Source organism: Hippocampus guttulatus, chromosome 6, assembly GCF_054856545.1.
Source record: "Hippocampus guttulatus isolate MCC_2025c chromosome 6, RoL_Hgut_1.0, whole genome shotgun sequence".
Taxonomy (NCBI): Eukaryota; Metazoa; Chordata; class Actinopteri; order Syngnathiformes; family Syngnathidae; genus Hippocampus; species Hippocampus guttulatus.
The window spans coordinates 4,611,412-4,899,769 of record NC_141266.1 but is presented as its reverse complement, the minus strand read 5'-3'; the positions used below and the strand labels follow the sequence as shown (position 1 = coordinate 4,899,769).

The following is a 288,358-nucleotide window of genomic DNA, read 5'->3' as shown; positions in this document are numbered from 1 at the left end:
ACTCTCGCAGTAAGAGCTCGCTAAAAAGGTAGCTTCTTCCTCCAGATTTGCAACTCTGTTGCAGTGACAGGTATTGTAAACACCAAATGAATCACGTAATAAAAATTGTAACATTGATCTAAGATGAGTGAATCAAGTCTTTGCTAGTTTATTTCCCATTATTGATGAATATGGAGTAGAGAATCAGAAAAGTCAAGTTTTGTTTTTCAAGAATTTTGAAGCCAAAATGTCCTTCAATTCTGGAATGACCCACATAGTGGGATGTCTTTGTTTGCCGTTAGCCCTTTATGAATTGCTATAGCTCTATAGCCAGCGATGATGTCACCTGCAGTCTGAAAGGCAGCCAAAGTTTGATTAGCAGCCCATGCGTTGGTGATGTAGCTGCGAAGACTCATGAATTCAGCATCGAGACTTCATAGGTAACACAGTATGCTTCAATTTTCTGCTGGTATTTTAATAAATGTTCTGCAAAGTACTTTGTAACAGCTAAAGATGTTGTTAAAGTGCTTTAGAAATTAAAATGTATTGTATTGTATTGTATAGCTAAGCAGGGCTTTCTGGGGTTTTCAATTATGAGGGACACAGGCAGCTTCTTGGCTTCTCCGCTCACACCGTATGCTGAGCGGACTCCCCTGATTTCCTACTGAAACACAAGCACAATTCACCAAGCGCAACTCCATGAATGTCAATGAATTGGGAGACAATGCCGTGTGCACAACAACCCCCAAGAGGCATATTGATAAACACACAAAGTAGCCTATCACAACTATCCAACAACCATTTGTGCTCGTTTTTAACCTGTTTGAGGAGTTTGAGTCATGATTTTTCTTTTTTTAAATTCCACTAACAGCTAGTGGGCATAATGGGTATGGCTGGAGCTGCTGAAAAAACACTCTGGCAATGATCAAAGAAAAAACAAAAATATATTGATTATGCAATGTGCATTGAAACGTGATGACTGTATCAATACAGATACATGTATCGTTGCACCCCTAATATTATATATACTGTGTATGAATTGCTCAAAAAATAAAGGGAACATCTGGAGTTACATTGTGTGGAGTTGGCATGTTTCTCCAGGTACTCCGGTTTCCTCCCACATTCCAAAGACATGCAGGTTAACTGATTAATTGTCTGTAGATGTGAGTGTAAGTATGAATGGGTGTTTGTCTATGTGTGGCCTGAAATTGGCTTGGAGAGAGAGAGAGATCCATTCATCCATCCATTTTCCGATCCGTTTTATCCTCACAAGGGTCGCGGGGGGTGCTGGAGCCCATCCCAGCTGTCTTCGGGCAGTAGGTGGGGGACACCCTGAACCGGTTGCCAGCCAATTGCAGGGCACACACAGACGAACAACCATCCACGCTCACACTCAGACCGAGGGACAATTTAGAGTGTTCAATGAGCCTGCCATGCATGTTTTTGGAATGTGGGAGGAAACCGGAGTACCCGGAGAAAACCCATGCGGGCCTGGGGAGAACATGCAAACCCCACACAGGGAGGCCGGAGCTGGAATTGAACACTGCACTGTGAGGTCGACACGCTAACCACTGGATCACCGGGCCGCCCTGGAGAGAGAGAGATTGGTAAATATAGAATTTGAATGATTCACAGACGTTTGTCTGTGTAGTCTCCCTTCCAAGCACTCTGACCCACATGCATTGCTACGAAAGAGGCTAATGTGTGGTCATAAAAAATACCTTTTCACGTGTTTGAAGATATTACCATAAGAAAAAAAAGAACACAGCTAATTTTATCTTCCAGTACATCATCTCAAGAATTCCAAACCTCTACAGTGCAATATAATTCTTCACAATCAATTTTTATCAATATGAAAACTTTGAACAAATACATAAATAAATAATATACTCACAAGAAATGCTTATGCAGAAGCTCCTACCTGTGTAGGATAACTTGTCCACTCATACGTAACTACTCTGAACGCCCCCCCACCCCCTAAAAAAAAAAAAAAAGATTGAAAATAAGCAACTCTGCAAAGCTGTGTTGATTAAAATCGTTTCCATTTTTTTCTTAAAAAGTACAACTTGAAAGTGAATTTTCAATTGTGGTCCGATCATAAATCAAGTTTCAGCTGCACATGGAGCTGTCTATGTTTGATTTTGTTTCAGCTCCAGCGGGGGGTGAAGGGCGTTTCCCTTCAGCTGGCGCACCTGATTTCCTATCATCATTAAGCCTTGTGTTTAAGGCAGGGGACAGCAACTCCGATCCTAGAGAGTCGCTGGACTGCGATCCTAGAAAGTCGCAGTCCAGCTTGTTTTCGATGTTTCCTTCTTTTTCCACATACCTGATTCAAATGAACAGCTCATCAACAAGCTCAGCAAGCTCTGTAAAAGCCTAATAACGATTCTGATCAGCTGAATCAGGTGTATTGGAAGAGGGAATTTCTAAAACAAGCAGGACCGCAGCTCTCGAGGACCGGACTTGCCTATCCCTGGTTTAAGGACTAAGAAGCTTGTGCGCCAGTGTGTTCGGCGACGCTCCTACCATTTCGGGTTTTTTTTACTTTTCGCAATGCTTGTTACCTCCCTAACAGCGTCTCGGTTGGTTTATGATCGCCGATCGTTGTTATTGATTCAACAACACGTCGGAGATTCGGCCGCGTTTTGGCAAGACGGTGGTGAAAAGACGCTACCTCCGTTCTTGGCTAACCTGCCGGCTAATCTCTTCCGCGTTCGCTCGCCCCCTTCACAGAAGCGCCGCGGCCGTGGCCGCGGCAAACGTAGCGGTCAGCTCGTGAAGCGAAAACGGGATCTGAGACACACTTCGATCGCTCCGGCGTGGTGTGCCCTCGACCCCGTCGCCTCGTGCTTGCTAACAGTCGTTGGCTCTCCCATCGCGCCACGGCATTTCTACCCTCCACGCCTTTCTCGGGGAGGAATCCAGCGAAAACTTTTGAGGGATTCCCCCCGGCTCGGTGATCGGAAGAGGCAATCCCTCCCGTTGCTACTCCCACAAGGATCGCGTTGTTAAACGCCCGGTCGCTGACGAACAAGACCCATATTCTGAGGGAGTATTTCCTTTCCAATGACTTGGATTTCCTGTGTCTGACGGAGATTTGGGCAGGTACTGGTGAGTACAACGCTTTGCTTGAATTGTTGCCACCTGACTGTGGTTTCCTCGATACCCCGAGGACATCAGGCCGTGGTGGAGGAACGGTGAGCATCTTTAAGAACAATTTCAAATGTAAACGGTGCACATTCACCACATCGGCCACCAGGTTTGAAGCAACCTTCTTTGAAGTCGGTCGTGTTTTCCCGGTGCTCTGTGCTGTCATTTACCGTCCTCCTAAATACAACAAAGACTTTTTAAGCGACTTTTCAACCTTTCTTGCGGAAATCAGGCTGAGATATGATCATATCCTCCTAATGGGGGATTTTAATATCCATGTGTGCTGTCCGGAAAAAACGCTAGCAAAGGACTTCTTAAGACTTATCGACTTTTAATTTCGTGCAGTATGTGAGCAGCCCGACACATGAACAAGGTCATATTTTAGACCTTGTCCTTGCTTATGGTCTACCGGTGTCAAATCTGGAAGTCCTTGAAAATGGGATTTCTGATCACATGGCAGTTTTATTTGACATAGTCTTATCGCATGCTGCTGTGAAATCTGCCGCTCCTAGTTTTAAACGCCGAATTTTTAACCCTCGCACTGCTAGTCGTTTCTCTGATGCCTTTAATAACCTTTGCGTACCCTCGTCGAACACAGAGAAACTCACCTCTTGGTTCAACTCATCATGCCGTGCCATCCTGGATTTGGTGGCTCCTTCAAAAACTGTGCTCCCAAAACCTAAACCCGAGCCATGGTTTAACGACATTACCCGCGCAGCTAGGCAGGGGTGTCGCAAAGCCGAACGCAAGTGGAAAAATGACAAATTGCATGTCTCTTATCAAATTTGGAAAGACTGCTGGCGTAACTACCAGCTCACAGTAAAAGAGGCCAAAAGAGAATATCTGTCGGACCTTATTCAAGCTAACCGTCACAACCCACGCTATTTAAAAGGATAGATTCTGTACTCAAACCCCCTCTGCCTACTTGCTCGGATTCTTCACCCGAGATGTGCAACAGATTCCTTCAGTTTTTCATTGATAAGATCTCTACAGCTAGGACTCCGGTCTCAAATACTGCATCTGACCCCTCTGTCCATGTTCCATGTTCAGCTGTGCTAAATTATTTTGAAACTGTGTCCTTGGCGCTTTTGGAGGATGTAGTTCGCCAGACGAAGCCATCTGGCTCCCCTTGCAACTCTCTTCCCCCGCACTTCTTTCAGGAGGTTCTCCCGAGTGTTGGCGCATCAGTCTTGGATATCATCAACAGCAGCCTCTCTTCTGGTGTAGTTCCCCAACAGTTTAAACATGCTGTGGTCCAACCCTTGATCAAGAAACCTAGTCGTGATCCAGATGTGCTGTCAAGTTTCAGGCCCATTTCCAAACTGCCTTTCATTTCCAAAATTCTGGAAAAAGTGTTGCACATGCAGTTGAAATTTTTCTTGGATGAACATAACATCTTGGAGGTCTTCCAGTCAGGTTTCAAGACGATGCATAGCACGGAGTCAGCCCTGTTACGCGTTTCTAATGACATCCTCCTGGCAAATGACTCTGGAGACCACGTGTGTCTAGTTTTATTGGACTTAACTGCAGCATTTGATACCGTGGATCACAGTATTCTGCTGACTCGTTTGCAGCACTTGGTGGGCATTGGCGGCAGTGCTCTTGAGTGGGTTAGGTCCTATTTAGCTGACAGAACCTTCTGTGTCAGCCTTGGCTGCTCTGAGTCACGCACTGCTCCCCTGTCATGTGGTGTTCCACAGGGCTCAATTCTGGGGCCTCTGCTGTTCTCGCTGTATCTGCTCCCATTGGGTTCCATCTTAAGGAAACATGGTATTCCCTTCCACTGCTATGCAGATGACTGCCAGATCTATGTCCCACTGAGCAAGAAAGACGCCTTCTCATTAAGACCACTCCTATCCTGTCTGGAAGAAATCAAAACCTGGATGGCACAAAATATCTTGAGATTCAATGAAAAGAAGACAGAGGTGATATTGTTTGGTCCCAGTGGCCCTTGTACATTCCATCCTGTAGACTTGGGCCCCCTGTCTCCTTATCTTAAGTCAACAGTCTCAAACTTGGGCCTTAAACTGGACAGTGATTTCAAACTCGATCGGCAATTTGGTGCCGTTGTTAAATCCAGCTTCTTTCACCTTAGACAGCTGGCCAAAATAAAACCTCTCCTCTCACATGAACACTTTGAGACAGTAATTCATGCCTTTGTCACATCCCGGCTCGATTACTGCAATGCCCTTTACTTTGGAGTCAGCCAGTCCTCCATTAAGCGCCTTCAGCTGGTCCAGAATGCCCCTGCTCGCCTCTTGACTGGTACTCGTAAGAGGGAGCACATAACTCCTACTCTGGCATCCCTTCACTGGCTCCCCATTCATTTTAGAGTTATTTTCAAGATCCTCTTATTTGTTTTCAAATCTCTGAATAATCTCGCGCCACCTTACCTCTCTGAGCTCATCCGCCCCTACACACCTGCCCGGCGCCTCAGGTCTGTGGACCAGACTTTATTAGAAGTACCAAGAACTAAACTGAGGCTCAGAGGGGATCGAGCCTTTTCTGTTGCTGGTCCCTCTCTCTGGAATGACCTCCCACTGAACATTCGGCAAGCCTCCTCGCTGCCCATCTTCAAAACCCTCCTCAAAACTCACTTGTATTCTTTGGCATTCGACTCAGCATGACTTAGATTTGTTCTTGGTTTTACTGTTTGGTGCTTTCTACCGCCTTTATTACCGATTTGTCTTACTGTTTATTGTGCATGTTAAATTGCTCCATGTACAGCACTTTGTATGCAGCGATGGCTGTTTGAAAGTGCTCTATAAATACTGTTGACTTGACTTGACTTGACTCCGACTTCTGTCACTCTTTGTCGGATTATTGACCCTGTTGGCTGCTTATGCTCGATTGTTGTTTTCTAGACCTCGTCATAGTTGTTTTTGCTCTCCAGTTCCTTGTTTTCAAGTATTGATATTTAGTCTTTAATCTTGTTCTTATTTTGTTTCATGCAATTGTCAATTCGTTTATATTCTCATCTTAACTATTACCTTGCCTTTTGCAAGCGCTTTTTGTTATGTTGTTTTTTTGTTTGTTTTTTTCCTGGCTCCTTGTGACCAGCGATTTCTGTTTATACTTTGTCAGCGCGCTTTTCTGTAAAAACATTTTTAGCGCATTTTGTCTGAGCCTGCATTAGTGGGATCCAAAAAAAATATGAGTCAGTTTGGTTCTGAACCTAACAGTAGGCGACTGGTCCAATTTGGGCTGTGATCTGGAGTTGTTTGGGCCAGCGAATACGGATCCGATCAGACACTGCAAGTGCAGGTCGTTTGAGCTGGCGCTTCTAATCGAACCGCTGCTTGATTCGCTGCCACCCCGTTAGACAGGCTTTGCACAGGCACTGGAATGGCATCAGCTGGGGAAGTCAGATTTCACGTCACAGCTTCAATAAAAGGAGGGTTGGAGAGCCTCACGTTGTGGCATGTTTCATTGTTCCTGTTATGTATATTAGTTGCTCCATGTACAGCACTTTTTGTGCAGTGATGGCTGTTTGAAATGCTCTATAAATACAGTTGAGTTGAGTTGAGAGAATTGCTCTGTTGTGCAACAGAGTTCTTTGCAGCACAGCAGCAATGACGGCACCTGGCGTAACATACAGACACGCGGATCGAATGGTTCAATTCTCCGGTCTCGTTTACAGTAGATCTTTATTTCAGATGACGGCTCCTGTCCACCTTTCCTGCAGGCCCCATGTTGATGACGATCCTCACTTTAGGTTCCTCCAGCCATCCATTCATCCAGTCGTACTATTGCAAATGGTCCATCACCACCGACATTTCTGCGAAACAACATGGCACTGTTGCAAAAATGCTCCCATTGGGTGCAAAAAGAAGTGAACTGTGGCCGTAAAGCAGCAACAATCCAATAGCGCTGACATTCTCCTCAAAATTGGTGCTAATGCAAGCATGACCTGCCAAAAAGACGCAACCATCAAGCATCGCATTCTTCTTCAGTGAATTCCATGGCCGAAAACGCTGCAAACAGACAAGGACAGGTCCATGCAACATGCAAAAAACATTAAATGACAAAAAACGCTTAGGACACAAATGAAAGTGAAAGACTTGTGGAGCTCTTGTAGCAAGCTACTAACTCCATTCATCATCATCATCACCAGCATCCCTCTAATCCATCATTATAATTTGATTTAAAATGATACTTTTTAGAGTTGGCGCAATTACATTGGCAATTTATACAGGCAAAGTCAAAAATGTAAATAAATTCAACCCCTTCTGGCATTCTCTCCGCTGTCTTAAATGACCGTGATGAATCAATACAGAATGGAAGGATATATCAAATCAAACACAGCTCATTAATTTTGCATTTCACTGGTGGCCGTGTGCCTGACAGACAAAACAAACAAAGGGTTAAGTGCCACCACCTTTTGGAGAGAGAAGTTTGTCTTTGAGGTGCTCACTGAGTTAGTCTAATGTAAACTTTTGACTTTGCAAAGTATTGCTGATTGAGAAAGGCAGATTGTGTCAAAGGAATATCACATTTCACTCTACTGTGAGCTAATCTGGCATTAGGATTTAATGACTTTTGTATGCTTTGACTTCATCATTACAAGCACAGAATCTGGTCGAGGGATTTGATTGTTGTTTGTGCTCCACAAAGTGACATATTCATTCTTACAATTGATTTGCTATGAACGATCGAACAATTCATGAGAATAACCAGATGTGTCTAATGTTAGTATGCATTTCACATTGGTCCAAAGTTCACGCATAGGTGTGGTTTTATTTAACGGAGGTGTGTGTGTGTGTGTGTGTGTGTGTGTGTGTGTGTGTGTGTGTGTGTGTGTGTGTGTGTGTGTGTGTGTTGTTTCAAAAGGCCCTTGTGTTCAGTTCACTCTGAGCCTTAATAGGAGCAACACAGATGAAAAAAAACACTCATCTCAATGAGAGGAGTGCTTTGGTTCTACCCATGGACATATGTTTGGCTGAGTCTCCTTTTATCATCCAATGTTTTGTTACTGTATATGTACACAATGCATTGAAATGTTACCATGCTGAAATACATTGAACACGGTGAACATATGTAACATAACCAATAGTTTCTCCCCGTGCTCATGCTCATTTGCACCAGGCACTCTGTCTTCACCCCCCGCTCCCCACCACCCCCAAAAAAAGGGCATTAAGTAAATTGAAGTATCTAATTCGCCCATTGGTGTCAATCTGAATGCTTGCTTGTCAATAGGTTGTTTTCTTTGGTATGCACCTCTGTTACCTTTCAATGTTTTGTGCATGTATGAATCGAGAAACGGGGATTAAATAAAGATGAATTACTGTGCAACAATAAATGTGGGTAGGCAAAGTGTCATTTTAGCTTATCCCAATTATGACCCCGGGTGATATTAAGGAAAACATGGAAAAGGAAAAAAAAACCCATCCACATTAACATTGGCAAAAGAAAAAGGAAAATGTGGCGATGTTGATTTGCTTCATTGAGAGCATTCTTGAACAAAACTATGTTATGCAGTTGAATGAGCACTCTAGTTTAAGGATGACCTCAGTATAGGAGCGTCAAAGGCCTCTCACTCGGTCGCATTTACGCCACACACAGGATAGGTCAAAGGTGAACTTGTGCACAGGTGGTGTCCTACATGTTTGTGTAAGTTGTTTAGAAGTCGTCAACACTTTTTGACCTGACCTGCGCAAATCCGCTGTATTTTCTAGAAAGCTTTAGACGCCCCCCTGTCGGGTTTGCTTCTCATATTACTCTGGTATTACACCAGCTTGAACCTGCTAATAAGCCATGTATTAAGGGTCGCGGACCCTTGTGGTTGCCACAGCAGCAGACAAGACGTCCATTCTACTCTATTGCCAGATTATGCAATCACTTGAACATTTTTGTGTGAATGTACACATAGCAGCAGACACAAGAATAATTTTGAAACATTTTTTGTTGTATTTTTTTATACTTTCTGTTTCTATTGGGATTAATTTTATAGTTAAAATCATTTTCAAGGCATGATTAGCTCAAATAGTTAGTTAGTAGCACTCCTTTTGCTTTAATGTCAACAAGTCTTTTTGTTTTATAATCCCAAACATTAGGGAGTGTGCCTATAAGTGCATATACGTGTAGTAAACTAGACTGGTTCAGAATTGTGTCCATATTGATGTTAAAAGAATGATTCCTTTGCTGTGTGTTCACGAACACCTCTATAGAATTTATATTGTGATTTCTTTGCTGGATTTTCTGTTTTGGTGAATTTACTGATTTTACAGTGCCAATGAAGGTATCACTAATTTACGTTTTTCCGAGGCGGTCTTTGAAAGTCTCACGAGCCGAATCGAACAGTGGAAGCACATCATGCAAGAGAGACGTGCTTGTATTTTTTGGGGCCTTTGAATAAATAAAGTGTGTGCTTAAAAGGCGACACTGTCGCTCTTTTTGTCTCTGAGCTGCAACATATGGATGTGAGACCGTGCTGCTGTTGTCTAAGAATGATTTGGAGCCCTGCGAATCAAAATTTGATTTGGCATTGTAAATAACACAACTAAAGCAATGAAAGCGTCATGAAAGAGGTTTAAAGAATTACACACACACACACACACATTACAGTAATACACGAACACACAATGGCCAATTTTGGCATTCATGGGGTATATCAGCAAAAGACTTGTAGCATCTGTTCCTTGCACCTACCCCACCTGATAACATAACACACGCACACACACATGCACATGCGAGTGCGCACGCAAGCCTCATTGTGTGCGGCGTGAGATAGGAAGCAGTCACTTCTCCATCACGCTGGCTGCTGGATCTGTTTAGCTTTTACAAACAACCAAACACAGAGACACGAACATTCTCTGTAGAAGGACTAGACAACTGGAAGCTGTGATAAATAAAGAGACAAATGAAAATCAAATGGTGTCCCTTCTGTTCTTGGTGTTGCGATTGAAGCAACATATTCTGTCAACCAATCCGGTTCCCAAAATTGCCCGGAAGACAAACATTGCTCCAGCAAAATTGCTCTTACAAAGCCAATATTCCACTGAAATGTTTTCTTTAATATTTTGTTGAGATTAAAATAATGCCATTTACTTCATTTATATTAGGGCAAGGTATTTTATTAATACCGTGGAATTGGGTTGATACAGATCACAATTACGATTTTTGTAGACCAAGAACCGACTGTTCTTACAGGATATACGTGACTTCAAATTGCCTCAACGTGTAAGACTTTTCTATAATGTACACCTATCGTAATATTTGATATAACCTCATTTAAATTACACAGGTGTGATGTTCTGTGATTGCATCCTCACCTCCGAGCCGCAAAATGTTTTTCATGCAGTCTTGTATGTCCTATTGCTCACAAAGGCTACAGCTCCCAAGATAAACCTTTGTGGATCGTGAGCAGGCTGTGTGTATTTGTGTACATTTCCATTGATGTGAGTTCATGTCACTGGGGGAACGTTGAAGGCAACAGCTGGTTCTAAAAGTTTTTAAATGCTCACTCCGTGCGCCCGCAGGCTCTTTGGCTGTCTGGGGCGAAGTGTCTTTTAAAGTTAAAACTGTGTACACTTCAGAACTAGGGGTCTGCCTCTGACGTGTAGGCTAACAGCGGGCACTTTGATCCATCTGTAATTTACTTTTTCATTTAAAATATTTTGGATTCATACAGAAACGCAACCAAGGTCCAAACTTGAGCTTGAAGCTAAGCATTACTCATGAAGTCTTTTCACGTTGACCTGATTTTACAAAGATTCCAAATATGGGTGGCCGAATTGTATGTTTACTCCTGTTAACAGAGTGCACAAGCTGTTGGCAACAGGAGTAAAGTATAGTCGAGGTATTAGATTTTGTACTGCACTGTAGAGCTGATGGGTTCCACTTTGGAACATTTGGGACACAATCACAAACATTTGAAAGACGTTTGAAATTATAGAATTGGAAGACTTAGTGGAAGACAAACAAACAAAATTACAGAGTTACAGAAAATAATTCTATCCATCTATCCATCCATCAATTCTCTGTATGGCTCTGATAATTTCAGTGACGCCAGCAGCCAAATAAAAGCCACATTTTGCTTGGTTTAACGTGTTCAGCGTATTCTGCGTAACATTTTGTTGAAAACTTGGGAAAGCACACACCGAAAACTGCTTTGAGAGAGGACAGCACCAGACAATTGGATCGGTGCATTGAAATAAACCAGATGCAAGGAAATGCAGAGTTGAAAGTACTTTGGACAGAGGTGACTGGCTCCGAGTCCGCCCTCAGCTCATCCTGACGCTCCAAAATTGCCTTGCTGAATAGACAATATTTTGCGTTTTTTTTTAAATCTGCAATTTAAAAAGTGTTTACACAAGTGGAAAGGCTCAATCCTGGGTGAGCGTGGTTAGTCGATCAGCTTCCACATCTGTTTGTGAGCAAGCTTGCGCCATATTTTGTGCGCACAAACCTTCAGTAGATCGGGCCCTCAGAGCACTCTTAGTGTAGGATGACGTGCTGCTGCCTTTCTTGCAGAGAGCGGTGGTTTGATTCCTGGCCAGTTCCCGCACCACTACGGGTCACAGGCAGTGGTACATGAGAGAGATGTGTCAGCAAGGGCATTGAAAGTAAAACTGTGCATCACAAATCATGTGCCAGAATACGGTGACATGATGATCCGTCCAAAGTGACCAAAACAGCATCGTCGTCCTCTTAAAGGTCCAATATGATAAAAATGTCAACATATACACTCTATCCAGCCCTCCGTTCACTTCTGCTTATCCTGTTGAGGGTCACAGCAGGTTAGAGAGCGTAGATTTACTTGAGATAACCAACACAGCACACATACCTCTCCATAAGGCCGATGTTCATCCTAGTGTCAAAACTTAACAGTGAAAGGCAGCATGGGAGCGCCGGGCATCCAGACGAATACAAATTCAAAATAGAAAGAAGTCTGAGTTGTTGAAGAAGAAAAACAAGAAGCTATGTTAACTTTCCCTTTATCTGTTTGTCATGTTTATCATAAGACACCCTGTACGATAGAAACACTCAAGCAACCTGTCGCTCCGCACTTTGTGAAATCCAGCAATCGCGCAAGCTTCAACTCGCTTCCATTGGCTCTTGTCATGTTCCATGTGAAAATTCTTGTTTTTGTGACTCGGCTTAACACAAGTAAGAATTTGCAATAATAAAAATTGAACTTTTTATGGCTGTCAGAATGATACTTTTCTGAGCAGACTGGGGAGAGGGAAAAAAATCACTCTTAACACCACCCATACTACCGAACAATCGTCAGGATAATCTTTTAAAACATTAAATCATCTGACCTTTGTCAACTTTGATCGTAAGGGGAGGATTCATGCTTCAATTATCCGATTACCACTAGGTGTGTACCAGGCTGAAGCGCGTATTGAGACTGCCCAAGTATGAATGTGCGTAAGACAATTTACACACATTGAACGGAAACAAAAACTAGGCTAGGATAGCCCAAATGAGAATTACTGGGGAGAACAAAGGAGGCTGAGTGAAACTGTTATGAGAACATAAAGAAAGAAGAAGGGAAGAACAGAAGGGAGGGGGTTCCTGTGAGCAACGTGAGATTACTTTTGGAGAAGGTCCTCCAATTTTAAGGGGATTTTCCCTCAGAGCCACATATTTGATTGCAGCAGGGCTTTAACTTTGAAAGGGTGATTAAAGTAACAGCGAGGAGGACAGTGACGTGGAACCAAAGTGATGTTGACAGGGTTCGACAGTGATATTTAAATATGATTCGCCATGCTAGTAGTAGGAAGGATGGACCAGAAGAGGCTTTGAATAAGGAAGGTTGGTTGTGGATGTGAGGATATCAATACGAATGAGGAGGAAAGCTTATCCAGTGATCAAAGAGGAAATCCATCCGAGGTCGCTCACAAAGTAAATATTCTTGTGACCCTCAGCTGCACTCGTGTTGAGATTTAAAGCTCGTACTAACACGAAGAAACACAAGAGTCTGTCTATTTATAAAACCGAGATTAGAACGGTGCCAGTCACACTGAGATTTCCAGGTGTGCGCTGCAGATACGGCTTCACACGGTCACAACAGATATCCAGTTTGGTTGTGATTTCATTCATACAGCCTGGTGGGTGGCATCAGACCCCCCCCCCCCCAAAAAAAAAACCTTCGGCTGTGACACACACTTTCACACACATGATTAAAAGGCCACCTCTTTGAAAGTTAATTTCCCAAATCTTCTCCTGGGCATCTGAGGATATGTATTCATGTCGTGTACCACAAACCAGGAACTTGAAGAAATCTCCCTCTATTGGAAACACACACACTCAAACTGTTGGCTAATTGTCAATGTGCTGTTTCCAATTGTTTTTGAAGTGTGAAATTGAGGCCAGCTGCTCAGTGAAGCAGTGGGAACAAAGAGATGGGCTGTGTGTGAGTGTGTGTCTTGCCTGTGTCTGCGTGTGCGCACGTGCGTGAGTCTGATTCCCAGCCTAATTTCTGACTTTCCTGAAGCAACTATATCAGTCCACTGAGTTTTTTTTTTACTGTGTTGGCATTCATGCAAATCAAATGTTAATTAAGAGCCGTTTGTGGTCAAAATTGGTAAAATGTGATAGGTGGTTCATTCTCTAAACCAGGGTTGGGCAAACTACGGCCCGCGGGCCGGATCCGGCCCGTTGGTCTTTTTAATCCGGCCCGCCGAAGATTGGTGCACAATTAAGGTTTGATTGCATTCATTTTGTTTGGACTTGTAATGTCAGATATTTCAACACCAGGTGGCGCAGTTACTTCAAGTTGCAGAGCACAGGGAGGGAGGGGAAGACGAAGAAAGTGGGAGAGAGTAATGACCATGGAAGGGAAAGTGATATGTATCTGATTAAACGAAGCGGGTAACAAAGCACGAAACATTCAGGAGACGCCTGGAGTCGGAAAGACTCAAATCTACGAGACTTTGAAAAATAAGGAAGCGATTCTTACTCAGTCCGATTCTGGCAATTTCCATGCTCAGAGTGAATTGCTTGTGGCTCGAGTAAATGAACATTTCCTAGAATGGTTTGATTGTTATCATGTTAAAAACTTTCCGCAAACTGTACCGCTAATAAGAGTCGGAGAGCAGTCAAATGTGTAGAGAGTGAACAACAGGGGGCTCAGTACACATCCTTGAGGAGAACCGGTGCTGAGTGTGATGGTGGAGGAGAATGTTACATTATTACTGGCATACAAAGACATTGTGCTATCTTCTTTATTTTCTATTTCTATTTCTAACTTTTGGCCCGGCCCTCCACAATATTTTCTGCTTCTCATTTGGCCCCCCCGGGAAAATAATTGCCCACCCCTGCTCTAAATGCTAGATGATACACACATACTCTGATGTAAATTGCACCCGTCATCCAGCCTTTCTTAATTATTCCTCTGCTTTTGACTAACGAGGTATCACAAAGACAAAAGAGAAGTGTTTCCACAGGAAAATGATGTCAGGAGATGGGAACGAATACGTAAGCAAAGGGAATTCATAAGGATGCTCCAGCAGCTAAGGAGTTTCCGCTTGTGCTAATCACCAACGTGGTGCGGGGTCACCCTGTCTGTCTATGGCCATGTTGTGGTGCGTTCTCCACTTCTGTCCGGATGTAATTTTAGAAGGAGCCAGGATGGTTTCCTCCTCGTTCAACAACCTAGAGTCAAACCGCACACATTCAAATGAGTTTTCCCCTTTTGCCTGAGAGGTGACAAGAGGGCATCGCGTCTGCGATATGCTATCTGTAAAACAAGAATAAGAAACCATCTCTTAAATGTTCTTCAAAGTCCTTATCTCACCTCCTTGGACATACTTCAATCAAATGCAGCAAATTAAGAGACATTCATTGACGCTCTCAGACATAACATCTCCATTCCGCAACAAGTAAGAAACATGACATGATTTATAGGTCGATTGCCCCTGGCTTGCCTGGGCGTCTTATCCACAGTCTTCCCACATGGTGGTGGCCTATTGAAAACACTTGTGTTCCACCGGATGATACAGAAAGGCCATCAAGTCTTATCTAAATGACCACTGCTGACTGAGATACGGCTGACATGCTTCATGGCCTTTCTTCCCAACACCAACAGGCAAGTGCAGCCTGTAGGTTTTTGGACATTGAAATCATATTCTTCAAGTTAGAGAACCGCTGTTGCGGTGAAAACACAGAAATCCCATTTTAGAATCGGAGAACGTGAGCACAAGGGAGCAAATGAATGGAAATATTTGGGTAACAGTGTCCAATGCCAAATGCGGGCAGGTGGATAATGACACAAGCCTCGGGGATGTGAGCGGACCTTGTTACATAGCATCTGGTTAGTAAGGGGAATGCAACACTACAATTGAAACATATGTAAGCTATGTGAATGTGAGTGTGAATGGTTACCTGTCTCAATATCTGCCCTGTGACTGTGTACCCACTTTTTGTCCACAGTCACCTGGGATAGGCTCCAGCTTACTCGCAACCCGGTGAATGGATGGGTTGGTTAGTTAATTAGGTAGTTATTAAAGACTGACAAGATTCAAAATTGAGAATAATTTAATTCAGTCCCAAAATGCTAATGTGACACAAAAGAGCCAAAGTCGGAATTCGCAAAGGTAGATTGCAATTTGTAACTCTTTCATCGATTAAAAGTTTCATTTTCGTGAAATAAACATCGCGAAGTGTTCAAAAATGACATTTTGTAAAAGGTACTCAACAAAAAAAAGCCAGTAATTATTTCAAAACATAGCCAAACAATCAGTCATTACTATACTGTATATTCACGTGGAGAATCCCCAACATTCACCGATCAGCGTAAAGCCGACCATTTTAATTTGCTCATCACTTTTTACTTCTGTTATAATTCTGTCATTCTGAACAGTATTGCCATGGATTTCTAAGGTTACCCTTGATATAAATTCATTTCATACATCGTATAGACAAGAACTCAAAATTATGTCTTTTATTAGGAAGTATCATATACTAAGATGGTACAATAACTATAATTTGAATGGGATTTTATGACAAAAAAATAAAGAGACCTGTCCTTCCTGAAGTACGTCGATTACAATACACCAGGCGTGGCCAACACTTTGGCTGGTTCAGTGCGGCTCCCGGGCTTTCACATGACAAGCGTCGAAAATGCCTCAGCGGTGGTGCTGCCATCCAAACAACGCGCGCAAGGTACAACAGAATTTGATGTTAGCCGATCATCAATCCCATTACCGTATTTACCACACTAAAAGGTGCACTGGATTATGAGGCGCAGCTTCAATGAATGGCCTATTTTGTAATTTATTGAACGCACCGCATTATAAGATGCAATCTGCAATACGTCCACTAGATGGAGCTACGCTCAGGGAAATGCCACCAAAACACTACACTACACCCTGATTTATATAGCGACGATCAGATGTCAATAAAACTTATTTAATAAAGCAGCAACACAGTTCACTAAACCAACAGCAAGTTATAATATTGACTCGTTAACGTTGAACTCTCTTGCTGCTGCTCTATTTCCGTGTTCAACTGCGTAACCGATCGCCTTAAGTTTGAACTCGCGTTGTCAGCATGTCTCGAGCAAGGAGCCATTTTTGGGGTCGAAATATTACTGTAATGACCATACACAAGGCGCATCGGATTTTAGGGCGCGCTGTGAGCTTTTAAGAAAATGGGAGGCTTTTAGGTACGCCTTTTAGTGTGGAAAATACGATACTTGATTGACAACCAGTCAGATGACAACTGAATTTTGACATTTTGGTCACCGCTCGTGTGTAAACAACAGCGCTAAGCTAGTCAGCGAATTAAAAGATCTTCGGTCAAAAAAGTTTGTCCTAGGTGACAAGCTGACCCGAGTAGTAAGTAACCGCTGCAGCTCGCATGCAGACAGTGCTTGCTTCGAGTGGCAACAACGGATTCACAAACCAGATTTGAAGAGGATTGTTCAAGAGAAGGAATGCCAGAAGTCCCTGTACTAAGGCACTAAGCAACATGCATTGTTAGAGAAAAACGTTCGTATATTTTTTTGTTGTTTTTGTTTGTGGACTTGGTTGAACTGAGAGTTTGTATGTATGAGACAGTGAACATAATATTCACTGTTGAAAATGACTGGCCTGTTGTCTTAATACTGTAGGAGTCCATTTCTGTCATTATCATGTTGGTGTGTGACATTTACAATCAATCTGGCTGAGCAGAAGTCTGTTTCCGTGTGTGTGTGTGTGTGAGAGAGAGAGAGAGGAAGGGATGGGGTGATGTTTATGTGTGTGTGTGTGTGTGTGTGTGAGAGAGAGAGAGAGGAAGGGATGGGGTGATGTTTATGTGTGTGTGTGTGTGTGTGTGTGTGTGTGAGAGAGAGAGAGGAAGGGATGGGGTGATGTTTATGTGTGCCCATGTGTATGATGTGGCTCTTTACAGTAACACAGTAAAAAAATAAATTTAAAAAAAGGCTCTTAGTCTCTGACTGGTTGGCCACCCCTGCGATATACAATATACATTGAAACATTTTCTTTGTGAAATATACAACAAACTGACTGTAGTTTCTCAACATCCATCACTTTTGAAAGAGTGAGTTGTGAAATGAGAGCTGTAACCAGCGAACAAGGATGGAAACAAGCCACAGGCCACTCAGCTGGGCAATGAACTCCAGGATATAAAGATCCCTACCCTCGAGCTGAGCATCCGTCAGCTTCAAGAACTGTCCTGTCAGTTAGTTTGTCTCATTCTACAAAATCACAAAAGTGAAGTTTATTAACTGTCATTTTTTAAATGCATCACTTCGACTCTCCGAATAGTCCTGTCTTGTCATCTGATCACATCACTACCACCATAACTCAAAAAATACCACTTTTCAAGACTGTTTGCAACTGTTTGTTAATCCATTGACATTTGCATCACCAAAGATAGTAAGCTACTTTAACCATTTAGATTGGTCAATAATTTGTAGTAAGTAAATAAAAAAATAGATAGATAGATCAAAATATACCAGATCCAAGTGGAGAGTGACCTACACGATTGAATTTTTGAAGAAACTTCCACCTTACAGTGCCTCACAGTGACTATATCTTGTGACTCAATAAAATCAGTATCACGGTTTCTTTGACTTGCTGGGGGGAGGAGGCTGGGCGAGAGGGAGGGGAGGGGGGTTGTGTCATAGAAAGAAATTATGGTCATTAGCAGCAGCATTACAACTTTTAGATTTGAGCTCAATTTGCTCTTACCTTTTCATAGAAACGATACAGTTTGTAACGACCCATGTTTGGGTGTAACCTCCCACTTTCACACACCCATCACGTGATGGAAAACAGACACGTCGGCAGTCGTCATCAACTCTGGGCGACTGCAGCGCCGCATGAGTCAGTGTGACCCACCCACGTAGCAATACGAGGGAGATCTGGGACCATCTCTCGCAGTGTTTCTGTCTTTGACTCTGTGGGGGGATTAGAAGCTTGCCCAAACAGTTGAGCAATCTGATTTTGGAGTGAGAGGGGGGGTTGGAGAGCGAGGAGGCGTGCGCATGATGTTTGGTCGTATGCATGCACAGTTATAATGTGTCATTTATGACTTTTACATATTTTTCAGACTGTAAGTCACACTTTTTTTTCATTATTTGGATGGTCCTGCGAGTTCTATTCAGGAGCAATTTATATATTACATATAGATTAAAATTAGAGATCTCGCTGGCATCCAAAATCCCCATTCTCTGATTGGCTTGACCTTTTCTTGGGCGTTGGCAATTTCTTTTGGTGCACCAGTATCTAAAAGGTGGCGTTAATGCACCAAAAGTAATTTGCCAACAGGCCAAAAGCAGAAGAAGAAGAAAAAAATAGTAATCGTAATAGTAGTAGTACTAGTGGTAGTAATATATTATGAAATTAGTTTAGTTTTATTCAGATCTGACGTTGCATTACAAAATGAAAGCCTTCTGAAATCTGCAATTTTGAACTACACACGTCCATTGAAAAACAATCAGAAAAAATTCAATTTGTGTGATCTCGCAACCAGACGACAGATCAGGTGTTGCATTACAAAATAAAAGCCTTCTGAGATGCGCAATTTTGAGCTACACACATCAATTTAAAAAAAATTGTTAAAAATTCAATTTGCATTATCTCTCAACCAGAATACCTATGGAGCACACTGGGCAACGCAAGATATTCATCCATCCATCCATCCATTTTCCACCGCTTATCCGGGGTCAGGTCGCGGGGGCAGCAGCTTTAGGAGGGAAGCCCAGACTTCCCTCTCCCCAGCCACTTCTTCGAGCTCTTCCTGGCGGATCCCGAGGCGTTCCCATGCCAGCTGGGTGACATAGTCTCTCCAGCGTGTCCTGGGTCGTCCTTGGGGTCTCCTGCCAGTGGGACATGCCCAGAACACCTCACCATGGAGGTGTCCAGGAGGCATCCTAATTAGATGCCCGAGCCACCTCATCTGGCTCCTCTCGATGTGGAAGAGAAGCGGCTCTACTCTGAGCCCCTCCCGGATGACCGAGCTTCTCACCTTATCTCTAAGGGAGAGAGCGGACACCTAGCGGAGAAAACTCATTTCGGCCGCTTCTCTCGCTCCCTCGTGCCCTCACTTGTGAACAAGACCCCAAGATACTTAAACTCCTCCACTTGGGGCAAGACCTCCTCCCCGACCCGGAGAGGGCACTGCACCCTTTTCCGACTGAGGACCATGGTTTTTAGATTTGGAGGTGCTGATCCTCATCCCAACTGCTTCGCACTCGGCTGCGAAACACTCCAGTGAGAGTTGGAGAGTCCTGCTTGAAGGAGCCAACAGTACCACATCATCTGCAAAAAGCAGAGATGCAATACTGAGGCCCCCAAAACGGACCCCCTCAACACTTCGGCTGCGCCTAGAAATTCTGTCCATAAAGGTGATGAACAGAATCGGCGACAGAGGGCAGCCTTGGCGGAGTCCAACCCTCACTGGAAACGATTCAGACTTATTGCCGGCAATGCGAACCAAACTCTGACATCGGCAGTATAGGGACCGAACAGCCCGTATCAGGGGGCTCGTTACCCCATACTCCCGAAGAACCCCCCACAGAACCCCCCAAGGGACACGGTCAAATGCCTTCACCAAGTCCACAAAACACATGTAGACTGGTTGGGCAAGTTCCCACGTACCCTCGAGGACCCTGCTAAGGGTGTAGAGCTGGTCCACAGTTCCACGGCCAGGACGAAAACCACACTGCTCCTCCTCAATCTGAGGCTCGACTTCCCGACGGACCCTCCTCTCCAGCACCCCTGAATAGACCTGACCAGGGAGGCTGAGGAGTGTGATCCCTCTGTAGTTGGAACACACCCTCTGGTCCCCCTTTTTAAAAAGAGGGACCACCACCCCGGTCTGCCAATCCAGAGGCACTCTCCCCGATGACCACGCGATGCTGCAGAGGCGTGTCAACCAGGACAGCCCCACAGCATTCAGAGCCTTGAGGAACTCCGGGCGGGCTTTTAACCACATCAGTGACTTCAACCACAGAGATAGGGGAGCCCACCTCAGGATCCTCAGACTCTGCTTCCTCCGAGGAAGGCGTGTTGGTGGAGTTGAGGTCTACTCTGCCCACCGGTTCACAACGTCCCGAGTCGAAGTCAGCAGCGCCCCATCCCCACTGTACACAGTGTTAGTGGTGCACTGCTTCCCCCTCCTGAGACGTCGGATGGTGGACCAGAATTTCCTCGAAGCCGTCCGGAAGTCGGCTTCCATGGCCTCACCGAACTCTTCCCACGCTTGGGTTTTTGCCTCAGCGACGACCGAAGCTGCGTTCCGCTTGGCCAGTCGATACCCGTCAGCTGCCTCTGGGGTCCCACAGGCCATAAAGGCCCGATAGGACTCCTTTTTCAGCTTGACGGCATCCCTTACTGCTGGTGTCCACCAGCGAGTATGGGGGTTGCCGCCATGACAGGCACCAACCACCTTACGGCCACAACTCAGATTGGCCGCCTCAACAATAGAGGCACGGAACATGGTCCATTCTGACTCAATGTCCCCCGCCTTGCCCGGGACATGGGAAAAGCTCTGCCGGAGGTGGGAGTTGAAACTCTTTCTGACAGGGAATTCTGCCAGACGCTCCCAACAAACCCTCACAATACGTTTGGGTCTGCCAGGACGGACCGGCATCTTCCCCCACCATCGGAGCCTACTCGCCACCAGGTGGTGATCAGTTGACAGCTCTGCCCCTCTCTTCACCCGAGTGTCCAAAACATGCGGCCGCAAATCCGATGATACAAGCACAAAGGCAATCATCGAACTGCGGCCTAGGGTGTCCTGGTGCCAAGTGCACATATGGACACCCTTATGTTTGAACAAGGTGTTCGTTATGGACAATCCGTGACAAGCACAGAAGTCCAATAACAAACACCACTCGAGTTCTGATCGGGGGGGCCGTTCCTCCCAATCACGGCTTTCCAGGTCTCGCTGTCATTGCCCACGTGAGCATTGAAGTCCCCCAGCAGAACAAGGGAGTCCCCAGCAGGAGTACTCTCCAGCACACCCTCCAAGGACTCCAAAGAGGGTGGGTACGCTGAGCTGCTGTTTGGTGCATATGCACAAACAACGGTCAGGACCCGTCGCCCCACCCGAAGGCGGAGGGAGGCAACCCTCTTGTCTACCGGTGTGAACCCCAATGTACAGGCACTGAGCAGGGGGGCAATGAGTATGCCCACACCTGCTCTGCGCCTCTCACCGTGAGCAACTCCAGAGTGGAAGAGAGTCCAACCCCTCTCGGGAGAACTGGTACCAGAACCCAGGCTATGTGTGGAGGCAAGTCCGACTATATCCAGTCGGAACTTCTCTACCTTGCACACCAGCTCGGGCTCCTTCCCTGCCAGAGAGGTGACATTCCACGTCCCTAGAGCTAGCTTCTGCAGCCGAGGATCAGACCGCCAGGGTCCCCGCCTTTGGCTGCTGCCCAGCTCACATTGCACCCGACCCCTTTGGCCCCTCCCATGGATGGTGTGCCCATGAGAAGGGGGACCCACGTTGCCTCTTCGGGCTAAGCCCGGCCGGGCCCCATGGGTGTAGGCTCAGCCACCAGGTGCTCGCCAACGAGCCCCACCTCCAGGCCTGGCTCCAGAGGGGGGCCCCGGTGACCCGCATCCGGGCAAGGGAAACTGAGATCCATTAATTTTACACGTCATAAGGGGTGCAAGATATTCAACCAAAGTATTTTAATTTTTTTGAACATGGCGGTAAAGGTCAAAATTGCTGATTTTGTCACGTTTTGCGAGATGGTAGTTGTAGGACCCCAAAAAGCAGGGAGGCAGGGAGGAGCAGGGTGGATTGACCAAAATGTATTTAACAAAAAATACACACAGGAGTACAATGGAAAAAACACGAAGTCGAAGTACTCAAAAATGCCTGGAAATCACAAGTATCAAACCAAATTACAGCAGGAAACAAAACATGACAGGAGCACATGTATGCTCACATACTCACAGCTCACAATGACCCAACTAAGACTGGCAGAAACTCAGGGAACTAAATACAAGCCAAGTGACGAGACAACGAGAAACACCTTGACAACACACAAAGGGTTGAGGGAGCTAATTTGTTACACACAAGGAACACTGATAACGAGAACAGGTGGCGAAAAAAAGGGCACATGAGGAATCAAAACCAAACGTAACCAGATCGAAACATAACAGATTTCAGAGGCCTTTTATTTTGAAATGCAACATCAGATCTTGATGATAATACCACTTTGGTAGAATACCTTGGGTGGCCTCGTGCATCCTAGACCTGGTCTGGTTGCATGATAACAATAACTGAATTTTTAATGATTTTTTAAAAAATCAGGTGTAAAGGTCAAAATGTCAGATTTTAGAGGCCTTTTTATATTTTAAATGTAACAACAGATCATAATAAAAGTAGTCTGGCTGGATACCTGGGGTGGCCTCGTGTTCCCTAGACCTGGTCTGGTTCTGGGATGACTAAAATTCATTTTTTAATTTTTTTTTTTTTTTTAATCCGCTGATATTTTAGTCAATTATGTAGAGTAAACATGATTTCTATCTCAACTTCAGAATGCTTGTTGGTGCTATTCTGAGACAGTTTTCATTCTCCCTGGTTGAACTCATCGTTGCCTGACTGCTGAACTTATTTTATAACATTATTTCATATCCAAACGACCGACGTGGACAGACTTTATTGAAGGTATCCAACAGCTCTCGCTTTTTTCTGTTAGTAGTATTAACCATCGCTGTGGCGGGTGGCTTGACTTCAACTTTGCCAGTGCAGGCTGGTCTGAACCCAGTCACTGGTGACCCCGCCCCAAAAAGTTTTATTAATTTTTTAAAATTAATTTATTTTATTTTTTTTTTTACGCTTTAGTTTTTAAAGTCTCAAGTGCCTTCATGAAGTATATCTACTCTGGGCAAAAACAACGCCTCGTACTGATGTCCACAATCATTTTATTGCCCCTGCATTATGGAACACCATGAAAACTAAAAAAGACATTCCGAAAAGCAACAATCAACATTAGAATAATCTGTTTGACACAAATTAAATAAATAAGCAAATGTAACATACCGAGTGCACCTTGTAAACCGACACAAGATAAATTGAAAAATACAGTCAACCAGACGACATCATGTTTAGTCTACCCCGCAATCTCTCTCTCACTCGAATTCCCTCACGCCTCCCTCACTCGAATTCGGCATACATGACCTCAAACCGAAAGTGATCTTTCAGAAAATAACCTAAATAATAACTTCAAAGCATTTAAAGAAAAAAAAACATAAATATCAAGGTTCGTATGCAAACACACTTTCACATAACAACCTCAAATAAATGTTAGATCATAGTTGTCATGGTAACTGATCGAAACCAATACAAGTGCCAGCTCCATGTAGTCTGCCAACTACTCTGGTCAGGAAGACATGAAAAGGGGCTTTCTTTTGAACATAGGAAAGGACAGCGAGTTTCAAATTAACTCTACTTTTCCTAGGTGACGTCATTGTGCAACGGTGAGGACTGCTGACGTAAGTCTCTAGCTACCAGCAAAATATTAGATGAATTAGTAAAATGAAAAGGATACAGATGCTGTTATTTTTGTGAAAGATCACTGATGGCGTTTTTCGTTGAATTTGCAATTGCCCATTTTCTCAGGAATAATGAAAGAGTGTTTGTATTTTTATTTCTAGTTTTGCTTTGAACATCCATTTCTTGGCCTCATTGGCTATTCATTGGTGAGAAAAAGAAAAAAAAATACAGTATTACTATTTTTTAAAAAGTGTTGTTTTTTTTAACATTATTAACACCTTGAACATTAATGCTTTCAATTTTGTTGCCATAAGGGATTGTGGGTAATATCCTATTATAAAGGTTGATCATGAGTAACCTATGCTCAAGGGGGCTTAAAGGTTGCATCTAGTAACTTTTGCTAAGCATTTGTAGAGTTCAAACGATCCAATCCTGTTTCATAGGTGTCAAACTCAGGTCCTGGAGGGCCGCTGTCCTGCATGTTTTCCAAGTCTCCCTGTTGAAACACACCTGATTCAAATGAACAGATTCAATGTCAGGCTTCCGCAGAGCTTGCTGATGATCTGATCATTTGAATCAGGTGTGTTGCAACAGGGAGACTTGGAAAACATGGAGGACAGCGGCCCTCCAGGACCTGAGTTTGACACCTATGTGTTAAGTATTTCTGGGTCATCTCTCCCATTTAGTCGGCGTTTCAACACAAGCTGCGGTGTCTCAGTCTGAACACTGGGTGGCACCCCTGTAATGACATACAAGACTGAGGCAGCAGAAGAAGAAAGTCACAAAGAAGAATGTTGAAGGGGGACCATTCAACATTCAACACTCCATTGTCAGCACACAATGCAGTTAAATAAAATGAATATATAAATACAAGAGTGATTGCGGGCGGCCCGGTGGTCCAGTGGTTAGCGTGTCAACCTCACAGTGCAGAGGTACTGGGTTGAATTCCAGCTCCAGCCACAATGTGTGCATGTTCTCCCCAGGCCTGCGTGGGTTTTCTCCATGTACTCCGGTTTCCTACTACATTCCAAAAACTAGTGCTGTCAAGCAGTTTAAAAAATTGAGATTAATTAATTAGGATCTGTGATTAATTGATCTAATTAATCTGTATTTTAATATAATCTAAAAAGTGTTGAGAAAACCCCCATTTTCATATTTAATTTATTGCGTTATCGAGGCAGATCAAAAGACAAAAAAAGTGTCATTATAAAGTATTTCATTGTTTGAAAACAGACTTGAACAGATGCAGTCCTAGCCATTCACTTGCTGCTGTAGTTAAGACTAGTCCCAAGTCCTACCTGCAACCTTTAGTTTCGACCACCAGGGTGAATATCACCGTTCGATTTGTTTTTGTAAATCTCCAAATAATTACAAAATTTAAAAAAAAAAATAGAACATCGGATCCATAAGAAGTACTTAGGTTAACATATCAGAGACAGAACATTTTTTCTGAGCAATACAAGTACTCAACACTGAACTCGCTTCGATAATAAAAGAGAAATAAGAGACCCTTAAATCACAGTGCTGTAAGTTAGCACTTCAGAAACACAGTGATCCCTTGCTATTTTGCGGTTTGTTTATCGCGGATTCAGTGCATCGCGGATTATTTCAAACATATTCATGAAAAAAATAATTAATAAATACATTTTCATATACATGGAGTACAGTACTGTATATGTTGCTCTATGTGACTCACTGTTGTTTTGCAGCTTCTACCTGTATATGTTAATTGGTCGCTACTTCGCGGATTTTCGTTTATCGCGGGTGGTTTTGGTCCCCATTAACCGCGATAAACAAAGGATTACTGTACCACTGTTCATCATTACAAAATAAAGTGCTGAGATAAACATCAATCACTTCTCGTAGGCTACAGAGGACACAGCAGCTATGCTGACTTCATGCCTCGTACACGGGGTGTTCTCCTCGAGTTTAGTTTGGCGAAGAGCTTTGCTTTAGCTCGCTGTACTGCTAATGCTTTCGGTGCTAACATTAACTGTGGATGCACTCGCGACTGGGTGCTTTGCATTAATGTGGGAGGCTAAACTTGAGCTGCTTCGGTGGTCAGCAAACTCCTTCTGACAAATTAGGCACAACACTCTACTTTTATCAATAGTGCCGTAAAGGCGTTTTTGAAAAGTAAATTTTCCATTCATTGTGCCAAGAACTCTCGCATGCTCCTGCATTTTCACCTATCCTCTCCTCACCGCTGCTTACTTAGCCCGCCCAACTCCAATGGGAGCCAATCAGCTTATGCTATAAAAGCCTCAGGCGGTGACTGACAGTTGTTTCCCCACCCTCAACTCGAACACAGGAATCCAACACATGAAAAGGGATATTATAAAAAAAAAAGCAACCCACCTACAGAAACAATAAAGTTAAGAGATAAAAATTTTGATTAATGCGATTAAAAACCATAACGCGCTAAATATGACGAATTAATTATTCACAATTAACGCGATAAATTGACGCATTGTACCAAAAACATGCATGGCAGGCTGATTGGACACTCTAAATTGTCCCTAGGTGTGAGTGTGAGCGCGGATGGTTGTTCGTCTCTGTGTGCCTTTTGATTGGCTGGCAACCAGTTCAGGGTGTCCTACTGCCCCAAGACAGCTTGGATAGGCTCCAGCACCCCCCACGACCCTTGCAGATCAGAAAATGGATGGAAGAGTGATTGCTAAGAATATTACACAGATCAAACTGCTTCAGGCACAGACAGCGCCCACTGCATGATTTAAAGCAATTTGGAGTGATCGAATGCTTTCATCTGCCATGATCGGAACGTAACAAAGCCATATTCGGGCGCCGACAGGTATGGCAGCCTCGGTCACACGCTCCCTAGTATTATCCCTGTTTTTGTCATTTTCGTTAGTTTTTGGCGACCCTGAGCGGCTTACTTACACGAGGGAAAAGTTGCTGCGCATTGGGGAGTCTACGCTCGGTCTTTTTTCACCAGCATACGAAAACCCACAAGGTTTTTCGGAGCTAATCGCGAGCGGAGCGGCTGCGCTGTACGGAGCATGGAAACGCCGCCGGAGGAGGGGGAAGAGAGCCAGCGTGCTCGTCAAGCTCCAGCAGCGCGGATTTCGAACCCCGCTCCCATCGATCCATCTTGCTAATCTACGATCTCTGCCAAACAAGATGGATGAACTTCTTCTCCTCACAAAGACCAACAAAACCTTTGCACGTTCTGCAGCGCTCTGCTTCACTGAAACCTGGCTCAGTGACCGCCACCCGGATTCCGCGCTACATCTACCCGGCTTCCGCCTTCTCCGAGCCGACCGCGACACGGAGCTATCAGGGAAATCGAAAGGTGGCGGGATTTGCTTCTATATCAACAAAGAATGGTGCACTGATGTCACGAAGCTCGACGCACACTGCAGCCCGGACCTGGAGTCGCTGTCTTTAAACTGCAAGCCATTCTACTCGCCACGTGAGTTCACCTCCTTTTTACTAATCGCTGTTTACATTGCGCCACAAGCTAACGCTAACACGGCGATACAAACGCTAGCCGAACAAGTAAACAAACTCGAACTAAAATACCCAGAGTCACCCCTGATAATGTTGGGCGATTTTAATAGAGCACATCTTAACCGTGAACTTCCCAGATATAAGCAGCACATCGACTGTTTCACCAGAGAAGGCAACATTCTAGACCACTGCTATACAACAATCAAAAATTCATACCGATCGGTCGCCCGTGCAGCATTGGGTCTTTCTGACCACAATTTAATCCACTTAATACCTACATACAGACAGAAACTCAAATGTGCTAAACCGGTTGTTAAGACTGTGAAAAAATGGACAGATGAAGCAAAGCTAGCTCTACAAGAATGCTTAGACTGCACTGATTGGGGCGTCTTTGAAACTTCAACGGGCACACTGGATGAATACACAGACACTGTAACATCATACATCAGTTTCTGTGAGGACATGTGTGTACCAACGAAGTCCTTCCGCTCCTTCAACAATAACAAGCCATGGTTTACTCCCAAACTCAGGCAACTCAGGAAAGAGAAAGAGGCCGCATTTAGAAGTGGAGATCGGGCACTGTACAAACACGCCCGAAACCAATTGACAAAGGAAATTAACATCGCTAAGAGAAGCTATGCAGAGAGGCTGAAAAAACAGTTCTCTGCTAATGACTCTGCATCTGTATGGAATGGCCTGAAAGCAATCACTAACTATAGAATGCCATCCCCCCAAACAGTGAACAATAAGGGTCTTGCTAATGAACTAAACATGTTTTTCTGCCGATTTGAAAAGGACACCCCCATTTCCCACACACACCCACCTCTACCAGAAACTACTCTATCTACCCCTCCACCCTCTTTTTCTCCACTACAGATCCACGAACAGGACGTGAGACGGCTCTTCAAGCAGCAGAAGATCAAGAAAGCTGCGGGGCCCGACAAAGTGTCCCCCTCCTGCCTGAAAGTCTGCGCTGACCAGCTGGCTCCGGTCTTCACACAAATCTTCAACAGATCTCTGGAGCTGTGTGAGGTCCCATCCTGCTTCAAACAGTCTACCATCATCCCAGTTCCCAAGAAATCGGCAACATCGGAACTGAACGACTATAGGCCTGTCGCCCTGACGTCTGTGGTCATGAAGTCCTTTGAACGCCTTGTGCTGAACCACCTAAAGAACGTCACCGGACCCCTGCTGGACCCTCTCCAGTTTGCCTACCGGGCAAACAGGTCTGTGGAAGACGCAGTCAACATAGGTCTGCACTACATCCTCGAGCACCTCGACAGCACAGGGACCTATGCAAGGATTCTGTTTGTGGATTTCAGCTCTGCGTTCAACACCATCATCCCGGAACTCCTCACCCCCAAACTTCTCCACCTCGGTGTGTCCCCTACGATCTGCCAGTGGATCCTCAGCTTCCTGACGGGACGGACACAACAGGTGAGACTGGGAGCAACAACATCAACAATACGCACCACCAGCACTGGAGCCCCACAGGGATGTGTCCTCTCTCCACTGCTCTTCTCTCTCTACACAAACGATTGCACCTCAACAGATCCAGCTGTCAAACTCATAAAGTTCGCAGACGACACCACGGTCATCGGTCTCATCAAAGACGGCGACGAGTCTGCGTACCGCCAACAAGTGGAGCAGCTGGAGCTCTGGTGCAGCCGACACAACCTCGGGCTGAACACGCTCAAGACTGTAGAGATGATCGTGGACTTCAGGAAACATTCTTCTCCACAGTTGCCCCTCACACTATCCAACTGCCCTGTGTCAACCGTCGAGACCTTCAAGTTCCTGGGAATCACAGTCTCCCAGGACATGAAGTGGGAAGTCAACACCATCTCCATCCTGAAAAGGGCCCGGCAGAGGATGTACTTCCTGAGGCTGCTGAGGAAGCATGGCCTGCCACAGGAGGTGCTACGACAGTTCTACACGGCAGTCATCGAATCAATCCTGTGTTCTTCCATCACGGTTTGGTTTGGGGCCGCCACAAAAAAGGACAAAATCCGACTTCAACGGACAGTTAGGACGGCGGAAAAAATCATTGGCACCGCCCTCCCCACTCTTGAGGACTTGCACACTGCAAGAATCAAGACAAGGGCACTGAAAATCCTCCTGGATCCCCCGCACCCTGCCCACCACCTTTTCCAGCTACTCCCCTCAGGCAGACGCTACAGATCCATGCGCACCAAATCCAGTAGACACTTAAACAGCTTCTTCCCTCTAGCCATTAACTCCTTAAACATTCACTGACGTAGTCACTCTTCTTGTACTACAAATACTGCTACTGGTTACTCTAAAATGGTTCAATGATTTGTTGTTTACAATGATACTAATGCAGCGTGTTATACCGGAGACAAATTCCTTGTGTGTTCTACATACTTGGCCAATAAAGATGATTCTGATTCTGATTCTGATATATGCGATGCAAACAGATCATGTGATGAAAAAGCACAGGTGCTTTCACTGCCGTCATACAATGGACGTCTCCATCGGGCAGTGTATGTGTATTGAAAATAATATTGATGGTACATTTGCCTTTTCAATCTTCAGGCCTCGAGGGCCGCTGGCCTGCCTGTTTTGGATGTGACTGTCCTGCAACACACCTGATTTGAATGATGAGCTCATCAGCAAGCTGTGACGAAGACTGAAAATGGTCATGATCATTTGAATTAAGTGTGTTGAGTTGTGCAGAGCAGAGAGATAATTTGGTGGTAAAAATTCAGTGTAAATGTCTGCCTCCTCAGACCATATCTAAATACTACCGCCGCTGATCTAACGCGATACTAGTGAACTTGAAAATCACAGACAGATCCTAACAGTTCTGTGTTCTAGTGTCTTATTATTTTATGTCAAGTATTCTGTAAAGCACCATTGTTACAGCTGCAGCTGTTGTCAAAACGCTGCATAAATAAAAATGTATTGTCGATCAAATTTATACTGGAGTATCGCATTCCTGGACTCTTCAATGTTATTTTACTAAGCTGTGAAGAGAAACCCCATTCCAGTGGAATGACATGGATAATTTTGGCAGGGTTAGTGTGTCTTTTACACACAGAAAAAGGAAATGGTATAAATGCATCATATTGTCGATTCATTTCTGTACCTCAACGAAAACCAATAGAGGACAATAGTCTTATTGTCTTATGAAGAAAATCATATGTTCTCACTGTTTACAGATGTAGTTTAACATTATCTCAGAATCTAAGCTTCAGGCAAATATTTTGGGCTTTCTCATTGTTTCCAAATCACTGCATCAGTGCTACTAGCATCCCTTAATCGAAGACACATAAGTGCGCAAAGAATAAAGAAGAATTTGTTCGGCCTGGTTCATCAGGCTTTGTGTGACTAAAATCTCAAAAGATTGTCACCGTGCATACTGTGAAATGTGTTTTACATCTGACATGGGGTGGCCTAAGTGTATGCATGGTACAATGAAATCTCAAGACTATCAAGTCATCCTGGAGCAAAATGTACTTTCCAGTGTCTGAGAGCCTGGCTTTAGTCACAAGTCATCATCGGTCCTCCAACAGAATAAATACCCAAAATGCAAAGCTAAAACACACAATGGCTTGAGAAAAAAATAGACAAGTATGTAGTGCTTTCTTTGAGCTATGAGCTAAATCCTCCGGAACATTTGTGGAAAAAGATTAAACACGCAACAGCTCCCAATATTTTTACTGTACATTTTGGCCACTCATCACTGAATTATACTCTCAAGAAGGATGGCCTGTTCTGGCCACTCAAAGGGTGAGTCAGTTGTATACTTTCCTTTATAAGGCAATATTGAGACTACCACATACATTGGGACCTTAATTACTCAGAAAAAATGCTGAAGTCTATTGCCATCGGTCACAAGATTATTTGTTGCTTTCAGTCCCCTAAGCTCTTACATAGTTGGGTAAAAGATATTTTGTTTCCTCTGCTACTTATGCATGCAATATGCTGTAGAACAGGGGTGCCCAAACTTTTTGGACCGAAGATCTACTTTTCGATCAACTAACCTCCCGGGATCTACCCTTACCGGCACACGCACGCACGCGCGCACACACACACACACACACACACACACACACACACACACCATGATGAGAAACAGCCTGAAACTGAGGCATGCGATGCACTTTTGCAGCCTGTTAACTATCGTAGCTCACACGTACCATTTTAAAGTGCTTCCCTCGCCCCTCTAGATTCCTATTCTTTGCCCGTGCCCTCGGTGAATTGTACACGAAGCAAACTCTGAATGAGAATAATGACGATAAAAGATAGAGCGCAACGGTTCTGATCACAAGCTGCAATTGCAGACTGCTGAGAGCTGACAACTTCCGGTGACGTAATCACGCGCCATCGTAAATTCAAGATTTACCTGCTTTATTTTATTTTTTAAATCTTTTTTTGTGAAAATGAGACTGATAGGATCATTAGTGTGCAGCGTACATTAACACAAAAAAAATATTACTAGCATGTACAAAGACACACAAATGGCTGTTTGTTTGTTTTCCTCCTCGGATCTACTTGGGACCTGTCTTAGATCTACCGGTAGATCAGGATCCACGTAATGGGCACCCCTGCTGTAGGAGGTAACTGATGTACAAAGTAATTTCTTTAAGCACTTTTAAATCCAAATAACGTTTTTGAGACATTTATTTTCCGATCCGCTTTATCCTCACAAGGGTCGCGGGGGGTGCTGGAGCCTATCCCAGCTGTCTTCGGGCAGTAGGCAGGGGACACCCTGAACCAGTTGCCAGCCAATCGCAGGGCACACAGACAAACAACCATCCACGCTCACACTCACACCTCAGGACAATTTAGAGTGTTCAATCAGCCTGCCATGGATGTTTTTTGGAATGTGGGAGAAAACCGGAGTATCCGGAGAAAACCCACGCAGGCCCGGGGAGAACATGCAAAATCCACACAGGGAGGCCGGAGTTGGAATTGAAAGCTGGAGCCCAGAATCGAAACCCATACCTCTGCACTCGAGGTGGAAGTGCTAAACAGTCGATCACCATGCCGCCCTAATTAAATATTGTAGGTATTAGATAGATAGATAGATAGATTTTACTGCCAGTGCAATTTTTAATTGCAATTCCTCTTACCACATAAATTTTATGAATCCACACACCATACAAATTAGTGTGATTTATTAAACAATTGAAAATAACAGTAGCTCATGCAGCAACATCAGATACAATGAAATCACTCCTTAAGCAGACCACTATGAGAACTTTTTTTTTTCATTCATTCACTCTTTGAATTACTTAAAAAACTACGTACTGGGAGGGGGGTGGGGTGGGGGGGTATATGTTTAAATCTATTTAATTGTTCTATACCTGACCTCACTCGAACTTTGGACGATTCCACTGTACGGTACTTGAATGACAAGCTTATCTGACAGTAAGCTACAGGCAACCCTTATTTGATAAGGCAGTTTACCTCAGAACTTTATTTGTTTTAGGTTCAATCCAACTTCTGACTAAAACCTGGAAAAATCGATGCATTGGAAACATGTGTTGTGCTTTGTGTAATGGACGAGGAACCTTTTAAGAGGTAATTAGATTCATAAGCTTCAACATCCTCTCGATCTGATAAGCATGACAGAATTGATGGGAGTTTCATAATTCTTTGCAGACATGCATGTTAGAGTCCTTGAGAATGGCCCACTCACATTATTTTTGCCGGAATTGTTTTCTGGACAGGTTTGAGCTTACATAACACAACTGTTTGCTAAATGGTGTTCATTTTATGATGAAATATATTTTTCTTCATATTATGTATTACGGGCGGCCCGGTGGGCCAGTGGTTAGTGCGTCGACCTCACAGTGCAGAGGTACCGGGTTCAATTCCAGCTCTGGCCTCCCTGTTTGGAGTTTGCATGTTCTACCCGGGCCTGCGTGGGTTTTCTCCGGGTACTCCGGTTTCCTCCCACTTTCCAAAAACATTCATATGGCTGATTGAACACTCTAAATTGTGCCTAGGTGTGAGTGTGAGTGCGGACGGTTGTTCGTCTCTGTGTGCCCTGCGATTGGCTGGCAACCGGTTCAGGGTGTCCCCCGCCTACTGCCCGAAGACAGCTTGGATAGGTCCCAGCACCCCCCGCGACCCTTGTGAGGATAAGTGAATTGGAAAATGAATGAATAAATGAATCGTGTATTATTTATACCAGCAAGCATGGATTTTGCTACGAATCTCAATGGCACGAACCGTCTGTTTGCGATTCCCCATTTGCCAACTCACCTACTCACAATTCATCATGGGGATCCTAATTACCAAATCTGCATCGATCTGCCCTATTGCTTATGATGCACCAGATTCGCAAAGGAGTGGCAAGCCTTCCTCGGTTGAGGAAATGTGGAGCTAGGCTGGGCAGGGAGCCACTGGTAGAATGACAAATAAAAGGTTAGGAAACAACAAAGTTCAAAGTAGTAAGCGAATGCACCAGCCTGGTGATAGAGGAATCTGCAAGCAAAATCTTATCATGTTCGAAGTTTCATTTAATTTGGGCATGTCTAGACGTTTGGGTGCGAATTCAATGCCCCCAAACGCCTGTGCGCAAAGGTGTCGGCCATTTGGGCGGAGGGCTTTTGAAGTCCACAGTTATCACGTCGAAGTAAAGGGGCGAACAGGTGGAAGAAAGCTAGACACGGTCACAAAGTGGGAATAAACAATTCGGGAACAAAGCATTGTTGAACATCAAAAGACAGTCTGAGAATGGCTGTCGCGCCCAGGCGGACTTTTGTCGTCTGCGAAGTCTGCAACTTGTTGATTCATTGTAGACCAGACTGAAAGGTGTAAACTTATGTGTGGTTCAAAACTTAAACCAAGGTACATGTAGTCAAATCACTATCGAGGGGCCGGACCAGGGGCGTGGTATGCAAATATCGGGGGCAGTGTTTTTCTTGTATTTTGCATATGTACACAATAAAAGTCCAACTGAAGGACAAGGAACTTTGAGTGTGATACGGGGCAACAACCGTCGTTCGCCCTCAGAGATCCTCTTCCGCCGATCCGAAAGACAATCTTCCCTGTTTGTCGAGTCATTTGTTTAACTTTGTCCGAGAAAAACTCTTGAAACCTGGACAGTATACCACTCATAATGTGTGAATCATCAGAATCAGAATCATCCTTATTCGCCAAGTATATAAAACACACAAGGAATGTGTCTCCGGTAGTAAAAGCTACACTATTACAGTATTACAACAACGAAAAACAAAGACATATTACAGTATTCAAAGTCATTCCGTATGGTAAGGTACCGTTGTGCAGTAGTACCACGCACTGACCACTGCGCAACAATGTGTAGAGTCATTGAGCATAAATAAAGTGATCAGTGGTGGAATACAATACTCTGACGATTGCAACGTATTAAAGTGACGAGTAGCAGTAATTGTAGTACAACTTTGTGTGTAATTATACAGAAAGTCCTTGAGCGCTTTAAAGTGTCTGGTGCTGTGGAATATTCATGAGAAGAATGTAGAGAGCAGCAGTTACATTGAACAGTGCTGTAATACTGTTCCACGGTGGTGTGCAAAAATGTAAAGAGCATCTATTGATTGGAGTTACTGTTGAGGGAGTTAATGGTGAGAGGGGAAAAAGCTGTTTTAATGTCTGCTGGTTTTGGTGTGCATGGTTCGGTAGCGCTTGCCTGAAGGGAGTAGCTGGAGGGGGTGGTGGGCAGGGTGTGTGTGTGTGTTTTAACATTGGCATGCTGTCCTCAGTCACGTCGGCCTTTCCTCTATATAACAAGCGTGTCAGCACAACATCAGTTAAGTTAAGCGGACCCCTCATCCAAGTCGCACAGCAGCATTCACAGAATTTGGAACTCAGTGCATACACAAGGCATTATTTGGCGACTTGTCCATTTTGGAGAAAATTTAAGACTTTTAAGTGTGCCTTTGGGTCTTGAAAATAAGGTACCGTATTAAAGTACAAGAATGAAGTATTAGTTCTTTGCTACTTTACACCATTGAAATCTAAGTCAAACCTCGAGAGACACATTTGTCACCTTGGATTGTGGATAATTATAGTGGCTTGGCATGTTCCATTGGCCATAGTTTGAGCTTAATATATCAGTCTATTCTATATGAAAACACAGACTCATGTAAAGTCATATAATAATCATATATCTTTGGAAACAGACCATGCAACTCAGAATGCATTGCTTCAATGCCATTTCATTTTCTCTTTCCGTTCTTTTTTTCACTTCTGATTCTCGGCTTACATTGAGGTTTTTTTTGTTTTGTTTTTTTACACTTTTCCCTCCGTCTCAACATTACATGATTTATGGAGATTTCTAAAACAAGCACATATACACACACACACGCACACACGCACACGCATGCACACACACACACACACACACACACTCACAATACCATAAAAAACACAAGAAGACACATCTTACTCTAATGCCATGACCTTGATCAACAACACCGCCAGCCCCACCCTTTTCTTTGTAAACCCCCTGAAGCTACTCTCTACACAAACACACAATAGTCTCACATTGTAACAAAAAACAGCAGCATGGAGACCAAAATACAAAAAATAAACACAGTGGTGATGTTGCTACACTGTTTTGGGTCGCAAAACAGCCATTAAAGGTTTTACATCAGATCTGAAATAGGCCAAGTCATGAACTCTGTTATGGTCATCTAATAGTCTCTGAGGAAAGAGGTGCCAGTATTCCTGATGTTTGTGGTTACACTGGAGATCAGCAATTTTTTCTGTTTGTTTTTAGCCAAGTTAAGGCCTTTTCACGCTCATCTTGGATGATGCCACGGTGCTAGCTTGCTTAGCTACAGTGACATACATGGCTGATGAAACGCTGATATTAACATCCATCCATCTTCGATAATGCATGCCCTCACCAGGGTCATGGGTATGCTGAAACATATCAGGTGACTGGGTGAGAGGCGGGCTACATCCTCGACTCGACACCAGCATATTTCAGGGCACAAACGAGCATCACGTTCACTCCTAAGGACAATTTACAATCGTCAGTTAACCAAACATGCATGCATGTTTTTAAAATTAGGGATGAGACCGAGAGACCTTTTTTTAGAAAACCTTATGTACTAAAAACAGTTGCAATGTAAACCAAATTGTTTCATTTTAAAACAAGCCACTGGGTTCTTATAGTCCCATCCCCACAGGAAATAATTTGAACCAGCAGGATGAGTTGGTCAATTTTAACCCAACAGGTGAGTTCAAAATTTTACCCAAATATTGGATAAAATCAAGTACACTGTTGAGTTGTTTCAACTACATGTGTTTGTTCTATGTTATCCTCACAATGCTGGATCAAATTAACAACAATTCTGGGTTGTTTCAACTGCGGGTATTTGTTACATATTGTTCCCAAATGCTGGGTCAAATCAACTCCACTCTGACTTGTTTCAATGAAATGTGTCTGTTATAGGTTATACACAGATGCTGGGTCAAATTTACTACATTTCTGGGTTGTTTCAGCTAGTTGTGCATATTTCTCTGTCCAATAGTCTATCCAAATGCTAGGCCACATTAACAGATATACAAAATGAATTCTAATACTATATATAAAAATAAAATATTAAAGTACAATCTGTAAGTATTAATTGGATTGGATAACCATTACAGATAAAAGTCTTTAACTGCAAATATATGCTACATTTGGTCACTCAACACATATGTTTTGCAATAAATCACACTAGAATAGTTAAAATTTTAAGACTAATATTAATAAAATCACCTATAAGTCAAGAACAAGATATTCAAAATCGGTGTCAGACAAAACATTTAACAGTGGAAAAGAACTAACAGGATTAGTGCACAATAAGTAACAATTAACAACATTGAGGTGAGTGAACAGCCTGAAAACACTCCAAGCTGTTAGCAGAAGTGCGTCAGTACGTCTGGCGAGTGTTAATTTTTTTCTTTACCAGTAGGTGGTAGATAAAACAAGCCAGCATTTTTTACTATGTAGAAATTGCATACCTGTCAACCTTTCGGAGCGCCAACCTGTATAAACTACCAAAAAAATCCTTATAACATACTAAAGCATTTTATATGTCAAAATAACGGCAGAAAAAAACCCACAAAATGTTCAATGATATTTATTGTAGATCTCCATAATACAATGTCTGGTTAATGTCTAATCATCATTCTACTTAGTGGCATTACTGTGTTCAGAGTTGTATTCCGGAAATGAAAGCATTCGAGTAGACGAGCACCATTCTGGGCAAAAGCAAACGGAACTACCTGTTAGGGGGGCGGGGCGACAAAAAAATGAAATTTTCAGAATCCGTATGATTTGTGCAATACGGCCATATACGTAAGATTCACCACAAAATCCGTATGAACTATGGCTAAACCGTATGACTTGACAGGTATGAAATTGGCTGGACTGGATTTGATGCTGCAGACTGTTTTAATATGTGCTCGTGTCCGGGGATTGCAGGATGATGTGTTGTTCTGTCTTTCTCTTGTTGCTTTTAGAACACGTTTGAAACCATTATTCACAGTTATTAATTCAGGGTCCTGCAATGAATTCCAGAAGCTCATTGATAGAATGGTTTAAGCCAGCTGGAGCCTCTAAGTAGTTGCTGACACTATCGCGCTCCAATTTAATCGTCACCACTAGAACACCTGTCAGGCAGAGTGATATCTAAAGTTAAAAGTCCCATTGCTGTTAGACTGTGCTTTATTTTGTCACTCACTCATGGAACAACTTGAGAATGAAATTGCTTGGTCAGAACTGTTGTATTTTTTAAAAAAATGGTGGCTGCAGCAATAGAAGACAATACACATTTGCAATACATTGCAAAAAGCCTGGGTGTAGTATAAGCACATTATCATAGGACCTCCAGTACCTCAGCATATACACTTTGAGAAAAGCTCCCACATTCAAAGGTTAACTGGCTGGTTTTGTCAAAAGTCCAGGGATTCTGCTCAAGAGAGGCACAAACAAATTTTTTGGCTGTGGCTCACGATGACAAGTCGCTTCTCTCTCAAATGAATCGGAGAATTTTATATAGTTGTAAAACAACAGCTAGCATTTTAGCTTTGGTGAACCCAAAAAGTTTTAGCTTTGTGCTTTCGTCTCCTTTGAGGTTATTTAATGTCATGTCTGTTTCCAGTTTGTTGACTCAAAAGTCAGGAGGCTTGTAGCTTCCAAGTCCACATTAAAAAAAAAATCCACTCCTTGGCTGTGTGGGTAAATTTCCCTCAGTGCATAGAAGGCAACAATAAGCGAAATCCCTTCATCATCACATGGTGTTCATGAACGCACGGGGTAATTATCGCAAAAACACTTACTTACCGGTACTTTGTATTTCTTGGTTCAGTATAAATTAATGTCAGATGCAAAGGTGCAACAACATTACTAGTGCATTGGCCACAGCCACACCTTTGGGTGTTTTTAACACAGTAGGAGATGTTCTGCCACATTGAATCTTCTTCCCTTTTTACAAGTCTTTATTTTTAGTCTTTTCTGAATGAATCCATTCGCTTTCATATTGATTTCATGTACTTTATGATTATGGTGAAGACTTGTAAAACTGCCTACAGTATGTGTGAATGTGTATATAAAAAGTTGAATAGATATTGTATCGCACCGTAATTCTATACAAAATTCTATTCATAATTCTAAGCTCTCTGGGTTTGGTAAAATGCTGTATCAATGGTTTTTTTTCTCTATCTCTCTCTCTTACATCATTGTCACTGCCTCCCAAATGATTTTTCCCAGATTTGGGCTCCCTTTCCCTCGCATCAGCTGACGAAGTGTGACGTATGGTTAACGTAGTGTGTGTGTGTGTGCGTGGTAAGTGTGTGTGTGTGTGTGTGTCTGCGTGTAAGTGTGTGTGTGTGTGTGTGTGTGTGTGTGTGGCGTCCTCGGAAGAGTTTGACTGTTCAGAGGAGGGTTTGAGGTGTGGTACAGTTGTGTGGTCAAAGGTTGTTTAACAGTCCAGAGTCACTGGTCCTTCCCAGAAGATGTTAACAACACATCTGACGAAGATGAATGATCACTTCCCAGCATGTATCCCCACAACCCAATTACCATCCGCCCATACTTGAATTTTCCGACCCGCTTTATCCTCACAAGGGTCGTGAGGGGTGCTGGAACGTATCCCAGCCGTCTTCGGGGCAGTAGGCAGGGGAACACCCTGAACCGGTTGCCAGCCCATTACAAGGGGCACACACAGACGAACAATCATCCACGCTCACACTCACACCGAGGGACAATTTAGAGTGTTCAACAAGCCGGCCATGCATGTTTTGAGAATGTGGGAGGAAACCGGAGCACCCGGAGAAAACCCACGCAGGCCCGAGAAGAACATGCAAAATCCACACAGGGAGGCCCGGAGCCGGAATCGAACCCAGTACTTCTGCACTATGAGGTCGATGCGCTAACCACTGGACCGCCAACCCAATTACCACGAATAAGTAATTACACTGCTATCACAATGGCCTTGATAGGATTCATAGCAAAGAGCTATAACTACTGTGTCATTGCATTCTGATGAACATCCTTCACCTGTGATTTATTATTTAGATTTTCTTTCTTTAACAATATTGACAATTACATGATCCGTTTTCTCCACTACGTACTGTGCTCTTAAAATAAGTAGCCATACAACCAATGAAAATAAACTGAGAGGAATGTGTATGACGTACGACCTGACAGACATGGAAGTTAGAAGTTGCAACGATCAGGAATGATCCGGATAGGGGTGGATCTCACAAGCGTCGACAGAGATAAAAGGTTTTCATTTTATTACAGCAAGCGGAAGACCGACAAAGTAAAAATAAGGTCAGTGGTACTCAGGGCCGGTCACGATTAAATGTCAAGAACAAAAAGTGCGTGCAAATGGCAATGAGAAATAATTAACGCAAATCGCTCGTCATAAAAACACAAGGGAATCTAATTACGCGAAAACACAAATGAGCACAAGGAATCAAGTAACTTACTTGACTATGAACAAACCATGGCATGAACAAGAGCAGAAAGAACAAGGTCATGAACATCTCGCGAATTAGCATTCGGTAGGAGAGTCATGAGCAAGGGCAATAATCTGACAGCGAGTAGCCGGAATAGGAGTCCTTAAGCAGTCTACTGATTGTGATTCATGACAGGTGCGCCGCTGGTGAGAACACCCTCCACTCCAAAGGAAGTGAAACCAAAACAGTCATCGATCAAAAGCATGTGACAGAAGTATGTCGCTTTAAAATGTGTAAACTACAAAATATACACACCTGCCATCAAAAGACACCTGCACAATCTAACGGGTTGTCATACAAGCGCTCTATGAAATATGAAAATGGAAAGTTTTAAATGACACCGTTAGAAAAGTATTAGCAATATGATCATTATTGTGGTTGTAGTTTTCCATGTTGTACAACTGCACTGCATCATGCAGACAGATGTTGCTAATGTTGTTGCTAAATGAAGGCAACCAAAATACTGGACTATAATCATCTCAGGAGAATGCACTGAAGTTGTACACTACATCAAACTACAACCACAATCATAAATATATTGTTGAAACAATGCCTCTTTGAAAAGGAGGTGCTTGTAGCGGGTCTCTCTTTCCATTGTGGTCATAATAGTTTGGCAGCTCGGTGCACAACATTCAGCAATGCCTGTGAAAACAGATCTGTTGCTGATTTTGTTGTTGTTGTTGTTAAGCACACAAGTCAGAGGTTTTGTAGGGTTATTGTCTGTTCGTGTCCCCAAGTGTCATCACCTCCAGTAAATCTGGCCTTTGTTTTCACCTCTCCCAGATCCTGAGGGCGAATCCAGGGTCGGTGGTTAGGATGTCTCGGGGGATCATTTCGGCAGTCCTGTGGATATTTTGGCAGTTGAACACGTGCACCGCTGTTTCATCCCTGATGCCGCATTTTCTGCAGACCGTATCCTCAGCTCGATCAGTCTTGTGGAGCCAGTATTTTAGTTCTGGGTGATGACCACTTCGTAGTCGGCTAACGGTAGCAACGACCAGAGAGCCAACCTGCCAGGGGTGTCGGGTGCGTGCTCCAACCGGAGTACCGAATGGGCTTTCAAGCACACACACAAGTCAAGTGGTTTCTTTCAACTGCCCGGGGGCAAGTGGGCCCTCAACCCTGGGCCTATGTTGAGTAGGGCTACGACCATCATCTGTTGCTGATGTTCCAAACGTCTGATAGTCGTCTCTATTTCTTGTTTTCATGAGATTTCTGTCGGTTTTGTATTGTTCCTGGAAAAGGGAATGTGTTTCTTTTAATCTAGCACAACTACCTACGCTGTAAAAACGAACTTTTGGGTGTACAGTAGTAAATTACAACTACTAAATATTAATAATATCTACATATAAATTTCGGGTTTAGATGATAAAGCAAAATAATGGTGTAAATACAACACAATGTATTCATACACTGAACAAACTGTAATACAAGAGTAACATTCACTCAAAAGTCGCTCATAACATTTACACAATTGAAAGACGTGACGCATTTAAGATAGAAATCCAAGTATATTATAATTCAATTTGAATGCGCATGCTCATTGAGGGCAGCACGTGAGTCACGCATGCGTCAGCCACTCGAAGGAGGAGCTGCACACAGACAGTCCCCGCCCACAGTTGGACGACATAATTGAGACAGAAGCACTTTATTCAGGTGGGTGTGCTCATCGAACTACTTGGCGATAAACCGTTGTATTTATCAATCTTGTCAAAGTTAACTTGCCACGAATCTGTTAAACTGACTTTAATCAGTTTTCAATACTATTGTGATATCACTGAAGTGTTTGGTGTGACCCGAGGAGTTTCTATGAAGAACAGGTGTGACCACACGCCAGGAATGGCTTCGCTAATCGCGTGGCAAACAATTATGTCGATGTGTCTGGCAGCACTCGCTCACGTTATCGAATGTAATCGTTGCTTTCCATCTTAACCATCGAAGATAATCATCTCTAAATGGTGTAGTGTAGTTAAAATAACACTTCCTCAAAATAGAGCCCGATCTAAGTCGTAAGACAACATGATTAGCTAATGGTGTTTAATATGACACATTTTCCCTTCTTTTGCAGGTTTTGGTCTGTGCACTCAAGTCATTCTTTAGGTAGGTGCAGAACAGTATTCATAATACTCAACATAACCCCCTGCCCCCTCCACTCAAACACAGGCCATTGTTTTAATATACCGGTAATTCTCTCTTCTTTTAAAGGTTTCTTGCTGTGTGTCTGTTATCAGTTTTGGTGAGTGTAAAACATGACTTACACCGTTGTTCTTTTCAAAATGTCTACTGACTATTGTATGTGATTAATCACATTAACACAAAACTCTATGGGATGAAAGAGCGATTGGACTGGCTTTCAGAATTTGCCCTCCTTTTTCATTTCACTAATTTGGCCAGTTCCTTATCATATTCTTCAATCCTGGAAATAATGTCTGGCACATGCTACTGCTGTATGTTCTCGCCCTGACAGTTCATCGTATTGACACAATATTAATCTCTTAACAGAACCTAAACACTGAAGCAAGACGTGAAGCAGTTATCCATGCTCTCATACTGTACCTGGGGGAGGAGGAGGTGGAGGACCTTTTTGAAGATGGGTAATACATTATTTTATTTGAACAGGATACAAGTGCATTTGGTGCGACAGATGTCACCGGCTTGTCATTCATTTGCCATTGGTGCTATTTAGCCAGTCTTGTTCCAAGTCTTTGGTGCCATTTACTGGCCATGGCAATTCATCTTGGTATTGAATATGGACATTGCAATTACCGGTACATTGGAATAGTCTGTAAGATGACGAGATGCATTGTATACCTGTTCAGTTAATTCCGTTTTTCACGGCCTTTCTGTACTTTTTTGACACATTTATTGGAGCACTTTGCAGCAGACGTAGTAGTAGTAGTAGATGTAACAGAAGTAGTTGCAGAAGCAGGTAATAACCTAAAGCACACATAAATGCAGTAAAAATGAATATATCTCTCTTTCTGCATCACGATGTAAATAGGTATAGAATTGACATTAATTAATACTTTTATTTTAACAATACATTTAATAAATACTTTAATCAACCATGATTTCACTATGTATTATTATCGTCATCATTATCCATTATTTTAAACGTAAGCCCACGCTGTTTACTACTACTATTACTTCACTAAAATACTATACAGCGCAGCTATCAAATTCAAAGTCTGGGGGCTAGATGTGGCCCGCAACATCATTTTATGTGGTCCGCGAAGGCAAATCATGTCTTTTCACTTCATGTTTCTTGCAAATTGCCCTTCATTTCACAACACTGACAGGTCAGATCCTGCAAACTTTTTTGTTTCCTAATCCCCCCTTTATAAAAACAATAAACGGAACAAATCATTGACTGGCTTCTGATTCCAAAGATAGTTATCCATCAGTTTGTCATGTAAAAGCGATAAGATTAGGTGATCATACATTTATATAGGTTCAAAGTCATAACGGCCCTCCGAGAGAAACCATAATTACAATGTGGCCCGCGACAAAAATGAGTATGACATCCCTGCTGTACAGTATATACAACCATGAGTTCTATGAGCCCGCACACTCTCCCCTTTCAGCCCATCACAGCATTAAAATGACCTCCTGAACGCTGTTATGCACATATATTGTACGAGGACCCTGTAAATACGATTCAGGCAGAGTTCATATTGCCACTCATTGCATCGCCATGAAATCCATCAATTCATCCACAACCATCGTCATGTGCGTGAGTGGTTAATTCCCCCACCCCCCACCCCAAGCATCCACCCCCATTCTGAGTCAGTTATCCTTACTACAGTCGTGCAAGGATAAATTGGTACATAATACACACGTTGATGCAGTTAATATGCGCACACGTTGAAACAACATAACAACACTTCAGTTGTAGCATAAAATTCGCATAAAAGCACACTTGCAGTACAATGTGAATTTAATTATTTTTAATTTATTCCTGACTTTGTTTAATGTTGACGGCTGTCAGTAGGTTCTCATTAAAAAAAAACTATGCTTCCTTTTTGATTGATATTTTGCTTTTGCTTTTTAAAAAAATGCTTGTATTTCAATGAACCCATAGTAATATCATTATCGTGTCAGTATCGAGATATCTGACAACAATTATTGAGATTGAGATTCAATTTTAGCCATATTACACAGCCCGATTGAGGATGATACCAAAAAAAAAAAAAAAAAAAAAAAGAAGGTAAGGAAACACTTTTGCATTTTTGGAGTTCAATAGAATATATCCAAAGGTTTTTGAACAAATGACATTGGTGGATTATTCTAAATTTTAAGAAGTGGAACACAGTCCGAATACGTTGTTTAAATGCAATTTAAATGTCTGTTTTCAATCAATTAAACCATCAGCATTGCATTTGAGTAGATTGACTGACTATCACCTTTAGTAGGACGATACACCAAAAAGGGACTAGAGGGGGTAGGAAAACAGTGTCCTGTATGTCCACCGCCCTTGTTTTCCCATGAGGTCCCCCTCCGTATCCCATTCTGTGAGACCCCTGAGTCTGAGACTGTCCAGGTTCAAATAAACATGCACACGCGCGCGCGCACACACACACACACAGAGTCATAGTCATGCTCATCTAAACAGAGTTGTATGCGCAAGTTTGATAATGCATGCAGACATTTGGCCCTCCTGAGGACGCAGTAAAAAGCACACACACCCTACGCAGGGTCAGGGCAATGAAGATGATGTCAGTTTAAGATATACAAACATGACACTCACTAGATCTGCTCTCTTGTTAGATCTATAAAACATGATATGGGATTAAACACACTCACTCAGGATGTGTAAAATGTAGACTGTCAAAAGGTGTGTTTGCATTGGGCTTTAAGTAATGGATTGTAATTACAGAATCATGGATTTACAGAACAGTATTTCTACACCATGAGTTACAATGTGAGCTTCTCAGCCTTGGTCAAAGGCTATATTATAGGTTTTAATTTAGCGTGATCATGATGATCCGAGACACCAACAAAATCACAGTTAGAATACACATGAAGTGTGTGTAGTATGTATGCAGTTGTGTAGTTGATGGGTCTTATATGTAACGGTAAAAGGTTATGATTTGGAACGGTCTGTGAGCTCATGGAAAACTTTGGTCTTCTACTACAACTGCTTGTTTAGCCTCTCTTAAATGGCCAATTCACTGGATGGCAAGCAGGGGAAGACTAGGGTGAAAAAGTGGCCCAGGAGTTATTGACAGAGCGGTCCACTTTGTATGAGGCATTAAATAAATGTTCTATATATATGGTTTCTCATCATGTATTAAAGTAATGCTACGTTTGGTATTATTGCGACTGACACCGTAACACAGTCAGTCACTCGTTGTTACACATATCTCAATGGCGACATTCAACACTTTAAATTCAAATGATACTCTCCTTGCAGAGCCGAATTCAATGGACTGCATGGCTTTTGTCTGGGACTAACTAGTCAAACTGGAGCAAATAGCTAGCATGTAATCCACAAAGCATGCACAGATAATGAAATGCGTCACAAACAGATACCACTATGTGCCACAGTGTGCCGGTGGATAAAATGAGGTAATATATTGCCTATCTCTATGCAAATGAGCCTCATTGAAAAACTAATTCACAAGCGCCAGCGCTAATAGCCACACGCAGTTTTGAGTGACGCAAATAATGGCCATAAAACGTGAGTGTAAACATGGTTCTCCACTGTGGAGTCCTCTTTTTACAGGAAACGCATTACGTCCAGCGACATCTGAGCAATGTACATAACGCATGTGAAACTACGTACCCCGCCGCCACAATTCTCTCCCACCTTCTTGACAAAATTATTTCAGGCCATAAAAGACAGCTGTTTGGCTCACAGGCCGGTCCGATATAATGTTGGCACGTTGTCCAAATTTCCAAAAGAAATAAAAATGAAAAAAATAACAGAAAGAGGCAGAACAAAATGACATTTGGTTGAGTAGTCTGTTTTAAACAGGTGTGTTTTGACTTGTTACTTGTGAAAGAGTCTCTTCCTAACTGCCATTGTTCTGCCCGTCACGGTTTTCTTGGCACAAAGCTGCATTTATACTTTGCCATGTGTGCAATTAGGGGGAAAACTGAGTGTGTTTTCCCATGATGCCAGGCAAACACACACACACACACACACACACAAACATGATTGTAGCTAGTGATGGGGGTTCTATGAAGATATTTTGAATATGGTATTTATTATAGGGGCCGCCCGGTAGTCGAGTGGTTAGCACGTCGACTTCACACTGCAGAGGTACCGGGTTCAATTCCAGCTCTGGCCTTCCTGTGTGGAGTTTGCATGTTCTCCCCGTGCTTGTGCGGGTTTTGTCCGGGTCCTCCGGTTTCCTCCCACATTCCAAAAACATGCATGGCAGGTTGATTGAACACTCCCAATCGTCCCTAGGTGAGTATGAGTGCGAACGGTTCTTCGTTTCTGTGTGCCCTGCGATTGGCTGACAACCGGTTTCGGTTCAGGGTGTCCTCTGCCTAGTGCCCGAAGACAGCTGGGATAAGCTCCAGCACCCCCGCGACTCTAGTGAGGATGAAGCAGTTCGGAAAATGAATGAATATTTATTCTAATTCGTTGGGTGAATTGGTTTCTAAATTGATTCAGAGTGAATGTCCTACATGGTGTCATATTCATGAATTAAATCCGGTGCACCACAGACATCCTTAGAGCACCGAATCTGTCATTCTGTGCCTCGATTGAATACACCAAAATCAGGTTTGACCGCCAGTGCTGCAATATATACCTGCTTTTGAGAAATCTAAAATGTAGTCTACTTTTTGTGACCAAATTTGCATATGCGCCAGGGGGTGAGGCAGAAACGCTGAGTGAGTGTCTACCAAATTCACAAACTCTGAATTAGAACATTGCTATTGCCACAAAAATGATGAAGCGCAGAATTTCACACTGAGCGTAGACTCCTTTTGTCATCAAATTTTTGGATGACTAGGGGGCGAGGCTACTCGATGCGCCAAAACGCCCAATTGGACGCAAGATGGTGATGTTACACTGGTTTTAACGCCTAGCGCACGGATGTCAGTCTTTCAAAATGGTCTGTACAAAAAAATCATGTGTGTGTGTTTCTTCCACATCAAAGGGCTTTTTTGGGGCTCCTTCGGCTCTGACAGCACCACCCTTCAGTTGACTCGTGGTGATAACACTTCAGGCAAAACACAAGCCCAACAAGGATACCCACATCCTAAATGTTCAAAGTCCCTCTAAACACATGTGCATCAGCTTCGAACAATGTGAAGTGTCAGGGTGGCTCATGCTGTTCCTATAACAAATTATAACCTTTTAAAGTAAATTCCATTCGCTAGGCACGCACATACTTGCGAACCTTGGCCGCTCAGTGAAATAAGTCAAGGACTCCCGTCACAACAAAGTGATGATTGCTGTTCAGTCTGACAAAGGTCATTTGAAGCACACGCTAACAGGGTTGGGCCACCGACCTCCTTCACCGACATGATACATGAAAATAATATGTATTTTAGCCAGTGAGAATGACAGTGTGCAAGGTAAGAATTCAGTGTCTCCTTTCTGCCACTGTTGCACTTCTAAACCAATTGCAATTTACAGCAGGTGTGACGCAGGAGGCTTTGCCCAACAATGCCGTGAAAGCTGCTAAACAAACAGACAGGAAAAGGACCAAGAGTTTGAGTATATTTTTGCCAGAATTCAGTCGCATTGGACTTTGATGATTAATACAGCAAATCCGGAAATATATCTGTTCTATGAATTGGATTAGCGGATTAAGTGCAGGAATTTCTCATTGAAGGTCTTTCAACATTTGGCACTAAGACGCCACAAAAAGCATTTTTTTATGTTGATTTTTTTTTAGACAGGGATTTGGCCAAAGCACAAAAACAGGAAATACATTTTCAGCCAAAATGGAGGGTAGGTTCCAAAAATATGTGCAAATGGGTGAATTTGCGAGGAGTGAATTATGAATATGCATTGGGACACTGTGCAACTCAACTGATTTCCATCAAATGTAATGTTGTAGAGGCATGGTACACATGCAAATTCACATAAAAATGCTGACATTTTTTTACATTTTTACGTCGGAACAAATCCCTTTTCCTTTTTGTTTATCTCCCCCAAAATTGAATTGGTGTCATGCAATTGCTTTTGTTTAATCGTCAATTTTCAAAAACATAATTTACATTGGACGGTGTAATGTTTTAACATGTTAGTCCATTTAATAGCTACAACCAGAATAAGGATTCCCATCTATTTGTTTCTGTAAGGGTCTCTCTCATGTTCTCTCTCCCTCTCTCTCTCTCTCTCTCTCCCACTTGAGGTCAAGTGTTTGCACTGATGTTGTCATTGGCCAGGGTGGAGCTATCGCAAGGATGAGTCATTAGAGGCACTTAAAAAAAAACTGCTACAAGCATCTGATGAGGGACGTCCTGGCTCGGTCAAACAGCTGGGTCAAATCAGAGTGCAAGTATATGACGCTGCCACACCTTAAATCACATGCGTCAAAACTCCTGCAAAACCAGATCCAGTCTGAGATGTAACACCATATGGATGATTCACTGGTTAATAATTCTCAAACTGCTTCTATATTTGAAGAGGGGAGTGGGGAGCAGGAAGTTCTTCTGGGTTTTTTTTGTTTGTTTGTTTTTGTATGACCTGCCAAACTCTGACATCATGATTTAATCCCATTCTCCAAACATTGCTCTATTAGTAACTAAGTTCAACTGAAATGAACTCACATCTTTTAAGAGTCTGATTATGTACTTGAGGAACACATGCCATGCATATGGGTTCTTCTATTTACAGTCCACAATGTGAACAACCAACAGTAGTCAAGACTCAGGGGGTTAATCTTCCACCTCACTTAAGGGTTTTGGGGGAAGGAGGTGTAATTGCTTTGCCTCTTGGCTCCCTTTGGTAGTACAACATTGAGATAAATAGCTTCCAATTGCTTTGACTTGGTGCTCCTAATGCAATGGAGTCAACTGTGCATTTTTTGAGAGATTAGGGAACAGACAAAAAAAAGATCTACAACAATGGCCACCACATACATTATATCATGATCATATTTAAACATCCAAACCATGAGGTATGCAGACTCACATTCAAGAAAAGTCCAGCATTACTGATGGTTTCATGTCATGACATTTGGAGCTACAGTACAGTAATTGTTAATACCCTGATGGATGACATGGCATGTGTTGGCCCTGTTAAGCAATGTTTACACTGTTTTATTTAAGGAGGTTTCAACTTCCTGCAGTTGTTAAGTTGCTGTGGGGTTGATAAGGCAGTTTATCATAAAGGGCATAGGGGGGCATATCGTGGAAACATGACTTTTTATTGTTTGTATCCAAAGGAATCTATATTCGTAGACACACGCAGACTTATACAAACGGGTGGCAGGCAGTACCTTAGTGCCCTCTTCACAGATTTGCCTTGCCAATTTAACATCATACAGCTGTGGAGGTATGCTCACAGTTGCTGCATGGACTCAAGCAAATCACTTTTTTTCTTCTATCACATATTGCCTGTGCACCTCTGTGACGAGCCAGTTGTATCGATGGTGAATCAAGTTGACTGTGTTTACGCTCACAACGGCGCAAAACGCCCATTTTAAACTGGGGCCAGCCCATTTAGACCATGCCTGGCGCCAGGTTTGAGCTGGTGATGAAAATAATTTTAATAATGTTCTCTTGTTAATGTGGGAAGAAGGGGGTATTTGTGGTTGGACATGTCATGCGTTTCACACTGTGTATTTCAGTGACCTGGTTAGAAAATGCTGAGTGTCAAGGGTGATGCAAAGAGTTGTGTCTCTCTCTGGAGTACCTGCTAACCCATTCGGTGTGAAATTACACAAGTTCATCTTATTTGTCTATTTCTGAAAATGTGTCTGTGATCGCGCCATTTTGCCTTTCTGTTCTAAAACAGCTGGTGCTAATGAACATAGTAACATCCTCCACAACAAATTGCTCAGCCAATGACTTGGGAGCTTGGCCGGCCGAAGTTACAAGGCAAAGGAACCACCTTTCCTGGGCTGCTGAAGCACAATTATGTCAAAGCCAAAAGGTAAGCAGTGTTTCTGTGGTACGGCAGATTAGCCATCGGTAACCGTGTTTGCAGCATTGTGATAATAATTCTCACCCTTTCAGGGACAGAGGTTACGACAGTGGACAGAGATGCATTGAGTTATCATGGGATCACAGATTAGTGTTAGATAACTGTGTACTCTCATCGCTCTTCAAAGGTGGCGCCCAAGTAGGCAGCCATCGGCAAGTGCTCTTCAGGAGCCTTGCTTTTTGTTGGTGTTTTTTTGTTCTTTATGTGTTTTGTTTTGTCACATGGTGCTGTTACGTCGTGTGGACCTAATGTGGATTGTTTTCACCATTTTTTGGCCATGACATTCGTCAAAGGAGAAGAGTCTGTGCTTGGTGGTTGCGCCTTCTCGGAGGCACGCGTGTACCAGCACTGATTTTGATTGGGAGGAATGTCGGCGGCATTTGTCTGTCGGTGCTGGACAGCCCCGGGGCACTTGTGTTTTTGCGCCTGTATTGGGCAGCATTTTTCACAGCCCGTTTTTTGGAGCGGAAATTTCGGTGCTGTTGGACAGTCTGCGGCTGGATGGATGGATGGCGGGTGGAGCCGACGATGAGAAGAAAGGAGCGTCAGCGCAGAGTACAGATGCGTATGTGGAACTGGGAGTCGCCGCTTGGAATTGAAACAGATTTACATGAGACAGGAGATGTGAGCCAATCTCTTTTTCTTCAATGGACGCTCCAGCTTCTTTTTTGCTTTCAAAGTTAGCTTGTAGCAGACGTTTGCACATTTTCAGCATGTCTTTGATCCACTGGTGAAAGGACACTGATTCTCTCCTGTTCCATCTAGAACTGCCTCAAACAACAAAGTGTTTGCAGAAAAAATGGTTAAGATTGCACAATAGTCTGTGCCTTTTGTAATAATAATAACAATAATAATAATACATTTAGGGCGGCCCGGTAGTCCAGTGGTTAGCACGTCGACTTCACAGTGCAGAGGTACCGGGTTCAATTCCAGCTCCGGCCTCTCTGTGTGGAGTTTGCATGTTCTCCCCGGGCCTGCGTGGGTTTTCTCCGGGTACTCCGGTTTCCTCCCACGTTCCAAAAACATGCATGGCAGGCTGATTGAACACTCTAAATTGTCCCTAGGTGTGAATGTGAGCGTGGATGGTTGTTCGTCTCTGTGTGCCCTGCGATTGGCTGGCAACCGATTCAGGGTGTCCCCCGCCTACTGCCCGAAGACAGCTGGGATAGGCTCCAGCACCCCCCGCGACCCTAGTGAGGATCAAGCGGTTCGGAAAATGGATGGATGGATAATACATTTCATTTATAAGCGCCTTTCAAAACACTCAAGGACACTTTTACAATCAAAACAAGAACAATAAAACCACAGATAAAATTATAAATAATAAAAGGAGAGATCGGCCGCCGTTTCTGCCGTTGTCTCAGCGTGGCCGGCGGGAGGACGACCAAAAGGAGGTGATGCCCCTGGAGCCATCGAGGTGGAAGCCCCGACGAGATCCGCGGCGGATGCACCTCCGGGAAGGACGAGGAGCGACGCCCGGGAAACGGTGCAGCGCAGGCGGGGAGCCCGACCACCGGAAGCGGAGCCCAAGAAGCCCCGCCACTGAGCACCTCAGCAGTCCCCCCACGGGCAGACGGAGGAGCGACAGGACGGTCCACGGCAGCACAGCCCAGACACAGGCCCTGTCGACCCCCACCACGGGGCGCAGAAGGGTGGAGAAGAAACGGGGCCCCGTCCGATAGCCGAGCAGGCAGGACGCCGCGATAGCGCGACCGAGGACAACCGTGCGACGACCGACGGTCCAAAACCACAACGAATTGCGACAGGAGATGAGGGTTTCTCTCATGATGAGAGAAAACCGTAAAAAAACGTTTAAAAAAATAATAAAAACGCTAAAAAAAGAATAATTGCGGGAGAGCAGCGGCAGCCAGACGCGCAAGCGTTCACTCAACCCGGAAGTATTGCCCTTGTGTTGTGTTGTATTCTTTTGTCATTTTATGTTAACTGTTCTGTTGATGGCGGCGCAGGCACCCGCAGCGGCTCCTCTCTCCCCTTTGGTTGAGAGGAAAGACATTTCATCTGTGCTGTATGTTGTACATACTTCACATTTGACAATAAAGTTGTAGTTGAACTTTAACTTGAACTTGGTTCATACAAGGCAATACAGCTGTGAGTGTTTGGCGACGCATCTATGCATCACATACACAGGAGTGACTGTTGCATCCTTGAGTCAACGTGCGTTCATTGTCTTTGAGCTAAAAGCACTCATTTGTTTTAAGATAATAAGATAAGATATCCTTTATTTGTCCCACACTGGGGAAATTTACAGTCTACAGCAGCAAGATTGTGGGTAGAAAGAAGAAAAAAACTAAGTTTTTGCATTCACAGATATGATTTCCACAGTTCCACAATTCTGCTCGTAGAAGCAAGCACCAATTGTGAAAAAAAGGGTGCCACAGACACGTTATTAAAACACCAGCCAACTGTTTTCAGTTGTGAAAAAAGTGACTCTTTTAAGAAAAAGGTGGTTCATAAAACTGCTGGGAAATGGTTATTGTGATTGCTTGAGCGTGGGCATGATTCTATGGTGGGCCTCATTGAAATAACAAACCAGGACCTTTTTACTTAACTAACTCGCTGCTCGACCTGTCTGCATGAGCCATCCGAAAGCTGATAGTGATCAGTCATGCGTGTGTGCGTGCGTGTCTGTGTTTGTGTGTGATACGGGAATAATGAATCATCAGGGTCTGCTGAAGTCTGATAAGCAGCAATCAAAATAAACCTGGACCAGGATCTCATTTGAAACTAATAAACCCTTTCACATTGGACTGTAAACACACATTAATTTTTGGCTTGTGGTTAAGTGTACAACCAGCATTCATGACGACTCATACGGACACTCTGAATCTTACTGGAGCGCCTCTGCCACCCTTGTTGGGATATGACACTGACCAATGTTGGTGAAGGTTACAAAACAAAATTTGGGATTTTGCCTGCTGGTCCAGTATGTGTGTGTAATTACATACAGTAGATCTCAGGGGTAGCACGTTAAAGTGGCTTTGAAGTCTTTGTTGAACCTAATGGAGCCCACAATGTGGTTTCCATCAGTACCAAGAGTGGCTCTGCAGGAGGTCCAGAGCCAACAGTGGTAACTGCTACAATAACAACAGTGCATTGTCAGTCAAAGGCTTTGCCTCTGTAAACTCACAAGGCACATAAACCAACGTTATACAGTATGTATACTACAAACTCGGTGGTATGCAAAGTAACAATGAGAAGGCTGAATGAAACAACTTCTGAGAGGATATAGAAAACATTCTAATGGCTGGAAATAATTTAGAATTTCACATGGTATGCTCCTTTTTTTTCCTATGGGAAACCCCAAAGCAGAAAAAAGGGTCAACACTGAAATCTTAGCCTAAATCATTCTTGATCTGCCAGCATTGAGGGGTTTTGGTTTCATTTCAGCATCGCTGCAGAAATGAGGTGCCAGTTGTTGAAGACTGTTTTAGGGTATCGATGTGGATGAGGCCAAACAGAGTAGTTTGTGTTTGGTTAGCTTGTTCACCAGTTTAGTTTCTGTCATGCGTTGTCTTTTTTTTGCTTCAGGGGAAAAACCGAATAGCCGCTCCTTTTTTCCCCCCACTCTTTTGAAAGTTGTGGCTTTTAATGTGAGATAGTTTATAGATAATTCTATTTTTGTTTTTTACTGACGAGGCTCAAGATGAGAACAGATTTACCCATAAATCTGATCACATTTGACTAATGAAATTACAGAACGTGGCACAGTGGACTAAAATAATTATCAGAGTCCGCTGAATTTACTGAATATTTATCTGTGATTTGCGGGTAGATTGCATGAGGCCGGAGTAGGCTGTCTGAAGGGAATAATGTGGAAGTTTGTATGCTTAGTGGTGCGCGGTTGTTTCAGGAGGAGAGTTAAAATAAGCATTTTAAGTTGAATTTAATGTGCATAGGGAACGAGTGCCATAAATACAGACATCTCTGAAGTGCGACCCCAGTCTCCGTGTTGTTTATTTGCCGACCGACTCGCACCATCGCTGGCAACGAACCACATCAGGGTCCTTGTTTACTTTCTACAAAGCCACAACTTCTCGTCCAATCAGATGACGCATTTACAGTCACGTGGCCGCAGCACACTGAATGTGAGAAGGTGGAAATGACCATTCATATGTCAATGATCATAGACCTAACAGATGCGGAATTTATCAACCAACAAACATAAATAATAGTGACGTACGATATGAAAAACTTCAACCATGTTGAATGTGCAGTGAAAAGTCACTGGAATGCCTCAATTTGTACTGTAATGCAATCTCAATAAATCCACATGAGTATAGTGTCTGGAACAAAGGTAAAAGTACAATTAAAGAAAGGCATCGGTCGTCATTATTCTCTGGCGGCCCCCAGAGAAGCAGGCTGCCTCCGAGATGGTGACAAGGCTGTCGGGTGACCGCCGAGGACGGCCCAGCTAAGGCTCTCATTTAAATGAATGGGACTGTGCACTTGTGATCTTTTTTCTTCAAAGTCAAAGTTTCAATATGATATGATATGATAAATATTGTTTTTAGAGTCGATGAGTTTTTGGTTGGTTGTATGTTAATGTCTTTTATGTGGTTTTCAACGTGTTATTTTTTCCCAAATATTGGGATGATATTTATCAGTCTGAAAATTAATTTAGCCATATCCAGTTTCTGCAATGGAAGCATTTAATGCAGTTTATTTTTGCATAAATGTTAACCGATTTATCTGTTTTGTGTCTGCCGTGGTGGTTCATCGATCGGCATATCCGTCACCTGTAGCTTAAAAAAAAAGCCTCATATTCTTCAGACTGCAATAAAACTTCCCGATACATTAAAAAAGAAGATAGTCTCATGGTCCATTTAATTATCGATGCCTCCTGATAGATCGATCAATGTTTTTGAAGGGTCCAAACGAAAGGAAACATTTCAAACGCAGCTCATGAGAAGCAGAAGTGCAAATTGGTGACTCTTCCAAATGTTCAATGGAAATCATTCAATTACGTCGTATTTAGGAATCAAGGAGAAATTCAACCTACGAAGCCATCAAAACGCCAAAGTTTGCAGCAACTGCCGGTATGATCTCCGTCCTCACGTACCGCTGCTACCAGAGAAAACAATCACTGTCGAACGCGGCAATTTCCAAGTCCCTAATGTACCCTATGTAAAAATGTATTTTTTTTAACAAAATGTAGCTGTGTTGACTTTTAACCAGGTGCATTTCATCGTCCGGAAATTATCGTAAGTGAATTTATAATCCACGTGTAAAAAACTGTACATGGAACAAATCAATCAATCATAGTTTCCATAATGATTAATTAACCATTAAAATATAATAATAACAATAATAATAATAATACAGATTTATAGTTTACACTTGAAAATTCTTATATTGATTTTTACAAAATATTTACATTCATTTTAAATTGAATTAAATGGATGATTATGGCTCGGATCAGTTCCCCCTCAGTGACGGTGCGAATGTGTGTGTGAATGGTTGTTAGTCTCTAGAGGTACCCTGTGACTGACTGATGACCACTTCAGGGTGTTGTCTGCCTTTCCCCCCCAAAGTCAGCTGGGATAGGCTCCAGCACCCTCCCGCAACCCTGTTTAGGTGTAGCGGTGTTGAAAATGGTTGGATGGATTACGTTTATTAGACCCACTGAAATGAGAAAAAAAAACGTAGTGTACTATGACCATCTTGTTGGATATTTTCCCTAATTCTCTTTAGCTAGAACGTGATGTAAAAGTAATTGTGGTAATCCAACTCCCTTCAATTTGTTTCACCTCTCACCACTTATTAGAATCAACTGAGGGGTCTGACTTCACTCCTCAGGGACACTTACGGTTGTGTGCACGTTCCTGAGAATAGGAGTGTGTTATATTGTGATTTACAGAGACCCGATGTGGGGTTAAGGACGCTAATTGACCTGTCTGAGCTAAGCATTGTGAAGTAGTCTTGAATCCATCAAGACAACAAGTGGAAGTGATGGGTCAAGGCCAGAAGTTGATTTAGTCAATTATGTGTGCGCACAGAATCATGTAGCCAAATTACTTCAGTGATACAGAAAACCAAAACATCTATTCACTTTCGTACTTTCTGAAAGTTAGAACTATTCTTTCTTCAAATCTAGATCAGAAGTGCCCCACTAATTGATCGCGCGCGACTTGTTGACCGTGTTCTGCTCCCAAGTACGCCATGAGGTTTATACAGGGAGGAAAAAAAACACATTTTGGGTGTGTTGTGTGCATGTCATTATTATTGTGTATTTTTTGTTCGTCTCCACTGCCGACGACACACCCTATCACTCAATTCCACATTTTATTTCAATAGAAAAAAGTAGATAGCTGTATACGTGAGTAAAACCTCCATTCCCATCCCATCACATACACTCTGCACTGCCAAACCGGAAATGGAGTGATAGTGCAGGTTTAATGCTCGAGTTGGGTGGATGCCGCAAGGGTAAACCGTTTTACAAACATTTTCCAAGCACATCTGTTACATTTAAGCATGAGTGACAAGCGCACTCAATGTATGAGTATGTATGTAAGCATGAGTTAACGATTCATCTGTTTCATCCGATGTATCTATGTCTGCAACCCAATCTAGCTACATCGATCGGCGGTTCGGAAAATGCATGAATGAATGAATGAACGTCCATCCATCCATCCATTTTCCGAACCGCTTGATCCTCACTAGGGTCGCGGGGGGTGCTGGAGCCTATCCCAGCCGTCCCCGGGCAGTAGGCGGGGGACACCCTGAATCAGTTGCCAGCCAATCGCAGGGCACACAGAGACGAACAACCATCCACGCTCACATACACACCTAGGGACAATTCAGAGCGTCCAATCAGCCTGACATGCATGTTTTTGGAATGTGGGAGGAAACCGGAGCACCCGGAGAAAACCCACGCAGGCCCGGGGAGAACATGCAAACTCCACACAGGGAGGCCGGAGCTGGAATCGAACCCGGTACCTCTGCACTGTGATGAATGAACGTTATGCTCAAAATTACCAATGCCCTCTTATTTTTTTTTTATTATAGATCATGGCGTGGAGGATGGAGGAGGAGGAGAAGCAATGCCCGAGTTTCTGTGTATAGTCTTTGCAAATGGCAAGTGAAATACAACAGGAACACAACTATTTGTCGACGTGTCATGGCCATCGCCAAGGCATCACAAACAGCAACAAACCTGTCATGAACCAACAGAGGCAGTAGCCGTGCAAGGTAGAAACAAAAATGTGACTTGAAGGTGTTGTTGCCTTATTTATTCCAAACCTCGATAATGAATCTCCTCGTGCTCAAAGAAAGACTTATTACTGCGGAGCACGCAGAAAAGCATCTTGCTGCCATACCATGGAGACCAGCAGATATTTTTTGAAAAAGAATCAGCAAGAATTGTTTACTGTTCCATGCAGTTGTTCTTTTAAGACAACAATCGCAGCAGCAAGTTAATTTAATGTGGACATATAAAAGTATAAAGTTTCATACTTGTGTACCGGTATATATTTTTTGATCCAGAAGAAGACAATGTTGAATATTGTTCGGATAGATGACGCACTTCATCCAAAGGGTTGATTTACATTGTTGTTTTAATGCATAAAAAGAACCCGCTTATTCTGATAATAACGTCAGTTAGTGTATAAAAAGTTTGTTCCATTTCAGTTTGTTCATGTTAGAATATTAATAGAACTAGCTTGTTCTAATATCAATTATGTTTCTTGTGTGTGTGTGTGTGTGTGTTTACATTTTGGAATCAGTAAAGCTGAGTTGTTTTTAAAATAATATCCAACACATGTTATTGTGTCCCTACTACTTACTTTAACTCAGTGGTTCTCAATTATTTTCTGTCATGCCCCCCCCCTCAAGAAGAAGAAAACATCTTGCGCCCCCCCATGACTATGAATAGTATCATTTGTTTATATAATTGTTATAAGTAAACCTCTGCATAACACTGTATCCTTATTAACGTATAAGAGAATAAAAAAAGAAATATGGACCAACTTACAACAAAGAATAGCTTTATTAAATGTAACAGAAAAGATTTAAAGTGCATCTGAAATTCAAAAATAAAATTAAATCCTGAATTAAACTATAAATATTTTTGGACTGACCATGTCAAACCATACAATACTGAAAAATAAAATTACATAAAATCAATGATAATGCATTCAAACTGATCACCAACATTAACTCAGGAGCACAGTCTTAAAAAACCTGCAAAAGAAAAAAATATAAAATAATTTGTGCAGATTTTCTTTTTAAATCAAAGATGATGTCTGGATTAATGGCTACGAGCAGCAGTCACAAAATGGGATGATTGTTGGCAATATTCAGCACGTTTTCGCTGAAAAAAAACCTCAAGCATCTTATTAACGGGATTGGGGTAATTTGGCTTCATGGTGTCCGCTGTCTTTCCTCGTCTCCTACCGTAGTCACAGTGAAGCCAAGCGCTACATACGCTTCGTCATATTTCCTTGTCTTAGCTTTCGGGAAACCATATCTTTTCTCCGTCTCTCTCTCTCCGCCTGTCGACTTCGTGTCTACACTTCATACTCATACTCTGTGCCGTGTGCAAAGTGCGCATGCTCAGTGCAAAAAAAAAAAACCACAGAGCAAATGCTCCCTGCGCAGTGCGCACTCTGCCAAGGAGAGTGCCACTGCCCCCTAATGTAGTCAAGGCGCAATTGCACTTTATTCTTGGACAGTAAAAAATAAAATAAAAATAAAAAAGCATGTTCCCCGAGGCCAAACGCGCCCCCCTTGACGGAGCCTCGCGCCCCCCCGGCGGGGCGCGCCCCACTATTTGAGAACCACTGCTTTAATTAGTAGGGATGGCATGACACCCAAACGTCACGATGTGATATAAGATAAGATCAGAAAAACTTTATTGGTCTCACAATGGAGAAATTCACAGCAGCAACATTTTGAAAGGAAGAAAGTAGAAAAACTAAAAGTATTTACATGCATATTATCACGAAATGAACTTCACAATACAATAATTACCACAATACTGGGAGGAAGTGGGGGAAACAAAAAAAACCTCACAATACTGTATAAAAACTAATGATATATATTTTTTAAATTATAGTGATAAAAAAGGACAATATTGTGTCTAGATAGTATTCAACAATGTATTGGTAGTTTTGGCTTGGTAGGAGGCAGGTGCAGGTCCTGATGGAAAATAAAATCAGGGTCTCCTAAATGGTCATCGACAGTGGCGCTCTAAAATTTCCTGGTCGACAGCTGCGTTGATTATGGACTTGATAAAAGACAAAAGACTCCCACCAGCAAATGACAGGGTTCCCCAAGCCACTATTGCCGGTGTAGTGTGGACTTTAAGCAATTTGACTTTGGCGCTTCTTCAGACTCTGGGGCCTTGATTTCCAAATGTTAGAGGAATCTATGAGCAAAATTGTATCATGTTTAAAGTTTCATTTAATCTGGGCACATCTAAACATTTGGGTGCGTATCCAGCACCCCCAAATGCCTGTGCACAAAGGCGGAGGGCTGTTGAAGTCCACAATTAGCACGTCAATGCAGGTGGGCGATCAAGGGGGAGAGGGCGAAACTCGGTCACAAAAGGGAAATGAATAATTCGGGAACAGCGGTTGAACAACAAAAGACGAGTTGAGAACACCCGTCGCGCCCAGGCGACATTGGTCATTCGCAAAGTCTGCAACATGTCAATTCGATGTAGACCAGACAGAAAAGGTGCCAACGTACTGGTGGTTCAATGTTTAAAAACAGGTAACCAATCACTACCGAGGGGCCGGACCGGGGGTGCGGTATGCAAATATCGGGGGCGGTGTTTTCCTTGTATGTTACAATAAAAGCCTGAATTGGCGAGAAGGGAGCTCGAGTGTGTGATCGCGGAGCAACTAAACCGTCGTTCGCTCTCAGAGATGCGCTCCCGCCGATATTGAAGACAATTTTCCTGTGTGCCGAGTCATTTCTTTAACTTTGTCCGAGAAAATCTCCAACACCAAATGAACTGCAAAATTTACTTTCATCTGAAAAGAGGATTTGGGAGCACCGGACAATAGACCAATACCTGTTCTCCCTAGCCCATTACAGACACTTCCGATGTTGTTTTTGTTTCAGGAGTGATTTGACAGGTGTTGTTTAAGTTTAAGTTTGTCATGAAATTCTAATTTTGTGAAAAACTGGATTGGTTTACTTGTGTGTCTTTCTGCCACAATCATCCAAATTGTGAAACAAATTAAGGCTTGAGATATTTCATTTTGTGTGTGGTGAACGAATATAACATCTAAATTACACTTCCTGAAATAAATTCCTGAAACAAATGGACTTTCCCCACATTTACTCGCAGTTTGGCACCCACGGATTCACGGATACTTGCAGATTTTTTTTCCAAATTATTTTCAAAACATTGGTACCTCTACTTACGAAATTAATTGCTTCTGGAAGAAATTTCTCAACAAAAAATTTGGGAAGTAGAGATGTGTTTTCCGTGTGAATGCCCTAATCCGTTTCTGCGAGTAGCAGACAATACTGCATTTTTACCTTTCGTATCTTAAATTTTCTTTCGTAACAAGAGGCAATATTTTCCTGTTGAGGCATTTCGTAACTTGAAAATTTCGTATGTAGAGACGTTCGTAAGTAGAGGTACCACTGTATTTCTTTTGTTGTCCTCATCCTACCGCCTCATTTCCCCTCATTTTCTATGGTAGACCCTGGGTAGGGCACAGGGTTGGCAGGTTAGTTCATCTTTATTTCCAACCGTCATACACTACGAGATTTAAGAACACCGACAAAAGTACAAACAAAAAATATGCACAGATGCAAAAGTTTCCATTCATTCATTTATTTCCCGAACCGCTTAATCCTCACTCGGGTGGCGGGGGGTGCTGGAGCCTATCCCAGCCGTCTTCGGGCAGTAGGCGGGGGACACGCTGAACTGGCTGCCAGCCAATCGCAGGGCACACACAGATTAACAACCATCCATGCTCACACTCACACCTAGGGACAATTTAGTGTGGTCAATCAGCCTGCCATGCATGTTTTTGGAATGTGGGAGGAAACCGGAGTACCCGGAGAAAACCCACGCAGGCCCGGGGAGAACATGCAAACTCCACAGAGGATGGCCGGAGCTGGAATTGAACCCTGTACCTCTGCACTGTGAAGTCGACGTGCTAACCACTGGACTACCGGGCCGCCCAGATACAAAAGTACAAACGAAAAATATGCACAGATATGTATAGTATTCCTTTTTGGAGGTTAGCTTTGAGTTTGTTCTTTGAATGTTCATTTGTAGTTCTTGTTACAAAGGTATCTTGTTTCACTCATAACAAATTGGATGGTTTGTTTAGGACACATTCATTAAAAATGCTTGCTAGCATAACCCTTAGCCCGCAGGTTTTGTACAAATGACATCTGTTGTTTCAAAGCCTACTCTAATTGCCCCACGGGGATAAATAAAGTTTTCTGAATCTGAAATCTGAATATTTTCTAGCCTTTTACTGATGTTACAATGTGAGGTTTAAGGGAGCAAGTGGGAGACAAGCATTAGGGCAGCTGCTGCAGCAGACAAACGGATTCGTTTTTGATCTTCTTTTTTTTAATGGATGGATGGATGCTTTTTGGCTGCATGATGGATGGATGGATGCCAGATGAAGAATAAGAGAGTGATACAGATAGAGAGAGAGGGAGAGAGAGAGAAAGAGAGGGAGCAAGAGAGAGAGAGAGAGAAACGATTACCAGACTGCACAAGGTAAAATTTGGTTCACGTCATCTGAGGACAGGCACTGATTCAAAAGTTAATATGTAAGCTATTAAATTGACTCTCAGTGTTCTGACATTCTGAACATACTGGGGGCATAGCAAATAGGATTTTGCAAGAAAACCCCAAGTGCTCTACAACAACAACGCCATGTGTCAACAAGCCAAATGTATGGCCTTGTAACGGCCTGCAAACAAAGGAGGGCTCATTCATCCTTGTTTAGATTACCCACAGTGGGCTTTCATTCAATGGGGTTCACAGAAACCTGTTTTTTTTTTCTTGAAAGATCATTTTAGTGTGCAGTGAAATAATATTCACTTTATTGAAGTCCCCACAAAGCCCCGGACGACACGATTTTGTTGTTGCGTTGTTGGAGGAAGTTCAAAACAAATTTGATAGACTGACCTTTATTATCGTACATAAATTTTAATTATTCAAATTGCCTGTTTATCTAGAGAACCCACGGGGTCAAATTTGGTCCCTACAAATTCTGCTACTCAAATGTTACCCTTAAATCCCAAAGGGTCAAATTTGGCCCTAATCCTATATTAGGATTAAAGCATTGAATATTTGAAAAAAACATATATGTTGGTGTTCAGTGAACATATAGCAGTCATTTAATGTATAATTCATCATTTTCCAAAGACGAAAAGGGTTCTTGGGTTCTCCAGGGTTAATTCATTATCATTTTATACCAGTTTCTCTGATCATCATTCCGGGATGGGTGGATGAGAATCTGACTGAAGATCAAATTGGTGCACTGTTAACGTAAAATGCTCGACCACTTTCAATTGTCAACTACTTTTACTCTCTGCAAATAATCACTCAGCAGCCAGGTTTATTATAGTTCAGGAACACAAACAAAACAATGAAAATGAAATAAAATAAAAATGAGGGTGTTCTTTCCAAAACCATAACTAAATGAAACTACATTTTACTTTTACAAAACAACTTATGTTTCTACTGAAATAGTACTTTGCTTTCATCTTTGTCAGAAATTTCAGACGTGAGCTTTTGTTGTTGATTTTGAATGTATTTATTTCGGAATGACTGTACGGCCATAGGCCGCATGGATGAAGGAAGTTTGAACGGTCGTTTGAGAGTGGTCGTTTTGTTACTGTGTGGACCTTGGAATCTACAAACCCGATCTTCCCCCCGATTCTGAGCAACTGAAAATGACGTAATTGGCCAAAATTTCCAATCACATGGTCGACCTCAGGACATCCCTAACGTTGGTGCATGTGCCTGCTTATTGTCGTTCTTAATTCTAAGTAATATGATCCTTTTAATTGTCACTCGGTTTCTTTGGATCAAATTGGCTGAAGCTTGATATGGAACTGCTCCATTCTGCCTAACTGTTTATTTTGCTAAATGCAAATTGAAAGTAGCAACACAGCCCATAGTCCGCCACTAAAACTCCCCAAAATACAGTTTTTTTCCATCTTATGGAAGGATTTAAAGGCTCACTGAGAGAAAAAAACGGTAATATGAAGCACACATAATAACCCGATCACTAATTTGATGGGATTTCATCCGCAATGCAACTAAATCATTGCGTTGCTCGCGCAAAGAATGTGAAAGGGGCTTTCCATTCTGTTGAAGGTCTTTTCAACACTGACTGCGGAGGGGATTAACATAACATAGAGTAAATGACGGTAACAGGTGATGACAAATACCGAGTGGTGACAGCTAGTTGTTCACTATTTGCAATAAACACTTCAGATACTTTACTTTACAACGTGTGTTTCTCTGTCTCACACTGAGCTCAATTGGGAACAATACTCATTCTACCCAAACCATTTTGGATGGAAGGTGAATCAGCATGAACGACTGTATATTTTTCATTATACTGCAAGTAAATTCAATATACTCCACTCATTTCCCCTTTCAACCAATCTGGCAACAGTGTTATCAGAATCAGAATCAGAATCATCTTTATTGGCCAAGTATGTAGACCACACAAGGAATTTGTCTCCGGTATAACACGCTGCATTAGTATCTATTTAAAGGGTATATTTCTGAGTACTTTTCACATCATTGAGATGTAAATTTCTGACTCTATGTTGAAGGTCAGATTCATTTTCCCCATATGACTCATGGGGTCAGTTTGACGGCATTCCAATATTTGGTTGACTGGTGTGTTACAAAAAAAGCTGCATATTACAACCATTTTGGACAGCACTTGTCTTCTTCAGTGTCACAGATGATCAAGGGCCTCATTTATTAATCAATGCGTATGCACAGAAGTGTGTGGATGTGTACAAACTTTCCCATGCAAAGCACTGGATTTATCAATTTGAAATTCTTCCTGAATTGAAATATGTAAATTTAGGCACAACTCTGACCATGCGCACACACACAACCTTGGAGTGCAACAATAAAACCACAAATAGAACACAGGAGCCTTTCCCACACTCCAGTGTCGCCGCCATTCAAATAAGAGCGAGGATCATACGGACATTTTAGGTACCGGTAAGTCTGTTGGCTGTCTTTGAAAAGTGAGACGTTTCACATTCAAGTGTATGTTGGGAAAATAATATCATCACTCAATATTTTAAAGTTTACATAACATTTGTGATGTGCATGCAACAATCTGTATCAGTGGCTCTCAGATTTGCAGTGCTTGGAGTGATTGTCAGTTGATGCTCTATTTTATTGATTTGACTTCATGGATTTGATTGTGTGTCATTGAATTTTCAACACTGCCTTCATCAGAAACCTCATCCCCAGCTGCCTCGAAACCTTCTTTATTTCTGACTTATTTTTAAATATTTGCAAATTAAAGGGGGATGCAATTTTCAAAAGAAATCAGACATCATATTTGTTGTAACAGTCATTCTAATTTGACAGTAATACAATACATGAGAAATATCATCTGTGAAAAAAATAAGATGCCTCTGCCTCTATTTTTTATTTGAAAGAAACCACCACACCTGAGGAAAAACAACCAGAGACAGAAGGCGTGGTTTACAAGGGATCGATTACTTGTTGCGCACTCGAGGACCACACTCATAGCCACCACACCCCCACGGGCTTACACTGGCCTGTTACCTTGTTATCCCCCCCCCCCCCCCACCACCACCACCAAAAATAAACCTTAATCGTAATGGAGTAACACTAAATGTGAGCAGTTGAAAAGGTTTTACGAGGCTGTGGCTGTTTGTGTGCGATGAGTGAGCCCACAAGGACAGGACAAGCAACTGTCAAAATAATAGCTTTAACAAATATGACAAAAAGTGATTTTCAGGGGGAAAATCACAAACTCCTGCGTGAAACTGTCTTAAACAAATGATGATGATCATCATTACTTTTACTTTTTTTTTAGACTGACAGAAATAGCTGCAGCTCCTGTCCCACATTTTTTTCTTCTGTTGTTATACTAACAATAAAGAAAAACAAACTTTTTTTTCGTACTCACCAAACGTGTTCACTGTCAGTGCCCCGTGTGTGCCTTGTAACATAGCATAATATAATGTGTTAAGTTTTCAAGAATTCGGTTTTCAACTACTCTGAACTGTTTTGTCTGTTGATTCAAAAATCCAATGTTCAAACCAATGTGAAACATTTGCAGAACCGCCGCGAACTAACATTTGCTCAGCATCAAGTAAACCTACACCCAATTTCTGTTTTGCTCTTCGGACATGAGAGAGTGGACGAAATACACTCAACAAAGAAGGCGCATTGGCCAGTTCTGGTTTCTTTAATAAATGTGCACCCCAAATTCCAAAAACTGTCAAAAAAAAGAAAGCATTGCAAATATCGTTCCTACCGACTACTGTCAGGCTGCTGAATAAAAAATGAAATGATGTGACAAACATTGGTAAATAGCACAGCCACCTTATTTTTATCTGTGAATGCAAAAAAAAAAAAAAAACCTTTGTTTTTTCTTCTTTCTTCTTCTACTCACAATCTTGCTGCTGTAGACTGTAAATTTCCCCATTGTGGGACAAACAAAGGATATCTTAAAATCTTAAATACTTGAAAGCTTGTTTAAGGGGTTGGCGGCTCGGTGGTCCAGTGGTTCGCGCGTTGACCTCACAGTGCAGAGGTCGTGGCTTCGATCCCAGCTCCCGCCTTCCTGTGTAGAGTTTGCATGTTCCCCCCCGGCCTGCGTGGGTTTTGTCCGGGTACTCTGGTTTCCTCCCACATTCCAAAAACATGCATGGCAGGCTGATTGAACGCCCAAAATTGTCCCTAGGTGTGAATGTGAGCGCTTATGGTTGTTCCACAGCTGGGAAAGGCTCCAGCATGCCCCGCGACCCTTGTTAGGATAAAACAGATCAGAAAATGGTTGGATATATGGATGTTTAAGGGGTTTACTTTAAGTAAATGCTTGTGATGACTGAGGGCACCAACCCACTGACTGTGATCAAATAAAATAATTGTCATCAATGACTTTTAATTTCCTCTACACTGTCTCGGAGATGGTAGGCTACTTGGTGGTCAAAGTGAAGAAAAAGAAGAGTAAGGATTTGTAATGTGAAGTAGAAATAATCATCTTCCTTCAGAATTTCCATGATATATTAAGCCATTAACACTTTCAGGGACAGTGGTTCCTACAGTGCACAACTTATCATGTTATCAGGTTACATGGTGCATGAAAGGGTTAAAACATTCATCGTCGTTTATGTCACTACATAAATTTAGTCCAAGAGGATAAGGGATGATTCGTATTATTTTTGCATCAGCTTCTTGAAATGCAAGGGAACAAATATCGGTAATAAAGATGAATAATTAGAATTATCTCAGCAAAAAAATGTCATAGCACTCTTGTGTGACATCTAAAGGAGACACGGTTTTTCTCTTCCTTTGTTTAGCAAACAAGCATCTCCATAGTGATAAGGGAACTAGTCTCCAAATTCAGGGATGATATTGCAACATCTGGCTGATTACATTCCAAGGGTGGAGCAGAAAATGGTGAGAGAATATAAGTAGCATGTTTACACGTGATGACTGAAATGAGGGTGTACTACTTCACACAAAGGAAATTAGAGTTGTCACTGAGCTAATCATCACATCTTGGTATTTACTCTTAAATCTGAAAATTCCAGTCCAGAATCTTGCACTTTTTATTGCATTTTAAAATGTATGTCTCTCTTCAACTTAAGTTTTTATTACAGATAAATAACTGTTAGGTATAAGTTGCCTGGGAGGAGAGGGCTCCCAGTGTGAAAGAACCTTTGCCCTATTTGGAGGACTCAGGAGGTAATGTGTCATACATGTCTGCCATTCCAGTCTACAAACTAATTCTTAAATGCCCAGTTTACGATCCCACCCCTCACAAAAACCACCAACTACCTGTCCCGTCATTTTCACCCTCACTGGGTTGACTCACATTCCTCCTTGCACCATTCTCTGTGTGGGTTGAATACACAATGTGGTTTCAGGCAATTTACCAGTCTGGAACCAGCACTCTGGTGTTGTCATTGTCCATGACCCTGAGGGCTTTTTGCTTGAGTGCATAAAACTATCTCTATGAAGTCATCTAAATAAACTTTGAAATTGTGGTTTAATGCACATTCAGGAGGCTAAGTGTACGGTTTAGTAAGTTCACAGTTCAACTGGCATTCAGAAGTAAACCTCTCCTGTTGGTAATCTGATGCTCTCACTCGAAATAAGGGATGAATTTGTTGTCAATGAATGTTTCAAATAAACACATGCTGTCTTGCCAAGAAATGAGACTCTCTAGAGCGCCAACCACTCAAATTGTATTTATTGTCCAGCTGTCAGATCGTTGTTTGAAAAAAAGTATCCTCTTTTGACCCGATTTCATGTAGTGTGGAAATGTTGGCTGTTGAAATCCTAAAACAGGTCGAGTTCAAACCGCTAGCTCTTTTCAGCACGGTAATGTCACGATTCTGTTTTCGGTCTAGCCAGCAGGTGGCATGAGCGGACTTCGGTACGCACCTGCTGCCAATCTGTAATTTGTAGACTCTGTATTTAAGGTCTCTTCTGCGGTGCACCTGTGTCGGAGTATTGTTTCTGGTATTGCTATTTTCTCTGCTCATGGACTATTTGGCTATTGACCTGGTCGTGTTTCGCGTTTTGTACTCTCGGTTCCCCTGCTTTTTGTAAGTACGATTTTGGTTTTGTGATTTGGCTTTTCGCTCGCGTGTATTTTGATACATTGTTTTCGTTTGTATTCGCGGTCTTTATTTTTCTCCCTTGCCTTTTGTGCAAGCGCCTTTTGTTATTCGTTCATGTTCTCTCTGGTCCTTGTTTTGACCAGCGCTTTATGTTACCTCTTTATCGGTGCGATTATTTGCATTAAAACATATTTTTGTTACGGAGACCTTGTTTACGTCTACATTTTTGGGATCCAGACTTAACTCGGCTTGTCCGAGTCGTGACCGGTAACAGTACATGACACATTTCACTGTGTGAAAATGGATGACGGTATTAAAAAAATAAAATCTGACTTGGAGAAAGAAATGACTGATTTATTATTTTTTTGTGGGGATAGTATTGCCTGTGGTTTTCTTGTATTTCACAAGTTTTTTTTGAATGATATGATGATGTATTAGGTGGCGCAGTGACCAAGCAGTTAGCACATCTGTCTCACAGTTCTAAGATTGAGGATTCAAATATGGGCTCCAGGCTTCCTGTGTGGAGTTTGCATTGTTCTCCATATACTTGTATGGGTGCTTCCTCCGACACCCCAACAACATACTTCTGTGAATTGAAGACTCAAAATTAGGTGTGGGCAATTCCGGTCCTAAAAGGCCAGTATCAGGATGTTTTATATGTCTCTCTTTTCCAACACACCTCATCAGCAAGATCTGCAGAAGCTGGACAATGATCCTGATCATTTCAATCAGGTGTGTTGGAACAGGTGCATTTGTGAATGGTTGTTTGTATGTGTCATGCGATTGGCTGGCTACCTCACTTCCCGCCCAAGGTCATCTGGGAGAGTATTGTTCTCTGATAGGACGGTCATACATTCACTGTGGAATCATTTGCTACATTTTTATTTTTTTACGGTGGGGTAATTATCCATAGGGAAAAATAAGTCCACTCGTTGGTTTGGCTTGCATATAATGGTTATTTGTGGATTATGTTTCAACTAACTTTGGCTGTCTGTTTAATAACTTTGGGGATTAGGAGTGTTATGGACCATGAATGAAATATAAAAGTCATCCACTTTTTTCGCAGTATAAAACAGTTCCCAGCTGTCTAAGCACACCCTCCATATTGTTTAACATTGGTTTTGGCGGGCAGTGCTTTTTCAAGTATGTAAATGAACAATGCAGCTTCAAATAACACGATGACCTCAAATAGCCCTCACTTTGTTGCATGGACTGACTTTGGTGCCCAAATCCGGTCCTCGGGAGCCCCAACACTGATATGTTTCCGTCCTCCATCACACCTGATTCAAATTATCAGGATAGTCATCAGGCTTTAGCAAAGATTGCTGACCGCGTGATCATTTGAATCAGGTGTGTTGGAGGAGGGAAACATGTAAAACAGGCTGGATAGGGGCTCTCGAGGATCGGACTTGGGCACCCCTGAGCTGGAGCATCCAACAAAATGGCGGCTGTGGGTCTCGCCAATTTATTGACATTTTTATTCAGATCCATGGGAGACAGACGACATGGTTCCTGGCCCTTCATATACTGTATGTTCATTTATTTGTCAAGTATACCATATTTACAGTGTTTGTCAAGTGCTCCAGTCAATACAACACACCACAGTCACTGTAAACATGCATGAACAAAAACAGAAGACAATAACAGCTATGTAGCAGCAAAAACCCTCTCATACATGACAATGCACCTCACTTTCAGAGAGGAAGTTACTCATTTGTTGGTCAGCCTTAGTCAGCTGAGTCAATTTGTCCATCCTTCCATCCATTTTCTTCCACTTCTCTGGGGTCAGATAACGCAGCAGCAGCTTTATCACGGAAGCCCAACCCCTTCACACTCGGCTACGAACCGCTCCAGTGAGAGTTGTAGATCGTGACTTGATGAAGCCAAGAGTACGACCTCATCTGCAAAAAGCGAGATGCAATACTGAAAGTGCGAAAAAATGGACCACCGCAATGCCTTGGCTGCGCCGAGAAATTCTGTCCACAAAGGTTCTGAACAAAATCGATGACAAAGGGCAGCCTTGGTGGAGTCCGGCCTTCATTGGATACAAATCTGACTTACTGCCAACAAGGTGGGCCACACTTTGGCATTAGTTGCACAGCAACCAAACAGCCCATGTCATTCTAGTTATTTTAATCATGCAAGGTGTGGGTTGTCATCAATGACTTGTGGGAAGGATCGCACTGATTATACAACATGAGTATGCTGCGTGTCTGCATGCGCACAAGTGCCCGAGCTTGCATGGAAGAGACAAAGTGTATGACTTTCCTTTTGTGAGTGCACTCCAGATGAAAAAGAGTTGAAAACAAATTACAGTGAAAATATTTCAGGTTTGCGATCCGAACACCTAATGTTTCTCTCAACAGTCAAAAACTTTGTATGTGAGAACAGAAAAGACATGCATACAGCTTACTTGAAGAGAAGCACACGTTCAAGTGCATAAATGTGGTACTTCCCCATCAAAGTGTACATTTACTGCATCACTAGTGTAACCAGCTCAAACGAAGTAAGTACATTCAGCATATTCATTCATTCATTTCACACTTCCACAAGCTGTGCACGTACACATGCTCTTTTGTGTACCTAAAGTACATTCTGATGCAAAGCAATTACATTTGAATTGTGGGGATTTGGATTTCATGCCATTTCATATGAAATGCGTAATACTTTCACCAAAAACTCTGTTGCTTTCCCTCAGTGATGTTCGGTTACTAGTCTCAATGGCATTTTCGAAAAACCTCAAACATCTGTCTTATATTGAGCATCTTTGTCTTACCACAGAGCACACAATGGTGCCTGTTCTCTTGATTTTTTTTTCCTGCAACATAACTTTTTATCGACTGTGGGAAAATGCTACATGTGGTGGTGTGCTAATGATGTGTTTGTCTGCACCCTTTCAGGGACTGCATCCTTCTTAGCAGCGACGAGGTGACTACTTCTGACATTCACCTTACTGGCGAACGGCCATTTTGGCTTGTCAAAATCGCCCTGGGGTAACGCCCATCAATAGCCCTGCAGAAGGCCATCAGGCAAATCTCTTCCAGGCCACTGGTCGGCCGTCCCTTTCAGTTCTCAATCATGGCCCCAGTTTAATAATAATAATAATAATATTAATAATAATAATACATTTTATTTGTGGGTGCCTTTCTAATTACTCAAGGGAAGAAAACCCTTCCAGGGAAGCTGATGAACGGCGAGCGATTGGCAGAAAGGTCCCTATGCAAATGAATAATCCCAAAATGTTGTACACCCTCAGTAACACATATGGTTGGTAACAGTATAATCACAACATCACTTGTCAATCCAATGTTGCTGAAGCATGCCAGTGGTGGCATGGTTGCAATTTAGCACCATTGCTACCATCCTAGAATGGAAGCACATGTGAAAATTGTATCAGTTTGTCCACCAAGTGCAAGTGTCAGGTCTTGTGATTATCCTGTGAAAATTCTCCCTCAATAAATTGGCCAATGTTCCCTCTAATTTACCATGCATCTGGGCCCAAAAAAAGTAATTGGGTGGGGTTAAAAGGAGGTATTTTTGAAGAATGTGCTGTACTTTTTTTTAATCTCAGGTACATAAAGTATTAATGATCTGAACTGGGTGATAAATTGATACAAATGTTTCACAAATATTTTGTATAAAGCATTGCTTTAAATGTAATATTTGAAAATAGGTTTAAAATAAATATTTTGCTTTTGAACAACTTCAAAAAAAATAATTTGAGAAAAACAGCAGTCCATCCGAAACGTGTCAAAATCCAGTTACAATCTTCAAACATTCTCAAAGCAAGCTTAAAGAAGCATATTTTGGGGCAATTTAACCATTATCATGGGTCCAAAACACAGGGTCAAGAATGAAATGTGTGCATCCGAGACACTGAGGAGCAGTAAGCTGGAAGTAAAGTTAAGATACAGTGTCATTAATAACCTATAAAAGTTTTGTGTTTCAATTTGATAGTCTGTACATTCTTGTATAGTTGCAATTTTAGTAACTGTAATTCCAGGATTCATGTCATAGTGTATTTTACTAAATATCAAACAATTATATTTGATTAGCAATCAAATAATCTACTGACAATAATTGTGCTTTTTCCCTGGTTCCCTTTGATGTTTTTCCACCTTGGTAAATTGGTGTGAATAAGCTCCACATCAGAACTGTTGCTCTCTGCAGAATTTCCACATCTCCCTACTGTCACAGGGACTGTGTTGAATTTGATATCCTCCCTAGACTTTTGCATCCACTACCACCGTTTCAGCTTCAAAATTGTTTGTCTGCTGCAGACCAAATATCTCCAAGTGCGATATTGGACAAGCGCAAGAACCAGTTGATGCCAATGCCTGGAAGTTCAACTTATTAGGGTAAACCACACATTCTATGTACTTCCGAGTGGTAGAGAACCAGGACACTTTCTCCGCAGACGCATCAGTCCATCCATTTTCCGATCCACTTTATCCTCACAAGGGTCGCGGGGGTTGCTGGAGCCTATCCCAGCCGTCTTTGGGCAGTAGGCGGAGGACACCCTGAACTGGTTGCCGGCCAATCGCAGGGCACACATAGACAAACAGCTATCCACACTCACAATCCCACCAAAGGACAATTGAGAGTCTTCCATTGACCTGCCACACGTTTTTGGAATGTGGGAGGACCCAAACTCCACACAGGAAGGCCGCAGCCGGAATCGAACCCTGCACTTCTGCACTGCTTACTTGCTAACCAGTGTGCCACCCCGCAGACTGCATCCTTTTGGAATTGAGCCACCAGCACCGATCTCTTCTACTTAAACATGAACCCATATACTTTATGCTGAAGACTGGAAAGTAATCACAGGGCTTTTCAGAGAACACCGCTCAATTTCTGTATCTGAGCAATTCAGACTTAAAACCATGCGCAAATATGATACAAACATGGTATAAATAAATAATATGAATCGATCTGAGAAAACTAAATCAGTCTTGTCTTGTGGGTCCGAGACTATATAAATGATGGTGGTCAACCATCATTTATGTTCATATTTTTAAGATATTAAAGTCGATAATTAGATTTTTCTTCTGACATACTACATCAATTTGTACACCCACTGTTTGGAAAAAGTCTGAGACACATTTGGCTGTCCCCAAAACTTAAAAAGTTACCTAACCTCTGAAACGCCTGAAAGAGCCTCCCCAGATATAGCAAAATCTGACTGGGACGGACATTTCCTGGATGTGTTATGAAATCCAGCCCAAATTTATGAAAGTGGTGATTTGGTTTCGTGACTTTGGTCCAGAGCAACAGAAGAGAAGTTGTTACACGGCCCTTATCTGGCACCCACGCGTCACTGGAAAATTACATCCTGATCAGCTCTGGACCATATGTGGTCCAGATTTGAATCTTCAGTATTGCAAATGAGTTCAATGTTTTCAATGTACGTATCTGTTGTCTGTATTAAAACACAAACACACACATATCCACACCTGTTTTTTCTTTAAAAAAAAAAATTAAAAAGCAACATCAATTTAAGGGGCTCATCACCTACACCCATATTTGGACTTGCAGAATGGAGCTGTTTGCGTGTTGTCTGTAGCGGCTTGTCAGTAGTAGGTGTGTAGGAACTATGTGCAGGGACCCCCACGTCCGAGAAGAGACCATAGTACTGGTGGGTAGGACAGACATGAGGGACACCAGTATTTTTGTGTGCAGATTGGGGACGTTTCCTTCAGCCACAATTGTGAGGCCTGACGTTGTTCCAGTGGGAACCATCTCAAGATCGACCTGCTGAGCACAGTGACTGGTGATGACCGACTGGCATGCATCACCCTTTTGCACCCGCAGAGTGATGGTCTTGTGGAGCGGTTTTACCGCACCATGCATCAGCAGCTCACCATCCTCACCTCCAAACACCAATATGATTGGGACGAGCACATTTCGCTGGTGCTGATGCCTTATCATTCAGGTGTTCAAAGTTTCACAAGCTGTACTCCTCCTCTGCTGATGCTGAGCTGGGAGATCCGGACACTGGCAGAGATGCCGTTTGGGATCCCCAGCCGGGGCTGAACTATGCCTGGAGACTACAGGATTGGCTGGAGGCAACACATGCGTTTTCCTGCGACTAGCTGGAGAAAGACGGAACTATGACGTGTGGACTAAGGGCCGTAGCTTCCAGATCGGTGAGCTGGTTTGGGTGTACACACCAAAAGAAAGAAGGGATGCTTCCCTAAATTAGACAGCCAGTGGGACAGACCATATAGGGTACTCGAGCGGGTGAGGGAGGTAGTTTATCAAGTGGCAGTTCCCCCTCGGGCAGGAGGGTTGCCCTTCATCGGGAGAGCTGGCTCCGTACCGGGGCAGTGGTGTTCCTGTTTTTGAGGCAGGATCTGTTTCATCTGCCAGTTCAGGACGTGTGGTTGATCCATTTTCCCCAGATACCACCAATGTTTTCCCTGTTCCGGCGGCTGGAGGGGGAATTGGCCCCGATCCAGGCCAACTCCAGAGATAGAGGCGAAGACCACATCGGCTTGAGCACCTTTTTTGCTGATCCCTTGGGGTGATATCTGTTCATTGTGATTTGTGAGGGCAGGGCCACTTGAGGGGGGATGAGCCAGGAAGGGAAGAGTGGCTTGGACAGGCAATCTGGATTGTATGTGTTCTGCTGCCGATTTCGAACATTTTGCATCAGTGACTGTGTGCATCCTTGACAACACTGAAGGGCATTACAAAATCACTACAAATTGATTTAAATGTGTAAGTTGTGTGTTTTACTCTGCTATGTGGAACTAAATAGATTTAAGTGTTTTATTACAGACTGTCAAAAAGAGCATTCCTGCATTTTGACACACAAAGAAAAGGAAGCCATTGAACTTTCAGAATTCAGTGCATGAATAAACATATTTGAATCAGAATCATCTTTGTTGGACAAGTATGTAGAACACACAAGGAATTTGTCTCCGGTAGTACACGCTGCACTAGTATCATCATAAACAAGGACATGACAAATAAGTATGGAAGGACATTCTGTAATGTAAGTGTACTGTTGTGCAGTGGTACCACCCAATGACAGCTGTGAGATAATGTATAAGTATCAAGCAGAGTTAAAGTGATCAGTGGTAGAATACGATACTAAATGGTGACGTGCCTCATGTATCCACTAATGAATTACATTTGTGAATCAAAGGCTTCACCCAAACAATGAGGTTTACTCATTAATTCTTCAAAACAAAATTGCGGTCAACAGTGGGTTCTCAATAATGAGCTAAAGTCACAAAATACAAATTAAAGAGTTGAATTAAAAGGTTAGGGTTGATTTAATCATCAAGAGCCAAATACATCTGTGAAAAATTGAGCTGAACAATTGTGTTTTTACTGCGATTGGCTAGCAACTGGTTCAGGGTGTCCTCCGCCTACTGCCCGAAGACAGCTGGGATAGGCTCCAGCACCCCCCGCGACCCTTGTGAGGATATAGTGGATCGGAAAATGAATGAATGTGAGTGTGAGTGCTGCATCACCGTGTGGTACGCCTGCCGAAAGAGTCTGCAGTGCATCATGAGAGCAGCTGAGATGATCACTGGTGTCTCTCTTCCCCCACTCGTGGACATTGACAACTCTCGTCTGACCCGCAAAGCCATCCAGATCGCAGGTGACCCCAACCACCCATCTCACAGCCTCTTTGACCTGCTGCCGTTGGGGAGGAGACTGCGATGCCTCTGTGCTTGAACCAGCAGGCTCAAGAACACTTGACTCCACCAGGCGGTCAGGAGACTCAACTCCCTCCCTGGTCTGCCCGCACTCCCCCACCTCTACCCCTGCCTCCTGCCACAGACTGTGACCCTCCCTCAGCATCTGACATCCACTTATTTCACATAAACAATGCACTACCTAACTTTAACCCGCACATAATCACAAGTGCCCTTGGTTGTCTGTTGATTGCTCTTTATTGTTTTATTTGTATATATTTATATATTTATGTCTTTGTCTTTTTTATGCAGTTCAGTTTCGCTCAGCCATCTCGCTACCTCTGCGTCCCGTGTCCGAGATGCATAATTTTCCCGTGGGACGCACAGTTCCAAATACCGTATTTTCACGACTATAAGGCGCCATTAAAAGTCTTAAATTTTCTCCAAAATGGACAGGACGCCTTATAATGCGGAGCGTCTAGTGTATGCGCCGAGTTCCAAAACCTGACTGAGAGCACCTCTGGCCGACACGCTGTTTATACAGAGAAAAGGCGGGCGTGAGTGACGACAGGCATGCGGAAGTCCGCCAATGAGTGAAGGGTGGGCGTGTAAGAGGACGCTAAAGGCACATCCCTAGCAGGTACCAGTCGCCAATGAGTGAAGGGTGGGCGTGTAAGAGGACGCTAAAGGCACATCCCTAGCAGGTACCAGTCGCCAATGAGTGAAGGGTGGGCGTGTAAGAGGACGCTAAAGGCACGCCCCTAGCAGGTACCAGTCGCGTGAGTACATTGTAAAATGGCGAAATAAAGTACAACCGAACTCAGTTTTGCTTCCGTTGCCTTTTTAAAAACGTTCTTTTAGCATGAGTGCATGCATGCCGTATGTTTAAGCTGGCGTATGTTTTACCATGCCTGGCTGCGCCCAATAATACAGTGCGTTTTGTGTATGTGTCAAATACAGAAATAGCATCCGTTACTGAGACTGCGCCCAACAATACGGTGCGCCGAATGGTCGTGAAAATACGGTAATGTGCATTTTTGGGACGCAAGGAAATTTCTCAGTCAAAACAAACCAAAAAAACCCTACGGCAGGCTTGAGGATTTCACGGTAACTGGCGTTACCGGTAGCGTGTCGTTTCCGTGGCGTCATTTTGACGGTACCGAAAAATCGTTTAACCATAAAAGTCACGCGATCGAATCTCTCCTGTGTGATCAACGCGATTTCACTGTGCCCGTATGTGTGTTTGTGGTGTGGTGTGTGAGTGAGTTTCTTCTAATTTACTTTCGTTTTGATAACGTTCAGATAACGTTATGTGCGCATGCGGGTTGCTATTTTAGTCCGCAAACTGTGGAATCTCGCGGATGAAAGTTTGAGATAGCGGCGAAAAAAACTCACAAAGGTCTACTAATTACGACATTTAAGAAATGGAAATGCGAGTCAGATTTTTCGTATGAATCGTCCGAAGGGCGTATCATTATGAATAAAACATCCGTCACAAGGTGTAGCAATGCTAATGTTAACTGTTGGTAGAACTAATGATGACGTGGTTCGATTCTTTCGTCAAATTGATAGTAGATTACACATGCATCGTTTGGGAGGAGGATGTCAAGCCACATCAATACTTACCTGTATTAATGATTACCAGTAAATTAATCTTTGCAGTGTGAGATTGGAAAAAATACTCTGATTTTGTGGTACGCTGTATTCATGATGCCATATGAGTACAGTACAACATATTTTGATCCACTTACTTAGTTGAATAAACCTGGAGTACACAGCTGCTGATGTAACGTTTATTGTTAATGCATAGTTTTCAAACATTTACAATTGAAACATTATACTTTTGAGTATCAGAATTCTTGATTATGAATATCAGTCAAAATAGAAAAATGGGTTCCCATGATGAACGTTTACGGAACCCAAAATTAGTTACCGTGGTTTCCCATTGGGTAATCCGACGGAACCGAAAAACGGTTACCGTGAATTTCCGAAATCCTCAGGCCTGCGACTGAATTATTTAGATTTTTGCAGCTATGTATATGTTGTTGTTTGTGTTATTATCATATGCAATTGAATAAGTAGACCATTTCAGAATTTAAAATTTGGGACTCTCTAAATGCATAATGGGACTCATACTTTTCTGATCAGCGAGTCCCTGGGACTCACTGGCGGTAAACTGTAAAATTATCACTGTTCGCTGCCCTTATTTTTAGCTGTGTGTGTTTTCAATGCACTCCATGTTTGCACTGTGGTTGAGAGGAAAGAAATTTCATCTGTGCTGCATGTTGTATATCGAGCATATTTGACAATCAAGCTGACTTGACTTGACATGACGGTTGTTTGTCTATCTGTGCCCTGCGTTTGGCTGACAACCAGTTCAGGGTCTACCCCGCCTACTGCCTGAAGACAGCTGGGATAGGCTCCAGCACCCCCCCCCGTGACCCTTGTGCGGATAAAGTGGATCAGAAAATGGATGGATGGATGGATGTCACAAGAGATGTGTCTGAAAAAGAAATGTGGACCCAATGTGCTCAGATCTAAATTTTGGCCAAATAAAGTACCGTATTGGCCTGAATATAAGACGGCCCTGATTTTAAGACGACCCCCTCTTTTTCAAGACTCAAGTTTGAAAAAAGTTCAGCATTCGCTTCAATGATATCTGGCGCCATCTAGCGTCGTGAATGGGTATAATGTCTAGACCCCGAATATAAGACGACCCCCACCTTTTCAGTCTTATTTCAATGCAAAAAACACCGTCTTATATTCGGGCCAATACGGTACTTTCTGCAATAATCCCAAATCTCAACTCATTTTTGTCATTGTCAAAAAGACCGATGGGCCACACATTATATTTTTTATGTCAGAGGTTGCAGGCCAGTGGTAATTTGAACATTAGGCCGCATCTGGCCCCCCGGGCCAAACTTTGGACAAGGCTGCCATTGAGATACTGTTTATAACCACAAGATGAAACCTCAGGTAATTGAGCTCCTGCAGCCACCTGGACCGCTAATGCCGCCTAGTTGCCGTAGCGTGAAGTGAAGCCACAGACAACCATCTTACGTTGCCACTTGATAAGCGCACCTGACTTGAACACATTGATTCTGTCTCTACAGCAAAAATGCCACAGTGTGTTGAACGCAGTTTTACCAGTAAGTCTGGGGGAAGCTCGAAATGCTCATTTCATCGGTAAGATTGTGATTATAAATTTTCTCTCATATCTCAGAGTGGTACTCAAAAGATTTGCCTGCATAATTTTGTCTGAACAATGAAACGAGAGCAAAGTCCATAAAGAAGAAAATCGCTCTGAAATGTGAACGTCAAATTCTTGGCATATTTTGACAGGAATTGGTTTGTTAGGACGGAGGTAATTTTATAGTCGCATTTTTCACGAAATGTTAAATATAAAGGTCGCATACTTTTTAATTTACACAAAAGAGAGATCAGCAAAAAAGAACCACAAGGTCTTTGACAATATATTAAATAATCAATTGTTTTTTTGTTTTTGTTTATTTTGCAATCATATCGTTGAACAGTGTGGAATTGATTGAAGCATCATGAAAAGTTTTCATACCAAATGTTAAAAAATTCCATTTTGACCTTAATTGTCACATGTGTTTCAATTCAGGTCAACATTGAAAAATAGGCTCATCTTTTTTCTTCATATTTTTATGTCCAATGAATTGGTGGCTCACCAGTCATGATCCTCACCACACATTACTGTTAACAAGTAGTAATTAAACTCAAATAAGGAAGCACATGCTTGGCTGACCCTAGTTTTTATGAGCTGTCATTGAGCATTAAACAAATGCATTTTTCTTTTTAAGTGACCGATCACAAAAAAAAACCCTCAATATTTTCTCTTTTTGTGTTATATGGGGGGGGGGGGGGATATCATCTATGGCGAGAGGCTTAAATCATTTCAAAAAGTAAATTGTGTCGGTTAGAGCCTAGCAATACCTTGTCATATTGACCTTGTCGTATTTTGTTCAGTCACTATGGGGTATTTAAATAGATGTTGATGGCTTTAATTCGGTCTCTGCACTCCGTGGAGTAATGCTCAATCATCCAGCCTCAACAGTTTGGAATCAACCGCATGGCTTTCTGTGTGTTTACACTTGTTGCTTCAAATGTTCGTCTGGAAAGGTGTCTGTAGTGTTATTTGACTTCATGCCCATGAGCCGTGATTCTTGTTGTTTCTCATCGCACCGTTGCAGTCGGCTAGAACTAAAAGCAAGTGGCCAATTAGTGTATGACCTCTGGTTTGGCTCTGCCAGCCCCATGGTGCCCTCTGTCCTGAGAGGCTGTGACACGGCAGGCCAGCAGCTAATTGGATCAACAGGATTTAACGCATTCCTACCATGCTGATGTTTTGGGGTGGGTTCAGTTGGAGCAGAATTTGATCAGAGTCATGAAAACACATGAACTGAATTACACCTAAAACAATTTATACTGCTCCTGTATTGAAACTGAAGCTCACTGACAAGGTTTTGTAATGCAGGCTGAACTGTAACTGTTAGGATGAAGAGTTACAGTCTTACAACGACAAAGTAAGGTCGTAAAGTTACGACCTTACTTTGTACATTTTACATGCATTAATTTGCTGGGGATTTCCATCTCTTAAAATATCTCATGTTATCCCCCGTCCTGGAATTACTGAGCATTCAAAAACAAAGTTGGTTTATTTTGGCAATCACATTTGAACCCTTTGGCTAAGGTTCTTCTTCTCTGCAGCAACACCATTATAATGTACAGTGATCCCTCGCTATTTCGCGGTTCGTTTATCGCGGATTCGGTGCATCGTGGATTTTTTCAAACATATTCATAAAAAAAATTTTAAAAATCCATATATATGGAGTACAGTACTGTATATGTTGCTCTATGTGACTCGCTGTTGTTTTGCAGCTTCTCCCGGACTGTTTGCGGACTTTAAAAAAAAAATATATATATATATATTTATTTATTTTTTTACCTGTATATGTTAATTGGTCACTACTTCGCGGATATTGTCCCCATTAACCGCGATAAACGAGGGATTACTGTATACATTTTGGGGGGAATATACAGTTCTGCAAGTGTTGGGAAGATTAGTGGCTACATGGTGAGCAAGGCTGCTGCTATATTGGTACTATACTACTCCTATGCTGATTTCCTTCCTTGATGAGATTTCTAGTTTAAAACGTTTATTGTTCCTGTATGTTGCAAACAACGAAGATGTTTCATGCACACTATGTGCAGCAAAACGCTGAGTCTTGGACTTCAAAATTGACAGTGGTTTGCTCTACTGCCACCAGGTGGTCAACCCCATTAAATGACGTGAAGTACATTTAGCATGTTAATTAAACGGATTTGAGGCGGAAGAGTGAGTGTGAGAGAATTAGAGTCCAGGCATCACAGCAAACCACTTCCCTTCATCTGCGGCCCATTTGGCTCCAATTAGCAAGCTTCCTCTTTCTCCTTTCTCCTTTTTTCTCTTATGTTCTTTCTTCCACCCCCCCCCCCTACACACAGCTTCCTCCACCACAAAAACTGACACAATTACCCCAAGTAACTTTTGAGATCACGCTGTCTGTGTTCAAGAGCAAGAACCAAGTGCAAGCATGAATGAGTGCACACGTGTGTTTCAGTCAATTTGATGCATATGCATGCTTGTGTGTGCGTGTGTGTGTGTGCGCGCAAAGCACTTAGCCTCCCACTCCATTTTAGTTGAACAGGCCACCACCAAGTGAGCCCCTGTATGTTTTGAGATGCAACTGCACACACTCACAAAGTGAACAAAGCCTGCTCGTGCTTAAAGACTGAACATAGTTACATATTGAGATGTTGTTTTACAACAGTGTTTAAAACACCTAAGTTTCGCTAATGTTGTACATTATTCTCTTTCAAGTCTCTGTGTGGTTCAAGTTGTACAGCCATTTTTTTTTTTTTTTTGTCTGGAAAATTGGGCCTTCTGCTTTTGACTCTTTTCTCGCATATGTCCTTGATTTGTTATAAATCAGAATCACTCCTCATCACTCTACATTCGATTAACTGTCTGTTGTCTGACCAGCAGAGAGTTATTGGATTTGGCCTGTTGGAAATATATCTGTCTATCGATATTTCCTATACCGCTTGTTTTCTAGGACCGTGGGTGAGTGGACTTTGAATGATCAAGGGGAGTATATCCTGGACTGGTCGCCAGAGGATCGCACAACCATTATAGAAAAGCAACCATTCACTCAACTCAACTGTATTTATAGAGCACTTTCAGACAGCCATCACTGCATACAAAGTGCTGTACATGGAGCAACTAACATATACAACAGGTAAGCAATATAATTGCTTTACTGTTGTATATATAATTGTGTTATATAGATTCTTTAATCAACCAAAGAAGCATGTTTTTTTGTAATGTGGGAGGAAGTCAGAGTCCCCGGAGAAAACCCATGGAAGCACGGGGAGAGTTTACAACTCCACACAGAAAGGAGCCCATAGGAGGAGCCCATAATCAAATCGTGCTCGTACATAAATTGTGCCACTGTGTTGTAACATGTCAGATGATTTTGAAACACCATGTGGTTCCAATGTGGACCGCTTAAGTTCAAGAAAATTGTTCAATTAACTCAAGTGAGCTTGTCAATGTATGGATTGAAAGTTTTCCATTCTTTCCTCCCGCCTTTCCAGTTCAGGGTCATGGGAAACTGAAGCCTATCCCAGCTGAATTTGGGTTAAAGGCTGAACTACACCCTCGAGTGGGCACCAGTCATTCACAGAGCAATATACAATATAGACAAACAACCTTCCATACTCACAATTAGACTTTCAGGAGTGGGAGCTGAATTCACATTGCCTGCAAGTCAGGCAAATGAAACACTGCATCAATACAATTTACATTGAAGCCACCATGATAACTCAGGACCGTATTTTCCACACTGTTTTTCCATTTCTCCTGAGTCAGTAAGTTTTTATACATGCTATTTTCTTCTATTTTCATAACCTTCAGGAGCGGTACAACGAATGGGACGGCTATTAGTTTTGTAGGCATTTAGTCCAAACCTTGATTGGTTCTTCATTAGGTTTATCCACAATCTTGTGGTAATTCCTTATAAAAACGTTCCCAGAATCATTTGTGACACATTCATATAATTAAAATTGTTGTTTTTAGAATTTTTACGGGTGTGCTCACAGAATAAAGTGATAGGGTGATGTCTTTGGAAAATAATAAACACAGGATACATTTAAGACACATTGCATCCTTTTCCGATGTATACTGTAAGTTTGTTTTCTAGATAATGGCAAGGTTGTCTCAGCTTTTAGTCATCAGACAAAACTAAATTTGGGCAGATGTGTGTGTGTGTGTGTGTGTGTGTGTGTGTGTGGTTATAGAATTTGTGTCAATTTTATCTCTTGTTTGGGACAGACCATCTGCAGAGGAAGTTAAAGAGTTCACCAGTGTCAAAAAGGAAGATGAACAGTCCCTGAACAAAAGTCAAGATTTGCTTGGTGCTAGGTGGGATAAGCAGTTATGTGAAACGGTGGTGAGTCATGTGTGATGATGCATACTGTAAAATGCAAGTCACATCCGGAGTTCTGAAAACTGCAGTGACAAAAGCTGTTAACGTGATGATGATATATCCAGATTGGTGAGTATCAGATTCTCAGATTTAGCAGTTTGAATCATTTTGTGTGGCATTCAAGAAATGGCGTTTACTTGAGATTCTCAAGTGTTCAAGTGCAACAAATCATCTTGATATTTTGAAAACGTTGTCATAAAAATGTTCCTGCTTCATTCTCTGAGGGATGCTGAAATGTGGTTTACCTTCAAAACTGATGCAGATGTCCCAAGGCTTTAATTTCAAGTTAGAAAAGTGAAAGAGCCTGACCAACTGACACATGAAAAATGGCCCCCTGGTGAGGAAAGGATGCCAGAATGCCACTTTACTTCCTTTAGTTGCAACACACACACACACACAGACTAACACACACAAGCAGGTTGTAATGCTGTGTTAACCTTACATGCATGTTTTTTTGGAATGTAGGAAAAAGCCATGTGTCTGGAGAAAACTCATTTAGCACAGATTCAAACCCAGAGTCTCTCAACTGTGAGGCAAGTGTGCTCAGCACTACTTCACAATGCTGCCTAAAAATGATTAAATAAATGAATGATAATAGCATATGCAGGCCCAAAGGATTCTCATCAAGATAAACATTCCGCGCAACACCTTCGCAGCTGTTTCAAAGATGCTCTTACCACAACTGTTTCAAAGTGGTCACCTCATCAACAATGACCGTAAATTGCTACAAAAGAGAGAAGAAACAGCATGAAATCAAGTAGCAGAGCACATTACACACTAGACATCAAACAATGTTTTTCAGAGTTCAAACAAATTTTCCCCTTCAGTAACCGTACCTCCATTCATTCCACATCTTGCCCTATTATTTGAGAAAGCAGTTTAACCCGTGTCTGTGACCGAGGGTCAGTCTTTCAATTAAACCAGTAAATGTGAGTGAATCAAGCTGGAATAAATCCTGCTTTCCAGGTGAGTTCAATTCAAGTTGACCGGCTCAGACTGCGGTCACAGCAGTGCCTCCATTCACTCCTTTGCCGGGTTTGACTCACTTGGCTGTAAAAGGACACCATTAGCCAAAAGGGTCACTAAGCCATTTTCGACCAATTACTTTTCCTTTACACGCAACACTCCCACCTGGAGGGCTCATGTATTTTATTTTATTTTATTTTTTGCAGAAAGAATGAGAAAATCAATGCTCTGTGGAAAGTGACAAACATTTCTTCTGCCTTTGTCGCCTTTCATTTTCAGTTTAAAAGGGGCTGTTGTTATTTTCACTCGTCCACTAATCAAAGTTGTGATGATGGTTCAGACTAGTTCTGTTTGTGCTGAAGTGTAGATGTGATAGGAATATGGGATAGGAAAACGAGAAGGAACAAAGACAAGAAAGCTCAGGAAAGGTGAGATGGAAAAAGTTAAACTGCCTTCAGGAGTGCGAAAGGAAATGAGGCACAGGGTCTTTTCTTTATCCCACAGAAATAGGCAGTATTTTCAATCTTGCTGTTGTTCTTCAACATTTATCTGTCAGAGCCACTTCAGTCACGCCAGCGTCATAAACAAATGGATAAGGAAAGCATAGAAGTGCTGTGAACATGTTCAGAGGCAGAACTTTTACGACCAAGTGCTACTATTAAGCCCGTATTTCGCTGAGGGGAAACCAAGTTCGAAACTCATGGCGAAGGCAGCGAAAATTTGCATTCACGTCAGAGTTCGTCAGGGTTCATTCAAGGTCGCAAATGTTCGCAAAACGTTCACCTAACGTTCGCCAATAGGTTCAGTGTTTCTTCTTGCTCCATGGAAATGTTCATGTTTCACGTTCAACATGTTCTTGGAAATGAAGAAAAGTTAAATATGTGAACATGTTCAAAATTTCCTCGCGACAAGAAAAGTACAGGTGAATGTCTGGCGACCGTTTGGTGTACACTTTTTTACCTCGAACGAACCCTGACAAAACCTGACAAGAGCATGGCATTCGTTGCCTTTGAAAGTACCTGTACTTCTAATTGTTTACCACACATTTGGATAGGGGCTTTAGTGCAAATGATGGTCTGTATATAATTATGAGCTTTAAAAAGTGCCTTTGATTCCTTAATTTTTTCAAGGGGTTGGAGAGATGGAAGCATTTCATGTTCACCGATAAACTGTAATCAAAGATTAACAGCCTCTCCAAAATGAAATCTGAAAAACATTTGCGGGCCCACGTTAGGCTCATCCATCCATCCGTTTTATAATCCGCTTTATCCTCACAAGGGTCTTCGGGCAGTAGACGGGGGACAGCCTGAAATGGTTGCCTGCCAATCGCAGGGCATCTGCACTCACAATCGCACCTAGGGACAATTTAGAGTGTTCCATTGACCTGCCATACATATTTTTGGAACGTGGGAGGAAACCAGAGTGGCCGGAGAAAACCCACGCCGGCACAGGGAGAACATGCAAACTCCACACAGGAAGGCCTACTAGGAGACCAACTCCAGAACTGCCAGGTTTGCTTCAAACGACGGGAGTCGGGAAAAGACGGGAAACTACTCGTTCTTTTCAAACACAATGACATACACGTTAAGATTGGTTTTGTGGTTGTATGATTTTTAAATAAATAAATAAAACGTCTTTTCTGCTTTCCCTGCCTTTTATTCTCAACGAGTGATACTGTGTGGATCCATATGGGATTTTGTGACTTGAAAAACTTGCCAGGAATTTTGCAAAATGCGTGCCTGAGTGTAAACCATTTTTTAAAACAGTGGAAGGACTTAGATCATTTTTCAGTAAATTAACAAAACGCACTCACTTAATGGATGAAGTTGTGAAGCAGCGTTTACCTTGAGCAGCGCCCACGAGATGGAGCTCAAATTCAAGGCTGGTGCAATCAATAAGTATGCACCAAAGTGATCTGCTTGATTTATTTCGTATCAAGAGTGCAAATCCTCAAAACTGGGATCTTGGACACCTTGATGATGGCCATTGGATATCATAGGTGGTTATCAAAAGCATCAACATGCTTTTGATTTATGGCATATGAAGAAATTTGAGTGGCTCCTCAACCCCAACCCTCACTACACGTCACTGACTAAAAGTACTGTATTTTAGACACACTTCAATATTGGACGCAGGCGTGGTAAAACGTACGCTAGTTTAAAAAATACAGTAGCTAGCAAAACTGAGTTCGGTTGTACTTTATTGAAATCCATCAAAATCCTCATCTTCTGTATCCAAAATAAACAGCTGGGCAAGTTCACAATCAAACACGTTAGTTTCCCTCAGTCTCATTGCCGTGTGGCTCCTCAGAAATGATGCCGGCTTTCGCCAAAGCTCGAACAACAGTGCAAATCTTTCACAACTCGCCCAGCGCTGCCTCCCAGTCTTAGTAACGCTTTGTTTGCTATAACTCCCAAGCCGCTCGCTATTTCACTTTCAACGCTGTTTACACCAATGTCCAGCGGAGTTCCTTCGTCAAGCTTGAGCCCCCTTCAGAAAGGATTGTAGCCCCCTTAATTCGATATTATAAGATATGTTTATAAATTACATTCTGAGTTCACCTTTAGCCCCAGAAGGACCAAAATCCTGGAACCGTGCCTTGATGTGGGAAGAGGGGCAATGAAATCTGAATTTTTACAGCTACCAGCATAGCCTTTGAGGAGTAACAGAGACAGCATGCAAGCCAATAAACCAGACTGTAAAGTTTAACACCTGTCCATGCCCTTTTGTTTTGCCGCACTTAATGCGGCAAACCAGGTCAGCTGTGTAACTGTGCACTTTGGAAATGGCAAAGTCCCAATTTAGCGAGTTGCCTGAGACAAGGTGAATAAATTCTGCTCTACTGTTACACTTCTGATGTGCCAATTTACCTCGAATGTAGTGTGGCCGTGGCTTATTCGATCAAATTTTGCATACTTGATGAACAAAGAAGTGCCCTTCAAGGCTCAGGACAAACCTTGACTCTTCTCCAACTACAGTATATCAACAATTTCCCATAAGCACTCTGCTTTGTGAGTGGTGTGCTGTGACTTAAATCTATTCAAACCATTATATATTGAATATTTGTTCAGGTCTTGGGTTGTGGTAACACCACAGAAGAGTTTTCCAGGTTTTCAAATTGCATCACATCAAATGTACATTCAAGTAGACGTCAGTGAGTGAAATATTTGCACAAGACATCAAGCTTGCAGCCTCTCTGTGTGTCCGCCTTCTTTATGGTCCATAAAATGTGACTCCATCTCCCCCACCGACTTAGCCTGAAAACCAATAAACTTGTGTTTGTTATGTATTTGTTTCGATTACATGATTACATTTGGTTTTGTTCCCTCATGTGCGCTTTTTGTCCACATCTTCAATCTCCCATGTCGGGGAAGCGACAACACATCCGGGGTTAAGAATGGTTTTGGGGCGTTGAGTCGGCTTCTCGGCGGAGAACTGGCAGGAGAGGGCATCGGGCTTCGTGTTCCGGGTTCCAGGGCGTGAAGTGAATGTGAAGTCAAGCTGAAGGACCTGGCCCACCGGCTTGACTGGAGTTGAGGTGTTTTGCTGATTGTAAGTTGGTGAAACAAAAAGGGCACATGACGGAACAAAACCAAATGTAATCAAAACACATACATATGACATTGAAGGTATAAGTTCAACGGATACCAAGACACAGAGCGTCATATAGCAATTCGAAAGAACATTGGATTTGTTCTGTATATTGGAATATATTTTAAATCAGGAGTGCCCATTACGTCGATCGTGATCGACCAGTAGATCAGGGACTGGTCCCAAATCGATCCGAGGGGTATAAAGGAAAAAAAAAATTGTGTCTCTGTGCATGTTAGTAATATATTTTTTTGTGTACACTGCACCCTAATCATTCTATCAGTCTCACTTTCACAAAAAGTATTTAAAAAAAATAAAGCGGGTCATCTTTAACCTACGGTGATGTGTGACTGCGTTGTTAGCGCTCAGCAGTCTGCAGTTGCAGCTTGTGCTCAGAGTTGTTGCGCTCTTTTATCGTTATCATTATTCTCATTCAGAGTTTGTTTTGTACAATTCACTGAGGGGACGGGCAAAGGATGGGAATCTGGAGGGCCGAGAGAGGCATTTTAAAACGGTACGCGTGAGCTCTGATCGTTAACAGGCTGCAAACGTGCATCTCATGGCTCAGCGTCAGGCTGTTGCTCATCATGGCATGCGTGTGTACGTGCGTGTGTGCATATGCGCGCGTGCGCGGTAAAAGGTCGATCCCGGGAGGTTGGTTGATCGAAAAGTAGATCTTTGGTCAAAAAAGTTTGGGCAGCCCTGTTTTAAAGCATACAGAGCTGTCAGGGTGGAGGAGCTGGAGAGGAAGAATTTCCATAATTCCGTTTTCATGATGAACGACAACTACTGATATCATTTTAGAATGCTTTCTATTTCTTCCTGTTTAAAGATACACTTTGTCAAAAAAGACTGGTTCTGATATCACAAAACTCAAAAGACGCAGAGTAAAAATCCAGAATGTGACTTTATTTGTTTCAGCATAGAGGCCCAAATCGAGTTTTGATCCACCTGAATGGTACCCTCGCACGAAATAGCCTCATTCTTTGCACTGCACTAATTACCGAAAAATAATGTTTGTTATCCATCTCTTCTCTCAGGACTTGGTCTGTTTTTTCTTCTTTCCTTATCAAATACTCCCTCATTTTCCGTCCTCCATCCTCCGCATTCACTATGTCATGTTTGAACCTGAACGTGGGAAGGGAAGTTGGGTTGAGTTTGTGAGAGATATTTCTTTAATCCCAGCTGAATACGCTGTCTGTGAATGCATCTCTACCAAACAGTTTCTTGACTACTGTCCAACCCTCTGCAATCCGATTGAGCCAAACAACTCACCGGGGAAGCACACATATGACACACACACACACACACACATTGACACAAGTGTTCAGTCTCACTAACTCAGAAGGCTACAACAAGCAACTAACAAGGTTGAAATAGGATGAAGGATGACAGATCAGTTTGCAAAGCATAATGCCTCTCGAGTATTATTGCTAGATATTTATTTCAACATTCATGGTCAGTTTTGGAAAGAACTTGGTTTTGTTTTTAAGAAAATCAAAGGAGTTGCAGCAGGCAGATGCTTACACATCCCTAAAGAGATTTGTGTTATTCTTCCTTCTCTCAGAGGTTTACACTCCAATATATCATTGTGCATACATTCCAAGGGTGCAGAACCTGACACGAAAATACAGTTTTTACATTCATTTCCTTGAAGTGGAAAGCTCCTCTCTGGTCACATTAAAACAACCCTTGAGCTGTCCAAAATGATCAGACTGGATGGTAGCCCGATGAGTTTTTCTTTGAGACATAATGCTCGTCATTGCGTGGAACCAGTATATTTCCACAACTCATTACTGATAAATAATATTTCTCTATTTATGTGACCAGTGCAAGTCTAGCGCAGCAAGCTGCATAAAACTCCGAAGAGGTGTTGGTGTTTTCAGGTATTTTCACAATCACACCTCGGGACAATTTAGAGTGTTGAATGACCCTGCGATGCGTGTTTTTGGAATGTGGGAGGAAACCGGAGTACCCAGAGAAAACCTACGCAGGCACGGTGAGAACATGCAAAATCCACTTGTGAATTTTGAATGATTTTCATGATTAAAGCATTGACATTATTGGATTGAAAAAGAAAATCAATGGAAATCACAGACTGGTGGAATAAAATGGATGCTTTTGTCATAATTCTTAGTAAAAATGAAGTGTGTGTGTGTGTGTGTGTGTGTGTGTGTGTGTGTGTGTGTGTGTGTGTGTGTGTGTGTGTGTGTGTGTGTGTGTGTGTGTGTGTGTGTGTGTGTGTGTGTCCTAACAAGGGTCACAGGGCGTGTTTGGAGCCTATCCCAGCTGTCTTCGGGCAGTAGGCGGGGGACACCCTGAACCGGTTGCCAGCCACTCGCAGGGCACACAGAGATGAACCACTATCCACGCTCAAAGTCACACCGAGGGACAATTTGGAGTGTTCAATCAGCCCGCCATGCATGTTTTTGTAATGTGGGAAGAAACCGCAGTACCCAGAGAAAACCCACGCAGGAACAGGGAGAACATGCAAACTCCACACAGGAAGGCTGGAGCTGGAATCGAACCCGGTACCTCTGCACTGTGAGGTTGACGCGCTAACCACTCATCAACCGGGCTGCCTTCTTCGAATATCTATTTAATTATTAAAAAGAATACTGACAACATTTTATTGGCAGGGAGACACATGTTGTGATCAAGCTCTTTCTTCCATCGATGATGTATATTTTAAAATGTCAAGTACCCCCAGGAGTCCTCATGACCCTATTTGAGAGCCACTCTCCAATCCAATACCTGCCATGGCGACACCCCCGACTTGAAGTGAAACTGCAGCACATTTTCAAAACAATGTGTGTGGCTTGCAGAGGAGTATTAAGGCAAACTGCAGTGACATCCGTGCGGTCAGTTCTCATCCGAGTATAAAGATGCCTTAAGGCCCCAGCTGAAGGGAAACAGCCCCCAGGCATGATGTTGCCACCACCATGTTTCACTTTAGGCATGGTGTTCTTTAGGTGATGAATATATCTTTTAGAATTAGGGATACAAAGTTAAACCACATTTTCATCGCACTATAAAACATTTTGCCAAATCGCACATTTGGAAGATTTCATGTGTGCCTTTGCAAAATTGGTTTGGATGTTTTTCCTTTTTAAAATATTGCGTACATCTTGCCACTAAAACAGCTAGTACTTGTGAGAAATTCCTGCAGCTCCTGTTGGCCCTTTGGCCAGCCGATGTGACCAGTTTTCTTCTCATCTTTTCATACATTTCTGGGATCTTTAATGCCTTGAAAATGCTTTTGAACAGTGACTTCCCTCTGATTCTGATATTGTGGAGGGATGGACAAGGGCTTGTGCTGTAACATGTAACAACAAAAATGCCACAAAAAGCAAATGAGAGCAGCGTAACTTTATTTGGAGTTAATCATCCACTTTAAATGGGAGCAGGTATGCACTGTATCCCATTTAACATGAGATTGAATGTGATTGGTTTATTATGAAAACCCTTCCGCAATTATGAGGATTAGCACCTGTTCGCAGCCTAAATATGTCTCACTTACAGTATTTTAAAAAATAATTATAATAATTACCCCAATGTAATTGTAGTTTGTGGGCTTCTTTGATGGTTTAAATTATTTACATTGGGTCCATTTCTTATGTCACAAAAATCTGTAATTTGAGCATTTGAACAATTTCTATAAAGCTGTATTTTGTACATTTTAATTGCTCAAGTTGCTTTAATCCTCTCTTGATTTGCTGTATTGTTAGTTGAAAACAGAAAACATGTTGTGTAGTACAGGAATCTCAGTCAAATAATTCAAACTTTTCTTTGTAAAGCTCTGAATTATATTCATTTTTATTGACAGCTACTATCATATTGGCAGGGAAAAATTCCACCATCAAGGCTTCCTCCTTGACCACTTTGGAAACTGTGCACAGGAATAAATCGTAAGGCAACCGTTTAGCACCATCTAGTGACTTCTAACCTCCATTGCAATTAATTACAATCTTTTTCTCTCTCGCTCGCTTTTTTTTTTAACCAATCCATCTACCCATCCGGCGGCCCGGTAGTCCAGTCTTCGGGCAGTAGGCAGGGGACACCCCGAATTGGTTGCCAGCACGTCGACTTCACAGTGCAGAGGTACCGGGTTCAATTCCAGCTCCGGCCTCCCTGTGTGGAGTTTGCATGTTCTCCCCGGGGCTGCCTGGGTTTTCTCCGGGTGCTCCGGCTTCCTCCCACGTTCCAAAAACGTGCATGGCAGGCTGATTGAAAACACTGAATTGTCCCTAGGTGTGAGTGTGAGCGCGCATGGTTGTTCGTCTCTGTGTGCCCTGCGATTGGCTGGCAACCGGTTCGGGGTGTCTCCCGCCTAATGCCCGAAGACAGGTCGGATAGGCGTGAGGATAAGTGGCTTGACATCTATTTGCGCAGAACCGTAAGTTTGGAAATGCCTGTCGTAAAATTCATTGAAAAACAAAACAAACAAACAAATAAGCAGTCGATTAAAAATGCACAACATAGTGGGACAGCAGGAAAGATGATCTGCGATAAAGCTGCGGTTCGCTGCACTTTTCACTTTTTTGTTTAGCTTTCACACAAAAAAAGAAAAAAATGCTAATGTTGACTTTCATTCATTCATTCATCTTCCGAACCGCATTATCCTCACGAGGGTCACGGGGGGAGCTGGAGCCTATCCCAACTGGCTTCGGGCAGTGGGCAGGGGACACCCTGAATTGGTTGCCAGCCAATCGCAGGGCACACAGAGACAAACAACCATCCATGCCTACACTCATACCTAGGGACAATTTAGAGTGACCAATCAGCCTACCATGCATGTTTTTGGAATGTGGGAGGAAACCGGAGTACCCGGAGGAAACCCACGCAGGCCCGGGGAGAACATGCAAACTCCACACAGGGAGACCGGAGCTGGAATTGAACCCGGTACCTCTTCACTGTGAAGTCGACGTGCTAACCACTGGACTACCGGCCCGCCCCAAATGTTGACTTACAAATGAATAAACAGAAATTTACCGTGAATCATGTTGCATGCCACCAAACTACAGTATTGTCAGTAGGAAATGTGTGACTTATAGTGTCTTTGATTTAATATACAGTAACATGAAAACAACCCTCAAGCGCAGGTGGGCAACAACAATATCAGGCCGGCGTCTGAGTTTTAAATGGAGATGCATGCATGTGGCCCGGAGACGCGCCGCCGATGTGCCAAGGTCACCATCAGTTCAATAAGGAATCCAGAGGAGGTCACTGTTGCGTGATAGATTTCCAGGCGCCAAGGATCAGTTTTGTCTGTGTATGTGTCGCGCGACCAGGCGACTCGAAGGGGGTGGGGGCTTGGAGGGGGCGGTGCTTGGTTGTGAAAGACACGCCCCTTCACGATGATTTCATATTCAATGAGGTCGGAACAGAGGAGGGCAGACATCAGCTAAGTAACAACACGGACTTCATTCGCGTAAACACACCGGCCGTCATGCTTTATGGATGCGTCGGTACGTCCTCTGTCACCCGGACAAGAGAGTTGGCCCACTTTCTGCCGCCCTCATGTGAACTTTCCAAGGCATCGTCAGCACGCAGCCGCTATGGACGGATACCGGTGCCCCGGTGCGGCATGCAAATACGTACTCTGACGTCGGCGATCATGTGGCTTTTGGCGTAGATCCTCCTAGTGATCGCCAATTTTTCTCTCTCCTGTCGCCTCTTGTCTGCCTAGCTACTGGAGCTCCGGTGTTTTCAACAGCTTTCGCGCATTGTGTTGCTTTGGGATTGTAACGCACGCCCTCCGAGCATCGCGACAGAACAGTGGACAGGTAAGAAATAATTCTAGTTTTCATTTAGCTCCAAAGTACCGCAAGTCAAAAGTGAATGGAAGCGCATTTGTCTGTCGACCCAATCTCCCCGTTCATCTTTTGCCGTTCAACATCTGTGTCTAAATATTTAACTTGTCTCACTGCGTGAACTTTGCTTGCCTGCTCGCATATCACCACCTGCGCGCTAAATGTCTCCATCAAGTTTTTGGCCATTTTCTGTGCCCCTCCTCTGTCGAGTTCTACTCTGAAACGCTGTCGCCGTGTCGACAGAAGGAAGGAAGCCAGTCAGAGAGTCGGGGAACGTGAAACGTCGGGTCGACTTTTCCTCCTCCTCCTCCTCCGTGTGTCGACATAACCAGCTAAACATGGCCGTCCTCTGCCGACATGTTGTTACGTCGCTGGCGAGAAGGAGGGGAACGTTTGGGGAGCGGAGAGCGGTTTCCCCGCGCCGCTAGGTCACGCCTCCGACGGGAGGAGAGCGTTCGGCATGGCACCCCCGCCGCTTAACATCCGAACAGAGGTCTGAGTGCAACTTTAGGAGTCCCGTGTTGTTGATCTACTTGGATTTTTGATGCAGGCGGCGGAACGCGGCCAGTCGGTGACGCCTCCTCCCTCCCGGGCGCAGGCAGAGACTGAGGCGGAGGCTGCGTACAGTCTCGCTGACTGGGGTTCACTTTCACTGCAGTGGTGTGTGGGCCCCTGCAAGATGCCAGGCGCGGTTCTTTCGGTTCCCAATGTCAACTTTGGAACAGGCCGATTGCGTCCCGCTTTAGACGACACATTGTAGCACACTGTGATTCTTTGGTGGCGGCTGGAATCTTTGCATCCCAACTCTGAGTAAAATCACTCACAGAAACGGGGCAAGCACATTGCACAACAACAACAACCGTAATTCGATTTTTTTTCGTTTGATAAAAGTCTTGTTCGGTCTGTCATCATGGGAACAAAACATCTTCATCAAGCAGCTTCATCAAGTCCCTAAAAGAAATGAAATAAAGTGAACCGAATTTTTAAAAAATCTGCTTTACAAGGTTATTAAACTTGGAGTAGTTTCATCAGACATAGTGTCGTTTCACAGAATGTTTGGAGAGTGTCTAGTATTTTGTTTCTTGTGTAGATAGGAGAAAAGGCAGAATATCAAAACTCCCTTTAGTATGTGGCGGGGCACCACTGCAAAACCACACCCACAATAATGAACATTTCATTGTTACATTTTCACTAAAGTTACGTTTATTTATGTATATAGCTATTAATCACAAAAGAGTCTCGGAGGACTTCACAAGCCCACAGTTCACCAAGACGGACACAATCTCTGGGTCTCAACCTTGTCTGGGAAAGGGAAACTATCAGAAAACCCATAAAGCGTAAATTAACCCTTGAGAAAGGGTCACAGATGGCGGGGTCCCACTCCAGGATGATGACTGTGTTGTAATTATGACGAATTCAAGTAATTCATACATCAAGTGGTGTTCCCCCCCCCCCCTTTAGTCTTGTATTGTATTGTCTCACTGGGGTTTGCGCCACATGATCACCAGTGTGATGTAACAATTTATTTTCATGTTGCCGTTCTTGGAAAAAAAAATAGTGGCATTTACCAGTAAGTGCCATTCAAAAGCACACTTGCAGACGCGTGAATCTGGAAATGACAATAAATAAAAAAAAGCAATCAAGCTAGTGCAGACAATAGCGATGAGATGATTTACCCTTTTGGCTCTTTGTTGGTCAATGTATATTCAATGCATGCTTAATTCAAATCTTTTTGATGTACAGTATATTTTCCTTTTTTTTTTTATTACCGCATAGGTGTATTCACTGGGTATTTGTAGTTTTTTTTTTTAAGATTATTCAGTTCTATACACTGCGGTAATTCTCATCATGTAATTATGCAGAATGCCGTGTGCAATACATTTCACTAAATGTACACACTCTTCAGGAGGTTTGTGCAGTTGCCTGGATTGATATCTGAAAGGACATACTTCCCTTTTGAAGAAGTATGGTGTTCATGTGACAATACTCCCCTCACACTGGGATGACCTAACATTCCCCTTTTTCGAGCACACACTATTCTGCTGCAGCACCGAGATCTAAGTGCTTTTGATCACAGCACAGTTAACCCCCCTGTCATACTTTCTCGCACCTGCAATTCCTCAGGGTATAAACTTGTCGCCTCACACTCTTGCTCTTTACATGTGAGGATCTATCTATTTGGCTTATGTTTGTTCGCATGTTCCCTGCGTGTGATGTGCCTAATCCGAGATAAAGTGTAATTTAGAGCGACAGCGGGCTCAATTCTCTTGTTGCGATAAGAAATCAAAGGTTTCATGCTGATCAAAGTAAATCACAATTTTTCTGTCCATTCTTTGGATGCATTCAGCCTGAATAGAGAACAATTTAGCACCTTTTAATGTAGCTGCATCAGTTGTAAGTACAATAAATAAATAATTCATTTGAAAAGATGATGATGATGGTGATGACAGATGTGTGTTGTGGAAAAGGGGTTAAGGGGTGGAGTGATGACAAAAATGTTTCATGGATTACTCACAAGCGTACAGATGTCGCCTCGTCATTGCTACTTGGTTGATGGTAGCGGATCACACAGCTGGTTTTGTGTATCTGGGAGTGAACAAATTGCCATTCAAATGCATCGTTCTCGATCAAGTGCTGTGTACCTCGCCTCTCAGCCCAAGTCAACCAGGATAGGTTGTACCTCATATGAAACGGGATGAAGTCGTATTTAAATGGATGGGTGGACACAGACATGAGTCGTTGCTAATTTTGTTTTTGAAGTTTGAGCAGTGAACTAAGAAAACCGTGGTTTCTCTGTGTGCTGCAACCTATAAGAATGTCATGGCCACACATCCAGCTGTGAGGTGATCCACTCTGTTGCCTTTTGGAGATGTTTCTCTCTCTACTCTTGTCAGGCAAGGGAAAAGTGAACAACACTCAGTCTTTCGGATTTTGTGGGGTAGAAAATCTCTATGCATGCGGTGTCAAGTTTTAACGCAGAAACAGAATCAAAACGCAAAGATCCTTTAGCTCAATCACATTCGAATTTTACAACTTAAATGTCAAATCTACTGTTTTGGGTTAACATTGTACATTCAGTCGAATGAGGTCAACACGTTTTGTTTGTTGGTTATCTTCTGCGGCAGCATCAAAATGATTTGGTCGAATAAATCTCTTTGTTTTTAGAAGCGTAATAGTAAATACATGTACCGGTATATATGATGTTGTATATGACAGGGAGGTTAACTAGGCTGTGATCCAACCCACATTGCACTGGATCAGGACACATCTTGATTTTGATTCAGGTTTTTTTTTCAATGTATTTATTTGTTTTACTGTGTGCTTGGAGGATTTTGGTGTGGAAAAACTCATTCCTCTTAGAGAACTATTGGCCCCAGCTCCATCATACCCCACTGAAGTGCACTTATACAAAAATAGTGAGCCAACATCAGCGAGCGCTGTCCATGTTGAAATGTTCACAAAGTGTTTGGACAAAAACTCACAGACTTACGCCTACATCCTGTTGAAAGTATTCCCCAAAGCGATTGTACCTGCAAGGGGCGGACCAACTCCATGTCGTCTTCCATTTTCAGTTCCTGGAAATGTTATTACCAAGTGTCCCAATATTTATGTACCTTTCATAAATACAATATGGAAGAGCACAATTAGATGAAGACGTCGGTAGCTCGTTTTGTGTGTGTGATGATATAACTGCTAATTTAAAAGCTTTTTGACTTTTTACATTTGTCGTCCAGCGTACCAGTCACTTGACATTTTTAATCATTCCTGGTGTTGCCATTGTTCTCTGTGTGGTAATGCTTATTTATTCAATGGCATATAGCCCATTACATCTATTTTAGTCTTTTTGGCTGACTTGCAGCATTTTTATCACCGACATCAATAGCTTCCGGCATCTGCCGTCTCCATCCCCAGCAAGCATTCAAATCAAGTGTCAAGCCACCCTTTGTCTTTTTGAAACACAATATAAGTCAGAGCACATTTAAAGGATGAATGTTCTCATCTTGGCACTGTGATGACATCACCAACAGTGATGCGATGTTTTTGTTTCAGGTTTTCAGATTTTCAGACGTGTTGTTTTGTGACTAATGCTACCGGAGGAGTTAGGTCATCATCTGTTTTAAGAGGAGTGTGAACAGTTGGAGGCAGAAGAAGTTGCTAAGAACCAGATGGAGACTTTCTCGTAGGGCTGAAGGATTGATTGCATTTACAATGTCATCGGGATATGATAAAATGTGATTTGATAATTGCAAAGGCTGTGATTTGACAGGGTTCAAAGAAGACAGAGAAATCAATAATAATAAGAAAACCTTTAATCGTCTCACAATGGAGAAATTCCCAATTTACAGCAGCAAAGTTATGAAAGGAAAAGAGTAGAAGAACAAAAAGTAGAGGAGCTGCTGTAAAGGCAGCCACTCTCGCGGCGCCATCTTGAAGTCAGAATAACATATCATCAAAATAATACAACACAACACGTAAGACACAGACACTCATTCAATCTTAACCACTCTTCTGCATACTCGTTGATGTTTGAAGCAGTTATAGATGAAAAAGGAGAGGATCAAAGTGCCCTTTCACCAGTGGATCAGGGACGTCATGCTGAAAATGTGCACAAGTCTGCTACAAGCTAAGTTTTGAAAGTAAACAAGAAGCTGTAGCGTCCATTGATGAAAAAACAGATTGGCTCTCATCTCCTGTCCCATGTAAATCTCCTTCCAAGCCGCGACTCCCAGTTCCACATACGCATCGGCGCTCTGCGCTGACGCGCCTGTCTTCTCATCGTCGGCTCCCCAAGCCATCCATCCATCCAGCTGCAGACTGTCCAACAGCACCGACATTTCCGCTGAAAAAGCGGGGCTATGAAAAATGCCCATTTCAGGCGCAAAAAAACACAAGTGCCCCGGGGCTGTCCAGCAACGTCAGTCAAATGGCACCGACATTCCTCCCAATCAAAATCAGTGCTGGTATACGTGTGCTGCCAAGAAGGCGCAACCAACAAGCACATATTCTTCTCCTCTGATGAACTTCGTGGCCAAAAAATCAACAGTGTACCGGTAATTGAAATTTGTCGTTCTACGCATGCATGATTTTAAGTGAGTTTTCCGTCTCATGAGACCTTGAGGCAAATGAGCATGTAGTTTTAAGTTGTAACATCACCATTCACCACAAGATGGTAGACATGGCGTATGAGTATTTACACCTACCCCTGGGGCCTCTTGGGAAAGTCCAACCTCCTAAACTTTAAGCCATCTTTCTTTCACCTTTGTTGCATTGTAGGATCAAGGAGAGAGAAAATGCTGGTTCTTTTGAACACAGCAAAGGACAGCACTGGTTTCAATGAATTTGACTCCACTTTTCCTATCTCACCGTGGAACAGCGAGACATGCCGCCTCTCGTTTGTGGACTTAACATGCAAAATATTAGCCGAATAATAAAATGAAAAAGATACAGATACAAACTTGTTTTTGTGAAGGATCACTGATGATGTTTTTCATTGATAGAACCAATATATTTTGGCCTCATTGACGATCCTTTTGTGGGCCAAAAAAATTCCCATATTTTTTTTCATCAGTGTTTTTTTTTTTCTTAAGTCTTGAGTGTGACACTCCAGCATCTACGTGCAGTCTTTCAACTACGTTGGTGCGCTCTTCCTTTAAATATTTCTGCCGTAAAGAATTGTGGGTAACCTTTGCTAAAGAGGGCTCAATTTGCATCCAGGCCCCCCTTTCTTAAGCATTGGTAGATTTCAAACGATCCTGTCCTCAAAGTACTTTTGGGTCATCTCATTCAGATAGGATAGTACAGAAAATATCCTAGCCCGATATTTATCGAGGTGATAATTATTGTGCATCCCTAATGATAAGTTGTGTTTAAGAGATGTTTCATGAAGCATCAAATGTTGGCTATGTTGATGTGGTAAAGACACAGAATTTTTTAAAAAGATTATTTGCATTACTGATCTAATCTACACTTAAGTTTGTGTGATTTCTGACTGATTGTCCAATACAGTAATGTTGTGTCTTATCTAGCTGTCACATCTATGGTGGATCTATGTTGCACGTTTTTAAAAAAAATTATTTTGCTTTGTTGTTTTAAATACAAACAAACGGTGGCTTTAGGTTGTGTCTAAATTAGTGACATCCCGGCCATTTCCTCCACGAGAATTTCAGTGCTTACAAGAGTGTTGCTTTTAAAAGGCAAAACTCGGGAGTTAAAATATATCTTGACACACCCATTGAATGACTGTATAAAACTGATACACTGTCATACATGATGAAGGGAAGTTATGAGTTTTCTGTGCAGTGAATTATGCGATCATCATATTCTGAGTACAGCATTGTGAATGGTTTAGTGTACAGTGAAACTCCTCTAAAACGAAATCATGTTTGCAGCAAGACATTTTTCACAACAGGGGACTTTTCACTATAGGAAATTTTGTCTCAGATGTAAACACACACACACACACCGTATATGTGTACTCTTTATGTTTTTATTCCAATAGTGCATAAGTATGAGCATACACTTATTTAACACTTCATATAGTCAGTGTAGAAAGAAAAAACAGGAAAAAAATTGCGAAATTTACGATCAGCATTCACTTTCACTGACATGAATTTCTTGCATAATCTTTTACTTTGCTTCCTCCATCTTTCATTTTTATTGCTTTTATCCTGTCTTCAAGCGTTAAAGCTTTTCTTTTCTTAACTCCTTGGCATGCAAAGGTCCGTTTGGTAGCCATTTTAGCAATGCAACGTTCGTTCTGCGTCTGAAACAAATACTTCCTGTACTACTGTGCATGTGTAAACCAGTGTGGTGATTGCTGTTGCCGTTTCCGAGCGAAGCAGTAGGAGTCGCTGTGGCAGGCTGAGGTCGGATTAGACTTTTGCGGAAGGCTTGTAGTGAACCTCGTTGCGAGGCAAGGGCAGAGAAAAATATTTCCTATTCCGCAACAAGGGGACTTTTCGTTGTATGGGGAGCAGAAAAGTGGGAATGGCTTTCACGCATGAAGATTTTTTTCACACTAGGGGGTATTTTTTGCCCATGTAGGTTTCGTCGTAGAGGAGTTTCACTGTACATGAAGGGGAAAACAGTCGGCTAACATCGGACATTTTGCCAATGATTTTTACCGATGTTTGAAGGTATATCATTGGTCTGGCCCCATTTCAAAGTGGTGTTGTTTCAAAATACAGTCATGTAAAAGAAATATTAGAGCACCCTATTTTCTTCAATTTCAGGTTAATTTTAATATCTATTGTCACTAAGGGACTGTCATGTAACTGACAGACAGACAATAGAAAACGTGGAATGCATATAATGACTGTTTTGGCATGACACTGCCACAGCTATTAATGAAAGAACTTGTGATGTTGGTTATCATCAAGAAAACCATGGGAAAGGGCTAACTCCTGAATTCAACTTTGATGAGCTATTTTGACTGTCATCCTTATATTTGTCCAAACAAATCTATGTTTTGTCAGATTTAAAATAAACAATAACCTGAAGAAACAGCTGTAATTTTTTTCCGGTGACTGTATGCATAGCAAGCCATATTTTGAGCTACAGATGGCATTCATTTATGGCCATTGCAGAATTTCTCAACACTGAAGATTGCCTCCCATCCTCCAGATTTCAAATTTGGAAGAAGGCAAGGAGAGGCAGTGAGTGTTCACTGACAAGCTCACTGCACTGCCTCACGTCAGCCACGGGCAGCGCAATGCCACCCCAACCCCCACCTCTATTGGTAGTGTGCGTGTGGAGGAGACAATTCACGTGAGGAAGGCACAGAGTGACAGGTGCAGAGATTTGACCACACGGTAATGAATACTCATACTTACACAGTTTTCCTCATTGAGCAGTGGTATATGAGATTTTTCTCTTGGTATATCCATAAACATGAGAGATCATTTTAGCTGATGAAGAAAGACGACAATGTTGTCATGATGACCTAATTTGAAAGCTGCTAGATTAAAATGAGCAACCCCCTTCCACTTTCCTATTTAATTAAAAAAAAATCTATATTATTCACGATAGGTAAAAAAAAAAGTTCTTACTTGTGGTAGTTTTGTTTCATCTGGCTAAGTCACAAATACACAAAAGCTGTCTTGTATGGTACGGACAAGAGTACAAGTTCAGACATGATCAGGATATTTGGGGTCAAGCAGAAATCAGTGATTTTGGAGATTGAATTATATATATATATATATATATACCTATCACCGATTCGATCAGAGGATGGAGCAATATATCCATTTAAACAAGTTGTGTATTTATTCTTCAGTCGACCCCTGCCATAATTCGGAAAATAATAATTTCAATCCCCAAATTCGTCATAAACGGACGATAAATATTAAATAGGACATGTAATCTTTACATCATCTCGTTCTCTGAAGTTAATGGGGGAAAAAGAAAGTATGAACATCGTCATTCATTCAGGTGGCCGGTGTTTTTTGGTAAAACTGTTGCTATCTTGTTTTAACAGCTGTAAACAAGTCCATACACTTATCCAGTGATGAAGTAAGCACATTTTCCAATAGGGCTGAAACGGGTCCTCAAATTCGCCTTTTAAGGTGTACTGTCAGAAAGAAGCAGCAAAGTTAACCGCAGAAACAATTGTTCATGCTAAGCATGACGGTTACACACCACCAACGCGGTAAGAAGGCGAACTTAAAATAAACCTTGCTTTACAAAATAATATATGGACATCAGTGCCATCAAACCATCCATCCATTTTCCATTGCTTATCTGGGGTCAGGTTGGGTCAGGCCGGTACATGTCAGCTGCCTCCAGAGTCCTACAGGCTAAAAAGGCCTCATAGGACTCGCTCTTCGGCATTACGGCATCCCTTACCCACCGGAGTCCACTAGCTGGTTCGGGGATTGCCACCACGACAGGCACTGTCCACCTGAGGGTCACAGGTCTGATCGACCACCTCAACAATCAAAGCATGAAACATGGTCCAATTGGATTTAATGGCCCCTGCCTCCCCCGGCGAGCTGGGCAAAGTTCTGCTGGAAATGGAAGTTTAAACTCTTCTACCAGACGTTCCCACCTAACCCTCATAATACGTTTGGGTCTGCCAGATCGGACCGGCATCTTCTTCCACCATCAAAACCAACACACCACCAAGGGATGATCGATCACCTGACAGCTTCGCCCCTCTCTTCACCCGAGTATCCAGATCATGCGGCTGCAAATCTGATGACATGACTACTAAGACTATTATCGAACTGTGTCCTATGGTGGCATAAATTCTCCACAGAAGAAACGGTGCATTATCATAATTTATCCATCTGACAGTGTTTTCAACCTCACCACGTCAATGTGGACACTTGACAAGACTCTTATGCACCATAAATGTGTGACTTCATTGGGGTTGCTGCCTCCTGCTTTTATTTTTGCCATTAATGTAAAATGTGGTGTGACTTCCAATAGGTTCATATCTTTATGCCTTCCGTCTCAATGTCCACGTTCATAGTTTGTTCGTTTAACGTGTTAGTCCGAGTGAAAGCCTGCTCTGTTGCTGTGCAGAACATAGCATGGCGCTTGAGAACTCAGTGCAGCACTTTGCTTTGCCCTAGAGGAGCCACGTGATGAGGTTTGAATTAATTCTGTGGCGGTCCAAAATGCTGCCTCATACTCTCCTGCTAGAACGCAGCTTGGAAGTGGTAGCCTTTCCTCACTCACACACATGCATTCCCCCTTGCTCTGCATTGTTCAACAAGTTGACCAAGTAGCATGGAGTGGAAAATTGCAAACGCACAAGTAGCAATTATTGATGGGGATTTAAGTTGCTTTAAAGTCATTTGGTCTTGTCATTTTATTGTTGATTTTGGAGCCCCGGTTTAAATGGCAGATGTTTTATATTGAGCGTGGTTTCAAGTTCATAAAATGTAGCCACCCCTGTAACAACTGCATGCTGAGAAACTCACTGTGATTGGCTGACTGTCCCATCTTTTTTAACTGGAGCAAACAACCTTGGGCAAATTCTGCAAGTTGCTCAGCTCACTCTGTGGTCGGTATTTCTCCCTTGCACATCTGATTAATCCGGCTATCTCTTGCCATTTGACATCAATCGTATTTGAAGGACGTGCATGTCCTTCTGTAACACGTCTTCAACATGACTGTGACTTCTTGCTCCTTCTCACTGAATGTACAGTTGTTATCTTGTAACCTTCAAACATGAAGATACTGCATCAGCGTTTGTTAGCTGCCATATTGCGAGTTTGGCATTCGCATATAAAAAAAAAATGCGGGGAAATTTTATTTGCTGAAAATCTTGCCAATTTGGTGTTTTGGGCCCCAACCAAAGCAAAAAATGTATTACTTTGGCACCATCTTGTGGAAACTTGGTATTGTGAGATTTCCTGGCTCTTGGATGTACCTCGTGCACAGCTAGTAGTGCCACTGAAAGGAAAATTTTGCTTCACTTAGTTTTGGTTTGGGAAGTGTTCTGTAAATAAAGTGGCGTTGAGTTCTCTCCTGCGCAGCTATTTTAGTGTTGTTGTGTGTAAATGTCAAAAAGTGAGTTTATTTATGTATTTATTTTAGAGGGCTTTGGCAGTTTTCAAACTACTAGCAAGATTTGAACGTAGCCTCACCCTTCCTCCCTGTATCTCTGACCAAAGCCACATCCGTTATTAATGCCTACATGCATGAGCTGCTACGTTGCTAGCATGACTTATTCATGATGGAGTCTTGCAAAACACTTAAATGTTCATGTATTTTTGGGACTGTACAATCCATTACAAATCTAAAAGAGGTGATAATTCTACCTGTCGAGGAGAAACATTGCTTATTCCGCGTCGGTCCTGAATCCTCTTTGTGGCTTCTCCACTTCTGAAAAGAAGCTTTTATGTGTAACCGAGTGCGAGCTAAAAGTGCTGGGTGAATTGTGATTCTCACTCCTTGCACTGCACTGGCAGCTGGCTGTTAGTGCACTTGACTGTCAACTAGTGGGGACAGTGTAGGTTTATGTTGTAAGCCCAGTGGAGGCTGCGACTGGGCTGCGTAGGACACCACCGATGCATACAAGATGTCTACCCTTGTTTTGTCTTGAGCTGTCCATTTCCGTCTCTTTAATGTATGTTGCTAACCCGAGTTAATAAGATAAGAAAACCTTTATTAGTCTCTCAATGGAGAAATTCCCAATTCACAGCAGCAAAGTTACGAAAGGGAAAGAAGTAGAACAACAAAATATAGGAGCTGCTGGAATGTGACCTGTAATCTTCATACAATCTCCATAAATCAGGCATCTGTGTCGATACCATTTGCTTCGAGTATATGTAGGGCTGTCCCGCCCAAAGAGTTTTAATATCGATTATTGTATTGATTATTCTACCAATAAATCAAATAACCAGATACATTCTTATTTTGCATGAACACTTTCATGGACCAATAATTCTAGCCTGTAACCTGATAACATGATAGGCTGTCCACTGTAGTAACCGCTGTCCCCGAAAGGGTTAAAGTGTATTATAAAAGCATTTCTTCTGCCTGCTGACTGTTTATTAACCAATTATTGTTGTTAATTTGGTGTTGTTTAGTGATTGAAAAACTAGACAACTTAGCAATAACACACGAGAGACGTTGTTGTACTCGCCAACCTTTTTGAAACTGATTTAGTTACTGGTTCGGTCATTGTTTTTCACTAAAGCAGATAGATGTTTGCAACTGTCTTTGATTCAACACAAAAGATACGCAGTTTGCTTTCCCGAAGTACAACAGAATTCAGAGAATAATTATGCTTGAGAGGCTGAAAACAGAAGATTTGGTCAATTTAAGTTTAACAATGGCCCTAAAAGATGACTCCACGATTAAAATAGATGTTGATTAATATGATAATTAATTCATTGTTGATTTAACAGATTAATTTGGCCAACAAAGTATATGTGTTGCTAGGGATGCTCTGATTTTGGGCATCCATTCTAATTCAATGAACACCTTTAAATGTATATGACATGAATGCGTTTATCGTGTCTTGTATTTTTTTCAGCATACTTTAAAAGTGATAGCAATTGTTACTCGTTACACAGGTTTGATATGCACTACACCGGTGCAAAGTTATGCAAAACACTCCAGACAAGAGGTCACCAACGTGGTGCCCATGGCTACCACGTAGCCCCTAGCACCACTTGAGTAGCCTACTGGTCTGTTCTCAAAATAGCTCACCAGTGATGGAACAATGTTATCGTAGTGTTGTAGAAGTCATCTTTTGAAAATGGGAACGCTGGCAGATATTTATAGAACTAGTGCGGCATTGCATGTGGCTATTTATCTGTTTCGGAATTATTGTGAGAATTCACTAATGTACTCAATGTCTTCACATAGATGTGCATCATTAGTGATTGATAGAAACACATGACAATATCATTATTAAAGGTAATTTGAGCGAATCTATGTCTAAAACTGGTACATTGATCAGTACCCAAGATGTAGCTCTCGGTTTGAAAAAGGTTGGTGACCTTTTCTCCAGAGACACACCATGTCTTTGGTTTTACACATCATGACCCTGGTTTACACTAGTCACGTTTTTCTGAGGCATCCGTGATTGTTTTTCCTTTTTTTTACCCTTCCACGACTCTCTTCACTGAGTGGGACGTGTTGCTGTGACACACCCACACAGTGCATTTATCATCTTGCTGCTCCTCTACCAGTTATACTCCAAATGCAGTCGTTTTCTGTGGAGTCATTATTTAGGATTTCAAACTTTAGACAATATCTCTGGCGATTTCCCCTGTGATCTTTTCTCTCCGTACATGCTGTGATGCTAGCCAGTGTACGTCAGTGCATTGCTGCCATCTTCTGACTCCCTCAAAAGGACAGCTCCACTCGTATAAGGCCCCATTCTCACCTATACCGCTGCATTAAAGGCAAAGAAGAAAAAGTCTGGCAAGGGACTGCCAGGCTGAGTAGTCATACAAATTTTATTGAGCATCCAGACTGTCGGGAGTTGGGTGTACAGCACAGAGCTCCCTCTGCACACAGAAACCAACTGGAGGACCAAGGTTAGACACACCAAACAGTTGGTGGCCATGCTTTTCTTAAAATCTGCAAAAAGTTTACACTTCAGTTCCTTTGTTACATTTTTTTAAATATCATGAATAACAAATAGAAAAACTTGGACAACTGACATATCATTGCTTGTAAGAAACCAACAAGGCAGTGGATTAGCTCCCTCTGCAGCTAAAAATGGTAGAGCGGAGTGGAAGAGGATGTTTGTGCGTCCACAGGCTTTTTTCTCTTTTTGTTTGAGACGGCTAGTGTTTCCTTCTTTTTGTTTGAGAAAGCTAGTGTTTCTTACTTTTTCTTTGAGATGGCCAGTGTTTTTTATGCCTCTATATGATAGGTACGTTATATTATTCTGAGTCTGTCTCCGTCGAAAAACGACCATGACACACAGTCCTCAAAAAGAATCAGTGGGTTCTTGGATAATATGCTGTATCTGACATTAACCAGCGATTCATTAGTCAGCTAACACCGAATATCAAAATCTGTAGCAGTTGTGATCGCAGCTTACTAATATGGATATGGCATAAATTCAATTTCCTCATCTGCTCTCTAAATGTGTGGGCTCAGCACACAGGCGGGAGGAGTGCTGTATGTTCAGCTCCAGCCTAATGCAGCTTTTTCTTTTCTTCCATCACATGATTCATTCATAATTGATTGGTTAAAAAGTTTAAAAAGACGTGCCCCTGGCATCAGGCGGGGAAACCTTCCATCTCCAAAACCATCACTTGTCAGGAAAACAAAAGCATGTTTGCTGAGCCAATAACTGTGCATCATCAAAGAGAGCAAGTCATTTTCAACAATTTAGATAGGTCAATCCTTTGTTAAAAAAAATAGATAACATACCCAGGTGGGGATTGAATAATATGGAATTGGCCAAATTTGGACCTGAGGTTTTGGCCCAACGCCAGCAAAATATTTAATGTTATTTGAGATTTTGTAGATTTGTTTTAATATGACAGTAATGTAAGAATACATGATTTCAGAATGTGGTGACGCCGCGCAATTAATTATGGTTGAACTAGTTTGTGACCCTAACATAGATTTCAAAACTATCTATCTAAGTATGAAGGAAGCATAGTGCAATTTGCTGTGGGACCATTTAAAATTTTGGGGGCGGGGGGGAAACGCGGTCACTGCTCGGGCCCTAAGAAGTTTATTTTAAATACAGAAATGCTGGCAAAACAGTCACAGATGGAAAGTTGAATGGAGTGAGATTCCCCGGGCTGTTAGTGTGTGAATGACTGCATTAGCACATGTGGAGCAGGTATTTTTTCTGCAAGCTATGCCTTGATAACTAGAATCTTATTTGTGTGACATTGTATGCTTTGAATATGAAGACGTTTAGCTCAGAGCCTCTGTGTCTGCTTCTTTTAGAAGATGCAACTGATTTTTATTTTTCTAAGATCAGAGATGAAATAAAATGTCCTCTAGGAATAGTACTATAATAATAGTATATGCTTTTCATTTGGGTTGCGGGGTACTGGAGCCTATCCCTGCTGCATCAGGTGAAAGGCGGACTACATAGAGTCAGTCCATTGCAGGGCACATATAGACACGGACAGCCATTCACACACACACACACACTCAAATTCACACTATGACAAAGCGGGAACTGAACCCAAGCTTCCTGCACCAAAGGTCAGGTGAATGTAACACACTCTAGGAGTAGGGTTGCACGATAATTATCAGGCCGATAATTGTGTGAAAAAAACCAATTCAGGGTGTACAGCTGGGATAGGCTCCAGCAAGTCCGCAATCCTTGCCTAGATAAGCAGATCAGATAATGGATGGATGTTTATATTTTTGAGAGATGATGAATGATTCTCCAATTCCTCAGCTGTCTTTTACATCTTGCTTCAAAAACCGTAAGTAACGGAACATCCTGAAATTCTGGAAGAAACATATACTTTCTGCTCAAAGCAGATGGCAAAGCTGACATTATCTTGAGATTTTTCATCTTGTTTTGTCCATGTCACTTTTAATATACAATGCGGTCAGGTTATCACTGTGAATATACAGTCATTGCAGCTTCTAGACTACTTACAGTGCTATGCCCTCTGTTGCTATAGCAACATCATTGTAATGAGTCTGCATTTTAATGACTTCTCGGTGGGTCGTTTGAGGAGTTACTTTATTTGGGGAACTTTGATTCATGAGGTTCTGTCACAGAAGTTACATCAACTTTATGACCCGTCTTAATTTCCTCACTCATAAAGAATTGCAGAGACCCAAGTAAGGTGGTAGGCACATTTTCAGAGGGTGTTCCGGTATCCCCTGTTTGCTCTTTTATGGAAAATCACTTAATAGTAGAGCACTGGCTGCTTCAACTACTTTGATTTGTACTTGTTAATATGAGAATGACGCGTCAGTGTGGCGGCCCTAGAATATCAATTGATGTTTTCGTGTCTGATTAGCTTTTTCTTATACTGTAATGTTACCCTGGGAAACTTTGCTGCTCACTTTTCTCATTCTTGCTTTCGAATGTTGTCCCAAAATAAGAAAATAAAGCTGACCACTGCTTCTGCTTTGTCTCTTTCTCTCTTTACTTGAAGCATTGTCCAATGCATACAGTCATTATTCTCTTCACGAGTCGGGTACAATTAGCATGTTGTGCAGTGCAGCGATGTCATCGATGACAATGATCAGACAGAAGTTGCTCGAGTTAGTGCCAATTTAAAATATATTTCGTGACAATGAGGCGGCAAATTGCACATGATCTAATGAATCTTTATCACATACAGTATTAGGGATGGGCAATTACCAATACCAGGTATCAAGATTTATTTCAAGGTATTGGTACTCACGAGGGCAGCCAATATCAGTATGTCCCACACTTTGGTGGACGTTAAGCAATCAGGAACTGTATTCTATATTTTGATTGGAACTTTCCGGTCACTGGATTTATTTTTCACATGATTTTGTGATTTATGTTTTTAAAAAAAATGTATTGTGTGTTTTATACAAAACATGTATTTCATGAAGTGTAAGCGCGGATGATTGTTCGTCTACATGTGCCCTGCGATTGGCTGGCAACCAGTTCAGGGTGTCCCCCTCATACTGTCCAAAGACAGCTGGGATAGGCTCCAGCACACCCTGTGACCCTCGTGTGGATAAGCGAATCAGATAATTGATGGATGGAAAGTAAAAGTGGTGTCGGTACAGTACTAAGTATTGTATCGGTGACGACTGAAGATTTGAGTCCTCGTACGGACGTATGGTTAACGTAGTGTGTGTGTGTGTGTGTGTGTGTGTGTGTGTGTGCGTGGTAAGTGTGTGTGTGTGTGTGTGTGTACAAGGTTTTTTTAATCCCGTCTGTCTTCATTTTTAATTTAAATTTTAGTTGCTCTGCTTTCTATGCAGTGCTGGTTATTCTGTGGCCCTGTGTTCACATTGAGCATGGTACTGTACTATAATGATGTTCATGAAAAAAGTAATAGGAGAAGGATCTAGAAATGTCTTAATAAAAGTCTTTGATCCATTTTTGATCATTATGAAAACCAGTGGATGAGCCTTAATCCCTGATTTTATTGAGCAATAAAGGTTTTCAGCAACCTAAAATTTGCCGCTTTTTCTTTCCGGTACAAGCCACAGTGACATGTTACTTAATTTGTCAATGGCTGACAAGTCCTTTTCTCAAACGAGTCGCATGCCAAGATAAAAGGATGCCAAATGCTTCATTGCTCACCTTTGTAAACTGTGTCCTGTTCTTTCATTAATTAATGCCATGCACTAAGCTTGTAGATGACACGGATTCAGCCATCGTCACACCGGCCATGCGCACTGAAAGAAATGCTCGTCAGGTCAGGGATTTTCATTCCAAAACCGTAACATTGTGAGATGAACAGAACTGTCTGGCTTGATTATAACGTGGCTTTCTATTGATGGGAACTCTGCTTTGTGCTATGCCAAACCAAACTGAATAAAGCTATCAGGCACATTTATAAATACATCAGTCTCTCTTGACTTGTGTCAGGGAGCAGTTCATTTGGTGATATGATTTCCTTGTGAAGGTAAAAGCTGATATTTATTTTATTTGTCCAGGTGCTGTCCTGTCATGCATTTTCACGAGGTCATACTGCTGCGGAGCTGACACTGGCAGTGGTACAAGCCCGGAACTTCGCCCTCGATTGCTCCGTTCTCTGCTACGCATTGTGCCCCAGAAGGCGGCAGCAGCACTCCTGTTCTCAAAAACGGACCTGTCCCAGTACAAGTCAGGGAACATCCTCTGGGCTGTCGTCCAGCATCTCTGATTTCCCAGTCGTAGTTTATTTTTTTCAACATATCCAGCCAAGCAAAAGTGTAGTGAGCCATCCCTCATTATTCATCATCATGTCGAGCCGGCGGAAGGCTTCCACTCCCTGTATGATCCGACCACAGGAGACCACGGTGGCACTGGATGAGGAGGAGGAGGTACCCTGTTATTGTCTGGGCTCTATAATTCCTTGCTGCGAGCAACTTTTACACCTTTCTTGTGATGTTTTGTTGACATTATTTCTTTTAATCTCAATATCCTACCAGTACAAGTAGAGAGAATTTATTTTTTTTTTTGGTTTGTGTCTTTGCTTTAAACAAAAAAATATAAATATATATATATACTGTATATACACGCATACATATAAATTAATTGGTTAACTAGAAAATTATGTTCGTAAAGTTGCGTTTTTCATGTGAATGCTGCCCTTATTCATTCCGTGTGCGTGTGTGTGTGTGTGTGTGTGTGTGAGAGAGAGAGAATACATTTTGCATTAACTAAGGCATTTATTTTCCACGATACACTGATTTCGCAATATTTTGCCATGTTATTTGTAATTGGGAAACGTGTTTTTGTCTTCCAGACAACAGAGAACCACACTGAGGAAGATGCTATGGAGACAGATCCATCAGGTGACCAAGACCTGATCGGGAAGACCTCTGACTCCCCAGCAGCACCTGACATCCTAGTGTCTGAGTCGTCAGACAGTTCCAAGTCTACACGGAAACAGCAAAGGGGCTATGAGTGCAAGTACTGTACCTTCTCCACTCAGAACCTGAACACATTCAAGGAACACGTGGATGCCAACCACCCCAATGTCATCCTCAACCCACTGTACCTGTGCGCTGTATGTAACTTCAACACGAAAAAGTTTGACTCTCTGACAGAACACAACGATAGGAATCATCCCGGGGAGAACAACTTCAAGTTCAAACGCATCAAAATGAACAATCAGACAGTTTTGGAACAGACAATAGAGGGCTGCAGCAGCAATGCAGTCATTTACAATAGTTCCAGTGTCATATCTGGTAAAGCAGAGGGGCAGAGCACTGTTTCCCTCAGCAAAACCGCTGCAGCCAAGTTGGGGAAACAAAAAGTCCCTTCCTCAGATAATAAACGGACGGAGCCTCAGTTATGTAAACTGAACCCCGACTTGAAGAAAGCAATCACGGCACTCAATGTCAACGGGACAGTCATCATCCCAGACTCAACTCTTCTCAAAGCAGACGGCCTTTCTCACATCATGCCTTCCCTGCAGCGGCCTGTAAACTACACCCAGGTAGGATGCACCAGAACCAGGGTAGAAAATTCCAATTTTAGGGCTGCGGCAACCTTTAATACTCAAAGAGCCATTTGGTGTTTATGAAGTATAAAACATCGATTTCAAAAGTCGATATTTGACTGTACTGCAATTAGCAGGATGGCTTGTGTTGTTATGATTCCAGGTGCCGAAGATTGCGATTCCCCTCAACACAACCAAATACAATCCATCGCTGGACGACAACCTGACCCTCATCTCTTCTTTCAACAAGTTCCCGTACCCAACACAAGCTGAGCTCTCTTGGCTTACCGCGGTCTCCAAACATCCGGAGGAGCAAATTAAAGTCTGGTTTACAACACAGCGGCTCAAGCAGGGCATTAGCTGGTCACCGGAGGAGGTACAAACGGTCAAATTATTCTTTATATGTACTTTTTCCTCCCCACACACATTTCTTTTTCAGCCAACCGTAGACAGTCACACCGACAAAGACGCTCTGATGGGAGGTAAATGTAATGGATGTATTTATAGATGGAAACATTTTTTCCCATACCAGGTAGAGGAAGCAAGAAAGAAGATGTTCAATGGAACAATCTCATCTGCGCCTCAGACTTTCACCGTTGTAACCCCTCATCTTACCACTCAGTCATCCGCCAACACACCACCAGTAACGAGCGCAGTTTCCAAATGCGTGCAGCCTGCGGCTTCAGTCCTCCAATCCGTCCCTTGTCAGCTGCTGGGACAGACCAGTCTGGTGCTGACTCCCGTTGCCAACGGCTCGACTGTTACCTGTGCACCACTGGCACTCACGTTGGCAAACCAGGTGCGCAGAGAAGATATATATTGGACAATTCAAAATAAATAATCCAAAAAATGTTTAGAATCTGAAGTCTTGGCCTCCATTTCTTTTCCCTCCCACAGGTTGCTCAGTCGCTCAAACGTCCCTTGCCCTCACCCTCAACTGCCTCCGAGAGTAAACGGCCCTCCATCATTCAAGCCATATCGACGCCTATTGCCACATCCAAGCTGGCCTTGCCCAAAGTGTTAAATTTCACTGCAGACCCCAACAAAACAGCCGAGCAGCTATCAGTGCTGCGGTCCAGTTACATGCAGTGTCCTTTCCCAGAGGAAGAAGAGGTTGGAATAATGGAATAACCACTGTGAACTGCTATGAATATAGACGGTGATAATCACGTGCATCTTGTCATGTGACAGATCTACAGGCTGATAGAGACCACCGGGCTGTCCAGAGGCGAGATTAAGAAGTGGTTCAGTGAACAACGGCTCCTTAATCTCAAAGGTATTTGGTTTCCCACGTCTGAAGTTATGAATTACCGAGGCCAGCGGGTTTTCGTCTAACCCTAAAGCAAGGGTCATCAACCTTTTTGAAAAAGAGAGCTATTTCTTGGGTACTGATGAATGCAAAAGGCTACCGGTTTGATCTACACATCTGAAATGTTCTCAAATTATCTTGAATCATATGTTTTGATAGTTACTATTCAGAATTCTGAGATTTATGTGAAGATACTGATCATGTTCTGCCACTAATTATAGAAAACAGATAAATATCAATATGCAACATTATATTTCTATCGATCCTGCCAGTGTTTACACTCTCAAAGGATCACTTCAACACCATTCCTTGGAAATCACAATGCCCCATTGCTGGTTACTTCTTTTTTTGAGAAAGGCATGTGATCGGGGGGGTGGGGGGGGGCTGGTGCCCACGGCCACCACGTTAGTGACCAACTGCTCAAACGCTAGTTTGAAACAACAATGTGCAGTCCTGAAAGAACAGCTTCATAATAATTTTGATCCGCTCGTTTGGGACAAAGAGAATATTGTCTCTGTTGTTGCCGTGGAAACACCATCTACTTTAAAGGACTATAATATTGGTGGGCCAGCCTGGACCCAGAGTTCAGGGAAGGATTTGCTGATGCAATCTCAACAATATGAGATCCTGGATAAGTGGAAGAAGATGGATGGATGGATATAATATTTCGACACTCTCAAAACTGTATGATGTCCATTTCACAGACCATACATGAATTTCTCTTCAAGGTCCCATGCCATCAAAATTCATTTATTTTCTTCTGTTTTATGCATAACATAGGTTAAAAATGAATCTGTGACATGGTTTAAGTTTAACGTCTCTTCAGTTTGTCATTGGCGTGCAGTAACTTTTGAAAGATAAAGGCCTGCAAAATGAGCGCATCTCTATTCGGCGGTGGCGTGCCATAGATTTAACTATTAGTATTTAAGTACTAGATTCAAAGTCATGTGACACTGCGTCGTGACAATCCATCAGTGGCGAGAAAAATATGCTGCGCCTCTCACAACACTCAACAACAGTAACGGAGAAATAATCGTTGCTGTTTATGGTTCAGAAACTTTTTGTTAAGGTCTGCTACCGATACCGGGAGAGCACCCAAAAACGAGCCAGCTTGGAGAATGATGAGCGAGGATATTGGCGTACCTGGTAAATACTACTTGTTAACAGCGGTTGGTTGGAGCCAATTTTCATTTGAACCACGCAAGCAATATCATTAGTCCCACATTTATACACATTCACTCAGTCTCGCGTTCAATCACTCACGAGGTCTTTATTAAGAAATTATGGTATCTATGTGTGGAAGTCCCACTTGCTCTCCGGTACATGTGGCACAACACAAGCTAATACGTTTTCAGTGCGTACACTACTTGTGCAGCCATTAAGCATTGAAAATTCTGGCTGCGGAGAAGGCGGGCACGGGTGTGTGCTCACGGAGCCACTACCTCCATCTCCAGGCGAGTCTTGGTTTTTGACCCTATGCTTGAAAAAGGGCAGCCTGGTCATTTCCAGCCCAAATTATCTTGCAAACCTGATGAAAGGACATCAAACATTAAAAAAAACAAAAAGTGCCATGTGAACTCCAAGATGTCTCATATATGCTACATGGCTGTCAAACTGTTATGAGCAGTAAACGTATCGTACAATAATTTCTCTTGCCTCAAAATTCACAAATGTTCCAATATGGATTTGGCATTTTGAAAAAGTGCAGTTTATGAGCACTCCTTTGAATTTAACAGTCAAAAAAGATGTATTATTTAAGAACTTGATGTCAATTTAAATATGTATTTTTCCTTTCTTAACTGAATGTTACTCAAAACTAATTGTATTTGTAATCAAATCTGGATACATGCGAACATGTTTTGGCGAACGCAGGTCATGATTTAAAAAAAAAAGGAAACCTTGATGAACCTTTTGCAACTTCTACTTGTGTTTGCGCTTCATGTGGAATTTCAGCATGATAAAGAGTGGGATACATTGAGGTCATCTCTGATCTATATTTCTACTGTTGTTCTCCATTTCAATTTCTGGGTAACATAAATACATTTTTCTCTCTGTCTCATTGAAGGTGTTCATCCACCCCCAGTGTTGGTGAAAGCTGAGGTGACTCCAGTACCTAAAGATGGACCCGTTAGGAGAGCGGTCCCGAGCCACTTCCCCCTGCTGGAGCGAGTGAAAGGGAAGTCCTCGGAGCAACTGAAGGCACTTGAGGAGAGTTTCCAGAGAAGCGGCGCTCCAACAGACGCTGAGATTGGTACAAATTTGCTGTCAGACTTTTCGCGTGGGGCTGGGGAAGAGAGGAAATGATTGAATAAACGTGATGATTTAGCTAAGGAATAGAAACTCTGGTGAGGGGTTGAAAATAAAATACACAGTTTAGATTTTAAAATGCCAAGACAATTGCCAAACAAACATGACTTTAGAGCAGGGGTGGCCAACCAGTCAGAGACTAAGGGCCAATTTTTTTTTACTGTGTTACTGCAAAGAGCCACATCGTGCACATGGGCACACATAAACATCCCTGCATTCCTGCCACACGCACACACACATGCGCACACGCACGCGCACACACACTCACACACACACAAACCTCAGCTCAGCCCCATGTATTATAAATGTCACACACCAAGATGATAATGACAGAAATGGACTCCTACAGTACTAAGACCACAGGCCAGTCATTTTCAACAATGAATATTGTGTGCACTGTCTCACACACACAAACTCTCAGTTCAACCAAGTCCACAAACAAAGATATAATAAAAATTTTCTCTTACTCAGCATGTTGTTTAGCGGCTTAGTGGAGGGACTTCTGGCATTTCTTCTCTTGAACAATCCTCTTCAAATCTGGCTTGTATTCCGTTGTTGCCACTCAGAACAGGCACTGTCTGCATGCGAGCTGCAGTGGTTACTTATTACTTGGATCAGCTTGCTACATATTTCACCGAAGATCGACTTTCGAAGCGACGAACCTCCCGCGATTGACGCGATCGCGCACGTGCAAGCATATACACACGCACGCACGCACGCGGACGCCCAACCACGCACACGTGCACAGATGCACGCACGCACACCAAGACAGCCGGAACGTCACCAAACATGAATGAAATTGAAACACACAGAGTATCCCCCCCCCCCTTTCTTCCTCCCAACCCTCGCGGTCGACTTGGGATCAGTCCGCTGGCTCCCGGTGGATCGCAATTGACGTATTGGGCAGTCCTGTCTTAAAATCTGACGTAATTCGCTGACTAGCTTAGCACCGTTGTTTGCACATGAGCGGTGATTCAGTTGTCATCTGACTGGTTGCCATGTATGTCAATCAAGTAACAGGATTGATGATAGGCTGACATCGTAAATTCTGCTGGAGGCGTTTTCAACGCTTGTGATGTGAAAGCCCGGGCGCCGCATTGAACCAGCCAAAGAGCCGCATGCGGCTCGCGAGCCGCGGGTTGGCCACCCTGCTTTAGAGGATAAATCAGATTTTTTCCACAGGGAATCCGGGGCGGGCTGGCCATCGTGAATTTGGGGAACATAGTTTCGTACTTTTCCCGAACGACCGGTGTATTTCCAGGCGGGCCCTGGCTATTGTAGCTGAACCCCCAATCCACCCCCCCCCCCTCCTCCCAAGGCATTCCAAGCTTGTAAGAAACTTGTATTTACACACCTCAGACAGCAAGATTATCTTATACGAAAATCTTATTAGACATAAGATAGAATGACGTTTGACATCATTGGTTGTAAAAGGGCAAAATCAGGACAAAAATAGCCCGATTTTCTTTGTGTGTACTGGGCCTTGGTTACCTGTTCTTTCAGATTCACAGTTGAGATTTTCACGACTCTATGGCTAGCCGGCGATCCAGAACAAGCTGCACCCACCCAATTCTTGATCTCGTGGGGGCGACCTGGCGCTTTGCCGTGAGTGCCCCTAACTGGCAAGCTCTGTAGAGGCCTGAAACCATCATGAGCAATTGAATCAGGTGTGCTGGAGTAGGGAGGGATCTAAAATAGACAGGATATGGCTCTCCAGAAACCGGAATTCCATACCCCTGAGTTATGTTCAGATTCTGCCTATGGCAGTTGGATCGTCGGACCTAATTGTGTGCTGAGAATGCTATGTTAATTGTTGCACCGACATAGTAACATCTTTCGGTGGATGGAATGGCCTGAGCTCTATTGAAAACTTGCAGGATCAGCTTTGGTGTGCTGTTCACAACACAACTCTTTGGCTGACTTAAGACAAAAGCTGGTTGAAGAATGAAATGAACAGTGTGTGAGCAGTATTTGGAGAAGGTGCTAAGATGCTGTGGATATGTATGATTACTGAGGCTTCTGATTGTAAACAAAATCAATTCTCAAATGTATAATCTTCAAACCTCCAGTCCACTGAATGCCAAACATAGACAACAGCAAAATAAGCTGTTTGGCATTGGCAGACAAGATAAAACATTTTTGGATACAACCCACATTCTCTGCTCTCCTGCGTTTCCCTCAAATAGATGTTCCTTCCAAATATGGTCCCTTTTAAAAAGGAGATAAGATAAGATATCCTTTATTTGTCCCACACTGGGGAAATTTACAGCCTCCAGCAGCAAGAATGTAGGCAGAAAGAAGAAGAAAAAACAAACAAACACCATTCAATTAAGTGCAATATAAATACAAAATGGATAAATCGCAGTGCTATTTACAGTTGTTTTCCACATCATTCAATTATTATTAATATTATTGTTGCAATTTTTTATTCAGCAGCCTGACAGCAGTCGGTAGGAACGAGCGTCGGTATCTCTCCTTCTTGCAGCGCAGGTGTAACAGTCTCTGGCTGAAGGAGCTACCTAGTGCTGTCAGGGCGGGCTGGAGGGGTGGGAGGGACTGTCCATCATAGCTTTTAGCTTAGTTAGCATCCTTCTGTTGCCCACCTCCTCCAGAGTGTCAAGGGAGCAGCCCAGGACAGAACTGGCCTTCCTGACCAGTCGCTCCAGTCTCTTTCTGTCCCGGGCTGAGATGCTGCCTGACCAGCACCGAGTTATAGAAAGTCTTAAGGAGCGACCCCTGAACCTCAAAAGACCTCAGTTTCCTGAGTAGGAAGAGTCGGCTCTGTCCTTTCCTAAAAACTAATAAACAGGCTTTCCAATGGGAAAAGATAGATTGCTAAAACATTGTTCGAACAAAGAAATAAGCTGCCAAACAGAGTATTTCCTTGTTTTTTGTGCTGTTTATTTGACTTACCATTTTAAGATGAAATTCTATCCAGGATTGTTGTGGATGTCTGCAAAATGCTGTCACAGAGATGAAATACCAAAGAGAGACTTTCATGAAAGACTTAGGCACCGGTTATAGTACTGGATCACATTACAGCGATCATCAGATCGCATAGGGATGACGTCACTGGCACGTCATCACTGTGTCTATGAATGTTCATTCGATATAATGGCATTTTGTGGATATTTAAGAACTGACGGGTGTGAGCAATCATGCTTTTTCCTCACAGTGACTCTCTTGACTCCCAACACACGGAAGAGGTTCGTTGAGACAGTAGTGCTGGTTTTTAGTGGTAGCAGCTCACCTGACTCTTCGAACTCCGTTCTGCTCTAGACCAACTGGCCCAGGAGACCAGGCTGTCCAAGACTGAAGTGGACTGCTGGTTTTCTGAGCGCAGGGCGCTGAGGGACAACATGGAGAAGGCCTTGCTCAGCGTGACGTCCAAGACCACAGATGACAAAGGCGACAGGCCAGGAGTGTTGCTCAATGGTTCCTCACATCGCGAGCAGGATGGAAAACTGCTCCAATCATCAGCTCTCCCACCATTCCTCTCTTCTTCATCCTCCTCAAGCTCCCCTCCTGTGCTCGCAGCCTCCTCCCCTCATCCCCCAACCTTGTCTGCCTCTGCATCACCTCCCATCCTAAATTCATCCTCCTCTTCTTCTCCACATCCTCCCATCCTCTCTCTGTCGACAAGCCCCGCTCCCATTCCAAGTGGCTCACTCACTCTTCTGCGAGAGGTAATAATTGATACGCTGACTTTGTCAAAACATCACGCCTTGAGCTGTCACAAAGAGATAACATTTCCTTTTTAGATTAACTGCTAATCATAACTGAGTTTTGTCAAGAAATACGTACTAACAAATACTAATAAAACTTGTGACAAGAAATCAGAATCATCTTTATTGGCCAAGTATGTAGACCACACAAGGAATTTGTCTCCGGTATAACACGCTGCATTAGTATTATCATAAACAAGGACATGACAAATAAGTATGGAAGGACATTTCATAATGCAAGTGAACCGTAGTGCGGTGGTACCACCCAGTGACAACTGTATACAGGTAGATTATTTGTCAGGTTTTCTTTTTGTTTTTGTTTTTTTACAGGTTATGGTGTGACTAATTACACGACGGTGCTTTAATTGTAATAATTGTTGGCAGTATGTGATGGCATTTGGGCGACAGATTCCAATTATATAACAACAACAACTGCATTACCAAGAGTGACAAAGTTGTGTTGTGAAAACTTTTGTGTCCCGCATAATTACAGGCAATAACGCATAACACATGCTCAGGTCAGCAATTAAACAATGGTTGCGGTAGATACACTCACACATTCACTAAGAGCAGGTTCTTGTTCTTGTCTCACTTGAAGTAATGGGTAGAGTGTCTCATGCGGGTTCTTTGTAGAGCCTGTCTGATATTAACATTTAAAGGGGAAGCCAACCCAAAAATGTTCTTTATGAAATGTTCTATGCACCCCCACGAATCTAAACAAGGCATTCTGACTAAAATCGCGAAATATAGAATACGAGTTAAGCAGCAAAATCCACCTGTTTTTACACATCTCACGGGCGGCCATTTTGCCACCTGCTGTCGACTGAAAATGACATCATAGTTGCTCAGGTAATGACCAATCACCAGCCACCTGTTTTCTGAGGCGTAGATTGTTGATTGCCTGAGCCCTGAGCAACTGTGATGTCATTTTCAGTCAACAGCAAAATGGCCGCCCCCTGATATGGATAAAAACGGGTCCATTGGTGTCACACCTCCACTATGTCACAGTGTAACATTCCTCTTGTCCCAGAGCTTGGGACACTGAGACGCTGCATTATTAACCTTGTCCTTCATGTTCTCTCTGCTGTTTTCGTTATGCAGTACATCTCTGGCAATGTCGGCCAAAATCGCTCCCCCAACATCTCTCCTATTGGATGTGCCAAGTTGTTGTAACGGTGTGCTGCGGCCCAAATTGAACATTTTTTCAATTAAAGTGTGTCAGCACCAGCAGGCACTGACCCCTAAGTGCAATGTGAAAAACGGGTTGCTATAATTTCACTTTTAAGCCACATTGTCCTGGTGGTAGATTTAATTCTGCCACCTACTGGTTATTTGCATGTACAAGAGTGCAGTTTTGTGAGAGCGCGGCACAGATTTATTCTGGATATCGTTGAGGAGTAAATCAAATTAAATAGCTTTCTTATATGTAATGTTTTGCTTTTGCTCCTCTGACCTGTCTTGGCAGATGTTCTGTCGGACCCAGTGGCCAACACCTGAGGAGTACAGTCAGCTGGAAGCGCAAACAAGCATGGGCCGCACTGACATTGTCCGCTGGTTTAAGGAACATCGCTCGGCCTTGAAGAATGGTGAGATCCTGGCCTGGTTGGAAGCTTACCAGAGCCAAAAAGATCAGCAGAAATCTGGACAAGAGCTGAACGGAGAAAGTTTTGACAAACAACACCATGGTGTATCACTGGAAGCAAAAGGTATGTTACTGTGATCATTCTGTCCCGCTTTGTTGAGTTTTCACGTTTAACCCCACAAATTTTGGTGTAGTTGAGGAAGTTGGCGAGAAGAAAACAGCGGCAGCATCTTTGGAGAACTCCAAGCTGCCTAATTCAGACACAGTACAGTGGTTGACTGAAAAACTAACTCACAGTGTGTCGGACCTGAGCCAGGCTAGGCTGGACCAGACCAGCTCTAGCATTGCTGAAAAGGGGAGGTGGGTGTCTTATGTTTGAAAAAAAAAAAATCCTGAAGTAGTCTCTAAATTCACACGATTCAAATGACCTCCACTTGCAAATATCAATACAGTATTTCTTCCTGTTTAAATAATACTGCTCTTTCTTAGTTGGCACTGTTTGTATCTAAAGTGCTGTCTATGGATGTACGAGTCATACAGTATTTATGATTGAATAACTTAGTTTCATGCATATTAAATATTCCAGAATTTACAAAGCATCGTGCGTCTGGCTGTGTTGAAATTGCTGCCTTATGTTTTTGGTAGGTGGATTCAAGTGACTGTTGCTGTGGACAAAGAGAGTGAGGGAGGATTACAAAGACAGCGACTGGCAGCAGATACTGATGTTTTGACCATGGAGCAACCTGGGAGGGTCACTGGCTGATGGTCAGTAAATTGGCATTATTACGTTTCTAAATTGACTTGAAAAACCAAACGAAGTTTGGGAAATTTGTGTTAGGTTGATAATTTTTTTGTTTTCAACAATATTTTTTCCAATAAATGCCAAGTTTGGTTCCTTTTCATGGGCAAAAAACATACATTTGTTGGTTGAACACCATAACAGAGTATCAGCGTTGTGTCCTAACAGCTTCTTTTGCTCCACTGATGGGACATGGATGACGAATGGTATATTGGATGATTCAAGTCTCATAAATAAGGAGGAGGAAATACAGTAATCCCTCGCTATAACGCGGTTCACCTTCTGCAGCTTCGCTGTCTCACGGATTTTTTAAATGCTTTTCTTAAACAGTGAATTGTGTTCTGCATCCTGATTGGCTAAGGGACTGACCAACGTGAACAGTCTCCGGACCTCGTCTCTGTACAGCTTGCCAAATTTACCTTTGCAAATGTTTGGTCTTTGTTTTCATTGTATCCTTGGCGGATGCTGGTCTGTCAAGGAGGGGAAGCTCAATTTCGGCCTACATCATAAAATATGTCCGTTTATTTATGCGTGGATTCTACTCTCTGTTCCTTTTCAAAAAAATGAAAAGGATGCCTTCACCATAAGATCGGAGATTGGCTCATTTCGCTGTCAATCAAAAAGAGATTCAGCCTCAGACAGATCATCCAATCATCATGCAGAAAGCTGAGTTTCCGGGCCAGCCGATAAACGCCCACTGTCCGTAGACTCTCAGAGACGCTGAGCGTCCGGTGGGCGGGACAAAACCAGCATTTATCCAATGACACGTCTCGTTTCAATGAATTGGGACAACCTACATTGAACTCTCTCAACGTACAGCATCCGCGCGGTCGACGCTCAGCGTCCACACAGTTTAAAGCACAGTGAAGCTGCGGGAATGAATGAGAAGAGAGTCGTGTCGTAACCAGTAATAAGAAGCTGATTCGAAACTAAAGTTGAGCGCGTTGTAGCGCATATTTAGTCAATGACATGTCCACACAATTGTACGTACACACATCTATTTGATCACTTACTTTTTGACATTTTAGGAGAAGCTAAGCTTCCCTTGCAGTCTTAGAGCAATTGCCTCTGCATTGGAGACATAGTTCAGTATTGTATAATAACTGTAAAAAATAAAGCTATCAAGTACCAAGTACAACTTTATAGTCAAATTAAAAAAATGTCAAATGTGAGACGCACATTTGAAATTTCTTCCCCCTCACATTTTTTTTTGCTTTTTTAAAAAATAAATCGTACTTCACGGATTTCACTTCTCACATGTTCTTTTTGGAACGTAACCCCCGCGATAAACGAGGGATTACTGTATGACATATTGGCATTTTTTACAAAATGAAAATAAACAGCCAATCCAATATCATACACATACATGCACTTAATTGTTAGTACCCCTCTGTTAATGAAAGCAACCCCCCGCCCCCAAAACAAAACCTCAGTGGTCACAGAAATAAAGTAATTAATAAAGATGCAATGAAAATTAACAAGTGAAAATCAGACATTGCTTTTGAATTGCAGTTGAAAAGTATTATATTTAAAAAACCTCATAAAATGGGAATTCAAAAGCAATGCCTGCATTGTGGGTTTATCTTTCATTGATAGAGGAGTACCCACAATTATGCCCCTGTGTATAACATAACTAAGAAGCATTTATTGCAGTAATATTACCTCCCCCACAAAAATGTGTTTTCCGTTTATGCACATGCATTTGTTGTAGTAAAAACAATGGAGAGAAGAACCACAGATACTCTCCAACAATTTCCCAAAAGATCTTGGCCAGATTCTGCATGGTTAGAATTGCCTTATTCCGATAATATTCATTTTGGGCCAAGTTCCCAAAGAAGCTAAAACAAAGCAGTTTTGAGTCTACTGATTTAATAGGTAACATCATGTATCATATTTTATGACTGCTGATCTTGGAATTTGTTAGCACCAATAGCATATCTGGAGACATACAGTACAGTACCTTACTAGCTATAATCGGCATACATGCACTGTAATTATGATGCAATCATGATGATGTATGATGTCAACTACTCCCCCACCCAAAAAAAAAAAAAACAAGAAAAAACACTTTCTTCCCAGTTACAAGTTTAGCCCTCTTTATTGTGTATGTGGTTTGGGACGAGAGGATAACGCTTGAATTACATTTGCGGTGCGTACCTAGCAGTCCTCGCGACAGATCACCTTTTATTTGCAAATGTTATTTCAGATGAATCGGCCCTTTGGTGAGTATGTTCCAAACAGTGTACACCTGTTCCTGCTTTCTTCCATGCTGCCTGCTTTCGAACTGGCCGCGTTTGGAAGACGCATCACAGCATTTTCCCCCGCCTCCGGTTTGCTGGCAATGGCTAAATGAGTGGAGTCAGGCGACCTATGTGAGCTAGACCAATTGTGGCAATTTAGCCATTTGTTGGGCTCGGGCCTCAAATAAATGACCGGGCCACTGGCATATCTTTGCAGTAGAGAAATAATCACCAATTTTAATGAATGTGTGTGTAATCTGATTGCGTCTTTTTTTTCTGTTACTGTAACGGAATACAGTTACCGTATTGTCTGCAACATAAAGCGCACCTAAAAGCATTCAAATTTCTCAATAACTGACAGTGTGCCTTCATAATCTGATGCGCCTTGTATATGGATCAATATCCTGATTTATTGGACATAGTATTTTAAATGTTCTATAAAGTGCTTTGTTACAGTTGAAGCAATTGTGAAAGCTCTAAATAAAGCTGTATTGTATTCCTTTAGCTACCTCCATCTAGTGGATGCATAACACAACCGCAGCCACTATTGTAGCTTCTGTTTCATGTACCTTATAATGCGGTGCGCGCCCTATGTATGAAAAGACTCAAAATGTTTGAGTAACCGTGGGGGGGGGGGGGTCCTAAAAGTCACCTAATTCTTGTTGAAGAAGTACACAACTGCATGCACTATGTTATGCCGCTTCACGTGTTTTTAAACAAGAAGTTACTGCTGCCATCTTGGCTGCAGCGTTTTCCTACTTTTCACCAGATTTCACACAGAGAGGACTTCATCCTTGGACGGCCAGCAACAGAAATAACTGTTTGTGATTGGCTGTGGCCCTGAATGGTGGACTGGGTCTTTAAAATGCCGCAGCTGCGCTCTCATCCACCCAGGAACTTATTTGTGTAAAATTAACTGCAATTGGTCCTTTGAATGGACAGTTTGATGCCATAGCGTGATGTGAGTAGCATGATGCCATCATTAGCACGTGCGTGCACATAACACACACACACACACGCACACACCATGCAATTATTGGAGCGAGGCATTGCTGCCATTTCAGTTAATGATGAGATGTTGCCTATGGTGTCAGTGTTTCAGTGACAATCACTGTTGAAGAGGACATTTGTTCTACTGCTACATATTTTTCTGGCAATTCACTGTTCAACCTGCTACATTTGGTTCTTTGACTTCATGCCTCAAATGTTATTTGTGGGAAAATCTCAACGTGACCGATTGTTGACTGTAGATCATGATGTCAAGAAAACAATAGCTGTAATTGCTATTAGCGGGACCTGGGAAGTGACTTGGCTTAATTGTGAATTTAGGATAAATAATGGATCCAAATTACTGTACAGCGAGTCTTTTGATGGTGATTAAATACACACATTTTCTTGTTGGCATACAGGCTCACTTCCTTTTTTGTCTCATTTCTGTTCTAGATGATGTGAATCCACACTCAAGTGTCACAAAGAAAGTCACGTACAAGTTGCCAAAAGTGGAAGCAAGGTTGTATCGCCGTGCCGATGGTGGTCACGAAGCAGGTTGGATGTCTGCATGCATGTCACCCGACATGTGGTGCAGATGCTCATGTAGACGAGTGCCAAAGCTGGACTATTTTTTTTTAGATGTATCCTTGTAAATATTTTTTCTGTATTGCTTAAAAAAAGTTTGTATAGTTTTCTTGGAAGGCCATGTTTTACTTTTCTTTTAGATTTCTGCCCAGGACATAGAATGTTTGTGTTCTTTAAAGCTCAACATGTAAAATAGCTGTTTATTTGCTGAAAATCAATCCTATTTTGGAGGGAAAATGAACCTGCTTTCTGCTCAGTATGATATTTGTTTTTTGTTTTTTTAATGGAACTTGCATTACTATAAGGCTTTCTTGTGCTCGGACACTTCATCTCCAGCTCAAAATTTCCTTTTGCTGCGTCAGCCCTTTCTAAAAGGAGTCACAGACAATGTTCTTGAAGAGAAGTGAGAGGGAATGGATTGCAGGAGTGCAATTTTGGCCTCGCTGCTGGCGACGAAGCCCCACGCTTGCCACAAAGAGCCACATGTGCAGACCAAGACAAACTGCATTAGGCCAATGAATGATAGAACGCACTAACTTGTATCTTTTTGAATCAGCTGGTGTGCTCCTGCATCAGTACCCGAGGCAATAACAGTGCAGAATGTTCTTTCTGTCCTATTAATGTTGAAACATATAGTCTGTCTGATCACACCATGCTGCCTTTTCAGGTCTTTCCACATCAACCGATGGTTCATTATGATGGAAATACAAAACTTGGGACTATTTTTGACTGAACGTACGTCGGGGAGATACATGAATAGCGATTAAACGACTAAAGCCGTTTCAATTGTGAATCTTGTTCAGCTGTGAATTGTGAACATGTTTCGTCCACTTTCGCCTTTCCCTGTTTTGTCTTCTCAACTGACAGTGTGTGGGGGAGGGAGGGCTTAGTTAATTCTGGTTGTTCATGTAAAATCGGTTCTAACAAGTTCAAATGGCAATTTATTTTAAATGTAAGATCAAATCTGCATTGACTGCCTTAGAATCAAATTTTTTTTTACTTGTACTCAAGTTTTGAAGGGATGATGTATTTTGTCTTATTGCATCCTCACGCATCAATTCTGCAAGCACTGCTAGAGATTCAACTGTCACTTCTGTATGATAACGCTGGTTTGAAAAGCAGAATGAACATGTTTTCCGCTGCTTAAGTTTCATGTTCAAGCGTCTGAGCGTATTCCGGCTTGTGGTTGGCTTCAAAGAAATACTGCCTGCATTTTCATTTTCTACTTTAAATCTGCTCTAACTGAATCAATACGCAATACTGGTCTTGATCTTAATGCATTAAAACTTGAGAGATTGATTTCCATGTCTGGTTACGCAACAACAATTTTATGAGACATGACTGTGAGATTGCTTGTACGGTACTGGTCCTGGTTATGAATCTGAGCTTGGGCCCTGTGTACGATTTCTCCAGGTATTCCGGCTTCCACCCCCCACATTCAAATGTTTGCTTGTTTGGTTCATTGAAGACTATAGTTGTGAGTGGTTATTTATCTCGATAACTCACAATGCATTGGGGATATTTGGCTTCCGGGTGATATTCTGGGATGAACTCAAAATATGCCGTGTACTTTACACGTAAACTGAATTTCACCTGCCCTAGTATTTTGATCTTTCACTACTTTGTGCACAACTTCCAATTCTGAACAATGGTTCTTAAACCTTTTTAGAGGTACCAAACCCAACGAGTTAATGTGCAGATTCACCAAAACCTTCATGAGTGAAAAGTAAATATTTTTTTTACAAATTCAAGATATAAAAAACCCCCACATTTATTAAAAACAGAAAAAAGTAAATAGAATTTCAAGAGATAAGTGCTTTTTTTTTTTTTTTTAATTGTACGATGTTCTACCACGACAGTCACGCGGTGACTACGAAGCGAACTAAATTTCCCACAGCGCTGATTGGACAAGCATTGTCATGTGATCATCTGCAGCCAGTGATGGTCAAGCGGGTGTGTCATAACAAATTAAAATGTTGAGTCGCGTGTGATTTACCCTCCATGGCAGAGGCTCCGTCGAACCCTTGAGACTGATTCACCGAACCCAGATTAAGAGCCACTGCTCTCGAACAGTGGCGCCTATTACGCCGCTCGTTGACGACCGGTAGCTCGCGGACTGGTCCCAAGTCGATCGCGAAGGGTGTAGAGAAAAAATATAACCAACCATTTGTGTGTCTGTGCATGTTAGTAATATATATATTTTTTTGTTAATATACTGTACATTGCACCCTAACCATCCTATCGGTCTAATTTTCACAAAAAGCAGGTAAATCTTGAACCTACACGCGCCACCGAAGTTGTTAGTGCTCAGCAGTCTGCAATTGCAGCTTGTGATCGGAGCTGTTGCGATGGATCTTTTATCGTTATTATTCTCATTCGTGTACAATTCACCGAGGGCACAGGCAAAGAATGGGAATCTGGAGGGCAGAGGGAAGCATTTTCAAACGGTACACGTGAGCTATGATAGTTAACAGGCTGCCAAAGTGCCTCGCATGCCTCTGTGTCAGTTAAGACCAAGACACCCCAACATTTGATGGACGGTACCTCGCTAATGTAAGGCTATGAATGGGATCTTCTCAGAGGGGAAGTAGCCCCTGTTTAAAGCAGGGGTTTCGAACTCCATTTGTGTGGGGGTCATTGGAGATAGTCTGCATGTGTCTGGGCTGTATCAATTATTCAACAAAAGAGGTTAATGCACTCCAAAAAAACGTTCTTCAGGCCCTGAACAAGATTGGGTATCTTATCTCCCTAATATTTCACGTACTTCTCAGCATTAGTAGTGTCCGATTTCTTCAGCACAGCAACTTTCTCTGCATTCAAGACATGTCGGGGTGCCCGTGTTCAACAACAACAAAAAAAAACCCGTCTCCAGTTCTTCTTGCAATTGTCAGTTCTCATTGCCAACCATTCACTTTAAAGCATATTTTGTTAAAAGACGAGAGTTGGAATTAGAATTACGTTTTGCGAAAGTTGTCATGCGCCTGAGGTATCGTAGCCCGCCCATAAGTGATAAATAGCAATGAATGGCAAATAACACACTCAGACTAGATTTTTTCGGGAAACTTGTATTTACAAAAACAAAAATGACTTGTGATAAGAAGTATGTACTACCGATTTCCACAACAATACTTGTGGTTGGCCACAAGCCTTCACCCACCAGCTTTTTGACAATTTCAAAGTCCGATGATATGCTCACTGAGAGGCTGGAGAAGATCATGAAGAACCTAAATCAGATAACTATGGGATGTTTTGCATCTCTCAACACGACCATCTGCTGTCAAAGGGTGAAATAAGGCAGTAAAAAACACAGTATGAGAGGGGAGTTCGATAATCACATACAAAAAGATTTTTTTTTTCATCTTTAAAAGTCATCATAACAGCAACCGCACTTATGGCTTTAAAATACTTGCCAATTTTACTTTTCACTCATCAGACTTAAATGAACTAATTTGGAGTTCCTCAAACAGAAGAAAGTGAAGAAGCAAATATTTAGACCCAAGTGCAGAAGCTGAAAGGGGACGATGGGTTGCGCTTGTCATCGCTCATTAATCCCCCAAACGGAAGCCTTGGCCCCAGTTGTGACGTCCGCCGCCACCACCACCGCCTCCTCCTGCCTGCTCCTGAGGCGCTGGTCTCCTCGCGGGAGGGGCGCCGAAGCCTGACACGCCTCCTCTCCTGGTCGGGAGGAGCTGATACCTGTCGAGCACGATTACAATTATTAAAAAGGCAAGTTTCGGAAGTATCATACCACCATTGATACACACAGACCAGCCATAAGATTTGGGCTATTTGCAAAATATAAACAAGTCCAATACAGGAGCAGAATCAAATCTTTCTTTCCAAAGACAATCTTCAGTTAAGAGTGACGTTGTCAGAAGGAAATGAATCTCATGTGTAAATAAATGATTGTGGTTGCAGTTGTGTTGAACTGTAAATGTTAATCTGAGAGCTGACTCTGAGATAAAAAAAAAATATATACACAGACACACACACACACACACGTATAATATGGCTCTCATTGAAACACATTTCCAAATATTTTGCTTTCGTGGCTCTCTTAGTCAAAAAGGTTCCCAATCCCTGCATTATGCAATGCATATTGACTTGTGCATTTTTTTTTTAGCTTGTGGAAGTCAATTCCCCGTGGCAATATGGGGAACCACACTTGTAAATGCGTTCAAAGATATTTGCCGTTAAATTTTTTTTGATTCCAACACTGGCAGTGCCGCGCTTCCAATGTTGTTCTACTAATAACAGCACTCACAAGAACTGTGGCGTAGAAAGGAAGGAGCGTCCTCCGAGGTCCATGGGATATTTGAACATGAGAAAGAAGTAGAGGTGACCCACCAGGTTCCCAATGAGCTCATTCACAAACCTGCGCCCAAATGAGCAGAGGCATGTCAGTGTGTGTTGCAGAAAGAATGAATAACGGGAAGGACAGAAATAAAGATGCGGTGAACAAAGAGATTACTCACGAGCCTCCAATGATGAAGTTGAAGATCAAGATGACCCAAGGCAGATAATGTGCCTAGACAGAGCATACACTGACAATGAATACCTTGGATATAAAGATGCTGATCGCCATGAACAAGGCTTTTCATAAATAAATACACTGATGTGGTGTTGGTGTTACAACATGTTACCTTGAATCTTGTTCCAAACCAGAAAGACACAATCATGTCTTTATTGAACTGAGCCCAGATGTACAGTACAGACATGATCAACGGGATCATCAGTAGCTATAAACAAAAACACTCTGTAAGCATCCGGGCAAACATCATTGACATTATTTTCTGCAAACGCTGAGCACCATGAGTTTTTTCCACTCGTTGCCTGGCAACTGCATAGCTAGCTGTTGTGTCAAACTAAAGTGGATGTTAAACAATAAGAATACAAAATTAAAGTCAATGCACGCTTGCTTAAATCTCACGCTTTTGTGATGAAAAAAAAAAAAAAAAAGAGACCAACCACAAATCGTTTCAAAACGTCACACACAGGCGCCGCACAAGCCGACACGAAGCCAAATAAAGAAAACAGCAGACACATGCGTACAGCGTGGTGATTGGTGAAATAAAAACAATATGGGACACATCACTCAGGTCTGTGGGAATGAAAGGTTTCCAACACTGCCGTATTTTTTTTTCTGTATTTGGCTGTATGTCACGTGTGCCTGAAACACTGATGGCAGCTCACTGATTATGTCCACCCTCTGGTAAGTCATAAGTGGACATGTCTGTTATCGTGACCGTAATTCCCCTAGTACAGGTCTTTTAATTTTTTTTTTTTTTTAAAGGGGGGGGGGGGGCTTTATGTTTAGTCTGTATTAACTCTAATTTTGACACCCCAGGTTTATATGCATTGTATGCATTGTGTGGCATGGATGTGTTTTCCTCCAAATATTTGATTAATTTATAACATTTCAAGGTTATGAACAGCACACTATAGTGAAACTCCGTTACAACAATGAAACCTACATGGGCGAAAATACCCCCTAGTGTGAAAAAAATCTTCATGCATTAACACCATTCCCACTCTCCTGCCCCCCATACAATGAAAAAAAAACCTGTTGCGTTATACGAAATCTTTTTCTCTGCTCTTGCCTCGCGACGAGATTCACTACAACAAAGTCTAATCCAACAGCGACCTCTACTGCTTCGTTCGGAAACAGCAAGAGCAACCACCACACTGGTTTAAACATGTGCAGTAGTCCAGGAAGTATTTGTTATTGGTTGTTTCAGACGCAGCAAGAACGTTGCATTGCTAAAAAGGCTACAAAACGGACCTTTGGATGTCAAGCAGCTAAGACAAGAAGAGCTCTGACGCTGGAAGAGAGGGTAAAAGTGATCAAAATGAAAGACTGAGGAAGCAAAATGAGACATTATCCAAGAAATTGATGTAAGTGAAAGTAAATGCTGATCATAAATTTCGCAATTTCTTTCCCTTTTTTTCTTTCTACACTGACTATATGAAGTGTCAAATAGTTTATGCTCATACATAAAAATAAATAGTACACATCCGTTTGTGTGTGTGTGTGTGTGTGTGTGTGTTTACATTTTCAGATAAAAGTTGCGGCAGTGAAAAAACCCCTGTTGTGAAAAATTTCTTGCTGCAAGCATGATTTCGTTGTAGAGGAGTTTCACTGTATGAGCTAAATTGCATTGAGGGATAAGAAATCATGAATTTTACCGCCCCGTACAAATATTTTTAATGGCTTAAGTACAACACTAGCATAGGATCGTGACGCGCCGCTTTCTGACATAAGTACAAATTTAGGTTCAATAATCAGGCTTTTAAAATGCTTACCTGCATGTCCATAAGCAGCCCAGTTATCTACAACCAGAGTCAAGGACAACAACCACAGGGCTCGCTTTGGTCACAGCTGGAGACGTGTGGGAAGGGGGGCGAAGTTACTCGCAAACCCATCACAACAGCTCACTTTCACATACGTCTCTTCCCCTACTTCTCATTTGGCAGAGTAGCTGAATCCTACATTATCTCTTGGAAACAGTCAACACACATACAATGCTTTTAGAGTTTAAAAAAAACACTAGTGTGACTGCATCGAGTTTTGAAGAACTTTCACTACACGTGAAATTAAAAAAAGACTTAAAGAGTGAAGGAAAGGATACAACAATGCAGATCCAGTTGAAAAGGAGCATAAAAACGTAGTCAGCCGGTCGCCCATCGAACGCTCCTTAAAAACCCAACGAAATAAGATGCATGAGACACAAAAACTGTATCTGTGTGCAAGTGGAGGTAAGCCATCTCACCTGTCTCTAACCGAGTCGAGTAATTGTAGAGGAAATATAAGTTGACGAGGAACAGGAAGCCGGTGTTGGGGTACACTGGGAAATACAGGGTGGCTGTGACTGGTCTCCACAGCTAAAAACAGAGCAGGCGAATCTAATAGAAACATAGTCCGACTACAAATAAACTGCTTCGTACACAATCTCAAACAAACAAACAAAGTACTCCCCGCATCATCATATCCTCTGGATAAGTGCTACTGCAAAAACGCCAAGCTATAGTGAGCATTAATAAAGACTATACACTTGAAAGATGATTTAGTCTAAAATTAGCCACAGATGTTGCATTCATTGCAACATAACACTGCATATTAAGACCTTAAGGCCAGTTAAAAGGAACAACACAATATGGTTACAATTTGTTGAACTAAACACGTTTAAAATTCATCTGCTGGGATAATACAGCATGGCATGGCACATTCGTGGGCGTCACATCATATGCGCTGCAGAAAATTGTCCATCTTGACTTAATTGGTTCAAACTAGTTATGTGCTTCATGAAATGTGTTGTTCATCTGTCAATATTAGCAAGGTAGGGTAACATGGGCAATAAAATCGCAATTAGCCTGTGAATCCACTTTCATTGACGTTTTTGATTAATGGTCTAACTGTTATTTATCCGATTGGAGACTATTACTGAGTTCCAATCGGTCTGAGAAATACTGTACTTCATTTTGATCCGTTTTTGTTGTTCTTATCTGTTGAAATAAATCAAGCATGATTTTCAGTACAAGGCTGTTTTGACTTTAAACAAAATACCTGTTTTGTGTTTTTGTACACACAATGCATCTGTATAAATAACTTACATTTTCAAATGTTATGTTAAGTTTCTATGCATTTTTCTTTCTTTCAGTGAACCCGGAAGTCTTAAATTAGCTCCACGTGTCAAGCGACGATTGGCTGGCTTTCGGTTCGGCCTGTTGAGTCAGCCAAGCTAGCCACCTGCTAATAACGCCCCAACAATTTTCGTAAACACAAACATTCGCTTGGATCGCTCGATACAACCCAAACAAACACTTACGTGAAATCTCTTTAAGAACAAATCTGGCCTCAGTACAAGATTCCTGGGATCAATCAATCCTAGTTTCCCTATGAGGGGAACAGCAACCGAGGCAGCAAACCAGCCCCTGGTAATGAGGGGAATGCTTTTGAACCAGTCCCCGATGTCTGACATCTTCCATATAATTATTTCAGCGTGCTAAGCATGAAATTCAAAGCCCGATTAGAAGTTTAATGAATTATCAAGATTGCGCCAGCACCCACAAGTCTTTGGTGAGTATCACTTCAAAAGTTTACATGACGTGGCTAATCACAAGCGGCTAGCTCTGCTTGTCGGTAACCTGCGTGATCAGTCACGGCATCCTCATCCGGTCAAGTTTTTCAAAATACATTGTGAATGGTTTGACGTCAACCAATTTAATGTAGAAACAAGACCAACTATTTAAATCGTCCATCGACTATATTTAAAATAACATGACATTTAATGCTCATATCAACGCAAATACGCAATATCAGAATCAAAATCACCTTTATTGTCATTGTATTACATACAACAAAATTTGGGTGCCACTCCTTAGTGCATTTCGTAAAAAAATAAAATAAGGGTTTAATAAATACAAAAATTAACAACAACACACAACAACAGCAGCAGTAGTTGTAGTATGGAACTGAGGCTTATATTGCACTATGCACTATATTGCAATATGACAGCAATACACAAATTAAAATAAAATTACAATGGAATTTATGCATGTCCAGGTGTTTTAGATGTACTGTATACACTGTATTTGTTATGGAATATGAAATGAACCACTCGCACCGTCCGCTTGCTTGTAAACGCTTTTATTTTGAAGATATGCTAATGAGCAAAAGCTAGTGCATTTGTTTTTGATAATAGTTTTTCAGCCAATAATATTTTCACATGTCCAATTTGGATTGTAAAGAAACAAAAAACATTGTGCCCAAATAATTATTTTGAAATATTTAATAAAATAGTTGTCATGTCCGTCATGACGATCACGGAAATGCTGGGTGATGGGTTGGCCCATAAAACCACATCTCCCATGGTGCATCTCTCTGTTTATGTAATACGTTGTCTCTCAGCGACACCGATTAATTCCCAATCACTACGGAAACAGAAATTGGGGGAAATTAGTTTATTTACGATTTAAAACGCGGGAGAAGACCTTTAAAATTTGGCTAAATGTCAGAGCTTTTACTGAAATTGGTTGGGACTTGTTTGTTTATACATAATCAAAAGAGTTGGTTTTCTGTCCAAACATTTCCCGCTGCCCGCCCCGCTAGCAGAGATTAGATCAACTGTTGGACGTTGCAGTTTGTCATGTTGCTCCAAATAGAGCTTCCTTTATAATTCAACTTTTCACGGACCATATTCATTAAAATGGATGTGACAGACATCGGAAACAGAGAAGAGGGGAAGCTCAAGCATCGAAAAACAGCTTCGGGAAAAGGGTAATTGGCTCTGGCTCTTTGCACGTTCATTGTAGTTGTCTAAGATGGAAACACTTCGAATGGTGAATTATATTAAGATTAGGAATTTGTAAACGTTTACTGTATTTTCCATTAAGCCTACTGTACAATGTGGTTAACGGAAGTCAGCAATGACTAACCAGTCATCCATTATCGTTCAAATTAAGTCAGTAATGAACGGTACGACAAATTGTTTATTGCTTGAGCTCAAGATGCTAACTACTAAAAGAGTATCCATTTTTTAGAATGCTGTTTACTGATTTGACATAGCATGATTATCTATTTTAGATACATAAAGGAAGACAAATTTTTATGGTTCGTGTTTCGAATTCAAGTTTATGATTTAACCTACGAATATTCTTTCATATAGCATGACCATTATAGAAGATTTAGATTTGAAGCCAATTTAAACCTTATTATACTGTATTCGGTATACACATCGATCTGCTAGGAGAAAATAATGCTTTTTTTGGTTGACAAGCTACAAAGTTTTTGAGAGAACTTCCGATGGGCAGGCCAGCCAAAACGGGAACCTTTTGGCAAGGCACATCAGCTTTATATTCACAGATGCAAAAATTAAGCATGCCAAGAAGAGAACACTTTCTCTACTCCAAAACCTGAGTCTCTGTTGTATTCTTGGGATGCTTAGCTTCATCTGGCACAGGGTGTCTTAAATCTGTGCAGGGTACAATGAAATGTCAAGTCTATCAAGTTGTTCTAGAGCATCGGTGTCAATCTCAAGCAGGGGCGGTTCTGGATCAATTTCACTGAGGGGGCCGGGCTGGGGCCAGGGGTTTTGATGGGGGGGCACATTCAACCCAGGGCTAAAAAGACAGATTCGAAATCTTATTTGACTTTTTATTTCTTCAGACTTTGAAATTGTAGTCATAACATTACAGTGATGAGAAAAAAAACAGTATTAGGAGGGCTAAAATGTCTGCAAGCGTAACAATACGTCTGTTGAGAATATTCAAGCCAGGGGATGATATGGTACCAGCCTGCCGGGGACAAAAATTGCAAATACACTGAAGCTAGATGTTTTACATGCATATAATTATCCAAATTTTAAAAGGCAATGTCTTATATATTGATCCTGTTAAATAAAAATTAAAATAAAAAGGGAGACTAAAAAAGTCACACGCACACACAAACACGCGCGCACACACACACACACACACACACACACACACACACACACACGCGCACACACGCAAATAGCACTCGTGTCGTGGTAATTTCCTTCTCTGCGGACTGCTTCTCATTTTCCCGCTCATTTTTAAATGGCGCAGCGCACTAAAGGGTCCGACTAGAATGTTAAATCACGCACTTTGGTTCCACCTTTCGCGTCGGCGACTCGGCACGACTGTGTAATCTGCGCTCGGAGGGGGGGCCACAGGAGGGGCCAGAATCGGTGCTACAGGGGCACTGGCCCCCGTTCCCCCCCCCCCCCCAGAACCGCCACTGATCTCAAGGCCCGGGGGCCAGATCCGGCCCGCTCCATCATTTTATGTGGCCCATGAAAGCAAATCATGCCTGTCAACTTCCATGACCTTGCTAAAATCTGTATCGAAATGTCAAATTGTCATGTGTAATACATAACGTTGAAATCTTTCCACCTATTTGAACAAACTATATAGTTGACTTGAGCGATTTCAAAACTAGTAAGCCATCAATTTATTGTGTAGAAGTAATGATACGATGAGACAATGAAACATTTATTTGGTTTCACTGTCGTAACGGCCCTCCGAGGGAAGACTTCACTTCAAAGTGGCACGAGACAAAATGAGTTTGACACCCTTGTTCTTGAGAGAAAAGTGCTGCCCAGTGTCAGAAAGTGTGGTCTCAGTCACAAGTCATGCAGCATTCCCACAGGGTCTTAAAAGGACTGAATGTATGAATTTAGAAATAACATATGAAAAAGCTTTGATTTTCAATCTCTACATCATCAATGTTATGCAGAATGTAACTTCTCTGTGGAGAGGCCATAAGGAGAATTTGTCGAAACTGGCTGTCATTTACAAAGCAATCGCTGCCAGCAGTGCCAGGCGGTGGTTATAGACAGGACATTTGTCTCCTCCTCCACACACTACGTGGCAATTTTGAATGCAGGAGGGGTTTGGAAGGTACTCACTAAAGGACTGATTTACCTGAAATATTTACAGAGGTTTGCACTGTCAAGAGTCCTGCCGTGTCCTGCTCGTGTTGGATGAGATGAAGGAGAGGTTATTTGGGTGTGAAGCTATTGCTGCAAATGTTGCATTCATGAGCTTAATTTGTCCTCTTTTTCAATTTCACGTCATTACTACAATAACTCGGGTATCGAGCAAGCAAATTTAATTTCCCTCATGGAATGAATAAAGTTCAGATTGATCGATCGATTTTTGTTATTTGTTGGCCGGCCCGATCCGTGCCAACACGGAATAGCAGAGGTCTGCTGCGACTGTCTAAATTGGATTAATTGAATATCATGGCAATTGGAGTATGTTACAAATGACAACTCTGTGTTCAAAAAGGCCGAGAACAGCATGTCAGATTTGGACAGTTTACATCATATGGTGGTCATCATGATTTCCCCTTTTTTCCCCCCTTTCCTGTTTTCTTTCTGACTTTGATGTTTGTCTTTCCACAGTGTGTTGTTGACGGTGGTACGTACTGCTCAGCACGTTAAAGTGCGTTTCCTCCATGCAGCATTTAACACCACAGGAGAATCCTTCCTGGCTGGTGATCACCATGGCAACATCTATGCCTTTGATATAAGTAGAAACAGGTGAGTCAATTCTTTGTTCAGAATCCCAGCGTATTCCAAAACGCATTATTACACTTGCCACCATGTCTGATACATACTTGACGTATGTACATGACATGTATGCTGCGTACTCTGGCAACACAGTTTTTCTTTGAGAATCTTCCTTGAACGAAGTGATGTTTTTCACTCAATTTGTTTTTGTTCTCATCTTTGGACAGATTTCGTCTAGTGCAGAAGACGGGACAGGCCTGCACTGCTCTGGCGTTAAGCTTACATCGGAGCACAGAGTTCCTGGTGGCTCTTGTTGACTATACCATTAAGTGTTTTGACCAAGGTTTGACAGAAACATACACAAATAGCAACACCATTGAGTTCAGTTGTATCTTTGATGCCTGCTTTCTGCTTTCTCAAGAAGCTAATTCATCTGTCATTCATTGATATGTCATTGTCTGTTTTGTGAATCATTCTGCTCACCAGAAATGTATACTTTTTTCTTTTTTTTTTTGCACAGACACAAAGCAGATGATCAGCTGGATGCGGGGTCATGAAGGTACCGTTTCGTCCATCTCCATCCACAGCTCAGGCCGTTACGCCCTCACCACATCCTCAGACACCGCTCAGCTGTGGGACCTGGACACATTCCAGAGGAAGAGGAAGCTTAACGTCCATCAGTCAGTTGGCATACAGAAGGTAAAGAACATTTTCCCACACAATGGATTTAACTACTCACCCAGTACGTTTACATTTGCGGGTGTACGAAATTAAAGTGTCTCTATCAGAGTGCAAGCAACCATATTTGCTTTGTCAGACTTCAATCTAATTGATGTCACTTGCCTGTGTTATTCATCTTGAGTTTCATAATAAATGTAATGGTTGTTCTCGTTTCAGGTTTTCTTCCTCCCTTTCAGCAACACCATTCTCAGCTGTTTCAGTGACAACTCCATCTTTGCTTGGGAGAGCAACACGCTGGTGTGCAAATACCAGCTTCCGGTACCAGACCGTGGACTCCGTTTCTTCTACAAGACCTTTGCCGTAACGCAGTGAGTTTCTTTCCTCTCAGCACCCTATGATATTTGGAACAAATAAAGGCTGCCATTGTAAGGGAAGAGTGGGCCACATCCAGATGGACTCTGAACTGATGAGTTATACCCTCCAAAAATGAAATGTGTTATTCAAGCAAAATAACATATTAGTTTCCAAAAGAAACTTGTATAATTATTTTTTTTCCCCGTAATAGTTGTTACAGCTCATGTTTTTGTTGTTGTTGTTGTTTTGTAGTTTAAAAATGATTTGTCATCACTGTCTACATCCACGGTGATGCAAATGTCTGGTGTTGACAGAGATGGTAAGAGCCTGGCAGCTGGGGGCCGGTCCAATCTGTTGCACCTGTGGTGTTTGGACAGCAAAAAGCTGGTCAAGGTGATCCAGATGCCCACTCAGGTTCGGACTGTCAGACAGCTGGAATTCCTTCCTGACAGCTTTGATGGAGGATCCAGTCAGGTACGCTTGCCGTGGTGGATTGCTGTGGTCCTTTGGCAATTATTTCCCTGTCGCTGACCAAAACAGGTGATTGGGAGTCTCGGGATGCATCTGGGCATAAATTGTGTTTTCACACTTCTCTCTTCCTGCTCTCTTCACAGACATTGGGTGTGTTGGGCCAAGATGGAATTATGCGTTTTATCAACATTCACACCTCCAAGGTGCTCTTCCATCTCGGATCCCACAGTAATGCCATCAACACTGTCACCTTCAGCCCCACTGGTCGTCATGTGGTAGCCATCTTGGATGACGGAAGCATCAGCGTCTATAGTGTTCCGAGTCTCACGGACGATTTAAACAAAGTAACATGCATCTGAGAAACATCTGACTTGAAATGAGCATGCTCTGTGGGATTGTAGTTTATAACCTACTGTTCTCCACAGCCTCCTCTTCCACAAGTTGCAATAGTCTCTGATGATGCATCAAATCAGGCACCATCAAACTCAAAGATCAAATCTGATACGATACAGAGACCAGCCGATCACGCAGTTGGACCCAAACGGGTGAAAAGCCCTGCCCCTGCAATAGAGGATAAAGAGGTAGGAATACGGACAAGAACAATATTTTTAAGTTGTGGGCTATACTGTATGGGGGGGTTCAGTTAAAGCAGGGGTGTCAAACTCATTTTTGTCGCGGGCCACATTGTAGTTGCCATTTCCCTTGGAGGGCCATTACGACTGAAACCGTTATAAAGAAGTCAAGAATAATCATTTCTTCAACTATTCAAGTAACTGTAATCAGGGTTTTGGTAACAAGAAAATGCTGACAACAGCTTTCATTTATTACCGGTACATCCGATAATTTTAAAATTTGGTACAGATTTTAGGAAGCATCATGCAAGTTGACATGCTTGATTGACTTTCGCGGGCCACATACAATGATATGGCGGGCCAGATTTGGCCCCCGAGCCGTCCATTTGACACCAGGTGAGTTAAAGTAATGGTAAATCGGCTCCTAACTGATTTAGAATTTTTTTTTTTTTTTGGGGGGGGTTAATGCCATGCACAACAAGATGACATACTATATACAATATGACAGTTGAACAAAATAAATGAATCAACCCATCCCATGCTCTCCTTATTCCTCCACTTTTCCAACACAAAAGACAACAGTGAGACAAAGTATAGATGGTGTTGAAGAAAGAACAGTAAATGAACAAAATCAAATAGATTAAAAAGTGACTTTGTTGTCTATACAATCATAAGCTCATTTTGCTGTAGATGTATATTGCGAGCCGTTACATGATAATATTTTTGTTGTAATAAAGGTCATTCTTAATATTTTAACAGAATCAACTCCCCGGTGGTCTGAACAAGACAAGACTGGTGGGACTTCTGAAAACATTTGGCGAATACCCTGCAAAATACAGGTACTCCGATTCTCCCTTCAGTTTGGAGCTCGTGAATGTAGCAGAATATTGTGCGACGTTTTAGGACATTTGTGTGGCGGTCCTTGCTATGCTTGCCTGAGAACTACACAGCATTCAGCAGTCTGACTGAAAAAGGCCTCCACTTAGCCTATCTCACGCTCCAGGAGAAGTATCCCATCAAAAGTCAAAAGCTTGAGAGAGGGCTGCAAAGGTACACATCTTTTGATTTGACATTCTCAATTCTCAAACCTTCAGAAGGTTCTTCCAACATTTTGTGTCCGAAACCACTTTCTCCACTCACAGGGTTTTATCTGCACTGTCTCATTGGGCTTCCATCTTTGGAGAGGCAGAGTATCTTCCGCTGTTAGCCTTTCCATTTGTCAAACTCTTTCAGAACAATTCTCTGCTGTGTTTTGAGATGGTGGCCACTGTCTTAGGTAAGCCTCTTGCGCATGACACAAACTTTGTGGCTCGCTGGCCATGATTTGAGTTGATTTGGTTGTGCTGTGTCACAGTGAACTGGTGTCAACACTGGTTTGAGTACTTCCCTAACCCGCCTTTGAACATCCTGAACATGGCAGAGAACATTGTGGCACATCATGACAAAGAGCTGCTGCAACACCTGGTGGACTGTGGGATCACCTCCCAGGTAATTCCACATGACAACACACAACATGGAAAAGGCGCATGCCCTAGTCCGCCAATTAATATACAGGTAACCCCATGCTTGCTTTTTTATTAATGAACTGCGTGTGTTTGTGGTAGCTCTACGTGTGGCCCCTTTTGGAGTCTTTATTCTCTGAGGTTTTGACTCGTGACGAATGGCTCAGACTCTTCGACAATGTCTTCTCCAACCACCCGTCCTTCCTGCTGATGGCCTGCGTGGCCTACCTGACACGCTGCCGGGAGCCCCTTTTGCTCTGCTCTCAGAAACAGGACTTTGAGGTGATGTCTCTCTCACTCTCGCTTTTCCTCTACTGCTCACTCTCTCATATTGTATCAAGTATGTCTACTCTTAAATACAACAACAACACACATTGAACCTGAAAAATGAATTGACACAAATACTAAATGAACCGGAGAAAGTGCACACCTGTACAGGTTAATTGCAATCTTTTATCATGGCTGTAGTAGAAATATTTTGCACTTGTGAATGACTGGCGGCGGTGCTATGAATAAATAAAAATAGATATCTATCTTACCCTGTTTTTATCTATTTTAATAACAAAACAAAGAAAAAATTAAGGGTGTCTTCACACCTACGCGGTTTGGTCCGCTTAAATTGACCAGATTTCGTTTACCGCGCAGCCACGCTGGTCCGGACCTTTTATGCAGGTGTGAATACACACTAACGACTCCTGTTGTGATCAACAACAGGTCTCATTCCAAACCACTGCCGATCTGCACCGACTACAGCAGAGGTCCCCAACCTTTTTTGCCCCATGGACCGGTTTTATGTCAGACAATATTTTTAGGGAGCGGCCTTTAAGGCCGGAATAGATACAACAATACAGTATGATATGACCTGCATGAACAGTGTGGTATTTTCGAAACATAATAATAAACACGAATCATGACACGAGGAACATCCTATCTGGCCGTAACATTCTCTGGTCGCTATGGCAACGGTTAAACTTGCCTTCAAAATAAGTGCATGAAAAATATTATGCAGAGTAGGCTTGGTGCGTGTGAATCTCCCGTTGAGATAAAGCTGGATTTGAAATAGGACTCCTGATACTGTCTATTACAGGGGTGCCCAAACATTTTTGACCGAAGATCTACTTTTTGATCAACCAACCTCCCGCGATCGAACCGTTGCCGCGCATACGCACGCACATACACACACACGCATGCCATGATGAGCAACAGCCTTGACGCTGAGGCACACGACGCACTTTTGCAGCCTGTTAACGATCGTAGCTCACGCGTACCATTGGTTAAAAGGCTTCTCTCGGCCCTCCAGATTCCCATTCTTCGCCCTTCCCCTCTGTGAATTATACAAAACAATCTCTGAATGAGCATAATGATAAAAGATATAGCGTAACAACTCGGATCACAAGCTGCAACTGCAGACTGCTGAGCGCTAACAACTTCTGGTGACGCAGTCACACGTCACCGTAGGTTAAAGATGACCTGCTTTATTTTATTTTATTTTTAAAATACTTTTTGTGAAAATGACACAGATAGGATGATTAGGGTGCAGTGTGCATTAACACAAAAAATATATGACTAACATGCACAGAGACACAATTTTTTTTTTCCCCTCTATACCACTCGGATCGATTTGGGACCAGTCCCTGATCTACTGGTCGATCACGATCGACGTAATGGGCACCCCTGGTCTATTAAATGTAGCCTTCTCTTGAAAGTCGTAGGCTCCTCTTCTGTCTCCTGGCTGGGCCTTTTCCTCTTCCCAAAAAACTTTTCCAAGACGTTTGTTTTTTTAAATTCATTTTGCTAGCTCCTGGGTTTCATTTCCTATCACGTGACAGAGAAGCGCGCATTCACCTGCATCAAGAGTGACATACTGTCGACTGATATAACGGAAATCCGGTAATTTTTCAAAATAAAACATCTTTCAGATTACGAAATGAATAAAATGGAAGAAATGTAAGTTACAGGGATGGCAATTTTCCGCGGATACGCGGAAATCCGCCATTTTATTTCTTAAATTGATCATTTTTATGAATCGTCTAAATCCGTAGAGAAAATTTTAGGGGGGGTCAGGTACCTTATCGTCGAGTTTTCACGAGCTCTCCCGATCAGTCTCTCCATCTTCCGATTGTAAACAGCCCTGCGATTGGACGTGTATGATGTCTTACTTGTTGTGATTGGTCGCCCCGTCCAGGCCACGCCCCTTTCCGCTTTTTTTCATCACTAGCCATTGCCATCCCTGAAGTTATTTATTCTATCTGTGCGGCCCGGCACCAAATGACCGTGTATGTATATGTGCTTTCTTGGGCTTAACAATAGCTGGTCCTTCGTCTTGTTTAGCCATGCTGCTGTCCTCGTGTTGTGGGTCAGAGCACGCAGAGCTCATGCTCCTGTGGGTTACTGAACATATACCGGCGGGGTTCCAAATTTTAGAAATGGAGCGTCCCGAAAACCTCCGTTGAATGAGCCGAACTTTGAACTTGTAACCGATATTTACTTAAAATCATGGCATTCATGTAGAACAGGGGTGCCCAAACTTTTTGGACCGAAGATCTACTTTTCGATCAACTAACCTCACGGGATTTACCCTTAAAGGCATGCGCGCGCACGCACACACACACACACGCACGCCATGATGAGAAACAGCCTGAAACTGAGGCATGCGATGCACTTTTGCAGCTTGTTAACTATCGTAGCTCACACGTACCGTTTTAAAGTGCTTCCAGGGGCCCTCCTAGATTCCTATTCTGTGGCCGTGCCCTCGGTGAATTGTACACGAAGCAAACTCTGAATGAGAATAATGACGATAAAAGATCACAAGCTGCAATTGCAGACTGCTGAGTGCTAACAACTTCCGGCGACGTCATCACGCGCCACCGTAAATTCAAGATTTATCTGCTTTATTTTATTTTTGAAATATTTATTTTGTGAAAATGAGACTGATAGGATGATTAGGGTGCAGCGTACATTTACACAAAAAAATATATTACTAACATGTACAAAGACACACAAATGTTTGTTTGTTTTTTTTTCTCCTCGACACTCCTCGGATCTACTTCGGACCTGTCTTAGATCTACCGGTAGATCAGGATCGACGTAATGGGCACCCCTGATGTAGAATCATCAAACAGAACGTATACTTGGATTCACAGTTTATTTTAATCTGGGTTTTTTTTTACCCTTGAATATAATTCTTCTCCTGTGAAATACAATCAACACAACGATCAAAACTGACTCAAGCTTTCAAGTCATCTTTCCATGTTGTTCTCATCGAAACAATCCTCAAAATGTCCTGCTTCACGGTGTAGTTATCAGCCCACGAGCATCCACACACCAACAGGCAGCGTTGATTTGCGAAGCCCCCTGGGGGTAACTTCAGCAGGGTGTTTGTTTTGCTCAGACATGATACGCCAAACACTGATGTGAAACTTTGAATTTGGCTTTGCAAAGTGCGCAAACTATTTTGGACTGCTCCAATGAGCTGTCAAACAACTTTTTAAAGTAAAACTGCTTTGTCCTACAGCGCGGGCAGAGGTCAGCTGCCAAGGGAAAGTAAATAAAACAGAGTTAATGCTTTACGTCATTTAAATTAATCGCCAAAGTTAAGGATTTAACTTAACAATGGATGAGCCACTTTAAGTCGTTGTCACTTCTGTGGTAGAGTTGCTAAAAAGCCATGGAAAAGAAAAACACACCTGTGGAGTGAAGTCATCTTTTATTGGTCAGCGAGCCAAATTCCGCCGCGACGTGATGTGATGTGAACTCCTAAATGATGTTTAGTGTTGAGGAATCTTTTTTTTTTTTCCAGAAAATTAAAATGCAAATGTTTACCCAGTTTGGTTCCTGCGTGAAATAAAATGAACATGCCCTGTTTTCCCACCTGCTAGTATTTTTTCCACCATCGGAACAACTTGGACATGGAAGCCTTGATCAAAGATGCCTACCGGCTGATGACTACCACGCCGGCTGACATTCATCCGAGGAGGATGCTCTCCGACTTCACGCCGCTGACTAAAGGCCAGTACCCTGTGTTTAACCACTACCCTGAGTTCATCGTGGAATATCAGAACCGGGAGAGGGAAAAGATACGACAGCAAGAGATGGTGTACCTCCAGGAGAGGTGATATTGCACTTGACTTGAAGATCATTTTTCGTTGAGAAAGAAAAGCTGTAAAAGGTGTACATACTTGGTCTCATAAGGCAGGAGATAATGTCGCGGCGTAAAGATTTGGTGCGGCGCCAAGCGGAAGAGGATGCCTATTATGTACAGCAGGTAGAGCTTCAAAGAGCAATCACATGTCTGGAAGAAAAAAAAATGCACTTTTGAAAAAGTTCTGACTCAACTCCTTTGACTTCGACAGGAGCTGTTGCGGAAGGCTGAAGAGCAGCGCAGAAATATCTTAGCACAAGAGGAAGAGAAACTCACACAGCAAAGGAAAACGTAAACGTTGGGCGTTTACTGGATGTGCATGTTTGCATTGACAAGTTGGGAAAATGGTTTTCAATTGTCGCGGCCCTTTCACAGTTTGGCAGCCATGAAGAGAGAGCTGAAAGTGAAGGAGTTACAGCTGCTAGATGCAAATCAAAGCCGTCTTCTCAAACACCAGCAGGACCTCCATGTCTCGCAAATACACAGACTGGACAGGGAGATCATGAAGAAGGTGAGGAGGACGTTGCCAATTTTATTCCATTCAGGTCCTCAATTGGACATGATGATGGAAGCACAATTTTAGAAGCATTTGAAAGTTTCCTTGCAACTTCTGGCATTATTTGAGCATTCTAATTAATAATTCATTGACAAAAAAAATAGATGCATGTCGAAAGGGGATGAATAATTTTGCACTTGGAATGTCCCCCCCCAAAAAAATATAAATGTATTTTATCAAAACTAAACTGTTATCTGTCGTAAAACTAACTACCAAGTCCGGGGGTCGGCAACACGCGGCTCCAGAGCCGCATGTGGCTCTTTAGCACCATCTAGTGGCTTCCTGGTGCTTTATAAAAATGTTTGAAAATGGAAAAAGATGTGGGAAGCAAATTCTTTTTGGGGGGGTTTTAAATATGGTTTCTGTAGGAGTAAAAACATGACACAAACATTCCTAACGTTTCCCAGTGCTGTAAAAATGTGTAGAATAAATATTACATTTCAATGTTTCTGTCAACGAAGATTTGCATCATAGCCTGCGACACACGTTTCTATTAGCAGGGCGAGATGGAAGGCAGGTGGCTGTTGCAAAAAAAAAAAAAAAGGCATTTCATGTACAATCACGGAGGGTACTTGCAAAGAGAATCTGGAGGGCCGTCCATCCATCCATCCATCATCTACCGCTTATCCGGGGCCGGGTCGCGGGGGCAACAGCTTTAGCAGGGAAGCCCAGACTTCCCTCTCCCTAGCTACTTCTTCCAGCTCTCCCCGGGGGATCCCGAGATGTTCCCAGGCCAACTGGGTGACATATTCTCTCCAGCGTGTCCTGGGTCTTCCTCGGGGTCTCTTCCCAGTGGGACATGCCCGGAACACCTCACCAGGGAGGTGCTCAGGAGGCATCCGAATCAGATGCCCAAGCCACCTCATCTGGCTCCTCTCGATGTGGAGGAGAAGCGGCTCGACTCTGAGCCCTTCCCGGATGACCGAGCTTCTCACCTTATCTCTAAGGGAGAGCTCGGACACCCTGCGGAGAAAACTCATTTCGGCCGCTTGTAACCGGGATCTCGTTCTTTCGGTCACGACCCATAGCTCGTGACCATAGGTGAGGGTTGGAACGTAGATCGACCGGTAAATTGAGAGCTTCGCCCTTTGGCTCAGCTCCTTCTTCACCACGACAGACCGATACAACGTCCGCATCACAGCAGACGCTGCACCGATCCGCCTGTCGATCTCCCGCTCCCTCCTGCCCCCACTCGTGAACAAGACCCCAAGATACTTGAACTCCTCCACTTCTGATCTTCATCCCAGCCGCTTCACACTCGGCTGCGAAACGCTCCAGTGAGAGTTGGAGAGCCCTGTTTGAAGTAGCCAACAGCACCACATCATCTGCAAAAAGCAGGGATGCAATACTGAGGCCCCCAAAACGGACCCCCTCAACGCTTCGGCTGCGCCTAGAAATTCTGTCCATAAAGGTTATGAACAGAATCGGCGACAAAGGGCAGCCTTGGCGGAGTCCTACCCCCACTGGAAACGATTCCGACTTACTGCCGGCAATGCGAACCAAACTCTGACATCGGTGGTATAGTGACCGAACCGCCCGTATCAGGGGGTCCGGTACCCCATACCCACGAAGCACCCCCCACAGAACTCCCCGAGGGACACGGTCAAACGCCTTCTCCAAGTCCACAAAACACATGTAGACTGGTTGGGCGAATTCCCACATACCCTCGAGGACCCTGCTAAGGGTATAGAGCTGGTCCACTGTTCCACGGCCGGGACGAAAACCACACTGCTCCTCCTCAATCTGAGGCTCGACTTCCTGACGGACCCTCCTCTCCAGCGCCCCTGAATAGACCTTACCAGGGAGGCTGAGGAGTGTGATCCCTCTGTAGTTGGAACACACCCTCCGGTCCCCCTTTTTAAAAAGAGGGACTACCACCCCGGTCTGCCAATCCAGAGGCACTCTCCCCGTTGACCACGCGATGTTGCAGAGGTGTGTCAACCAGGACAGCCCCACAACATCCAGAGCCTTGAGGAACTCCGGGCGGATCTCATCCACCCCTGGGGCCTTGCCACCGAGGCGCTTTTTAACCACATCTGTGACTTCAACCACAGAGATAGGAGAGCCCACCTCAGAGTCCCCAGGCTCTGCTTCCTCCAAGGAAGGCATGTTGGTGGAGTTGAGGAGGTCTTCGAAGTACTCTGCCCACCGGTTCACAACGTCCCGAGTCGACCCATCCCCACTGTACACAGTGTTAGTGGTGCACTGCTTCCCCCTCCTGAGACGTCGGATGGTGGACCAGAATTTCCTCGAAGCCGTCCGGAAGTCGGCTTCCATGGCCTCACCGAACTCTTCCCACGCTCCGGTTTTTGCCTCTGCGACCACTGAAGCTGCGTTCCGCTTGGCCAGTCGATACCCGTCAGCTGCCTCTGGGGTCCCACAGGCCATAAAGGCTCGATAGGACTCCTTCTTCAGCTTGACGGCATCCCTTACTGCTGGTGTCCACCAGCGAGTACGGGGGTTGCCGCCACGACAGGCACCAACCACCTTACGGCCACAACTCAGATTGGCTGCCTCAACAATTGAGGCACGGAACATGGTCCACTCGGGCTCAATGTCCCCCGCCTCCCCCGGAACATGGGAAAAGCTCTGTCAGAGGTGGGAGTTGAAACTCCTTCTGACAGGGGATTCCGCCAGACGCTCCCAACAAACCCTCACAATACGTTTGGGTCTGCCAGGATGGACCGGCATCTTCCCCCACCATCGGAGCCTACTCGCCACCAGGTGGTGATCAGTTGACAGCTCCGCCCCTCTCTTCACCCGAGTGTCCAGAACATGCGGCCGCAAATCCGATGATACAACTACAAAGTCGATCATCGAACTACGGCCTAGGGTGTCCTGGTGCCAAGTGCACATATGGACACCCTTATGTTTGAACAAGGTGTTCGTTATGGACAATCCGTGGCGAGCACAGAAGTCCAATAACAAAACACCACTCGAGTTCTGATCGGGGGGGCCGTTCCTCCCAATCACGCCCCTCCAGGTCTCACTGTCATTGCCCACGTGAGCATTGAAGTCCCCCAGCAGAACAAGGGAGTCCCCAGCAGGAGTACTCTCCAGCACACCCTCCAAGGACTCCAAAAAGGGTGGGTATGCTGAGCTGCTGTTTGGTGCATATGCACAAACAACAGTCAGGACCCGTCCACCCACCCAAAGGCGGAGGGAGGCAACCCTCTCGTCTACCGGTGTGAACCCCAATGTACAGGCACTGAGCCGGGGGGCAATGAGTATGCCCACACCTGCTCTGCGCCTCTCACCGTGAGCAACTCCAGAGTGGAAGAGAGTCCAACCCCTCTCGAGAGAACTGGTACCAGAACCCAGGCTGTGTGTGGAGGCAAGTCCGACTATATCCAGTCGGAAATTCTCTGCCTCACACACCAGCTCGGGCTCCTTCCCTGCCAGAGAGGTGACATTCCATGTCCCAAGAGCTAGCTTCTGCAGCCGAGGATCGGACCACCAGGGTCCCCGCCTTTGGCTGCCGCCCAGCTCAGATTGCACCCGACCCCTTTGGCCCCTCTCATGGGTGGTGAGCCCATGGGAAGGGGGACCCACGTTGCCTCTTCGGGCTGTGCCCGGCCGGGCCCCATGGGTGTAGGCCCGGCCACCAGGCGCTTGCCAACGAGCCCCACCTCCAGGCCTGGCTCCAGAGGGGGGCCCCGGTGACCCGCGTCCGGGCAAGGGAAACCTTGGTCCATATATTTTTCTCATCATAAGGGTCTTTGAGCCGTGCTTTGTCTGGCCCCTCACCTAGAACCTGTTTGCCATGGGTGACCCTGCCAGGGGCATAAAGCCCCAGACAACTTAGCTCCTAGGATCATTGGGACACACAAACCCCTCCACCATGGTAAGGTGACGACTCACGGAGGGGTGAAAAGCATTTTTAAAACGGTACACGTGAGCTACGAGAGTCAAAAACTAACTACCGTTGTCAAAGATGACTAGCATTAGAGCTCATTAGTGTGTCGGTGTAGCTAAAATTGCGTCCAGTCACTTAATATTTCCCATGTTGGTGGTTTTCATCACCCTTTGGCCAATGAGAACTGACTGTAACTGTTTGGCTGCAGATGGAACTCCGTGAGCAGGAAACAACCGAGGCCTTCCAAGATCTGGACCTCAGGCAGATGGAACTGGAGGTGCAGCGGAAGCAGCTTGAACAGGTGACACCTTTCTGTCATCTTGCATCCTCTTTTACGCTCATTTGTGTCCTCTCCTCTCCTGCTCCCCTCTCTTCAATGTGAGAGAGGAATAGCATAGAATCCGTATTTGTGTCCACATTTACTCTCAATTTAGTGGGTCCTTCCTCAGCATTAATGGGAATCGGTGATACAGTTTTGTGGAATGCTGCCAAATGACAATGATGAACTACTTTCTTTTCATTTTTTGAAACATAAAAGCTGTTGGTTTTAAATGCCACTGGCAGGCATTTCACCACCCTCTTCTTTGACGCCTTCTTTTTTTTTTTTTCAGCAACTATGCAAGGAGCAGCTTCGCGTCGAACGACAGGTTGCCGACATGAGGATGAAAAACGCAGAAAGAGAGAAAACAAACATGCAGGTGAGGTCTGAAATTTGCAACACTTGTCGTGTCTGAAGTGAAAGTGTTGGAATGATGTGCTGTTCCATAAGCCAACTAAGCACCTACTTAGCAACCACTCGGGGGGGCCCCCCCAAGAGCAATTGAGTCAACACAGCCATGAGTTTTATTTTTTGGGCGAGGTTTTGAGGAAAAATAGACATGAAAAAATACATTTGGGTATTAATTTTGAATTCTTTTGCACATTTTCACAGAGCTTTAAGCCAATTTACACTTTACATTAGCTCTTATATATTTTTATGACTATTTTCCAGGTTACACCCCCCCCCCCCCCCCCCCCCATGTGTTAAGCAACTCAGGACGTTGCATCTTTTGTTTGAAGCCAGACACTTTTCACGTGAGCAAAATTCACGCCAGTTTGGTCCTGTATTTAGTCACAATGAAAGCAATCTGGTTCAATGTGCAAAATCCATCCATCCGTTATCTGAAGCGCTTATCCTCACGTGGGTGTTGGGCATGCTGGCGCCTCTCCCAGTCGTCTTTGAGCAGTAGGCGGGGGACACTCTGAACCGGTTGCCAGCCAATCGCAGGGCACACATGGACAAAAAAAAACCATTTATACTCACAATCACACCACATTAGAATATTAGGTACAATTGTAGAAAGGAATAAGTTTTCCAATTTTGGGGGAGGAATTCATTTGTAAAAGTTGTGATAACTTACTCATGCTGGTTTTGCCACGTGTGAAGTCAAACTTCTTGTAAAATGAATGAGTGTTTATCTGTTTTTCTACGATGGTAGCAATATGGTTCTGTAGTTTGTCAATTGAATGTTGTCCAACTCAAATATTGATGAGGCCGCGGGGCCATGACATATGTTACCAACGTAATATTTCTCAACAAGAAAGCTATCAAAGTCGCATTCCAGCTCCGCTTTCGCTTCAGCGTCTTCTTTGGCATTTGGCTCACTTTCACATCATTTTGGCGCACTCACACAGGAGGGCCAGCCGGGCTCCAATTGCAACGGGCAATGGGAAGTCGCGGCCGAGCGCCACCAGCAGATGGACGGTGAGCTGGAGAAGAGAAGGCGAACGCTGGCGGAAGGCGACCGGCTGACGCACAGCCCGAAAGATGTGGCGGGAAAGGAGGTGAGAACAAGGAAAAAATAGCTCCGATTGTTTGGTTGAATTCAAAATGCTCTCCTGAAAAATGGGTGGGTGCTCTGTGTGCCTTGCAGTGGGATGAAGTGATGAGTCAGAGAGGGCACTGCATGGAGCGACAGCAGTCCAAGCCCGCAGTGGACACAAGTAATACACACACATGCAGTCACACTCTCATTATGAGGATGTTTGTGATGCCGGATGACCAGACATTAAGGATGTCCCAATCACTTTTTGGTTTGTTTGTTTTGAACAAAACTATCCCAAAATGATCCCTTTTATATGACTAGTGGTGCAGTGGTTTTAAACCAAGTAAATCTTATTTTTTTTTTTTTTTTTTTTTTTTTATTGGTGAGGGAGGACTATCTGTACGGACATGCCTTACCATGGTGGCTTCAAACTCCTTGACCACTGATGAAATTCGCAAGGGAAATTTGAAGGTCTTACTACACAAGTTGACTGCACTGAAGGTTGGAGTGGCTTCCAACCATCTCCGTAAAAACTTGCTAAACAGCCTTTCCATTCCTTCCTTTCGGGACACGAGAAAGTCATCGAGCAGCAAGGGCCATCGCAGCCCATTGTCGAAACTGCTGACAACAGATTTGAGTACACCCATACACGATCATGTCCAAATTGTGCCCAAAGTGCCATTATTTTGTGGAGCCATTATTTTCCAGCACTAGTTGAACCCCCTTTGGCACGGAGTTCACCAGAGCATCACAGCTGGCCATTGGAATCCCTCCATAATGACATAATTGAGGTGGTAGATGGGGAAAAAAACATTTGGGTGGAATATGTAAAATAAAAAGCATAGTTATCAATATTGCTGGTTGTGAAATACCGTATTGGCCCGAATATAAGACGGCCCTGATTATAAGACGGCCCCCTCTTTTTCAAGACTCAAGTTTGAAAAAAGACTTTTTGAACACCAAATTAATTTTTATACAGAAAATAATTACAGTACATCTGAAACAAATGATTGAACAAATATTTGAGAGAAAAGGCATGTTATTTTGCCTCATTCAAATCTAAAGTGCAATCACATTCGTAAATGAATGGCTTCTGGTTTTTGAAATGTAAATTACATCATAACTTCTCTTCAGCTGCCGGTTAACCTGGCCTATCTTCGACCCACTTTTCTCCAGATTGTCACTATGTTTCTCCATTTTCTGTTATCTCTTCTATTATTTTCTTCTCTTTTCTTTCTTACCGCTATTTTTTATTTTTCTTCTTCATGCTACCGCTATTTTTATTTTTATTCTTTGTGACGGGTTCACTTTGGCCTGGGGAGTCAAGTTCAGCATTCGCTTCAAGGATATCTGGCGCCATCTAGCGTCGTGAATGGGTATAATGTCTAGACCCCGAATATAAGACGACCCCCACTTTTTCAGTCTTATTTCAATGCAAAAAACACCGTCTTATATTCGGGCCAATACGGTACTTAAAATGTGATCTGCTCGATTGCTCAGCCCAATTTTATGACCACATAGTGTCATGCTGAACAAGTCAACAACTTAAACTGACTTATTCTGTTCTTGAATTTATTTTGAACGAAGACTAAAACTCATTCAAGGCAGCACAGTGGTCGACTGGTTAGCCCAGGGGTGGGCAAACATTTTGGCTCGGGGGCCGCATTGACTTTTAAAATTTGACAGAAGGGCCAGGTCAGCACAAGCTATGGTACATTAAAAAAAAAAACTGCATTTGTTGACAGTCCATATCAAACATCAACAGAACAAAAGCATGAAAGTATGGTATTAATATACTTTTTTTAAATGACAAAAGTGTTGTTGATGACCTATTTTAGCCTGTGCATCGCTGCAGATGGGTTGTGATCAGACCAGTAGAAGTAGAGCGATACAGAGGTACTAGGTGGTCGAAAAGATTGCCCCGCGCCCCCGTGTTCTGCAACTTCAAGTCAATGCGCCACCTGGCGGTGAAATGCCTGTCATTACAAGTCCAATTGAAATGAATGCAATCATTCACATTGAACCTTAATGTGGACCAACCTTCGGCGGGCCGGATTAAAAAGACCAACGGGCCGGATTCGGCCCGTGGGCCGTAGTTTGCCCACCATTGGGTTAGCCTGTTGGCCTCACAGTGCAGAGGTGCAAGGTTCAATTCTGGCCTTCCTTTGTGGAATTTGCTTTTTTTCCCTGTGCCCGATTGGGTTTTCTCCAGGTACTCCAGTTTCGTCCCACATTCCAAAAACATGCATGGCAGGTTAATGGAACACTCAAAATTGTCCCTGGGGGTGAGTATGAGCGCGGATGGTTGTTCATCTTCTGCGATTGACTGGCAACCAGTTCAGGGTGTACCCCGCTTCCTGCCCGAAGACAGCTGGGATAGGCACCAGCATGTCCGCGACCCTCGTGAGGATAAACAAATTCAAAAATGATGGAAACATTCATTGTGTCTGGGGATTAGATGAAACCTCGTCTCAGTGCATAAAAAGGACAAGGCACTTTTTACATATCTAAACGGGCCAATTTGGACCCGAACACAAGACAAAGTTTAATTGAAATTTTCTGTAACAAAATACTCGTATTGGCCGGGAGGTTGGGGACCACTGCTCAATAGCCTCACATTTGACTTCAAACTTGTAATCAGTAAGCCTGTTACAGAATGACAAGCAATCACTCTCCTGTTTGGTGACATTGTGTACCACACTAAACATGGATCAGTGAAAGCAAAGGAGACTTCTCTCAGAAGATTTAGAAAGCTGTAGACAATTACGTTAAGGAAAGGGCTATCATATCATCTCCAAGCAGCCTGATCTTCCTGTGACAATTGCACACATTCAGAAATTTAAGATCCATGGAGTCTCCCTTTAACTATCCCTGAGCATAGCTGCAGGAGAGGGGTATTAGCAATTTGTCCTCGTGTGCATACCTCTCCCCGAGTCATCCGTGATATGCTCCATGTCACGTGTGACTCTGAGGGCGAAGGAATAAATAAATGAATGGATTCATTTTTTGCTCACAGCCAGGTGCACATACCTGTAACACATTCTCAATCACATGTTCCCAGGATATTCGGGATTCAACACCACAAATGTCAGCATGGCCTCCACCAAACCAGCCACACTTAAGGAGGCGGAAAGCAACACCATGGCGTGCTTGAACAGCTGCTCCCCTGCAGAGAGCACTGCCACCAACTGTGAGTCAAGACAGTTAACATCGTGAGCAGTTAACAGAGCATTCAAATGGCCACTCTTCTTCTACTTGCCAGTCTCACTGGACAGAGGCCGGGCACATTTGGACAGCAAGGAGAGGCAACTCATGAAGCAAATTCGATGTCTGAGAGAGAGGCTTGTCGCAAGAGCCAAAGAGGACAGCATTGCCTCCTCACAGTCTCTCTACACACCCTATACTGCCTCCCACTGACCACCAGCTATGACAAAACTATTAAACCTGTAATTGTACTGTATTTCTTTTAGCTTATTGTCATTCATGTACTGCTCATAATTTATGTAAACTTGTTTCAATTGAATCATGTTGATTGGACATATTTTAAAGGCTGTTTTACATAGTTTTATTTGCATATCTTCACTCGTGAACTTTGCAAATGTTCAATATCTGGCCACTTTCAATAAAGAATGTTTGTAATATCTCTTTCTTCTTCGTTAATTGAAAAATTACTGCAGAAGTCATCTCTTGAACTTTTTTTGCTCTGCCATGCACGTGAAACGGAATGGAAGACACATTGGCCATTTTATTTATTGCTGCTGATGACCAGGAGTCAAATAAATACATTTCTTTTAATATACCGCTAACATTTAAGCACAGACAGCACGATTGTGTTATAAAAAAGCACAAGAAAAATCTGTTTATTGATGACATTTCAAATGAAGGCACACATATTTTGGCAATGGCCTATACAATTACAAAAAAATAAAACTGCAGCTTTTCCACTCCTGTCTTCCTTTGGTAACGGGCAGTCAAAAAGTTTGACAAACGTCTCTGTCAAGTTATATTTTTTTGTCCACCACTCTTTTTGGTGGACATCACAACTTGGTGTCACTCAGCCCGTGACATCCATCGGCTTCCAGAACTCCACTCAGTAGGACCTTTTTCCACCAGCGCTCCTCGAAGCTCTGCACACAAACACTAGACAGACTTTTGCCATCCTGGTTTTCGTCCCTCATCTTCTCTGGGTTCAGGTCTTCTGAAATTAACTGGCAATAAAAAGACGCGTGCTAATAAGTCACAGACGTTAAACTTGGGGCCGCATGAAAACTTGTCATTTTTTTTCTAGACCTCTGTTCATAAATACTCAGCTATCATAAAAATGATGGCCATCAAAGCAGTGTCACTGTAACATGATGCACAAGTTGAACATTTAACTCAGTGATTATTTCCCATCCTGCCCAATGTTGAGAATCACTGCCCTATCCCAACTTCCAACGCGCCGTTACTGACCTCAGTGAGGGTGAGAAGAGTCGTTTCTTTGGGATCAAGATGCGCTAATGCTTCCTCCGCTGATTGGACGGCAGATTGGTTGTGTCGCAGCACAAACGATGACTGCTGTTGCTGCAGGATTCTTAGCAGGAGTCTGAAAGCAGAGGGCTGGTGAAAACCGCCGCCGATGACCAGCGGGCGAGCGTTTTGGGCGTGAACTTTACCTCGTCCTGATGAAGCACACGCAGGCCTTCAGCCAGAGCCTCTCTTCAGAGAGTTCCTTATGTTGCTCTTCAGCTTCTTTGCCTTCCTCCTCTGCAGAGTCAGAAAGCAAATTGCCGCGCAAGATTACAGGATGAAAGGGCAAGTCAAGTCAAACACTTTCTTTACAATAATATGAGCATGGTATTTTGATTATTTCATGTTGTTGTGGAATATGAAGACCGTAATTTGTAAAGCCAAAACTTTTAAAAGAGCCACGTCAGCATAATAGTCGACTCCAGAAGGTCCTGGATTTATGACGTTACCAGCATATGATGTTTCGAGGTTACAAAATGAACATCCAAAGTAGAACCGAGAGATGAAGAGGCAGAGAAGATCTCACAACTAAACTCTAGTTTAAAAAAAAAACTAAAAAACGAGAATAATAATTTCATTATATATCATATATCTTATTTTCTTTTGACCTTTGCTTTTTAAATTCAGGTCGTTTTAATTCATTTTTAGAACAAGTTCAATTGTATTCCTGTTTTTAGTTAAGCTTTTACTTGTTTAAGTATTTTTTTCCCCCATAGAGTAATTGTCAAGTGAAAGATTTTTTTTTTTTTAAGTCCCAATAAGTATTGTGTAACTACCTAATGTTGGACCTTGTTCTGGACAGCTGTACTGTGATACCAAACTACAAAAATAAAAATAAGAAACCATTTCAAATAAACTGCAAAAGGTCACGTATGAAATTGACAAAGATTAAAATAATGAGTTTTCACAACATTAAAATGGAGATTCAGTTGTTATTTCATTAATTTTTAAACACTCATAAATGTTTTTTCACTTTTAGCTTCAGGTCATCTTTGTTCACTAAAAAAAACCTTGCTTAGCGTCGGTCATTTATATAAATACATTTGCATGACATCGCCATTGTCGGAGCAGAACTCCGCCGTAAACAAACCCAGGACCCCCCTCCAAAATGAACAGAATTTTACTCAAGTTTGCGGAGTGTTCCAAGAGCGGCAGACACATCTTCCCCAGGTTGTACCAATTCCACGGGTTAAAAGGCAGCAGGCTACACAGTTCCTGCAAAGATGACATCTGGGGTCCGACATCTCCAAAATGTTGGTAGACGGTGACCTGCAGAGCAAAGCAGATGACGTGACCTTCAATGCAGCCACGGACGAGGCTTGTTGAGCCACTGGCGCTGTGGATGGACAGAGCTTTGAGCTTTACCTTGAGCAGCAGCAGGCTGGTCAGGTGACATGTGTTTGAGGCTTCTTTGCTCTGGACAAAAAGACACACGTCGAATGCGAATGGTCAGGATGCAGCGAGCACTCCGGATGAATCGGTTGGTGAAAATCCATAGTATCGACTGGCCATATAAAATATTTTTCATAGGTTTACCCATCCCACACATTATAAATGTATTTCAACTATTTCTACACTATAGGGCGCTTCAGCTTATAAGACGCACCGTCAATGAATGGCCTATTTTAAAACTTTTTTTCATGCGGTTGCGCTATGCCCCCACTAGAGGGTGCTAGGCGACAGGAAGACAATACAATACAACCAGCTATATACAAAACCTTCACAACTGCTGCAGCTGTAACAAAGCCATTAGAGCTGCTCACAAACAATAATACAAATGGCATTACAAAACAATAGACGAAAGATAAACGTTATGAAGACAATTGATTAAACAAAAAGGCACACAAACGTTGTGAGCTCACATCCACAAGGATGTACTTCCTGAGGCTGCTGAGGAAGCATGGCCTGCCACAGGAGGTGCTACGACAGTTCTACACGGCAGTCATCGAATCAATCCTGTGTTCTTCCATCACGGTTTGGTTTGGGGCCGCCACAAAAAAGGACAAAATCCGACTTCAACGGACAGTTAGGACGGCGGAAAAAATCTTGAGGACTTGCACACTGCAAGAATCAAGACAAGGGCACCTGGATCCCCCGCACCCTGCCCACCACCTTTTCCAGCTACTCCCCTCAGGCAGACGCTACAGATCCATGTGCACCAAATCCAGTAGACACTTAAACAGCTTCTTCCCTCTAGCCATTAACTCCTTAAACAGTCACTGACGTAGTCACTCTTCTTGTACTACAAATACTGCTACTGGTTACTCTAAAATGGTTCAATGATTTGTTGTTTACGATGATACTAATGCAGCGTGTTATACCGGAGACAAATTCCTTGTGTGTTCTACATACTTGGCCAATAAAGATGATTCTGATTCTGATTCTGAAGGGGCTAAATATCCTTAGGGGTCTTGCTTGTGTCCTTCCTTCGTTTGGTCAGTACAGTAGTTAACTATGCTTGTGATATGATCTTCATTTCATAATGGCTGCACAGAGCTCACAAAGTAGTCGTCTGTTTGTTTGAGTGTATGTTGGCCAATGCACGTCAATTAGTCTTGGCCAGGAGCCTTTTAGGTTACAAATGGTCCAAAATATGACTATAGTTTTAAGTAGTAACATCACCAATCACCATTAGATGGCAGATATGTCTTTGTTGCACCTCAATAATATCACACTTTTCAAATGGTTTATTCAATAAATAAATAATGTGCAAAATTCATTTAATGCGGGTTTCTCGTTCAGGAGTTTGGTGCCATCCCTGAATTATTATGCATAAATCTAGGAGAATTGACTTGTGAAGTAAATACAGTATTCACATTTCCACTACCACAGAAGCTGGTCAGCAACAAAAAAATTCAAGAAAAATAAATGAATAAATTAACAAATTTATTCGGCACACATGCGAGAATATGAAAAATTTTGTTGCACCGCCTAAAATTTCAAGGGCAAAAATGCCGTGATTTAAGGACTGTCTGGAGCCCTGAATATAGCTCCGCGGTGGCTCCTGCCTACCGCACAAAGACCGCTGCAAAAGGCACCTGCACACTTACGACCCTCGCGAGGAAAAGCGGTTCAGTAAATGTATGGACACCAAGATGTCAAGAGAAAATACATACTTTTATATCTGACGGGGTTTTAGCCTGAGCATAAAAATAGGGAATAGGCTACGAATACTGGGAGACAGGTTCTCCAACAACAAAAAAAGTGCCTTTGAAGATGTCGGCGAACATTGTACTGTACAATAACGTATTCATGGTTTGGAAAGAGCTGCGAACAAAACATGAGCAGTGTGTATTATTCCAAAGACATACCAGTAGATCCAGAAGGTCAATTGCTTTTTTTCTCTGGCCCAGCCTGGTGTAACATCGAGCCATTCCCTCTAAAATATCTCTTTTGATTGACATGTTGTCAGAGATCCACTCCAGGCAACTGCTGTAAGCATCCAGGGCTGCCTATCACACATTACACATGAAGAGGAACATTTTGTTACACATGACAAGAAACTCAAATCGAGTGACGTGACATGACCGCTGTAAGCCTGATTACGCTTATTAGTGTTGCTATTTGAGAAAAGTGCTGATTGTTATTAGATGGACTGAATAAATACCTGGTAATCGCCCCGCCTCGTTGCCAGGTCCCCTCGAAACTTATAAACTTTCTGCTTCTCCAAAGAATCTTCCGTGTCCAGAGCAGCACTTTCACAAAACCACTACAAGAGCACAGCGCAGGAAAATCGTTTACGCCAATGCATCCTTCTACTATAAATAACAAACGCAGCAGGGAGGTAAGGCTCCGTTGTGTCATTCATTGAGAGCATTTCTTGAATATGAATGTAGTGACTTTCAAGTAAGTATATATTTTTGAATTTTAATCACACAGGGTTCTTTTGGTAGACTATTTCCAAGTCGGTACACCCGCCGAAGGAGTACACACATTCAAATCAACATCAAATCGCTCACCTCCGGCTCGCAGCTTTTCGCGTTATAAGAAAGCACACACACGGAGCCACGGTCTTTCGCCTCTGAAAATACAGAGTCATCGAAGTTGCTTCCAAATAACTCCATCTTGAGTCATTGAAACATAAATACCGTACTATCGCTGAATTAGTTCCAAGCTACTGTACATATTTTACAGAGGGAATCCGGCACAGATTCCCGCTTTTCAACTAAGTCCGCACGAACACACTAGCCAGCGATATTGGTTCCGGGCAGTAACCTTCCGATGAAATTCCTCATTTGCAAAAAAACCCCGAAAGATGCAAAGACCGCTGTTTCTAAAATACAGGTCAGACACATGTTTTAAGATAATTGATGAAAACATTACATGCATAGAGCTGATCTTATTCTGGCCAGTGTACCCATGAATCCATAAATCCATGTTTGTTCTAAACATTTCGATGAAGGTTTAACTTCGAAATATTAAAAAAAACAACAACAAAAAAAACACACGCGACATACTATTTATTTACAGACATCTTCATTTTCATTTTTTGCATTTTAGTTTGGTTTTATTCAAGCAACAGATTTAGAAAACATCTACTCAGTATTACCCGATTGATCCTATGGTATTATATTACACCCTAGTTTAAAGTCAATGTCTAAGTCAGTGCTGTTTTAGTTAAAGTAAATCGAGCTGTCAACAACTTGGGGTCATTAAGTTAGTCGGACTTGGTTTTATTTCTACTTGTCTTTGCACAGTCAGGTGGTGAAATGTTTGAATTGTGTAGGGATTGTAGTTGGTTAATGATGGCCACTTAGTCATGATGTTGTTTATTTGCCTGGACTTATTCTCCCACATCTGGAACATACAGTAAAATTATTTATTGCATTCTGGAATTGACAGTCACTCGGTACGTTACTTTAAGTGCAATTTTACCGAGAAGCCAGTCCATCATTCTGTCCCTGGAAAAAATTTTTTTATAATAATCATAGTTCAACAGATGAAATTTGATTGAAATGGTAAATGGAGTGGGCCCGGTGGTCCAGTGGTTAGCGCGTCGATCTCACAGTGCAGAGGTCGCGGGTTCGATCCTGGCTGCGACCTTCCTGTGTTCTCCCTGGGCCTGTGTGGGTTTTCTCCGGGTACTCCGGTTTCCTCCCACATTCCAAAAACATGCATGGCAGGCTGATTGAACACTCTAAATTGTCCCTAGCTGTGAGTGTGAGCGCAGATGGTTGTTCGTCGATGTGTGCCCTGCGATTGGCTGGCAACCGGTTCAGGGTGTCCCCCACCTTGTGCCCGAAGATGGCTGGGAGAGGCTCAAGCACCCCCCATGACCCTTGTGAGGATTGCTCAAAACTAGCATCCCACATCAATGCAAAGCACACAGTCGCGAGTGCAGCCACAGCTAATGTGAGCACTGAAAAAATTAGCAATATAGCGAGCGAGCCATACATAGCAAAGCTCTTCGGCAAACTAAACTCGAGGACACCCCACATACGAGGCATAGTTGATGTGTCCTCTGTAGACTACTAGAAGTGATTGATATTTATTTCAGCACTTTTAGTTTGCCATGATCAACAGTGTTATTTCTGAAGTGCTAATTTACAGCACTGTGATTTAAGGGTCTGTTTTATTTATTGATTATTATCTGAAGCAAGTTCAGTGTTGAGTACTTGTATTGCTCATAAAATTGTTCCTACTGATTTTGATATGTTAACCTAAGCACTTTTTAAGGACCTGATGCTGTAGTTTATTTTTATTTTGTAATTTTTTGGAGATTTACAAAAACAAACAAAACAGTGATATTCCCCCTTGTGGTCGAAACTAAAGTTTGCAGGTAGGGCTTTGACTAATCTCAAATACAGCAGAAAGTAAATAGCTAGGACTGCATCTGTCCAAGTCTGCCTCAATAATGTAAGGAATTTAAAATTAAAATAGGGGTTTTCTCAGTAATTTTTAGATGAGATTAAAATATAGATTAATTTGATTAATTAATTACAGACCATAATTAATTAACCACACACATTTTTTTAATCGCTTGACAGCACTAGGTTTTTATGCGGTAACCTGTCACGTGACCGAGAAGCGCGCATTCACCTGTGTCAAGAGTGACATACCGTAGACTGATAAACCAGAGAATCCGGTAATATTGCAAATTAAAACGATCTTTCAAATTCCGAAATAAATAAAACGGAAGGAATGCAAGTTATTTATTCTTTCTGCGTGGCTCGGCACCAAATGACCCGTGGATTGGTACCGGTTGGGGACCCCTAGGGTACACCCAGCCAAATGGACACAAAAAATGGACAAGGACAAAAGGAAAAGGTGGTGGCAGAAGACCATTCACACTCAAATTAACACCTACAAAGTCGTCAATGAATCTAACCTAACATGCTGTTTTTGTCATGGAGAGAACGAACTCCACATAGAACAGCCTGGGCAGAGATTTAGAATTCGTACATACCCATTTAAACTACAGCGCCAGTGATTTAATAACAGGTACAAATATCCCTGCACTCCAAGTTTCCTCACCTTGTTTCTTAAATCATGTACAAGATCGACAATTTCCTTTTCATGGTGCAAAAAGTCAAATTCATATCCAGCTTATTTTCAAGAGCTTTTTTTTTCCGTTTTAAATAACTGACTGTTGAGTCAATACTCAGGAAGTCATCGCTGAAAGCCAGCGATGTCAATACAAATAATGAAGCAAATATTTCTTGGGAGTTTTGGAGTGACTCTACTTCCCTTTGCTAACCCCACTTTCTAATGAAACATCTATTACGAGTTGATCCATCGCTGCAAAGTGAAACATATCAGATTACGTGACTGAACCAAAACACGGAAGTGTTCGATTTGTCAAGATGAAATGAGCTTGGAAAATAGATTATTGTGACAAACTGTATTTCATTGAAAAAGCTGCGGTGAAATTATTTGCAAAACATTCAAAGAGCACAGGTATAAACAAAGAGGATGAGAGAGTGCAGTGATGGATTTTCATAATACGACAGCAGCTAAACTACTCACAATACTAGCTCTACTGCAAGTCGGATATATGATACATGATATGAAATCAAAACCCACTGACAAGAGACAGCACTTTATCATCATACCCACAGAGCAGGTCCAAAAAGAGATACATGGTGCAGACACGGTTCTTTGTGCATATCATTTACTCGGGCCTTATTGTAACAGGAGAGCAGGTGTAAATGACATTGTCTCACTCCTATTGTTTTCAGTATTACCTTCAATAAAGTGCTCATCTTTTCAAGTGAGTTGTGATTTTATATTCCTTGCAACCAAAGTACCCAAAAGAAACTCCAGCAAAACCCTCAAAATGAATTCGACTTCACTTTGACTTTCGAACACGGTTTCGTGTGCGTAGTAAACAAACCTATTTGGTTGTAAAGACACTTGTCATTGATAAAAACATAGAAAAGATGTCCAAGCAGGCCAGTAAAATACTTTGGGGAAGGCTTAGACCTCGTCTGTGGACTAAAATAAGCAGCAGAATGCGCAACAGAAAGACCCCCCCCCCCCCCCCCCCCCGCACACACCCCAAAACAAATGCTTGTAATGACAATGTGGTGAGAAAAGGACTCAGGGTCCCTAATGAAAGGTTTCTTCACGGACAGACACGACTCTTTATACTGTTAATGATTTGGGAAATACAGTTAGACTTTGAAATCATACCACTTGCTGAGCTTGAGATTAGCAAACCACTGTGCCAACAATACCAACCTAAACAAACCCACACACATATGTACGAAATGAGCAGTTGTTCCAACATACTTATTGCATGCAGTAATTGGGAAAACGGTATAAACGCTCGGTATACATGGAGATAAGGTACAGCATCTTGTTCTTTTTCATGCCCAGGCACTTACTATTCACATTACGACAAATAATGTGTCAAAGATGTCTGCTCATTCAGTTGCAATCAGCGAGTTAGCTTCGTGAGTTTCATACCCGGCAGGCTGAAAATGCTTTTGAGATCGCTAAAAGGTGCTAGCATGTAACATGGATTACGAGTACAAGGTGGCAAAATACCAGAAAGTAAATCAAAAGCCCAAAGTTGAACCAAGGTCACGGACAGAAGTGTACAATGTTTAACCTCAGACAGGCATTTGTCGTATCGGTTGAAAGCACATCTTGCTCATGCATCCCCATTTGTTTTGAGAAAGGCTACCGTTAAGTGCTTTGTGACGACATGGGGAGATCCTCTTGCAACAAGTCCACAGTAGGCACATGTAGGTATGGTATGTCTGTATAAGTTAACAACAGTCAACATGGTACGGGGGGGGATTGTCCTTGCTGTGGCTGTGGCAATGGCAGCTGGTAGTCGTTCATTTCAACAGTTCTTTCTGTGAAGCAAGGGGCTACGAACACACATTATTGAACATGTATAGTGTCATCTGGTATCTGTTCGTTTGCTGTGAGAAGACAACCCTAAAGACGCTGCTAACATGTCCTCCAAAAATCCATGAAAAAGTGAAGTGACACGTGATTTGAAACAATACACAATGGTATCCCAAGCATTGTTTCCCCCCAAAAGTATTCAAAATGTGGCTCAAAGTGTGCAATAAAGCAAAAGAAAGTGGCAGCTGATTCTACGGAGCCATATCAACATCCAACACCATTTACATATTATTAGAAAAGTGGATAAACGGGTAAGATTCCGCCTCAGGGAAAATGAACAATACGACTAATTCGAAAAAAAAAAGGCAAAATACTGTTTTAGTCATAAAACAAATACGGACTCTCAGAGCCGTTGCATGATACAATAAGGTGCCAAATTCAAATTTCATCCACCATGTGTCACAAAAAGTGCATTTGAAACAAGTTTAGTTCATGTGCTTTCACGATTTAAAATGTCTGAAATACTGTTTCGAGAACAATACGTCGGGCCAGTAGTTCCGTTTAAGTCATGACTGTTTACGTGAATTAGGTTTGACTAATGATTCAGGCGCAGTGGGTGCATTTTATTTCCGCCACTCACTGCGGTTAAACACTGGCTGGTTGGTTGGTTGGTTTTGGAGGTTGAAAAACAACCCATTCCAATTTGGCAAAGTTTCAGAACGAATATATAATAGCTCACAACAGCACAGTGCTTGTTGTGTCAAAAGGTGCACACACAAAAAAAAAAAAAAAATCAATCGAAGTGCATATTAAACATACAGTTCTTTCACCATGAATCATTTTCCTTGTTAAAAAGTCAACTAGTAACCACCATCAAAGGAAGACTTGAAAAAACATCCTTCAACAAATACGCGTGCATTCACTCACTGCTCATGTACTTTGGCTCATGTTGCTTGAGGCCTTTATCCGCCACGAACTTTCATGATCAATCAACATCAAGTCATTCATTCTCGACTATCGCTTTAAAAGCTGTAATACAGACAATATAAAAGAACAGATACACCGTGTGTGCCCAAAGTGTTCTGATTAGGGGCTATCTTGTAAACACATTAGGGAAGTCACATTTTACTTTGTAGGGAAGGGGAGTGAACATTTGATTCAAATTGAAGTTCAAATTTGGGTTTGTGCAAGGGAAAATGCAGCAATGCATTTCAAGAGGGACTTAACAGTTGACGTAAAATATCAATCCCTTCTCAATCCCACTTTTCACGTATGGCATATGCATATCTCAGTTTATATCAATTCCTTTTGATGATTTTTTCCTTGGGGGGGGGTTGTTTCATGATGAATGTCTTCTTCTAAGATTTTTTGGGGTGTGATAGAAATGCTGCTCTGGTTATTTTAATAATGTCATTCAGGTGAGGGTTGAGAAAGGGGGAGACAGCTAATAATAATAATAATAATAGTCATGTCGACACATTTACAAATACTTGGAACATATTCAATATTTCCATTGAGCTTTGTGCACAGATTTAGTCTTCAGATACAGACAAGGATTTCCTCACGCTGCGTGACGGCTCCCAAACCTCACTGTCATCTGTATCCTCTTCATCATGCTCTTCATCGTCCTCATTCTCCTCTTCATCTCCCATTCCGTCGCCTCTTGTTGTCTTGCTGGCGTGTGAGGTCGACCCCCTTATTTCATTGGCTTCCTCTCCTCCGTCCGCTATGCCCAAAGCCGGCTCCTGGAAGGGGTCTGCACCCACGTCCAGGCGTCTCTGGACCTCAGCAAACCATTCTCGCACCTTAATGGAACGAAAGAGAGAGAGGTATACTTACATGGATGTTGTCATCTGAACTGTCACACTACCTTGAAGGTCACATGGCCTATCTTAGGCCAACATGTAGCCACCTTTACCGTTTTTACATTTAGTGAACACAAGAGACGACCTGCATGCCTACAGGTAAGTAAGCAAATATATTTAACAATATTTAGCTTTTTACAGGGTCCAAACTTATTCTTCTCTGTTTCATCAATCAGTGCATTTTCATGGCATTAATCTTGCAATGACATGGAATTTAAGATTATATAGTTGCATTGGCAGTTATCTGGTATCTATCCATATCAGATCATATTTACACAGCCTGTCCCAAGTCAAATCCCAATTTTAACCATCATCCCTAAAATTGTATTTTATGAGGTCCATCGATCGATCTTAACATGGATTCATCCATCCAGCCAGCCATTTCCTTCAGCTTACTCGGGGTCTGGTCGCAGGGACACCAGCTTTAGCAGGGAAGCCCAGACTTCAATCTCCTCAGCCACTTCGCCCAGATCTTCCAGGTGAATCCCAAGATGTACCCAGGCCACCCGGGAGACAAAGTCTCTCCAGCGTGTCCAGGTTCATCCCCGGGGCCTCCTCCCAGTGGGACGTGCCTGGAACACCTCACCAGGGAGATGTCCAGCAGGCATCCTAATCAGATGCCCAAGCCACTTCATTGTGGCTCATCTCAAATGGAGGAGCAGTGGCTTTGCTCTGAGCCCCACCCGGATGACCAAGCCCTATCTCGACACCCTGAGGAGGAAAATCATTTCAGCCAGTTGTGTCCGAAAGCTTGTTCTTTCAGTCACGACCCACAGCTCGTGACCATAGGTGAGGGCAGGAACGTAGATCGACCGGTAAATCAAGAGCTTCGCCTTTCATCTCAGCTCCTTCATCACAACAGATCAATACAATCGTCTGCATCACAGCAGAAGCTGCACTGATCGAATTCTGCATTCACTCATGAACAAAACCCTAAGCTACGTGAACTCCTCCACTTGGGGCAGGATCTGATCTCATCCCCAACCTGGACAGGGGTGGGGGATGAGAAGCTTTCTAACAACCGCAATGATGCCCCAAAGATAGAAGACCCCCACCTCAAAAGTGTCCCGACTGTGCTTATTCAAAGGAAGGTGTGTCAGTGGGATTGAGATCTTCAAAGTATTCTCTCCACCTACTCAAAAACATCCTGAGCAGAGGTCAGCAGCAACACATCTCCACTACACAATTTGTTCATGGTGCACTGCTTCCGCTTCTTGAGATGCCAAATTGAGGACCAGAATATATTTCTTGAGGCCATGGAAAACGACTTCCAGGCAGCTTGTAACTCTTCCTATGCCCATGTTTTTGCCTCGGTGGTTGCTGAAGATGCGTTCCGCTTGGCCAGCTGTTCAGCTGCCTCCGGAGTGCGGCAGACCAAAAAGGCCCGAAAAGACCTATTCAGTCCACTTGGATTCAATGTCTCCTGCCTCACCCGAGCTGTGGGTGAAGTTCTGTCATAGGTGTGAGTGGAAACTCCTAACAGAAGACTCTGTTCGTCGTTCTCAGCAGACCCCCACAATACATTTGGGGTCGGACCGGCATCTTCCCCCAGCATTCGAGCCAAGTGATGATCGGTGGACAGCTCTGCCTCCGGCTGCAAGTCCAATGACGCAACCACAAAGTTGATCATTGAAGTGCCTGCCAGGGTGTCCTGGTGCCAGGGGCATATATGGACACCCTTACGTTTGAACATGGTGTTTGGTTTGGACAACCCGTGACATGACGTGCAAAGAAGTCTGACTCACACACCAGCTCGGGCTCCTTTGCTGCCAGAGAGGTGACATTCCATGTCCCTTAGAGACACCTTCTGGGGATCGGACAAGTACCCTGCCTTTGGCTGTCAGCCAGCTCACAGTGTATCCAACCTTTTTGGTCCCTCCCACAGCTGGTGAGCCCATGAGAAGGGAGACCCACGTTCCCTTTTCGGGTTGTGCCCAGCTGGATCCCATGGGTATGGGCCCTGCCACCAGGCACTCGCCATCGAGCCTCATCTCCAGGCCTGGCTCCAAAGAGGGCCCCGTGTCTGAACAAATGAATGCCAATACAGTATTATCACTTATTATAAGGGGTCTGTGAGTCATGCTTTGTGTGGTCCCTTACCTAGGACATATTTGCCATGGGTGACCCTCCTAAGGGCAGACAATTTATGCCCTAGGACATAGGTCTCAAATTCAGGTCCTGGAGGGCCGCTATCCTGCATGTTTTCCAAGTCTCCCTGTTGCAGCACACCTGATTCAAATGAACAGGTTCAATGTCAGAGCTTCCGCAGAGCTTGCTGATGATCTGATCATTTGGATCAGGTGTGTTGCAACAGGGAGACTTGGAAAACATGCAGGACAGCGGCCCTCCAGGACCTGAGTTTGACACCTATGCCCTAGGATCATTTGGTAACACAAACCCCTTCACCAAAATAAGGTGATAGCTCCTGGAGAAGATTTAATGAAGTCCAAACAGCAAAACACACACATTCGGATGTTCCGATCATGTAACTTTAGCACGACAACACATTAAGCATTTCTGGCTGAAAGGTCACGTGGTGTTTTTTTTTCTCCTTTTCAATAAGAGCACAGTGAAAGTTAATACAACTATTTTGTGTGTATCAAAAAAGACAAGATAAACCAATACTAGGGCCAGTCCGATTTTGAGACTTGTTTGGCGAGTCCTGGCGGATACTGCCAGCCCCATTGTTTAGTCCCACTTTGATATAGGTCCCGTCCTGGCGGTATTTATTTGTTTGTTTGTTTGTTTGTTTGTTTGTCCATTCAGCAAGTCAATGGTTTCAGACATATGTATGTCACTCATATTGTTGTCTTAGTGATTGATTCGATAAACCAATTAAAAAGGAATTTAACTATTAAATATTTCCTTTTTACTTTCGGAACGAGAATGACAAAAAAAATTGGATCCTGCGCACGCATTGAGTGAAAGTGGTGCATTTTGGACCAACTGGAGACACTTGATGGAGGATTGGCTGACTCCAGAATAAAGTGCATTCCAGTAACCCAGCCAAAATGTGATGAAGGCATGAGAAACTGTTTCAAAGTGATGTTGAGACAGGAGTGGCTTTGCCATAGCCAGCTGCCAAAGATGGAAAAAGCTGGATTTAACAACAGCAACAATTTGCTGGTCCTGTTTTTAAAAAATTAAAATCCAGACCAAACACCATAACATCTGTTTTCTTTTCACTGAAATTCAAGAAATTCAGTGCCATCCATTTCCTCCAGACAGGACAAAAGTGGCCTCAATGGGAAAGTGTCTTTTTTGCTCAGCGGGCTATAGATCTGACAGTCATCAGCATAGCAATGGAAGGAAATACCATGTTTCCTTAAGATGGAACCCCGAAGGGGGCAGTAACAGTGAAAATAGCAGAGGATCCAGAATTGAATCCTGTGGAACAGCATATGACAGTGGGGCATTGCTGGACTCAGAGCAACCAAGGATAACACAAAAGGTTCATGGTCGCTGCCATTAATGCCTACCTGGTGCTGCAAAAGAGCCAACAGATTACTGTGATCTAGCATATCAAATGCAGTTAAGTCCAACAAAACAAGACACACATAGTCTCCAGTGTGGTTTGACAGGAGGATGTCATTAAAATCTCGTAACATGGCTGGTTCTGTGCTAGGCATCATCTAAAATTCTGACTGGAGGGCCTGCATCTTGATCAAGGAAGGCAATGTTTCTTAAGCAATGGTTGCATCAGAGCAAGCTAAAATTGTTGGGGAACTACACTAGAAGACAGACTGCTGTTGATCATGGCTTAGTCTGGCAATCCAAATCCTCGAAAAACACCAAGGAAACAGCTTCAAAATAATTTAACACCACTGAACACCGTGATGAAAGGGTGGTCAAACGTGGTGTTTGAAACAAGAAGCCCAGCTCTCGAAAATGTATCAATGAAAATCTGCAGGAATCTATTGCGCATGTTGTGAAAGTGCAATATAAATAAAAATAGATTGAATTGTATTGAATTCCAGAGGAAGAATCTGAGTAAATAGGCTGAAGGGATTTTAGAATAAAATCAATCGTTTTCAACAGAATAATTCTCTTTTGGCCTCATTAACTGTGATCTGGTATTTACGCTCGCAGTCTTTCCAGATTGGAGAGACCCAGCCTTTTCCCACTTCGGTTTGGCTTTGTGGCACTTCTGTTTGGTTGTGCGATTTCTGTCATTTAACCAAGGCTCAGGTCTCGCTTTTGACTGCAGTTTTTAAGAGAGACACCCAATCCAGTATCCTACAGCAGGAAAACTGGAAATAAGAGGTGAGTTCCTCCATGTTTGAAACCCTCCCTCGAACTTCACTAAGGCTCCCCCTGTTCCAGCTGGGAACAAAAAGAGACCCAAAGCATGATGCTGCCAGCACAGAGCTTCATTGTGCATAAGGAGTTTTTTTTGATGATGAGCAACCAAACAGACCTGCGCCTTTTGCAATTATGGTAATAAGGTTCATATTGTTTCAACGGACGATAATACATTTTTCCAAATGTTGAGGACATTTTGTCATATTATTAATATTGTACAGTATATGCCATGATGATGATTATTATTATGAGTAATAGTTTGTTAGTTACCTGTAAGAACACATCTTTATAACACAAAAAATAATATTTGTAATATGAGAATGGTAATCAGAAGACATTACAGGGCAATATTTCATGCATTTATTCCAGGAAATAATTTCGCATTTTGGCATATAATTATCTGGCTGTAGTGGACTTTTACATGTAAGTTATTTTGGTAGTACGCAGAAATTCCTATTTCAACTGAGCAGTGTAGTTTGAGTTGGTTCAGTGTAATGTGCAACTTTCAATTGTCAAAGGTGTACCAAAATAACTTGATTATGATTATCACTTTTTCAGAACCTTCTGATGGGGTACCACTGGTGGTGTAATACTTAAAGGTGCGAGTGACCTCTGTCAATTAATCACAAAAAGAAAAAACACTAAATGCTGTGTCCTCTCCATTGTTGTTCTTTGCTGTGCTGCTTTTCCCTCTTTGTTGACTTCATTAACATGCCAGATTTTTCACACTAGCATGATGACACACTATTTACAAAGATGACTCACACAACTTGCAGTGGAAACTCAAGCTGGATAAGAATGTATGGTTCCAAACCATACCTTGTTCATCTTAAATAAACATTTGTTTGGTGGAAACGTGGCACAATCTTTGATAAATACTTCGAACCATCCATCCGTTTTACAACCCACTTAACCTCACTACAGTTGTGGGTGTGCTGGAACCTATCACAGCTGTCTTCGGGCGGGAAGCTGGTCGCCACCCAATCGCAGGGCACACCAACAACCATTCACACCCAGTCACGACGGACAATTTAGTGTTCAAATACTTATTTGTTACAATAGGCCAGAGGTCGGCAACCCATGGCTCAAGAGTCTCATGTGGCTCTTTAGCGCCGCCCTTGTGGCTCCCTGGAGCTTTTTTTCCAAAAATGTATGAAAATTGAAAAAGATGGGGCAGGGAAATAAATTTTTTGTTTGAATATCGTTTCTGTCGGAGGACAAACATGACACGGACATTCTTAATGTTTTCCAATGCTGCAAAAATGTGTAGAATAAAAAATTACATTTCAACATTTCTGTCAAAGAGGATTTACGTCATAGCCTGCGACACATGTTTCTATTAGGGGAGCGGGATGTCAGTCACGTGCCTGTTGTAAAAAAAAAAAACCCAAAAAACTGGTACAATTCACTGAGGGTACTGGTAAAAAATGGGAAGCATTTTTGAATAGTAAACGTGAGCTACGATAGTTAACAAGCTGCAAAAGTGTGTCCCATGCCTCGTTCATCTTAGCGGCCATTATGGCTGTTGCTCATTGTTGCATGCATGTGTAAGTGTATGCGTATGCGCGTGTGTGTGGGAACAGGTCGATCGCGGGAGGTTGGTTGATCGACAAGGATCTTCGGTCAAAAAAGGTTGGGCACCCCTGCTCTCCAGATGCACCGCAGGGAAAAAAAATTGTAATCATGAGGTCTCATTGTATATTTGTAGCCAACGTATTCATTTTGACAGTTGGCTAATATAGCTACTACAGATACACACAGCATATGTTACCTTCATTATAAGGCTTATGTAAGGCTTTTATTTTTTTGCGGCTCCAGACATATTAGGTTTTTATTTATTTTTTGGTCCGATATGGCTCTTTCACCATTTTGGGTTGTCGACCCCTGCGATAGGCCAACGGGCTTTTCAAGAGAGGCCTTAACAACTACATGCAAGTAAAAAGCATTTGCGTTACCCGTTCATAGCTCATGTTGGTCTTGGTGACAAGCTCATCCAGGTCTTGCTCATTGAGGAAGCGGTGTTTCAGGTAATACTCCTTCAAGATGTCCCTCCCACTCTTGAATTTCTTTGGTGGGGGGCATCTCTCCGAGTCTGAACCAAAGGATGCTAACCGCCTTGAATGCTTTCGAGTTCGGGATCTCCCCCAACCGCGATTTCGGACACGTCTTTTTCGACTGCCACCACCTCCCATTTTGTGACTTCCACCACCATTCGGGCCTTCCACGTTGCCACTTTGATACTGAAAGAACCATTTCAGGTTACCGTTCTTCCAGGAGTACCGTGAGTCCCCGAACCAGCTGACAATGTAGGGTCGGGGAAGGCCGCTCTCCTCGACTAGCTGGTCATATTCTTCAGTTGTGGGCCACTGAGTTCGCACAAAGGCACTTTTCAAGATGTGGAGTTGCTCTGGAGTCTTTTTGGTCTTATCTTTGATGTCTCTGCTGCTGCTGCTGCTGCTGTTGCTGTTGTTGTTGTTGTTGTTGCAGCTGCTGGTTGGCATCTGCTTAATCCGTCCTCCAGGACGAGAGGAGGAAGCGGCACGAGAAGCAACAGTGATTTCTCCAGCTTTCCCTCCACCGGCATCTATACGTCCTGCCTCAGAAGACTCTGGGGAGGGAGTGCAAATTGTCGGCATTTTCCGTCTTTCTGTGAACCAGGCATCAATCTCCCTCCGTGTCAATTTAGTCTCTGTTCTCAGGCGACTCAGCTCTTCATCAGACGGTGTGCTGCTCTTCTCAAAGCTCTCCTCCAACACCACCAACTGCTCAGGTGTCTTCTCTTTAAATTTCTGCAGAGTGAAGTCTGGGAAAGGATTCCATGTCTTGGGCCGTGTCTCCTTCTCCTTCACAGGGAGCGTGCATGGAGGATGAGGGGATGCTGGGGTTTCATCGCTTGAGTCAATGACAATGGCGGTGTTCCCGCCGCTGCTACAGCCACCGCCTCCTCTGCCGCCTCCGTCATGGAAAACAATGACATTGCTGTTCTTGGAGTTGCGCTGGTTGTATCTCGTGTCACTAAACCATTTTTTAATCTCTCCCTTGGTTAGATTGGTGATCTTCATCAAACGGGCAATTTCTGCATCACTGACAAAGTGGTTTTTAAGATAGCTGGCTTTCAACTCTGCCAGCTGCTCTTTGGATTTCTTTGGCCGCAGACTGAACGTGTCCGCACTCAGGGCAGAGTTCTCCTTCCAAAGAGAAAGGTGCAGTTACATGTTAAACAGTTTTATGGTTTGATATTGCAAAGTGCATGAATATATCAACAATTGCGCTGACAGCACAGTATCACTGACTTTGAGGTAAGAGTCAGAAAGACAGCTGTACCTGTGGGGAAAGTGAGGGGGGCTGTACAGTGGTAGCCCGTTTAAGCTCACTATTTGTTGGGGTCGACTGGCAGGAAACTCTGCTGGAGCTCTGGGACTGGCTTGGTAGTCCTGCCACTGTCAGGGTGATAGGATTGGTCACTGGAAGATTCCCTCCCGGTGCAACCTAGGAAACACATAATTGGAGACCAAATACTCCTTTACTGCTACTGCTCCCAGAGAAGCGTTAAAAAAAAATCTGGACTAAAATAAATGTCGTGTTTTTTTTGTTAGTTCGTTTTTATTTTTTATGTTCAGTTTTCATTGACATTGTCAGAGATGAACAGTCAAAAGTTTGAACTTTTCCTCATGAGAATTAATGAGAAGATTCTACCGCATTAACCACAATGAAAACTGATAGCCGGCTACTCTGTGATATGTACGAATTAAATAAGTAGCTGCTGTATTAGTGGTGGAAAAAAATGCTTTTTATGCTGTTGTTTCTGTGTAATAATCCATTGCATGGCACATTAGAAGGCAATGTTTTTTTTTTGTTTGTTTGGTTTTTTTTGGGGGGGGGGGGGGGGGTTAAGTCATCAGTATTCAAAAATGAACTACAAAATGTCCATGTCTTCACCATTATACATATCTCACTAATTTATATGGAACACAATTGAGTAGAAAGCATAGTAGAAAATGATATCCCCGAGGATAGACAACGTCTACTACATTTTTATGTACCAGAAAACTTCAGCACAGGTGTCATAAAAGGAATTATGAATCCAAACTACCTAAATTTTTCACTTTTGGAGTAATCCCCTTGTGCTCTGATGCAATTTCGTTGCCATGTTTTCAAACACAATGTTGTTTGAGCCTTCCAAACAAGAATGTCCAATGAATGAACAAAGGAGGCATGCTACACGTGTTGTATTTTTGATACAGGTGTTATGTTATGTTTTTGTTTAGATTACATTTGGTTTTGTTCCCTCTTGGCCTTTTTGTCTTCACCTGTTCTCGTCATCCGGGTCCCTTGTGTTAACCAGTCAGCTCCCTCAACCCTTGGTGTCCTGTCCAGGTGTTTCTCGTGGTCTCATCACCTTGCTTGTATTTAGTTCAGTCTTTGTTGGATCATTGTGTGTGTCTGTATGCTCCTGACATATTTTTTTTCTGTCATAGGTTTTTTGTTACTTTCCTGTGGTTTTCAGGACTTTGTTAGTATACTTCAGTTAGGTTTTTTTTTGGGGTTTTTTTGCAGTGGACTCCTGTTTGTATTTTGTTACATACATTTTGCTCAGTCCACCCTATTCCTCCTGCCACCCTGTCTTTTGGGGTCCTCCACCCACCATCATGAACAACTTGACAGGTTATCACAAACACAATCACTACGACATTGTCACAACATTACAGAAGATTCAATAAGACCTGAATCAGGAAGAAATAGGTAACCCATTTGTTACTTATTTATGTATGCTTTTTTTAATCAAGCAATGTGCTGAAGTGACACACTGGATCCATGGCTTGATGACATAAAAAGGAAATACAGTAATCCCTCGTTTATCGCGGTTAATGGGGACCAAAACCACCCGCAATAAACGAAAATCTGCAAAGTAGCGACCAATTAACATATATATATATATATATATATATATTAGAGCTGTCAGTTTAGGGCGTTTTTATTGGCATTAATTTAAATGAATTTTAACGGGATTAAATTTTTTTCTCGCGAGATTAACGTGGCACACGTCACAAGTGGATGTTACGTTGCTCTATAAATACACCAGAAACAAAACATCAAGCGCGCTGCAGAAATCCACGCCCATGTCTGTTTTGCCAGCCACGGCAGCGCGAGACACCGAAAACAGATACTTAAAGAGTTTATGAATGGAAAGTTTACTTTTAAAAAGTTGCCAGATTGCTCCACTGACAAGACCAAAGTTACCTGTGTCATACAGGTATCCGATGTATGCCACTGACGCGATTGTTACTTGTTTGGAACTATTATGTGTGGAAGGTTACAGTGTTCCGTGTCCATATAAATAGAGTGGGTGGAGCTTCTCTGTGTTCGTCTGACAGTGACGGTGAAGTTCAGTGGTGCAGTGGTAGCGACCTAGCGAAAATAAAACGTCTCCAGTGTTGTCATCGAACCAAGTGTAGTCATCCGAAATGATGCCTACACAAAAGCGTAGAGAGACTTGCGCGCAAGAAGGACCAAGAGAATCAACATAGCCTGACTGCTGTGTTCAAAGCAAACTTGAGAAAAACGAAATATGCAACCATGGCTTAAATCTTTTCATGGCCCTGATACTGTGCGAAACCATCCATCGATCCATTTTCAAAATTGCTTGTCCTCTTAGGCTTGTGGTGAGCTCAGCCAAAGTCTATTCCAGCTACCTTTGGGTGAGACGTAAACCCTGAACGTAAGGGGCACATAAAGAAAAATAACCATTCACACCTGTGGACAATTTCAAGTCTTCAATGAACATAAGACATTCTTCCATTATCTGAGCCGCTGATCCTGACGAGGGTCACAGGGCGTGCTGGATCCTATCCCATGTGTCTTCGCAGAGTAGGCAGGGTAAAACATGAACTGGGTGCCAGCCAATCGCAGGGCACACAGGCGAACAACCATAAGCACTCACAATCACAGCTAGGGACAATTTAGAGCAGAGGAGTCAAACATGCGGGCCGGAACCGCCCCCCAAGGAGGTTCGATCAGGCCCGCAGGATAATTTAAAAGTGAAAAAATGCATAAAAGACACGGAATGAATATTTTTAATAAGGTGCAATTCATGGAGTATCCACTAGGATGACACCCTTTTGATCAATTCAATTCAATTCAATTGTATTTATAGAGCACTTTCGAACAGCCATCACTGCATACAAAGTGCTGTACATGGAGCAATTTAACAGATACAATAAACAGTAAAAAAAATCGGTAACAAAGACGGTAGAAAGCACCGAACAGTAAAACCAAGAACAAATCTAAGTCATGCTGAGTCGAATGCCAAAGAATACAAGTGAGTTTTGAGGAGGGATTTGAAGATGGGCAGCGAGGAGGCTTGCCGAATGTTCAGAGTAGAAGACACCGCAGTCTAAATCTGTCACTGAGACAGACCCAACACAGCAGACGCTATCAAGGACATGTGAATACTTTATTCTTTACACATCTAATAGCACTCTCCTTAGTTTGTAAAGTGTAGGCAGGGATTAAATTTAGATTTTATATGCACATGTGTAAATGGTTTAAAAATTCCTTTCTTTAGAACTCTTGTTTAATCTTAAAGTGCATTACTATATTTTTCAAGTTTTGTGCCTTTGTACAATCAATGGGATCAGTTGCAATGCATATACGTGAATGACAAAAGTAAATTGTACATTTGTCTAAGGAAATCGACGGTGCTTCATGAAATGTTTAGAAAAAGATATGTTCATTAAATTTCAACATTTTCCGAGTGTTCTTGTGCTTCTTTAGACCAAAACAAAGGAAAGACATATTATTTTGGTTATTTATAGCAGAGTATGGTATAATTTTAATGGTCCGGCCCACTTGACATCTACCGAGGCCGTATGTAACCCACAATGTGAAATGAGTTTGGCACCCCTGATTTAGAGTGTTCCATCAACCTGCCATGCATGTATTTGGAATGTGGGAGGAAACAGGAGTACCCGGAGAAAACCCACACAGTCACAGGGGGAGAACATGCAAACTCCACACAGGAGGGCCGTAGCCAGACTCGAACCCTGCACATCTGCACTTTGAGATGGATGTGCTCGCGAGTCGATCACCTAAGACAAATGTTTTTAAATGTGGAAGGAAGCATGGTATGCCCAAAAAGGCAAGAGCCGAAATTTGAGCCCCAAACCTCAGGACTGTGAGGCAGATATGAACCACGATTTCACTGTATTACCTCTGTTCTGAATGCACCCACCAAGAATAAACACATACCGTATTTTCACGACTATAAGGCGCCATTAAAAGTCTCCAAAATGGACAGGACGCCTTATGATGCGGAGCGTCTTGTGTATGCGCTGAGTTCCAAAACCTGACTGACAGCCGACACGCTGTTTATATAGAGAAAAGGCGGAAGTGAGTGTGGACAGGCATGCGGCAAAGAAGTCGGCCAATCAGTGAAGGGTGGGCATGTATATATACATATATGGAGAGAGAGAGAAAAGTCGGACGTGAGTGAGGCGAAGAAGTCCGCCAATGAGTGAAGGGTGGGCGTGTAAGTGGACGCTAAAGGGACGCCCCTAGCAGGTACCAACACCTGTATAGAGTGTGGCTATGTGCATTATTGCAAAACAACTTCGGTTTTGGTTTCTAAGAACCCCCGAAAATAAATTCTACAAAGAGACACGCCTACGAAGCTCAGTTCAAACTTCAAGCCATCGGTTATGCTTTTGGCATGCGTGCCCATCTCACAGCAGCGGTGAAAAATCAAGTCAAGCAAATGAACTCTGAGCTTGCCGTCATTCCCGGAGGCTTGACTAAAGAACTCCAACTGCTGGACATCAGCATCAACCGGGCGTTCAAAGAAAAGTTGCGAGCGGCATGGGAACAATGGATGATCGATGGCAAACACAACTTTACAAAGAGTGAGAGGCAGCGCCGGGCGAGTTACACCACAATTTGCGAATGGATTGTGGCTGCTCGGACGAACGTGTCTGCTTGCACTGTTGTTCGAGCTTTTGGCAAAGCCGGCATCATTTCTGTGGAGCCACATGACAATGAGAGTGAGTCTGACAACGAGAGGGAACCCGGCGTTTTTGATGGATTACCGGTACTTGCACAATTGTTCAAGTCTGATACAGAAGATGAGGACTTTGATGGATTTCTGCGTGATGATTGATTGAAAAACGTGAGTACATTGTACGATGGCTAAATAAAATACAACCGAACTCAGTTTTGCTTCCGTTGCCTTTTTAAAAACGTGTTTTTAGCGTGTATCCGTAGGTCTTGGCATGCTACCGTATGCTTCAAGCTAACGTGTTTTTAGCGTGCGCGCATGCATGCCGTATGTTTAAGCTGGCGTATGTTTTACCACTGTAAAACTGCGCCCAATAATACAGTGCGTTTTGTCTATGTGTCAAATACAGAAATAGCACCCGTTAATGAGACTGCGCCCAACAATACGGTGTGCCGAATGGTCGTGAAAATACGGTAATTACAACACATCTTGCAGGATGTCATGTAGTGTCAAAGATAGTTTGCTTTTATACATATTATCAACCGCGACACTAATTTGCTTATGTAAGCCTGATTATTAAGAATGCTCATTCATATTTGTTGTCTAGAGTTTACTTTATTAGCCCAATCACGCAACGCAGAGGGCAGGTCAGGTCAGTGCCGACTGCACATACAAGTATTCTTCATCCACATACCTGGGTGAACACCAAGCCAGGCTGGCCCACAATCTGGCAGGTCTGCAGAATGGACTGTAGGCCATTGGCAGCAGAGAGCTGGTGAGCAGGTATGACAGTAATGGTTTGAGGAACCGTGTGCACAGTGCCATTAAACTGTTTCCTCCTGGCCTCCTCTACTTCTTCTGGGGTCCAGCTGACACCGTGCTTCAGCCGCTGGGCTGAGAACCACACCTGGACATAGAAGGGAATCCAGTCATTTTGTGGATTAACCTTGACCTTTTCAAGGATGATCTTTCCCAGCAAAGAATTCACCAATAGCCTTTTAATAGGGATGTCCCAACCACGCTTTTTTTAATCACCCGAGAAAGAATCCGAGTCTTTGGTTTTAAATATCTGCCGATACCGAGTCCCGATCAAATACTTAGGCAAAGCATTAAGGAAAACAGAGCGAGCATCAGATTTTTCTCAAATTAATATTGCAACATATGTACCGACGTGTGTGTGTGTATATATATACACACACATATATATATATATATATATATATATAGCAATTTGTATGCTATACTGTATGTCATTATATATTTCTATTATATGGACCAATCGACCAAATCAGTACCAATTACTTTTTTGAAACACTCTCAAAACAAACTTAAGGTTCTATATATGCTTTCTTTTCTCTTTTTAAGCACTAAATTTGATGATACACATTTTGAACAACTCAAAATGTATATTGGTCCATCTACAACTTTTTTTTTTCTATGTCATTGTTTTTGTACTGAAACGCTTTGTGGTTTAAAATGATCAAACCCAGGAAATATAGCCATGATGGATACGCTAACTGAATGTCAACTTTAAACCTAATACTGTATATAAATACATATCAATATGGAGGACGCTTTACGAAAATGTATTTTCTTGTAAACCCCCCCTCCCCCCCTCCCAATACCGGATCTGTTGAAAATCTCGTGATTGGCCCCGATTTCTGATTACGTGATGGGATCGGGACATCCCTACCTTTTAACTACCTTAATTTGCTCTTCTGTGAACTGGGTCTGCCCTGCCAGACTGCTGATCTCAGCCATGGAGGGATAGGGAAACTTCTTGTAGGTGCTACCCAGCAGAGGGTTGACGTCCATAGCTGCACTATAAGAGGGAATGCTGCTGAGAGGAATCAGCAATTGGGGTTGAGCTGATGTATTCTGTTGGGCCTGGAAAGCAGAAAGTACCTGAGCAGAATAAGGAGGGGGAGTTTCAATGCCACAAAAAAAGGTATATCAATGTGTTTTTTTTAGGCAATGCAAGAATATTTAAGTGTTACGACGACGTTGTTAAAAATTCTGTGTTTGGACATTTTTCTTACTGCGGGGTATAAAACATTTAGTATCTATAAATAAAACATTCTTAGACTCTACCTGCGCCAGGCCAGGAGGAATAACAGTGGGATTTAATATTGATGACTTCCTTGGCTGCTCCAAGGATTGGCTGATCAATAGGTTTCCTGCTCCAAGCTTCATGGAGTCATGCAGGAGCATCTCTACAGATGCTGTTGGTCCCAGAGGAGCTTCAATTGGATGCTGCTCCGCTTCCAACTCGCCCTCGCCGCCTCCTTCAAAATACTCCGTTTCATCTGAAGTTTTAAGGGACACGGCGATCCTCTTGGGTTCAGATTTGGTCTTCATCCTCATGATTGGCGTCTTGCTTAGTGAGATGGCGCCAGCACTTGTGGCATCGACTCCAACTTCCTCGAGTGCGTCACAATGCTGATCCTTGTTCAGCTGGTCATCACCCTGACTCTCAGGTGGGGTAGCAGAGCAACAGTTTATTGATGGACCAAGCACCTCTTTGTCCTCCAGGCTATTGGACTCGCCTACAAAGACAGCAAAACATGAGTTAAAACAATGAAGTCACATTTTAAGACGGTTTTGGGGTGACGAAACAGGGCAGAATGGGCCAAAACACATTTACCGGTATCTGGTGGTGTGGGGACAACCACTACAGTTTGATCCAGCTCCACTGCTGTTTGAACCTCATCTACCGTCCCCTCCACCACCTCCGCCTCTACTTCTGTTGTCCTTCCAGCTGTCGCTTCCAACTCGTCAGAGGGTAGCACCATGCAAGGCGTGGTCGACTTCCGGCGGCTCGACATTGTCAAAATGGGCAACCTTCTACTCAGGAAAAAGACAGTCTGAGACAGAATCGTCGAGGCTCACATGTCTCAAGTTGACGTGCTCACATAGCAAGACGCCTTCAATTTCTGGTGGAAGAAATGTGTCAGAAAAGGTTTGTTACTCCTACTTGGACGATTTAATTTTACTCTTCATATAGTTTTACATCCATCCATCCATCCATTTTCTAATCCGCCGATTCTAACAAGGGTGGTGGGTGAGCTGGAGCCTCTCCCATGTGTCTTCGGGCAGTAGAAGGGGGACACCCTGAACCGGTTGCCAGCCAATCGCAGGGCACACAGACATACATTCACAATCACAATCACACCTGGGGATAATTTAGAGTATAGATGTCAAACTCCGGTCCTGGAGGGCCGCCATCGTGCATTCTTTCCATCTCTCCCTGTTGCAACACACCTGATTCAAATGATCAGCTCATCAACAAGCTCTGCAGAAGCCTTGATATTGATCCTGTTCATTTGAATCAGGAGTGATGCAACAGGGAGGGATGGAAAACATGAAGGACAAGCGGCCATCCAGGACTGGAGTTGGACACCTATGATTCTGAGTGTTCAATTTACCGACTGTGCATGTTTTTGGAATGTGGGAGGAAACCGGTGTACCCAGAGAAAACCCACACAGGGATGGGAAGAACATGCAAACACCACACAGGGATCGAACCCTGCACCTCTGTACTGTGAGGCTGACATGCTAACCAGTCGACTACCGTGGAGTTTTACATTGTTTTGGATTTTACCTGACTCAAATTTTAGAAGGTTATATCAATAATATATACTGCATATATTTTAGTATATGCAGTATTTAGTCATCTAAAAAAAATCAAGGGAACACTTCAACAACACAATGTAACTCCAAGTGTTCCACTTATTTTATTGAGCTGCTATATATGTAAGAAAGAGATAGATAGATCTAGCTATCTAGATTTAACACACACACACACACACACACACACACACATTTCAGCATGGCAACCTAGTGGTTGGCCAATTTGTTTCCTACAGTTCAGAGGTTCAGGCTCAAATCTGTGGCTTCCTCCCACATTTCTAAAAAATGCACATTGGGTTAACTGAAGAATCTAAATTATCCACAGATGTGAATTTGAGTGAATGGTTGTCTATATATGTGGTTGGTGATTGGCAAGTGACCAGTCCAGGGTGTAACCTGCCTCTCAAAGACAGACACAAGCTCCAACTCACCTACTACCCTCATGAAAATTGGTCCATCTACTCCCCAAGCCCTGAGAGCAGGAATGAGTGATTTAGAACCAAGCTTTTGAAATTCAAACAGCAAATATCTGGTTGCTTGTTACAGTCTGTCAAATACTAGAATTAGAGCCACATCCTATTTTGGGTACCTCAATTAGTTACATGAGTGCATGGCAGAACAGCTTGGAAGGATTAATGTGTGAAATATACACAACTGCAAACTACAATAAATACGTAATGTGATTACGATGTAACAACATGTAATTGCTCCTTAACTTGATGAAATGTTCACATCTGAACTCATGGTAACCATGACCCAATGAGATAAACGTTAGTGGTGTCCAAATTATTGTGTGCTTCAACTCCAGTACAGTGTGAGATGTATAAATCACCTGAATACTGTTTAGTAAATGTCTAATTACTTGGTGCTTTATGCGTCAATTACCTGAGAATTTGAATTTTCTCATCATCAGTTAGAAAGACGCGAAGGGTTCGGCTATTTCTAACAGCACTCGTGTTTAATGCGGTACAGTTCTACAGAACTGGAACTATAACAATAAACGAATGTTAACTCACAATAGCAAGCAAAACTGAGGTACACGTTTGTATAGCTCATTACTGACTATCATATTCCGCAAGTGGAAATGATCTGCCTGTTGTGTGAGTGTACTAACGTGATGGCTACAGTAGTGCATTTAGTGTAAAACAGGTGTGCACGTCTGTGCTAACTTCTCGTCGAACCAAGTGGAGTATGTTAACAATAACCCTGGCGGAGACTATTTGTATTTAAATTGTGCATCTCGGACAATCGGAAGCGAGCTAACGATGTTAACACATTGTTTTGAAAAGGTACTAAAGGGATTATTTACAGTGTCTATTTTCGCAATGGGATATGTAGCATGTGTATGAGGGCCAACTAGCCAGCGCTAGCCGTCATGAAATGCTCTACATGTCTGCCGGCTAACTTACTACAACTACACGAGCGTGTGCGAGCGCCGTGTTGCTGCCAGGCTGTCAAGGCGAGGACTAATTTCCTGGAAGTCCCCAGAGAAGCTTTCGGCGTCTGTCTGTCTCTCTCTTGTAGAGTGCCCACCCAGTGGCTAACCATTCGACCAAAGTCGGGCCGAGACGGCGCGGACGTTCACCGGGCTCCTCTGTCGGTTTCCCGAAGCCGACGGGCTGGAGGTATCAGCACAAACGGACCGGTAGAGCGGTTACGACGCCCGTCTACAGATGCTGGGAACACCGGCCATCTCACCCTCTTCCGAGCAGGTTGTGTCCTGGCAAGCGTCGTGTAACGCTTCATTAATTAAAACCAAGGTTACAGGCATAAGGTCTTCACTAGTGCTTTTTGGTTCGCTGACCTAATTCTGAAATTTTGACGGCGTTTTTTTAAACAATCATCAGCGTCATTATTCAATGTGATGTGACGTCATTCCTCGGCGACTTTCGGTGTTCTTAAAATGTAATAAATATATCACTACTAGAGGTAGATATATCAGTGGATGATATTTTGGAGAATATTGTCATATGGTTAGTTTTTTAAAGTTAATGAATAAACGTGTTCATTTTTTTCAAGTGCAAATGAGGCTGCATTACGTCTTGGTTGCAGTCCCAGTGTCCTTACATGACCTATCAGGGCAGCACGAAAAGCAACTTGAGGCCAGATCTGACGCTGCACTTTTTTTCTTTGAAATAAGCCCAGCCTTAACATTTCCAGCTGTTCGTTGGGCATAGTTACCACTCATACTGGGCTGGCTACCAAATAAATAAAGTTGTATATACGACTTTTTGCTATTGTATGATTACCGTGAGTAAACCATGTATTCACTTGTAGTGAGTAAATGGAATCTTAACATCTAAATTTGTATCTACATGTTTCTCAACCAGGTCAACATTCAATCATGTATTCAAGAGCCAAAAAAAAAAACAACTACATGTTTCCACAGACACAATCAATTGGAATAATTCAATTGCGCCAAGTTGTATGTGAAAAAAGATACATTTTATTAATAAAGAGGAAGCAATTTATTTAAATATAATCAAGAGATAATACAAAGATTCATTTTACGACACAAAAGTATAAGGACAAAACCACTGATTGTAATTTTCGCAGCTGAGGGTGCTAACCATGCTCCTTTAAGCATTATTTGCATTATGTCACATCATTCCTTTAGCGCTGTCAACAGAAATCATTGACCTCTTGCTCCAACTCCTATTGAAAGAAAATATCGAAAGAGGAATTAGTAATAACCACAACACAATTACTGAACACTGAAAACATTCATGGTTCTAGATGTAATTACTTTTATCCTTGACTATTGTCATCAATCATATGCATTACTAAATGCAATACCAACCCTGATCAATGCATCTTTATGATGGGCTCTTCTGTGTCTGTAGACGCTTTGGCAGAGGAGAGCGTAGAGTTTCTCCAACTTGTGCACCTCATAGCCATCAGTCTTTGTCACAATTTTGTCCAATAGCTCCTTGATAAAAATCAAATCAAAATGATAGAGGCAACATTGCAAATTTACCAACTGTGGGACTAATAAAGGTTATCCTCGTTCATCTCTTAAGTCATGGCATAGCACAGAAGTGTCATGAGCAGTAATCAGCACCCCACCTTTAATTTGTCCCTGTCCACTACCAGTGAAGGTTGTTCCTGGTCACTAATTTGGAGAGGTTTTTCCATATCAAACTGCTGCTGGTGAACAGTGTTCTTTGAGGGCTGGGCCATGCGCCTTACGCTTTTCTCTATGACACAAAAGACAGAACCACATGGAAAAACATGAATTTAGCTTGGAGTGAAGGGACACAATGAGGCAATGAAGTCGCCCCTATTTTCTGAGAACCACAGCGGCAAACCCAAACCTGAGTCCTGTTCTCCTCTGAGGTCTCCTGAGTGCTCTGTGCTGGCATTGTCTATGATAACCACTTCCATTGGTTCTGGCTCCTGTGCTGCCGTCTTGCAGTTGCTTTCCTGTGTTACATTTTGGTTGCGTGTTTGACCACAACCTGTGTCCCGCTCTCCCTGGTTATGTTCCCCAATGCTCGTTGAGATGTGCCCCTCTGGGTTCTGTGCTGTAACTTCTAAAGCTGACTGATCTTTGTTTGCGATTTTGTTTTGTGTCTGGTCCTCAGCACTCCTTTTTTCTCTTTCACACTGAATACCATCCTTCAAAGTAGCTTTAACCACCACTTGAACCTCTTTGTCATCTTCATCATCGAGCTCCGTGAAGATTCCTTTCTCTATATCAGTTTCTTCGTCTGCATCGTCATTGTCATTATCTGTGCCTAAGTGCATATCCTCTTTGGAGACGTGAGGAGACGATGACACCTTCTTTGAAAAGATGCCAGAGGACCATCGACTCTTCCGACGTTTCTTCCTCTGCACTGGAGGATGAAAACAGGGATTTGTTAGGGACTAATTGTTGCAATTTAATGTTCTTAATTTTCAAAAATACCTACCTGTGCTTTTAGGTGTAAGATATGTAGAGGAAGATGTACTCGGAGTGAGCACAGTTGGGGCTTTGACCAGCTCTCTTTGTGGAGTCTTCTCAGCCATCTTATTAGGCTCAGTCAGAATTTTGGCCTGTTTGGGGACGACATGGTAAAAGGAGGGCGCGTATTGTGCAGTGGAGCAACCTGTGGACAAACACAAGTTTAAGGTGAAAACAAATTAGAAAACACCTTCATTGACCTAATGAATATCCTACATCACTAAATAATGTCACTCCTTAAACTGGGATAAACAAATTTGGGTCAATCTAGTTGCTTGGAACAAGGTATCTCTCACTCACACATGCGCACACACACCTCTATTGATGCGTGAATCTTTGATTTCATCACACAGCTTCTCAAAATTTTCATCCAATTCATGTCGAATGATGGCATGCACAGTGTCTTTAAGTGCACAGGCCCTATGACGAATCTGGCGGTCTGGAAGAAGAAAAAGTTAGTAAACAAAAGGAATTTGTGCCATCTCATCAGTCCTTTAGTCGAACTCCACAATGTGTACCTGAGGGGTCCCTGTCTGGGTTGTATTCAAGTGCATTCTGCCAAATGAGATCTACATCTTGAAGAAAGTCTTTGACCGTTACATACTGATGAAGGTCGATATTTGAAAGCACAGTTGACAGATCCATAGGCTTCTGGATTACAGCAGCATAATCTGGAACCTAGGTACAGTGAGAGGAGAGTACAAACAGAGCAAACCCTAATAATTCGATACCGTTAAACGCTTACTTTGGCGTCCCCCAGTGGGGAAACCAAAAGAACACTGAAATTGAAACCTTTCAACATGTTCATGTCAAATAATTTGGGTGTTTGGCATTCACGCAGGTTAACACTTGATGAATAACAGAGGAATTACCACCTCTTCCAAATCCACAGGCTTTGTAAAAGCCTTGAAGCGTTTATCCTGGGACAGGCGGTTTGTGACATCCCGCAAGAAGAGGCGGAGCTCTCTGAGGGTGTCTTCCTCTTGTGCCGCCAGTTTCCGGGCCTCCTGCTCGGCCAGCTGACGTGGCGGTGGAGGAGGAGCAATAGGAAGCACCTCCAAGGAGTGGGGTGCTTTTGGGGAAAGTCAAGAGTTTGCTTTCAATGTAAAATTCAACAATGTTCTTCACAAAAAAAATGCACCCGAGTTTGTCTCACTGAATTTCTTTTTAGAGGCAGGAGCTTTGGCAGCCTGATTTAGTATGAGGTCCTCAAAGAAATGTCTCCTCTCTCGGCTGCTGGGAGCTTGGACATGGTAAACCTCCCCATAGCCCATCTTAAACAACTCCTGAACCTGCAGAGAAAACAGTGTGAGGTGAAGAAACTTTCTTCAAGACAAAACAGTTATTTTCTCTTCATTTTTGGAAATATACCACTTGCAGATCTCCGAGTCACGCGGGTACATTTTGTGTGAGGGACCTCTCCCTGGCTACCAACTTCTCCAAGGAGGAGCTCTCCAAGTGGCTTATTTTTGGTGACCTGCCTAAACATGGTTTCACTTTCTTCATACCTCAAAACTGAGTTCAGAGTACTGTAGACTGCAGGTGGCCAGTAGCAGGATAGGAGCGAAGGCAGGGAGGGAGCCAAGTAGGCTGAGAAAAGTGGCTTTTAATGCAGGACCTACTGTCTCCCACCACTGTCCAATGTGGGGGATGTATAGGACACTGGGAGAGGTGCGCTTGGCCTCAACAAAAATCTGCAGAGCATAAGATATTGTGGCATGAACATGTGTGTAACAAATATTTCAATCAATACATCACAAATGTAAAACCAGTCACAAAATTGTTCTGAAGATTGGCTATCCCTATTCTATTTACCGGTAATGTTGTGACAGAAACCTAATGTGACCATCAGATTTCCAAAGAGAACATTTTTCAAACAAGGGATGGTAATTCAATGATTAATCCAAAAGTTCTTTTAACACACCTATACCTACTTTGAAGCAATGTTCACAAAAAATGGTGAAGCTGCATAGGGTCTTGCTTTTAACAGAGGGTTTCAAAGTACAGTGGCACATCAAGTTACAAACGTAACTGTTCCGTGTGCCTGTTTGTAACCTGAAACATTCATAAATTGAGGTAATATTGACCATCAAAATGAATGGAAATGTAATGTCCGTTCCAGCCCCTAAATTCATAATTACTGTTTTCAACCAGTGTGTTTAAAAATAAACACAATGCAATACAGAAACATGTGAAAACACACTATTGTGAAAGAATAAAACAAATGCTTATTAACTTTAAGACTACTTCCAAAATAACATTGGGAATTTCTTTAATATGTCTTTTGTAATTTGTTACCGGCCACTTGATGTGAATGCGTGGAAAGCCCAGTGACACCAAAACTGCAGAGTACCGTATTTTCCGCACTATAGTGCGCACCAAAAAGTCTTTAATTTTCTTAAAAGCTCACAGAGCGCCTTAAAATCCGGTACGTCTTGTGTATTGGTCATTACGGTAATACATCGACTCCAAGATGGCTCCTTCCTGGAGACATGCTTCCAATGTTATAACTTGCTGTTGGTTCAGTGAACTGTGTCGCTGCTTTATTAAATACGTTTGTGTTGCAGCTCCGAAAAAAAGGAGAGCTGTGGTGTTAATTTTTTAAAACAGTCTCAACAAATACAGGTACATCTTCGTGCCTTCTTCCGTTCGACTCGAGAGACGTTCAAGACCGCCTCCGAAAAACTAAACTAACGATTACTTCAATGAAACTACAAAAATTGAACATAATACATTAAAACTGAAAAGCAAGCGAGGATATCACAAAATAAATTCTATAGCCAGCCCTACAGAATTTATATTGTGATTTCATCATTTGTACTACTACTGATATCTGATCGTAGGAGTTGTGGCGCTATGATCAAGGAAATGCCATTGCGTTTTTCGGAGGCGGTCATGAACGCCTCTCGAGTTGAACGGAATAAGAGAAGGCACGGAGATGAACAAAGACTCACCTGTATTTGTTGACAAAAGGAGAGCTGTGGTTTTATTTTATTTTTTTAACAGACTTTATTAATGGTTTTCACAGTCTCAACAAATACAGGTACTGTACGACTTTGTCCGTCTCCGTGCCTTCTCTTCCGTTCCACTCGAGAGGCGTTCACGGCCGCCTCCGAAAAACGTAAATTAATTATTACTTAAATGAAACCACGAAGAAAATCAAGCGAGGAAATCACAAAATAAATTCTGTAGGGGGGATATAGAATTTATTTTGTGATTTCCTAGCTTGATTTTCTGTTTTGATGCATTATTTTCAATTTTCGTAGTATCTGTACTTTTCACTTTGATGCACGTATTTTCAAGTACAGTAATAGTTAATTTACGTTTTTCAGAGGCGGTCATGAACGCCTCTCAAATTGAACGGAAGCCTCTCGAGTTGAATGGAAGGAGCGTACCACCATCTAGTGGAGGCATTGTAGATTGCGCCTTATAATGCGAAGCGTCCAATGTATGAAATTTTTTTTTTTACAAAATAGCCATTCATTGAAGGTGCGCCTCAAAATCCAGTGCGTAAAATACGATATCTGAACAAAGTATTTTGTTTGTCTCTGTTTAATTGTAGTTGTAAATTATATCCATCCATCTATCCATTTTCCAATCCGCTGTATCCTAACAAGGGTCACGAGGGTTGCTGGAGCCTATCCCAGCTGTCTTCGGGCAGTACGCGGGGCACACCCTGAACCAGTTGCCAGCCAATCGCAGGACACACAGAGACGAACAACCATCCACGCTCAAACTCACACCTCGGGACAATTTGGAGCGTTCCATTAACTTGCCATGCATGTTTTTGGAATGTGGGAGGAAACCGAAGTCCCCGGAGAAAACCCACGCAGGCACCGGGAGAACATGCAGACTCCACACAGGAAGGCCGCAGCCAGAATCAGACTCTGGACCTCTGCACTTTTTAGCAGGAACAAATTGTCACGTAAAAGCGTTCCGCCCAACACTGATTGACATGTGCATTCGCAACAACATACTCAACTACTTTGTGAGCTGTGCGCAGCCATTATGAAACAAAGATAATACCCAAAAGAATAGTTAACTACAGCGGTACCTCTACTTATGAAATTAATATGTTCTGGAAGAAATTTCTTAACTAGAAAATGTTATAAGTAGAGACGCGTTTTCCATGTAAATGCCCTAATCCGTTCCAAGCCCACCAAAATTCTGACATGTTTTATAAAGCATAAAAATAAATCAAAATCTGTTACAAATGCCGGTACGTATTACAATTACATTATTGCACAATAAATGAGAGTTGTGCATAAAGAATAGACTGAAGAATAAAAATGGTCATTTAATTGTTAACTGCATCCTCATCGTTTTTTGCCCTCTTTAGTTCATGTTCTCTCGCAGAAGTGGTTTTTGCCTGCGTTTTATCAAGAACTCCAGTCCGACTGGTGGACACTTTTCTGGATGATTCACATGTACGTAAAACTACTGGAACACCTCATGGCCCGAGGGGTGAATGGCGAGGACGCTGCTTGGACAGATCTCTCCATCTACACACATAGGCTCATACGGTAGAGGTCCCTCTTAGCCAATGAGATGCCAGGATGATGCTATGTAATAGCCAATGGTAGAGCAGCTATATGTATGTTGCGTTCAGGAAACTCGGAGCACGAATAGCAGCCCATACTGTATTTTTACATTTCGTATCTTGAAATTTCTTTCTTAACAAGAGGCAATATTTTCCTGTTGAGGCGTTTCGTAACTTGAAACTTTCGTATGAAGAGACGTTCGTAAGTAGAGGTACCACTGTACTGCTAAATGATGGAAGGGCACAAGCAAGACCCCTAAGGATATTTAGCCTCTTGTGGATGTGAGCCCACGAGGTTTGTGTGCCTTATTGTTGAATCAATTGTCTTCATAACATTTGTCTTTCATTTATTGTTTTGTAATGCCATTTGTATTTGTATGTCTCATGTCCGTGTTCATGACCAGTTCTCATGGCTTGCCAATGATTAAACTCTGTATTTTTATGAACTTCGTGTCGTGCTTCATGCTAAAACCTGAGGGAGCTACATATGGATCAATATTCAGATTTCTTGGACATAGTATTTTGATTGCTCTTAATGTACTTTGTTACAGCTGCAGTGGTTGTGAAGGCTCTCTATAAAGCTGTATTGCATTGTATTCCTTTAGCATAGCTCTATCTAGTGCAGGGGTGGGCAAACTTTTTGGCTCGGGGCCACATGGATTTCTAAAATTTGACAGGTGGGCCAGGTCAGCACAAGATACGGTACATATAAAAAACTGCATAGGTTGACAGTCCACACCAAACATCAACAGAACAAAAGCATTAAAGTGTGAACATACTTTTTTTTTTAATGAAAACAGTGAAACAACTATTGTATATGTCCTACATGAACGTCCAAGTATGTTAACAACATACTGTACATGTGTGACAACACAAGCAACAAGTGCAACAATATATTGCCCAAAAACTGTAACAGACAGTACAGGTATATAAAAATATACAAAATATTACAAAGTTAGGACTATTTGCTACAAAATGAGACGAGTAAGAGACCTGGTGGCATTTCTTTCCTGTCACTCACTGTCTCTAACTTTACCTCGTCTCGATCACCACACATGACAGCATCGCTCAGCTGATGTCGCGCAACGAACTTTTGAAGCCAGCCTCGGGACGCTTCGAAGTCTTCGATGCTCATAGTTAGCGCTATGGAACTCGCCTCCTCTCTTATTAGCGGTCCAGTTTGCGGAAAGTTTTTAACATGATAACAATCAAACCATTCTAGGAAATGTTCATTTACTCGAGCCACAAGCAATTCACTCTGAGCATGGAAATTGCCAGAATCGGACTGAGTAAGAATCGCTTCCTTGTTTTTCAAAGTCTCGTAGATTTGAGTCTTTCCGACTCCAGGCGTCTGCTGAATGTTTCGTACTTTGTTACCTGCTTCGTTTAATCAGATACATATCACTTTCCCTTCCACGGTCATTACTCTCTCCCTCTTTCTTTGTCTTCCCCTACCTCCCTGTGCTCTGCAACTTCAAGTAACTGCGCCACCTGGTGTTGAAATGCCTGTCATTACAAGTCCAAACGAAACGAATGCAATCAAACCTTAATTGTGCACCAATCTTCGGCGGGCCGGATTAAAAAGACCAATGGGTTGGATCCGGCCCGCGGGCCGTAGTTTGACCACCTCTGATCTAGTGCATACATAGCGTAACCTCAGCCAGGGCTCGATAGAAAGCTGTATTGTGTTCCCTTAGCGTAGCTCCATCTAGTGGATGCATAGCACACCACAGCTACTATTGCAGAGGAAAACCCTTTCCTCTTTTGAAATCACCAGAAAGCTGCTATGTTTTGGAAACTGACCCTAATGACTCTTACGTCCTCTCTGATGACCATTGCCACGTTTTTAATACACATGACTCCAAGTAGAGGCACTTACAGTACTATACTGGCCATGTGACACAGTGCCTATTGTCTGCACTCTACACACAAAATTTACAAAAACCCTGTATCAGGGGTGTCAAACTCATTTTTGTCGCACGCCACATTGTAGTTACGGTTGCCCTTGGAGGGTCATTATGAATTTTGGGAAACCATATAAATGTTTAATCCCCTCCACATTTTATATACACAGCACACAACAAATTGATGAATAACTAGTTTTGAAATCAGAAGTCAAGAATTTATGACTGTTGTTGCAGATCATATATGACAATTTCAAATTTTGGTTCAGACGTTAGCATCATGGAACTTGACATGCTTGATTTGCTTTCGCGGGCCACATAAAATGATATGGCGGGCCAGATTTGGCCCCCGGGCCTTGACTTTGACACCTGTGCCCTGTATTATGCTAGTGGGACTATAGTGTACTTGTCACAATGGTAACAAGCCAAAAATTAATTGTTAGAATTCACATAAACCTAATAATGTTATTTTGGTACAGTACATTAACGTTAATCTCACTGATTTGTTGTTAATTTTACCCTGTCTTGGATCCTACCTCGGTCTTCGGCGAAGAGCAAGGTCCGTATTACAACAATTGCATGTCACGGGGGTGTTAACCTTGTGTTTTCAGTCGGAAATGCTCCCACACTTTCTCCATATTCTGCCTTTACCCCCCCCCCCCCACTCCCACCCCCACCCACCCATATTCTTTCTTTCTTCACTTTGGCCTCTTCTATCCCACGCATTGTGCCACAAAAATGCCTATTCCATTTTGCTTTTTAATGTGTTAATTTGAGGTGCAAAATGTGCATTTTAACTAGCCAACTTGCAATTCAAATTCACTTATTTCGATCCTTGCACCATGATGTGGTTGAAGGAATGCAAGAAATTAACCAAATCAGAATTATTGACATCTGTATTTTGATGTAATCATTCATGAACTCACAATGAGTGAGTGACTATTAACAGTGATATCGGACCTACCTGTGCACAAGTCTCCTCTGGTGCAGTTGCACTGGCTCCAAACAGTACTGCCATGTCTAGTGTGTACACTGTGAATTTCTCAAGAGAGTGGAGAACAGCAGGAGCAAGATGGGAGCTTTGACCTGAGCCGGGTCGACCCTCCAAAAGGAGCCTGGGACGGTAAGAGGTTGGCTGGCTCAACGCACTTCTGTGCAAAGATTGACAAAGGAAAACATGGGATCAGCCCTTTAACAGTTGATTAAATCACATTTAGATGTGTTTATTAAACCTTTCAATGCTGAGAATTTCCCTTGAGGCAGTCTTCTTTTGAGGGGTCTGTCCACTGGATCGCTCCTCATCATCACTCAACAAGAGTTCATCCTCAGACACGCAAGACTGATCTGGAAACACAGACACACAGTTCTGAAGACTGACTGAGGAAAGAGATTTGTCTTTTTAAAACGTACCATACCTTGTGTCCTCTTCCTTTTCAAGCCCTGCTCAGCATGTGGGAACACTTTGCTGACAGTGTGGAGGATCTCCTGCAGGGCGGCGCTCAGTAATGGACGAATTGCAGGCATCAGAGCCTTGGCTGGTGATACTACAGCCCTAATGATTACAACATTCAGCATCGGAATTACATTCATACATACTGTGTGTCTGTTTCTTTCTCTCTGTAAATGTGCTTAATAATTCTAGTTTTATGCTCATATTTACTCAATGTTCTATACACAAACATTTACCAATCGGCTTCACACAATCAGCATTTTTAGTGTCTATCGTTGTGAGTCAGTGAGTTAACGATCACCAATCTGATCAAAAGATGTCAATTTAAGTAACTTATTTATGTTTTTAGTCGCAAATATTTCTTTATTTAAAGATGTTAAGTGTCTATGTTTGTAAAATGTTGTACATTTGAGCATTGTGTAATCTGTGTCAATATTTAACATACAAACCAAGAAACAAAACTGGTTTCATTAGTGGCCATACCTCTGTGCAGCAGGCACCATCTTGGACATGGCGGACATGAAGTCTTTTGCTGTGATTGCGATAGAATCAACATCAAGCAACAGTTTCTGTGATGAGGAGTAAATCTGTGGATAGCGGCGCCGTAGTGCACACAGTGCCGCCTCCGAACACACCGCCTTAATGTCCGCTCCGCAATAACCTAAAAGTGAAAGACAATTGTTTTACATTGACCACAAGAGACAATTATCAAACAAAACATTCAATATTTGCTCTCAAACAAATGCTACTCCTACAGCAGGGATTTACGAAGTACAGCAAACGGGCCAATTCCAGGAATGCGACTTGTTGTTTTAGCAGCCCGTGGCATATACTGCCTAGAGGTAAGATTGGGCCACCCGAGCCCAACCCGACCCGAATTTCGGGTCGGGCCGGGCCCTAATATGTCAATCATTGCTTCGGGTTCGGGTCGGGCTTCTCTCTCGCTGACTTTTTTTAAAATAAATATACGTTTTAAATAATGTATACTAAAACGATGTGCGGATCCTAAACTAAGGAGTACTTGTTTTAAAACAAACAATTTGGATAAAACAGAGAAGGCGCTGTAATTTAGTTTCTACTTAAATACTAAACAGGAGCGCAGACGGCCAGACGCTGAGCATGCACTGTGCACGTGTCACACCAAATTAGATGTTAAATTTCGTTTAAACAAAACTATAGAGATAATTTCATATATCTTTACCTTTTATTTGATTTGAATTATTCTCTTTAAAGCCAAGAGGGCTGCTGGATTTCTCTGCGTAATTACGCAAATGCGCATCAAGATCTCTCTTTGTCTGGCCTCTTATTCTGTGTTTCAGCGTTATTTCGTTGTGCAAATGCATTTATCATGTTCATAAAAATATGTAGATTATTTTAATCTTAAGAAATCTTTCGGGGGGTTTTCTGACAAAAATGCTCACAAATGAAATATGAAATTTCGGGTTTGCTTCGGGCTCGGGCCTGCAAATCAAGTTCATTGGTCGGGCTCGGGCCGGGTCGGGCTTTAATACCCTCGGGCCCGGTCAGGTCGGGCTCGATTTTTTAGGACAGATCTTACCTCTAATACTGCCCCAAAAGTAACACCTAACGTATGTGTGGTACTTCTTAGTTTCTACACTACCTCCTGCAATTTAATGGGCATGGTATAATGTCACTGTGATAAGTATAAAGATGCAATAACAGATAGCGGCAGTGGGAAAGCATCATTAAGTCAATGAGTGATACTGTGTTATGCAACGATATTTCAGGAAATTAAGACTATAATTTTGGAATACACTATTTAATATGTGTGGACAGCACACAGCAAATGAGACTTCCAGACACATTGGTTTTAGCGAGTTTAGTAAACTAAAGTTCAGTGATATTTTTCTACAACGTCAGCACTTGCAAACATACCAACACACTTATCAGCCAACTCCTCGACGAAACTGTTCGAGAGAGGAGGTGTCCAGAGTCTGGTGTGGATCTTCAAAATGTCCCTTCTAGCCTGCCAGACAAAATGATATAATAGCATTGGTACTTGAGTATTTTTTCCAGGACTTTGGACTTTACTCAGTATTTATCAGACTATTATGTGTTCCATTTAAACACCAATATCTCTACTTTTCACTTTGATGCATGACAATGATTTAAGTACAGTATTAGGCCTGGAAGAAAACGTTGACATAAAACGCGCAATTGACAAATAAAACCCAGAAGTAGGATTGGGTGATATGTCGTAAAATGGTATGGTCTGTTAAGTTTGGAGATTTGAATATGTTCAGCAAAAAGAGGCGTGGCCGCCTCCTTTGATCACTTTCTCCCTTCCATCTCTTATTTTCTGGATATTGTTTTGCACAACGCACCTACTGGCACTATTCACTTACTGGGGGCGTGCCTTTAGCGTCCTCTTTCACGTCCTACCTTACGTCCCACTTTAACGTCCGCATGCTGTCCTCAGTTACATCTGCATTTACACCGTGTCGGCACAACATCAGTCAGTCAAGTGGACCCCCTCATCAAAGTCACACAACACCATTCACAGATTTTGGAACTCGATGCACACACAAGGCCACCCGCATTATTAGGTGCCCCATCCATTTTGGAGAAAATATAAGACTTTTATGTGCTTCTTATGGCCGTGAAAATACAGTAAGTACAGAATGACAGTACTTTTCCCATCTTTGTACAAGACCAAAAAATGTTGTCTGGCATGTGCCCAAAAGAATAGAGCATGGTTCAATTACCGTATTGGCCCGAATATAAGACGGTGTTTTTTGCATTGAAATAAGACTGAAAAAGTGGGGGTCGTCTTATGTTCGGGGTCTAAACATTATACCCATTCACGACGCTAGATGGCGCCAGATATCGTTGAAGCGAATGTTGAGCTTGACTCCCCAGGCCAAAGCGAATCCCTGCCACGAAGAAGAAAAACAAAAATAGCAGTAGCACGAAGAAAAAAAATAAAGAATAGCGGTAAGAAAGAAAAGAAAATAATAGAAGAGATCACAGAAAATGGAGAAACGTAGCGACAATCTGGAGAAAAGTGGGTCGAAGATCGGCCAGGTTAACCAGCAGCTGAGGAGAAGTTATGGTGTAAACTTCAAAATGCTTTTTCTCTCAAATATATTGTTGTATTCATTTGTTTCAGATGTAGTGTAATTATTTTCTGTATAAAAATTAATTTGGTGTTCAAAAAGTCTTTTTTCAAACTTGAGTCTTGAAAAAGGGGGTTGTTTTATAATCAGGGCCGTCTTCTATTCGGGCCAATACGGTATATTTACTAAATTCTTTGAGCTACGAATGTTTACAATGGCAAGTTGATATCTCTTAAGAATGTCAGTACCTCTCTGTCGGGAAGGCCAAAGAGGAACTCTCTGTCAAAGCGGCCCGGGCGTCTGAGAGCTGGATCAATGGAGTCCAGTCTGTTGGTGGCACCTATCACCACAATCTCTCCTCTGCCATCTAATCCATCCATGAGAGCCAGAAGAGTCGACACAATGGAACTATAGACACAAAAGTGAGAAGATTTTATAGTAATTTGATAGTAATTTTTTCCCCCACGATGGCACCCGAGTAGGCAGCCATTGGCAAGTGCTTTTTAGTTGTTATTTTTGTTTTTATCTTTTGTTTTGTCACATGGTGTTGTTACTACGTGTGAACTCTATGTGGATTGTTTTCAGGCCACGATATTCGTCAAAGGAGAAGAATCTGTGCTAGGTAGTTGCGCCTTCTCGGCAGCCCGCGTGTACCAGCCCTAATTTTGATTGGGAGGAATGTCGTCGCCATTTGACTGTCGGTGCTGGACAGCCCCGAGGCGCTTGTGTTTTTTGCGCCTGTAATGGGCATTTTTCACAGTACCGTTTTGTTCAGCGGACATGACGGCGCTGTTGGACAGTCTGCGTTGGTGCAGCTGGATGGGTGTCTTGCGCAGCGTAGCCGAGGATGAGAGAGGAGCATCTGTGCAGAGCGCGGATGCATATTTGGAACTGAGAGTCGCCGCTTGGAATTGAAATGGATTTACATGGGACAGGAGAAGTGAACCAATCTCTTCATCACAGGACGTTTTTATGGTATGTGTTGTGTTGTGTTTGCTTTATGTTAACTGTTTTGTAAAGTGCTTTGTTCCAGATGCAGCTGTTGTGAAATCGCTATATAAATCAGGATGTATTGTATTGTCTTGTAGTAATCTACTGTAAGGTAAACACAGCTTAGCTTGTAGCAGACGTGTGCACATTGCAGCATGATGTCTGATCCACTGGTGAAAAGGACACTTTGATTCGCTCCTCTTTCATCTATAACTGCTTCAGACAACAAAGTGTATGCAGGAAAGTGGTTAAGATTGAACGATTGTCTGTGTCTCGTGTTGTATTATTTTGTCATTTTTTTGTTAACTTTTCTTTTGATAGCGGCGCGGACACCCGCAGCGGCTCCTCTTGTTTTATGTTGAGAGGGAAGAAATTTCATCTGTGCTGTATGTTACACATACAGTACATTTGACAATAAAGTTTATCCAGTCCAATCCAACATCAGCTAATTCAAAGAAATAGTTGACTGCTTGTTGTATCCCCAAATCAAGAACTATGGTAAGCGTGTCTTGAAGCAGTGTGAGATGAAGATCATGTATACTGTTCCATGAGATATTGTGGGCATGCAACAGCCTAAATGACAAATACACGGTCAACATAGAGTCAGATACACCCTGTTGACAAAAGTCTTGAGAAACCTCATTTGACCAATTAAGGTGCTTTGGCTCTGAGCCTGACTTTTTTTCCATTAACCCTTTACAACCTGAGCCTTTACATCTGAACGTGTCGGCGCGAAAAGTGTCGCCGCCGACACGTGTCGCCGCTATATTTGTCGGCGCCGACATGTGTCACCGTGAAAAGTGTCACCGCCGACACGTTCTGAATAAATTGTTAACAAAGATAATTTGGACTGTTTTACACTTCCAACTTAGTGGGAACAATTTGGAAGGTCCTTTTCTAACCCGACTGTGGCCCAGCACAAAAGGTAATTTCAATAAATGCATGTTCTAATGATTTTGAGGTGGAGAAAACCTGACCTGAACCCATCAAACCCCTCAGATGAACTAGAACAGTGATGCTCGGCATCACCAAATTAAATTCTCAGATGCACTCGTCATATCAAAGAGAAATACTCACCTGTGAATCTGGTCCTGTCGACTGGACCTGACCGGAGCCAAACCATCAATTTCATCAAAGAAAATGATCGATGGCCGCATTTGGTATGCCTAGATGATGTAGAAAAAATGTATGAAAGCTTATTTAAGTGGAAAATGGTGAATGAAAATCAATCTGAGGTGAAACAAAATAAAGCAGGAGTGAGATTTTAATTGTAATGAGCAAAGCTTAAGAAAACATGAAATGTCTGAAAGAAAATGTGTCGATGCTCTTTATTCACCTGGTCAAACAGAAGGCGGAGCTGTCTCTCAGACTCTCCAACCCACTTACTGAGGCAATCAGCACCTTTCCTCATGAAGAACGACACCTTTCTTTCTCCCATACTGCATTCGTTGGCCAATGCTCGAGCTACCAGCGTTTTCCCAGTGCCCGGGGGACCGTAAAATAGGCAACCCCTGCAGGCCAAAAAAAAAAAAAAAACATGATGAGCAGAGGTTTATGATTGATCAAGCTCACGGTTTGAGGGCTCGCTGACTGGTCCCATCTTCGATCGTGAGGGGTGTAGAGGGGAAAAAAACCCAAAACTAAAACATTTGCGTGTCTGCATGTTATGAATATGATATATTTTTGTGTTGCCCCCTTAGCATACGTTCAGTCTCACTTTCACACAAAGTATTAAAAAATTAAATACAATAAAAAAAACAGGTCGCCTTTAACCTACGGTGGTGCGTGACCTGCATCAGCGGAAGTTGTTAGCGGTGAGAAGTCTGCGATCAGAGCTGGTGCGCAATATCTTTTGCTGCTGTTGTTACTCTCATTTAGAGTTTGTTTCATGGCACTGGCAATGAATGGGTATCCGGAGGGCCGAGAGAAGCGTTTTAAAACGGTACACGTGAGCTACGATAGTTAACACGCTGCAAAAGTGCATTCTATCGTCCCGCGTCAGGTCTCGATGAAGGTAGACAGTGATTTTCACAAACTCTTGCGTCTATTTTATTTTTCTGTTCCGTTCATCTTAGGGGCCGTTATGGCTGTCGCTCATCATGGCATGCGTGCATAAGTGCATGCGTATATAAGTGCATGCGTATGCGCGTGCCTGCGGTCGATTGCAGCAGTTGATCGAAAAGTAGATCTTCGCTCAAAAAGGTTGGGAACTGGCGCAGTCAATTTAGGGCATGTTAAAAATCTATTTCAGGGTAAAGTTATATCCTCAGTGCTCTGAGATATCAGTGTTAAGATGTGAATACTGTTTACCTGGGTGGCTGTATGTGGAACCTCTCAAAGACCTCTGGGTAAAGTAGAGGAAACACCACCATCTCCTTCAGGGATGCGATGTGTTTGCTCAGACCACCAATACTGTCAAAGCGCACCTGCGTAACATTTTTTTGTAAGTCCCAGAAAGCAGAAGGCCTGTCATGATTAGCACAATTTTCAAGACGATACACTTTCCCAGAAACTATCACAATAAACAACATTATTGTTTTGTTTTCCGCTGATATAGTGATGATCTTAGAGCAAAAATTATTCTAGTGCATCCTTTTTAAAATATGTTAAAAAAAAAAAAAGGCAATAAAATGACTCAGTAGACTTTACACTGATCTGATCACCTGGATCGAATTGGACGATATTTTGCATTGTGATCTCCTGCCATTCATAATTTACTGATTGATCAATGACATCATTGATCACATCCACAAAATAACAAACACAATCTTCCACTGCGGGGATGTTCCAAGCTGAAATTGTGTGAGCGAATTTATTTTTACCCTTGCCACGTGTCGTGTGAGCAGAAAGCCTTTGCGCAGGCAGGCGGAAGTTCCACTTCTGCATCCTCAACCATCCACTCACAAAGTACGATTGGTAAGTCAAAAAATTATCCACACTTTATGCTATAATGCACGCTTGTGTTTAAGTTTGACGCAGTTTTAACGGCACACAGGAATTTGTGTCATGTGATCGCGATCAGTTGACGTATTTGTTTGATCGATTGTTACCAGTGTTTCAGTCGGTAAAAATGGCCGCTCCACTAGCAGAATGTACCAGTGAAGAACCAATTTTTATGGTCAGAAGGTGTGTCTGCGGCTGAAATTCTTAATTTTTTGAGGCTTGAGGTTCTTAACACAATATGGAAACAGCGCACTCAAAAAGAAGTGTGTACAACTGGATTGAAAAGTTTAAAAGTGGCCGGACAAGCGTGGACCCCACAGAAGGAGCAGGATGTCCATCAATCTCGACCATTAACGAAAACAACAAACAAACTTAGTCCACTTTATAGTGATTTAAACATTTACATTGCTGCTCTATTTGCTTACCGTTTTGTCTATGTGCATGGGGTCAACATCGGCGAGACTTGCTCCAGTTTTCATGCGATCTTTGTGAATTCCCAGCAAGTCCTCTTTCACAATGTTAATAGGCAGACATCTGTGGAGAAAAAAAAGGCAGATTAAATTTTTTCAAACATTACCAAACATTACTCTCAATAAGGGATATTTGGCTTTCAGGTGAAATTTCAGGACGAGTTTAAAATGCATTCAAATCTTTACAAGAGAACTTAACGTGACCTTCTCTAAGCTTTTGAATACACATGTCCAACTGTTAAATGTTTCAGCACTTTTTGCACAAGTTTCTATTCTCTAAAGAGGAGCTTAACGGCAAAATTCATAATGGGAGTTTGATCCTTGAATCTACCAATTAATGTCCTGCAGGGGACGGGTGTACCTCAAATGGAATGGCCTGCACTTTCTCCAAACCTGAATCTGATTGAGAACATGTGGGTTAAACTAAGTCGCCGTGTTCTGCAACCTAGAACAGCGGAACTGGTCTGTGGGTCATTTGGTACCGGGCCGCAAGGAAAGAATAATCTTCAGTTTTATTCATTTCAGAATCTGAATTATGTTTTATTTTGAAAAATTCTGTTTCATCCATCTACAGCAAGGGTGGCCATTACATCGATCGTGACCGACCGGTAGCTCGCGGACTCGTCCCAAGTCGATCGCGATGGTTCTAAGAGTCATTAAAAACAAACAAACAAACAAACATTTGTGTGTCTCTGTGCAGATTAGTCACATATTTTTTGTGCTAAAGCACACTGCACCCTAATCATCCCATCAGACTCACTTTCACAAAAAGTTTTTAAAAATTTTAATAAAATAAAGCCCCTCACTTCTTACTTACAGTGGCGGGTGACGTGCGTCACCGGAAGTTGTTAGCGCTCAGCAGTCTCCAATTGCAGCTTGCGATCAGAGCTTTTGCGTTATAGCTTTTATTATTATTACTATTCAGTCAAAGTTCGTTTCGTGTACAATTTACCGATGGCATTTGCAAAGAATGGCAATCTGGAGGGCCGAGAGAAGCATTTTAAAACAGTACGTGTGAACTACGATATTTAACAGGCTGCAAAAGTGTGTCGCATGGCTCTGCATCAGGTCTCCCACTAAATTAGGCATTGATTTCCTCACTAAGGTAGGCATTGATTTCCTCTTAACAAATTCATAAACTCTTGTGTCTACTTTATTTTTCTATTTCATCCAACTTAGAGGCCGTTATGGCTGTTGCTCATCATGGCATGAGTGTGTTAAGTGTGTGCAAGCACGGTAAGTCGATCGCGGGAGTGTGGTAGATCGAAAAGTAGATCTTTGGTCCAAAACGTTTGGGCACCCCTGGTCTACAGTATGTCACTCTTGACACAGGTCAAAGCGCGCTTCTCGGTCACGCGATAGGTTACCGCCAAAATTAAACCCAGGAGCTATCAAAATGAGTAAAAAACAAATGTCTTTGGAAAGTTTCTTTGGGAAGGGAAAAAGGCCCAGCCAGGAGACAGAAGAGGAGCCTACGACTTTCAAGAAAAAGAAGGCTACTTTTAATACAGTATCAGGAGTACGACTTAAAATAAGGATTTCTCAAGGGGAGAATCCCACGCACCGAGCTCACTCTGTATAATATGCGTTGATGTTGAGTCAAAATTTTCATGCACTTTGTATTTGTGGTGTATCTTATTTTGAAGGCACATTTAAATGTTACCGTAGCGACCAGATAGAACGTTCCTCATGTCATGATTCGCATTTATTATTATGTTTAGAAAATACCACAATTTTCATGCAGGTCATATCATATTATTTTGCTGTATTTATCCATCACACCTTAAAGGCCGGTCCGTGGGGCAAAAAAGTTTGTGGACCGCTGCCCTAGAACCTCAATGACTTGAGGCCTGCCCTTCTAGAAGAGTGGGATGCCATGCCTCAGCAGATAAGTCAACTTGTGAACAGCATGAGATGTCATTGTCAAGCTGTAATCGATGCTCAAGGGCACATGACGCGTTATTGATACGTTGACATTTTTTGTTGTGGTGTACCCACCATTGTTAAATGTTGTTTCAATAAATTGGTTGAGATGAGGTAATCACCAGTGCATCCTTTTATTTTCTACACCCTGTCCTACTTTCATGATATAATACTAATGTAGTGTGATCTTTTTTCATTTTCAATATCCCTTACTTTTTGTTCATAGTGCAACAGATTCTGATTGCAATCACAATATGCTTTGCTAATCAAAGAACAGGAAGAGCAAACACTTAAAGATGAGTTAAACAATCTGACTCTTGTGGGGGTAAAAAATGTCCATTGAGCATTTGCGTTTGTGCTGAGCCCCAGCTCTCACCTGGTGACTGACCTGCTCCTGCTCTTACTTTTGCTTTTACGCCTCCTCGTTTGAAAAGTCTCATCTTCCGAAGTGGATGTGGAGTCACTACTGTGGAGGGCATGTCTCCTCCTGTCAGGAGACATGAGGAAAAACAGGACGTCAAATCAACCCTGCAGTGATTACCATTATGATACAATATTTTATGCAGTATATGGATTTTTGAAAGTCATTAAATAGCAGTCAGATTAAAAGGATGCAGGCATACATCTTACGTGATTTTGAAATACAAATGATCATTAATGAGGTTTTCAACAAATACTAGCATGTTTTACTGTGGCAGTGTATTTTGCTAACCAACAGACAAGCAGGAGTAATCTTACCTCTCAGTATTATTGCTGATGGTGGAAGAGAATGGGAGAAGAAAAAGAATTGTGGGAATTTAACATGCATTGCTGAGACTAGTAGAGAGAGCAGTATTAGAAATTTGGTGAAGCAAAAGATTGACATGTTGACAGGACAAGAGGACAGTAGCAGTCAAACACCTAGTGTTGACACAATAGTTCTTAACAGAATGAACATTAATGAGAATTAAGACCTAGTCTGGCGGCCTTATTTGTGTGAGCTCTCGTCCTACTGACCTGGTGGTCCTCCTGTTGTAGGGATTCTGAGGGGTTGTGGAGTCAAAGGTGAATCTGCGTCTGGTGGAGGATGAATGGTCCTTAAAGTACATGCTGCGTTTCCTGGACACTCTGGTCTCTCTTGTTTCTCTGGGCTCTGGCATATTGACAAAATAAAGAAAACATTTTGAACCTTTAACATGTTAGTTCACAAAGCTTAATTATATGAAAAGGTCATGTAAAAAAGAAGTTACCATCTTGTGGTGCCTGGTAGAGAACTACACTTTTTCGCTGTCTAAATTCATAACGCTTCTGGGTGTCTTCATCAACAGCATCCTCATCATCTTCAATGTCATCCTCAATGTCCTCCTCATCATCATCTTCATCGTCGTCATCCTCATCGTCATCTTCATCCTCTTCATCGTGATCATCTTCATCCCCGATGTGAAAATAAACAAACAAGGTTTAGGGGTGGTTATTTCAGATGTTCTTAGAACAGAAATGAATAGACTCATTCATTTAAGCCACACTGTTGTGTTTCCCAATCATAAATTTACCAGTAGCGGGCCTTCAAAATTAATTTTAGCCACAACTATAAGATTTTTGTGCGGCCTGTCAATAAGTCACTGTTGTATTAAGTTTGATTGCTGCACGGAAAGCCGCTCTGTTTCTTGTGTGGGTCTTGTGTGAATCTGTGAATCAATGCCAGTATCGAGTTCCTGAATTGGTGAAGTATCAAGCGTATTCGTGTTAAGTCTGGGAATCGATATTGGTATCAGCTCAAATATCATTTATTAACACTACAATTGAATAAAATAATTGTTTTAAGTACGGTATGTTTTACTATGTACCACTCAGACTTGGACACCCCATAGTATCGCTGGTGTTGGGCGGAATCCTTGTACCGCCAAAACTGGCATGTCTCTTTAACCCAGGGGTGTCAAACTCATTTTTGTCGCGAGCCTGATTTTAGTTACAATTTCCATTGGAGGGCCATTATGACTGCAACCATGTAAAGAAGTCAAGAATAATGGTTTATTCACTTACTGTTTAAGTTACTGTAATGAGGGGTTTGGACACAAGAAAAAGCTTTCAGTATCACTCTTATTGAGAATTTGAAAGTTTGGTAGAGATTTTAGCAAGCAAAAGTCGACATCTTTCATTTGCTTTGGCGGGCCACACAAAATGATGTGGTGGGCCAGATCTGGCCCCCGGGCCTTGAGTTTGACACCTGTGCTTTAACCATTAACACAGGGGTGCCCATTACGTGGATCCTGATCTACCGGTAGATCTAAGACAGGTCCCAAGTAGATCCGAGGAGTGTCGAGGAGAAAAAAAACAAACAACCATTTGTGTGTTTTTGTACATGTTAGTAATATATTTTTTTGTGTTAATGTACGCTGCACCCTAATCATCCTATCAGTCCCATTTTCACAAAAAAATATTTAAAAAATAAAATAAAGCAGATAAATCTTGAATTTACAGTGGTGCGTGATTACGTCACCCGAATTTGTTCGCGCTCAGCAGTCTGCAATTGCAGCTTGTGATCAGAGCTGTTGCGCTCTATCTTTTATCGTCATGATTCTCATTCAGAGTTTGCTTTGTGTACAATTCACCGAGGGCACAGGCAAAGAATAAGAATCTAGGAGGGCCCAGGGAAGCACTTTAAAACGGTACGTGTGAGCCATGATAGTTAACAGGCTACAAAAGTGCATCGCAAGCCTCAGTTTCAGGCTGCTTCTCATCATGGCATGTGTGTGTGTGTGTGTGTGTGTGTGTGTGTGTGTGTGTGTGTGTGTGTGTGTGCGTGTGCGCACATGGCGGTAAGGGTAGATCGGGGAGGTTAGTTGATCGAAAAGTAGATCTTCGGTCCAAAACGTTTGAGCACCCCTGCATTAACATTTAATCTTCAAAGAGACCAAACCATTTCCAACACTTAAGATTGTTAAATATTAATAAATAAATGAATAACACCGACGCACATACCTTCACCAATAGTATAGACTTGTGAAAATACATTAAATTTACCAAATTGTGATATAGGAGGACCCCAAGTCCACCAGTACAGTGTAAGACTACAATACAAGGCCAGCAACACACTTCATTCTGCCAGGAAGGAGTTGCAACTCATAAATCCAGAATAATTGTATTTTTTTTTCCACTGCATGTTTTGAAAGTAGCTGCAGTGTTCCTAAAAATCAAGGAGCCGTTCATTTGTTGACAAATAAATGTTTTATATTCAAATTACATTCCTTGTTTTCGTCCCCTCTTCAATAAGATACATCGCACACACAATCCTACTCTCAACACTTTCCATTGGTTCTCCCATAGCCAGTCCTCTCCCTGTGACTCCCAGGTATGCTGCAGATGCGCTCGCCTTGGAAAAGCAGATAGCTGCTAGTTAGTGTTTGGCTCGCAGCTTCCCAACTCCCTGCCCCTCATCCCCCTTCCCTTCCTCATGTGTTTCCTTTTTGTCATCTAATAAACACAGGCACTAATTAGTGACCCGCTAGGTTTCCTGCTCTTGTCTCCCCGCCGGTTATCGTAATTTTGCATGTTTCTTGGAAAGGTTGTTAAGGTGAAGACAAATTCCTTGTATTTTCCCTTACTTGGTCAAGAAAGAATTCTGAATAACATGACAGCAGAAACAACATCTCCATTCTGCAAATGAAACAATATTTACTAGTCCAATGGGGGAAAAAAAACAAACCACCTCCCAGACAATTTGGCCTATGGCTTGGCAACCTTGACATAATGTGGTCCTGAGTGAAAACTAATTGGGCAACCAACCCTGTTCTTGACTTTGGGTTTGAGGAATTGTCCTGAACTGAAACGCCTTACTTTCAATTGAGGAGCCCTGATGTAAGGTCACATTGTCCTTACATCAGGACAATACAATACATTTAATGTATTTCAGTACATTAAATGTCCCATGCAAAATTGTTATCCTAGGTTTAATCGATTATACAGTTGTAATAGTAAACAGGCAAAATTTCCATACAATTTGTTGATTTTGGGCCCAGCAAATATGTAATCCCACTAACACTTCAAAACAATTGCAGCCAAAATGCCTAAATACATACCAGTAACTTATAAAAGGGAAATATAAGCAATACAATAGGCCCTCACCTGGGTTTTCCTTGGTGTCCTTCATGTCCACATTGGTCTTCAGAGATCGCCTTACTCTGCCTCTGGTATAAACACCCAGCTGCTCAAGAAAAACGATTTTGCATCAACTGACTGGAACATTTACACAAATTAAAGCATCAATTCATTGGAATGAGTGCACTAATTGTGGCAAACTATAGCTCAGCCCTCCCACTTTGACCTCGTTCAGGAAATATAAACACTGGGGGTTGCACAGTACAATGTTAAAAGGCATGTCATTAGGTATCATTACCTGTTGTTCATTGTTCAATCTGCGTCGCAGCTTCTTCATGTCGTCCATCTTTTGCAGAACAGCCTCAGCCGTACTAAAGTGATCACACGGAAGAAATTTGGTGAGCCACTGTTTGATGACAGAGCAGCTTCAAATCAAATCACCTGATTTCAGTCAATTGTGAATTGTATTCTATTTGTTAAGTTTTTAATATCATCACAAATGTCACAAAAAAATGCTAAGAAACTCACTTGGTGATGAGGCGGTCATAGAGGACAGACTGATTCCGGGAATTAAATTTGTGCTGGATGATTCTGGAACTACGTCGTAAAGAGTGTTCCTCCTCGTCTTCGGGCCTCCTTAAGTTAACGCGGCTTCTTTTCGGAGTGGAAGTCCCTTCTACCTCATCTGGAACATCTTGAACATTAACAGAAACCAGGTTGTTGGCCTGGGAGAACATACCGTCCAAAAAAACACATGCTTGATAAACATGATGTGGAAAATTGAGAATTACAGCGACATGTCAAGACTGCTTGCCAAAACGTACCCCCTTGTAGTTTATCGCAGGATGATTTGCCTTCCTTCTGTAGCCTGGAGGATTTCCTAAATGCACAAAATAGATATATGGATGCATAGATCAGCCACAGTAATGGATCATCCCTTCAATTAATGTGGAGGGTTACACTTTTTGCTTTGACAGTATATTTGATAGCCACCTAAAAACACCAGTCTTCATCCACTAAAACAATAGTAACTAAAATCACCACACAGGGGAGTGTGGACAGTTTGCCCTGTTGCTCAACTTCACTTTGGTCACGGCTAGTGGCGGTCTACCTGTTAGCTGGGAGATTCTTGAGTCATCTTCAACCCCAATCAGGCTGTGAAACGATCCTTGAGTGGTCTTCAACCCCAATCCCAAGCAGGCTGTGAAACTATCAGCCCATACGGACAGACGCTTAGTCTCTCACCTTGTGGCGTAGCCTCCAGCTTTTGGTTGCATGTCACTAAAGGAGACCTCTAGTTTTACTCGGCCTCTGGTCCTTGGAAAGTCGTGGAGACACCTTCCCGACTGCTGCTCACCATCTCCCTACCAGTCACAAAATGAATTTAGCAATGGTGAAGCTGCACAATTCCCAACACTCTTTGCCGTACTCTTGCAGTTATTGTAAACAAAGCTAAACCTGGGTTTTTATTTGCATGTGTCTATTACATTGATATGAGTGTGGTTGGAATGAAGGAGTTGTAGCCGATTGCAGCTCTTGAATCAGTGTGCCTTCTTATACCGCTGATGGTAATAAAGCAGCTGAAGAGCATCAGCGAATTTGTCATCCTTTAATCTCTAATTCCACAAAACACATGTAGACTGGTTGGGCAAACTCCCATGCACCCTCGAGGTCTCTGCCAAGAGCTGGTCCACTGAGCACCAGACAGGAACCCTTCTTCAGCTTGATGGCATCCCTTACCGCCGTTGTCCACCATGAGTTCGGGGGTTGCCGCCACGACAGGCACCGACCACCTTACAGTCACAACTCAGATCGGCCACCTCAACAATAAAGGCACTGAACATGGTTCACTCGGACTCAATGGCCCTGGCCTCCAAGTCTGTGTACCCAGCTCACAAAGCACCCGACCGACCCATTTGGCTCCTCCCACAGGTGGTGATCCCATGGGAAGTGGGACCCACATTCCTCTTTAGGCTGAACCCGGCTGGGCCCCATGTGGGGGGGTGAACGGCATCTGGGCAAGGAAAACGCAATCCAAATATTTTGTGAATCATAAAGGTCTTTTGAGCTGTACTTTTTCTGGTGCCTCACCTAGGGCCATGGGTGACCCTACCAGGGCCATAAAGCCCCAGACAACTTAGCTCCTCGGATCTTTGGGACAAGCCCCTCCACGGTGGTACGGTGACAGTTTACGGAGGGGCCAAATGTTTTTTTTTGTTTTGGTTTTTTTAATTTTGAATTACAGATGAATGACTATTCTTGTTTGTTGAAGATGTCCATCCATTATCCAAACTGCTTTTCCTCAAGAGGGTCACAGGCGTTTTGGAGCCTATCCCAGCTATCTTTGGGTGAGGGTTTTTTATCTTTATATTTTATTTAGGATTAAAATCTTTTAGATTGAAAGTTAAACATCTTGGACACAAAAAACAGTCCGTTGCCTTGACTCAAATTTGGCGGAATACGTCTCAAAATGTTCTCCACAATGATGAATGACCGAGCATCTGGTGCTGAGACACATAAAAAAAAAAAATACTTGATGCAGCTCAAAAATAGATTTTTCTCAAATTCAGTATTCAACAATTTGTATTCAATGTTAAATCTTTTGCAGGACATGGATGTGCAAAATGGACGGCATGTGGTCCACTGATTATAAAGTACCAAGTACAAGGTTATTGTCAAATGTGCTCAATGTGGAACATACAGCACAGATGACATTTCTTCCCTCTCAACCAGACAACAAGACAAGAGGAGCCGCTGCGGGTGCCCGCGCCGCCATCAAAAGAACAGTTAACATAAAATAACAAAATAATACAACACAATACATAAGACACAGTTGTGCAATCTTAACCACTTTTCCTGCATACACTTTGTTGTTTGACAGTTACAGATGAAAGAGGAGCGATTCAAAGTATCCTTTTCACCAGTGGATCAAAGACGTCATGATGAAAATGTGCACACGTCTGCTACAAGCTAAGTTTGAAAGCAACAAGAAGCTGTAGCGTCCATCAACGAAAAAGATATTTGTCTCTCATCTCCTGTCCCATGTAAATCCGCCGTAATTCCAAGCCGCGACTCCCAGTTCCATACACGCATCGGCGCATGTCTGCCTCACAGTGCAGAGGTCATGGGTTCAATTCTGGCCCCGGCGTGCCTGTTTGGAGTTTGCATGTTCTCACTGTGCCCGTGTGGGTTTTCTATGGTTACTTCAGTTTCCTCCCGCAATCCAAGAATATGCATCGTAGATTAACTGATGGCTCTCAATTATTCATTAGTGTGGTTGTGAGTGCAAATGTTGGTTTGTATATGTGTATGCCAGTTCAAGGTGTACCCCGCCTACTGCCCATAGTTAGGTGGGTTGGCTCCAGCACTGCCGGGACATTTATGAGGATTAAGAGGTTGCAGATTTTTTTCGTCAATGGACGCTACAGCTTCTTGTTTGCTTTCAAACTTAGCTTGTAGCAGACGTGCACATTTTCGGCATGACGTCTTTGATCCACTGGTGAGAGGACACTTTCTCTCCTCTTTCACCTATAACTGCTTCAAACAGCAAAGTGTATGCAGAAAAAGTGGTTAAGATTGCGTGACTGTCTGTGTCTTATGTGTTGTGTTGTATTAGTTTGTCATTTTATGTTAACTTCTGTTGATGGCGGTGGTACCCGCAGTGGCTCCTTTCTCTCCTGTGCAGGGGCGGTTCTGGATCAATTTCACTGAGGGGGCCGGGCTGGGGCCAGGGGTTTTGATGGGGGGGCACATTCAACCCAGGGCTAAAAAGACAGATTCGAAATCTTATTTGACTTTTTATTTCTTCAGACTTTGAAATTGTAGTCATAACATTACAGTGATGAGAAAAAAACAGTATTAGGAGGGCTAAAATGTCTGCAAGCGTAACAATACGTCTGTTGAGAATATTCAAGACAGGGGATGATATGGTACCAGCCTGCCGGGGACAAAAATTGCAAATACACTGAAGCTAGATGTTTTACATGCATATAATTATCCAAATTTTAAAAGGCAATGTCTTATATATTGATCCTGTTAAATAAAAATTAAAATAAAAAGGGAGACTAAAAAAGCTACACACACACACGCGCGCGCGCGCACACACACACGCACACGCGCGCGCACACACACGCAAATAGCACTCGTGTCGTGGTAATTTCCTTCTCTGTGGACTGCTTCTCATTTTCCCGCTCATTTTTAAATGGCGCAGCGCACTAAAGGGTCCGACTAGAATGTTAAATCACGCACTTTGGTTCCACCTTTCGCGTCGGCGACTCGGCACGACTGCGTAATCTGCGCTCGGAGGGGGGGCCACAGGGGGGGCCAGAATCTGTGCTACAGGGGCACTGGCCCCCGTTGCCCCCCCCCCCCAGAACCGCCACTGCTCCTGTGGCTGAGAGGAAAGAAATTTCGTCTGTGCTGTATGTTGCACATCGAGCACATTTAACAATAAAGTTGACTTGAGTTGATAATGGATGGATGGATGTGGATAATCAAACATGGGTTTGCTCTGGGTCCATATAACTAAATACCCCCCTGTATATAAACACTTTCAAACGTTATTTTGATATTTTTGCTTAACGCTCACCACGTGAACACAATATAATAACTAAGCCGTTTTCGACAACTTGCTATTGGAAAGCGTGCGTCTTCTTGGTTGCTCCACTATGGAGAAGTTCGTATTTGTGATTGGTTGACGCTCGCTCTTTCCGCCTGTATAATCCAATCAGCTACGGCGTCAAGTGACGTCTTATCATTGCGCGCTTCATTTCGTTCAGTACTCTTAAGCTTTTGCAGTGCTAATATGTGGTTGTGCTTCTACATTCATTTATTGCTGCTGACCACGTGAACGGAATTTGGAAACTAAGCCATTTTTGAGCCCTCCGCATCGATGTCTGGAAGGGGGCGTGCACGTTCTTAGAACGTTCCATCACCAAGCTTCGGATGAATACTTCTGGAGAGGATTTCTGTTGAGGACAGTAGACACATGTCCTTTGCTTTCAAAACGTCAAAGAAATGACCTATTCAGGGACCGTTGAAAATTCTCACAATTCAACCCAACCTACTGTGATCTCATGTTGAGTTCAGCTGCGTTGAAATCGGCCCTCGCATGAATTGAATTCAAAATGACTGCCACGGAAGACAAGATGAATGACTCCATATTTACATAAAAACATCATTGACGCGCTCGTGAATACACTGAAGTGATGTTGATCGGATTTAAAAACTTGTTCTAGGGGTCGACTGCCACATTTTTTTTTACCAGTATCCAAAGTTGACAAGACTCCCGATTTCAATACAACAAACTGGGATGTGAGTTTGGAGTAGACCGCGAGGCGTTATTTGACTGTCAGTTTGACAGTAAAGCACAGTACAGCAAGCGACAGCACAGCAGCAATTGCCGTGAACAAATCATACAGTCCAGCCGACATGCAAGAGCTCACACTCACTCGGTTGTGTTCGGGGCTGCTCAGGCTATCATCCAGAGCGCGACAGGTTCGTGTTGACCGTGGTGATTTTCTCTGCAAAACGGGAACAAGAGACAGAAACTCCGAGCTTGTGTCCAACTCCATCGACCTCCTGTTTGGAGTTGCTGTCAGCGGTTGAACACCACCACTGCCGTTGCTGCGTAGCATTACCATGTCGACTCCAGCCCCAAGTTATAAACGCACTAATGACGGGCGCTCGGTCACTACAGCACTCCAATGCATCTAAAGTTTGACGTCACCTGCATAGAAAAGATACACGCAAATTCGCGCCTGCGACCCACGTCGTAACGCTCATCTCAACCCTTGATTTCTGGCGCCACAAACGTCATCATAGCGGCAGTAGGGTAAGAAAGGAGCTGCCGCGAGGAAATATAGACCCGAGGTCTAAATTGGTAATGGATTTGGAAACTAAAACTACCAATTCGACAACATTTCCTTACGTAATCAATACTTACACATTTGATGACCGCCAGCTTTGATGTAATATACAAAATAATTAGCCGCTAATTACAACTAGGCGGAAGAATACGTTGCATGGTTTGCCAACGCACCACTACCGGCAGACAGTTGTTGAGGAGCGCGCTCTTACGAAGAGACCGCGAATGTGTTGTTAAAAGCTTGTTTTATCACTGCTTGGCTGTTCTAAGGCTTTAAGATGACGATGACAAAGATTTTAACACACCCACACAAAAATTTTATTTCAATGAGTAACTGATCAATACAAACTGTATCCTTTCTAGTCATAAAAGAGGACAATATCTAGAACTGCTGCACAGGCCAACTTATTGTTAAAGAGGGGTCATGTCAAGCACCTCACTGATCACGCTGACTTCAGTTGACTTACTCGTGTGTTCAGAAGAACTCAAGTGCTGACAAAAAAAAATGCAGCGAACCACTTTCCTCAATTGTGTCTTGGGATGTCAGTGGAAGACTTGTGGTTTCACCCAGAGCCCACATTAGTAGGTGTGTGTCGTAGTCAACTATACCACATTTTAAATGTACTGTATTCTGTGCCAAAGAAAAATGCCAATTAGTGTAATAAAACACATTTTTATTTTGTTGAGATTGGGTTAACAATTTGCTATGACACCGAAGCTGTCCCAATTTAGTACTTGCACACAGGTGGTCGCGTTTAAGTCATCCTGTCAATCGTCTTGGGAATGATATAAAAGGTCACGTTGTAGAGAAGAAATATGTTTTATTCCGTTCTTGGCTACTACCCTATCATGTCTACATGTTGACATGTAGCCAGTGAGCCCCATCACGATACACTGGGTGCTCATGCAATGGCTGACAGGTAGTCTTTCACTTCTGCTGGGGTGAGTCTCTTGAAGCCGGCCTCGTTGCAGATGCCAACCTCTATGTTCTCCTCAGTCATCTGACCTTCAAAACTCTCCTGTAACCATACAGTAAATGGTGTGTATGTGAAGGACTGACATACTTTGTGGAAATTTATGCCCTGGACATTGTACCTTCAAAGTCAGGATGGCTGTGTGGATAGCATCTTCCAATTCCAAGTCATTGTTATACCTGGAGAATGAAACCGAATCAAAAAACAATCCTGTAGAGTGCAAACTGGTAAACTTCAAGATGCAGAAGAAATTCCAGATCCATTTGCCAATAATGTAATAATAATAATAATGGTATGTAATAAAAGCTAGTAAGAGAGTAACTAACCTTTTTGGACCATCATGTTGTTGCTCTCAACAAAATATTTTCAACCACTCTGGTTGAAATTGAGGTACACTTATTGTATCCTTTGCCATGCGATACAACTGCTAACTTAATGTAATTTACTGTATATTGAGAGTGTGAAGCAAGCTACCTTTTTTCAAGGAATGTTTTTCCATTAACGTAGTTTTTCCCCATGGCGGTGGCTTTCCATGCAAAATATGCTCCCTGGGAAGGTACAGGTAGGATGGGGAGGACAATAATGGATTTTAAAACTTTTCTGTTATTATATAGAAATAGATTGTGTGACTCATATACACAACTATTCCATTCAGACACCATTGAAGAATTAAGTTTTAAAATCTTTAGTTATAAAAGGAATTTGGGAATCAGACTTTTCATCAACTCATGCAGTCTCATACAGGGGTTAGTTCAGATCAAAGATCTTAACTTTACAACTACTCTTAATGATACTGCTTATCGATTAGGTGCTTATTCTTATCAACACTTTTTTGTTTACAAAAACACTAAAACAAAAATATTACAATTAACGTTTTTAATATATACATTTACTTTTCTTGCAACTATAACAAATGTAAATATATATAAAAAAAACAATTTACAGAAAAAATGGTTTGAACAAATCAATATTATTCGGAAGCGTGGAACTGCTAATGTGGAGTAAAAATGTTTGACTGGTAAATACGTGCGGACGTACTTGCGAGTACATTCATTGTTTATTATTTAGAAACAAGATCAGAGGCAGAAGGTGCAAAATAACATTCCTATACAGCCTAAATAAAATGCAGATTTGAGTAAGTTCTCCAAGATCATCTACAGAAGCTTTAAGGGTGGAGCTTATCGATATTGCAGTTTACAAAAAAAGCTGTCCCAGTTCAGTCCTGAAGCTCAGTACCCATCTGTAGTGCAGTGTCATCTACCCATTGAAAATATACTAACAGCATGAAGGAGTGGATAAATCATGTCTTCAGAAAATGAAAAGCGAACTCACTGAGGGATCTGACTGGAACAAGTAGGGCTGGTCTTCATCCCATCCAGCTATCAACAACGACACCCCAAATGGACGCACTCCCCTGCAGAGGAAAAAAAGGAATTGAAATAAAAATTGCAGCGCCATTATGTCAAGTGAGGGAGAATGCACCCAAAAATAGTTCATGGTCAATGATCACATTGCGCCCAAAACTAACTGAATTGTCACAAAGTGTACGGGATTTGGGCACTAGTTTTAATGAGTGGCCAATGGTTCGCCACGAGTGATACTGTAATTCAAAACTTCTTTCACAATCACAGCGGCAGTAAAGAATGATGCGTGTTGCTACAAGAATAGGACGTGAGCGACAATCATGAGGAAAGTATGGATGGATATTGGAAACAGAAATTAAATGAAATTATAAATATGATCACTCAATGCTGTAAAACACAAGATGTGTTTACTGTATTTTATTAATACAAGCGGCTCTCTCACAACTCCCACTGGCCGGGAAAAGGATTTCTCACATGTGTGCTGTTGGTTGCGGCAGCGTGTGTGACACTCCCTCCCTCTGCAATAGGATTGTTTTTGGCTGGCTTGAGCTGTCACTCAATGCCAAAGTTGAAAGGAGATATGAGCTTGGTCTGTCTGGTCTTTATATGCAACACAAGCATTGTAAAGTCGTGGACGGTGACTGATATTGTTCTAATTTGGATGTTAATATCTGAATGTTCTTCTGGATTTTGATACGATAACGATATATCGCCAAGCCCTACAACAAACACAGTCCGCTTTACCAGCCGTGACTGAGGCAAAAATAAGGTTTGGTGAACAGGGAGCAGAGAAGTTGGCATATCTGGTGAATGGATTGACTTGTTTACAGCTCTTGAACTGTCAACCAAGACAGCATTTAGGAGCAAACACAACTACCAGATTGACTAGCGATCAAACTTTTTTTTTCTGTTGGAGGAGCTCCTCCTCCCCGCTTGAAGCAAACCCAATGTGATCACCCTCGCGAACAAAAGCACAAAAGATGCAGGGCAATGCGTTTTGGGTTTGGTCTGATCAAAGCTCAAGTATCACCCACCGAAAACTACAGTTATTGGTCAATGTTAACATCTTAAAATAGGTAATGGTCAATGTTCAGTGTAAGCATCACCCACCCAGACTGTGTGTACTCTTGCATTACAGATGCCACTCGCTGGACAAGCTGGCCTGTGGGGATTGGTTCTTGGTAAACAAGGAAGTACTGTTGTGCCAGCTTCCTGGCTCGTCTGACCAAAACCCTACAAAGTACAACATTTATTAAACCTTTGTTTACACACTAAATAACAGGAATAACATTTGACATTAAAAGACTTCTCAATTTGCAGTCGAATATGTTGAAAATCCCCACCTGTAGTCAGGCCCCATGCCGCTATACACCATGCCTATGTGCTTAGTGATGGCCTCTACTTTGTGAACACTCTGCTCATCATACAGAATAGATTTCTGTTTCTTTTCTGTTGCCAGGACGACCCCATTAGAAGCTGGAAAAAAGTTAGAAACCCATTAGCCCGCCCAACGCATTCACAAATTGGAGTTTCTTTACTACTTTCACCTGTATCCAGTAATGTATGTATTATGAAAAATGTGGTATCTGAAGATTAGAAGGAAAATGACTCGTATATTTTAGAAATACCAAATCAACCAAAATGACTAATTTTAACATTCATGCACCTGGTGAAAACGGGAATGTCAATTCAATTCGCTATGAAAGATAACCTGGGAATTAGAAGGAACCACACTTCACTCATTAAAATAGCTTAAAAGATCCAAGTAGTTTTACAAAACGTGTTCCAGTAACACAAATTAATCGTACATGCCACAACAATGAACATCAAAATTGGGGAAACACTGGCAAATGGTTACCTTTAATGCCAACTGATGGGGCTCCAGCAGCTACCGCAGCCAGTGCATATTCAATCTGCACCAGTTTACCAGAAGGGCTGTGAAAAGACAAGTTGACGGTGCATTAAAATTATCATGGAGGAGGAAGGTTAAACTTGGAGTCAAAGACTGATGCAAACCGCCAACACATTTGGCGACAGTCTACAAATGAAACCAAAATCAAATCGTTTCGTTGATCTAAAACAACCAGTCGCAATATAATCTTGGAGACTGGTAGGTAAAACTACCTCATTTAACCCGTCAACATTCAAATTGGATTGACCTGCATCACATTTAAAACGCATGTAAAATGGTTAGCAATGCGCTAATCATGTTTGTAGCTGATTCATTGCACTTCAGGCAATGACAGTGCAGAGACAACATCAGACACTAAAATGATACAAACTGTTAAGAGTGCAGGTATATTTTAACCGATCACGATTTAACGATTATTGTAAACCGCGTGTTTATCGGATACCTGTGATTCAACGGCAATTTTATAAAGTTTACCTAAATGTCGTCAAAGAGAAACTGTAGCCACGCTCCGCCATTTTCTTTTTCTGTTGAGTTTTAGCAAATATTAAATTGAGACACTGCCCCCTAGACAAAATCGCTGTAAATGTCATAATACAACAAATCATGCGTTGAATTTAAACCTGAAAATCAGAGCACTTGAGCATGTGTGCGTGTATGTGTGTGTGTATGTGTTTTAAATCATAAACCGAAAAACATCAAAAGACAAAAGCCATGAAATGTTTTTAAACACAAAACTTTAGTGAAGAATCGACCGCTAGGCGGCAATAACCCTTGCCATGTGTGGTCAAATGAAAAAGAAGAAGAAATAACTTGTCGCTCTTTGATGACGAATGTATAAATGACCGTGACCTTTTGACATGTTTTAGGAATATAACGTGCGAGATACCATGAATCTGCCTGCATTGTTGAATAGTTTAAAATGTTCCTTGCTACACATCGAAAGCAGGCTTCTGTGGGCGGCTGGAATAGAAAGACAGTCGGGTGAGTTCATCCCGTGATACAGCAACTTGCCAAAATTAATCTGAATTGATGCCGTCAAATGTTTGAACAGTTGTTTTACAAATGTACGGCCGGGAAATAATGCGATTGTCTCTGTGCAGTTCCAGCCCTGGGAGGTAATGGCTCCAGTCCGCTCTCTTTTATCGATGAGCAGCAACAGAAAGATGGGCAGTGGCTGGAACGACCTCCCGGCGTTCTCGACAGCATCTTGTGGATGGCAGCACCCAAGAAGAGACGCACCATTGAGGTCAACCGAACAAGAAGGAGGGCTGAGCCCAAACTTGTCAAAGTCAAGGTACACCAGAAGTAGCAGCCCATTTCTCATGCCGAATTCTGTGTCACTTTAAAAAAAAGATTTGCGTTGGAAATGTCAGTAGTCATACAAGTTAAGTCACACATCACACTACAGTGCATTGGCAGCCACTGTTTTTCTGTTTGGCCCAAACATAGCATGTTACTTTACTTTTACGTGTTACCATGCACTTCATATACTGTACTGCCTGGCCTCATTAAGGTTGCAGATTGAGCTGGTCATACCCGACTGAGTGGGAGGCACACACTGGATTTGAAGGGCACGTTTACAGGCAACCATTCACACCCGTAGACAGTTTAAAATGTTCAATTAAAGTAATTGTCACATTTTTGGAATTTGGGAGGAAGCACTGAGAGACCATGCAAACCCAAGCTAAGAAAGCCGCAGCCAAGACTAAAATACAGATGCAGAACTGAGGCTGACTTCGGAGCTTATCTAGCAATAATGCATTTTTTGTAAGTAAATATTAATTTCCCTATCTGATTCAAGGAGCAATTTTGCTAATCAATTACTTCATTTGAGGAGCAGTTTACTCATTTGTGGAGCAAATTTTGTCATTTCATCCTGAGGACTTGAAGCAAGGGTTTTATTAACCAATAAAAATATGACAATACTGTATAAAAGGGAGGTTGAATGTAACGCTGCAGCCAGAGGCGATTCTAGGATCAGAGTTTTCGGGTGCTACAGAGAGGTCAATGGGTGCTCCAAAGACAAGAGGGTATGGGGTAATTTTATATGGAATGGTTAGCGTCAAGGTGGAGCCGTTGAATGCTGTGAATAGTCTGTCAGGGGTTTGGGGGTTGCTTATCACTCCCAAAAAGATCTCTGGAGGTGCTAGCAATCTCTTTTGGGGTTCTTCAGCAACCTAAAAAAATGACCTGGACACACCTATGTCTAAAGCTATCGAACATTTCAGTATTTGTGTATCTTACTCTAAATGCTATAGAATAATCATGTGTTTGGATTAACTTTATTCTTACTTCATCTTATTTTGTTGACTAGAAACATTTTAAGTGAGGTATTTCTTGTATCCAAAACATCAAGCATTAAATATGAACAAGTTTTAACAGCCTTTGTGCATCTTCACTTAAGCACCTAGCATTTTAGCATGCAACATAATACAGTAGGTGCACGCCTTTGTGTTTATGACCTGAGATTAGCTAACCATGAATTGGGCAAATATTGTTTATCCCTGTACTAACAGAAGTTTTTGAGGTGTTCAAGCTAAAATGAAGACACCTTGAGATAAAACGGTTAAGATGTTTAACTATATTAGATGTTAATTAATGTTCTCATCAATTTCAGTTTATGCGTTTAGATGAATGACTTGGTAGACAATAGTCCTCAAGGACTTTCAGGACTTTATCTATCTCAGGAAATAGAAAGATTTTCTCATTCACGTTTTTTTAGTTGGTAAGAATCGTTCATATTAAAACTCTTTTAGTGATAAACTGTAGGCAATCTTGACCTGTCATGACTGGCTACGGTCCTGCACTGAGCCACCGATGTTGCAAGCCGACTGACAGACCCAAAGTGTGATTAGGGGCTTGTGCATTGATAAAGAAAGTAGCCATTCGCCACAAGAACTAATGTGAATTCCATGACACATGGATGTGTGTAATGAGTTAGCGTTCAGTGATTTCCCGAACATTTGGCAGCTCCCAGTCGCAGTTTTGCATCTCAATGTTTTTGATTGAGGCATAAATGTGATTTTTGACTTGCAAACTGTGATGCAAAGCTGCTTATTTTAAGCCTTTTAGTGCTAATATGCCGTTGCCACTGTCAATGCAAACATTTTAGTGTCATATTTGTTAATGCATCATTTTAGATGCAGCTCTTGTTTTCATTAGATTGTTTAGGTGTCCAGTGTGAGTCTCCAGTAAATGTATCCCTGACATTTATTTTTATTTTTTAATTTATTCTTTACCTCATTCACTTCTCCTTTAGCTGAACATCGAGCCATGTCCAGAGTGCGGCCAGCTCAAGCAGAAACACATCCTGTGTGGCTTCTGTTATGCTAAAGTGTGCAAAGAGACTGCTCGGATTCGCAATCAAATTCAAGCGATGGAGGGCGGTCCTCTCGGGGCCCCGAGTGTGGAGACCGTTGTTATGTATGCGGATGAGAAGCCTAGCGAGGCGGACCAAGGCAAGAGGATAGTGGAGATGCCCAGGAAGCGACCCTCCTGGTTCGGCCACTAATGCTCGTGTAGTCCGGCTGCATGCAGTACACACCTTTTTGTTTGAATGCACACTGACTTATGTGCTGTCATCTGCTGTCTGTAATAATTGTGGCTTGATCTCTTTCTGGAGGCACAGGCCATGAGCAGCCTTTGATTATGTTTATGCTGGTGTATATGTGCAAAGCAAAAACTGAAATTGAAAAATGTTTTGTTTGGTAATAAATCCATAACGTGGTGGGGAAAAAAAGCAACAATAGCATGTCATTGGATCATCCGTTTTCAATATTGTTTTTTCTTATGGTCACGGGGGAATTGGAGCATAACCTTGCTGACAGATACAACTTGGAGTGGTCGCAGGGGAAATATGCGAACAAAGTCACATGTTTATGGACTATTTTGTAGCCACACTTTTACTGAACATGCATGTTTTTGGAACGTGTGCGCCTACACAAGCAAAAGGAAAACATGCACACGTCATACAAGAAGGCCTGAGCCAAGATGAACCATTTTACATCTCACAGATTTCTTACAATGTGGAGCAAGTATAAGTCTTTTATGTTGACATTGTAATGCAGTGTTTGATTAACTGATCAAGTCATAACTTTTGAAAATTTGGGAGTGCTTACCTGCGGAGCAAACCCCCCTTGTTCCATACACCCCTCATTGTGTGTGCAAGTGGACCAAAAAAAAAATATATATATATATATACTGTATATATTGTAAATTTGTGCGTCATGATGCACACGATACCACACATACCTCCATGCTCATGTACAGTGGTGTCAAAAAGTATTTGCCCCATTCCCGATTTCTTATTTTTTTACGTTTGTCCAACTGAAATGTATCAGATCATCAAACAAATTAAAATATTGGTCAACGATAACACAAGTAAACACAAAATGCAGTTTTCAAATGACAATTCAATTTATTAAGGCACAAAAAAACCCCCAAACCTTTCTGACCCTCTGTGAAAAGGTAATTGCCCCCTGAACCTATTACCTGGTTGGTCCACCCTTAGCAGCAACAACTACAATCAAGCGTCTAACTTGCAATAAGTGTTTCACAGTGCTGTGGGGGAATTTTGGCCCACTCATCTTTGCAGAATTGTTGTAATTTACCCACACTAGAGGGCTTTCGAGCATGAACCACCTTTTTAAGGTCATGCCACAGCATCTAAATAAGATTTAGATCAGGACTCCAAAGTCTTCATTTTCTTTTTCTTCAGTCATTCTGAGGTGGACTTGCTGGTGTGTTTTGGATGATTTGTCCTGCAAATTTGTCCTTGTCTCGTCAATCCAGAGTATTTTCCCAAATGTCTTGGGGATCATCAAGATGTTTTTTTTTAGTTTTTTTTTGGGCAAAAGCAAGATGAGCCTTAATGTCCTTTTTGCTCAGTAGTGGTTTTCGTCTTGGAACTCTGCCATGCAGGCCATTTTTGCCCAATCTCTTTCTTATGGTGGAGTCATGAACACTGGTCTTAAGTGAGGCAATAGAGGTCTGCAGTTCTTTGGCTGTTGTGGGGTCTTTTGTGACCTCTTGGATGAGTCGTCGCTGTGTTCTTGGGGTAATTTCACTCGGTCGGCCACTCCTGGGAAGGTTCACCAACTGTTGCATGTTTTCACCATTTGTGGATAATGGCTCTCGCTGGAGTTCCAAAGCTTTAGAATTGGCTTTGTAACCTTTACCAGACTGATAGATCTCAATTACTTTCGTTCTCATTTGTTCCTGAATTTATTTTAATTACAGCATGATGTCTAGCTTTTGAGGATCTTTTGGTCTACTTCACGTTGTCAGGCAGGTCCTATTTAAGTGATTTCTTGATTGAAAACAGTGTGGCAGTAATCAAGCTTTGGTGTGGCGAGAAAATTTGAACTCAGGTATGATAAAGCAGTTATGTTTTAACGGAAGGGGCAAAAACTTTTTCACACAGGGCCATGTAGGTTTGGATTTAGTTTTCCATTTAATAATAAAAACTTTAATTTTAAAACTGCATTTTGTGTTTACTTGTGTTATCTTTTACTAATATTTAAATTTGATGATCTGAAACATTGAAGTGTGACAAACATACCAAAAAAAAAAAAAAAAAAAGAAATCAGGAAGGGGACAAACACTTGTTCACACCGTTCTATTACTCTCAGGCAAACCAGTAGCATGGGAGCTCCCCCTCAACTCTTGACAAGTTTTCATCCTTAATAGGAAGAACACACAAAAGTGCACCCAATTCCTGCACCAAGGCTTTATTGTGTGCAAATTGTAGATTGTGTACGGTCTCTGCATCTAAACATAAAATTGAGCTCTTATTCTCAAGGATATGGTAAAAATTAAAACATGATTGTCATATTGACATAAGAAAATTCAAACGTGACATTTTCTTCGTATGTAGGGTCAAAGACCTCTCGGTGCCCTCTTCTGATATTTGTTCAATTGATTAAATAGAGGAGTCACCTTATGTGATGTGTCCTGAGTGCCATCTTATCAGGGATGAACTTGAAGACTTGGAGTTGGATAGGAGCAAGTATCGACACAATCCACAGAATTTCAAGATAAAATAACTTTCAATCAAGCAGCATGAAACTAAACGTTGACAATCAAGTGCATGTCTCATGACGATGAGGATAAAGATTTCGTAAATTAACGTTAGATTTCCTGGAAAGTTAAATGACACAAACCATGAAAAAAAAATCTAAAGAACATGTCTGTTTATATTCTAAGCTTTGATTGCGTATCCAATGTGGATATCATCTATGTGCATTTGTATCTCATGATTTTAAAAAGTCTTATTTGGATATTTTAAGTAAGAACTAATCTGCAGCATTTTTTAAAATGTGACAAAAGGTCACAACTTTGTGCATATTCCATTTCTGATCCACGAGTCAAATACAAACCATCGCCCCAGCTAGTCATCATTTTGTTTGAGGCTTAATATTTTTCGCCAAGATGGCCGCCTCAATTCTCTGGTGTTTCTGAACAGTGACCTGCAGCTGCCAGTACTTGAGATACACCCACATGAGACTTCCGTTCTTTCTCTTGTCCATGTTCATCAGGTTTGCACAATGCTTATCCCTCTTAAAAATATCTTGAAGATCAGCCTCTAGATTAAGTTCATCCGTGACAGGCTCTTTGACTGCTTTCAGGAGCATGTTTCTCTCCATCTCTAGGCGCTTGTCTCGAGGCAGGATTAGGGAACAGTAGGCATTCTGGCGCTCCACAAGTTGAGCCTCAAGCTCGCGCAGTGTGGCGTTGGCTTTCTGAAACCACTCGTTCTGTTGCTCCATGGCTTGATGCAGGACAGCACCTCCAGCTCCGGACTTGATATATCTTTGCTTCTCTTCCTCCAACCATTCACGCTCCTGGTGGAGAAGATGGCAGATTGTTTGGTGCATGAGAGAGACACACGCTCAATGGTTTTGTGCCACTGAATTCAACAGGTCCGCTTTTGTCAGTGCACATACACGTAGTAGAGTCTGAAAGTAACACAGGGTTCCCACTCTTTTACTTTTCAGCTACTACAGTAATTAGTCAAGTCACAACATACAGTACACATAAATTCCACCCCAAGCTTTGCAGAAGTGTTATTTTTTTAATACAATTGTACCTTCTATTTTGTACATATAACCAGATTGCTTCAATGTTAACACCATACCTAATTTGCAAAAAAAAAAAAAAAAAATTAAACTAAACAAAAAACTAACAGCTCTCGCTCAGATGCAAATCAATTCTCTTCATTCATCCTAAAAGAGCCAGTCATAAGAATGACTTTTTCATGAACGTCACAGATTGCTTCATTTATTTTTCGCCCTCTTCATTGTACTCTCTCTACAAAATATTTTTAAGTTCAAGAAATCACCAAAACAATTCCCTTTCATTCATCTGTTGACGGTTTACTTGTTAATTGTGTGCATCTGACACATGCATTCTGAAAGTAAAAATCAAAGTTGCTGCAAAAACAAAACAAAACATAAATGTCAAAATCAAATGACATTCTGCTGTGCAAAGAGGTCATAAAAACAAAGCAGTGGCATTTAAATTAAAAAGTTCACCCCCAAAAATAATTTATAAATGCGAAGCGCCTTATAGTGCAGAAAATACAAAACTCGGTACACGTTGCTATCTCAACGCTATTGTCATGATTGCTGCGGCCTTACTGAAACCAGAGATGAATTTCATCTCAGAGCAAACAGCCAAAAGTGACGGCACGCCCCCGACTACAGCTCACTGTCACTCAACAGAGGAGACAGAGAGGAAGAAAAACCTCAAACACAATATACAGCGCAGCAATAACACTCTTGAACTAAAAGGAGGCGAAATTATGTTCCAGCACAACGCACGCCTTTCCAGGAGAATTGACTTTTTTTCTTATTTTTTCTTATATGTGTTTTCCATGACTGCAAAATTGGTCAATCATTTCCAGGTTTTTCAGGTTTTCCACGATGACCGGGAACCCTGAAAAGTAGAGATTACCTGCTGTAAACGTTTCTGTTCTTCGACTATATGATGGCTCTGGGAGATCATGGCCTGCTTGTAGCCTTTTACCCTCTGTCTCTCCTTCTCCAGCTCCAGTTCCAAGGCAGCCACGGCTCGGCGCCTCTCTGTTAACGTCTCCTCGTACCGTGACTCCATCTCACTTTTCACCAGGAGCACATCCTTGTTATACTTGGATTTGACCTTCTCGATTTCTCTCTGAGACTCTCGGGTCCAGATCCAACCTGACAAGACAACAGGTGTTTTAACATCTTGATTTTAAAGCATATTTTCCCTCATTTTAAGATTAAGAACTGTTTCGGTGATGTAAATTGCTCAAACAACCTAAAATAGGACAAAGAAAATGTATTTTGTGCAGGGGTTTTTTCAACAAATAAATCTGAATATGAATCAGAATTATCTAGAATGGGTTTTCTCCGGGAACTGCGGTTTCCTCCCACATTCCAAAAACATGCAGGAGAAACAGGCAGTAAATACTATCATCAAAATACATGATCGCAAAACAAACAAATCGACCGAAACATGAATCAAATGTAATGGAAAAGATTTCTTGAAACTGTTACAAATTTTCCACAATCAGACTGATAAAGGGACCGTGTGTAAAATTTGATTTTTCACTGTACATTTTTTGAAAACTAGTAATATCAATAATCGATTTTTTTAGTATATCACATTCACTTTTTTTATTTTTTTAAAAATAATTGTTGGTGAAGTAATCAACAATTATATTACATAGGGCTCGCCTCCCCATCAGGATGCTGCCATGCTTCGCCGCCATCTTTCTGCCTTGGATACTCGAAGGAGACAAAGTAACGAGTGTAGTCCCTCAAATGATGACGATAGCATGTGTTACAAAAGCCATACACTTAATTGTCCACTTGAGGGAAGACGAGATGTTGTTTGAGATGACATTTTGCTTTTATCCCTGCTGAGGAAATTGGTAGTAGGCTTACAAAGTACCGTATTGGCCCGAATATAAGACGGTGTTTTTTGCATTGAAATAAGACTGAAAAAGTGGGGGTCGTCTTATATTCGAGGTCTAGGCATTATAACCATTCACGACGCTAGATGGCGCCAGATATCATTGAAGCGAATGCTGAACTTGACTCCCCGGGCCAAAGTGAACCCCTGTCATGAAGAATAAAAATGAAAATAGCGGTAGCACGAAGAAGAAAAATAAAAAATAGTGGTAAGAAAGAAAAGAGAACAAAATAATAGAAGAGATAACAGAAAATGGAGAAATGTAGCGACAATCTGGAGAAAAGTGGGTCGAAGATCAGCCAGGTTAACCGGCAGCTGAGGAGAACTTATGATGTAATTTACATTTCAAAAACCAGAAGCCATTCATTTACGAATGTGACTGCACTTTAGTTTACATATTTAAATGTTCAGATATTAAGATTTGAATGCTTTTTCACTCAAATATATTGTTATAATAATTTGTTTCAGATGTACTGTAATTATGTTCTGTATAAAAATTAATTTGGTGGTCAAAAGGTCTTTTTTCAAACTTGAGTCTTGAAAAGGAGTGGGTTGTGGAAATTGTAGAAACTCGAAGAAAGCGACAATTTCTCACGTTCGCACTCCGAGAGAGTGTGTCGTTTTTTTATTAGCACACCAACAAAAACTTCCCGCGCAACCCGAGACCCGCCGAAAGTCAGTTTCCATAGAAACAAGCAGACTAACATGGCGGCCCTTAAAGGGACTGCAATTATTTCTACCCCGTTACCAAATGATCGTGAACTCTCTGACAAGCATATGAAACATTGCATTCACACGTTTGCAGTTGGTGGTGAATTATGTATATAGAAGTCACTACAGGGTCGTCTTATAATCAGGGCCGTCTTATATTTGGGCCAATATGGTAGTTTAAATATTTGTAGAAGAATTTTGTAATGCAGAGTATTTGTTAGAGTGCTAGATAAGAGAAATGTCACGAGGTATTGTGTAATTAAGTAAACTACAATCCTCAAACAACTATTTGCCCTTCCTTCTTCTTCTGCAGCTGCAGATGTGCAGCAATACCAAAATGAATACATTTAAAATGAACCTGGAAAACTCATGTTTGATATTAATTGAAAAAGACAAAAACGAAGGGCATTGACCCATCATTATCTGATCTGCTTATCATCATGAGGGTGGCGGTTGTGTTGAGGCCTATCCCAGCTGTCTTAGGGTACTCCAGCCAATCACAGGACAGAGGACATTTTAGCTAGAATTATAATTAGTTTTAGTTAGTCTTAAAAATGTAAGATGTACAGTAGTTTCAGTTGGTTTTTGTTTTTATTTTATTTCAATAATGAAAATGTTTTTTCCCTCATTTAGTTGTCGTTATTTTGTTAGTTTTTGTTAACTATAATAACAAAAACTAAAAATGCAGGTGTCATTTTTGTAGTAGGGCAATTGAAAAACGATTCTCATTGTGAAACAGTGCTCAACATTTTACACTTGCATGGCAGTTAAGAATCTGTCAGGCATTTCCATCCCAACAGTCTTTATCTGGCAGTCCAACATTAAACACTTAATGTAACTTACGAAATGCAGCCAGACCCAGCATAGGCACCAGCAGGGCATAGTTCCATTGGCTGCCATCTGCGCCTCCCTCCCCCCTTTCTCGTGGGTCTGGTTGAATGTTCCATCTTGGGGGGTCATTCAGGTTGTTCATGGAGCCTGCTGTCACACCACACAGACAAATCAAAACATACTATGGGATTCTTTTCAAGTTTCAGGTACTTTGTACAAACCCAATTCCAATGAAGTTTGGATGTTGTGTTATACATGAATAAAACCAGAATACAGTAATTTGCAAATCATGTTCAGCCTACATTTCATTTAATCTATAAAGACAAGATATTTAATGTTCACACAGATGAACTGTATTGTTTTTAGCAAACGATTAGTGACTCAGAACTTACAAATTTATGGCTGCAATATGTTCCAAAAAAGCTGGGACAGGCAAAAAAGACTTAGAAAGTTGATAAATGTTCATCAAACACCTGTTTGGAACATCCCACAGGTTGAAGAGGCTAACTGGGAAAAGGTGGGTGCCATGATAAGGTAAAAAAGAAGCTCAGTCATGTACAAGCAAAGATCGGGCGAGGTTCTCCTCTTTGTGAGCAACTGCATGAGAAATTAGTCGAACAAATAAAGGACAATGCTCATCAGCGTGCATTTGTGCTCATCTTTGGTCCGTAATTTGGAAAAATCACTACATGTAAACGGCCAAGTCGAAAACCAACAATGAATGACCTTCCATCCCTCAGGCGGCACCGCATCAAAAACTGACAACCATACGTAAAGGATATCGCCACATGGGCTCAGGAATGCTTCCTAAAAACAATGTCAGTCTGTAAAGTCCGTCGCTACACCTGCAAAAACTCTATCAACAAAACCAAAAGGCATTTCTCAACAACACTCAGAAACGCCGCCGGCTTCTCTCAGTCCCAAGTTCATCTAAGATGGGCTGATCGAAAAGTGTTCTGTGGTTTGACGAGTCCACATTTCAGTTTTTGAGGGGTAATTGTGGACGTTGTGTTCTCTAGGGCGCCAGACGATTCATCTAAACTCAAATTGTTATTTTGATTTTGGCTTATAATCAAAGAAAAAAAGATTAATGTGCAGAATGGCGTTACATCCAGGGAAATACCCTGAATGTACCATTTTGGCGTGTGGAGCAAGTGTGTACAGGTGTCAAATGATCAGGATTTGAATCAGGTGTGTTGGAGGAGCGAAACATCTCAAACATGCAGGGTAACGGCCCCCCGAGGACGGGTTTGACACCGGTGGTAGGGTATACGATTCTGCCATCCTGAGGGTGCTTTAAGCTCTTATTGACGCCCTAGTTGGACTTAAGTCCATCCATCCATTTTCCGAACCGCTTGATCCTCACTAGGGTCGCGGGGGGTGCTGGAGCCTACCCCAGCCGTCTCCGGGTAGTAGCCGGGGGACACCCTGAATCGGTTGCCAGCCAATCGCAGGGCACACAGAGATGAACAACCATCCACGCCCACACTCACACCTAGGGACAATTTTTAACGTGTTCAATCAGCCTGCCATGCATGTTTTTGGAATGTGGGAGGAAACCAGAGCACCCGGAGAAAACCCACGCAGGCCCGGGGAGAACATGCAAACTCCACACAGGGAGGCCGGAGCTGGAATCGAACCTCGTACCTCTGCACTGTGAAGCCGACGTGCTAACCATTGGACTACCGGGCCGCCCTAGTTGGACTTAAGTGTACCGGTAAAACTGAACACACAACAAAAAGAATGACAAACATTGAATATATTGAAATGCAAAACATGTTTCGTTTTTAAAACATCTGCGAGCGCTAAAGCCAAAGTAAATATGGGATCCCTTTCAAAAGCTTTAACGGGAAAGGACATTTGCATCGAATTGATAAAGAGAACAGGATAATACTTTTTCAAGGCTTAGATAAATGGAAATACTCAAGGCATCAAGGGTGTGAACGTAGCAGAATGAAAATGCAAGATGCTTGACTTTGACATGATATTTACGAGGACACTTTAGAAAAAGAATAGTGGTCCAGAATAAACAGTTCAACGTGCAGGGATGTATTGGGATGAGGCTATGTTTGTAGTAGTTCAGTTTTAGTTGAATGAATACTCGTTTTAATAATCCTTACTTCAATCTCAATCAAAAATAATCGTCACAATTTGTATTCTCATAATCATCCAGCTATAACTACAAAGTCATTACACATTCGAAAACTACATTTGGTGATAAATCCAAATAACTGGTAAACAAACTTAAGACATTCAAATGTCGGAATAAAGGATGATATTGAGACAGAACGGCATAACATTTGCACAATGCTTGCAGGTTAACAGCCCAGCTAATCACAAACAAGGCTAAGTAAAAGCTAAAAAGCTAGCTAACATGTTATCGTACGCGCTTCATAAACGTTTGTGTATTTCATAAATGCATCCAACGGGGCTCTGTGAATCCAGCCACTCAACGTTTGTCTGTTTTAAGGTACGGTACTGTGGTGTTGTGTCTCACCTTCAAAGAAAGTCTAGGTCATTTAAAAACATTTGTTACTGCACCATCACCTAGGTTATACAATTTGAACGCGTTAACCGTCAACGGGGGTGCAATAGATTAATGTTGTGAAATATTTTCTATTCCGTGACATAATGAGCACATGTACAAAAATGGTTCACTTAAATTGTGCCTTAACATAGTTATATAGTAAAATGAGCTGCTGAAAATGCTTTAAAAATGGTTGCAATAAAATCTTAGATCTAATGTCACCCCTGTTTACCAGACGGTGGAATATTCCAGTGCCACGGAATAAGTCAGTCTCCACCTTCGCTCTGATGTGTCTGCAACACTCCTCTGATTGAAAACATGGCTGGTGTTCAAGCTGCTTCTCGCCTCCTCTCAAAGAAGTTACTTTACTGCAGGAAGGCCGTGAGTACGACTACGTTTAGGATGTTTCGTTACCTTCTGTGCCAAGTAGCAAATTAATGTAGGTTTTTTTTGTGCCACACGACGAATCACACAATGTCTGTAGCTGCATTGCTTTTGTAACTGGTAGACGTCTGACTTGCATAACCTGCGTTATGTAGCTAAGGGCTGCTTCAATGTGACACTAGCTCTGCAGTGAAAGTAGGCTTTTGAAAGGCCAACAAAGCGTATGTTCTGTTACCGTTACTTTCAGACCATCCACATATGTTTGTATTTCAATTATGTCTGAACAGGACTTATTCTCCGAAATGACAAGAACCTGTTTACTTCGTTGTCCTTGTGGGAAGGATTGTAGCTTTTGTTGTTAGCTTAGTTGTTTACTGAGCATTACTTAAAATGTTTAGGATCCACTACATACTAAAAACATTGTGTGGAGACCTATTATTATATTAGTTGAGAGGTGTATGTAGACATAACATACATCATAATTCTGTAAACTGTGTCGTAGCTCTTCGAAATCTGACTTTGTGAGCGACTGTAGCACTCATCTAGATGCATTACAGCAGGGGCCAGCAGCGTAGCCTTTTTTTCCAAACATTGCATTCAGCCTCACCGTTTGGCTGGAAGGTTCACGATATGGTCAGTCTGTTTTCCCACACGTTTTTTAAATCAAAAAGACATCTTCGAATATACATTAGTCTGCACTTCTTTCCCCGTTCATCCAATGTTTACATTTGGATAACTCCAAAACGCTATTACTGCTGAAGCAATAGTCAGGCTATGCTCAAAATAACAACATTGTCTGAGTAATGATCTGTTCCCTAACTTGGCAGTATTTGGCATATATTTCTTATTTAAAACATTTGAAATGCACGACGACCTGCTAACAATTATTCCTTTGCTAAAAATTCAAATCAAGTCAGGAACGTGTCGGCCTCATAGTGCAGAGGTGCAGGGTTCGATTCCGACTCCAGCCTTCCTGTGTGGAGTTTGCATGTCCTCCGCGTGCCAGCGTGGGTTTTCTCCTGGTACTCAGGTTTCCTCCCACATTCCAAAATCATGCATGGTAGGTTAATTGACACCTCTAAATTGTCCCGAGAAGTTAGTGTGAGCGTGGATTGGTGTTGGTCTCTATGTGCCCTGAAACTCGCTGGCAATCAGTTCAGGGTGTACCCCACCTACTGCCCGAAGACAGCTGGGATGGGCTCCAGTACGCCCCACGGCCCTTGTGAGGAAAAGCGGATAAGAAAATGGATGGATGGATCTATAGAAGTCAGGAACACTTAATGACATACTTAATGACCCTAAATTAAGTATGTTCAAAGCGTTCCTAAAATGTGCCCTTCATTTCAATCCACAATCATTATCTTAATGTTTTTCATCAGAAGATTTATGTATGCTTACCTTTTAATTGTACATTGGTCGCTGAAGTAGTGTCTCATCGGCCAGTCCCCCAATCATAAGTGTATTTCTTGTGATGTGATCACATTGACTACGTCTACATGCTGTTGATATTCGGGTTAAGTTCAAAATTCCGGTTTCTGAAATATTCGGAATAACCTGTTTACATGTGTGAGCGGACAGAGTTACTCACATATTTGAATATCCTAATTTAATGGTGTAATTCTGTAATCTTTGATTCCTGTGTAGTCTTGTAATTAATAAAGATTTTCTTTTTTGCTGCCAGGTCCCTGTGACAGGAGTTCAAGGTTCGAGGAATTTGCACTTTTCCATCTATGGCAAGACAAATGCAAAAGTTTCTGATGATGTGAGTTAAAATAATCATCTACACAAACAAATACAACTGAATAGCTGGAATATATTGCTTCATTTAACATCATGATGCTATTCTGGGTCACTGTAAACAGTCTGAAGGCAGTGTATATCTAAGTTTTTTGTTTTTGTTTTTTTTCTCGAAGATTGAAGTGCTTTTACTTGCTCTCTTCAGGTCTCCAATCAGTACCCAGTTGTAGATCACGAGTTTGATGCCGTGGTGGTTGGTGCTGGAGGAGCGGGACTCCGGGCAGCTTTTGGCCTGTCTGAGGCTGGCTTTAACACTGCCTGTGTCACAAAGCTTTTCCCCACTAGGTCTCACACTGTCGCGGCACAGGTAGAGTACTCATTTTAAAATGTTCCACCCAATATGGCTCCCTAGATTATATATATTAAGTAATTTAAATAAATCGAATAGTATTTGTGAAATAAATTGAATAATCTATATTTTTAGGGTGGAATCAATGCAGCTCTCGGCAACATGGAGAATGATGACTGGAGGTGGCATTTCTACGACACTGTGAAGGGTTCTGATTGGCTCGGGGACCAGGATGCCATCCACTACATGACAGAGCAGGCTCCCGCAGCTGTCGTGGAGGTAAAGACCGATACTCGTTTAAATTCAAATAACTGCAACAAATCTGTTGTATTATTCAGTAGTATCTCTCTGACATTGTCAATCAAAACTGAGCATTGTTATATGTTTGACACTGGTTCACAGACACAGATTAAAAAAAAAAATTCTAAATGTATACTGTAGATTAAAAAAAAAAGAAACAAGTACTATGAATTTATTGAAATGTATTACTTACCCTAATTAAATTAATGCATCAATATACAGTACTGGTTGATATATGAGAGAGATTTTTTATTTTCCATAGCCCATTCCTGAAAGTATTTTTCAAAGCGTTTGTTTAGTTTTCATGATTATTAATTGTATCACGCCACAATGTACCGTAAATTCCGGATTACAAGCCGCTACTTTTTTCCACACTTTCAACACTGCGGCGTGTAATATGAAGCGGCTTTTTAATTTTTTTTTCCATCGCGGGAAAAACATGGACCAATAAAATGAATGAGTCTTTCACTGAGGTCCAATGAGATTGTATGACTAATCACAACTTCCGCTCTTTTTGCCGTAGCGGGGGAAAAATGTGTTACCTGGCAACAGTCGACCAATAAAATGAATGAGTAGTACACAGGGGTCCAATGAAATTGTATGATTACCGGTAATCACAACTTTCTTATTTCAGTCTTTCTTCTAACCCTGATCAACATGGAGAATACCAGACGAAAAGCATATGATGCAGCTTTTAAACTAAAAGCGATCACTCTGGCAGTTAAATAAGGAAATCAAGCTGCTGCCCGTAATCTTGGCATCGACGAGTCGATGGTGCGAAGGTGGAGGCTCCGGCAAGAAGAACTGAGCCAGTGTAAAAAGACAACCAAAGCTTTTAAAGGTTTTAAAGGTGGGCCGTCGTGGTGTTATAGATTCATGAAACGGAAAAGCCTGTCTGTTAGGGCACGCACGACGTTGTGTCAGCAGCTCCCTCCCAATTACGAGGACAAACTTGCTTCGTTCCGCACCTTCACACAAACAAAGATAGCGGAGAATTCCATCAGCCCAGATGAAATAATAAATATGGACGAAGACCCTCTGACATTTGATTTGCCTCTCACTCGGACTGTAATTAAAAAAGGTGACCCCCCCCCCCCCCCCCCCCATACTGAAAACAAGCGGCCACGAGAGAACACATTTTACCTGTGTTTTGAGCCGCGCAGCATCGGGCCTAAAGCTGCCAACGATGATCATTTTTAAGCGGCTCACTATAGAAATAATTTCATATATCTTTTCCCATTTATATGATTTGCATTATTCTATTTAAAGCCTCGTGGGCTGCAGTATTTCTCCTCGTAATTACGCAAATGCGCATCAAGATCTCTCTTTGTCTGGCCTCTTATGATGTGTTTCAGCGTAATTTCGTTGTGCAAATGCATTTATCATGCTCATAAAAATATGGAGATTATTTTAACCTTAAGAAATTTTGCGGGTTTTTTTCTGCGGGGGTTCAGCGGGGGACTGCGTCAGCAGCCTCGCCCGGAGGCGCTCCACGGCGGCAGGGACGCAGAAGCAAATCCCCGCCTACTCATTGGCCAGCGGTTTATAGTACGGTGTGGCGCATATAATTACAAAATTGATTTTTCTTCATAAATCTGAGCATGCGGCTCTTCATCAGGTGCGGTCTGTAGCCCGGAATTTACGGTATTTGATTTAAAGTACAGTATCCCTTGTTTTTGCGGTTAATTGGTACCAGACCTATGGAGTGTATCAACAATGGTCTTCTGGCCAATGGTCAAGTCTGCAGTCTTCTCCAAATTGGATCAAACTGGAGCAATTTGATGACACATGTGACACTCACTTTACAACATTCATGCCCCGCAAAATTTGGTCTAATTTCTCCACAGTATTCAAATTTTTTAAATTCCTGTTTTTATGGGTTTTATCAACTGGAAACCCAGTATTTGTGAAACTAAAAAAATGAAAGCAAATCGTTTAAATTGTGGACCCTGAATCTATATTCTATGAAATCTTAACTTTTTGAATCGAATTATGGAAATAAATTTACTTCTCCATGATGTTAAAAAATTTTTTTTCAAAGGGTCTATATTGATCTTGGTCCAATTATTTTATATAACAAAATCCTTGTATCTGAAAAATGGTGTATAGACTTTTACAAAGCTTACGCTTTGTGTATCGAAATTCATGATATTCTCTCGAATTTGAAGTTTCAGATGGATTCTACCTCTAATCAGGTAACCCCAAAACAGGATGTTAAATCCCCATATCTCTCCCCTAGTTGGAGAACTTTGGCATGCCTTTTAGCCGCACGGAAGATGGTAAGATCTACCAAAGGGCATTTGGAGGTCAGAGTCTCAAATACGGCAAAGGAGGCCAAGCCCACCGCTGCTGCTGTGTCGCAGACAGGACTGGACATTCGCTGCTTCACACTCTTTATGGGCGGGTATGCTACTCATTTTACTGTTATCACTTTGGAATAGAGAAAGACCATTTGGACAAACCTTAATAAGAGCACCTTGAACATGGAGCCTTGTCTTCATTTTGTTTTATGTTCAGTCGCTGCGTTACGACACCAGCTACTTTGTAGAGTATTTTGCGCTGGACCTGCTGATGGAAAATGGCGAGTGCAAAGGCGTGATCGCGCTCTGCATGGAGGATGGATCTATCCATCGCTTCAGAGCTCAGAATACTGTCATTGCTACTGGGTAAACACACATAAAGAGCTGGGTACTTTTATGTTTCAATGTGTACAGTGCTGTGAAAAAGTATTTGCCCCCTTCCTGTTTTCTGTGTTCTTTGCATATTTATCACACACAAAGGTTTCAGTTCAAACCAATTTTAGTATCCCACAGAAACTACCCAAGGTAGTTGCGAAATACCGACTTAATTAAGTCACAGAAAAAATCCCAAACTACATGCCCGTATGTGAAAAAGTAATTTCCTTGCCCCCCTTGTTAAATCACAAAGGAACTGTGACGAACGACACTTTGGGGAACGCCGAGTTTAATTTCAATCCAAAGAAAAAAAGGTTATTTAACTCTATGAGTATGGAAATAGTTAAAAATCAATTTCCAAGACTGTCGGGCTTCAGAAAACCATTGTCCGAGCCATTATCCACAAATGGAGAAAACTGAGAATAGTCTGAAGCATTCCTAGGAGTGGTTGACCAGCTAAAATTACTCCAGGAGTGCCACGATGACTAATTCAGGAAGTCGCAATAGAGCCTAGAACAACACCCAAAGAACTCCAGGCCTCGCCGACCTCAGTTCAAGTCAGCGTTCACGACTCTAGCATAAGAAAGACACTGACCAAAATTGGCATCCATGGGAGACTTCCCAGGCTAAAACTCCTGCTGTCCAAAAAACACGAAGACTCATCTCACATTTGCCTAAAGACATCTCATCTCGATGGTCCTCAGGACTTTTAGAATAACATTCTGTGGACTGATGAGTCAGAAATTGAACTTTTTGGAAGATATGCGCACCGTTACGTCTGGGGTAAAAATGGCAGAGCATTTGATGAAAAGAGCATCATACCAAGAGTGAAGCATGGTGGTGGCAGTCTGATGTTCTGTGGCTGCTTTGCTAACTCGGTACCAGGACACTTTGATGATTGATGGGACAATGAATTCTGCTGTCTACCAGAAAATCCTAAAGGAGAACGTCTGACAATCAGTTTGCATCTTCAAACCCAAGCGCTCTTGGATCATGTAGCAGGACAATGATCCGGAACACACCAGCAAGCCCACCTCTGAATGTCTTAAAAAAAAAAAAAGAAAAGTCAAAGTCCGGATTTGAATCCAATTGAGATGCAGTGGTGTGACCTTAAGCAAACAGTTCACGCTAGAACACCCTCTAATATGGCAGAGTTGATGCAATACTGCGAAGAAAAGTGGGCCAAAGTTTCTCCACGGCGATGTGAAAGACTCTTCACCAATTTTCGCAAACGCTTGATTTCAGTTTTTCTGTCAAGGGTGGCACAACCCATTTATAGGTTCAGGTCGCAATTACATATTCACATTGGCACAGGTAAGTTTGGATTTGTTTTTTGTGCCTTAATAAATTAAAGTGGGATTTAGTAAATGCTTTTTTTTTTTCCTTGCATTGTCTCCGTATGATAATAATATCGGTGAGATGAACTGAAACCATTTGTGTGTGATAAATATGCAAAGAACACAGGAAGGAAATCAGGAAGGAGTCAAATACTTTTTCACAACACTGCATGTGATGTGTAAACTAAACAATTTCTGTTTCCAGGGGTTACGGTCGAACCTATTTCAGCTGCACATCTGCTCACACAAGTACTGGCGATGGAAATGCCATGGTGACCAGAGCAGGACTGCCCTGCCAGGATTTGGAGTTTGTACAGTTCCATCCCACTGGTGAGAAGACGAGACAAGACACACATTGAACATACAACTCAGTGTCACTTTTTGTTTTTACACAAACACATTAGCAATTGCATGACTCCTCCTGTCTTATTTATGTAGACAGGTATCTTGTGTGTGTGTGTGTGTGTGTGTGTGTGTGTGTGTGTGTGTGTGTGTGTGTGTGTGTTGGCAAATGACTCAAAGAGGAAGAGAAAAAAAATCGCATAAAAATTCACATACGAGTTAAACACCAGCATCATGGATTTGTTGGTCATTCCAGTCATTTTGTAGGCTAATTGTGTATAATAAAATTCTCTCCCCTTTTTAGACGTAAATACTACCTTTAATGACCACATTCTATGTGGTTGTCATAATCACATTTCAGTTTGCTATTTATGTCTCACTGATATTTCATCTTGTGACTTTCATTCAAATACTCATTCTACACTTTGTTTACATGGAACTCCAGTAACAGACCTTCCTCACTTCAAGCCCCGCCTAATTTTGTTGCTGTTTCAGAGTTCTCCTTAAATTGTTCATAATTTAATACTAACCGTGTCTCAAATAGCAAGCAATTATTTGAGCAAATTTATTACAAAAAGCTTTTGGAAAGAAACAAATTATGTAGAGAAGAGTGCAAATGTAAGTAAAGTAAACTCCTCTCCGATTGGTCAAATGAGCACAGTCTTTACAGTTAATTTCTTTCCATTGACATGATTATGTGTGAATTATTTGATTTGCTAAATAATTGTTACCCGTGTAATCGCCTTAATGAGTGAAATTGTTAACACGGCTTGTGTCAGTGTCAACGGATGCACTCTTCCGGGAATTCTACGCTATTTCGAAGGGTTGCATCGATACATCTTATTTGCAGTTTAATTCACACCGTTATTGCTACATCTGCATTTCTCCAGGGATCTATGGAGCCGGTTGTCTGATCACCGAGGGCTGCCGTGGCGAGGGAGGCATCCTGATAAACAGTGAGGGCGAGCGCTTCATGGAGCGCTATGCACCCAACGCCAAGGACCTGGCATCGAGAGATGTGGTGTCTCGCTCCATGACCATTGAGATCAGAGAGGGCAGGTAAGTGATCACCTTCTCGAAGCTTGCCACTGCTGAACCCTTTTGGCGCCATTTTTTCCAATGAAATATTCAGTGTTTATGTCACTTTTTCAAAAGTTAGTTGCTTGAAAATGGTTCGCTATAAAGGCATCCTGTCGATGTTGCTTGGTTTAATTTTGCTTTTTTGGCGAAAGCCGCAGTCCAGTTTATTGTGGGGAATAGATGATAATCCGTGATATTGAGAGACAGATATTTATTTTTAAAGCTTGCCACAATCTTTAAACACATTTCATTAAAACACACTTTTTGAAGTATTCTTAGTGCCTTTTCTCGCTCTCTCATTGGTACAGTTCTCCAAATAAAAAGCCATTGTGTGCTTGTGTCAAGCTTTTTGTCAGTCCCAGTTAGTTTACTGTAAAGCCGACACATAAAAGAAAAAAAGCTATTAAACATTGTACATTCAACAACAAAACATTTAACCAAACCATATAATGTCTCACAAAAGTCTGAACTGAATGCAAACATAATGCGAAATGCAATAGAAGGGCGAACTGAAATGATGTTCTGATAAACCGTCACACAGTTGCTGCTGTACACACGGAACAGTAACACATACAGAGCATACCACAATACTCGGAGACATATTCTCTCTGCTCTGTGCGAACGACGACTATTACTGGAGCGTAGCTGGGGACCTTTTTTGGCCTCTTCTTGCCCTGAATGAGGCTGCATCTACATCTAGTCGATGCAGATGGAGAAAATCACTGCAGTCGAGCATGTGGCGGAGCAATATAGTCCTGCATTGACGGCATACAACTCAAAATCAGGCTTGAGGAAGTATTAAAAACGTTCTTTTACGAGCGCAGAACTCTTTATATGTCGGACGTGTTGATAAAAAGTATTATTTTGTGTGTGTGTGTGTGTGTGTGTTTCCCTTCAGGGGTGTGGGTCCAGAGAAGGACCACGTATATTTGCAGCTACACCACCTGCCTCCTCAGCAGCTCGCCACGAGGCTGCCCGGCATCTCCGAGACGGCAATGATCTTTGCCGGAGTGGACGTCACTAAAGAACCTATCCCCGTCCTGCCCACCGTCCACTACAACATGGGAGGCATACCTACAAACTACAAGGGCCAGGTAAGTCACGTTTTTCACACACCACTCTTCTGCAACTGTAAGCATTGTGGATCTTTTGCACCCATCAGGTGATCACTCATACTAACGGCGAGGATAAAGTGGTTCGCGGACTGTACGCCTGTGGAGAGGCTGCCTGTGCAAGTGTTCACGGTGCCAACCGACTGGGCGCTAACTCTCTTCTGGACCTGGTGGTCTTTGGCCGAGCCTGCGCGCTCACCATCGCTGAGGAGCACAAACCTGGTGAGGACATGGGGGAGGAATCATGTGTTACAGAAAATCATATATTACCATACCCCCCCCCCCCCCATTGTATTTATGCCCAAGAAATATTGTGAACCAATGTCTCATTTACTCTTTCCATTTTCAATTGGAATTTGAAAACCGAGAAAGTGGCGATTTTGTTTTTAAATCCAGAACAAAACATGCCTGATTTTTCATATTTCAATGTTATTTTTTTTCTTGACCCGTATGATTTATACTCAAAACAATTCCACTGACTGTGAAAATATAAAGGGGTTATTAATTTTAGAGAGGGGAGGGCTTTTACTGTTATCGCTCCCTAACGACTGAACGCCCTCCCGGAGCACATTAGACAAGCCCCTTTGCTTTTCAATTTTAAAAACCTACTCTAAAACTAATTCAGCATTCAACATAGTATGACACTCAGAGCCCTTATTGTATTGTCATACATATTTTTTTTTTCCCGTCAAAATTGTTGTATTGTCTTATACCATTTTTGTTTGATTTTTTTATTCCCGTACCGCTCTATGTTTTTGTTGTGGTTATTTTTTCCCAGTGTTTTACAACTGAAAGTGAATTGAGTTGAGTTTAACGTTGTGCTGACGCGGTGGTTTTGTTTTGTTTTTCCCCCGCAAGGAGAGGCGCTTTCCCCTCTTCAGTCCAGTGCAGGCGAAGAGTCTGTGGCCAACCTTGATAAGATGAGGTTTGCCAATGGAAGCATGAGAACCTCTGAAATAAGGCTCAACATGCAGAAGGTATGCACACAATGAATGTACACACACACACATTGAAAGACATGCTATGTACAATTAATTCCTTTTTGTACTTCTACCCAGGCCATGCAAGCTCATGCTGCCGTGTTCCGTACCGGTTCTGTTCTGAAGGAGGGATGTGACAAATTGGATACAATTTACCAGACCATGGAAGATATCAAGACTTTTGACAGAGGTAGATTTCATGTAAAACAAGTTTTGGTGAATATTAATATTCAATATATTTTATGCACACTGCCAATCAAATGTTTGGATTCACACAAAAATGCCCTTAATTCTTTTTTCAAGAAAAGCACAAGTGTACATTGTCTTCCCTAATCATATTGCGCTTCACTTCTGCAGCTGTATTGCTTTATTTTTATATGAAGCCATCACCTTACTGTGGTGGCAGGTTTGCGTGTCCCAGTGAGGAGTAGCTAAGTTGTCTGGAGCTTTACACCCCTGGGAGGGTCACATCATTGCAAACAGATCAGAAGTGAGGGACAAGACAAAGCACGGCTCATAGTCCCCTTTCTTTTCCCTTGCCCAGACATGGAGGCTTGGAGGTGGGGCTCACTGGCGAGTGCCTGGTGGCTGGGCCTGCACCCATGCGGCCCGGCCGGGCACAGCCCTAAAGGGTAATGTGAGTGAGTCTCTCTTCCCATGGGCTCACCACCTGTGGGAGGGGCCGAAGGGGTCGGGTGCTTTGTGAGCTGGGCGGCTGCAAAAGGCCTTGGTGGTCAAATCCCTGGCTACAGAAACTAGCTCTAGGGACATGAAATGTCACCTCTCTGGCAGGGAAGGAGCTCGAGTTGGGTGTGCAAGGCAGAGAAGTTCCGACTAGTTATAGTCAGGCTCACCTCCACACACAGCTCGGGCTTTAGTACCAGTCCTCTCAAGAGGGTTTGGACAACACTCTTCCACTCTGGAGTTTTGCCCACGGTGAGAGGCGCTGAGCAAGTGTGGGCATACTTATTACTCCCTGTTTTGGTGAAGAGAGAGGCAGAGCTGTCAACTAATGTAGGGTGGCTCTGATAGTGGAGGTCCGCCCTGGCAGACCCAAACGTATTGTGAGGGTTTACTGGGAACGTCTGGCAGAATCCCTTGTTAGGAAGAGTTACAACTTCCACCTGCAGCAGAACTTCTCCCACATGCCGGGAGAGGCAGAGGACATTGAGTCTGGGTGGACCATTTTCCATGCCTCCATTGTTGAGGTGCTTTGTAAAGGTTCTGGATTTTGTGGGGCTTCCCTGACTGACAGGCCTTTACATCAGGGGGAAGGAACTCGGGTTCCTCGAGAGCCATTTCCTGCCTGTTTTAGAGCCCTCCCTACTCCCAACAGATCTGATTCAATTGTTCATGATGGTTTCAAGCCTCGACAGCGCTTCCTGATGAGCTGATCATTTGGAATCAGGTGTGTTGGAATAGGGAGGGATCTAAAACAGGCAGGATCTGGCTCTCTAGGAACCGGAGTTCCCTACCCCTGCTCCACATCATCCTGCGGACATCCGGGGCAGTGTCTCTAAATTGGGAGACTGGAGTTGAATTCAACAGTTGTAAACAACTCAATCCAGCCAGTCAAGAAAGCTTGCTATGTTGTGCGGGGGTTGACGCGGACTGGTGACATGTAAGGACAGAAGCGCTTGAATAGGATGAGGACTGAGGAAAATTATTATATGAATATGGAGGGGAGGAAGGTGACAGAAGGGTGCCCAGGCCGCGGACGGAGGATGTATCGGCAAAATAGGGTAAAGTGCTCATCTCTGAAAATACTGGGCGGCTTTTGATGACTTACAGGTCGGATGTGTGCGTGTGACTGTCGATACTGCAGACACATCGAATACACACACCATTTTTTTCCCCACATACGAAAGAGGCCCAGGTCACATTTGGAAACAAATCAGAATTGTACTGTTTCTCACTGCGTGAAAAAAAAATCTGATTTGTTTCACATATGGGCAAAATTTGCAGTTGCGCTGCAATGTGAATGGAGCAAAAGGCAGTGCATTGCAGTGCAGCGTGGCGAGTGAGTCGGATCCTAAAAGAGAATTTGCGAGTGCCGAACCACAGGGGTCACTGAATAGCCATGCGTGTTGAAGATTGACTTTGGGTGACATGTAACTGAGCTTTTTCTAGTATGTGGTTGGAAAGTTAATATTCTTAGTGACATGTCAATTGCAATGCATTGCTCCATCTTCCTCCCTGCTTCTGTAGTTTGAACCTGAATGAAAGATTCTTGTTTCCAGTTTCTAATTCCCACTGCGACTGTTGTCCTCGTCAGGCATTGTGTGGAACACGGACCTGGTGGAAACACTGGAACTGCAGAATCTAATGCTGAATGCTGTCCAGACCATTCATTCGGCTGAACAGAGGAAGGAGAGTCGGGGAGCTCATGCCAGAGAGGACTTCAAGGTCTATGTTCTAGTAGAGGGCGGGGGCGGCAGGCACCCTTCTTCCTCCTCCTCTGACATTCATTCTCTTTTTGATCACAGGATCGCATTGATGAGTACGATTACTCAAAGCCCTTGCAAGGTCAAAAGAAAAAGCCCTTCGACCAGCACTGGAGGAAACACACTATGTCCTATGTCGACCCCAAAACTGGCAAGGTACCGTGTGTGCGTGTCTGTATGTGTGGATGTAAATGTAGAGATGGAATTCCCAATGCCATTAATACCCTAATGACGAGCCATCACTTACTTTGCTCCATACGTTTGCGTAGCACTGCCAATTGCATCTAGAATGGCGCCTTTTGCAACAACCGCAATCAAGTATTATCATAGACAACATTTACATTCCAGATACAAAGACGCTTTCTTGAGTACGTCGACGCCGCAGCCGTATTGGATGTGGCAAATTGTGAATATGCTCCCTCCTTGGATTCATACGGAATTATTTATTTTGATTGGATGATGTTATCCTACCTCAGTTTTACGATATGATTTGCCAAATTTCTATCTCATATTAAAACCACATGAAATATGGCAGATGGGCTGACATATAGCTTTGACCCATTTCAGCAATGGTCTTCTTTAGAATTGAAAAGGAAAAGAATATATTCTTTTTAGATTTCCAAACAGTTTATGGCTCCCATGGAATCTTGTACTAAACTGTTCAAACGCCTCTTTAATTGCCGACGCTAACGTAATAGGTTCTTTCTCACGTGCCATACAGTGATGCAACATGACAGGCTAAACCCGTAATGTAGGAATTTAAACGCTGCCTCATGTGCCAAAACTGCGATCAATGATCACCAGAATTTATGTTGACATCTTTAACTAATGCTCACATCAACCTCTGAATATATTAGAATGATGTGTATATTGCTATGTACAGGTATACGTGTGTGTGTGTGTGTGTGTGTATACACTCACACACTTTTTTTTGTGAGTAGTGTATCAAGCGTATAATTTTGATTACTTCAACAACAATTCGCATAATGCTTTGCCCAATCACAGGTGACCTTGGAGTACCGTCCCGTCATCGACCACTCTCTGGACGAACAGGACTGCGCCCATGTCCCTCCCGCAATCCGCTCTTACTAAGAAAACCCCTCCAATCATGACAGTACTCACCAAATGTTCATTCACAAACTATTTATGGGGAAAAAAATCATGCCGTACACGGGATTTTGAGGGAAAACTCTCCCTTGGATTGTCTGTATGTATGTCCGTGTCCCCTCTTGAACATGTTTCATCTCTCCAACTTGGCTATTGTGATGGTGCTGTGCTCCCTCTTTTTTACATTTCAGATTAGCAGCAGCCTAAACAAGATTTTTTTGCTGTAAGGCCACAGGGAGGTTTTAAGCATGTAAATACAAAGCTACAATAAACACAATGGATTATACAATACGCACAAGTAAAATGTCGTCTCGTTTTACTCACTGTTGCCTTGGCTAACATACATTTGTGATCTGTTGGTGTGTTTGCAGTTACAAGTAATGGACCTTATTATATACTGTATATGTCTATCAATAACAAACATTTACTCATGAAGAAATTCAGACTTGTGATGGATTTTATTGCTTTGCTTTCTCTTCAATACCTGACAGATGTTTAACTTCTCAAAGTTTTCGCCAGGTCTAAATTGGTGCCTATGGATGATGGTATGAATGTCAAAGAAAACCAGTGCCTTGGTTATCGATGCACTGTTGATTTGATGAAGAAAAAATGGACTTAATATGTAATCGATCATGCTATCATCATACATCAAGGTTTCTAAGTGTAAATTAAGGTTGATTAGGTGTTGTCACTTGAGACACTAATGTCATGTCTTTCAGAATCATTTGAAGTGGTGACTTAAGTTATTTGCCTGTTGTGTCTGTTTCTTGTTTGTTTTTTCCTGACTTGTTTGGCTTCATATCAATAAATGGTAGATTGTGTAGGAACAGACATACCTTTCATATGCTATAAAACTGGACAACGACATGTTACCGGTAATCTAAATAGTGAAAATGGAGTGAAATACCTGAAGGGTGTGCTGCGTGCTTGGGACACCACAAGTCTTTTTTTGTGTGTGTGTGTGTGTCTCTCTCTCTCTATTCCACGCCCCCCCCCCCCCCCCGAGAGAGAGAATATGCGTGTACTGTATGTTTTATTATGAAAGTGTTTGGTTCAATTCGAAGAATTTAACGACAAATTTGAGAACCCCTCTGATATTCCGAATGGTCTGGGTGAAACAGTATTGCGCTCACTGTATTTTCGCAGTGTTTTCAGCGGAAAAAAATGAATTTGAAGAAACAATGGCAAAGCAAGATGGCTATCATCTGACGTCAGCTACGACGGGGTTATCATAGACTATATATATATATATATATATATATATATATATATATATATATCCATCCATTGTCCGAACTGCTTAATCCTCACTAGGGTCGCGGGGGGAGCTGGGGCCTATCCCAGCCGTCTTCGGGCAGTAGGCGGTGGACACCCTGAACCGGGTGCCAGCCAATTGCAGGGCACACAGAGACGAACAACCATGCGCGCACACACTCACACCTAGGGACAATTCAGTGTGTTCAATCAGCCTGCCATGCATGTTTTTGGAACGTGGGAGGAAACCGGAGCACCCGGAGAAAACCCACGCAGGCCTGGGGAGAACATGCAAACTCCACACAGGGAGGCCGGAGCTGGAATATCTCTCTCTCTCTCTCTCTCTATATATATATATAGATATAGATATATCTATATATATATAGAAATAAGGTCAAACGTTACTACGACAGGAGCTACTTCCGTATTTGGAGCCGATTTTTTTTGGGGGGGGGGCTACTTTTCACAAATACTGACACACGAAGACATTGATCTCGGGTATCGTCAAAGGTTTGTGTCGAAAGTCAGATTTTTTTATTTTACATGGACAAACACAGTCGTGTGTTTGTCCATGTAAAATAAAAAATAAAAAAATCTGACTTTAAACACACACTTGACTTTTGACGATACCCGAGATCAATGTCTTCGTGTGTCAGTATTTGTGAAAAGTAGCCCCCCCCCCCCCCCCCCAAACCAAATCGCTTCCAAATACGGAAGTAGCTCCTGTCGGAGTAACGTTTGACCTTATTTCTAGGATGCCACTAGGTGGCAGCAAAAGTATGTTGAACAGGGGGAGCTGCTTCAGGTTCGGGAATTTTCTCTCTCCTGGGGTGAAAAGCAGGTTTTATATAGGGGGGGGGGGGGGGGTTATGAACAGTGTTGGCCACACAAGTATAATTGCCTAAGTCATTTTGGGCCAAATTGTAACTTTTACACTCCTTCCACTGCAGCATCAACCTGCCTTTCTTCCTATGTCCTTGGCCAATCACAACACTACTTTCAGAATTCAGAAACACTATCTGCCCAAGTCATCCCTTGACAAAGGTCTTTGCCAGTTTTGAAAGCATTTATCTTTGATTCGTTTTCATCTTGTAAGAGTTCACGATTCTTGAATTTTCCAGACACTCAAAGTGACAAGCAAATGTAATACTGTATGAACCAATGTGTATTGAAACTATAAACCACAATTTTTTCCGAGCAAAGATTAAAACACTGCTGCTGTTTGTTACAGGGATCATCCAACCAGTATGGCCTTTTTTTCTTTCAAAAACTCAATGTATTTTTTTAATCAGGAAAATGTTGTCATTTTCAATTTTATCCATTTGTTTTGGCGAAATCAGCCAATATCTAAAAACCACTCAGATCGCCTCTTCCTGGTTAGCGATCGAGCCGCGCCTCCTACCATCTTCCCATGTCTTGGTGGTAGTCAAGCCGGGGAACCAGATACAATTTGTCCATTCAAAATCATTACCGGTTAGTGTATGGCAAAAAATGGCGACCATACGACACCATAATTGATGTGGACATGTCTACTCTGTACCCACCTCGGGAAATATCACGATGAACCTCTCTATGGCACACTTATAGGAGAATGAGGAAATGAGCAGCATGCACAGTGCTACACCGACGCTAGGGGGTGCTTATAGTGCCGTCAGAAATCTGTCTTGCCCCGATCCAGCCCGCCATTCAGTACCACATACAATGTACGGTACTGACTGAGCTACCCGGTTGGGAATGTTGTTTTTGTAATTGGTTTAAATGTTGAAACAAATGGCCGGCCCCTGATGACTGTGCGACAGTGTTGGATTCATGGGATTGTGGTTTAATAATTGACAAAGGAGTGTTGTTTGACATTTACTTGACTGCATTCGGTCAGAGTTGATCATTTATTATTTTATCATCCCAATGAGAGAAGACGATTGGTTGACAAATATTGACCCACTTTGACATTGGATACGTACAAACAGTATATGTCAAATAAATGCAAGCACAAGGCATTTTTGTTTTGTCATAATAACGAGGGGGGAGGGGGGGAGTCCAAAGCAAAGTATGTATTTTTATTTTCAAAATATTTGGTAACGAAATTTGCTACAAAGTACAGGCTTGCTTTTTCAGCTTTGGATGAGAGATGAACATGAACACTCGGCAATGACAAACAGCAGGTAACAACCATTTCACAACAACCACCAGGCTGGATCGGCTATTGCCCACCTTCTGCTGGATTTGTGACTGGGGTACATTTTACTATTTGGCCAAACACACACAATCACTTTCATATCACAGCACCTATTGGAGAAGGAGACAATGACCTCAGATAGATACATCTCTCCTCTCCACGGATTCTTTGGATAGGTGTGATGACATGATGGGAAAGCATCTGTTTCTGAAGGTTATTCATCAAAAACAGGTCACCCTCAAAAGCACGGCAGAAGGCAGCTACAGTCATAATCATGTAAAAAGTATAATTTTTACAACATAGCACGTGTGGTGGAACAATAATCAACTTTTTAGGCATCAAAGTGAAAATACAAAGCCGGAGTTACTACAAGTCCTAAGTCATTAGAAACAAAGAGGAAGTCATTTTAGACAGTAATTTTACAAGCAAAGACCACTGGCAATCCCTTTTTAACCCCCACCAATACCAGCCTGCAGAAACAAAACTATGCAACAGATTTCAAGAAACAGATTTTTTTTTTCATCTTCTTTAACATCTCTCAAGGGGAAATCCAAATTCCACCCAAAAGCATGTCGTGAGTTCTCCCTTGTGCTGTGCCATAGCCAAGCTTATTTGGACTCCAGAACATGAGGGGATGATGGTACCATAGCTTAGCCCAAATTAATGGCAGCTACTGACGATATGAGGAACGGTGTCTCTTGAGGTACAGGGGAAGCATTTTTCTCCTCGAAAAGAAGAGGAAGAACAGCACATGTTCATGCAAAGGTTTGATTTCCCTCTGGCCCGTGATGGATTGAAAATACAGTCCTGCATGCCCAATCTATTGCCTTCAAAGTTTATTTTGAAAGTGCCTGCTCTGTTGACATCTGTAAAATTAGCTTGAAATAAAAATCTGGTGTTTTTACACATGGACTAAAATGCCAGGGAAGCTGGTCGGAAAGGAGCTGATGTTCCACCCGGCTCAAATACGAGTCTAAATATTTGGATAATAAACAAGGCACATCAGATCAAATTGTCCGACAGAAGTAATACGCCGTACATTTTTCCTTTAACGAACAGACAATCAAGTGACTTCAATATAACGACCACAGTGATGTGATTTGGTTAGAAAATGGTGATCAGGATATGAGACATTATCAAAACAAGTTAACCATTTACACCACGCTAAATATAACCACAAAGTAGACAACCAGGAGGAGGAAAGCTCCGATGCCGAGTCCCAGGGCCACGTGGTTCAGGGTTCTGGCAGTCCGGCTGCACCGCTCGGCCATCAGCTGATCCCCACTGTGGTTTGCTTCCCGGGTCTAGTGTTAAAAAAAAAAAAAAAAAAAAAAAAAAAAAGAAGTCACAAATAGTGATTAAAAAAAAGCAGGCAAAACTGAAGTGCAAACAGTCTTGAAGTTTGTGGCATTTATTGTTGGATGCGGATGTGAAAACGCACACCACTTTTGTGAAAATGCACACCAACTTTGTTATGAAGTGTCTTTCATTCTTTTGTGTGTGTGTGTGTGGTTTTATTTTTGCTTTTAAATATTGTACTTTTAATTATATAAAGTAGATTGAGTTACCTTGTTGATAAAACAAAGGGATATAGCTGTCTTAAAGCTGTCTTCGGGCAGTAGGTGGGGGACACCCTGAACCGGTTGCCAGCCAATTGCAGGGCACACAGAGACAAACAACAGCCATTCACACACACAATAACATCAAGGGACAATTTAGAGCTGTCAATTAAGCTACCATGCATGATTTTGGAATGGGGGAGAAAACTGGAGTACTCAGAGAAAACCCACGCAGGTACAGGGAGAACATGCCAACTCCACACAGAAAGGTCGGGAGCCTGCAATCGAATCCTGGGAGGCAGACATGCTCAGCAGATAATCACTGTGCCGCCAGGGTCAAACTTAATAAACCCAAAATGAAAATGTCTCAAAAACTTGATGTGCTAGAAAAAAAGTGAAAATATTTTTGAAATCCGCATCAAAAATACGTTATGGGACAGAAAACGATTCCATTCTTTCACCAACCCCGGCTTGGGGCGGGGGCTGATGATCGAATTGGAAGTCACTGTCTGCATTCTGCACCGACTGTCTGGTACAAGAAGGTACTACCGTGTGTGTTCGTGCATGTTACTGACTTTCGGTTTAATTACACTTAATCAAATCAAATCAAAATTTCTTTAAAATTTTAAAATGTCCTGAAACCACCTGGACCTTGAACCCAATTTAGGTCTGCGTGTGTTATTTTGACTGCGCCACTTAATGATGAATAGTACTTTGGTGGCAGCTAAAGGGCCCTTCATGAGGACAGGAAATGCTAATCATATTTTCAGCCATGAAGCTGAGAGGACAAACAGTGGCTGATGTTGTCCGCGGTCCTTACTTGCTAAAACTGTGAGAGCAAGCTGATGATTTGGGGAACAAAGAAGCGCTTGATGATACAGTCACAGGACCCCTCTTGTACGGATGATCTACAGGATGCTGCGTTCAGAATTTCCTTAGCATTACTCAGCATGAACCCCGAACAATCTCAAAATCCTTCCGACTGAGAGCGAAAAGAATTACTCCGCCACTCTAAAATGACTGTTGAGTTGACTTCACATTAAACAGACACTCATCAATTAGGAGAAGGTCCAAAACACAATGATTTTTGTTCGTTTGTTTGTTTGTTTTATTTGTAACACTTTCTGCATTGTTGATGTGTTATGTCTCAGCTCTTTTTTGATGGCCTGGTTTTGAGTGAACTGTTTTCAGTCTTGCTGTGAGAGGATAACAGTAAACACTTCATTTCACAGTGAGAACTACAGTCGGTTATCATCGCCACTGCCAAATACAAGAAGACAACATTAAGGCGATTGTCTTCATTGTTGAATTTGTTTTGTTAACAATTTAGCAGAATTACACAAATACTTTGTTCATGAGTTTCGGCTTGTTTTTCATGTGTTAAAGATTTGTCTTGCATCAGGACTGCGTGTATGACAGAAGGGGTGTGCACACTGCAACTTTTACTCCGGTGTAGCACCGTAGCTGCCCCCCATAGAGCGTTCACACGTTCAAAGTTATACCGGTGTAGCCACTGAAAACAGCTTAAACCATAGCAAATTTAACCCTGCTCAGGAGGTGGTTTAAAAATTTACTCCAGAGTAAATGCTAGTTTGTGGCGCAGCACCAATATAAAATTGGACGTGTGAACGCTACAGGGGTAGACTCGCTACGCATGAGAAGAGTTGATTACATACGGATATTGAATGCGTTGCTTTCGTGCTCTGTTGTACTTCCACCATCTCTCTCTCATCCTTTTATGGTGTCTGATAGACCACAGCGTTGATTTGTAGAGGAGGTGACTGATCGTAGCTCCATTTCTGATGCGGTATCCATAGCCTGTCTGACGATTACTTGGCTTAGGGGGTTCAATCCTAAGCAGAACAGCAGTGGGGAGAGTGCATCGCCTTGCTATACGCCACATTTGATGGACACTTGGGTAAGTGGCTTGCCATTGGCTTCAAGTGTGGTTTTCCACATCCTTATTGACTTCGCAACGAAGGCTCTTAAGGTCCTGTTCACCTTATACAACTCCAAGCATTCAGTGATCCATGTATGTGGCATCGAGTCATAGGCTTTCTTGTAATCAATCCAGGCTGTGCACAGGTTGGTACGTCGGGACCTGCAGTCTTGTGCGACTGTTCTGTCAACCAGGAGCTGATGTTTGGCTCCTCTGGTATCTCTACCAATGCCCTTCTGTGCTTCGCTCATGTATTGATCCATGTGTCCACTTATCTTAGCCGCAATGATGCCTGACATGAGCTTCCATGTTGTGGAGAGACAGGTTATTGGCCGATAGTTGGATGGGACTGCACCCTTTGAGGGATCCTTCATGATCAGGATCGTTCGCCCTTCGGTTAGCCATCCTGGGTGAGTCCCATCCCTTAGCAGCTGGTTCATTTGTGCTGCAAGGCGCTCATGGAGTGCTGTGAGTTTCTTTAGCCAGTTGGTGTGGACCATGCCGGGCCTGGTGCTGTCCAGTTCTTCATATCTGAGACTCTTTCCTGTATGTCTGCCACTGTTATGGTAACTGGGGTCTGTTCAGGGAGATTGCTGTGCTCCTCTCTCAGGTCAGCAGCCATTGTACACTGGTGTTATGTGCGACCTCCTTCTCCCATATGCCTTTCCAGCACCTTTCAGTTTCCAGTCTTGGTGGATGTAGCGGGCGGGCGGGCGGTCTCTCTCTCTCTCTCTCTCTCTCTCTCTCTCTCTCTCTCTCTCTCTCTCTCTCTCTCTCTCTCTCTCTCTCTCAGTGCTCGACTTAGTACCAGTAATTTAATAATAGGTCTCTCAAAATTATTTAAGGTGTGCATACCTGTCAACTTTTCGGAGCGCCAACCTGTATAAACTACCAAAAAAATCCTTATAAAGAGCAAGGGGGGGGGGGGGGAATTTTCAGAATCCGTACGATTTGTGCGATACGGCCATATACGTAAGATTCACCACAAAATCCGTCTGAACTATGGCTAAACCGTATGAGTTGACAGGTATGGGTGTGGCACCTTCATTGGATTATAAAACCCTTGCTGAGCATTTGCGCTATTTGCAATGGTTGTACAAGTATCAAATTGAGAATGTCAGTTAGGGAATAGCCCAGCAGCTCGACTCATATCACCGCAGCACCCATCTATTCTTGTCTATTTTTCCTCTCTTTCACTCATTTCCTGACTTGGGTTCTTTCAGATATCTGGTATTGCAGCTTGCAAAGATACAGATGCAGTTCAATGTCCTGCATTTATTTCCCTCTGCTGCTGGAAGTGCATTCCTCTTGCAATCTCAAACAATTTGCTTCCCTCCCCTTTCTTGATTGTGGAAGATAGACTGCATCCTTTTATTACTTATCTCTGTCTACCCACACATCACAAGACCTTAAAGGTCCCCTCCAGTTGACAAATTAAATTAATCGTATGAAAACCGGTGACCTTTCGCTGATCGTCGTTCATATACAGGATATATCAGCAAACACAAATTCAGCAAACATTCAAACAGCTTCTTCCCTCTACCCAACCCCTCCCAAATAGACAAAAACGTTTTCAGGGCTTGTAAGATGGCGGTTGTGGGGCCTGAGTAAATACCGTCACTTGATAATATAGTATATTCCTTTGTTCACTCTGGCTTCACAAAGAATTTGGTGTCCAGTTCTGCGTCACACTAAGGCTATGTTCACAATGACACTCAACTCAAGATTATTATTATTATTATTTTATTTTTTTTATTTTTTTTGTGGCTCATAGATAGATTCTTTGTTTTATTTGTATTAGCCCATATTTCCACACAATAAATCAGGTATGGCAGTGATCACGAACAGTATATGTGTAAGGACTTTTTTAGGACAGTCTTGATTTGATCAAGAGTACCTTTAATTTTGAATATTTTTACTTGTAACATTTTCTATGTGACATTTCCAGCATAATGTTGCATCAATTACAATGCCAAGAAATAATAGTAATAGTAAAAAAGTAATTTCATTTCCTCTTTCTATTTCAATAGAGTTGTCGATCATTTTGGCTTGGTGTTTCATCTGTGTGGTGCCAAAGCTGATACTTTGTTTGATTTAAATTCAAAGACAATTTATTTGGATCAAATTAGTTCTGTCATACATTTCATTATTTTTCCACAATCGTCAGGGGCTGCTCGAGATTTTCTCCAGAACAATATATACCGTATTTTCTGCACTATAAGGCGCTTCGGATTATAAGGTGCACCTTCAATGAATGGCCTATTTTAACACTGGTTTCATACTGTATATCTCCACTAGATAGTGCTATACTAAAGGGAATACAATACAATATAATACTTTTTTTTTTATATAGAGCCTTCACAACACACAGCTGTAACAATGAGAACTGGTCACAAACATGGACAAAACAATAAATGAAAGACAAAAGTTATGAAGACAATTGATTCAATAAAGGCACACCAACCTTGTGGGCTCACATTCACAAGGGACTAAATACAGTATATGGTCTTGCTTGTCTCCTTCTTCCTTCGATTAGTCAGTCGTTAACTATGCTTGTGGTATTGTCTTCGTTTCATCATGGTTGCGCAGAGCTCATAAAGTAGTTGTCTGTTTGAGTGTGTGTGTTGGAAAATGCACATGTCATTTTGAAACACTGTCCACATGTTTTGGGATTGAGCTATTCATATTCAATATCGCCAGCAGTCGGTCATGTGCGTACAATGAAAGTTGGTATTTACTTTATAGCACTGCCGAGACCGTTTTGGACAACATCATTTATAATTGTAATTTCAGCAGTTTATTTGTCGACTTTGCACGTGTGCGGCAATGGAAAAATTCTCAGATGTTGGAAAATGTTGGCGCAAATCTGTTTCAATTGAGCGAAAACACCGTTGCAGACCAAATTCTAAGTGGGTTGGTTGACTCCGAATCAGCCTTGAAAATGGGTTGCTTTTGTACAGTGCTGGTGCAGCATTAGATGAGACAACTTCATTGCTTTGCGCTGTGCACTTTGTCTCCTATTTCAACATCCATCGAAGCATTATTTCCATCAACCATGTGATCAACCATGTGATTGCCGACAGTCATTCTAGTCATAGATTCAGCCTTGACACTGCAATGATCCCACTGAGACCGGATGATATTTGATCCTTCCGACACTGAAGTACAGTACTCCTAATTCTCAATAGTTTGAATAGGACAAAGAGCAAAGTCCTGACTCCACTGGTTGTATAAATACACACCCAGTGATTGTGTGTGTGTGTGTGCGTGTGTGTGTTTTACTGCATGTTTGTTGTCCCTCATTCAGCCCTTTCTGTTCCACTGGCTACGAGCCAGTGTGTCTCCATTAGTATTTTCTAAATGCAGACCCTGACAGAGTCCTTTTGTATCGAATGTCTGTGTCTCTTCTCCTTTTTTTATATTCTTCTTGGCTTCTGACAATTGCAATTTCAGGAAACAAAAGCCAAAGACTGCAAGACACATCCTAAAATGGTTCCCTCAAGCTGACTTAAAATGAAGATCAAGTCAAGTACAAGTTTATTGTCAAATGCAGTGTATGTGCAACATACAGCACAGATGAAATTTCTTCCCTCTCAACTAGACAAGAAGAGGAGCCGCTGCGGGTGCCCGCGCCGCCATCAAAAGAACAGTTAACATAAAATGACAAAATAATAGAACACGCGGCCCGGTAGTCCGGTGGTTAGCACGTCGGCTTCACAGTGCAGAGGTACCGGGTTCGATTCCAGCTCCGGCCTCCCTGTGTGGAGTTTGCATGTTCTCCCCGGGCCTGCGTGGGTTTTCTCCGGGTGCTCCGGTTTCCTCCCACATTCCAAAAACATGCATGTCAGGCTGATTGGACGCTCTAAATTGTCCCTAGGTGTGAGTGTGGGCGTGGATGGTTGTTCGTCTCTGTGTGCCCTGCGATTGGCTGGCAACTGATTCAGGGTGTCCCCCGCCTACTGCCCGGAGATGGCTGGGATGGGCTCCAGCACCCCCCGCGACCCTAGTGAGGATCAAGCGGTTCGGAAAATGGATGGATGGATAGAACACATTTTTTTCCAAGATGGCGCCCGAGTAGGCAGACGTCGGCAAGTGCTCTTCAAGAGCCTTGCGGGGGGTTGTTGTTGTTGTTGTTGTTTTTGTCTTTTGTTTTGTCACATAGTGTTGTTGTTCCGTCATGTGGACCTGATGTGGATTGTTTTCAGCATTTTTGGCCACGGCATTCGTCAAATAAGAAGAATCTCTGCTTGGTGTTTGCGCCTTCTCGGCAGCACACGCGTACCAGCACTGATTTTGATTGGGAGGAATGTCGGCACCATTTGACTGTTGTTGCTGGACAGCCCCGGGGCAATTGTGTTTTGCGCCTGTAATGGGCAGCATTTTCACAGCCCCGCTTTGTTCAGCGGAAAGGTCGGTGCTGTTGTACAGTCTGCGGCTGGATGGATGCATGGCTTGAGGAGCCGACGATGAGAAGAAAGCGCAGAGCTCCGATGCGTATGTGGACTGGGAGTCGCGGTTTGGAATTGAAGCCGATTTATATGGGACAGGAGATGAGAGCCAATCTCCAAACCTAGCTTGTAGCAGACATGTGTTGTGTTGTATTATTTTATCATTTTATGTTAACTGTCCTTTTGATGGCGGCGCGGGCACCCGCAGCGGCTCCTCTTGTTGTCTTGTTTGGTTGAGGGAAGACATTTCATCTGTGCTGTATGTTGCACATACAGCGCATTTGACAACAAAGTTGTACTTGACTTGACAACACATAAGACAGACAGTCGTGCAATCCTAACCACTTTTCCTGCATACACTTTGTTGTTTGAAACAGTTATAGATGAAAGAGGAGCGAATGAAAGTGTCCTTTTCACCAGCGGATCAAAGACATCATGCTGAAAATGTGCACACGTCTGCTACAAGGTAGGTTTGAAAGCAAGAAGTTGTACGACTCAGCACTGTTTTTGTTTTTCAGTTAAGACAGCTGGAGCCTGTCCCAGCTGTTTTTAGGGCAATACACGGGGTACACCTTGAACCGGTCTCCAGCCAATCGCAGGGCACACGTAGTCGAACAACCATCCACGCTCACACTCACACCTAGGAACAATTTGGAGTATTCAATCAGCCTGCCATGCAAGTTTTTGGAATGTGGGAGGAAACTGGAGAAAACCCACACAGGTACGAGGAGAACATACAAACGCCACACAGGAAGGCTGGAGCCCGACCTCTGCACTGTGAGCTCGGCCCGCCCTATGACAAAAGTTCATATTTGTATAAATGCCATATTTTTAACCATGTGCCACATCATACCGTTTCAGCATTGTATGGTTCCCCTTTCTACTGCGGCCCATGCCAGGCAGCACTCCTCCATTGGCACATTTCAAGCACTAATCTACAATGAGAAGAAGAGGAAGACCTGTCTCTCCTTCTCTTGGTTCCTTTTTTTTTTCTCCAGACACCAAAGGCAAACCTGCCCATCTTCGTCCGCACCGCAAATACAGTATAAATTACGTGTGATTATTTATGTTTTATCTTTGGTGATAATTTTGTGTTCCGCTTCTGTTTCCAGGCAACATAATCAACACTTCATTACGCGATATCTCCGAACACAACCTCACAGTACCAGCTGCACACTGACTGTAACATTAGATACGGATGACAGCAGTAAAATTTCTCTACCGCACACATTTTACATATGCACAGATTGTTCCCCATACGCATAATAACATTCCTTTGTTGGCTAAGCACGCCTATGTGGACTTTACGTGTTCTTTATGTGCTTGTCTTCTCCATTTTGCTATATGTGCCCTGCAATTGAGCGCTGAGCAGGCAAAGTTTTACTGCGCCGTTTGCTCCAAACCGGCTTTGATAGATTCTAACTCTCTAGTGACTGACAATAATGAGGACAAGAGCTAAATATAGGGATGGAAGTTTCCATCTTGGGGCATATATCTTGTTATTTGTTTGTTTGTTTTTTTAAACAAAAATGTGGTTGAACGCCATACTGTCTGCTTTGTCCGTTCAATACAAAGTTAATGCTGTGCTTTTTTTCCATTTGTATATTGGTGTTTGCGAGATTTCATTTGCATATTTTCAGTTACACTCATTTCCTTTAGAAAGTACAACCGTTTGGGGTGGGGGGAAGTCTGTGCTCCTGTGGTTTTCTTCACACTTCACTGTGAGTGGGCTTAATGTGAATCGCGAGACTCTGTTTCTTGTTTTTTTTTTCTTTCTTAATCATACATGCAGGAAATGGTTGCCAAATTATATGATGTCCTTAATCTTAACTGCTAAACTGGAAACTCCACAGATAAACAATAACTGGCAGTGATGGTCATCGTCTATGAGTGTGCTTACATGATGGAAAATTGGAGTCTTTTATAGTTACAGTCAGTACACAATGGTATCATTCTATCAATATGAACACATCCTTCATTATAAGGTTTTCATCCAACACGCCTCATTGCAAATTGAATTTACTGCCTGTCGCCTGGTGGCCCATATCCTGCAACAGCAACACAAGAGTATCTATTTTAAGAGTATCACGCAAGGCCAACTGCAATGCGTGTCAGAAACCTTCTCGGGCTGGTATTCCTCAACTCAACTCAACTCAACTGTATTTATAGAGCACTTTCAAACAGCCATCACTGCATACAAAGTGCTGTACATGGAGCAACTAACATACACACAACAATAAAGCCACAAATTAGTAACAAAGATGATGGAAGGCAGATATATCTCAAATCCAAGCAACGAACTACAAATTTTCCTCCTTCAAACCAAAATGTATGATTACAAAATGGTGAAACATGTTAATTAGCAAACGGGCACTGTAGCAATCTACATAACTTTTGGTCGCTGATTTCGATTGTACATTGTCTGAGTTTACATTGTTGCACATTTCAGGAACGTAACGTAACTTTGTACAGAAAGCAACGTGAAGTTTCATGCCTCTAAATGAGTAGTCAATGTGCAGCAATTGATTGGACAAAAACAATATTAAACCGAATCAAAAATACATACTATAAATAAATAATGAATAACATACTCATTTGATTTTTCTTCTGTCTGTATTGTTTGGATAGTTTATAATGGCTTCAAGGAAACTACCGTATTTTCCGCACTAAAAATCGCAATTTTTTTCCCCATAAGTTTGGCCAGGGATGCGATTTATACTCTGAAATGATTAACACGTTGTATCATTTCACATGTTATTTTCACATTGAACCGCAAGAAGGCGCTCTAAGCATGTGTTAATACTTTCCACGGTAGCTGGAAGGAAAAAACAACAGCTGACGATAACTCTGACGGAAGCGAAGTAGAAGAGGACGCTGGATCTTCTACCTCCGAAGTTCGCAGGAGTCTTTAAAGTGACACAGAGGATGAAGGTTTCATTGGATTTCGTGATTTGAAGTGACACTATTGGTTTGATAAACTTTTAGCATGTTCTTGATGCTATAGTCATCTGAATAACTCTTAATTGTTACGTCCAGACGTTTCTCAGTTCGTTGTTTATGTGTCATGTAACTAACGTTAGCATATGTACACTTATTCAGCCTGTTGTTCTCAATTCTTTTTTTTAGATTTGTCTTTCAAGATGACATGTCTGTTCTTGGTGTTGGATTTTATCAAATGAATTTCCCCCCAAAAATGCAACTAATACTCCAGTGCCACTTTGACATGTTTTTTTTTCTTCTTCTTTATGATGCATTTTATGGCTCGTGCGACTTCAGGAGCGATTTATAGTCCGGAAAATACAGTATGCTCAATAACAGAGGATTATTGAGTATATTTGTTTGAAATCTACGTATCACGTATCTCGATTTACCTGCCTTCATTTTAGGACTGACATGAATCATGGCTCCAACACAAGAGAATGTCAATCGAAACAAAGGAAAGTAGTATCAAACTTCTTAACCCTTCCATGCACACTGTAACCTGATAACATGATAAGATGTCCACTGGAGTAACCGCTGTCCCTGAAAGGGACATTTACCTCAGGTAAATCCGGGATTTACATTGAGAAAAGCTAAATGAAAGCCATCATTAACACCTAAACAGGGAAAAAAGCTTGCTCTGGGCTAAGGAAAAGCAATCTTGGACCGTGGATGACTGGATTAAAGTCATATTCAGTGATGATTGCCAAATATGTATTTGGCAAGGTGATAATGCCGGAGCTTTTGTTTGGTGCTGTTCCAATGAGATTTATGAAGATGACTGTCTGAAGAAAACATGCAAATTTCCACAGTCATTGGATGTTTGGGGATGATCAAATCATTTTTCAAGATGATAATGCATCTGGCCATGCAGCAAAAACTGTGAAAACAGTTCTTGAAGAAAGACACATTCGGTCAATATCAGGCAAGTAGTCTGGATTTCATTCTGAACATTTTAGGCAATTGAAAAAAATGATCCACGACTGTTCGGTTGCAGAAGGGTCCGGAACAGAATCAAACTCTCAAAACGTTGACTCAGATGGAATTGAACAAAAAGACTTTCTTGATACAAAAACGCAAGACCGACAAAGTACAACAAATGTTACAATAACCAGAAAAACAAAACTAGCCAAGAACGCCTGTAAAAGGCAAGGATAATAGAAACGGAACTAGCTTGTCGTCAGAAAAACAAGAAGATAGTGTTGGAGGCGATCAAGCAGGGGGGAGCGTGTTGCTGTGGACACGGTGGGATCCCTTCACCGTCCTTCACTTCCCCCAGGTCCTCCGCGTGTTCGTTTGATTCGGGCTGAGTTGATGTGCGAAAATCAGAGGCTGGAAATGGAGAAGTTCTTGCAAGATGTTTTACTGAACGTTCAGGGCACAAGTGTGAAACAAACAAGTGTTATGGTCAAGAAACAAATGCGCTCCCCACAAAGTTCCTATACGAGTCTTATCTGTTCAAAGCGGGGCGTATCTCCTTATGGGTATCATCTTTTCCTGTTATGGGCATCACCTTTTCTGTTTCGGTATGACGGTTTGGTTTGGTTTTGGTTTCTTGTCCTTCCCTGGGATGATGGTTTAAATGTCCTTGGTTTATTTTTATTTCTTTTAATCATTTTTATGCTCCGGTGTTCCTGATATCGTGTTCTTATAAAACATGATGATAGATGCTTTTACCTTTCTCAGAAGTTATCTTAATGATCTGGACGGAAAACAGTTGTAAGTGCAAAACGGCAGTCTAGCTACCAGACGCGCCTACGTACTTGTGTGGTCGATGTTCACGAAAGGTGTTAACAGTATTTTCTGTTGCCAAGACAGTTCAAATTAAGGTCACCTCATAAGGTGCAACTGGCGGTCATATTGCAAGGCACAAAGTGAGGCTTATAGTCAAAGTCGACCTGTCTATGATACATAGTTTTAAGCTAAACTTGTAACATATTATATAAGTGATAACTTCAATAGCCAAAACGCGACAGACACAAAACTGAGACTGAACTAGACTATCATTTGAATCAAGTGTGTTGGGGGAGGGAGACATCGAATACGGGATGGAGAGGGGCTTTTGAGGACCAGACTTTGGCACCACTGATTTAAAATGACTTAAGTCTTTATATTTGATTTTAATTTAATCCCACTTTGAAACATGAAGCACAAAGTTGACAGTGGTACTTCAGCCACGTAAACAGTTCATTTATTCTGCGTGCAAATGACGTGATGTCATCGTTTAAAAAAAACATCCAAATTGCTCATCACACCTTGCAGGGTGAACGTAGCCAAATAGTGGTGTCTTGCCACACTGTTAGCAATCCATATTAGTCTCATTTTTGAGCATCTAGTCCAGTAATATAGCACAATTGACTGCACTGAATGAGACCTCTATGTTGAATAATCAGCAGTGTGAAATTAAAGCAAGTACTGTACTGTAAATCTTTTGTCATCAGATTTTTTGTCATGTTTCGGTTTGTGACCAACAGGCGGCACTGTAGAGCTCCCCCTGCAGCTGCTCACCTGTTGGTCGTTATGTCGTTATGTAATTGTTTAAAAGGACTCCTGGCACAACCACTCAGTGTCAGGTCATTGTTTGCTTGCAACTGTCATGTTTGTTTCTGTCATGGTTCTGTTGCTGTTATTTTTTTGCCACAGTCATGGTTTTGTTTTGGTACTTTGGATTCCTTGTGTTCTTGGAACTTTGTTTAGGATTTAGTTATCTGTGTTTTAATACAATTGGTCAAGTACACCCTGCTCCTCCATCCTGCCTGCTTTTTGGGGTCCTCCACCACCACGCTTAGTGACATTTTTGGGGGGAAATGTGTCTTATGAGGAAGCCATGAAACCGTAGAGTCGATTAATGATATGTTTCCATGCACCACAAAAATGCTCTTTTCCTTATTTGGGCATCTGCTTGTTTTCCAGACTCTGGACTAAACAAGCAGCCAGCTGCTGCGGACACTCACTGTCGAGCAAAGTGGATGAGGTGACAGCAAATAGTCAGCAACATTGGACCCTTGAGTTCCAACTCTGGTTGTCTTCCTGCGGCCCAGTGGGCAAGTAGTTCGTGCGTCGACCTCACAGTGCAGAGGTACTGGGTTCAATTCCAGCTCCGGTCTTCCTATGTGGCATTTGCATGTTCTTCCCGGGCCTGCGTGGGTTTTCTCCGGGTACTCCGGTTTCCTCCCACATTTCAAAAACATGCATGGCAGGCTGATTGAACACTCTAAATTGTCCCTCGGTGTGAGTGTGAGCGTGGATGGTTGTTCGTCTCTGTGTGCCCTGCGATTGGCTGGCAACCGGTTCAGGGTGTCCCCTGCCTACTGTCCGAAGACAGCTGGGATAAGCTTCAGCACCCCACGCGACCCTTGTGAGGATAAGCGGATTGGAAAATGGATGGATGGATGGTTGTCTTCCTAATGAAAGCTGGGCTTCCCATGCAAGCAGAAATATGAGGGTGGGATGAGGGCTGGAGCAGAGCAATGAAACTGCCCCTAAAATGAACCGATGTCAACATGGCAAGAAATAATGGGGGGGGGGACATGTTTTTAATTTTTGATGTTTGGGGAATTTGTAGCCGAATCAACCCACAGATACATTATTAAGACATTTGGAAACGGTTTTAAATTGTGAAACAAACATAATATAATATGTCTCCTACAGTACCAACATCTCTAGCTGCCAGAATGCCCAACTGGTAGAAAGGTAGGTGTATGCGAAATATTATTTTTGCAGCAACATTTTGAATTATTCAGATTTACCAATGTGATGTATTTGGATTTTTTTTCTTTTTTTTCTTTTTTTGTTTCATGGTCTCTGAGTGAATTCCCATAAGAGGAAATAGTTCTGCATAATCAACATCCACTCGAGTATGTTTTTACTTTCACATCCAAAAAGGTTCTCGAGAGCAGCTGTTGCATCAGCGTTCCAGGAAGTTGGAATAGAAGTGGCTGAAAAAATCATATGAAACTGGGCGTCAGTTCCACGAGTATGAGATTGCATGAATCTGATCAAAAAAATTCTATTCATGAACAAGTGAAGAGCTTGTTGTCCCGGAAAAACCAGCACACACACCGTGATACAATCAGTCAAACAGACAACAACCAAAATGGCTCATCCGCACAGCATGCTTGAAAGTATTTAGCTTACGCCCACTGCCAAGTGAATTAAAGTGTGCCCAAATGAGTGAATTAATCGTGTGATTAACGATACACTTAATCAGAGCTTTTTCCATGCAGTGACACATTTGTGGTGGCGCACTGCAGTGTCAGTCTCTCGGACTTGTTCATAATTGCTCTCACGAGATCAATTTTCCTTAAATAATTGATTATTAATTAATTATTTTGATAGAAAAGCTAAGTCAACAACTCTCACAACAGAAATAAGACTAAGAACCCAACGCTCCATCGATGCTTTTAAGCAAGACCTAGGAAAACAAAACTGGACCGAGGTCTACTCAAACGAAGACCCAAATACAGCGTTTGAAGTATTTCAGTCTACCATAATCTCCTTATATGATAAACATTTTCCATTAACTAAAGTCTCCAAAAAGTATAAAGACCCAAGTAAGCCATGGATAACGAAAGGCATAGAAAACGCATGTAAAAAGAAAAACAATTTATATAAATTGTTTTTAAAAGTGAGAACTGAAGAGGCAGAAAAAATATATAACACCTATAAAAATAAACTAGTAAATATTATAAGAACCAGTAAAAGAGATCATTATCATGCACTATTAGAGCAGAATAAAAGTAACACACAAGAAATATGGAAAATACTTAACCAAGTAATCAGAAATAGTCCTAAAAAAGTGGATTATCCAGAGTATTTTATCAAAGGCAAAAATACTATTCTGGAAAAAACTGCAGAAATAGCAACTGAATTTAATGAGTATTTTGTCAACATCGGCAGTAACCTAGCAAAACAAATTCCTGATCCAACAAACTTGTTTGAAATAGATAGATACGTAGAAAGAAACTCCTCCACGATGTTCCTTACTGCTGTAATACAAGAAGTATCAAATATTGTGAAAACTTTTAAAAACAAAAAGTCAATTGATTGCTTTAATATTGATATGACAATAATAAAGCAGATTATAGAATATTTAGTGCGACCTTTCACGCACATATGCAACCTGTCATTCAAAGCTGGTATCTTTCCATCAAAAATGAAAATTGATAAAGTTATTCCAATTTATAAAAGTGGAGAAAGACATCTGTTTACAAATTATAGACCAATATCACTACTACCACAATTCTCAAAAATATTAGAAAAACGATTTTCTCGCAGACTTGATAGCTTTATACAAAAGCATGCGCTGTTAAGTGAGAATCAATATGGCTTCAGGGAAAAACGGACCACCTCAATGGCAGTTATGGAGTTTGTGGAAGCAACAGCCATTAATATAGACAACAAAGAATTTACTGTTGGGGTTTTCCTAGATCTAAAAAAAGCTTTTGACACAATAGATCACAGTATATTATTGAAAAAATGAGAAAGATATGGCATTAGAGGTGTAGCTTATAAATGGATAAAAAGTTATTTAGAAAACAGATATCAGTACGTGCAGCTCAACAATAAAAACACGAATCAACTGAAAATCACTCATGGAGTTCCTCAGGGGTCAGTGCTTGGTCCAAAACTATTCATCTTATATATAAATGATATCTGCAAGGTCTCAAAACAATTTAAATGTGACCTATTTGCTGATGATACAACCTTCTACTGTTCTGGAATAAATCTGAAACAGCTCCTGACAACCGTAGAAAACGAATTAAACAAATTTAAAAACTGGTTAGACAGAAATAAATTGTCACTTAACCTGAAAAAATCGAAGTGAATTGTTTTTGGCACAAGACCAATCAAACACCAAGCTAAAATTATGGTAAACTCAATTGAGATAGAAAGAGCGTATGAAACCAAGTTTCTCGGATTAGTAATAGACTCAAAACTATGTTGGAAGCCACATATCGATAACGTAAAAAGAAAAATAGCCAAAACCGTAGGGATCCTCTACAAAACCAAGGAAGTGCTAAATAAGAGATCTTTGTACACATTATACACTTCATTATTATTATGGGGAAATGCCTGCAAAACAAACACACTCCCTATTCTCAACCTACAAAAAAAAGCAATTCGAATTATTAATAGATCAAAATATACGGAACCCACAAATCCACTATTTATCAAATTAAATACGATGAAATTTTATGACCTGGTTGACTTTAAAATCGCCCAATTAATGTACAAAGCACACAATAACCTGCTCTGCCAAAACATTCTGAAGTTTTTCGAAATTCGAGAAAGCAGCTATGATTTAAGAGGTACCAACTTATTCAAAAAACTCAAAACAAGAACAAACATCAAGCAAAGAAGTGTATCTATCAAAGGTGTTAATCTGTGGAATAATTTCGAAACGGACCTGAAAATGAGTAAATCGCTTGCTGAGTTCAAAAACAAATTCAAAAAAATAGTACAAACCACCTACATCAATCAGAGTTAAAATGATAAATTCTAAACATTAAATATAATGATACATCAGAACTAAGTTGATAAATAGAGAAAGGTATTGAAATATCCATTATGAATACAAGAGAAAATTGACACAAGGGTTCCAGGGTGTGTATGTATAAAATCCCGATACAAACCAAAAGTTGTAAAAATATCACGGTTAAGGGTAAAGTATGAGCCTTAATGGAGACTTCTTTCTTCTTACTTTCTTTCTTTTCTGATTGATATAAAAATGATTTATTAAATATAAACACATAACACGGGGTAGGACTAGATAAGTTCTTTACTTCTTCCTACTCCCTTGAGTTAAATTATTACTGTATATGTTTTATGTTCAATAAACAAACCAAACCAAATAAACAGGAACAGAACATCAGAGGCCATTCCTGTAACCTTATGCACTGAGCTTTGGCTCTTGAAAACAGCATATGCAAATAAAAATGCATTGTATTGTATTGCTGTATGAAAGCAGAAGAGAAGAAGACAAATTCATGTTTCATTCCAATGAAAGCAAATTTGGCACACATCCAGTTTGCATTCTCTCTCTAAAAGTTACTTTGGTGTACAGATGTCAAAATTCATTGATTAAGCGACAACGACTTTATTATTGTTGACATTAAAATTGTCCGAATTCTCTGATCTCAGCTTCTCGGCAGTAATTCTCCTCTGATTTCTGTCGTCTTTCATGAAAGCTGATGAATGTTCATGTTTCATTAAAAGAAGACATTTGCAAACATCTGCTTTTACTTTGGAAAAACTCAGAAACAGTTTCAAAAAGGTTGGTGAATACAACATCAATCCCTCTCGTGTAATATTGCTTCATTTTTGGGTTTGTTTTGTTTTTAACTCTTTTAGGGGCAGCGGTTACTACAGTGGACAGCGTATCATGTTATCAGGTTATCATCAAAGGGTTAATCACGAAAGAATACCTGTTCACATTGACGTAAAAGCACTGAGCACAGTATGTTCAAGTGGTTTAGTCGGCACACGAGAAGTTTGGTCTTAATTATCTGACGAAAACAAAGCTCCAAAGGCGTTTTTGTCCTCAATTACTAAAGCTGAACGTATGGAAGCAATTAACTGGTCTTTTACCCTCAAGACGTATTCTTCCTTGATACTATTGCAGTGACTCACTGGTCTACAATGACGTTTTTAACCCTGTGAGTGATCTGAACAACCAACATGAAGGAACCTTGATGAAAAATTTGCCTTCCCATCTTCAATTATAAACAAAGTTGCCATGATATGAATGAAGTAAAGGTTATCATTCCACCGATTACAAGAAGTGAAAGGTTATGTTGTTTATCACAAGTTTGATAAATAATCCAAGGTGACACGTAAACACCAATCTTGACAAAAAAAATTGATTCAATTGAAGAAACGTACACGAAATACAACAGATAAGATGTTTCGCAGGCCTGAGGTTTAGAAATCTGAAGTGCTTGGCCTGTGTTTCTGGAATCAGACGCAGAGGGAAGGCATGCAGGGAGCACAAGCACTTACGAGAAGCACTTAGCAAAGGGTGATGTTTAACAGGGGCAGTATCTCATAAAAATCTAAAGGGCACAGATCTCTGACTCTCTACATTTTATCCTCCTAGCGACGTCTGTGTGCGACCTTTCAATCCTTTATGTGCCCAGAAACACATACAATGGAATCCAAGTCGGCCCTCTTCATGATTGACACACTTCGGAGACTGAACCTGAGCAACAGTTACACCCTGCAGTCCGATGCTACGTGTACAGTAATTTACCAAGAGATTTACGAAGAGTGCTGAGTTGTACAGTTCACATTCAACTTTTTGATCGGTTTGAATTTAATGTCATGCCTCTCAACCACAACAAAGTCAGCTGGGCCAGGCTTCCCATGTCCCTGAACAAGTGATCTGATTGGATGAAATATACAGAGTGTCCAAAAAGTCTGCGTGCGAAGTTGATTGGAGTGGTCCCTTTGTTGATTAGACTTTTCTCCCCTTGACTTCTTTTTCTGGGGCATGCTAAAAGAGAAAGTGTACTCGAAGAAAAATCGACGGCAATGGCTATTCCATTGGGTTCGCCTGAATTTTACAAAGCGCATCAAATTATGCATTGAAAATTGTGTAAATCGTGATCATGATTCTTTATCAACATTACAGTCTTTTAAGGAGTATGTGTTTTTTTTTTACCATCTACCCAGACTTTATGGACACCCTCTACTTGGATCGTTTGAGAGATGCTCAGACCGCATCTAAATGTCACCGCGGCGTAGGCAGTAGGTGTAACGTAACGCAAATTCAAAATGAAAGACTTGGTTCAAACTGAAACACTTTTTAGGCATCGATTTAGTACAAAATGACAGTGTATCAAAACGACACAAAGAAAGTACTGGTAGGTTGAACTTGATTATAATGAGAACACAGAAGAGATATCAGGAAACACAAAGAGGTTCAGGGTAGCTTAATTGAACTACTTCCACAAGACCTGATTTGAGTTTTGTAGGGACTAATCAAAATATTTCTGTTAGCAATGGTCAACAGTTAAAGACGCGCTAAGTTCTTCAAAGGTGCAACAAGAAACTTGCTTCACTAAATTTGATGACAAACGTGGACTTCAAGCATACAGTCATGCTGACTGAGCATCTGATGCTCGTGACAGAACAGGGGACAGTTTTAGCTGAAACAAAAACGGTCCCATTGTCTCATGGAAGACTCAGAAACAATCTACTGATTGTTTTTGAAGACAATCAAGGCACCACAGCCCTGGTCAAAACCCCCAGTCAAAAGGCAAAGGTGCAAACATACAAACTATCACTTTAGTAGGTCAATTGTTATTAATGGCAATAAAGTTTGGAGTACCGCCCAACAGACCAGATGGTGGCAGATATTTTAACTAAATCCGCAACAAGAGATAAGTTGAATACATTTTGACAAGTTCAAGTTGGAAAATGGTGTGGGTGTCCATGTGCGTGTCGTCTGAAAGAAAGGTTTTTCCAAATGTGTTTTGTGTGGTCAAAAAAACAATGTGAGAGCAAGTGGGGCTCTTAAGATATGTTCTCTCAGGTCATCCTGAAGAAAAAGGGAAACCCACAAATCTGTGATCATATTTAAGTAAATCATGAAAAGAGGGGTTGTTATCGAAAATCATTTTCTAGTCACTTAACTCATTACTTTTCTAATAAATCAATCAAATAATTTAGGGGGCTTTAGAACATTTTAAGTGGGCTTCAGCCCCCCTCCCCACCCCGTCACTTAAAATAGGCCTCACAATGCTATTGAACTAATACTAAACAGAGACTCTGCTCATTTGAATTTACTTTATATTCCCAATTTTTGGCCTTTTAGACATATCCTATTAAAAAAATAAAATTGAGATTTGATCAAACTTCAAACTTGTGTTTCCCACATAAAAATTATTTTGTGTTCGGTCAAGGCTTTCTACAGACTTGTTTGATTACCGGCTACATTATTATTATTATTATTATTAACCACAAAACAATGGATGGCGATAAAGACTGGTAATGAATTTAACTCACATTAATTGAGTAGATGAGGGCGGCAATTCCAAGAGGCAGGCAGCAGCACAGCAAGGTGAAGATGGAGTAGCCCAGGTAGTCATTGTAGGGGTTCTCCAGCGGACCTCGTGTCACGAACACCGCGGGCTGGACGGTGACCGTGGTTTGCTGAGGTGGGTACTGTTGACCTGCCGTGTACTGCTGCTGTCCGTACGGACCACCGCCATAATTTGGCGGATATGCAGACCCCTGTAAGAGCCACGCAAGATTCAATTCTACTCAAAAGTGTCCATCTTAAAAGGAAATAGACTGACGTGAGTGACTGGCACGAATTGTCATCGATGTGAACTGTATTTCATAATTACAGATCATAAAACCACATGTCCTGAATTGCATATAAAATTATGTAGATAAGGCAGAATCTAGGCAAATTATAGTGTTTTATATTGGTATGCGGGCGGCCCGGTAGTCCAGTGGTTAGCACGTCGGCTTCACAGTGCAGAGGTACCGGGTTCGATTCCAGCTCCGGCCTCCCTGTGTGGAATTTGCATGTTCTCCCCGGGCCTGCGTGGGTTTTCTCCGGGTGCTCCGGTTTCCTCCCACATTCCAAAAACAAGCATGGCAGGCTGATTGGACGTAAATTGTCCCTAGGTGTGAGTGTGGGCGTGAATGGTTGTTCGTCTCTGTGTGCCCTGCGATTGGCTGGCAACTGATTCAGGGTGTCCCCCACCTACTGCCCGGAGACGGCTGGGATAGGCTCCAGCGCCCCCCGCGACCCTAGTGAGGATCAAGCGGTTCGGAAAATGGATGGATGGATTATATTGGTATGCATTTTTACAGTGGCGGACCCTCAGGGCCAGCAAGGCGTTCTCTGCTGGCCTAAACATTCATACAATAACATCAATTTAATTCATGTTATTTTCATAGATATCTCAACAAAATTATTCTCTTATTATTATTTCCACTTAGTTGAGTGGCTTTCAATGTTATTTAAAATAACTCGATAAATAACTTATTTATTATGGTAGAGATTTTAACCAATCATATTTTAGCTAGCTTGTGTTGCCAGGTAAATTAAACTTGCTCTGGGCCTTCAGATTAAACAGAGCAGGCCCCTGTGCGCTGTAAATGAACGGGCACAGTCAGGTTGCAAGAGCCAATCAGATCACGAGTCTGCGCACCGGGGCCAGCTCGAAGGCCTTACGTCGAGACTGGACGTGCGCGTTCGGTGATTGGATTAGCGCCTGCTAGAGGGAGCTATCACTGCATTTTAACCCAAAATGGCCGAAGAAGAAGACGTTGATCTGGTTGCAGAACTACTTTCCACACAATTTTCAAGACAGACCTTCCACGAAAAGCTGGATATTGTACGAAGATGTCGCCCAACTCCTGCGATAGTTAGCCTGTCCCAGCAAGGAAAAGGGTTTGTCCGTCATTTTCAGACGAGCAATTATGAACGGTACCCGTGGTTCACAGCCACGCTGCAAATTGTACTGCTGGGAATGCCGATTGCTTGCAACGGACCGATTTGGTGTTAGGAGCCACACTGGATTTACCCATTTAAGTTGTTTTACCAAGGCAACAAGGAAACATCAGAGCACAGCAGGGCACTTACAAACTACGGTGCATTTAAAAACGTTTGGGGACACTCGCGTAGATGTGCAGCTCAGTGAACAGGCACTACATTGGTGAGTAAATGAATTTTATTTTACATTTCTTCTTGTCATTTTATTTCGTTCGTATTAAATTAATGGTAACGAAATAAAATGACAAAGATAGAAAAATGTATCAAATAAATCTGCTCACCTGCAATTTATAATGGCGCATTGTAGTCACCTTCGTGCACGGAAGTTCGTTCAATCTCGCTGCTCAACATTTTCCGTTATTTGCTGTTGCACTGCGGATTTTCAAAATGCAAATGATCTGTTTCCTTTATTTTCAAAGAATAGTTTGTTTTGTTCTTGTTTGGTTGGTGTCTTATATGAAACTGCGACATTGCGCAATTTATTGGACAGACTTGTTTAAGATCACACAGCGTAATTTGGGTGGCATTTTATTTAGTATTTTTAAATCATCTTTTTATTTTTGACAATATCTATAAATTTAGTTTCCTGCTTTTAGTTGTGAATGCATACTTGATGGTTTTAAATGCTCCTGAAATTAAGTGCTGCTTGACGAGCCTATACTGTATTGTGTTAATGTATGTGACGTCATTGAAGGCCTAAGGTTGAAATGCACGGCCCGCCACTGCATTTTTACAAGGTGAAATCTTGCTTACTTTAGTGACCGCACTCGTTTGAGATAAATGTTACTCGCGTTTAATTACCAGCAAAATAAAGAAAGGCCGTTCAGCAATTTGTTTGATTATTCTCCAAAAGAAAAAAAAAGACCGCACGTTAAAAAAAAAAAAAAACAACGTTTGATGAACAGGTTTACAGGTGTAGCGGAAAGGTTACCTGCGGATGAGGAGGGTAACCGCCGGGTCCAGGCTGGGGGTACCCTGGCCCAGGTTGAGGGTATCCCGGGTACGGATTGTCCTGGTAGGGCGGAGGGGGCGCCTGGCCCATGGAAGACTTCTCATTCGGAGGGGCATTGGGGTCCATAACGGTCTGCTTTCTTAATGGAGAGCTCGGAAAAAAATGAGCACTAAGTAATTTTGGCAACACCTCCCGAGATAACCAATTTGACTGAGTGGTGTTTGGAGATTTGACAGAACGAAGGGGAGGAAACTGCGGTCAAGCCAGCCTCCACTCGCAAAATCGAAGTCAAGTGAGCCGCCACTGCAATTGTCAATACTGTGCATTACGGTAATCTGTCGCCAGCGAGCGGCTTTGGCCACCTTCAAAATAAAAGAGCCACCACTCATGCATAAACGTCATTTGTTCGGGTTAAAATAAATTAATAAAAATATAAAATAAGTAATTTCTTGGCTGTCGGGTAAAGATTCGCCGAGGAAGAACAAGAACTCTCAGAACAGCACCAATAAGCGTTCTCAAGTGGAGATAGAAAAAAGTCAATGGTAATTCTACATCAATTTCACCTGATATTAAAAAAAAATTAATTAAAGAAACTAATCTGGGTGATCGCGCAACCACACCAGGTTGTCGACGCACTACGGCACGCCAGCTATACAACTACAGTACTGGCATTCAGATCGAATGTTCCATTACCAATTAAAATGCCTCTCAAATATGACATTTTGAGCTCCTCTGCTTATTTAAAAAGATTCTTGAGAATGAATTTCAGTTATCCCTCAATCAAACCAGACCTGCAGGACACTAGAGCACTGCAGGTATCCAACAAGACCATTCGGATCTGATGTCGGCCTCTGAAAAGTGACAAGATGGCCTGCGTTCTGACATGACCTGCATTCTAACATGTTGATCTTTTCGCCCATTTATAGAACGTCCTAAAAGAAGGAATCCAGCACCCCAGCTCTCCACCCAGACCACCCTCGTCCGGATCATATGTTGCATTTTGAAATAAAAGGCCTCTGAACGCCTAAAACGTTGACATTTTCGACCCTTTTTAGGTCTGGGGATAACTACAGCACTTCGGCTTTCCAACGTGACCACTCCCGTCCGGATCTGATTATGCATTTGGGAATAAGAGGCCTCTGAAATGTGGCAAGACGAGCTGGGTCCCGACAAGTTGATCTGAACGCCTAACATTTTGACATTTTTGACCGTTTTGAAAAAATTCCTAAAAACTGAAAGTTTGTTGTCCCGTGAGGGCTGTAGGTGTCACGGTTCTGTTTTCTGTGCACACCTGCTGCCAATCTGTGATTAATAGACTCAGTATTGAAGGACTCCTCCGCCGTGCACCTGTTGTCGGAGTATTGTTTATTGCATTGCTGTTTCTCTGCTCATTGACTAGTTGGCTTTAGACCTCGTCGTGTTTCGCTTTGTATTCTCGGTACCCATGGTGTAGTAAGTACTGGTTTTGTTTTGTGATTTGGCTTTCTTGCGTGTATTTGTGATACATTGTTTTTTGTTTGTATTAGCGGTCTTTATTTTTCTCCCTTGCCTTTTGTGCAAGCGCTTTTTGTTATTCGTTTTATTTGCCCTCTGGTCCTTATTGTTGACCAGCGCTTTATGTTCTATCCTTATCGGTGCGATTTGTACATTAAACTATATATTTTTATTTTTATAATAAAAATCCCTCACGTTATCCCGTGAGGGCTGTAGGTCTGGGGATAACTACAGCACTCCGTTTTGTAGTTAGTAGATTTTTTCAAAACTCGACCGTTTTGAAAAAAATCTTCAAAATTGAATCCTAATTATCCCTCAACCGGCCCCGGTGTGTGTATCATCTGTAAAAAGTAATGTGGTTATTGTGGAGATGGATAAACAAGTTGCTTTTTTTAATCTAGACTTTAAATTATTACAACGCGATACAAAAAAGCCTTTCAACCAGAGGTGATTGCTCTCAGACAGCAAAGGGAGCTTAGCTTCGCCTAAAATGTCTAAAAATAAGTGATCAAAAATATGTATGCACATACAATTGTGTGTCCATGTCATTGACTAAATACACGCTACAACGCACTCAACTTTTGTTCCGAATCAGCTTATTACTGGTTACGATGCGACTGTCTTCTCATTCATTCCTGCAGCTTCACTGTGATTTAAAACGTGTTGATGCTGAGCGTCGACCGCGCGGACACATGGCGTCGGGAGAGTTCACATAGGTTGTCCCAATGCATTGAAACGAGACGAGTCATTGGATAAATGCTGGTTTTGTCCTGCCCATTGGACGCTCAGCTTTTCTGATGATCTGTCTGAGGCTGAATCTCTTTTTGATTGACAGCAAAATGAGCCAATCACCGATCTTTTGGTGTCGGCATCAGTGGGAGCATTTTTCAATTCTCATTCTGTTCTGAGTTGAACTGGAGACTTCTTCTCATCATCTTAGCGACACCCTCTTTGTTGAAAACGACTAGAGTCAAATTAATATTTTATTTCTGGTGGGTTTTATTGTAGTTCACATGTTAGGCGTTCAGGCCAACTTGTCGGGACCCAGGTCATCTTGCCACATTTCAGAGGCCTCTTATTCCCAAATGCATAATCAGATCCGGACGAGAGTGGTCATGTTAGAAAGCCCAAGTACTGTAGTTATCCCCAGACCTACTGTTAGGTCTCGGACAAACCGAGTTTTAGGGTGGATCTAAAGCGTAGACGAAAACAAGGTCTCCGTAGAAAAAATATAGTTTAATGTTCAAATCGCACCGATAAGGATAGAACATAAAGCGCTGGTCAACAATAAGGACCAGAGGGCAAATAAAACGAATAACAAAAAGCGCTTGCACAAAAGGCAAGGGAGAAAAATAAAGACCGCTAATACAAACAAAAACCAATGTATCACAAATACACGCAAGAAAGCCAAATCACAAAACCAGTACTTACTACACCATGGGTACCGAGAATACAAAGCGAAACACGACGAGGTCTAAAGCCAACTAGCCAATGAGCAGAGAAACAGCAATGCAATAAACAATACTCCGACAACAGGTGCACGGCGGAGGAGTCCTTCAATACTGAGTCTATTAATCACAGATTGGCAGTAGGTGTGCACAGAAGTCTGCTCATGCCACCTGCTGGCCAGACCGAAAACAGAACCGTGACAGTACCCCCCCTCAACGGACGCCTCCTGGCGGACCACCCGGCTTCGACGGGTGCGCAGCGTGGAAAGCCCGGAGCAGGGACGGGTCCAAGATCCAGGAGCGGGGGATCCACTGCCGATCCTCCGGGCCGTAGCCCTCCCAGTCGACCAAATACTGGAACCCCTTACCCCTGCGCCGAGAGTCCAAAATTTCACGCACGGTGTACACCGGGTCGCCGTCGACGATCCGTGGTGGAGGAGGCGATGTGGGAGGAGGAGCCAGGGGACTGGTGGCCACTGGCTTCAACAGGAAAATGTGGATGACGGGGTGAATCTTCATGGTGGGCGGCAGTCGGAGCTTGACGGAGACGGGGCTGATGACCGATTCCACCACGAACGGTCCAGTGAAGCGAGGCCCCAACTTGCGAGAAGTACCAGCTATTCGCAGATCCTTTGTCGACAGCCACACCTTCTGCCCCACCTGATAGCTAGGTGCTGGGCGTCGGCGGCGGTCAGCGAACTGCCGGTTCCTCATAGCAGTGCGTGACAGCGCTGCTCTGGTCTCCCTCCATACGCGATGGGCCCGTCGCAGGTGGAGCTGTATGGACGGGAGTTCCACCTGACCCTCCTGGGAAGGAAACAGAGGAAGTTGATAACCATAAGCTGACATGAAAGGAGACCGACCGGTGGCCGATGAGACGAGGGTGTTGTGGGCGTACTCCACCCAAGGCAGGTGAGTTGACCACGAGGAGGGGCGAAGGAGACAAACGCAGCGCAGAGCTGCCTCCAAGTCCTGGTTCATGCGTTCCGTTTGGCGGTTGGACTGCGGGTGGTAACCAGAGGACAGACTAGCAGTGGCCCCCATGGCATGACAGAAACGTTTCCACACTCTGGAAACGAATTGAGGACCCCGGTCCGACACGATGTCTACCGGAATCCCATGAAGACGGAAGACGTGTTTGACGAGAAGGTCGGCGGTCTCCAGGGCAGAGGGCAGCTTGGACAAGGCAACAAAATGAACAGATTTAGAGAAGCGATCAACCACGGTGAGTATGACTGACTTGCCCCGGGAAGGAGGCAGGCCTGTGACAAAATCCATGGAAATGTGGGACCATGGTCGAGACGGAACAGGCAAAGGCTGCAGCAACCCAGCCGGTGGTTGGTGGGATGCCTTACTGCAAGCGCAGGTGGAGCAGGCCTTGATATAGTCCTGTGTATCCTTCCGTAGCTCCGGCCACCAAAACCGCTGAGAAACGAGCTCCAAGGTCCGGTTCACCCCTGGATGGCACGCCACCTTAGACGTGTGCCCCCACTGTAACACCTCCGCGCGCAGAGGTGGGGGTACAAAAAGCCTCCCTGCCGGACAGCCAGCAGGGACTTGGATTCCGTTCTGGGCCTCCTGGACCCTACGTTCGATGGCCCACCTCAGGGCCCCCACAATACAATGGACGGGAAGAATACTCTGGGGTTCGTTGCTCCTCTCCGCGGGGTCATGGATACGGGAGAGAGCATCAGGTCGAATGTTCTTGGGGCCAGGGCAGTAGGTAAGTGTGAAATTGAAACGAGTAAGGAGAAGCGCCCACCGTGCTTGGCGTGAGTTTAGCCTCTGGGCAGAGCGGATGTATGCGAGGTTCTTGTGATCGGTGTACACCTTGAAGGGCTCTTCAGTCCCTTCGAGCCAATGTCGCCATTCTTGTAGTGCCAAAACGACTGCTAGCAGTTCACGGTTTCCCACGTCGTAGTTGGCTTTGGCTGGACTGAGACGACGAGAGAAGAAGGCGCAAGGGTGGAGTTTTTGGTCGACTGGGGATTGCTGCGATAATACCGCCCCGCCCCCTGATTCCGAAGCGTTCACTTCTACGATGAAAGGATAGGATGGGTTAGGATGTTGCAATACCGGAGGGTTCGTGAAGGCCTTCTTCAATTCTAAAAACGCGTTGTCGGCGTCGGTGTCCCACCTAAAGGGGATCTTGACAGAGGTTAACCGGGTCAAAGGCAAGGCTCTCTGGCTGTAGTTACGGATGAAACAGCGATAAAAATTAGCGAAACCCAAGAAACGTTGCAGCTGTTTTTTAGTGGTTGGTGTGGGCCAGTCTACTACTGCCTTAACCTTGGCAGCGTCAGCTCTCAGCCGATCCTTCTCGATAACAAAACCCAGAAACGAAATGGACCCTACGTGAAACTCGCACTTCTCTGCTTTGACGAATAACCGGTTTTCTAACAGGCGCTGCAAAACCAGCCTGACATGGTGTTGGTGTTCTTTAAGAGTCCGGGAAAAAATTAATATGTCATCCAAATAGACAAAACAAAATATGTTCAGAAAATCTCTTAACACGTCATTGATGAGACTCTGAAACACCACGGGCACGTTGGTTCACCCAAATGGCATGACCAAATACTCAAAGTGCCCCAACGGCGTCTTGAATGCCGTCTTCCATTCATCCCCCTCACGAATACGGACCAGATGGTAAGCACTTCGTAAATCGAGTTTGGAAAATATGGTGGCAGATTGGAGGGGGGCGAACGCCGAATCTAACAATGGGAGTGGGTATTTGTTTTTGATGGTGATTTCGTTAAGGCCCCGATAATCGACACAAGGGCGTAACTACTTGTCTTTCTTTTCGATAAAGAAGAACCCGGCTCCCAATGGGGATTTAGACGGCCGAATGAGGCCAGCCGAGAGTGAGCTGTCGATGTATTCCCTCAGAGCCTCTTGTTCCGGCTGTGAAACCTGATATAATCGGGAATTCGGGAGAGGGGCGTTATCAATCAAATCGATTGCGCAGTCATAGGGCCGGTGAGGCGGCAAGGACTGAGCACGGTCTTTACTAAATACTTGACGCATATCTTGGTAAATACTCGGAACATTATCCAAACGAATGACATCTGGTGGCTCGCTACGGGTCGGCCCTCTATTTTCTGCCGCCGAGTGCAAACAGTGGGTATAGCAGAACGAGCTCCAATTCTCGATCGCGGGACGTTCCCAGGAAATGACAGGGTTATGTTCTCTCAGCCACGGCAACCCCAAAACTAAGGGTACGGATCGAGACCGCATTAGATAGAACTTTCGGTATTCAATGTGATTGCCCGATAATCTTAGTCTTACTGGCCCGGTGATTTCTCTCACTTCCGCCAAGAGCCGCCCGTCCAGATCGTGAACCCGCTTTATTTCTTTTAATTCCTCCACCGGGCAACCCAGTTCCTTAGCCAACATGGGGTCTAAAAAACAATTGTCCGCCCCTGAGTCCACCAATGCCCGAATAGTAATGGCCCGTGAGGGACCATAGAGAGTTCCGTCCAGCTCCAGTCTATTAGGATGTCCCGAACGGGACTCCTCCCGTCTCGACTCCCGCGACTCAGTACCGGGTGCAAACTCACAGTTCTCGGAGCGCCTGGACGGGCGGGCCGGTGTCACGGAACAGTCGGCAACACGATGTCCGGATTGACCGCAGTAGAAGCAGGCCCGGTCCCGAATCCGACGCTCTCTCTCCTCTGGTCCCAAGCTTCCGCCTCCCAGCTGCATGGGCTCCCCCTCTGCGTCGGCTGGGCCGGAACAAGAATGACGCTCGGGTCCGGACGGTCGCCAGGACTCATGGTCAGCCGGCCGACTACCCGCACGTCGGGACTGAAAACGGGCATTTCCCCGTTCGTCCCCGCGTTCCCGCTCGCGCTCCCGCATGCGGTTGTCCATGACAAGGGCCAGATTAATGAGTTCCTCCAAGTTGGTGCTATCATCGCGGGTAGCCAGTTCGTCCTTCAAAGCTACACTCAACCCGCGGCGAAACAAACCACACAGGGCGCGGTCCCCGTAACCGCTACGGGCGGCCAGACTACGAAATGAAATGGAATATTCGGCAACGGATTGTCTTCCTTGCCGAATAGCTAATAGCCGTCCTTCGGCCTCCCTTCCCATAACCGGATGTTGAAACACGCGACGAAACTCGGCGACAAACACAGGGAAGGAAGACCGAAGCCCGGGTTGAGCATTGCTTATTTCCACTGCCCAGGACGCCGCCTGACCAGTCAACAGGCTCATAATGAACGCCACCTTGGTGCTATCCTTCTCGTAAGCAGAAGGTTGCTGGTCGAATATTAGAGAGCATTGGTGCAAAAATTGTTTGCAGAGTCCCGGGTCCCCACCATAACGAGGGGGGTGAGGGAAATTAGGCTCTCGCCCTACAATCGGGGAAGATGGTGTCTCGGTTGTAACCGTAGGGGATCTTGTGGGTGGCGTTTCTCGGTGGCTCGTTTGTTCCATCCGGGAACTCAAAATTTCAAGCCGCTGAGCCAGGACGGTGACTGCCTCCTGGAGCTCCGCGAGCTCTTGTCTTTGCTGGCCCACTAGTTGCCCCTGGCTGGTCAAGGCGGTCATGATTTTGTTCATGTCTACAGGATCCATATGGTCGGAGTATTCTGTTAGGTTTCGGACAAACCGAGTTTTAGGGTGGATCCTCAAGCGTCGACGAAAACAAGGTCTCCGTAGAAAAAATATAGTTTAATGTACAAATCGCACCGATAAGGATAGAACATAAAGCGCTGGTCAACAATAAGGACCAGAGGGCAAATAAAACGAATAACAAAAAGCGCTTGCACAAAAGGCAAGGGAGAAAAATAAAGACCGCTAATACAAACAAAAAACAATGTATCACAAATACACGCAAGAAAGCCAAATCACAAAACAAAACCAGTACTTATTACACCATGGGTACCGAGAATACAAAGCGAAACACGACGAGGTCTAAAGCCAACTAGTCAATGAGCAGAGAAACAGCAATGCAATAAACAATACTCCGACAACAGGTGCACGGCGGAGGAGTCCTTCAATACTGAGTCTATTAATCACAGATTGGCAGCAGGTGTGCACAGAAAACAGAACCGTGACACCTACAGCCCTCACGGGACAACAAACTTTCAATTTTTAGGAATTTTTTCAAAACGGTCGAAAATGTCAAAATGTTAGGCGTTCAGATCAACTTGTCGGGACCCAGGTCATCTTGCCACATTTCAGAGGCCTCTTATTCCCAAATGCATAATCAGATTCAGACGGGAGATGTCACGTTGGAAAGCCGAAGTGCTGTAGTTATCCCTAGACCTACAGCTAGTGATAGGTCCATGAGGCCTCATGAGGCGTGTCGACACAATGACACACTGTGTTGATACTGTACTGATACTGTGTCGCTGACCACTGCCACCTGCTGGACCTTCAAAATCCCTGCAGCCAACCCACTTGACAGACTGAACAAACTGATTTGATGATGACGTGTATACAATGCACTACCTCACTCTACCCACAATAGCCACAAGCGCCATTGTTTATGTTGTTGTTTATGCTGTTTATATTGTTTATATTGTCTATACTGTTCAGATTACATGTCTTTTTTTATACAGTGTAGCTGCTATCCTTTCTTAGCTGTGTGTGTTTAATGCACAGCATGTTTGCATGCATGTATGCACTGAGGATTGAGAGGAAGAAATTTCATCTATGTTGCATGTCATACATAAAGAATATTTGACAATAAAGATGACATTGACCCGTGACAATATCATTCACATCCATGCATTCATATTGTATCATTCCATGTGTTTCAATAATGTGAAAATCATGTGAATGAGGATGCTTGTGGGCTTTGTCTTCACAAATTTTGATTTAGAAAAATAAGATGCTCCAGTGTTTTAAATTTCATTCTGTTGCGTTTAATGCATGCTATTTCCCCTGTTGTGGAGAACACACACACACAATGGAATAAGACATGTCAAAAATCTGAGAGGCACTTGGAGAGACAAGGAGATTTTAATAAATACCTTATTCTCCAAAAGGAGATCAAAATGGGTCTACACGGCAGACAATTTGTATTTGTCCGGAAGCTGCTCCATAATATGCACGTACTGTGGCAACGTCACTCGAGTGAAGCGTGTCTCAGCAGTCGATAGTCTGCTGCTCTCTGCTGTGAGCGCGTGAGCGCGAGCACGTACTCGCGGCGCCGACCCAACCCACGCCACATATTAAGCTTTGAACTACGACAACAGCTAAACTAGCCTAGCCGATGTAATGATGGTCAGCAGACAAGGTTTGCGTTTTATGTGACTTTTAATAGCAACGTGGCAGAGTCATCAAACATGCGGTGTGCTCACTCGCAGTCACTTTCTGGAACTCCCCCTTATAGGCGGGACCTCTCAATCAACTGGAGTATGACGTACAGTACAAACGTTCATAAAGCACTTCTCATATAATAATAGCCTATTATATGACAGCCGACATGACGCTCGAAGTCAGACGGACACATTTTTCTTATAATCAGTGTGTTTTCCGTATTGCCCAAACATATATTTTTATTCGAGCGAGGGTGAGGTCTGGCTTGTTTCGGCAATCGGCATCGTGTCGCCAGACGCACTTCCTTAGGATACACTGTGCGGGCTTTTGCTGCGTCAACGCCCCCTGCACTGAGTCGACGCCCCCTGGACTAAGTGGCGCAGCTTGGACTGTGCCAAGCAGCCGATGCAGTCTAAACTGCACCGGTGCAGTTCACGTGTCAATTAGCAGCCTGGACTGTGTCAACGCAGCCGATGTGTCAATTAGCAGCCTGGACTGTGTCAACGCAGCCGATGCAGTCTAAACTGCGCCAGTGCAGTTCACGTGTCAATCACGTGACGTAATGAAGCAGCACATGCACCGACACGTGGTTTGCTCTGTGAGCCCGGCGCATGCGTCAACGCATCGGTGGCGCTGGACCCATCACTACCTACAGCCCTTGCGGGAAACAAACTTTCAATTTTTAGGAATTTTTTCAAAACGGTCGAAAATGTCAACATGTTGGGCGTTCAGATCATCTTGTCAGAAATCAGGTCAACATGCCAGTTTTCAGAGGCCTTTTATTTCAAAATGCAACATCTGATCCGGACAAGGGTGGTCTGGGTGGAGAGCAGGGGTGCTGGATTCCTTCTATTAGGATGTTCTATAAATGGGCGACAAGATCAACATGTTAGAATGCAGGTCATGTCAGAACGCAGGCCATCTTGTCACTTTTCAGAGGCCGACATCAGATCCGAATGGTCTTGTTGGATACCTGCAGTGCTCTAGTGTCCTGCAGGTCTGGTTTGATTGAGGGATAACTGAAATTCATTCTCAAGAATCTTTTGAAATAAGCAGAGGAGCTCAAAATGTCATATTTGAGAGACATTTTAATTGGTAATGGAATATTCAATCTGAATGCCTGTACTGAGGTTGGATACCTGGGGTGCCCGAGTGTGTCGACAACCTGGTGTGGTTGTGCGATCACCCAGACTGATTTTTTAATTATTATTTTTTTAATATCAGATGAAATTGATGTGGAATTACCATTGACTTTATTTTCCATCTCCACCACTTGAGTACGCTTTTTTGTGCTGTTGTGAGAGTTCTTGTTCTTCCGGGGTGAACGTATCGTTAGTTGACAGCCAAGAAATTACTTATTTTATATTTTTATTAATTTCTTTTAACCCGAACAAATGACGTTTATGCTTGCGTGGTGGCTGTTTTATTTTGAAGGTGCCCAACGCCGCTCGCTGGCGGCACACTACCGTAATGCAGAACACTGGCAATCGCAGTGGCGGCTCACTTGACTTCAATTTTGTGAGTGGAGGCTGGTTTGACCGCAGTGGGAGGAGTGGGGTCGTCTTTCTCGGATGGTGTCAATTTAACGAGGTAATAGCCCGGTATGCTTGTTGTTGTTGTTGTTTATTGAACATAAAACATATACAGTAATAATTTGACAGAAAATAAGGTAGATAAAATAGTAAAAAGAAAGAAATCAGTCTTCATTCAACACAGTTATTATGTTCACAGTTATTATCCTCTTGAGACTTTCAAAATAAAATAGAAAACCAGGGACCGGAAGTGGGCGCTCCGAAGGGTGTATCACGGAACAAAAGGGAATTTAGTCTGCAACTAATTTGCGGTATTCTGCACTGCAGTGATCGAAAATGTACTATTTCACACCATAGGTGTGGATTAAGGAGAAGAATCATCTTTAGGTCACGAAAATGGTGCCTCTCTCCACCACAGTCACTTAAATCACCACAACACAATACATACACACACTCACATGTACGGGCAAAGAGAACATAACAAGAAAGAAAACAGAGAATTATTATTTTATACACACATATTAGTACAGCAAAAACTTAAAAAAAACTTGAATGGAGCCTGATCATGAAAAAATGGGCATTAATTCCCACTTGCGTGCTTTCTTTTATGTGAAGGATTGTTAGTCACTGGCCTTTTTGCGTAATCATAAAAAGGAAGCAGGTGACGAGGTTTGTGAAGCGAAATATGCCTAAGCATATGCAGAACTAAGAAAATTTTTGGATGACATAATACAAGAGTGGCAGATGGTGGACGAAAAGCACTGCAAATATTGACAAATGACAGAACCCACATTTGTGTGCTATGTGCAAAGGCTTCCATGTTTTTTTTTTCTTATAATATCTTTCAGTTATATTTGTTAGATCATGCCTCTTCATTAGATCGGTGACCTCCTGGCTCTGCATCTTCTCATCAATGACACCCTTGGCACACATTTTACTTGATGTCAGTTAAGGCCATCGAGTCACACATACTCTCACATGGACAAGGCAGAGGTTCCCTGTCAAGCCATGTGACTATATGTGAACCTGAAATCAACTATATAGTGGGTCATAGGTAAAAAGATACAGAGTCAAAGGGAAAGGTTACACTGACACTACAACCTAACTCAAGTCACTTATCTAATTATTATGAGGCCTAATCTAACATATTCTTCAAGAAATAGACAAAAGAAAAGAATATGAGAGCACCATATGTAAAGGCGCAGGGCACGTAATGAACCAACAAACATCACACCCCCAATGAACTGAATCAACAGAAAAATAAACAACTGAAATAATTAACTAAAGAAATAAATATATAAAGAAAGAAGGAAGGAAGAAAGAAAGACCTGTACATTGTTGGAGGAAAGTGGCTTTCTTTCCTCCACGTGTTCGTTGATTTCGGATGATGACAATGTTGGTTATCCAAATACAGGCTGGTCGATGAACAGTTTCTTCGAAGCTTTTAATAACAGAATATTCCGGACACCAATGATTTACAGACAATGGCTGCTTGATCACGAGTGTGTCGGAGGAAGGGATTCACAACATATTTATTTTATCAGAAGGGCGGTACCGAGACTACGGAGCGACCTCGAGACTTCAGTGCCTTCGAAACCGATTCTTAGCTTGTATCAAACCGTCTCCGCAAAGTCTCCAGTAAGCAGTGTATCAAGGCTAACAGGTGGCTCCAAGGACGCGCTAGGTTTACTGCAGGCATGAAATTATTATACAGGCTAGACTAAATATGGCGGAATACACATATCATTGCATTATTTTAAGCAAATATTCTTAAGAAACACAAAAGATCACGGCAGAGGTTTCACTAGACCAGTGGTTCTCAATTATTTTCTGTCATGCCCCCCAAGGAAGAGGAAAACATCTCACACCCCCCGCCCCCCGCACGACTATAAATACTATCATTTGTCTATAAAAGTGTTATAAGTACACCTTTGCATAACACTGTATCCTTATTAACGTATAAGAGAATAAAAAAAAAGAAATATGGATCAACTTTATGGACCAACTTACAACAAAGAATAGCTTTAGTAACTGGGACAGAAAAGATTTAAAGTGCATCTGAAATTCAAAAATAACATGAAATCCTTAATTTAACAATAAATATTTTTTGACTGACCATGTCTAACAATACGATATTGAAAAATAAAATTACATAAAATCATTCAAACTAATCCCCAATATTATCTCAGAAGAATTTAGAATTTAAAAAAAAAAACTTTAAACAGCAAAACAAAAATATATAAAAGAATTTGTGCTTTTTTTTTTTTTTAATCAAAGATGATGCCTGGATTAATGGCTACAATGAGCACGTTTTGCAATGCACAGCTTTTCGAAGCGAGGTTTGAAGCAGGACACAGCAACTCTCGGCTCCTGCTCAATGTGTAGCCGGGACCTGTTCAGTATTTTAGTTTACTGAAGTAGCAGTCACAAAGCGGCATGATTGTTGGCAATATTCGGTACCAAAATTTTTAGACACAGTAAGCACATCGATCTTTCCTCGTCTGCCACCGCAGTCACATTGAAGCCAAGCGCTACATACGCCTCATCATATTTCCTCCCTGAGAATGCTCCCTGCGCAAACTCTGCCAATGGGAGCGCCACTGCCCCCTAACGTAGTGGAGGTGCAACTGCATGTTATTTTAGGACAGTAAAAAAATTAAAAAGCATGTTCCCCGAGGTCAAACGCGCCCCCCTTGACGGAGCCTCACACCCCCCAGGGGGACGCGCCCCACTATTTGAGAAACACTGCACTAGACTAAATATGAGCAGAAGTCACCCTTCATTATACACCTACACATCGGTGACGCTAGATGTCCTCAAAGACACCAAACTCAATACTGTATATGTACTGAGTAGATCGATTGCACTTTTCTTTTTCATCAGTCTTTGTCATGTTCTGTGTTTTTGTCTTTGGTAATGTGTTCTCTCCGTCCACAGTCTATCCTGGTCAAGTAGTGGGCGGAGTCACAAAAATGCAGCAATTGAAATCAGTCAGCGCCACCAGTCCCAAATCGTTTTTTTAAGTGTCTTTGCTCCAAAGCGATTTTTCCTCTTGAACACCAGTTCCCCTGCCTTAGAAAATTTTTGTTCACCGGGAAAAGATGAATATGAAGATGTTGTGCATAAATATTTAAGTGCCAGTAGATAAAGGTGGGTATAATCTCCATCCAACTTTCAGAGAAAAAAATCAAACTTCTTACTAGAAAAGAGTGCACATATTTGATTCAAAACTAACGGTACACAATGTCCCAGAGAGGAAAAGATTGACCTTTTTTGGTGTCAGAAGATTTTATATTTCCGAGCTTGTGAACATTTTCTAGAACGGTCCATGAAGAAGCAAAGGAAAACTCCCAACACGGGTACAGGTATAGTCTCCATCCAACACAACACGTCATAGAGTTTGTTTCCTTGTAAGCACAATTTGGCGCAGCACATTCAAACGAAAAACTTCCTGTATTTGTCACATTTTATATATATACTGTATATATTTTTTTTATGAAAGAGATGCATACACCAAGATCGGGTTTCACGCTTGCAGACTTGGCACAATGCTGATGCACCAGTGTTTTTCATCCCATCACTGCAGAGTCGTTCGTCGTTCCATTAGAACTTAATGTTCTGTGGTTCCAGTAGAATTTAAGGTTTGTGTCATTATGTTCTGTGATTTTCTGTTTCCGAGGTTTTGGTTTCTCTTTTGTTCCTATATGATTTTCTGTTTCTTTTTTGAAAACGGCTTTTTACTCTGCTCTAGTGATGGGTAGATAAGACCTCAAGAAGTGCATTGACATATTAAACAACGGCTGTTGACACGGTATTGATACTGTGCTGGTCATTCAATAGTGACCTCTGCTGTATATGTAAAATCATTGCAGGTAAACAAAATGTAAAAAAGGAAAAACTTGCAGACTGTAAACCCCAAAATAGCTCGTGAAATAAACTAAATTTCTATTTTTTTAACTTAAAATATGATTTCATATTTGTATAATTTCATTTGCTGCATTTGTTAACTGAGCTGAGTTGTTTATGAGAAGGGTTCAAAATTTGCTTCTTTGTGTCAAAAGAGATAATGAAAAATATAGTAAATTTGTCTGTGATAATATTCATAGCTAGAACGTTCAACTAAGGTCTGAGTTTTTGTGGACCAAAGTGCTTCAATCATATGAAAAAAACCCACACAAATATGATTCATTCATGCAGTTTTATTGAGGTACAAAAGGTTTTTAAGTATCTTTGCTGAAAGGCGGTTTCTCCTCTTGGGCACCAGTTCCCCTGCCTGAGAAAACATTTGTGCACAGGGAACAGATGAAGATGGTGTGCATCAATATTTAAGTGGCAGTTGATAAAACTCTCTAATGCCTCAGCATTGAAGTGCTCTTATTGACGTAAGACAGTTCTGTGGAGCAGAGCTGACACTTCACCTATCATAAAATAAAAAAGTTAATTCATCTAGAAAAAAAGTCAAACCTCTCACTCGAAAAGAGTAGAAACATTTGATTAAAAACTCACAGTAAACAATTCCCAAAGGAGGAAAAGATTGACCTTATTTGGCAATGGTCAAAATATTTCCAGACTTGTGCACATCTTCTCAAACGATCCATGTAGAAGCAAAGGAAACTTTTAACACAGGCGCAGGTATAATCTCCATGCAACAAGCCCCAAAATTGTCGATACAGTTTGTTTCCTTAATAAACACAATTTGGTGCGGCACATCCAAACGACACACTTCCTGTATTGGTCACCTGATTTATTAAAAATTTTTTTGGGTGAAAGCGATAGACCCACCAATACAGGGTTTGGCACTTGCGCACTCAGCACAGTGCTAACGCACCAGTGTTGTTCGTCCCATCACTACTTGGCTCGACTGTTCCCTTCCTCTGTGGCTCTGTCAACCCCTTTACGTTAGTGAGGAATTCTACTTGTTTGTTGTGTTACTGCTCTTTGTTTGCTCATTGTAACTTGTTGGAATAAAGCGTATGTCACTGCTCTCAAATACTTTGATCTGCGTGGTGGTCCGTTCTCTGGCTGTAAGCCATACCTTAACATTCTTAAAGAGCTGAACTGATTGGCTGAGAGGTGTGTCAGATGAAGACAAAGAAAAGGAGCTTCATCTTTGTCCATTTGGAGCTGTGGATGAAATAGCAAAAAAAAAAAGGTTGTTTAACAACAGTTCACATAGTTCAAAATTAGACCAAAGATGATGCCTTATTTGGAAGAAGAATAGTTTTTTTTTTGGTTTGCACAAAATTGTGTACATGCAGTCATTCTTCATGCCGGATTGTGAAAACAGCTTGGTGATGGCGTTCCTATTTGATAGTATTTTCGAGAGACTTACAGTGAAAACGTTAAACTTTATTCATTTTTTTCCTGAGTATTTGCAAGTTCGGTCAAACGTATTGCCAATGGCCGTGATGCCCAAGACCAGCCTAGAAATACACCGGCCATTTGGGAAAATTACCGTATTGGCCCAAATATAAGACAGTGGGTTTTTTTGCATTGAAATAAGACTGAAAAAGGGGTTGTCGTCTTATATTCGGGGTCTAGACCTTATACCCATTAATGACGCCAGATATCATTGAAATGAATGCTGAACTTGACTCCCCAGGCCAAAGCGAACCCCTGTCACGAAGAAGAAAAACAAAAATAGCGGTAGCACGAAGAAGAAAAATCAAAAATAGCGGTAAGAAAGAAAAGAAAATAATATAAGAGATAACAGAAAATGGAGAAACGTTGCGAAAATCTGGAGAAAAGTGGGTCGACCAGGTTAACCGGTAGCTGAGAAGTTATGATGTAATTTACATTTCAAAAACCAGAAGCCATTCATTTACGAATGTGATTGCACTTTAGTTTACATATTTAAATGTTCAGGTAT

At 42.4% G+C, this 288,358-nt stretch overlaps 11 protein-coding genes across 20 annotated transcripts; 4 read left to right on the top strand and 7 right to left on the bottom strand.

The window, feature by feature from the left end:
• The first annotated feature begins 93,554 nt into the window (after positions 1-93,554).
• On the top strand, positions 93,555-127,357 carry zhx2a (zinc fingers and homeoboxes 2a). Its single transcript, XM_086113806.1, has 14 exons — positions 93,555-93,749; positions 93,859-93,955; positions 111,029-111,397; positions 111,823-112,518; positions 112,685-112,897; positions 113,054-113,320; positions 113,419-113,634; positions 113,713-113,797; positions 115,896-116,081; positions 119,417-119,823; positions 121,328-121,568; positions 121,639-121,804; positions 122,090-122,209; positions 125,927-127,357. The coding sequence occupies exons 1-13, from the start codon at positions 93,619-93,621 to the stop codon at positions 122,205-122,207; spliced, it is 3,192 nt and encodes a 1,063-aa protein (XP_085969932.1). The 5' UTR covers positions 93,555-93,618; the 3' UTR covers positions 122,208-122,209; positions 125,927-127,357.
• A 1,746-nt stretch (positions 127,358-129,103) lies between these two features.
• Positions 129,104-134,220, bottom strand: derl1 (derlin 1). Its single transcript, XM_086114378.1, has 8 exons — positions 133,885-134,220; positions 132,829-132,940; positions 132,688-132,752; positions 132,362-132,388; positions 130,702-130,797; positions 130,534-130,586; positions 130,323-130,433; positions 129,104-129,754 (listed from the first exon to the last, which is right to left on the bottom strand). The coding sequence occupies exons 1-8, from the start codon at positions 134,035-134,037 to the stop codon at positions 129,604-129,606; spliced, it is 768 nt and encodes a 255-aa protein (XP_085970504.1). The 5' UTR covers positions 134,038-134,220; the 3' UTR covers positions 129,104-129,603.
• A 742-nt stretch (positions 134,221-134,962) lies between these two features.
• tbc1d31 (TBC1 domain family, member 31) lies at positions 134,963-155,671 on the top strand. Its single transcript, XM_086114331.1, has 23 exons — positions 134,963-135,335; positions 137,983-138,120; positions 138,318-138,433; positions 138,611-138,789; positions 138,988-139,139; positions 139,440-139,599; positions 139,740-139,940; positions 140,022-140,177; positions 140,928-141,007; positions 141,072-141,218; positions 141,311-141,444; positions 141,523-141,656; positions 141,773-141,952; positions 145,549-145,781; positions 145,862-145,934; positions 146,023-146,102; positions 146,187-146,322; positions 150,432-150,524; positions 150,835-150,921; positions 151,898-152,047; positions 152,137-152,206; positions 155,090-155,218; positions 155,291-155,671. The coding sequence occupies exons 1-23, from the start codon at positions 135,265-135,267 to the stop codon at positions 155,443-155,445; spliced, it is 3,054 nt and encodes a 1,017-aa protein (XP_085970457.1). The 5' UTR covers positions 134,963-135,264; the 3' UTR covers positions 155,446-155,671.
• Positions 155,672-155,856: 185 nt separating this feature from the next.
• Positions 155,857-160,846, bottom strand: c6h8orf76 (chromosome 6 C8orf76 homolog). The gene is made up of 8 exons (XM_086114333.1): positions 160,497-160,846; positions 160,145-160,246; positions 159,849-159,989; positions 157,903-157,953; positions 157,662-157,806; positions 156,684-156,774; positions 156,481-156,613; positions 155,857-156,236 (listed from the first exon to the last, which is right to left on the bottom strand). Exons 1-8 carry the CDS (start codon positions 160,599-160,601, stop codon positions 156,066-156,068), a joined length of 939 nt encoding a protein of 312 aa, XP_085970459.1. The 5' UTR covers positions 160,602-160,846; the 3' UTR covers positions 155,857-156,065.
• A 3,169-nt stretch (positions 160,847-164,015) lies between these two features.
• zhx1 (zinc fingers and homeoboxes 1) lies at positions 164,016-184,470 on the bottom strand. Of its 2 annotated transcripts, none has more exons than XM_086114332.1 (9): positions 184,321-184,470; positions 184,032-184,241; positions 181,637-181,925; positions 181,084-181,538; positions 180,697-180,897; positions 179,687-179,899; positions 174,327-174,491; positions 172,958-174,190; positions 164,016-166,640 (listed from the first exon to the last, which is right to left on the bottom strand). In XM_086114332.1, the coding sequence occupies exons 3-9, from the start codon at positions 181,815-181,817 to the stop codon at positions 166,368-166,370; spliced, it is 2,721 nt and encodes a 906-aa protein (XP_085970458.1). In that variant the 5' UTR covers positions 181,818-181,925; positions 184,032-184,241; positions 184,321-184,470; the 3' UTR covers positions 164,016-166,367. The 2 variants fall into 2 exon arrangements, 1 of the variants encoding a protein (XP_085970458.1); XR_015101258.1 differs by adding an exon at positions 168,450-168,723 and having other exon boundaries at positions 166,528-166,640; positions 184,032-184,470.
• Positions 184,471-185,051: 581 nt separating this feature from the next.
• atad2 (ATPase family AAA domain containing 2) lies at positions 185,052-213,727 on the bottom strand. 2 transcript variants are annotated; one of them, XM_086114328.1, is made up of 30 exons: positions 213,390-213,727; positions 209,185-209,303; positions 208,764-208,819; positions 208,468-208,633; positions 208,238-208,310; positions 207,967-208,045; positions 205,092-205,268; positions 204,859-204,994; positions 204,601-204,615; positions 204,239-204,349; positions 201,895-202,003; positions 200,837-200,952; positions 199,863-200,037; positions 199,604-199,692; positions 197,785-197,944; positions 196,356-196,446; positions 194,943-195,120; positions 194,425-194,561; positions 194,242-194,353; positions 193,974-194,160; positions 188,074-188,259; positions 187,722-187,857; positions 187,441-187,637; positions 187,084-187,243; positions 186,882-187,004; positions 186,534-186,710; positions 185,937-186,458; positions 185,689-185,819; positions 185,423-185,551; positions 185,052-185,277 (listed from the first exon to the last, which is right to left on the bottom strand). In XM_086114328.1, exons 1-30 carry the CDS (start codon positions 213,579-213,581, stop codon positions 185,245-185,247), a joined length of 4,272 nt encoding a protein of 1,423 aa, XP_085970454.1. In that variant the 5' UTR covers positions 213,582-213,727; the 3' UTR covers positions 185,052-185,244. The 2 variants fall into 2 exon arrangements, with proteins under 2 accessions (XP_085970454.1, XP_085970455.1); XM_086114329.1 differs by lacking the exon at positions 204,601-204,615.
• A 735-nt stretch (positions 213,728-214,462) lies between these two features.
• psma2a (proteasome 20S subunit alpha 2a) lies at positions 214,463-218,624 on the bottom strand. Its single transcript, XM_086114147.1, has 8 exons — positions 218,530-218,624; positions 218,002-218,078; positions 217,487-217,619; positions 217,254-217,376; positions 216,112-216,193; positions 215,254-215,327; positions 214,901-214,958; positions 214,463-214,824 (listed from the first exon to the last, which is right to left on the bottom strand). Exons 1-8 carry the CDS (start codon positions 218,568-218,570, stop codon positions 214,708-214,710), a joined length of 705 nt encoding a protein of 234 aa, XP_085970273.1. The 5' UTR covers positions 218,571-218,624; the 3' UTR covers positions 214,463-214,707.
• Positions 218,625-218,866: 242 nt separating this feature from the next.
• Positions 218,867-221,801, top strand: mrpl32 (mitochondrial ribosomal protein L32). Its single transcript, XM_086113678.1, has 3 exons — positions 218,867-219,036; positions 219,156-219,349; positions 221,315-221,801. Exons 1-3 carry the CDS (start codon positions 218,943-218,945, stop codon positions 221,564-221,566), a joined length of 540 nt encoding a protein of 179 aa, XP_085969804.1. The 5' UTR covers positions 218,867-218,942; the 3' UTR covers positions 221,567-221,801.
• A 122-nt stretch (positions 221,802-221,923) lies between these two features.
• Positions 221,924-231,110, bottom strand: LOC147203347 (coiled-coil domain-containing protein 127-like). 8 transcript variants are annotated; one of them, XM_086113674.1, is made up of 6 exons: positions 231,050-231,093; positions 230,200-230,275; positions 228,945-228,975; positions 228,565-228,702; positions 226,009-226,253; positions 221,924-224,897 (listed from the first exon to the last, which is right to left on the bottom strand). In XM_086113674.1, the coding sequence occupies exons 4-6, from the start codon at positions 228,692-228,694 to the stop codon at positions 224,451-224,453; spliced, it is 822 nt and encodes a 273-aa protein (XP_085969800.1). In that variant the 5' UTR covers positions 228,695-228,702; positions 228,945-228,975; positions 230,200-230,275; positions 231,050-231,093; the 3' UTR covers positions 221,924-224,450. The 8 variants fall into 8 exon arrangements, with proteins under 8 accessions (XP_085969800.1, XP_085969796.1, XP_085969797.1 ...); XM_086113670.1 differs by lacking the exon at positions 228,945-228,975 and having other exon boundaries at positions 231,050-231,098; XM_086113671.1 differs by lacking the exon at positions 228,945-228,975 and having other exon boundaries at positions 228,565-228,699; positions 231,050-231,098.
• Positions 231,111-231,335: 225 nt separating this feature from the next.
• On the top strand, positions 231,336-245,753 carry sdha (succinate dehydrogenase complex, subunit A, flavoprotein (Fp)). Its single transcript, XM_086113533.1, has 15 exons — positions 231,336-231,460; positions 233,145-233,225; positions 233,406-233,567; positions 233,685-233,828; positions 236,089-236,253; positions 236,367-236,515; positions 238,067-238,191; positions 239,094-239,262; positions 240,182-240,377; positions 240,446-240,617; positions 241,254-241,372; positions 241,454-241,565; positions 243,651-243,781; positions 243,862-243,975; positions 244,825-245,753. Exons 1-15 carry the CDS (start codon positions 231,398-231,400, stop codon positions 244,909-244,911), a joined length of 1,989 nt encoding a protein of 662 aa, XP_085969659.1. The 5' UTR covers positions 231,336-231,397; the 3' UTR covers positions 244,912-245,753.
• A 2,463-nt stretch (positions 245,754-248,216) lies between these two features.
• On the bottom strand, positions 248,217-272,042 carry LOC147203345 (uncharacterized). Its single transcript, XM_086114428.1, has 3 exons — positions 271,725-272,042; positions 269,290-269,517; positions 248,217-249,660 (listed from the first exon to the last, which is right to left on the bottom strand). Exons 1-3 carry the CDS (start codon positions 271,869-271,871, stop codon positions 249,511-249,513), a joined length of 525 nt encoding a protein of 174 aa, XP_085970554.1. The 5' UTR covers positions 271,872-272,042; the 3' UTR covers positions 248,217-249,510.
• Between the last annotated feature and the right edge of the window lie 16,316 nt (positions 272,043-288,358).

Excerpts from the sequence above, each read along its gene's own strand:
- zhx2a (XM_086113806.1), top strand. The coding sequence starts at position 93,619 with ATGCTTTATGGATGCGTCGGTACGTCCTCTGTCACCCGGACAAGAGAG. Across the intron at positions 112,898-113,053 it reads TTAGCTGGTCACCGGAGGAG|GTAGAGGAAGCAAGAAAGAA; the intron begins GTACAAACGGTC and ends TTCCCATACCAG. Across the intron at positions 113,635-113,712 it reads CTTTCCCAGAGGAAGAAGAG|ATCTACAGGCTGATAGAGAC; the intron begins GTTGGAATAATG and ends GTCATGTGACAG.
- derl1 (XM_086114378.1), bottom strand. The coding sequence starts at position 134,037 with ATGTCAGACATCGGGGACTGGTTCAAAAGCATTCCCCTCATTACCAGG. Across the intron at positions 132,941-133,884 it reads TGTTCTTAAAGAGATTTCAC|CTGTGGAGACCAGTCACAGC; the intron begins GTAAGTGTTTGT and ends CTCTGTTTTTAG. Across the intron at positions 130,798-132,361 it reads GGCTGCTTATGGACATGCAG|CTACTGATGATCCCGTTGAT; the intron begins GTAAGCATTTTA and ends TTTTGTTTATAG.
- tbc1d31 (XM_086114331.1), top strand. The coding sequence starts at position 135,265 with ATGGATGTGACAGACATCGGAAACAGAGAAGAGGGGAAGCTCAAGCAT. Across the intron at positions 139,941-140,021 it reads TCACGGACGATTTAAACAAA|CCTCCTCTTCCACAAGTTGC; the intron begins GTAACATGCATC and ends TGTTCTCCACAG. Across the intron at positions 145,935-146,022 it reads ATGCCTATTATGTACAGCAG|GAGCTGTTGCGGAAGGCTGA; the intron begins GTAGAGCTTCAA and ends TGACTTCGACAG.
- c6h8orf76 (XM_086114333.1), bottom strand. The coding sequence starts at position 160,601 with ATGGAGTTATTTGGAAGCAACTTCGATGACTCTGTATTTTCAGAGGCG. Across the intron at positions 157,954-159,848 it reads TTGACCTTCTGGATCTACTG|AGCAAAGAAGCCTCAAACAC; the intron begins GTATGTCTTTGG and ends CTTTTTGTCCAG. Across the intron at positions 156,237-156,480 it reads CTCTTCTCACCCTCACTGAG|TTAATTTCAGAAGACCTGAA; the intron begins GTCAGTAACGGC and ends TTTTATTGCCAG.
- zhx1 (XM_086114332.1), bottom strand. The coding sequence starts at position 181,817 with ATGTCGAGCCGCCGGAAGTCGACCACGCCTTGCATGGTGCTACCCTCT. Across the intron at positions 180,898-181,083 it reads TTCCTCCTGGCCTGGCGCAG|GTACTTTCTGCTTTCCAGGC; the intron begins GTAGAGTCTAAG and ends TATTCTGCTCAG. Across the intron at positions 174,492-179,686 it reads CTGGCTTGGTGTTCACCCAG|GTTGCACCGGGAGGGAATCT; the intron begins GTATGTGGATGA and ends TGTGTTTCCTAG.
- atad2 (XM_086114328.1), bottom strand. The coding sequence starts at position 213,581 with ATGGTAATGCTACGCAGCAACGGCAGTGGTGGTGTTCAACCGCTGACA. Across the intron at positions 208,046-208,237 it reads GATTGAACAATGAACAACAG|CTGGGTGTTTATACCAGAGG; the intron begins GTAATGATACCT and ends TTTCTTGAGCAG. Across the intron at positions 195,121-196,355 it reads GTTGGCTGATAAGTGTGTTG|GTTATTGCGGAGCGGACATT; the intron begins GTATGTTTGCAA and ends TTTCACTTTTAG.
- psma2a (XM_086114147.1), bottom strand. The coding sequence starts at position 218,570 with ATGGCGGAGCGTGGCTACAGTTTCTCTTTGACGACATTTAG. Across the intron at positions 218,079-218,529 it reads TTCTCTTTGACGACATTTAG|CCCTTCTGGTAAACTGGTGC; the intron begins GTAAACTTTATA and ends GTCTTTTCACAG. Across the intron at positions 214,825-214,900 it reads CAGCCATCCTGACTTTGAAG|GAGAGTTTTGAAGGTCAGAT; the intron begins GTACAATGTCCA and ends GTATGGTTACAG.
- mrpl32 (XM_086113678.1), top strand. The coding sequence starts at position 218,943 with ATGAATCTGCCTGCATTGTTGAATAGTTTAAAATGTTCCTTGCTACAC. Across the intron at positions 219,037-219,155 it reads TGGAATAGAAAGACAGTCGG|TTCCAGCCCTGGGAGGTAAT; the intron begins GTGAGTTCATCC and ends GTCTCTGTGCAG. Across the intron at positions 219,350-221,314 it reads CCAAACTTGTCAAAGTCAAG|CTGAACATCGAGCCATGTCC; the intron begins GTACACCAGAAG and ends CTTCTCCTTTAG.
- LOC147203347 (XM_086113670.1), bottom strand. The coding sequence starts at position 230,230 with ATGGTTAGCACGTCGGCTTCACAGTGCAGAG. Across the intron at positions 228,703-230,199 it reads GTCGGCTTCACAGTGCAGAG|CAGGCTCCATGAACAACCTG; the intron begins GTACGAGGTTCG and ends GTGGTGTGACAG. Across the intron at positions 224,898-226,008 it reads AACAGAAACGTTTACAGCAG|GAGCGTGAATGGTTGGAGGA; the intron begins GTAATCTCTACT and ends CTTCTCCACCAG.
- sdha (XM_086113533.1), top strand. The coding sequence starts at position 231,398 with ATGGCTGGTGTTCAAGCTGCTTCTCGCCTCCTCTCAAAGAAGTTACTT. Across the intron at positions 240,618-241,253 it reads CGCTGAGGAGCACAAACCTG|GAGAGGCGCTTTCCCCTCTT; the intron begins GTGAGGACATGG and ends TTCCCCCGCAAG. Across the intron at positions 241,566-243,650 it reads TATCAAGACTTTTGACAGAG|GCATTGTGTGGAACACGGAC; the intron begins GTAGATTTCATG and ends TGTCCTCGTCAG.
- LOC147203345 (XM_086114428.1), bottom strand. The coding sequence starts at position 271,871 with ATGGACCCCAATGCCCCTCCGAATGAGAAGTCTTCCATGGGCCAGGCG. Across the intron at positions 269,518-271,724 it reads GTTACCCTCCTCATCCGCAG|GGGTCTGCATATCCGCCAAA; the intron begins GTAACCTTTCCG and ends TGGCTCTTACAG. Across the intron at positions 249,661-269,289 it reads CCCTCATCTACTCAATTAAT|ACCCGGGAAGCAAACCACAG; the intron begins GTGAGTTAAATT and ends TTTTAACACTAG.